This window comes from Bufo bufo, chromosome 6, assembly GCF_905171765.1.
Source record: "Bufo bufo chromosome 6, aBufBuf1.1, whole genome shotgun sequence".
In the NCBI taxonomy this organism is placed as follows: domain Eukaryota; kingdom Metazoa; phylum Chordata; class Amphibia; order Anura; family Bufonidae; genus Bufo; species Bufo bufo.
The window spans coordinates 352,927,501-353,215,858 of record NC_053394.1 but is presented as its reverse complement, the minus strand read 5'-3'; the positions used below and the strand labels follow the sequence as shown (position 1 = coordinate 353,215,858).

The 288,358-nt window shown below is 45.1% G+C and overlaps 2 protein-coding genes across 8 annotated transcripts; one reads left to right on the top strand and one right to left on the bottom strand.

Annotated features, from left to right (window-relative positions):
- Positions 1 to 57,156: 57,156 nt before the first annotated feature.
- On the top strand, positions 57,157 to 57,942 carry LOC121004826 (ras-related protein Rap-1b-like). Its single transcript, XM_040437194.1, has one exon. It carries the CDS (start codon positions 57,157 to 57,159, stop codon positions 57,784 to 57,786), a length of 630 nt encoding a protein of 209 aa, XP_040293128.1. The 3' UTR covers positions 57,787 to 57,942.
- Positions 57,943 to 77,853: 19,911 nt separating this feature from the next.
- On the bottom strand, positions 77,854 to 206,455 carry TNRC6C (trinucleotide repeat containing adaptor 6C). 7 transcript variants are annotated; one of them, XM_040437879.1, is made up of 22 exons: positions 206,023 to 206,455; positions 180,296 to 180,395; positions 179,377 to 179,398; positions 162,008 to 162,325; positions 134,750 to 137,275; positions 123,177 to 123,383; positions 121,031 to 121,191; positions 120,847 to 120,927; positions 118,902 to 118,959; positions 117,773 to 117,918; positions 104,477 to 104,650; positions 103,762 to 103,908; positions 97,418 to 97,537; positions 96,533 to 96,616; positions 94,249 to 94,480; positions 91,639 to 91,806; positions 89,306 to 89,497; positions 89,079 to 89,222; positions 88,794 to 89,006; positions 87,120 to 87,190; positions 85,795 to 85,934; positions 77,854 to 81,822 (listed from the first exon to the last, which is right to left on the bottom strand). In XM_040437879.1, the coding sequence occupies exons 2-22, from the start codon at positions 180,356 to 180,358 to the stop codon at positions 81,462 to 81,464; spliced, it is 5,628 nt and encodes a 1,875-aa protein (XP_040293813.1). In that variant the 5' UTR covers positions 180,359 to 180,395; positions 206,023 to 206,455; the 3' UTR covers positions 77,854 to 81,461. The 7 variants fall into 7 exon arrangements, with proteins under 7 accessions (XP_040293813.1, XP_040293810.1, XP_040293815.1 ...); XM_040437880.1 differs by having other exon boundaries at positions 81,462 to 81,822; positions 88,794 to 88,988; XM_040437882.1 differs by having other exon boundaries at positions 81,462 to 81,822; positions 88,794 to 88,988; positions 104,477 to 104,626.
- Between the last annotated feature and the right edge of the window lie 81,903 nt (positions 206,456 to 288,358).

Below are 288,358 nucleotides of genomic sequence, written 5' to 3'. Positions count from 1 at the left end.
TTTCGGTCTGCGCATGCGCAAACCTTTAAAAATGTAAAAAATAAATACTGGATCAGTTTTTCCGGATGACATCCGGATCCATGTACAAATAGTTTCCGTTTGCATACAGATTGACGGAACTGCCTGCCGGAATCCAGCAACGCAAGTGTGAAAGTAGCCTTAAAGAGGACCTTTCACCGATTCTTACCCTATGAACTAACTATACAGATATGTAGAGCGGCGCCCGGGGATCTCACTGCACTTACTATTATCCCCCGGCGCCGCTCCGTTCTCCCGCTATGCCCTCCGGTATCTCCGCTCACTAAGTTATAGTAGGCGGAGATACCAGTCCCTAAGTTATGGTAGGCGGAGTCTGCCCTAGCGCTGGCCAATCGCAGCACAGAGCTCACAGCCTGGGAGGTTATTTTCTCCCAGGCTGTGAGCTCTACAATGCGATTGGCCAACGCTAGGGCAGACTCCGCCTACCATAACTTAGGGAACGGAGATACCGGAGGGCATAGCAGGAGAACGGAGCGGCGCCCGGGGATAATAGTAAGTGCAGAGAGATCCCCGGGCGCCGCTCCACATGTCTGTATACTTAGTTCATAGGGTAAGAATCGGTGAAAGGTCCTCTTTAAGTGGCCGTTCCATAAAAAAATATATTCTACATTTTTCAAACCAGCACCTGGATCTGAATACTTTTGTAATTGCATGTAATTAAACCTTTCATATAGCCACAGAGTCATTCTATACAATGAATCTGTATAGTGACACCTGTTTATTATTTTCCTTATTTCCCTGTCCACCTTGCTGGTCGCACATGCTCAGTTCCAGCCTTTGACTACCACCAGCCATATCTACTGTTAGCATTGTGAAGATTAAAGGGAAAGAGCGGAAAGAACATGACCCCAGAGGTGTTAGCTGGATGAGAATCTACCTGAGAAAGTGGAGTAATGAATGGGGAGATCTCTGGATCCATGTGAGGTACAGGGCTGGTTCTAGCTTTGTTAGGCAGAGACTGTCATGTCCTATATGATGTCTGATGTTTATCTTTTACAATAGGGAACCTATATATAGCCCAAAATAAAGTCCAGGGCCCACCCCTAACTATATCATGAAAACCAACCAAAAGGAGTGGGTCAATTGAATACAAAACACTTAGAATACTGAGGTAATCAAAAAATGACATAATTTTATTTGAGAATCACAACAAGACATAATTGGCACAAATAACAAAAGACAAATAGTACAGGTCACAATACATAAAAATATTAAAAACCAAGAGGACCGATGGTGGACTGCTGGTATATATTTATAGTGCAAGTGCAATAATCCTGATTGGTCATTAGTAGAGAGGTATATTAAACCAAACCACTATGGCTCCAAACTACATACTACAATAGAACCCATATGCATATTTATACAACAGATACCAGAATTGGGGGTGAAAATACACACCACAAAGGCTCACTGAGGCAATAGGGTAACAAAAAATGGAATAGGCACATAGAAAATACTGACCAACCAACCTAGTATACCACACAGAAGCACCACCGGTCCGCTCCCCAACGCACGTTTTGCGTTTAGCTTTTTCAAGGGGTATCTTTTACAATAATCATGGCATAGCCCCTTTCATTTAAATGACTTCTATGGAGGGGGTCAGGGAATGCACCACGCTTCCTTAGCTCCTGATGTTTAGCATGATGGCTCTCAGGTGGACAATTATTTAGATAAATGCTCCGATTCAGTCAGTACTATACATATATGGCTGTGCATTCATGTATGTATGTTTTTTGTTTGTTTTTTATCCATAAATTGCACCCCCTCTTTCCAGTAACCCAGTTTTCATTATGTACAACTTTTTACATGCCAGCTCCATTGTCACCAGTATAGCCTTTAAACATGATAACTTGATACATAGCTGATGTCTCAGGAGCCAATTCAGGTTCAGGAACTGTTGACCCCCTCACCAGCCTAGACCACCATTTTTTAGGTCTCCTTTATGCAGATGGTCTGATAACATGCTATTGCCCATGTTTTGACTGTTGCAAAAATAGAGACAGTTTTTGGCTTTTTGCATTACTAGTAGTTCCTGGCTTTTGAACTCCATTGATTCTAGGTATAGTGCTGCTAGATATCATTCATCAGTATGTATGGGACTTTTTAGAAAATATATGGACAGAAGGTAGAAATAGTTGAAGCATCCCACCAGAGTGTCTATATGGCTGAACTGCAGCCCCACAGGCACTTTTGTATTGTATTGATCATGTGTATTAATATTGACCTTGACACTGACATTAGATATAATGTTCTCATTATTATACTTGAAGAAAGGATTATTACATGATGTCAGATGTGTAGATTAATTTGCTAGAAACCAGAAAAGCAGATTCAATTAAGATAAATTAAAGTAAGCACCATGCTGGAATTACAAAGTGTAAAGATACAGCTATTAACCCATGACAGCATTCCGCAATTTAAAGGGGTTTCTGGCCTTCAAAATTCTTCAAAAGTTAGGGCTCAAATTTGCATGGATCATTGGATAACACCCCCACCATGAGAATGTTTGGCATCTTTTTGTCCTTTATTTCCATGACCAGGTATGCTATAGATAAAAAAAACAAAAACGTCTATAAAAAAAAATTATGACATGAAACTCCTGTAGACAACACAATGCTGGAATATCAATAGTGAAAGTGTCTATACTCCAGGTCATAGTTTGTCAGCATGTAGTATGCAAACCCTGGGAGATGCTGCAGCAGGTTTTCCAGGACTTAGATATTGATGGTCTACCCTTAGGATATCATATCGGTTGTGGTCTGACTCTGCACCACCTCTAATCAGTTGTCAGTCAGTCAGTTACTGCAATGAGGGACTGGAAGAGACTTGAAACCGATAGAGAGTATGGAGGGCCATAACTCCTATCCTTTCCTAAATCCAAACTTCGTTGTCTGGGAACAATTGCAATGTGTACAGCTGGAACTGTGTTTTGCTATCATTAGATGTACTACAACTCCTATTTTGCACTTCAGTAAAGAAAGGTATATTCTGCTACATCTAGCCTGGTAACTGACTCCTGCACCATACACCAGCCATTGCACACCACACGCCCTAACATGCACCCATAAAAACACCCAACATCACAGGCACCCCTACTACCATCAGGAAGAGCCCCAACAAGGTGTGCCCTGGGGGAAGAAAGGGTATGATATTCTTTCACTGCACGGCCTTAGGGAGCAACGGTGTGAGGAAAGCCGATGTGATTGACTGAAGCAGCCAGAGCCACTATGACTCCCATCCTTGGCATTGGCTTCTCCTGGGGTTCCTGCACCTGATGCTGAGAGCTGGCCTTTGGATGCATGACACTGCCATGGTATGCAGCAAATTGGGGACCCACAAAATATAGATACCGTCCATGTTGCATCTGCATTTTTTGTTGACCCATTGACTTCCCTGAGTCCATGGTCTATATTTGATAGCCAAGTATAGGACATGTTCCATCTCTTTGCGGAACGGACTTATGGATGCAGAAAGCACACAGATCATCTATGTGCTTTTGGTATCTGTATGTCTATTCAGCAAAAAGATAGAATATGTTTACAAAATGCAAAGCAAGGAACCATTGAAGTCAATAAATCTGCAAAAAAATATGCACCGCCACACGGACTACATTTGCATTTTGCGGATCCACGATTTGTAGATCGCAAAATACACTGCCTGTCCCAAAAAAAAGTTGCCACCTAGATTTAACTAAGCAAATAGGTATGAGCCTCTTATTGGATAATTACTGCATGGGTGATTATCTTTCAGCTGGCAAAAAGTTATTTAACCCCAACTGGTGCAATGAGTTGCTTCTCATTTCTTAAACAACCATGTAGAAAGACACATCTTGTGGTCGTGGAAAAGATGTTAGTCTGTTTGAGAAGGGTCAAACCATTGGCATGCATCAAACAGAGAAAACATCTAAGGAGATTGCAGAAACTACTAAAATTGGGTTAAGAACTGTCCAACACATTATTAAAAACTGGAAGGATAGTGGGGACCCATCGTATTCGAGGAAGAAATGTGGTGGGAAAAAAATCCTGAATGATTGTGATCGGCGAAACGTTTGGTAAAATCAAATCGAAGAAAAACAACAGTAGAACTCAGGGCTATGTTTCATAGTGAAAGTAAGAGCATTTCCACACGCACAATGCTAAGGGAACTCAAGGGAGTGGGACTGAACAGCTGTGTAGCCGTAAGAAAACCACTAATCAGTGAGGCAAACCAGAAAAATTTGCTAGGGAGAATAAAGATTGGACTCTGGAGCAATGGAAGAAGGTCATGTGGTCTGATGAGTCAAGATTTACCCTGTTCCAGAGTGATGGGCACATCAGGGTAAGAAGAGAGGCAGATGAAGTGATGCACCCATCATGCCTAGTGCCTACTGTACAAGCCTGTGGGGGCAGTGCTATGATCTGGGGTTGCTACAGTTGGTCAGGTCTAGGTTCAACAACAGTATGTGCTCCAAGAATGAGGCCAGCTGACTACCTGAACATACTGAATGACCAGGTTATTCCATCAATGGATTTTTTTCTTCCCTGATGGCACGGGCATATTCCAACATGACAATGCCAGGATTCATCGGGCTCAAATTGTGAAAGAGTGGTTCAGGGAGCATGAGACATCATTTTCACACAGAGTCCAGACCTTAACCCCATTGAGAATCTTTGGGATGTGCTGGAGAAGGCTTTGTGCAGCAGTCAGACTCTACCATCATCAATGCAAGATCTTGGTGAAAAATTAATGCAACACTGGATGGAAATAAATCTTGTGACATTGCAGAAGCTTATGGGTGCCGTAATCAAAGCTAAAGGCGGTCCAACGAAATATTAGAGTGTGTGACTTTTATTTTATTTTTTTATTTTTTTGGGTGACAACTTTTTTTTTTTTGGACAGACAGTGTAGACACGGTTTTGTACATGAGGCCTTAGATACATTCAGACCCTACTCTCTGAGGCAGTCAGTATATACCCAGATCCTGGAATCAACAGATCAATTCCTACAGATTGTAAAATAAAGACAGACCTGGGGTATCTCTCCACTGCTCCAGACGGATTCAAATTTCACCTCCGTTCCAAAAAATTTTTTATATACCCCTTTTCTCTAATCTTATCACTTTGTACGAGCCACAAAATCTTTTCTTGTGAACACTACTGGTTGAATTTAATATTTCGTCATTTACTTTTCTCGCCAGATAGATAGATGACTAATACCTATACAACCCGATATCTCCCACTACCCCCCAAAATAGTATGACCCTGCAGGATTCCGAAGAGACATACAGTTATTTCAGTAGAGAGCTGTATACCGTACGGCATATAATATCAAGTACTGCTAGCCTGAAGGGACCAAGGGCAGAGCACTCCCAGAACATATGAAGAAGATGAGCGTCTCGTAAATCACATCGGGGACAGTTAGATCTATCCTTAATGTTCATCATATTGGGGTATGATGAACATATGCCAGAGTCTTATAAACTTTATGGAAAAGATTTATCAAAGGGTGCCATTTTACACTGGTCTTTGAAATCTGCTACCCATATCACTAGGTGCCATGCGCCAAAATAGAGTCTATGGCAGCTCGGAGCTGTCACAGTTTTCTGTTCTTCATTTGTGCCTGAAAACTCGGTCAAATAAAGATAAATGTGGAGGTCCCTCTGGCCACGCACCTCCCTGCCCTCGTCATGACCCCTTTTCAGAAAGTGCCAATGGCAGTGCAAAAATGCCACTTGCTGCAAAATTTGTCCCAAGTGACGTCTAGAAAGTCACAAACATGAGGTTTTTACACCAAAAAAGTCATGTGAGGAGATGATAAAAAGCTGAGAAAATCTATGAGCTTCACCAAAGTGATAAAGGAGGAGGAACTGATAAAACCTGATAAAATTGCTTGTCCGTTAGGGGACCAACATCTCGTATCGATTTTGTCAGGACCATTAATGGCAACTGCTGATGGTAAAAAGAGAGCATATACTACTTGATGTATTATTACATCTATGGGCAGCTTTAGTGACTTACCACCATTGTCAGCTCACAGGGCAGTGCGGCGTACTCTGGTGTATAATATGAACATGCGGTATGTAAGCCTTATATGTTTGCACATGATCCTTTCTGAGTGACACCGTGGCGGTAGAGAGAGGAGTCCCATATGGTCACCCTGCAGTCAGGAAAAGACCGGCGGACTTTGTACCTTTTGTCACTGTCATCTTTCACAGGATCGCAGGTTCATATTTACATCTGATAGAAGAAACATCTGCAGACTCCAACCCCATGTACCACACTGACTATTAACCGCCGCAGTGCCGGGGCACACCTGGAACATTGCTTGCACTTTTACCTTGTGTGGTAGAAGCTAAGAGTGACTAGAGCGTAATGGGAACATTTTGGCCTTAATTAAATTCCCAAAGGACTGAAGTTCACATGTAATTAATAGTGATGATCGAGCATGCTCGGCTGAACACCAGTTCGGCTCGAGCATCGCGGTGTTCGGCCGAATACCGCGTTTGTTCGAGCGCCATTCTCGAGTATCCTCCCCGCAAGTTTGTTGGCTGCTACGCACAGCCAATAAACGTGCAGGTAGGTACTGCCACTCACTGTAATGCCGTAGCCATGTTGGTTATTGGCATTACAGTGATTGGCTGGCCGATACGCGTCATCGGGTGCTATAAAGCACCTGATGACACGTGGTTCGGCTCAGTCTTAGTCAGGGAGAGCTGTGCTGTAGAAGGGACAGATAGTGTAGGGAATTGAATTTTATTTTTTGTTAGGCAGGGTTGGTGTTAGAGACCCAAAAGTCCTTTTAAGGACTATTGTTGTATCTGGCAGTATATATTATTATTATTATATATTATTAGCGCAATCTGCGCTAAATTGCGTGCAATTGTTTGGCTGCTGCAGACAGCGACATTATCTGCGCTATATCTCCTGTGTAACGCGCGCGCAGCCTAAAAATATCTCACATCCAGTGTACTTTTCCGTAGATGCTGCGGACAGCGACAATATCTGCGCTACATCTGTTTAACGTGTGCGCATACTAAAAATATATGACATCCAGTGTACATAGACAGTGTCCGCTGTGGACAGTTACATTACCTGGACTACATCTCCTGTATAACGTTTGCGCATCCTAAATATCAGTGACATTCTGTCTATTTTTTTTGCTGCTGGTGGCAGCGACATTAGCTGCGCTACATCTCCTGTATAATGTTTGCGCATCATAAATATCAGTGATATTCCCTGTAATTTTTTATTAGCCGCTGGTGACAGTGACATTACCTGCGCTACATCTCCTATATAACGTTTGCGCGTCATAAATATCAGTGACATTCAGTCTAATTTTTTATCTGCTGATGGCAGCGACATTACCTGCGCTACATCTCCTGTATAACGTTTGCGCATCCCGAATAGCTGTGACATTCCCTGTAATTTTTTATTAGCCGCTGGTGACAGCAGCGACATTACCTACGCTACATCTCCTGTATAACGTTTGCACATCCTAAATATCAGTGACATTCAGTTTAATTTATTTGCGCATAGACTTACAAAACCTGCGCTACTGCAAGCATATATACCATTGAATATGCAGAAGGTGAGCAGTAAGGGTCCAGGAAGTGCCCGTACTGCTGATGGTGCATGCAGAGGCCGTGGCCCTGGGCGCGGTGAAACTGTGCCTGCTGCCAGAGCACAAGAAGCACACTCATCCACGTTACCTAGCTTCATGTCTCAGTTTGCAGGGCGGCGCAGGACACCACTCTCGAAGTCACACTAGTGCAACCAGGTGGTCTTTTGGATTGCAGCAGATAATGCTTGCAGTCGGTTAAGCATTATCTCTTCCACAAAGTCTAGTCTCAGTAGCCAAGAGTCTGGTCAACAGAATTCTCACCCTGATCCTCCTTCCTCCCACCATGGAGAGACTTCGCAAACAAGTGATCCTACACTCGGATATTCCGAGGAGCTCTTTTCATCGCCATTCCTTGATTTGGGCCTCTCGCCAAGCCTGCTTGAAGAGGGACATGATATCGTGTGCACTGATTCCCAAACTCTTGAGCATCCACAATCACAAGAAGATGACGGTGGGGAACGGCAATTAGTGTTTCACGAGGTGGATGATGATGAGACATAGTTGCCAATAAGTCAACTGCAATTAGTGTCTCAAAAGGTTGATGATGAGGATGAGACACAGTTGGCAAAAAGTGAGGTTGTTAGGTCAACAAGTCAGGAGGATGACCAGAGTGAGGAAGTGGAGGTGGTGGACGATGAAATCACTGACCCAACCTGGGAAGGTGGCAAGCCGAGCAAGGATAGCAGTACAGAGTGGCAGGGATCCGCAACACCGCAACAGGCTGGAAGAGGCAGTGGGGTGGCAAAAGGGAGAAGGCGGGCCACACCAAACAGGCCGGCAACTGTTCCCCGGATCACCCCCTTGCGGCAATCTCCCTTGCCAAGGGCTAGGTGTTCCCTAGTCTGGCGCTTTTTTGAGGAGAGTGCGGACGATAAAAGAATTGTCATTTGCAACCTGTGCCATACCAAAATAAGCAGGGGCGTGAACACTAGCAACCTCACCGCCACCAGCATGATCCGCCACATGGCATCAAAGCACCCTAATAGGTTGGCTTAACGCCTGGGTCCACAGTCTCCTCTTCCCCTGTCTTACTTGCTGGCCAATCCCCTGTCCAAGACGCAAGCCCGGATGCCTCCTGCCCTGCACCTGGACCTTTGCAAGTGCCATCAGCTATCACATCCACTTCTGTGTCCCAGCACAACGTACAGATGTCCATACCCCAGGACTTTGACCGAAAGCGCAAATACCCAACCAGGTCTCTCATTACTCAGTCCCCAGCCTTACACCAGCATGTGTCCCGTAACATCACTCATGCCCTGACCAACACAGTTATTGGGAAGGTCCACTTAACGACTGATACATGGACAAGTGCGTGTGGCCAGGGACACTACATTTCCCTGGTGGCACACTGAGTGAACGTTGCGGAGGCTGGGAGCGAGTCGTACCCTGGGATGGCACAGGTACTACCGACGACAAGGATTGTGGGCCCTACTTCCATCAGGATTCCTGCCACCACCTACATTAGTGGCTGCAACCTCCCCTTCTCCTCCTCCACTTCCACCTCTGAATTATTATCTTGCAGCACCAGTCAGCCATCAGTCAGTAATTGAAAGCAGTCTAGCACTGCAGTGGGGAAGCGGCAACAGGCCAAGCTTAAACTAATATGTTTAGGTGACAAACAGCACACTGCCACAGAGGTATAAGCGACCAGACTGAGTTGTGGCTCTCGCCACTCAACCTACAACCATCATGGTTGTGTCTGATAATGGCCGTAACTTGGTGGCAGCTTTGGAGCTCGTCAAGCTCACACACATACCATGCCTAGCCCACGTGTTCAACTTAGTGGTTCAGCGATTTCTCAAAACCTACCCCAATTTGCCTTTGCTACTGGTGAAGGTACGCCGTGTGTGTGCCCATTTCTGAAAGTCATCCACAGCTGCCGCTGGTCTGGCAACGCTGCAGCAGCGCTTGCAATTGCCGGCTCACCGACTGTTGTGCGACGTGAGCACGCCCTGGAACTCCACGTGCCACATGTTGGCCAGGCTTTGTGAGCAGCAGAGGGCAGCAGTGGAATACCAGCTGCAACATCGTTGTCGCCTGTCCAGTCAGCTTCCGCTCTTCACAATCAACGATTGGGCATGGATGTCTGACCTCTGTGAGGTTTTACACAACTTTGAGGAATCAACACAGATGGTGAGCGTCGATGACGCTATTATCAGCGTAACCATCCCACTTCTGTGTCTACTGAAACGCTCGCTACTCACAATGAAGGCGGACGCATTGCATGCGGAAAAGGTGGAAATGGGGGAAGACAGTACACAGGGTGATAACCAGACCACCCTCCGTTCGTCTTCTCAGCGCTAATTGGATGATGAGGCGCAGGAGACGATTGCCTCTGCTACAGAGGGTAGTACCCACAGCAGGTTTATTCCATCTGTTCAGTGTGGATGGGCCGAAGAGGATGAGGAGATTGAGAGTCATCCTCCTGATGAGGACAGCGAAGTCTTGTCTGTTGGTACTCTGGCACACATGGCTGACTTTATGTTATGCTGCCTTTCCCGTGACCCTTGCGTTATACGCATTTTCGCCAATACCGATTACTGGTTGTTCACCCTTCTCGACCCCCGCTACAAAGAGAACTTCTCATCTCTCATTCCTGTGGTGGAGAGGACTAGCAAAATGGTGCAATACCAGAAGGTCTTTGTGGAAAAATTGCTCCAAAAATTTCCAGCTGACAACGCTGTGTAGAAGATAAGCTGGACCATAAAGGTCAAGCTGGCTTGTGGACAACAAAGGGCGCAGAGTCACAACCAGGCGTGATAATGATCTTGTTTAATTTATAGACAACGCGTTTCGGGGTGCATGAACGTTTAATTAAGTCTATATTGCTATAGACTTCATATATGAGAGGAAAGTCACCTGGTTTCCCATAGCAACCAGTCAAACATTCATATACAACGCCTTCCAGTAGACATTCTCTCGCGCAGCGCTAGCTATATTACTTTGCGCATGTCATGCCTGTTAGAGAGCACAGCAGCAAATGTTCAATTTCGCTACAGAAAAAATGAAGCGTTACACAATTCCCATAGAACTCAGTCTATCTATCTTTCTATCTATCTATCTCCTCCATTATCCCACCTCTACATAGTGCCAGCATTGAGGAAAGCTCCTTATGACAGAACAGAAATTTGCAGCCTTCTACATTTACTGAGCTGTGTTGTATTTCTTTTTCTCTGCTCATGTTGCATGCATTGGGGTTAGCCATCTGGAATAATATTGAGAATTAGCTGGAGTGTATGTTTTGCTCACGCTCCCTGATGCTGGAAAAGCCATTGCAGCTCTCTAATCTCCAGTAGTTGGGGACCCGTTGCTATGCCTGCAATTAATAAGTGTGCTCTCCCAGGTGCATCTCGGTACAACAGCTTGCACAGTGAAACATGGAGATCAGTAATCTCGTGATAGCTTCTAAGAGCCAAGGACTGATTAACCCTCCCAGTGTAGGGAGATCTATCATTGACAAAATTGACTTTTTGGATGGATTCCAAGCAAATGTCCACTGTGAGTGCTCTAAAGTATATTGACAAGAAATCCTTAATAAGGCTGAAGAATCTCTAAACCCACAGAATAGTCATTTGTGAAGAACAAAAGGTGCTCACCAGATATTCTACTTCATTTTCTCAAGTGTGTTTCATCATCTGTGCAATGAATTTTGAGGTCCACACCATTCAAGTCCCACAGGAGAATCATGAAGAAACCAAAGAACTCAACTCAACTCAAAAATTTCCCTCCATAGCTCAAGTTTCCACCAACTGCTAATTTTTTCCTCAATATTGCTCAGGTTATAAAATCCATTATAAACTGTATTCAGGCCAATCACAGGATTCCCATTCCTTGTTCTATCATAAACTATGAGGAATATGAAGAGTACATCATCCAAGGAATGTAATTTTATTTTTATGTTCACTCCATGCACTTTGGTTTCTTGAACTTGTGTTGAGTTACGTGGTGTCCTCTTATTGCACTTGTTGTGTAGTACAAACCATTTGCATAGTTTGATAGGTTTGCATATGGAAGGGTTGGTCTTCATAGCTAAATTCCAACTACAGAAGATGACCTGAGATCCTGAAAGGCTAAAATTACTGCTGCAAGCAAAGGTGTTTTTTTTGCAGTTAGTGGAGAAGAGCTCTATAGGATTAATTTATTATTATTATTATTATTATTATTATTATTATTATTATATATATTTTTTTTATCTGATGTCTGTTTTAGAATTTTCATTTTAAAATACCCTCTTCTATTGACTTCTACTCACCTGTCATCTGCTGGCTAGAGCAAAAAGCAGCTATAGTATATAGAGCATCTCTTGCTTTGGAGGACCTGGTCTGAGTGCGTTACTTAAAAAGCCTACAGATTCAGACACCTGCATGATATGTAAAGGGGTTGTTTCATGATCACTGCTAATCACTAGGGGTGAGCGAAATTGAGTTACGGATCCAAGATCCGAAGTACAGAGACCTGTCTCCATACAACATTAAAATGTATGTTTTGCAGAGGCAAAATTAGTTTGACAGGTCTCCGTACAGCATTAAAAACGAAGTTGGGGAATGAATAGACTTTGGATCTATGATCTGAAGCTCGATTCGCTCACCCCTATTAATCATCTATGCATAGGGACACAGAGGATAAGTGTCTGATCACTGGGGGCCCCACTGATAACAACAACAGGGGTCTCCTGTTCCCCCATTTGAATAGAGCTGTGGTCATGCACACAAGCTGCCGCTCCATTTAGAGTCTATGTTACTGACAGAGATGTACAGTGTTTGGCTATTTCCATCAGTCCAATACACTCTGAATGGAGCCGCAGTGTGCATGGAAATGTAACACCCAAGAGTGGCATTACCACTTTTGCACCTCGCTACTATCTCCTATGGTTAACCTAATGTCATTCTGTGTATTTTTTTTTACCAGGTCCTGTATAATGTGCATATCTTTCTATGTAACTGTTTATGTTTACATGTAATATGCCTGGTTCACCAGAAGGAGGCAGAAAATATGGCAGAGCTACAGTTAGGTAGAATGGAGCTTTCCATTCCATTCTAACACCCCCCTCTGGAGGAGTGGGCAAGTCCCACTTCCTGCAGGAAGGGTGGGGACCAGTGAGAGTTAGTTCAGCTTACCCTCTTCTAGTAGAAAGTCTAGCTTAACCCCTGCTAGGGGAGGGAAGCAGGTGCATGTCTCTACTGGACATGCCTTGCCCAAGCCAGCTAGAGCACCTTCAGCTCTGCTGGATGTGGAGGCCACAGCTTTAAAGAGGACCTTTCACCTGAAAATGAAAGTTAAACTAAAGATATTGCCTTACTTACATGCCCCCGGTATTGCTTATTCAGTCATTTATTTATCAATCAGTGCCCCCGTTTGTCCGCGCTGCCCCCGGTATATTTGCCACCTTGTATGCTAATGAGCCATTCGGCTCAACTGGGCGGGCCTTCAAAAGTTCTCCCGGGTGTGTCATTCTTCTCCCTGGCACAGAGCGCATCCAATCACCACGCTCCGCTCTTAGCCAGGGAGAAGAAGCTCCAGTTCTCGCGAGATTCGCAAGAACTGGAGCGATTTCATCCATCCTGAGCCGCGAGAATCTCGCAAGAACTGGAGCTTCTTCTCCCTGGCTAAGAGCGGAGCGCGCTGATTGGATGCGCTCTGTGCCAGGGAGAAGAATGACACGCCCGGGAGAACTTTTGAAGGCCCGCCCAGTTGAGCCGAATGGCTCATTAGCATGCAAGGCGGCAAATATTCCAGGGGGCAGCACGGACAAACGGGGGCACTGATTGAAAAATGAATGACTGAATAAGCAATACCGGGGGCATATAAGTAAGGCTATATCTTTAGTTTAACTTTCATTTTCAGGTGAAAGGTCCTCTTCAAGCCTCAGAAGCCAGAAGTAAAGTTTTCCCTGGACAAACCTAGAGACAGATCAGACTACAAAGTGAAGTACAGCATAAAAAAGAAAAGAGTTCTATAGCCAGCCTGCTAGCACAGCAGAGCCAGAGAGCGACAGATGTAGCAGAGAGGAGCTAATGCTAAATCCTGCTGGGGACCAAGACAAAGTCTGTAAATCGTTTGGAGAAACTTTTATTGAAAGTAAATCTGTTATTGAACTTCATCACAAGGTCTGGACTCAATTTATTTCATCATCCCCCGTCATCAACAACCCCCCTTTTCATTGCTTCGGAGCCAACGCCTGTGGTCCAGCGTATCCAGGTAGGAGCACCATGACACGTGCACCAACATTAAAGGACATTTAGGCCATCCTACACCTGGGTACCATCAACAGTATCACTAAAAGGGGCCCTGTGCTCTTGTTGCTTCATTGCAACTGGCATCACGAAACAAGTACTTTTAGCTCTTAAAGGCCCCTGGGGGGAGGCGCCCACTGCACAAACACCCCATTATCTTGACCACCAGCCATCAGAAAGTTATCAACAATCCTGTGGATGCACTGTAAGTGGCTATTATGATGTGTAGATCTGTAGCCAAATGTGCCTGGGGTAGACCGCCTGCTACGCAGGAGCCTACCTGTCTGGAAAGAAGTAGCAGTGCACGGGTTCATGGAGGCAGCGGTAGCAGTCAGTCAGCACTGAGTGGTGGGGGGAAAATTCATACTCTGCTGTGTAGGAATTTTTCATCAAGCCGTCGGAGGACGATTAGCATTACTCACTCTGTGACTGGGCCACTGTGTTGACGGCTCAGGTGATTCCTCATACGATTCCCACCCTCACCACTCTGTGACTGGGCCACTGTGTTGATGACTCATGTGACTCCTTATACGATTTCTGCCCTCACCACTCTGTGATTGGGCCACTGTGTTGACTCATCATGCTGTTGCAACCTCACCACTCGGTCATGGGGGCACTACTTGTTTTAGCGTGTAACAGAACAGATTCTGTAGAAATCTATGTGGAATCAGCTGACAATGGTAATTCTAAGAGTGACGCCTGTAATCTGCGTGTCATACTGATTCACAGTATGACTCACTTGAATGGATCGGATACCCATTCAAGTCAAGGTGCCCATGCATTGGGGACCGCTATTTGCAGTCTGCAGCACGGGCACAGAGCCCTTACATTCGTGGGCATGAGCCCTAACCCTGATCTGTCCCTATCAAATTGCTGCCTTCCCTGGGGCCTTCTCTTGTGCCTGAGCAATAAGATCTTAGCTGGTCTAGTCCTGCAAAGTTGCCCAACATCTGCCTATTTACTAGTTTGACTCTGTGCTGCCTGCCCTGATTCTTTTCTGATGTCCATATGCTGTGAGCCCTGGAGGAGCTGGTGCAGAGGATGGGACTAGTAGTGGCCCAAATGAAGTGTTGTGTCACAGTGTACTCCCTCAGGCCATTTCTCCCTGGAGATCGTTGTAGTGGAGATGCAGTATTGAGGAATGAGGCCATAATCAAATGTAAAAAGTTTTTTTCTTTTTTTTACTAAGTGCAATGTAGAACTTAAAATACATTCAATAGCAGGAGTTTCCAAGTGCAGTTCTGTGGCACCAGTAAGGATATGGAGGCAGGTTGGTTGGCTGCAGTTTAGCACTACGTAGTACTGGCCTAGTCTGTTGATTGGTGTCTTAGGCATAGTCCCTTACCTTGCAGCAGTGTCTGTAGATGCTAATTGTAGCAGTGCACTCTGCTGGCTAGCTTCTCAAGACTTCACTTGAGGCAGAATAATGATTGATCTCTCAGGAGACCAGCCCACTCCTACCAAGAGGGGAGGAACAGGGTGGTGTTAGCCCTGTTCCTGGTAAACCCTTGCCATCCATCTCTTACTGGTAGATACAGCCATATAATAAGTAAAATATACATAACAATATAAACCAAAACTGTACACAAAATTGTAGTATTCCCAGGTTTAGGGTACTAGACATATAGACCTTGTGCTGCCTGCCCTGCTTTTTTGCCTGTTTATCAAATTAAATGTACTCTGCTGCCCCACCATTGACTTGTACTTTGACCATGCTCTTCTCGGATCCCTTGGTTCCGTGAACAGGTATCTCTCAACCCATCTGGGTCAACTGTCACTGAACAGAGATTACTCCAAGGGGTAGCGACCTGGTGGTTTTCCTGCAATGCAGTCCAGATAACCATACAGGGGGTTATAGAGTGAAGACTAGGAGGGCCACTTAGATTACCTTAGGAGTAGCCCCAAATCAGATCTGTACAGTGACACATTGCGTGCATGCCGCCAAATTACAAATAAATGGGTCAAATGAGAAGTTTGATACTTCCATGTATAATGGTGCGGCAAGGTACAAAAGACAATAGATCAAGTCATGGTGGCCTCATGAGTAGAAATACATATATCATACTTCTTAGTTACTGGAATGGACAATTGGGTAGTCATCCTGTTCACAGGTGGTGAAGTGATTTCTAGTAATTTCTTTACATTTTAGTTTGGTGCATTTCCACAAGTGTAGATCTGCCTCCCTCCGGTGTTGAGAGTAGACATCCAATTTAATTCCTGGATATACTTTCTGTGTTTTTCCTCTGTATTTATTAATGGTACAATCACACATACCAATGCAAGCTTACATTCCAAGCATCCACTACATTAGAGATGGAAGTATGGTATGCGCCTAGGTCCCAGATTCAGCATAAATGGCTATACATAATATGAATATTTTATGGCATCTATTCAACATGTTTTCTAGAATGAAACGCAAAACATTTTACAGTGTAAAGCTCAAGGCTATTTATCGCTGTATGCAACATATGGAATTTATGTTTAGTAGGATCCAAATGACATTGCACAAAGCAATGACATTTCAAACCTATTCATGTATACCATAATGTAAAGATGCTCAGCTTGACTTTGTAAAGTAAGTTCATATTGATAAAATAATAATATATAATAATATATATGATGTAGATATCCTGTAGTCTGAGTTGCAGCCCATACAAAGCTGGTTGGAGAATTTACATTTTTCAATGTGGTTCCATGTGGTCTTCAAAATTTAGAGGCAACCATGAAATATAATGGAAAGCAAAACCTTACACCAGTGGTGGCTTTTAGTGTTGGGCGCGAATATTCGAATAGCGAATATTAATCGCGAATATCAGCACTTCGAGAATTTGCGAATATTTAGAATATAGTGATATTTATTTGTAATTTTGAATATTCTAGTTTTTTTTTTCCATCAGTAACCTCCTTTCTTGCTTGTGGGCTAATGAGAAGGCGGCAATGTCTTTGTCTGAGCTTAGAAACATCCCTAGCAACCAATAGGAAAGTTGCCTATCCCTTACTATATAAGAACCTCCCCAGCAGCCCTTGTATGCAGTATTTTGCAGATCTGAGAGAGATAGCAGTGTTATTGCTGTGCTCTCTGCTTTCCTGTGTCATTACATTAGATGGATAGTTAGATAGCTTTTATATATATACAGTACAGACCAAAAGTTTGGACACACCTTCTCATTCAAAGAATTTCTTTATTTTCATGAATATGAAAATTGTAGATTCACACTGAAGGCATCAAAACTATGAATTAACACATGTGGAATTATATACAGTACAGACCAAAAGTTTGGACACACCTTCTCATTCAAAGAGTTTTCATAATTTTCATGACTATGAAAATTGTAGATTCACACTGAAGGCATCAAAACTATGAATTAACACATGTGGAATTATATACATAACAAACAAGTGTGAAACAACTGAAAATATGTCATATTCTAGGTTCTTCAAAGTAGCCACCTTTTGCTTTGATTACAGCTTTGCACACTCTTGGCATTCTCTTGATGAGCTTCAAGAGGTAGTCCCCTGTAATGGTTTTCACTTCACAGGTGTGCCCTGTCAGGTTTAATAAGTGGGATTTCTTGCCTTATAAATGGGGTTGGGACCATCAGTTGCGTTGAGGAGAAGTCAGGTGGATACACAGCTGATAGTCCTACTGAATAGACTGTTAGCTGTTTTTTTTCCTGCCATAATACAAATTCTAAGTAAAGAAAAACGAGTGGCCATCGTTACTTTAAGAAATGAAGGTCAGTCAGTCAGCCGAAAAATTTGGAAAACTTTGAAAGCAAGGGCTATTTGACCATGAAGGAGAGTGATGGGGTGCTGCGCCAGATGACCTGGCCTCCACAGTCACCGGACCTGAACCCAATCAAGATGGTTTGGGGTGAGCTGGACTGCAGAGTGAAGGCAAAAGGGCCAACAAGTGCTAAGCATCTCTGGGAATTCCTTCAAGACTGTTGGAAGACCATTTCAGGGGACTACCTCTTGAAGCTCATCAAGAGAATGCAAAGAGTGTGCAAAGCAGTAATCAAAGCAAAAGGTGGCTACTTTGAAGAACCTAGAATATGACATATTTTCAGTTGTTTCACACTTGTTTGTTATGTATATAATTCCACATGTGTTAATTCATAGTTGTGATGCCTTCATAGTCATGAAAATAAAGAAAACTCTTTGAATGAGAAGGTGTGTCCAAACTTTTGGTCTGTACTGTATATATTACAGATAGTTAGTGGGAGATAGTCAGTGTAGGTTAGATAGTGATATAGTGTAGCTGATTTTGCTGTCCATACATACATGCTACATACATAGTGCTGTGATGTCACAAGTTCACAACAATACTTAGTGCACCAATCACTAATAAGTAGTCAGATCTGTTAAATTGTGAAGATGCACGTATTGCGCCAAAATCTTTGTATCATTAGTGCCGATTTCGCAATCGTGAATATTTCGGAGCACTCTATAGTGACCCACGCCTGTATTTCGCGCGCATTACGCGAATATTACATTGCCGATTTTTCGTGATCAAGAAAATAATCTCGAATACACAAATTCATGACGAATATTGTACCAAATATTTGCTTTACCCATCCACTTGTACCTTCTTATCAATGAATTTCTTCCGTTCCAGTATGTGTAGCTCAACAATGCTGAACTTACAAATAATGCATATCATGTCACACATATGCATGAGAATAAAGCACAAATTAACATGATTCAAAGAAGGCATCAAAGCCACCAAACTATAGAAATTCTAAGTTGAAGTACACCCCCCTCGCCTACAAAGAATAGTACACAAGTCAATTTCAATCCTATAGACCTAATTGACGGAGAATTAGAAGCACTGTGGATGGAAATTAAAAGTTAATTGAGAAAAAACTAAAGACAAAGGAATAAAACTGGAGGCTCGGGCATGAAGATGTGAGTTCTACTGGAAATATAAAAGAGAGATGAGAAGCCCAAACCAAGAAGAATCAAGATCTTGTTATTAAATCATGAATTTCAGACAGCTGCCAGGAAGAATGAGAATCAATAGCGGGACGAGTGAAGATGCTGACGGCGGATTCAAAAATAGATTAAAAAAACAATTGTTTCCCAGAAGTTACCGTACGTGAAGATATTTAGAAGACATTTTAGTTGACAGGGTTGACTGGCTAGTCATAACTCCCGAAATATTGAGTAATGGTGGAATGTACAGAACATCCCCTATAGAAAAGTCCTGGGTCTCCTTTGTAGGATTTTTTGTTTCATAATGCACCAAATGTTTTCTATTAGTGAAAGGTCCGGACTGCAGAAAGGCTAGTTCAGTACCCAGCCATGCTGTTGTGATGGATGCAGTACTTAGTTTAGCATTGTCTTGCAGAAATATGCAAGGCCTTTCCTGAAAGATGTCTGGTAGGAGCAAAGCTAGAACCTTTATATACTGTTTAGCATTGAATAGTGCCTTTCCAGATGCAGGTTGCCCACACTGTAGGCACTAATGTAATCCCATACCATCAGAGATGCAGGCTTTTGAACTGTGCACTTATAAGCTGGATGTTCCCTCTCATCTTGAGTCCGTAGCTCACTGCGTTCGTGGTTTCCAAAAAGAATTTCAAAGTTTGATTCATCTGACCACAGAACAGTTTTTAAATGAGCTTAGTTCCAGAGAAGACGGTGATGTTTCTGGATTGTTTTGGCATATGGCTTCTTCCTTGGATGATACAGCTTTAACTTGCATTTGTGGATTACATGCCAAACTGTGTTAACAGATGATTTCTGGAAATGTTCCTGAGCCCATGCAGTGATTTCCAATACAGACTCATGCCTGCTTTTAATGCAGTGCCGCCTGAGGGTCCGTAGATCACGAGCATCCAATATCGATTGTTGGCCTTGTCCCTTGTGCACATGGATTTCTTTGAATCTTTTGATATTATATAGGTATGTAGAGATAAAATTGGGAGAGTAGAGCGTCACATCTGCATTAAACACTTCCTTATTGTGTTAAAGAGCTTACGAGTCTGCTTACCAGATGTGGTGAAGAGTCACAACAGCTGTAGATCGCTTTGCTGGTTATTTGGTGTCCCGACCAGCGTGTGGTTGTCTTGGGCTACGGCCGCGGTCCTCTGCGTGTGCTGAAGGCAGGTGGCAGATGAAGAGAAATAACCTTTAAAAAACGTAATTGCGGACCTCTTTGGCTTTGCCTAGACCTTGATAGAATGAACTTCAGAATTGAAGTGTCTGGTATTAAGAGATCTTTTATTATACAGTCGTGGCCAAAAGTTTTGAGAATGACACAAATATTAGTTTTCACAAGGTTTGCTGCTAAACTGCTTTTAGATCTTTGTTTCAGTCTTTTCTGTGATGTAGTGAAATATAATTACATGCACTTCATACGTTTCAAAGGCTTTTATCGACAATTACATGACATTTATGCAAAGAGTCAGTATTTGCAGTGTTGGCCCTTCTTTTTCAGGACCTCTGCAATTCGACTGGGCATGCTCTCAATCAACTTCTGGGCCAATTCCTGACTGATAGCAACCCATTCTTTCATAATCACTTCTTGGAGTTTGTCAGAATTAGTGGGTTTTTGTTTGTCCACCCGCCTCTTGAGGATTGCCCACAAGTTCTCAATGGGATTAAGAACTGGGGAGTTTCCAGGCCATGAACCCAAAATGTCAACGTTTTGGTACCCGAGCCACTTAGTTATCACTTTTGCCTTATGGCACGGTGCTCCATCGTGCTGGAAAATGGATTGTTCTTCACCAAACTGTTGTTGGATTGTTGGAAGAAGTTGCTGTTGGAGGGTGTTTTGGGACCATTCTTTATTCATGGCTGTGTTTTTGGGCAAAATTGTGAGTGAGCCCACTCCCTTGGATGAGAAGCAACCCCACACATGAATGGTCTCAGGATGCTTTACTGTTGGCATGACACAGGACTGATGGTAGCGCTCACCTTTTCTTCTCCGGACAAGCCTTTTTCCAGATGCAACAAACAGTCGGAAAGAGGCTTCATCGGAGAATATAACTTTGCCCCAGTCCTCAGCAGTCCATTCACCATACTTTCTGCAGAAGATCAATCTGTCCCTGATGTTTTTTTTAGAGAGAAGTGGCTTCTTTGCTGCCCTTCTTGACACCAGGCCATCTTCCAAAAGTCTTCGCCTCACTGTGCGTGCAGATGCGCTCACACCTGCCTGATGCCATTCCTGAGCAAGCTCTGCACTGGTGGCACTCCGATCCTGCAGCTGAATCCTCTTTAGGAGACGATCCTGGCGCTTGCTGGACTTTCTTGGATGCCCTGAAGCCTTCTTAACAAGAATTGAACCTCTTTCCTTGAAGTTCTTGATGATCCTATAAATTGTTGATTGAGGTGCAATCTTAGTAGCCACAATATCCTTGCCTGTGAAGCCATTTTTATGCAACGCAATGACGGCTGCACGCGTTTCTTTGCAGGTCACCATGGTTAACAATGGAAGAACAATGATTTCAAGCATCACCCTTCTTTTAACATGTCAAGTCTGCCATTTTAACCCAATCAGCCTGACATAATGATCTCCAGCCTTGTGCTCGTCAACATTCTCACCTGAGTTAACAAGACGATTACTGAAATGATCTCAGCAGGTCCTTTAACCACCTCAGCCCCCATGGCTTAAACACCCTGAAAGACCAGGCCACTTTTTACACTTCTGACTTACACTACTTTCACCGTTTATTGCTCAAAAGTTGGCATTTGACCAAGATATTTATCTCACCCAGCATGGGTATATGTAAAATGACACCCCAAAACACATTGCCCAACTTCTCCTGAGTACGGCGATACCTGATGTGTGACACTTTTTTGCAGCCTAGATGCGCAAAGGGGCCCACATTCCTTTTATGAGGGCATTTTTAGACATTTGGGTCCCAGACTTCTTCTCACGCTTTAGGGCCCCTAAAATGCCAGGGCAGTATAAATACCCCACATGTGACCCCATTTTGGAAAGAAGACACCCCAAGGTATTCAATGAGGGGCATGGCGAGTTCATAGAAATATATTTTTTTTGGCACAAGTTAGCGGAAATTGATTTTATTTATTTTTTTCTCACAAAGTCTCCCTTTCCTCTAACTTGGGACAAAAATTTCAATCTTTCATGAACTCAATATGCCCCTCACGGAATACCTGGGGGTGTCTTCTTTCCGAAATGGGGTCACATGTGGGGTATTTATACTGCCCTGGCATTCTAGGGGCCCTAAAGCGTGAGAAGAAGTCTGGAATATAAATGTCTAAAAAAATTTACGCATTTGGATTCCGTGAGGGGTATGAGGAGTTCATGTGAGATTTAATTTTTTGACACAAGTTAGTGGAATATGAGACTTCGTAAGAAAAAAATAATAATTTCCGCTAACTTGGGCCAAAAAAAATGTCTGAATGGAGCCTTACAGAGGGGTGATCAATGACAGGGGGGTGATCAATGACAGGGGGGTGATCAATGACAGGGGGGTGATCAGGGAGTCTATATGGGGTGATCACCCCCCCTGGAAGGCTCCAGGGAGACGCCTGTATGTGTTTTGCGGATCCGATCCATCTATCAGTGGATCCGTAAAAATCATGCGTACATCTGAATGGAGCTTTACAGGGGGGTGATCAATGACAGGGGGGTAATCAATGACAGGGGGGTGATCAGGGAGTCTATATGGGGTGATCACCACAGTCATTGATCACGCCCCTGTAAGGCTCCATTCAGACGTCCGTATGCGTTTTGCGGATCCGATCCATCTATCAGTGGATCCGTAAAAATCATGCGGACATCTGAATGGAGCTTTACAGGGGGGTGATCAATGACAGGGGGGTGATCAATGACAGGGGGGTGATCAGGGAGTCTATATGGGGTGATCACCACAGTCATTGATCACGCCCCTGTAAGGCTCCATTCAGACGTCCGTATGCGTTTTGCGGATCCGATCCATCTATCAGTGGATCCGTAAAAATCATGCGGACATCTGAATGGAGCTTTACAGGGGGGTGATCAATGACAGGGGGGTAATCAATGACAGGGGGGTGATCAGGGAGTCTATATGGGGTGATCACCACAGTCATTGATCACGCCCCTGTAAGGCTCCATTCAGACGTCCGTATGCGTTTTGCGGATCCGATCCATCTATCAGTGGATCCGTAAAAATCATGCGGACATCTGAATGGAGCTTTACAGGGGGGTGATCAATGACAGGGGGGTGATCAATGACAGGGGGGTGATCAGGGAGTCTATATGGGGTGATCACCACAGTCATTGATCACGCCCCTGTAAGGCTCCATTCAGACGTCCGTATGCGTTTTGCGGATCCGATCCATCTATCAGTGGATCCGTAAAAATCATGCGGACATCTGAATGGAGCTTTACAGGGGGGTGATCAATGACAGGGGGGTGATCAGGGAGTCTATATGGGGTGATCACCACAGTCATTGATCACGCCCCTGTAAGGCTCCATTCAGACGTCCGTATGCGTTTTGCGGATCCGATCCATCTATCAGTGGATCCGTAAAAATCATGCAGACATCTGAATGGAGCTTTACAGGGGGGTGATCAATGACAGGGGGGTAATCAATGACAGGGGGGTGATCAGGGAGTCTATATGGGGTGATCACCACAGTCATTGATCACGCCCCTGTAAGGCTCCATTCAGACGTCCGTATGCGTTTTGCGGATCCGATGCATCTATCAGTGGATCCATAAAAATCATGCGGACATCTGAATGGAGCTTTACAGGGGTGTGATCAATGACAGGGGGGTAATCAATGACAGGGGGGTGATCAGGGAGTCTATATGGGGTGATCACCACAGTCATTGATCACGCCCCTGTAAGGCTCCATTCAGACGTCCGTATGCGTTTTGCGGATCCGATCCATCTATCAGTGGATCCGTAAAAATCATGCAGACATCTGAATGGAGCTTTACAGGGGGGTGATCAATGACAGGGGGGTAATCAATGACAGGGGGGTGATCAGGGAGTCTATATGGGGTGATCACCACAGTCATTGATCACGCCCCTGTAAGGCTCCATTCAGACGTCCGTATGCGTTTTGCGGATCCGATCCATCTATCAGTGGATCCGTAAAAATCATGCGGACATCTGAATGGAGCTTTACAGGGGCGTGATCAATGACAGGGGGGTAATCAATGACAGGGGGGTGATCAGGGAGTCTATATGGGGTGATCAGGGGTGATCAAGGGTGATCAAGGGTGAATAAGGGGTTAATAAGTGACAGGAAGGGGGGGTGTAGTGTAGTGGTGCTTGGTGCAACATATTACTGAGCTGCCTGTGTCCTCTGGTGGTCGATCCAAACAAAGGGGACCACCAGAGGACCAGGTATCAGGTATATTTGACGCTGTTATCAAAACAGCATCTAATATACCTGTTAGGGGTTAAAAAAATCACATCTCCAGCCTGCCAGCGAACGATCGCCGCTGGCAGGCTGGAGATCCACTCTCTTACCTTCCGTTCCTGTGAGCGCGCGCGCCTGTGTGCACGCGTTCACAGGAAATCTCGGCCATCGCGAGATGACGCGTATATGCGTCGCTGAGCGCAGGGCTGCCACCTTCGGAACGCGAATCTGCGTTAGGCGGTCCGGAGGTGGTTAATGACAGTAATAAAATGCAGTGGAAAGTTTTTTTGGGGATTAAGTTAATTTTCATGGCAAAGAATGACTATGCAATTCATCTGATCACTCTTCATAACATTCTGGAGTATATGCAAATTGCTATTATAAAAACTTAAGCAGCAACTTTTCCAATTTCCAATATTTATGTAATTCTCAAAACTTTTGGCCACGACTGTACAGTATAGTCAATGCGTTTCTGGTGCAGGATTACCCCCTTCGTCAGGACTATTTACAGTATGACAGGCTACACAAGGTTTAAAAACGGGCTGATGCGGGGGCAGGGCTTGTGGAATGGGCCGGGGCTAGGTGAATAGGTAAACATATATAGCATATACAGAACATTGGTTACATATATAGATTTAAAATACAACATAATGTAGATCATAATGTGCAGTCCATCTGCAGTCCAAAGAAACATACATTCTGACAGTTGGACTGCACATTGTGATCTACATTATGTTGTATTTTAAATCTATTTTAAACATTCTAAACCTGAGACAGTGGAGGACAAGAAGTTCTATTTTTGGGAGGAACCAAGCAGCCTGTGTACAGCACAACACCCAGCAAATATCCAAAGCAAACATGGAATACTACGCAAAGAGATTACAACAAAGGAAACATCTGGTAACCCAATACACAACCATAGACATTGAAAACAAAAGCAAAACACCAAAAGTAGATTTTATCAACTAGACGTTCTTTTTCTGAAAATATATCTAGAAGAAAATCTGGCCCCCAGATGCTTACGGCTAGCCATGACACCCACATTCCCTGATGATCCTGATTTTAACTATGAGTGGAATAATTATTTAGACCAATGCGAGCGGGTCTCATCATGATCATCATGAACAAACGAGAATTAATTACTGAGACCTACCGCAGATATAGAATTAAACATACAAGCCTTACTGCAATATTCCAAACATCCAGATTTCATCACTATAAACCATAATCTTACCAATAAGATCTACCAAATGGAATCGGATATGATAGCAACAAAATCATGTAAGCTACAAAGGGACAGAAGGGACAATATCAGACTCCTATCGAGATTGGAAAAAACAGAACCAATCGGATAACACCAGAACACTACAAGGCGAACACAATCACAATAACATTAATCCAGGACGAGAGTCAATTTCTAGACCACACAACCATCCGACACTAGACTATCCCAACAGACAAGCCACGGCAGCCCCACTATACCATAAGAGCTGCCACTTCACCAACCAAAAATATCACAAACCCCAAATTAAGCTTCATGGGTTTGTTTTGGTTTCTATCACAATTAAAACCCCCACCAGCAATAACTCTAAACCCATAAATGCACATTCCATAATATCCGACATAAAAATATAGATCACACACCTAGCATAACCAGACTGGACAATCACCACAAAATAGATAACGCCGGACAGGAAGATAAACAAGCCAAGCACCCCCACCATCAACAATGAATACTATATACCATGCGCTGAACCTACCGAAACAGATTGTTTCCTTGAACGGTTTAGGGCACTTAGATCAAAGTACCTAGTATCAAAGAATCGTAGAAGAGATGCCCCTCCTAGAGAAATCCCCCCACCAACACTACAGAGGACACACCAAATCTCATGGACTTCCAATCCGCTACTACAGAAGCCCTCCCAAAGTCACCAGAAGGGTAATTTACTACCGACCCCACCATACATCAGATTGCAGATCTCACCCTACATCTTACCCCTTCACCTACCAGCCCACAGCCCCTAGCAAACTACAAGCAGGATATACTGTCCATATATTCTTAAAATATTATTACCATCGACAACACCAGCTCAGCATCCTGCACACTGGTACCTTTTTTATGTCCGGCCGATACTCGCCAACATCCAACCCCAGCCATGAACAAAACCACCCTTTACCCAAAAATCACACAATATTACAAACCAACACCCGAAAAAAAAAAAAAATAGACCGCAAGGAAAAAGAGAGGGTGCACAAACAAAAAATTTGAAAAACACCACTAAAAACCGAAACTAACATACCAAATGCAGTTATAAACACCACATCAACTATCAAATCTTCAATTTATCGACTCACAAACTGACAGCCCATGAGATTAAGCTCTTACAAAAAGGCCTATCCTTCTGCCACCAGAATAGAATCAACCCTCTGGAACTCTATATAGACACTCAGAAATTCAGAAGGAACCTAACTATCAAAAGACATTTTGAGATAGAAAATAACAAAAATATCCCTCACTATTGGACCACGGAAAATGACCATACAAGCCCACCACATAAACATTTAGATGTGAGACCAAAATCCAACTTCTTCCCCCAAAAGAGCCAGGGACACATTATTCTGACCTTTTTTGAGTTAATTGCACAAGAAATCAAAAAAAAAATTTATGACACAAACACCCTAAATTATAAAGGGAACCTAACCAAAACAGAACTACTAGCCTTGAACAGTCTCAATGACATAATCATACGACCCGCAGACAAAGGTGGTGTAATAGTGATACAGTACACCGATGATTATGAACAAGAAGCAGAAAATATCCTAGGAGACCCCACCTACTATGAAAAAAAAACAACCCATTTCCAGAAATATTTTTTTTTTTTTACCTAATGATAAAATAAGCCTATGCACATCAGTACATAAACAAAAAAGAAAAAACTTCTCAACCCCGAAAACACCTTGCATCCCATATTTCTACCATCTGACCAAAAACCATAAAAGCACAACCCATCCCCCAGGACGCCCGATGGTATCAAACACAAAATGTGCAAACACCAATTTATCACAATATCTGGATTTATTCCTACAACCATATGTCAAACAGTTACCCAGTTATTTACATGATTCAAGCCAACTGATACGCGAACTACAAACAATAGAGTGGTTACCGGATTATGGTCTACTCACACTCGATGTTACTGCCCTTTACTCTAACATACATGACGAAAAAGGTGTTCAATGTGTAAAAAACACTCTTGCAAAAGACAAGACATTAAAACCACCTCAGATAGAATTTCTACCAGAAAGCCTCCGGTTCATATTAGAAAACAATTACTTCATATACAACAATAACACTTACCATCAGCACACCGGGACCGTGATGGGAACGCGGGTAGCACCGGCGTTTGCTAATATTTTTATGGGGGAATTTGAAGATACACATATATGGGGACATTAGATATATAAAAACAATGTCATATACTATAAAAGATATATAGATGATTTGTTCATCTGGGATGGTGATGAGAAATCAGCACTTGATTTCTGTAACAGACTGGAATATCACCTTCACACCTAAATTTAGTAGAAAATCAATAGAATTTCTAGAACTCATCGTAACCAATCAAGACAACAAAATTATCACAAAAACCTTCTTTAAGACCGTAGACACGAACAGCTATATCCAATATTCGAGTTTCCATCACAAGAAATGGCTCAGGATGGAATATTCCATATAGTCAATATAAACGCATAAGACGCAACTGCACCAATGATACAGATTTCACTGCACAATCAAAACTTCAAGAAAAAAGATTCAAAGAGAAACAATATTCCGAAAAAATCATATCTGACGCATACAAAAGAAGCCGCAAATTAACACAATCTGAATGCCTACAACCAAGTATGAAAGAATCTGCTCCCTTGGAAACCGTTTTGTCACGCAGTACAGTACGTCCAATTCTGTCCTACAAATCCTACAGAAACACTGGCATATCCTACTACAAGACCCATACCTCAAACAATGTCTACCAAACAGACCGAAAATCACATACAGAAGAGCCCCCACAATCCGAAACCTACTAGCACCAAGCAAACCAAAACACCATCTGAAAAGACACCCCCCCCCCCAAAAACAGACATTAAGCAAAACCCCAAAAATACTAAAAATCGGGCAGTTATAAATGCAACACCCAACGCTGCCTCTGTCGTAAGACCATCACACACAAAAAAACATCCTTTTCCTCAAACACCAACAAGACCTCCTTCAGCATCAAACATCACCTAACCTGTCAATCACCATATATAATCTATATGATTGAATGCCAGTGAGGACTGCAATATGTAGGACGCACCACCCAACCATTAAACTGCCGTCTAATTCAGCACCGTCACAATATACAGAAACTGTACACCAAACAAAGTCTATCTAGACTGCATGAGTACCCCTGAAAAAGAAAAACACCAGATACATATCACCTAATCCCTATAATAGATTCGACCTCCTCCAAAAAGGAGAAGTGTATTGGATCTATCAATTGAATACCCTCACTCCAAATGGCCTGAATGAAATACATGAAATGATAATATAAATGCAAAAATAAATACCCATTAATCACAACCCAAGTATACCTATGATTTAGGTACCTAGAATACACACCTGTATATATATATATATATATATTTTGCCTCCTGGGGGACAAGAACCAGCACCCCAGCGCAGATCTACTGCAGCACAGCAACAGTGGCCCGCTCTCTACCTAACACACCACTCGAGAATCAGGATCTGAGCAATATGAGCACACGATCGGAAACATATCCCCAGAACCATTCCCTACAGACAGCAGAATAACACCCACTCATGCGACGCCACCCTGCACCCCCAGAGGAAGAAACATGCATCCTGACAGATGGACTGCACATTGTGATCTACATTATGTTGTATTTTAAATCTATTTTAAATCTATATATGTAACCAATGTTCTGTATATGGTATATATGTTTACCTATTCATATAGCCCTGCCCCTTCCAGCAAGCCCCGCCCCCAGCTCGCCAAACACAGGCTTTTAAACCTGTCATACTGTAAATAGTCCTGACGACGGGGGTAATCCTGCCCCAGAAACGCGTTGACTATACTTTATAATAAAAGATCTCTTAATACCAGACACTTCAATTCTGAAGTTCATTCAATCAAGGTCTAGGCAGCGCCAAAGAGGTCCGCAACTACGTTTTTTAAAGGTTATTTTAATATATAGTGTAGATGGTGGAATATTTAAAATCTTTGCAATTTTGCATTAAGGAACAATTTTTTGAAATTGTTCCACTATTTGTAGATGTTTTTTTTGCAGATTGGTGATGAGCTTCTGCCCGCTTTTGCTTCGGATGAGACTGTGCCTCTTCGACATGCTCGTTTTATACCCAGTCATGTGACTTAGTAGCAAATTACTCATCTCACCACTTACTTTTCTAGCTGTTTGTCCCCCCATCCAAACTTTTATGAGATGCGTTGCTGCCATCAAGTCTAAAATGAGTATTTTTTTTTTATGAAATGGAAAAAAGTCTCATTTTCAACCTCTGCTATGTGTTGTATGATCTGTTGTGAATAAAATACGGCTCTATGAGATTTGCAAATTATTGCATTCAATTTTTATTTATATTTTACACAAAATCCCAACTTTTTTTCGAATTGAGGTTGTATAGGAGCCTGAAGCAGCCTTCTTGAAATACTTCAAAGAACACAGAGTTAGTGTCCTGCTGATCTGTTTCCATATTGGGTTGGAGAAGAGCTAAGGGTGGGGCTGAATTGATGGGGTTAACAACCTTTGTATCTTAATACAGACAGGCCAGAGGGGAGAAGGCTCCTTCTGCAGGCGGTTGTCTTACAACTTGACCAAAGACGGTGAGGAAGAGGAGGGAAGCGTGGCTGATTTCCTAGGACACATATAAAAGATGATGTTATGCATTTCACACTTTTTTTTTTTTTTTTTTTTGCTATTTGAGTTACATTTGGATCAAAGAGAAGGAGGAGATTAAAAGGGTTGGCCCATTACGATATGCCATCAATGTCAGATAGGTGTGGGTCCCCCCTCTGGGACCCGCTCCTATCTCCCATCACTATGGGAGATCCAAAAATAGGTGAGTGAGGGCTATTTTAGGTGAGTGAGGGCTATTTTCAGAAGTTCCATCATGGTGAACGGAGAGAGCACTGCACAAGCACAGCTACCTCTCTGTTCACTGCTATGGGACTGCTGGAAATAGTCGAGCTGGCACTCGGCGATTTTCAGAAGTCCCATATTGATGAACTTAGGGTGGCCGCACATGTGCAGCGGCTCTCTCTTCTCTTTGGGGATCCTGTTCTGGAGATAAGAGCTGATCCCAGATGTGGAACCTGCACCTATCTGACATTGATGGCATACTCTAGCAATATGCCATCAATGTCCCAGATGGGCCAACCTCTTTAAAGGAGGAAATACTGATTGTTTCTATTTTTTTAGAGTATTTTATGATTAGTGTTTCTTTAATAATTTATTCTACACTAAAGAAACTTACAAGTCACATTAAGCCACTAATCCTTGCTAAACTCCTGATTACAGTAAGACGAGTGACAACACTACAGTGCAGTGTAAAAATCAATAGCGTGGAATGACCTTTAAACTTAATTGAAAGGAATTAGAAATAAATTAAATTAAAAGGGATTTTCCAGGATTTTCATATTGATGGCCTATCCTCAGGATAGACCATCAATATGTGATCGATGGGTGTCCAACGCCAAGCACCCCCGCCGATTAGCTCTCCATGAGCCCTTAGCCCTCTTTCTGGGGCAGTGATGTTCATCGGTCACATGGCCAAGACGCAGCTCAGCCCCATTCAAGTAAAAGGGGCTGAGCTACGATACCAAACAAAACCAATATCAAATGGACAGAGCTGTGCTTGGTAAGCTGCAAGGTGGCTGCAGAGCTCACAGCTGATCGGTGGGGGTATCTGGAGTCGGACCCCGCCGATCTCATATTGATGACCTATCCTTAGTTTCTTCTAGTCTTTACTTTCCTCCCACCACCAGTTGTATTATAAGGGTACCCTTTATGTACATTATACTATATCAAAAGTAAAAATACTGGACACTCTCACTCTATTTGGAACCATATGATTTATTGGCATAAAAATAATGACATATAATATATTTGCATTACGACATACTAAAATACCAAACTTGGAGATATTTAAAACTAAAATGTCTAAAATCTAACTTACACTTCTCAGAGTTCTCGTCCCCTCTGAATTGCAGTGGTAATGCAGTCTTATATACTGAATCCCAGTGATTCTTTAAAGCGGCGTCCCGCTATACTCACTGCGCAGCGGCGTCCCACTGAGTTCTTTCTGTAGCCAGCTTTCCTCTGCTGAAGTTGCGGTTCAATGTACTGCTGTAGTAAAAGCTTGAGTAGATGTCTCTGCCGTCACCCTCGGTCACTCATTTTATGATGATTTAAAACCCCGAAAATTAAAGACCTGACACGCTGATTACTAAAAGCGTAGCACGAGGATACAGGAGATCTTGCAAGCGCAAACTAATACTGGCGTGGGAGAAGGTGAACAGAGGCTCGTAAGACACCGGCTCCTAGTGATAACAGAGCGGCATCTAGAGTGACCGAGGGTGATGGCAGAGACATCTACTCAAGCTTTTACTACAGCAGTACATTAAACCGCAACTTCAGCAGAGGAAAGCTGGCTACAGAAAGAACTCAGCGGGACGCCGCTGCGCAGTGAGTATAGCGGGACGCCGCTTTAAAGAATCACTGGGATTCTGTATATAAGACTGCATTACCACTGCAATTCAGAGGGGACGAGAACTCTGAGAAGTGTAAGATCCACAGAGAACACTATTAAGTTATAAAGTAGCATCCAAACATCTGGCATATTAGCTTATACGGAGCCCTATTATACCCCAGGAAATTTTATAGTTCTATGTGATATTAATTGTGTGTTAAGTTAGATTTTAGACATTTTAGTTTTAAATATCTCCAAGTTTGGTATTTTAGTATCTTGTAATGCAAATATATTATATGTCAGTATATTTATGCCAATAAATCATATGGTTCCAAATAGAGTGAGAGTGCCCAGTATTTTTACTTTTGATTTTTAAACCTTTCAGAGGAGGGGCGAATCCTCTGTACTGTGAGCACCTCCACCTGCATTTTTACCACTCCTGTGCGTCATATATTACTTTACATTATACTATATGTTATATAAAGCTATCAGAGCAGCGTGTGAATGGTGTCATCTATCAGTAAATGAGCAGAGAACGTAGAATGTAATCACGTCATGATTAAATGGTGAAATATTTTGTGGATCAGTGCATTGATAGACATCACTTTCCAGGTTATATATAGCAGGGCATTGCTGATTGGCAGTCAAGCATTGCTTATGGTATGCAATCTTCCTCTAGCCTCCAGCAGTGATGGGCGCCAGGACAGGGAGGCTGCAGTACAGATTTGAGCTCACATATGGGGTGTTATTTTTGCCCTGTGGCAATGGCATGTAAAGAGAGGGCCCTTATCTGTCAGGGCTTCTGCTATGGTTTAGAGCACTCTAATAATTACATGTCAGTAGCTGTCTCTTTCAGAATTATCATTGAAAAGGTCACTTGTCACATCTTATCAATTCCAACATGGAACTACAGCAATTCTCCCACTGGCCTGGCAGCAAAAAAGATTTATATTTTAGAATATGATGTATGCAAAGATAAGACCATACCAAGATGTCTACAAGTGGTGGACCCTCGCTGGTAGATCGGTTACGGGTGCATGACATGAACGTTCTAGTCAAGGACCACTCAATACTCCAAAGATGTAAAGAATAACCGATTTTTTCGATGCTGTGATGAGAGTCTGTCTGTGGAAATTTGACACAATATTGATTTCCTTAAGGTAAATTGATCCAGGATAAATATTTTAACAATTGTTGGACTATTTCATAAAGGGATTGTCCCATGAAAAATATTGTACAGTTTTCAAACCAGCACCCGGATCTGAATACTTTTGTAATTGCATGCAATAAAAAATTGTTATAGCCTATAGCCATTGAGTTGTTCTATCTGTATTGGGCCATCTGCTCTTTTTCTAGTTTCTCAGTCCTACTGACTGAGAAGGAAGCACATGCTCAATTCCATCCTTCAACTGCCACCAGCTGCAGCAGAAAGGATATGCCTCCTGAGAAAGGACATGCCCCCCGGGAGGGAGATATCTGGATCCATTTGAGGTACAGGGCTGGTTCTAGCTTTGTTAGAAAGAGGTTGTTGTGTATTGGATTATGTATGATTTTCATTTTTTATATTAATCATGGGATAACTCCTTTAAAATGGCTGTACTGTAAGCACAGTCAAGTATACCTGGTCAGGCAGAAGTCTTAGCATCAGGCAGGGCCCGCTGTGTTAACCAACAGATTTCACTTGGGGCTAATCCTAAAGGCATTATCCTGGAAGTCCTCTGGTTTTCATCCTTTAACCCTGTACAGGAATCTGGCCGCTACCTTCTGGAGTAGACTCTATATGATAGCTGATCGATGGGAGTTTGAGACATTGGTGCAGGGTACCAAGGGGTCAGGCAGAATCTTAGTTAGGGACAGGTCGAGGGTCAGGCAGAGTACATGCTATACAGAAAATGGACATAAGTCAAGTCAGACAGCGAAAGGCCAATACAAAGATCAGGCAGGGACAAAATCCAGTAAATTGGCAGAAAGTCAATACATGGGTAGACAACAGAATTCAGCACACCTTAGCAGGAAACTAGCAAGCTAGACAACCTATTGCTCAGGCACCCTTCTACAGAAGGTGTCTAAAGTTCCCCAGGGTTGCCAGACATTGGCTGGTGAAGATTGGGGTGTACACGCTGGCCCCTAAAGAGTCGGAAAGATCACATGATTGCAGAGGAGGGACAAAGCAGACCCAGAGGTGGACCCACCAGGAAAAAGACAGCTTGAGGCAGGTCTAGGCCACCGCAGCCAGCGTGGAGGGACAAAGCAGACCCAACGCAGGACCCACCAGGAAAAAGACAGCAGGATCCAGCCCACCAGGGAGGGTAAGCAGGTAAGTATTGTCATGTTGTGCGTTTGGGTCAGAGGAGCAGCCACCGAACATGGTCTTATAGAGAGAGCTAAGAGATAAATAAAGCAATATTTTAATTTTGCCACTGGCTATAATTTATGGTGAGGCCTAAGCACCACCATGTCCTGTTTGGGACACAGTAGAAAAAAAATTAAGAATCCCTAATGCAAAATACATAAATACATACATCCCCAGTTCTACTATCTACCATCTCTGCATAAAATCCTATGTAATTTCAGTTGTAATCCCTCGTCTACTGCATCCTTCCAGTCAGAAAACCCATAGTATAACACTAGAGCATGGCAGGCCATGCACTTCAAATAGCTGTCCTCTGAATGAGTGCTCCAGTTTCCTCATACACATCCATGCTCGGCCATGTTCTCAATAGGGTCAGGGTACTGAGACTCTTCTGACGGTGACTTATCCATGCATCATGCCAAAGCCTTATTTCCCCCAATATCTGTCAGTGGAGAGTTGGGACACCACCATGTTCCCACTGAAATCGGTGGGTTCACAGTGGCGTAGCTATAGGGGTCGCAGCGGTCGCAATTGCGACCGGGCCCCTGTCAGGGCGGCCCACGGGGCCCCCCAGGAGATAATGAGTAAAGCCCTGGCCCGGGTAGTTTACAATACTTGTGCGCTGCAGGCGGCGCCGGCCCTAACCCCCAGGCGTTACCATGGTGACGGGGACGCTTGCCTGGGGGTTAGAATATACCATCGGATCTGAGTTTTACGAGCTCAGTGAGATCGTAAAATCTCAAATACGATGGTATATTCTAACCCCCAGGCGTTCCCATGGTGACAGGGACTCTTGCCTGGGGGTTAGAATATACAGGGCCACGCCGCTCACAGCAGTATATTTATAAACTAATCAGTAACTACTTTAACTTTAATCATTGCTCATTGCTCATTGCTTTATTTGGATATCTTACTTTGTCTTAGCTCCGGTAATAGCAGGCAGTGCGGGGGGCGGCGCTCACTTACTGACATCACGCGCCTGCGCCGCCTAGTGGGAGGAGCAGGCGCGTGACGTCAGTGAGTGAGCGCCGCCCCCCGCACTGCCTGCTATTACCGGAGCTAAGACAAAGTAAGATATCCAAATAATCCAAGTAAAGAGCTCAGCAATGAGCAATGATTAAAGTTAAAGTAGTTACTGATTAGTTTATAAATATACTGCTGTGAGCGTCGGGGAGGGGGATCTGTGGATGGCAGTGCCATCCACAGATCCCCCTACAGTGCCATCCACAGATCCCCCCTCCCCTAAACAGTGCCATCCACAGATCTCCCCCCTAAACAGTGCCATCCACAGATCCCCCCTAAACGATGCCATCCACAGATCCCCCCTCCCCTAAACAGTGCCATCATGGCACTGTTTAGGGGAGGGGGGATCTGTGGATGGCACTGTTTAGGGGGGATCTGTGGATGGCACTGTTTAGGGGGGGATCTGTGGATGGCACTGTTTAGGGGGGGATCTGTGGATGGCACTGTTTAGGGGGGGGATCTGTGGATGGCACTGTTTAGGGGGGAGATCTGTGGATGGCACTGTTTTTTGTACATTTTTTTGCTATGGGGCCCATGCATTTCTAGCTACGCCCCTGGGTTCAGCCAACGTTCATCTAATACAGGGGTCAACAACCTCTGGCACTCCAGCTAATATGAAACTACATCTTCTGGCATGTACACTTGCTCTGCCTTTGTTGGAAATCATATAGAAGTGAATGGAGCAAGCTGGGAGTTGTAGAGGTTGCCAAGAACCCCTGGAATCCTAACCTAACCTGTGCCCCTCAACATACACCTGGTCTCTCCACTGCTTCTGATCCCCACAGAACCAAGAAGCAGCTTCTTCCTATGACCACTGAGGAAGTGATTAATCGTTCAAGTCGCTGTGACCACTGAGTCCTGTGATTGGCAGCAGTGGTCACGGGACCTAGCTGCTTCCTGGCTCTGCCAGGACTGGAAGCGGCTGGGACGGCAGACAGGTGAGTGGGGTTTTCTATGTCCAGGGGCCCAGACAACTCCTTTAGGGCCAGTGAATGACCTGCAGAAGTCACTTTATGTTGAAGTGACATCAGCGCTGCAGGCCTGTAAATAAAGACCAGCAAATGAGAGTGGGCGATTCAACAAGTAAGTTGTGCTTATTATGTTAATTTACACCATCCCCTGCCTCTTGCTCAAATTTTTGATAGTCTTGCACAACCACTTTAAGTAAGGCGTAAATTGGATTTTCAAATCATCAGCTTTTTTCTGGATGAAAGATAATGGGTCCTGCAAAAAAAAAAAAAATAGTCCTCCCTTAGACCTTCTTTATACAAATTTTGTATGGTGTTTTCTTCTTTTATGGCAGTTTTTGTTGCATTTTAGTGTCTTTCTTTAACAAATAGTGTGCTTTAATGCAATCATTTTTGTACTTTTTTTTATTGCAAGCTATGCGTTTTTAAACAGGAAACTACAGTATGTATCTAGCTCTGATGTAATTTCTTCTGTAAAACTCTATAATAAAAGGCCATTGTACAAAAAAATATATAAAAAATGCCATAAAAATACAGCACACATGTTTTTTCAAGCATGGTTGTCTATGGCACAAAAATATCAGAATAGCTAGAGCCTGCTGAGATTTAAACAAAAAAATGCCATAAACCCAAAAACCGCAACATATGTGAAGTACGCCACTAAATAAACCCTGTGGAAAGGTGTAACCTTCTCTACTCTCTGTACGCAGACACAACCTTGTCCTTTCTTTGTCTACATGTTTAATGGTTGATCACTTGCGAAAAACAATATTGAAGCAATCCAGAGGGTCAGGTGCCCCAAGAAAGGAGCATTGTCCTGCTGGCTTCTTGAATCAATAGCAACAGTCTTTGGAGACTTTATCATGGCCTGGATAGACAGAAGCCATTCCAAGGTTTAATTAGTCTTTTTCTGTTTACAGGGTTTATACCCTTTCAAAGACAGCACCATCACTTCAATTGAGTTGCAGCCATGATACCAGCCATGAACAGGTGTGACTCTGCCTTTGGAAGGAAGTGCAGTGCCCCAGAGGACTACTGCAAAGGGCTAATAACTTCTAAAAGGGTTAATTTAATGTTGCTGAGTTAAATGTTGTGATTAATTGTTAACCCTGGCAGAACAGGTCTACCCCCCCCCCCCCCCCCCCCTTCCCAGGTTACTTAGAAGAGTCTTAGACTTTACTGCTGTGGAAAGGGTTCATTGCCTCTGGAACCCACCACACTTTGAGACTGACTGGCCATCTGGATGTAAATTTGCACCCCTAAACCCAGGCATTGTAGAAACCGTTAACAAGAGCAAAATAGCATGCCTGTGGTTATTTGGAGAGATTGCAAAATGTGCTTAGAAGGAGAGTCAGGGAGCACTACTATTACCATCATTGTTACTGCCCATACACAGCTCTTGAGAGGAGACTATACTGTTATATTTTGGAACTGTGCCTTTTGCTGCTGTATGTACTACTACTACTACAGCTATATGTACTACTACTACTACTTTATCTATTGCACCCAACGGGCCTGATTTTTGCATCCATCCTCCGTCCCCTGCATCTGCGCTCCTGCAAACCACCTAATATCAAGGGAATGACAACTACTATCAGCCAGGGAGTGCCCCGCGGAAAGAAAGGGTGCGCCCTTCATTCACTGTGCATGGCCCGGACTATCACCATGAACTATGAGTATTACTACCCCTCTCAGAGCCACAACCACCACTCCCATCATTTCTGCCCTGCATCTTGCTGCAAAGCTAGCCATTCCATTCTGCACAACACATGCTGCACAATCTTTTTAATATGGTGGAGGCATCTTCAGAGCTCTAGATGCTAACCCATCATTTAATTACTACATTTTTTTGGCCATGACAGTCCAGGGGGATTCAGTCTTCTCCACGGCCACACCATAAATAATAGATGAACTTAAGATGAAGGTTTAAAAGAAAAAAAGAGGCTACCAGTGGTAATTATTTCCCTCTAGATGTTCTATATCAGCTACGAGGAAAGACCAAGGTCAGAGGGTTTATGTAGCAATCCTTTATCCACCAGTCTACGTTTTGGCAAGATGCCCTGATGATACATGGACAAGCGGTGTGTTCATGTCTCTCCTCAGTGGTGGCACTTCAGGGAAACTCAATACTTCTGAGTTCTCCAAAAATTAAAACTTATCACTAGGGGTCTCAGCAGCTTATTGTTAGGGGGTAAATATGGATTGTGAAGAGCAGCAACCTCTTATATAAACCTAAATGCGTTATGCCATGAAAAGCTATTCTATGGACTGGTGGTAGCTGTATAGTCACTGGCAGCTCAGAGGTGTATATCACATGTATAGTAGACAGCAGGCTCAGGGGTGTATATCACATGTATAGTAGACAGCAGGCTCAGGGGAGTATATCACATGTATAGTACACAGCAGGCTCAGGGGTGTATATCACATGTATAGTAGACAGCAGGCTCAGGGGTGTATATCACATGTATAGCAGACATCAGAATCAGGGGTGTATATCACATGTATAGCAGACAGCAGGCTCAGGGGTGTATATCACATGTATAGTACACAGCAGGCTCAGGGGTGTATATCACATGTATAGTAGACAGCAGGCTCAGGGGTGTATATCACATGTATAATAGACAGCAGGCTCAGGGGTGTATATCACATGTATAGTACACAGCAGGCTCAGGGGTGTATATCACATGTATAGCAGACATCAGGATCAGGGGTGTATATCACATGTATAGCAGACAGCAGGCTCAGGGGTGTATATCACATGTATAGCAGACAGCAGGCTCAGGGGTGTATATCACATGTATAGCAGACAGCAGGCTCAGGGGTGTATATCACATGTATAGTAGACAGCAGGCTCAGGGGTGTATATCACATGTATAGTAGACAGCAGGCTCAGGGGCGTATATCACATGTATAGTACACAGCAGGCTCAGGGGTGTATATCACATGCATAGTAAACAGCAGGCTCAGGGGCGTATATCACATGTATAGTAGACAGCAGGCTCAGGGGCGTATATCACATGTATAGTACACAGCAGGCTCAGGGGTGTATATCACATGTATAGCAGACATCAGGATCAGGGGTGTATATCACATGTATAGCAGACATCAGGATCAGGGGTGTATATCACATGTATAGTAGACAGCAGGCTCAGGGGTGTATATCACATGTATAATAGACAGCAGGCTCAGGGGTGTATATCACATGTATAGTACACAGCAGGCTCAGGGGTGTATATCACATGTATAGCAGACATCAGGATCAGGGGTGTATATCACATGTATAGCAGACAGCAGGCTCAGGGGTGTATATCACATGTATAGCAGACAGCAGGCTCAGGGGTGTATATCACATGTATAGCAGACAGCAGGTTCAGGGGTGTATATCACATGTATAGTAGACAGCAGGCTCAGGGGTGTATATCACATGTATAGTAGACAGCAGGCTCAGGGGCGTATATCACATGTATAGTAGACAGCAGGCTCAGGGGCGTATATCATATGTATAGTACACAGCAGGCTCAGGGGCGTATATCACATGTATAGTACACAGCAGGCTCAGGGGTGTATATCACATGCATAGTAAACAGCAGGCTCAGGGGCGTATATCACATGTATAGTAGACAGCAGGCTCAGGGGCGTATATCACATGTATAGTACACAGCAGGCTCAGGGGTGTATATCACATGTATAGCAGACATCAGGATCAGGGGTGTATATCACATGTATAGCAGACATCAGGATCAGGGGTGTATATCACATGTATAGTAGACAGCAGGCTCAGGGGTGTATATCACATGTATAATAGACAGCAGGCTCAGGGGTGTATATCACATGTATAGTACACAGCAGGCTCAGGGGTGTATATCACATGTATAGCAGACATCAGGATCAGGGGTGTATATCACATGTATAGCAGACAGCAGGCTCAGGGGTGTATATCACATGTATAGCAGACAGCAGGCTCAGGGGTGTATATCACATGTATAGCAGACTGTCATGGACTTACCTTCTTGCTGTTCTCCTTCGTTTGACATGTGCTGGCGGCCATCTTGGTTTCTGGGTTTCTTGTAGCCTTCCACCCTGCGGCTCCTCCTTCCCACTGGGAGGAGCTGGATGCCTAGCTCATATATATAGGAGGTCTGTGGCTTCAGTTCCTTGCTTGGTCCTCCTGTGTTCACATGCTTCTAAGACTGCTGCTGCTTCTGGTTCCTGATCCTGGCTTCGTCTGACTACCCTGCTGGTTCCTGATCCTGGCTTCGTCTGACTACCCTGCTGGTTCCTTATCCTGGCTTCGTCTGACTACCCTTCTGGTTCCTGATCTCTGGCCTCTCAAAGACTCTGCTTCGGTTTCACCATTCGTTTGGACTTTTGCTTTACAGCTTTATTTTCAATAAAGCCTTCTTATTTTCACTTATCTCTTGTTGTACGTCTGGTTCATGGTTCCGTGACATTAGGACCAAGCCATGAGTTCTGACGGTACAGGGCCATCCTCGCTACCCATGCTGGTTGCCAGACTTGATCAGCAGGATCACCTGTTGGGTCGGTTCGCTGTGGCGTTGCAAACCCTGCTTGAACGCACGGCTCATTTCGCTCCCGTTGCCGATGGGTCGGTTGTCGCTCCTACTGCCGCTCCGGTTGTTGCGCCAGAGTCTACCCCGACACCTGTTGTTGCGCCTGCGGTGTTTCGGGGTATGACCGGTTCTGCCCCTCTTCCACAGCGCTTTGGGGGAGAGCCAACTCAGTGCCGAGGTTTCCTTAACCAGGTGGGCATTTATTTTGAGTTGCTGCCACATGCCTTTCCTACTGAGAGATCAAAGGTGGGCTTCTTGATCTCGCTGCTCTCGGACAAGGCCTTGGCCTGGGCCAGCCCTTTATGGGAGAACAACAATCCGGTGGTTGCCGAGTTTTCCGGTTTTGTTGCTTCTCTTCGGAAGGTATTCGATGTGCCGGCTCGTGCTGCCTCTGCTGCGAAGCTCCTTATGTCCATCAGACAGGGTTCACGATCCGTAGCTGAATACGCCATTGAGTTTCGTACCCTGGCAGCAGAGGTGGGCTGGAATAATGAGGCTCTGGTCGCTGCTTTCTCTCATGGCCTCTCGGATGCCTTGAAGGATGAGGTTGCAGCTAAGGACCTACCAGTGGAGCTCGAGTCTCTTATTTCTTTCCTGATTTTGATTGACACCAGACTCAGGGAGAGACCTTCCTTTAAGGAGAGCCTGCGGAGGTCTTCTAACAGATTGGCGCCTACGTTTGCTGTCCCACCCGTGCCTCCCTCTCCTCCCACGCCTCCTGGGGATGACTTGTCTGGGGGTGAACCCATGCAGCTGGGGTTTGCTCGCCTGTCCGAGGGGGAGAGGGTACTCCGGAGACGCGAGGGTCGATGCATGTACTGTGGTCTCGGTGGGCATTTTCGGTTGGCATGTCCGAACCGTCCGGGAAACGCTCGTACCTGAGATCCTGTCGGGGGCAGATCTTGGGTGGAGTCTCCTCGTCCCCGGTTTCCCGTGTTGACAAACCACTGATCACTGTTGTCCTCTCCTGGGTCGGGGGCTCGGTGACGACCCAGGCGTTGGTGGACTCGGGTGCTGGTGGTTTGTTCATTGATAGTGTGTTCGCTGCCGCCAATTCCATTCCTCTGCAGGCTCGAGGTTCCCCACTGGCTCTTGAGGCGATAGACGGCAGACCCCTTCTGTCGTCACACGTGACTCATGAGACCCTTCCAGTGGGGATAGCCATTGGTGCCGTTCACAGAGAGTCGGTCTGTCTCCAGGTTATTTCGTCTCCACACTACTCGGTGGTCTTGGGGTACCCCTGGCTCCAGAAGCATAATCCGACTTTCGATTGGAGATCGGCCGAGATCCTCTCGTGGTCACCGCAGTGTGGGACTAGTTGCATCCATGGGTCTGTCAAGTTGCTGTGTACTTCCTCGGACTCTCTGTTGCCTCCTGAATACGAGGAGTACCGGGATGTATTCGATAAGGTGCGCGCGGTTGCCCTACCTCCGCACCGCCCATACGATTGTGCCATAGAGTTACAACCTGGTGCCGTTCCTCCTCGTGGCAAGGTCTATCCACTGTCGGTAGCGGAGAATGAGGCCATGGAGGAGTACGTGAGGGAGGCGCTTTCACGCGGACACATTCGCAAATCCTCGTCCCCGGCAGGGGCTGGATTTTTCTTTGTGAAAAAGAAGGGCGGTGAGTTGAGGCCTTGCATCGATTACAGGGGTCTCAATCGCATCACGATCAAGAACGCTTACCCGATACCCTTGATTTCCGAGCTGTTCGATCGCCTTAAAGGGGCCACGGTCTTTACCAAACTCGACCTGAGGGCAGCATATAACCTGGTAAGGATCAAGGCGGGCGATGAGTGGAAGACCGCGTTTAACACCAGGACCGATCATTATGAATCCTTGGTTATGCCCTTTGGGTTGTGCAATGCGCCCGCAGTCTTTCAGGAATTCATCAACAATGTTTTCCGTGACCTGTTGCAGCAGTGTGTGGTGGTCTATTTGGATGACATCTTGGTATATTCTGAATCCATGGAGGCTCACATTCTGGATGTCAGACGAGTGTTGCAACGGTTACGAGAGAACAAGCTGTTCGGTAAGCTTGAGAAATGTGAATTTCACCGATCCCAGGTAACCTTCTTAGGTTACATCATTTCCGCTGAGGGGTTCTCCATGGATCCTGAGAAGGTTTCGGCTGTCTTACAGTGGCCCCAGCCCAGTGGTCTTCGTTCCCTGCAGCGCTTTTTGGGCTTCGCCAATTATTATCGGAGGTTCATCAGGGACTTTTCCATGCTGGCCAAGCCTCTCACGGATCTGACCAGGAAGGGCAGTAATTCCCAGGTCTGGCCGCTCGAGGCCATCCGAGCTTTTGAGGCCCTAAAGTCCGCTTTTGTGTCGGCTCCGATTCTGTCGCATCCCAACCCTGGGTTGCCCTTTGTCCTCGAGGTGGACGCGTCTGAGACGGGAGTAGGCGCCCTTCTGTCTCAGCGTAGAACACCAGAGGGTCCTCTGCTTCCTTGTGGGTTTTACTCCCGGAAACTGTCTTCCGCGGAGTGCAACTATCAGATTGGTGACAGGGAGTTATTGGCCATCGTGCAGGCCCTTAAAGAATGGAGGCACTTGCTCGAGGGTTCGGTGGTTCCGGTTCTCATCCTGACGGACCATAAGAATCTGACCTACCTTTCTGAGGCTAAGAGATTGACACCACGTCAGGCCAGATGGGCTCTGTTCTTGTCACGTTTTAATTACGTGGTCTCCTACCTACCCGGTTCCAAGAACATCAGGGCGGATGCCCTATCACGGCAGTACTCCGAGCTGTCCAGGGAGGAGTCGATTCCGACTTCGGTCATACCTCCGAATCAGATCCTGGCCGCCATTCGCACCAGCCTGACCTCTCCCCTAGGTGAGCAGATTTTGGCGGCTCAATCGTGCTCCCTCTGGGAGACCCAACGGCAGATGTTTTGTGCCTGAGGAGTTGCGCACTCGGTTGTTGCGAACCTACCATAACTCCAAGACCGCGGGGCATCCTGGAAAGAATCAGCTGTCCTGGGCTGTTTCACGTCTGTTCTGGTGGCCTTCCCTACGTTCCGACATCGCCGCATATGTAGCGGCATGCTCCGTTTGTGCCCAGAGTAAGTCCCCTCGGCACCTTCCGTTGGGCCTTCTGCAACCCATAGCCACCGGGGAGCGCCCATGGTCACACCTGGGGATGGATTTCATTGTGGACCTCCCTGCATCCCGAGGCCATACGGTCATTCTCATGATTGTGGATCGGTTTTCCAAAATGTGCCACTGTGTTCCTCTCAAGAAGTTACCCTCTGCACAAGAGTTGGCCACGATTTTTGCCAGGGAGGTCTTCCGGTTGCACGGTTTGCCCAAGGAGATTGTGTCGGATCGGGGGAGTCAGTTTGTGTCCAGGTTCTGGCGCGCCTTTTGCTCCCAGTTGGGGATTCATCTCTCCTTCTCCTCGGCCTACCACCCTCAGTCCAATGAGGCCGCAGAACGATCCAATCAGGCCTTGGAGCAATTCCTTCGTTGCTATGTCTCTGATCACCAAGACAATTGGGTTGACCTTCTGCCTTGGGCTGAGTTTGCCAGGAACACGGCGGTGAACTCTTCCTCTGGGACGTCTCCCTTCATGGCCAATTATGGGTTCCAACCTGCCGTGTTACCGGAGGTATTCTCTTCCCAGGATATTCCGGCGGTGGAGGATCACCTTTCCGTCCTACGTGCTTCTTGGGTACAGATCCAGAAGTCCCTTGAGGCCTCTGCGCAGCGCCAGAGACTCCAGGCTGATCGCAAACGAGCGCCTGCTCCTTCCTACCAGGTCGGTGACCGTGTATGGTTGTCCACCCGCAACCTCAACCTTCGAGTGCCCACTCCCAAGCTGGCGCCTCGCTTTGTTGGTCCCTTCCGAGTGCTTCGCAGGGTAAACCCGGTAGCCTATGCCCTTGCGCTTCCTCCTGGCATGCGGATCTCTAACGTGTTTCATGTCTCCCTGTTGAAGCCACTGGTGTGTAATCATTTCACTTCCTCGGTTCCTCTGCCTCGTCCGGTCCGAGTGGGCAATCATGAGGAGTATGAGGTGAGCAATATCCTGGACTCACGCCTGGTCCGCGGTCGGGTGCAGTTTTTGGTCCATTGGCGTGGTTATGGTCCAGAGGAGCGTTCCTGGGTTCCCTCCGCAGATGTCCATGCTCCTGCCTTGCTCCGAGCCTTCCATGCACGCTTCCCTCAGAAACCGTTTTTTGCTCCGCGGAGGAGGGGCCCTTGAGGGGGAGGTACTGTCATGGTCTTACCTTCTTGCTGTTCTCCTTCGTTTGACATGTGCTGGCGGCCATCTTGGTTTCTGGGTTTCTTGTAGCCTTCCACCCTGCGGCTCCTCCTTCCCACTGGGAGGAGCTGGATGCCTAGCTCATATATATAGGAGGTCTGTGGCTTCAGTTCCTTGCTTGGTCCTCCTGTGTTCACATGCTTCTAAGACTGCTGCTGCTTCTGGTTCCTGATCCTGGTTTCGTCTGACTACCCTGCTGGTTCCTGATCCTGGCTTCGTCTGACTACCCTGCTGGTTCCTGATCCTGGCTTTGTCTGACTACCCTTCTGGTTCCTGATCTCTGGCCTCTCAAAGACTCTGCTTCGGTTTCACCATTCGTTTGGACTTTTGCTTTACAGCTTTATTTTCAATAAAGCCTTCTTATTTTCACTTATCTCTTGTTGTACGTCTGGTTCATGGTTCCGTGACACAGACAGCAGGCTCAGGGGTGTATATCACATGTATAGCAGACAGCAGGTTCAGGGGTGTATATCACATGTATAGTAGACAGCAGGCTCAGGGGTGTATATCACATGTATAGTAGACAGCAGGCTCAGGGGCGTATATCATATGTATAGTACACAGCAGGCTCAGGGGCGTATATCACATGTATAGTACACAGCAGGCTCAGGGGTGTATATCACATGCATAGTAAACAGCAGGCTCAGGGGCGTATATCACATGTATAGTAGACAGCAGGCTCAGGGGCGTATATCACATGTATAGTAGACAGCAGGCTCAGGGGTGTATATCACATGTATAGCAGACATCAGGATCAGGGGTGTATATCACATGTATAGTAGACAGCAGGCTCAGGGGTGTATATCACATGTATAGTACACAGCAGGCTCAGGGGCGTATATCACATGTATAGTACACAGCAGGCTCAGGGGCGTATATCACATGTATAGTAGACAGCAGGCTCAGGGGTGTATATCACATGTATAGTAGACTGCAGGCTCAGGGGCGTATATCACATGTATAGTACACAGCAGGCTCAGGGGCGTATATCACATGTATAGTACACAGCAGGCTCAGGGGTGTATATCACATGCATAGTACACAGCAGGCTCATGGGCGTATAATACTCATGTCTGACCAGCAGGCTCAGGGGCGTCCATTATCAGCATATTACATGACAGGGGTGCTGTCTCACGATGAAGGGTGCACGGAGAGTTTGGGCCTTCTGCAGAAGTTTTGAACACTTTCCTGTGCAGTCTGACAGGCTGCAGTTCGCAGTTGTGGGGATGGGAGCGCCAGCGTCCCTGCTGCCCCTCTCCCTGCACCCCCTGCATATAAAGGAGTCCACAGCTGACAGGAGCGAGCAGAGAACACACTCCTTACCCCAGGGTGCTGATGAAGCCGTTGACTACCAGCCACGCCGGGTGCGCGCCTCTGTGTGTGCTTGAGCCTGCGCAGCTACTGCTGCCTGCCAGGCCAGTGATGCACTGACCAATCAGCAGCAGGATCTTTGTGTTCCTAAAAGCTGATTGGCCAGATGCAGTGGAGGGAGCCCACAGCCCGGATCATGGAGGTCAGACAACAGGGAGGGGTCGTGTCAACCAAGTCAGGGTCGGGGCCCGGGGTTGGAGCTGGAGGGAGAACACAAGTGGGTGGGCCACCTCAATGCCCTTACTATGAATTATCTGTCTGTGTTTTGTGCAGAGAAGATGTAGATGTAAGGGGCGAGGCCTTCCATGCGCTCCGGGCCCCCCTGTGCCACGGGCCCCATAGCAACGGCGTGGCCTGCCTATATTGGCGGTACGCCACTGGTCACTGGGGCCTCCACCACTGGGACACCCACCTACTGCTAAAATGGGAATCGTGAGACCCCATTCTTCTTAACTGCATAACCGTAATGAGTTTGAATGGAGCCATGGTCACATGTGCGCTCTGCTGCTCCATGCAATGCCTATGGGACTGACGAAGTACAGCACTGCTTTCCGTCAGCCCCATAGACATTGAGCGGTACCCCTATTCCAATGATCTATAAAGAAACAAGATACAAGGGGATACTGAGGTGCAGAAACAGTGTTCCCTTTGCAGGGGAAAACAGAGTGGTGTTGTCTACATTCCCACAGTATGGCTGCTTGCAGGCCTGTCCTGTGTCAGGGACAAGATTTATAAAAATTGGCATTTCTGGCAGTTCTGAAAGCTTTCCTGTGTAGAATGGGGCAGAGCTTCCAGAGTCCTGTAGATATTCTGCTGACAGTTACACATCGCACGGCATTCCAATACTGTATTAAAATGATATTTTAATATTTTGTGTCACATTATTAAAAATTATAATACAGACACATTTATGGTATGTAGACGAGTCACAGGTAGATAACCTTTCGTATCAATTGATTTATTTTTACGTGCACTAGTACCTCACTATTGCATTTCACCCATGCCAATAGTGACTGAATTTATGAGTAAAAAATATGTATGACTATACAATCTCTATGTTTCTGGCTCCCCTCCCCCATGTGGCTTACATCAGGGCTTCCCACTGTTCTCAGGAGCAGTGGAGGATAATGAGGCAGCTGCAGGCTTGTGTCAGATAAACCGTTATCATTCTGCCATGCGAAGCCAGATAACAGGGAGAGCGGTGGCTATAGACGAACAGAATTATATGAAAATACGTTTTCTCTTCCCCATTATCAGGTGGATCAAAGTAGACCTACATAGCAATATAATCCTTATGCCGTAATGAAATACAGAGCCTTCTGTGATTCATCGACGCTTTGGTCTCATTTCAAAGGAAAAAAGTGAACCCTAGAAATGTCATTTTAGAAAGTAGGAAGCTGCCGGTAATGTAAAGAACGCCCTGTTCCTGGATGCTTGAGGCAATGCAACATACTCAGTCTAGTAAGTCAGTTAAGCGAATACATGTTAACCCCTTAAAGATGTGGCCTATTTTAACTTTTTGGATGTGTTTTTTATTTATTTTTTTCGTTTCTTCATCCCCTGCCTCCGAGAGCCATAACTTTTGTTTTTCCAGACAGGTTGCATTTTTTTTTAATGGCAACATTTTGGATTACATATAATGTACTGAAAAACTTGGGGGTTAGACATTTTTGGGGTTTTATTTTTGGCTTTCCTTTTTACAGTGTACAATAAACGTTTGAATAACTTTATTCTGTGGGTCAGTACATTATTGTTATTGGGCAATACAACATTTTATATAGTTTTTATGTTTTACCCCATACTTTCAAAAACATAAAAAAAAAATGACTTTTTGAAAAATATTTTTATGTCACAATATTCTGAGAGCCATGACTTTTTTACTTTTCCTTTGACGGAACTGTGAAAGGGCTTGTTTTTTGGCAGGCTGAGTTGATGTTTATATTAGTGCCACTTTGGGGTACAGTAAAGACTTTTTATTCCATTCTTAGGGAGGCAGGATGAACCATTTAAGTTTTTGTCTAGTTTTGTCGTCCTGTGTTCACTGTGTGTTCATTGTGGAAGCAGTAATACCAATGATGTGTATTTTAACACTAGATCTCCTATGATACAAATAAACTATATAGAGAAAAGTATTGGTGCACACATCTTAATCATTGAATTCAGGTGTTTCATTGCCACAGGTGTATAAAATCCAGCCTAGCAGCCATGCAGTCTGCCTTTATCAACATTTGTGAAAGAATGGCTTGGTCTAAAGAGCTCATTGAATTCCAGTGCAGTTCTGCAATAGGATGCCACCTCTGCAAGAAGTCATTTTGTGAATTTTTTTTCCCTGTTAGATATTCTACCATCAACTGTGGGTGCTATTATTGTAAAGTGCAACTCAGCCATGAAGTGGAGACCGTGGTAAAGTTACAGAGCAGGGTCACCGAGTGCTGAGGTGCATAGGGCATAAGGTAGCGACGCACTAAAGACTAGATAACTACAGACTCCAAACCTCCTCCGCCATAAACATCAGCACAAAAACTGGGTTTCCATGGCTGAGCAGCTGCATGCAAACCTTACATCTGCAAGCACAATTCCAGGTATCTGATGGAGTAAAGCACGCCAAAACTGGACTCTGGAGCGATGAATCATGCTTCTCTATCTGGCAGTCTGATGGATCATGGACAGGTGTAGGTTTGACGAATGCCAGGAGAACGATATCTGCCATTAGACTGCATTGTGCCAACTGTAAAGTCTGGTGGAGGATGGGTAATGCTTTGGAGGTGTTTTCAGGGGTTGGTCTAGGCCAGGGATCAGCAACCTTCGGCACTCCAGCTGTTGTGAAACTACAAATCCCAGCATGCTTCATTCATTTCTATGAGAGTTCTTAGAAGAGCAGAACAAGTGTGCATGCTGGGAGTTGTAGTTTCACAACAGCTGGAGTGCCGGAGGTTGCCTACCCCTGGTCTAGGCCCTTAGTTCCAGTGAAGGTAAATCTTAATTCTTCTGTATACTGAGACAATTTGAACACTTGTATGTTTCCACCTTTGTGGGAACAGTTTGGGGAAGGACCCAGTGCACAAAGTAAGCTCCATAAAGGCGTGGTTGGGTGAGTTTGGTGTGGAAGAACTTGAATGGTTCATACAGAGCCTGGACCTCAGATACCTTTGGAATGAACTAGGATAGGAGGAACTGGATCACAACTTCTGTTCAACATCAGTGTCTGACCTCAGAAATGTTCTTCTGGATGAATGGGCAAAAATGTCCACAGACACCAAAATCTTGTAGAAAGCTTTGCTTAAAGAGTGGATGATGTTTTAGCTGCACAGGGGACCAACTCTATATTAGTGCCTATGGATTAAGAATGGGATGTCATAAAAAACCTCTGTAGGTGTAATGTGTAGGTGTCTCTATATAGTGTATATGAAGGTATTTGTGCATTTTTTTCTTGTTTGATTTTACTCTAACATTTTATTATTATATGCTGTGTGACATTTGTATTAATCATTTGCTTCTTGCACATCACTATGTAAAAGCGTGCAAGGCCTTATGTCCAGCTAGGATTTAATAAAATTCATGAAAAATAAGTTGCAAATGAGAAGTCACATCTCTACTGCACACAGATCCCAGCCTGTAAAGTAGAGCCCATACAGTCATAAATCTGTCAATCAAGTCAATCCATTAGCTCTAACCTTTCCATTGGTTAGAATAATGCCGCATTGATATATATGAGCCTACGTTCCTTTTGGTGGCCATCTTGTATAGTCCTCAGAGCTCAGGCGGCCACATGGCACCCACACTGGTCCTCCAGTCAGAACATGTTACAGTAGTATTATCTTTTCCACGTCACATCCTCCAGCAGAGAGAGAAAGCTAAATATGGGGCTGTATTAAACTGGGCAAACAGAAGGGATGTCAGGGGGAGTAGACCTAGCAAATATGGTTTTTAATGGGTTCTTCAGAAGTAATAGGATTGTACAATGCTATATAAAAAAAATCTACTGTAATAGTCCAGAAACAGCGCCCCACTTGTTCATGGTCTGTGATTGGCATTGAAGCTCAGCTTAACTGAACCCTATTCAAGAGTGCTGCTGTTCCTGGAAAATAACAGTAGGTCCTTTTTGATCATTCTGGAAACCCCTAAAGGGAATGTATCACGAGGAAATTGTGTATTGTATCAATCAGGTTTTTATGTTAAACAACTTTTTTTTTTTTAGAATTTCTGTGGTTATTTTTAATTTTCCCCATCACTAGCCATATTTTTTGAATTCCTTTGCATTATTGTACTTCATAATATGCCAATGTTTCTGATCTGTACAGATCACTTTTAACCTGTTCCGGACATAGGGCGTACCGGTACGCCCTGATTTCCCGATCATTAAGGACACAGGGCGTACCGGTAGGTCCTATGTATTTCGGCGGGTGGTGATCGGAACCCGGTGCCTGCTCAAATCATTGAGCAGGCATCTTGGCTAAATGCAAGGTGGGGTCCTGTGAACCCCCCGTGTAGGCGATCGCAGCAAATCGCAGGTCAATTCAGACCTACGGTTTGATGCGTTTCCGGGTTATTCGGGTCTCTGGGGACCCGATAACCCGGAACAGGATGGTGATCGGTGGTGGTGTGATAATACACCACCAATCACCATCCTTAGATCCTGAGAGGTGATGGTGACATCACTTTTCAGGATCGCTCTCATTGGTCGGCTGGGCGGGCGGTTCATTCAAATTATCGCAGCGCTCCTCTCCTCCTCCTTTTCAGTCCGGAGCCCGAGGAGAGACGCTGCATTGTGTCTCAGAGCCAGCACCCCCCATCTGTTCAGAGCCCAGGATCCAGCACCCCATCTGTGCCCCAGCACCCCCAGGTATTTAGGGAAAGGCTAGGGACAAGTTAGATTAGGCAGGGATATTTAGGGAAAGTTAGTTGAAGAAATAAAAAAAAAAACAGTTTTGGTTGCATCACCCTAAGTTGGGTGTCTGGGGTCCACAGCACAGCTGTGTGACCCTAGACCCCCCCAGGGGTGCTGCAGCTTAAAAAACTGGTTCTCAGACTTGAGACACTAAAACCAAAAAAAAAAATTTGCAAAAATATTATTTAGTAAAACTAAAATAAATAAATTCTTTTGTCACCTTACATCACAAAAATTGTAATAGCAAGCGTCTCAAAAAGTAATATGCCCCCCAAAATAGCGCCAATAGCGTTTTTTTTTGTTTATAAAAAGATAATATAGTGTAAAACATTTTTTTTTTTTTAAAAAGTAGACATATTAAGTATCGCCTCGTCCGTAAGAATCTGCTCTATAAAAATACCCCCCCCCAACCCCTCAGATGAACACAGTAAAAAATAAATAAAAGAAACGTGCCAAAAAACGTAAAAAAGCTATTTTTTTGGGCCAAATTTTCACATTTAATCAGTTTTTTTCCAATAACAAAGTATGGGTTAACAGCCAAACAAAACTTAATATTTATTACCCTCATACTGCAGTTTACAGAAACACCCCATATGTGGTCGTAAACTGCTGTATGACCAATCGGCAGGGCGCAGAAGTAAAGGAACGCCGTATGGTTTCTGGAAGGCAGATTTTGATGGCCTTTTTTTTTTTTTGGCACCATGTCCCATTTGAAGCCCCCCTGATGCACCCATAGAGTAAAAACTCCATAAAAGCGACCCCATCTAAGAAACTACACCCCTCAAGGTATCCAAAACGGATTTTACAAATGTCGTTAACCCTTTAGGTGTTCCACAAGAGTTATTGGCAAATGGAGATGACATTTCAGAATTTCTATTTCTGGTAACCTTGCCTCACAAAAATGTAATATAGATAAACCAAAAATCATATGTACCCTAAAAATAGTCCCAACAAAACTGCCACCTTATCCTGTAGTTTCCAAAATGGGGTAACTTTTATGGAGTTTGTACTCTAGGAGTGCATCGGGGGGCTTCAAATGGGACATGGTGTAAATAAACCAGTCCAGCAAAATCTGCCTTCCAAAAACCGCACGGCGCACCTTTCCCTCTACGCACTACTGTGTGCCCGTACAGTAGTTTACGGCCACATATGGGGTGTTTCTGCAAACTACAGAAATCGGGGCAATAAATATAGCATTTTGTTTGGCTGTTAACCCTTGCTTTGTTACTGGAAAAAATGGATTAAAATTGAAAATTTGCCAAAAAATGGAAATTCTCAAATTTCATCCCCATTTGCCAATAACTCTTGTGCAACACCTAAAGGGTTAAAACATTTGTAAAATCAGTTTTGAATACCTTGAGGGGTGTAGTTTCTTAGATGGGGTCACTTTTATGGAGTTTCTACTCTAGGGGTGCATCAGGGGGGCTTCAAATGGGACATGGTGTAAATAAACCAGTCCAGCAAAATCTGTCTTGCAAAAACCATACGGCGCACCTTTCCCTCTACGCCCTGCCGTGTGCCCGTACAGTAGTTTACGGCCACATATGGGGTGTTTCTGCAAACTACAGAATCGGGGCAGTAAATATAGAATTTTGTTTGGCTGTTAACCCTTGCTTTGTTACTGGAAAAAATGGATTAAAATGGAAAATTTGCCAAAAAATCTAAATTCTGAAATTTTATCTTCATTTGCCATTAACTCTTGTGGAACACCTAAAGGGTTAACGATGTTTGTAAAATCAGTTTTGAATACCTTGAGGGGTGTAGTTTCTAGAATGGGGTCATTTTTGGGTGGTTTCTATTATATAAGCCTCACAAAGTGACTTCAGACCTGAACTGGTCCCTAAAAATTGGGTTTTTGAAAATTTCTGAAAAATTTCAAGATTTGCTTCTAAACTTCTAAGCCTTGTAACATCCCCAAAAAATAAAATATCATTCCCAAAATGATCCAAACATGAAGTAGACATATGGGGAATGTAAATTAATAACTATTTTTGGGGGTATTACTATGTATTATAGAAGTAGAGAAATTCAGGTCAATAGTCGCACATATTGTTATGGCGGCAAAACTAGTCATAACGAGACATTGGAAATCGGTGGACACTCCCCATATAAAAGAAGTCTGGCAGGCTGTGAATAACACTTGTTCATTCGAACAAACTATTGCAAGGGTCCAGGACAAACTTCATACATACCACTATAGATGGGATGAGTGGTTGAACAGTACCTACTATTGCTCTCAGTCTTGAGGGCTGTTTCTGCATTGTTTTGATGTGTTATTTGTCTTTATATTATTGTTAGACTTTTCTATGTTACTATTCAACTCACTTATCATTTTTGTTCACTTCGGTGATATAAGTTTATTATGCGACTGTAATCAAGTCTGAACTCCTATATTTGATATTTTCTCTGTATCATGGAAAAGTATTTTTTGTTTTATTTGTTTTAAAAAACTTTAATAAAAAGAATTTTACAAGAAGTAGAGAAATTGAAACTTGGAAATTTGCAATTTTTTACAAATGTTTGGTAAATTTGGTATTTTTTTATAAATAAAAATTAATTTTTTTGACTTCATTTTACCAGTGTTATGAAGTAAAATATGTGACGAAAAAAACAATCTCAGAATGGCCTGGGTAAGTCAAAGCGTTTTAAAGTTATCACCACATAAAGTGACACTGGTCAGATTTGCAAAAAATGGCCTGGTCCTTAAGGTGAAATAAGGCTGTGTCCTTAAGGAGTTGAGCAGTCACATCATTATGATCACAGGCAGGATTACAATGGAAGATAACACACACATATATTGCAAAAGTCATCATAGGTAATGGTCACGACTTGTCTACTACCTCTCCCTGCGCAATGACCTCTGCACAGAGCATGTCCAAAAACACGCTTCCATAGTCAATGGTCCATGCAGTGAATGATGTATGCATATTTCTGAAATATATATATCTCAAACATTCCCTCTAAAAAAAAAAAAAAAAAAAGGAAAATAGCTGAAATCTAGTGATTTATCTCAGTCCATCTGCAACATTGTTTAGGCCTACAAGACCCAGAGGGGGCAAGATGGTAAAACTCATTTAGAAATTATTGTAATATATGGGCTCGTTAGATTGACTAGATCTAGTCTGATCTGGCCATCGGCCCATACAGCCAGCAGGACACAGGTCATTATGGTGCTGGACTATACGAGCCAATACATGGAGTCAGCTTATGAATGGCCAGGTTTCTATGAAGGCCTGCACATGAATGGTTTGATTTATAAGCGGATTGCATGTTTATGAAGACCAGGTTGGTGAAGATGGCTGCCAGCTAAAACCTGTCAGCATGGCTGATGTGGATGGCCGGCTTTACTCTGTACATGAATTACATAAATGTTTGTGTACAATTATTTCAGATTTACAGTTGCAAAACATGTGTAAGCGCTTATCGTCCCAGTCCTACAAGAAGCCAGTAGTGTGAAAGCGCTGAAATTAAGGCAATTAAGCGTTTGGCTGCCGAATTCAAAGATATGTAGTGTAAAAGGCAAGACTCTTGAAGACAACCTATTTGAACGTGAAGCAGGCGCAGCAATTAGCTGAACGCCACAGGTCTGGCTTCTCTCATCCCTGGCAATCATCTGTGATTGCTGAGGATGTTGTGCCTGGACAGAAATGCAATATTACTTGGTGGCCGTTCAAATGTAATTCATGGATGAGAGAGAGATGCAGAGAGAGAGAGATACAGAGAGAGATGCTCTAGCTCATAGTGGGGCATCCAGAGTAGGGTAACACAACAGCCATGATGTCCATATGCTCTATAAAAAAAAAAAAAAAAAAGGGTCCAGTTTTTAGAATCCTTATTGCTCCCAGTAAATGGCTGTAATCTGGGGAAATGGGGGTTGGAGACCTGGAACCAAGTGTGCAATTCCTCTGCAGCACCCCCACAGGTCAATCTAAGCATTACAATGCATAGTCTGTGCAATACCAGGACATGCTGGGTCCTCCACACAAAGGCACCCTTTCTGTAGCTGCTTTCTGCAGTTATAGATATGCATTCTGACTGTGATGGTTGGATAAAGAAATTATAGGTTCAGAAAACGTGCATCAGCTATTCAGCGATTGCACACACTTGTCATTTCGATTGTACACCATATTTTATAGAAGTTATTCCAGGCAAAGCTTAGATGATAAATACATGGTTACTGGGGGACCCATTGCTCACTAGAACAGGAGTCATGAACCACCACCACATTGAGGAGTCTGAATGGAGCAATGGTCATACATGCATCATCTATGGGGCTGACAGAAACAGTCAAGAACTTAAACTCCTATTTACTGTGGGCATGCAATGAGGAGGATCATTCTAGCGATCAGCCAGGGTCCAGCGATCATACACATAAGGCCTCATGCACACGGCCGTGCATTTTTTGCCGTCTGCAAACCGCGGATCCGCAAAAAACGGAAGCCGCCCGTGTTGTCTTCCGCAATTTGCGGAACGGAATTGGCGCCGGCAATATAAATGCCTATTCTTGTCCGCAAAGCGCAGACAAGAATAGGACATGTTATATTTTTTTTAGCGGGGCCACAGAACGGAGCCACGGATGCGGACAGCACACGGAGTGCTGTCCACATCTTTTGTGGCCCCATTGAAGTGAATGGGACCCGAACAACGGTCGTGTGTATGAGGCCTAACACATACAGGAGCTTTCATGACATCTCTTTCTAAATCCATAGACATCAATATAGTGTTGGTGACCCCTTTGCTCTTCTGGGAAGACTTTCTACAAGCTCTTGGAATGTGCCTGTGGTTATTTTTACCCCTTTATCCAGAAGAGCATTTTTGAGGTCATACCCTGATGATGGAGGAGAGAGCTTGGCTCGCAGTGTCTGTTCTAGTTCACCCCAAAGGTGTTTGATGCGGTAGAAGTTGGGGCTCTGTGCAGGCCAGACAAGTTAACTAAACCAACTATGCCTTTCTTTGTGCACTGGGGCACAGTCATGCTCCAACAAAAAAAAGGGCCTTCCCCAAACTGACTCCACAAACTTGGAAGCATTGTCCAAAATGGGCCATTATCCGCACAAGTGAGACATGGGACACGGAAACCTGTTCCAGCTCAGTGGCTGCACCATATGCATGCTGCATTCAAATGTCATAGCGGAGTACTGCCCAGTGGCACAACGGTATGAATAAATACCATTGCATACCCAACAGTATGTGTATCTGAATATAATCTATGGACATAAGCAACTCTGAAGAACTATTTGTATTTTTTTAGTCTTTCATTCGAGTGCAAACTCTACTGGTTTCTCTAGAAGCAAGGAAAGCGGTCAGACGTAGAAATGCTAACATGACATTATATTTAGAGCAGGAAATTACATGAACAAAGCTGACATACAAATTCTTCTATAAGGAAACAACCCTGTAGTAATCTGACAGCAATGTGGACGTCAGATATTTCAGTACATCAAACCAAGTGGCCTCACGTCCTAAAATGCCTGGCATTTAAGTAACATCAAACAGAGGAACATGATGAACTCCGTGGTGGTAGTGAAAAGGTTAACACCAGCATCTCAAACACAAATGCTAGAAGCACAACACAGTGACAGGTCCCCCTCCCCTACTATCCGGGTGCAGGCAGCGGCCTCTGATTGGATAAAGGCACAGCTACCTCATAAAAATATGAATAAATAGTGAGAGGTGCGGGGAATCTGAGCACACTGATCTAAGGAGCAGGACATCAGGTTGCTGTTAACCACCTATTCACAGTGCAGAGCAGATATGTCACTATCTGTCAAGGAGAAGAATCATATCAGGCTGGTGTTCCTAGGAGCAGCAGGTGTGGGGAAGACCTCACTCATCCATCGCTTTCTGCAGGACACCTTTGAACCCAAACACAAGAGGACGGTGGAAGAGTTACACAGCACAGAGTATGAAACCACGGATGGGGAGCAAGTGAAGATTGAAATCTTGGACACCACCGGCAGCTATGAATTTCCAGCTATGAGAAAACTAAGTATGAGGAGTGGAGATGCTTTTGCTCTAGTTTACTCGGTGGACAACCCAGACTCTTTTGAGATTTTGAGAAGGTTACGAGAAGAGATCCTGGACATAAAGGAGGAGAAATGTCCACCTATGGTGGTAGTTGGCAACAAAAAGGACAACGTCGATGCCCAGAAGGTTTTTTGTGATGATGCTATGACTACAGTGGAGCTGGAGTGGAACTGTCGTATATTGGAGACCTCAGCAAAGGAGAACTTGAATGTGACTGAGGTATTCAGAGAATTGTTGAGAGAGGTCAACCTTCCCAGTCGACTAAGTCCTGCTTTGCGAAAGAGGAGAGAGACAATCCCTAATGAGCTAAACAGCAAACCTCCGATGAATAAGACCAATAGCTGCAGCATCTGTTGATACTTGACTCTTGTAAAGACTTTGAGGAGAAAAAAAACAACTAAGTGGAATGGGTGGGTAACAAACATATCTGGAAAAAGGCTGTCCATTCTAGAATTCATTGGCATAGAAATAGGAGGTGTTCGTAGACAGGGAAGGAGGCTCTGCCTACAAAACTGGTTTTCTCAAAGCGACGCCAGTGTGAACTTATTCTATGTCCTTAGACAGATCAAAGTAGACACTTAGATAACTCGTACCTCGTATGGGACTGCATTGTTTCATTGTTGTTGGTGTTACATGAGTAATGCTACATATCGCTGTAATCACAATGTTCTAGCTGAAGAACCATGTACTTTATAATAAAGGGATTGGAAATGACCTCAGCATTGTTTCCTAAGAATAATATTGCAGGGTGGTGCGAGCAAGATAGATAATGCAGAACACTGCAATATGATTTCACATGGCTTGCTTAATTTATGGTGGATGACCTGGGAGTTAGATATTCATTTTGTATGAAATTGTAATGCCTCTCAAACCAAAAATGACATATTGATCCAAGTTGCAGCATCAATAAAACCTGGAGGTTCTCGTTGTAGAACATAGATCAAGTGAAGAACTGTAATCTGCCTACATTACTCAATACAGAACACCGCCATTAATTCCAAGGCGCAGTACCTCTAATAGGGGATGAGCATACATAGTATGGATCCTATTTTCAGTATCATACCCAACCCTACTTAAAGGGGTTGTATCACAAAACATATTATACATTTTTCAAACAGCAGAATGATATATGAGATTAATTTGTGGGAAACATTTATTCATTTAAATTGCTGCGATTTCTATGCTCAGGAGCCATGTGTGCGGTGACGGTCAATGACAGTCTTATCAGTATGCCTGCTCAGTCACTAGCAGGACCGCTCACATGACGCCTAAGCACAGAGATTTAAATGAATAAATTGTCATACTGAATCATTTCCTATAGATCTATGCTTCAATTTGCTCAGCTCCTCCTGCTAGATAACATATAGCATTTTCATGGTGACAGGTTCCCTTTAAGGGGCATCTGTCTGCAGATTTGTACCTATGACACTGGCTGACCTGTTACATGTGCACTTGGCAGCTGAAGGCATCTGTGTCGGTCCCATGTTCATATGTGCCCGCATTTATGAAAAAAATGAAGTTTTAATATATGCAAATGAATCTCTAGGAGCAATTGGGGCGTTGCCGTTACACCTAGAGGCTCCGCTTTCTCTGCATTGAAGTGAGATCACGTTTTCACTGCCTGGGCTGTCAATCAAAGTGCAGAGGGTGTCGCAGTTGCAGAGAGAGCTGAGCCTCTAGGTGTAATGGTGACGCCCCCATTGCTCCTAGAGGCTCATTTGCATATAATAAAACATAATTTTTCTCAGTAATGCGGGCACATATGAACATGGGACCAACACAGATGTCTTCAGCTGCCAAGCGCACATGTAACAGGTCAGCTAGTGCCATAGGTACAAATCTGCTGACAGCTTCCCTTTAATTCCAAAGCGCTGTACATCTAATAGGGGTATACATACATAGCATGGATCTTATTTTCATCAAACAAAAGGACATGCCCTTGAGCTGCCAGCTTGACAAGAATCTAACAGAGCAATGAATGGGGAGATCTCTGGATCCATGTGAGGTACAGAGCAGGTTCTAGCTTTATTAGAGATTGTCATGTACTGTTTGATTTTCATTTTTTACATTAATCATGGGATAACCTCTTTAAGTCAAAAGAAGCAAATTTCAGGAACTTCATCTATGTCTCTGAAGAACTGACAAAGGTAATAAGGTAGTCATTGGAGAAGTCTTCTTCCTAACTAAACAATAGCTCTAAAATTGAAACTCAAAATCCTTATTCCGTCCATGAACATCTTAGGGTACTTTCACACTTGCGTTAAAGTTTTCCGGTATTAAGTTCCGTCCTAGGGGCTCAATACCGGAAAAAACTGATCAGTTTTAGGCTACTTTCACACTAGCGTTCGGAGCGGGTCTGTCTGATGTTTCATCAGACGGATCCGCTCCTATAATGCAGACGTTTGCATCCGTTCAGAACGGATCCGTCTGCATTATAACTTAGAAAAATTTCTAAGTGTGAAAGTAGCCTGAGAGGATCCGTTCAGACTTTGCATTGTAAGTCAATGGGGGCGGATCCGTTTGAAGATTGAGCCATATAGTGCCATCTTCAAACGGATCCGTCCCCATTGACTTACATTGTAAGTCTGGACAGATCCTCTTGCCTCCGCACGGCCAGGCGGACACCCGAACGCTGCAAGCAGCGTTCAGGTGTCCGCTCGCTGAGCGGAGGCTGAACGCTGGCAGACTGATGCATTCTGAGCGGATCCGCGTCCACTCAGAATGCATTAGAGCTGGACGGCTGCGTTCGGGGCCGCTTGTGAGCCCCTTCAAACGGAGCTCACGAGCGGACACCCGAACGCAGGTGTGAAAGTAGCCTAATCCTAATGCATTCTGAATGGAGAGCATTCCGTTCAGGATGCATCAGTTCAGTCCCTCTTACGTTTTTTGGATGGATAAAATACCGCAGCATGCTGCAGTTTTCTCTCCGGCCAAAAATACTGATCACTTGCCGGATCCGGCATTAAGTGTTCCGGCAAAACTGATCAGGCTTTCCGGTCTGCGCATGCGCTGACCTTTAAAAATGCTAAAAAAATTAATACCGGGTCCGAAGACAGATCCGGTATTCCAATGCATTTGTGAGACGGATCCACAAATGCGTCCGGATTGCCAGTTCCGGATACTGAACTGCCTGCTGGAATCCTCTGCCGCAAGTGTGAAAGTACCATTAGATCTCCATTGTTGAGTTTCATTCAAGTAGATTAAAGGGAACCGTTTAACATGATAATGCAGTGCAATCTGCATGCAGAATGCTGTAGAGCAGGAGGAGCTGAGCAGATTGTTATATGGGACTGATTTCTGGGAAAAGATTCAGTAAAACATGTTCTTTATTCATTTAAACCTCTGCACTTTCTATACTTAGGAGTCATGATTGACAGCCATTCTTGTATGCTTGCTCATGCAGAGTTAACTGTCAGTCACTAATAGGACTGCTCGCATGGCTCCTTGGAACAGAAAAAACAGACAACTACTTGCATTTCCCATGACATAACTATTCTTATGATTCTATGTTGGGCCATTCCTCTGTTATTTCTACTAGAAGTTATGATCAAATTGCCAACAGCTTGCAGTAAAAGAACAGATGGGTGTTACTAGTTAGGGGGTGGGGTGTCCCTGCACAGTCTGACACCTGCAGCACTGATTTGACAGTCAGACACACCCACTACTGGTAACACCCAACAGTACCCTTACTGCAGACTGCTAGCAATTTATTTACAAACTTCTAGCAGGAATAATACAGGAATGGCACAACATACAGTCGTAAGAATAGATGCTCCAGAAATGGTATTACATGGGGAATGCAAGTCAGGAAAGGTGACAGGTCCTATTTAAATTAATAAATTGTAAGTCATACTAAATCTACTCCTATAGAACCATGTACGAGTCAGATCCTTCTGCTAGATAACATACTACCAGGAGATTGCACTGCATTGTCATGGTGGCAGGTTCCCTTTAAGGCTTCAATTGATCCCTATGGAGGATGTATAGCAAAGCGGGACCCAACAAACCCAGGCACGTTTATTATTGGCGTCTTCCTACAGCATGGCAGCACACAATTTAAAGGATCCATCTGCATGAGCCGATGTCTGCTTATGTGGATGCAACTCGAGTATTGTGAAAGAATGAACTTTATTTCAGATAATAACCCGCCGTGAACTCTCGCCACCTCTAAGCAGTTAGATATGCCAGTCTTGATAAATCTCCTACTAAGCTTACACGGTCTAAAAATTAAACAGTATTAGTAAAACTGCCATAGTCTCTCTTTTTCTTCTCCATTTAGCCCAGACTGCTATGACGACTTCTCCTGACATATGATGACATCTTTGGTACCTCACTTCTGCAGGGCATCACCACCCTCTATAGTAATACAAATAAATTCTGATCTAAAAGCCCCAAAATAAATGCACTCTCCGGACACCCAAATAAATGCAGACCTCAGACCAGACCTATTAATAAATAGATCCTAGACTAAACCTCAAAATTATCCAGACCCAGACCAAAATCTACATGGGGCTTCCTCATCCACCCTGCAATCATGACACCCCACTGACTGCTAATGCATATGGATTTATACTGCTAGCAGTGGCTAAAAGGTAGTGAGATTTTTCTCTATTACTGTGTGAAGCAGGCGATGCAGAACTCCAACCATTGTCATTATATTCACACATGGCAGACCGTTGCAGAAATTTGAATGACGCTAGTAGAAGTGCTTGCTGTCGAAACAATCCCAACTGATTTTCACTGGCAAAAATGTATACAACAAATCTAATGTGTGTGACTATACCCATATTGGTGCAGTTTACCTGCGAACCCCCCCCCCCCCCACTTAGGCATCACTTTTGCGTTGCGTGAAAATCGCAGCATGTTCTCTATGCTGCGATTTTCACGCAACGATGGCCCCATAGAAGTGAATAGGGCTAAAAAACGCATCACATCCGCAAACAAGTGCGATTTTCACGGATGGTTGCTAAGAGATGTTGTTTGTAAACATTCAGTTTTTTTATCACGCGCGTGCAAAACGCAGAAAATCGCATTGCACCTGCACGATAAAAACTGAACGCGATCGCAAACACTGAATGGTTTTTTTTTTTAGCGAAATCGCAGTTCAGTTTTCACTGAACGCATCCGCAACGCATCCGGACACGCTCGTCTGCAAGGGGCCTTACTGGTTATTGAATAATAAAGTACAACTCAGACATTAGTATATGCCACCAATATTAGGAACGGGTCCCAGAGGCGGGACCCACTCTTATCTTTCTCCAGAATGGGCTTCCCAAAGTAAAGGAAAGCACAGCAACCCTCCTATGGGATTTCCAAAAATAATGCTTGGCTGTTTCCGGCAGTCCTATAGTGGTGAATGCCCATACGTGTGGTGCACGCTTTCCTTCACTTCTGTACGACTTCCTAGAATAGCGCTACTTTCGGAACTCCCATGTGAATAAACCGCGCGTAGGCACATACGATGTGCTCTCCTTCACTTCGGAGGTCTGTTCTGGAGATAGGAGCAGGTCAGAGAGGTGAGACCCGCACCTATCTGACATTGGCAGCATATTCTAGCAATATGCCACTAAAGTATGAGGTGTAACTTGTCCCCAAACTCAGTCATACCAAAATGTTGAAATTTTAGAATTTTTAATAATCATCTAGTGCAGTGGTGGCGAAACGGTGGCACTCAGAGCCCTCTCTGTGGGCATCCGCAGCCTGGAAAAAGTCTATGGTGTACCAATATGCCTTAGACTTTTCCTGCCATTCATCAGGGCAGGGCGCACTATGACGGCACAGGCAGCGCATTGAATGTAGGCAGGCTGTTATAGCTAAATGATAAAGTAAATGAAAGATATACTATATTGGTATTCAGGGTAAATTGCCGTGTTGGCACTTTACGATAAATACGTTTTTGGGTTGCAGGTTGGGCATTCGGTCTCAAAAAGGTTCACCATCACTGATCTAGTATTATCATTTAATTGGCATTAGAAATACTGAGTATATCTGCTGTCAACCGCCTGAATGTCCATAAAGTACAGTGTGTATACTGCCCTCTAGAGGTCCTGCATACTAATTACAAAGATGAATCAGGAAATCTTTTCTACAGTTGTTTAAATCCATATGGCATATGTAAACACTGGCAATGGCTTCTCTTTATTGTATAAAAGTGGTTTCACACGATGCTTTTAGAAAAAAGGTGCAAAGTTTTGCCGTGATTTGTGGTAAAAACTGCTGCGGCCAGATGCTTGCTAATAGCTGGCAGAGAGTGATGAAATGCGCTACAAACAGTGCATTTTTATTTAGTTTTGTAGCGGGCTGAGGAGTTTTCAGACATATTCCTATAGACTTTACTATAGGAAAAAAAAACCTTTAAGAAAAAATGTCTGTCCAAAATGTGTGGCCACAAAAAATTGCTGTAAAAACACATGAACTTAAAGGGAATCTGTCACCTATTTTGAGCATATAAAACTGTTAACATAGCAATGTGCAATAAAGTACCTTCATTCCAGCAAGGGTCTTCTTTCTTTTATTCAAGTTTTCATTTAGATCAAAAAGCGATTTTTCTGATATGCTAATTAAGCTTCAAGGTGCCCAGAGGGGCGTTAGTCCTCTCCTCTAGTGCCCAGTAATGCCCCCCTGCAGTGCCCAGCCCAGCCCAGCACGCCTCCTAAGAAATAAATTTACTCCCACAACCTTGCCGAACGGCGCCGCCCCCTCCGCTTCGTCATGTAATTTATTCACCCCACGATCCTTGCGTCCTCCTTTCTTACCCTCCGAAATCCCGCACAGCCGCAGTATCGCTGACTGCCTGCGCCTGTACGATACTCCGGCTCGTGAGGGCAACAGGCTCAATAGAGTCACTGGGCATGCGCCGAGCCCAGTGACGTAATCAGAGCGCTATTGCCTCAGGAGCCGGAGTATAGTACAGGCGCAGGCAGTCAGCGATACTGCGGCTGCGCGGGATTTCCCTGGCAAAAACTGGCATTGTCCCTTGAACGAAAGATAGGGGATAAGTGTCTGATCGGCAGGGGTCCGACTGCTGTGACCCCCATTTTGTGTTCCCCTGTTTAACTGAAGCGGTACACACACACACACATCTACCGCTCCATTTAACCCTATGGGACTGCCAGAGATTGCTAAATGCTTGTACTTTGCCATCTCCGGCATCCCCATATGTCTGACGCTCCATTCAATCGGGGGACTATTTGAATGATCAGCAGGGGCCCATTCGTAACACCCCTGCTGATCAGAAACTTATCTCCTATCTTGTGAATAAGGGATTAGGAATTTAAAAAGCTGCTCTAGCTTTACTGTACATAAAACATGGAGGCGATACTGTGTATTACTTGTACTTACCCTCAGCTGAATGGGAAAACTGCTGACATTTCTGCTGTATTAGTTGGTGCTACTGCCGGGTTGTACACAATCTGGTTAATTTCTGTGTAGTTTATGGTTGGGCGGGATCACACAACCACATTGACAACATCTGCTGTCCTTCAAACCCTGGCCCTAACTTAGAGGTGTGTCTTGGTTACACAATCTCCTAAAGGCTATGAACACCTTTGGAGAGAGATTTTTATTGCCTTGGCTGTATTACAGGATAACATCATATTTGCAGTTGGTCTTTATGATTTTGCTCCGTTTGTCTTGTGCAGCCTGCATGTATTCTCATACACTGCAGGCTGCTCAGTCCTATTCAGTGTACAATTCTTCCTACAAGCTCACTGACGGCTCGGCAGCCTCTGCCTTTGCTCTATTTAATGAAAATCTATTCTGATGTCTTTACAACTAAATAAAATAAACTTGAATCAAAAGGATATAAAACTTTGAGTGTTCAGGAGACGAGGCAGAGAGCTTGTCCGAAGGATTTCACACCGAATGGGACTGAGCAAACTGCAATGTAAGGCCTCTTTCACACAAGCGTGTCCGGATAAGGACCGGATGCGTCCCGATGCATTGCGGCAAACCCGCGCGAGTAGGTACCCAATTGCAGTCAATTTTGACTGCAATTGCGTTCCGTTGTTCAGTTTTTATCGCGCGGGTGCAATGCGTTTTGCACGCGCGTGTTAAAAAACTGAATGTGGTACCCAGACCCGAACTTCTTCACAGAAGTTCAGGTTTGGGTTTAAGGTTGTGTAGATTGTATTATTTTACCTTATAACATGGTTATAAGGGAAAATAATAGCATTCTGAATCCATGGTGATGGATCATGTGACTGACCATGTGATGACCGCAGTGACGTCATCAAAGGTCCTATTCCTCACACAACAAGACAGAAGAGATGCCGGCTGGGCGAACAAGTGGATTAAGGTGAGTTAAACTTAAAAAAAAAATTTTTTAACCCCTCCAGCCCTATTGTACTATGCATTCTGTATTCAGAATGCTATTATTTTCCCTTATAACCATGTTATAAGGGAAAATAATAAAGATCGGGTCCCCCCCATCCCGATCGTCTCCTAGCAACCGTGCGTGAAAATCTCACCTCATCCGCACTTGCTTGCGATTTTCACGCAGACCCATTCACTTCTATGGGGCCTGCGTTGCGTAAAAAACGCACAAAATAGAGCATGCTGCGATTTTCACGCAATGCACAAGTGATGCGTGAAAATCACCGCTCATGTGCACAGCCCCATAAAAATGAATGGGTCCGGATTCAGTGCGGGTGCAATGCGTTCAACCCGCGCGGAAAACTCGCCCGTGTGAAAGGGGCCTAAGAGAATACATAATACATACAAGCTGCAATTAAAAAGCCTCTACAAAAGGTGTCCATAGCCTTTAGGCTACCTGCACTTGCAGGTTTTCGTGCAGTAAAACTGCAGCTTAATACAGTACCAGCAAAGTGTATGAGATTAGACAAATCTCATGTACACTTTTATTTATTTTTCCCCGTGTGGAAATCCGCAGCATGTCATTTGTTTGTGCGGATCTTACCCTTTGCAATGCAGGGGTGAGACATGTGGAAAATCTGCATCAAATTTGCACCTAAAACTGCAAGTAACACATGTGGATTTTGGTGCGGAAAAGCATAGAAATTTGCACTAAATTTCTGTTTTGAAATCTGCACTCATGTGCAGTTATTATTAATCCCTTTCTGGCATCCGCCGGTGTAAAGAGGGTGCCCATCCCAGAGTGAGAGCCATAGTTGCCAGATGCCTGCTGTTTCATATAGAAGGCACCTGCGGCTAATGTTCACAATCGGCGGTAATGTCAACCGTGGGCATTTAACCACTCAGATGCCGTGGTCAAATCTGACCACAGTATCTTAGTGTGCGAAAAACCGGAAGAGTGCGCTTCTGGTTCAGGTGTACTTTTCCCCAGCAGAGATCTAATAATGAGCCAGAGCCTGTACTAGGCTTCCAGGCTCATTATTAGTATATCCCAGTTCAGGCCACTAGGTGGCAGCACTGAACTGTGATATAGCGATTTCTATTCAGAATAATGAAGCAATTTCCATTATTCTGTATAAGTTGCAATCTGATAATTGCAAGTTGCGGTCCACCTGGGGCCTAACAAAAAGTAAAAAAGTTTTGAAGAATAAAATCAAAATAAACAATTCAAAACAATAACATCATGGGCATCGCCGTGTGCGAAAACGCCTGTACTATTAAAATATAATGGGTAAGAAAAAAAAATTGCTGATTCGCATTTTTTTTTATCACTATCTCCCCAAAAAATTGAATAAAAAAAAAAGTGATCAAAAAGTCATACACACCCCAAAATGGGGTTGCCAAAAACTACAGATGGTCCCGCAAAAAATGAGCCCCCACACATCTCCGTAGACATAACTATAAAAAAAAAAGTTTCATCAGATCAGAACATGGCAATGAAAAGAAAAAGTTTTTTTTTCAGAATTAAAACGCAAGAAAAATTATACATATATGGTATTGCCGGATTCGTACTGAACTGGAGAATGAAGAGCACAAGTCAGTTTTACCCCATAGTGAACGCTGTTCCACCTCATTTGGAATTTTTATTCCCTTTTCCCACTACATTCTATGTAATATTACATAGGGAAAGCTCTGGGAAAGCAGAGCGAAAAACAAAAATGCAAAAACAGAAAATCGCTATGTCAGGAAAGGGTTAAAGAGGTTGTCCGAGTTATATTTACTGATGACCTAACCTCAGGTGATCGGTGGTAGGTCATCAATAAATATAACTCGGACAAACCCTTTAAAAGTGTTAGCATTGTGCCTTTGGATCATAGGGAGCGATGCAGACCTTCTTTAAAGACTCATTCAATCTTTTAATTATAACATCTGGGTTCTAGAAATAATAATATAATGAAATGTAGAAAATGTACACTGTGCTGCAGGAAATACAATGTACCGTTACCCAAATACTAGAATAGTTGATTGACTATGTCATAGCAGTTTGTCCTTAGGTTTGGAAAATAATAAAGCCCACTGGTATCTTTAAAAAGATTGTCCGGCAAGGAACATATATCACCTAGACATAGCTGAGCATAGGTGATAAGTGACAGGGACCCCACTGATCACTAGAATAGGGATCACCACCAGGAGTGAGGAGTGTAAATGGAGAGGTGCCTGAGCATGTGCCCTGTCACTCCATTCATGTCTATGAGGCAGATGAAAACAGCGGAGCACCATTCTCATCCTTCAAAGGAAATCAGTTACCACAATAATATACACTGCCCGTCCAAAAAAAAAAAGAAGTCACCACCAAAAATATTTCATTGGACCGCCTTTAGCTTTGATTACGGCATGCATTCGCTGTGGCATTGTTTCGATAAGCTTCTGCAATGTCACAAGATTTATTTCCATCCAGTGTTGCATTAATTTTTCACCAAGATCTTGCATTGATGATGGTAGAGTCTGACTGCTGCGCAAAGCCTTCTCCAGCACATCCCAAAGATTCTCAATGGGGTTAAGGTCTGGACTCTGTGGGGGCCAATCCATGTGTGAAAATGATGTCTTATGCTCCCTGAACCATTCTTTCACAATTTGAGCCCAATGAATCCTGGCATTGTCATCTTGGAATATGCCCGTGCCATCAGGGAAGAACAAATCCATTGATGGAATAACCTGGTCATTCAGTATGTTCAGCTAGTCGCTGACCTCATTCTTGGAGCACATACTGTTGCTGAACCTAGACCTGAACAACTGCAGCAACCCCAGATCATAGCACTGCCCCCACAGGCTGGTACTGTAGGCACTAGGCATGATGGGGGCATCACTTCATCTGCCTCTCTTCTTACCTTGATGTGCCCGTCACTCTGGAAAAGGGAAAATCTTGACTCATCAGACCACATGACCTTCTTCCATTGCTCCAGAGTCCAATCTTTATGCTCCCTAGCAAATTGAAGCCTTTGTTTCTGGTTTGCCTCACCGATTAGTGGTTTTCTTACGGCTACACAGCTGTTCAGTCCCAATCCCTTGAGTTCCCTTCGCATTGTGCGTGTGGAAATGCTCTTACCTTCACTATTAAACATAGCCCTGAGATCTACTGTCGTTTTTCTTCAATTTGATTTCACCAAACGTTTAAGTAATCGCCGACCACGATCATTCAGGATTTTTTTTCCTGCCACATTTCTTCCTCGAATACGATGGGTCCCCACTATCCTTCCAGTTTTTAATAATGCGTTGGACAGTTCTTAACCCAATTTTAGTAGTTTCTGCAATCTCCTTAGATGTTTTCTGGACAGGCAGTGTATATTATAACCGGCCACAACCACCCTGCATTTAAAGGAATTGTATGGGATTTCTATACAAGGGGGTACAGTGTGGTCCTGGTAGTGCAGTCATAGCATGGTTGCTAAAGATAGCTTTGCCAAAATAAAATAAAAATCTCACATCAACAGATTTTGCTGAAATGCCTAGCCCCACTAATTGAGGCGCCCATTTCAGCCATATATCACATAATTATGATGTGGCTGAACTGAAATTCACATACTGGGAGAAACATGGCTGTTCACTATGACAATTATAGCCAAATAGATTTAAAGGAGTATTTCCATCTTCACTTTTCATACTTACCTTCGTTGAGCGCGATGTTCACTTCCTGGATTCGGCTGGGCCGCGGTTGCGCAGAAGACTGAAAATTTTCTCACGGCCGGGCCATGTCCTGAACGCACACGCCGCCGCGCATGTGCCATGGTGACTTATTCCTGGCCTGTACTATATTATCCAGGAAAAAGTCATCATGGCACATGCGCGGTGGCGTGCGCGTTCAGGACATGGCCCGGCGAAAATCTTCAGTCTTCTGCGCAAGCGCGGTCCAGCGGGATTCGACAGGAGAGGTGGCCGTAACTAGGGATCGACCGATATAGATTTTTTTAGGGCCGATACCGATAATTTGTGAACTTTCAGGCCGAGAGCCGATCATTTATACCGATATTCATTTTTTGAAAAAAAAACTATTCCTACACAAATCTGCTGAAAATGAATATGTTTATTGTTAACGTGTATTTTTTTTGCAAATCTTTTTTTCATTTATACTTAATATTGTTTTTTTTTTTTACTAACTTTTAGCCCCCTTAGGGACCAGAACCCTTGTCCTATTCAACCTAATAGATCTCCATCAGGGTGAATAGGATGTCACACTGTCCCTGCTGCTCTGTGCTTTGTGCACACAGCAGCATGGAGCTTACCATGGCAGCCAGGGCTTCAATAGCGTCCTGGCTGCCATCGTAACCGATCGGAGCCCCAGGATTACACTGCTGGTGCTGCGATCGGAGGAGGGGTGGGGGGGGGGAGAGGGGACCCTGTGGCCACTGCCCAGGGGGGGGGGGGGGGGGGGGCGCACTGCGCCACCAATGAAGATAGCAGCGCGATCTGTGTTCCCCATACGTTATCGGAATATCGGAAAAATAGATGCCGATAACGTTCAAAATCCTCAATATGGCTTAAAGCTTAAGAAACCCCAAAGTCTCAATTTTGAGGTCCCCTTTGCTCAGGGGGTATGGATTAATTAGCTAACTAGAGTGTGACACTTTGAGCCTAAAATATTGAACCTTTTCACAAAATTCTAATGTTAAAGGGAATCTGTCACCTGCTTTTAGCATTTTAAGCTGTCACCATTGCCATGTTCACTAAAGTACCTTATTTCCTGCAGTCGTCTTCTTACTTTATTTCGTTTTGTCATTTTGATAAAAAAAGCCCTTTTTATGATATGCTAATGAAGCTCCAAGGTGCCCAGAGGGGGCGTTTTTTTCCTCTCTGGTGCCCAGCCCGCCTTAATTTAAAGCCCAAGAACGCCTCCTGATCCTGAAATAACCTCCCACAGCCCCGGCAAACGGTTCCGCCCCCTCCCCACGTCATCTTCTACCTTCTAGAAATGCCCCGTCCTTCTTCCGGTCGGCGGCCAGAAATCTTGTGCAGGCGCAGTACCGCCTGCGCGATCATCAACCACCTCAGGGCAACAGCGCTCAGATTACGTCACTGGGCTCGGCGCATGCCCAGTGAGACTTTTGAGGCTGTTGCCCTGAGGAGGTTGATGATAGCGCAGATGACCACCGACAGGAAGGAGGACGGGGCATTTCTAGAAGGTAGAAGATGACGTGGGGAGGGGGCGGAACCGTTTGCCTGGGCTATGGGAGGTTATTTCAGGATCAGGAGGCGTTCTTGGCACTGCAGGGGGGCGTCACTGGGCACCAGAGAGGGAAAAAACCGCCCCCTCTGGGCACCTTGGAGTTTCATTAGCATATCATGAAAGAGCTTTTTTATCAAAATGACAAAATGAAATAAAGTAAGAAGACTGCAGGAAATAAGGTACTTTAGTGAACATGGCAATGGTGACAGCTTAACCGCCTCCGGACCGTCTAACGCAGGATCGCGTTCCGGAGGCGGCAGCTGCAGGCAGAGTCACGCATGTACGCGTCATCTCGCGAGACTTCCTGTGAACGCGCGCGTGTTCACAGGATCGGAAGGTAAGCAAGTGGATCTCCAGCTTGCCAGCGGCGATCGTTCGCTGGCAGGCTGTAGATGCGATTTTTTTTTAACCCCTAACAGGTATATTAGACGCTGTTTTGATAACAGCATCTAATATACCTGCTACCTGGTCCTCTGGTGGTCCCTTTTGCTTGGATCGACCACCAGAGGACACCGGCAGCTCAGTAATAAGTAGCACCAAACACCACACCCGCCCCTGTCACTTATTAACCCCTGATCACCCCATATAGACTCCCTGATCACCCCCCTGTAAGGCTCCATTCAGACGTCCATATGTTTTTTACGGATCGGATCCGCAAAACACATACGGACGTCTGAATAGAGCATTACAGGGGGGTGATCAATGACAGGGGGGTGATCACCCCATATAGACTCCCTGATCACCCCCCTGTCATGCTCCATTCAGACATCCGTATGTTTTTTACGGATGCACGGATCGGATCCGCAAAACACATACGGACATCTGAATGGAGCCTTACAGGGGGGTGATCACCCCATATAGACTCCCTGATCACCCCCCTGTAAGGCTCCATTCAGACGTCCGTATGTTTTTTACAGATCCACGGATCGGATCCGCAAAACACATACGGACATCTGAAGGGAGCCTTACAGGGGGATGATCAATGACAGGGGGGTGATCACCCCATATAGACTCCCTGATCACCCCCCTGTCATTGATCACCCCCCTGTAAGGCTCCATTCAGACATTTTTTTTGGCACAAGTTAGCGGAAATTGATTTTTTTTGTTGTTTTTTCTCACAAAGTCTCCCTTTCCGCTAACTTGGGACAAAAATTTCTATATTTCATGGACTCAATATGCCCCTCACGGAATACCTTGGGGTGTCTTCTTTCCGAAATGGGGTCACATGCGGGGTATTTATACTGCCCTGGCATTTTAGGGGCCCTAAAGCGTGAGAAGAAGTCTGCAATATAAATGTCTAAAAAATTTAACGCATTTGGATTCCGTGAGGGGTATTGGGAGTTCATGTGAGATTTTATTTTTTGACACAAGTTAGTGGAATATGAGACTTTGTAAGAAAAAAAACAAAAAAAAAAAAACTGTCTCATATTCCACTAACTTGTGTCAGACTTCTTCTCACCCTTTAGGGCCCCTAACATGCCAGGGCAGTATAAATACCCCACATGTGACCCTATTTCGGAAAGAAGACACCCCAAGGTATTCCGTGAGGGGCATATTGAGTCCATGAAAGATTGAAATTTTTGTCCCAAGTTAGCGGAAAGAGAGACTTTGTGAGAAAAAACAAAAAATTTCGATGAACTCGCCATGCCCCTCATTGAAAATGGGGTCACATGTGGGGTATTTATACTGCCCTGGCATTTTAGGGGCCCTAAAGTGTGAGAAGAAGTATGGGATCCAAATGTCTAAAAATGCCCTCCTAAAAGGAATGTGGGCCCCTTTGCGCATCTAGGCTGCAAAAAAGTGTCGCACATGTGTTTTGGGGTGTCATTTTATAAATACCCATGCTGGGTATATACACATTGCCCAACTTCTCCCGAGTACGGCGATACCAGATGTGTGACACTTTTTTGCAGCCTAGGTGGGCAAAGGGGCCCACATTCCAAAGAGCACCTTTAGGATTTCACAGGTCATTTTTTACACATTTTGATTTCAAACTACTTACCACACATTAGGGCCCCTAGAATGCCAGGGCAGTATAACTACCCCACAAGTGACCCCATTTTGGAAAGAAGACACCCCAAGGTATTTCGTGATGGGCATAGTGAGTTCATGGAAATTTTTATTTTTTGTCACAAGTTAGTGGAATATGAGACTTTGTAAGGAAAAAATAAAAAAAAGAAAATCATCATTTTCCGCTAACTTGTGACAAAAAATAAAAAGTTCTATGAACTCACTATGCCCATCAGCGAATACCTTAGGGTGTCTACTTTCCGAAATGGGGTCATTTGTGGGGTGTTTTTACTGTCTGGGCATTGTAGAACCTCAGGAAACATGACAGGTGCTCAGAAAGTCAGAGCTGCTTCAAAAAGCGGAAATTCACATTTTTGTACCATAGTTTGTAAATGCTATAACTTTTACCCAACCCATTTTTTTTTTTTACCCAAACACTTTTTTTTTTATCAAAGACATGTAGAACAATAAATTTAGAGAAAAATGTATATATGGATGTCGTTTTTTTTGAAAAATTTTACAACTGAAAAATGTCATTTTTTTGCAAATATTTCGTTAAATTTCAGCAGCAATGAAATACCACCAAATGAAAGCTCTATTAGTGAGAAGAAAAGGAGGTAAAATTCATTTGGGTGGTAAGTTGCATGACCGAGCAATAAACGGTGAAAGTAGTGTAGTGCTGAAGTGTAAAAAGTGGCCTGGTCATTAAGGGTGTTTAAGCTATGGGGGCTGAGGTGGTTAAAATGCTAAAAGCATGTGACAGATTTCCTTTAAGTTGCATTACTGAAACAAATGAACTTTTGCACGATATTCAAATTTTTTAAGTTTCACCTGTATGTGGGGAGGGCTCTGATTCACAGTGCTGACATCGGTAACTACTGGTACCGCTAGAGAGCATCGCGTGACCTAATTTACAAAAAATTCAAGAAATAATCCCAGCAAACGTGTTGCTTTTTCCATCCGTGATATTCTTTTATTCCATGTATAAGAGATTATATATATATATATATATATATATATATATATATATATATATATACACACACACACACACACTCGCCTAAAGAATTATTAGGAACACCTGTTCTATTTCTCATTAATGCAATTATCTAGTCAACCAATCACATGGCAGTTGCTTCAATGCATTTAGGGGTGTGGTCCTGGTCAAGACAATCTCCTGAAATCCAAACTGAATGTCAGAATAGGAAAGAAAGGTGATTTAAGCAATTTTGAGCGTGGCATGGTTGTTGGTGCCAGACAGGCCGGTCTGAGTATTTCACAATCTGCTCAGTTACTGGGATTTTCACGCACAACCATTTCTAGGGTTTACAAAGAATGGTGTGAAAAGGGAAAAGCATCCAGTATGTGGCAGTCCTGTGGGCAAAAATGCCTTGTGGATGCTAGAGGTCAGAGGAGAATGGGCCGACTGATTCAAGCTGATAGAAGAGCAACGTTGACTGCAATAACCACTCGTTACAACCGAGGTATGCAGCAAAGCATTTGTGAAGCCACAACACGCACAACCTTGAGGCGGATGGGCTACAACAGCAGAAGACCCCACCGGATACCACTCATCTCCACTACAAATAGGAAAAAGAGGCTACAATTTGCACGAGCTCACCAAAATTGGACTGTTGAAGACTGGAAAAATGTTGCCTGGTCTGATGAGTCTCCATTTCTGTTAAGACATTCAAATGGTAGAGTCCGAATTTGGCGTAAACAGAATGAGAACATGTATCCATCCTCTGATGGCTACTTCCAGCAGGATAATGCACCATGTCACAAAGCTTGAATCATTTCAAATTGGTTTCTTGAACATGACAATGAGTTCACTGTACTAAAATGGCCCCCACTGTCACCAGATCTCAACCCAATAGAGCATCTTTGGGATGTGGTGGAACGGGAGCTTCGTGCCCTGGATGTGCATCCCTCAAATCTCCATCAACTGCAAGATGCTATCCTATCAATATGGGCCAACATTTCTAAAGAATGCTATCAGCACCTTGTTGAATCAATGCCACGTAGAATTAAGGCAGTTCTGAAGGCAAAAGGGGGTCCAACACCGTATTAGTATGGTGTTCCTAATAATTCTTTAGGGGAGTGTGTGTGTGTGTGTGTATATATATATATATATATATATATATATATATATATATATATATATATATATATATACACACACACACACACAGTGTGTGTGTATATATATATATACACATACACACACACACATATACACACACAAAGTATACTGTATATATAGCTTATACATGGAATAAAAGAATATCATGGATTGAAAAATCAACACGTTTCCTGGGATTATTTCTTGAATTGTTTGATGGGGATTGCCCCTTCCCGCGCAACGTTTTTGGAGGATCGTGAGCTGTCTGATTGGTGCTTTGACTCATTTACAAAAAATGCACATCTCTATAGATGATGCTCCTTCTGACGTCATTTTAGGTGTTTGCTGGACATCCCTGCTCCACTGGTGCCTGGTAGTTCTGAAAGGTAACAATATACAATTAGTAAAAGTAATCTTTCCCAAATTTAAATACATTTAGCTATACTTATGTAAAAACCCCTTACATTAAAACGTAAATGTGGAAAAGAGATATCTGGGGAACCCTTTAGGCACACGACTGGATTTTTTTTCTCTCTGCGGATTGGATGCAGACCCATTCATTTCAAATGGCACACGGTGTGCTGTCCACATCTGTATGTCTGTGCTGCATGCCTCAAAAAAAAAAAAAAAAAAAAAAAAGTACTATACTTGTCCGTTTTGCAGACAAGGATAGCACATTCCTCTAGAACCAAAAATAATAGCAGCATGCACACGGCCAGTATCCATGTTTTGCATAACCCAAAACAGTCATGTGCATAATGCTAGTCTGGAGCTTTGGATGCTTCATCCGAAGTTGCTTCGGTCAAAACTTCTGAATTTTACTGTATGGAGATCCATCTCCGTACTGTATTAGAATGTATGGTCTCCGATGAGCCGAAGTTAGTTATTTGCAAAGTCGCGTGTGACTTGAAGTTGAATAACTTCGGTAGTTGATTTTTAAAGTGGAAAACCACCTTAAAACCGAACTCTGCTTCGGTTCCAACTAGTACCTTGGAACCGAGGCCAAGTACAGTTTCAAGTGTTGAAGTGGTTTTCCACTTTAAAAATCAACTACCAAAGTTATTCAGCAACGCCATGCAAGACTTTGCGAATAACTTACTTCAGCTCATTGGAGTCCATACATTCTGATACTGTACAGAGACTAATATCCGTACAGTCCAATTCTGAAGTTTTGGACAAAGCGATTTCAGATGACTCTTCCAAAACCCGCTTCATGCAACACTACATAATGCTTTATGCATGTCCCCAAACACTCCTGACCCTGTTCAAACAATACTGACAGTGTCAGACTCTGTAGGAACACAACCAGCTGTCAATCTATTCATGCATTTCCAGGAGGAGGAACACAGGAACAACCCAATGCAAAGTGCTAAATAAAGATGCCCTTGAATTCTTTTATGGACAATACAAATGATTTACTTAAAAAAAAAAAAAAAAAAAAAAAAAAAAGACAGATTGTCCTCAGTCTTTGTCAGTGTGTGGTCTGCAGTATCTCCAGAGATGATCCAGAGCATTGGGGTGGCATGGCCGCTAGTAATGTCACCTCGCAGTGCTGGGTTTCCGGTTTCTAATGCGACCAAGGACAACATCTGCATGGAGTCTGTATACTCTCCCCACGTTTGTGTGGGTTTTTTCCCAAACTGCAAGAACATACTGACTGATGAATGAATGAAAATAAGAATGTAGGGGTTTAGCTCCACTGAATGGAGTGAAATCGTGAGCAGACTCCAGCCACCGCTTCCTGCAGCGTCTGTCCGGACAACACGGCAAAAAGGGACGTCCCTTCTTGGTGTGGTTGCAGCTTTAAGCTGCAGGCTGTCAACTTAAAGGGGTATTCCGGTAGGTACAAGTTATCCCCTATCCACAGGGGATAACAGATCAGTGGGGGTCCTACCGCTAGGACCCCCACTGATCACGAGAACGGGGACCCCATATCTCCTGCAGGCCCCTTGCTGCTCCCCAGTCACACATGTGTGCAGCCACTCTATTCATCCCTATGGGAGTTCTGGAGATAGGAGTACAGAGCTCACCTATCTATGGAACTCCCATAGAAATTAATGGAGCCGCCGCTCTGGTCATTTTAGGGGAGCAGCAAGGGGCCTTCAGAGGGTAAGGGGCCCCTGTTCTCATGGTCAGTGGCTGTCCCAGTGGTAGGAGCACCAGTGATTTGATAGTTATCCCCTATCCCCATAAATTGTACCTACTGGAATACTCATTTAATAGAACTATAACAAGCAACTACAACGGAACAAAAAACCCCAAAACAAACAAAACTGCAGTTTATTAAATTTTTAAGAAGCTTCAACATATTTTTGATAGCATCTTTTGGTGCAATTCATAAACAAACACATTCTAGGAGAGAGGAAAAAAAATAAAAATAAAATAAAACATTAATAAGCCACAAACATCCTCTTGTCCTTAAATTTCAGTTACAGACACCAACATAAAAAAAAAAAAAAAAAAAAAATACACAAAACGCTTTCTTCTTTTTTTCATCTTAAATTCAGTAACATGAGACTTGTGTGTCCTTCAATACTATATATTCCTTTATATATATTTATAGATTTATTTTTTTTTCACATGGAAGAAAATGTTCAAATGCCTTGTGTTTCTGGTACACAGAACTGTCCCCTGGTCAGTAAGCTGGGTGTTAACGGACGCGCAGGGGGCGTCTGATGTGGAGCGTGTCGGTGGTGCTCTTCTGGCGAGAGAACCGCTGTGTAGTGGCATTTTTGCTTTCAATTTTATTTATTTTTTAAATCGCTCCTCACAACAGATGACAAAAAGTGCTCTTGAACCTCTTTTCTGTCAGCAAGGGGCACATTACAATACATTACTAGTGCACTGCGTTGTTGGTTGAACTGGCAGAAAAGTGGTTAGCAGTTTACCCCCCCCCCCCCCCCCCCCAAAAAAAAATTTTTTTTTTATTTTTTGTACAGAATTCCTGCAGACAAATACAGAGGAAAGAGGAACGGCAGATGGATGCGTCACACGTAGGAACAGTTAACATTTTCTTGTACACAATCAATAGCGTCATGCACTTTCCCGCTGTGTGCCCACATCAGACAACCTGCCTTGCTAGTACAGTAGAACTTGTGTATTACCAAATAACCCTTATGCAGCTAGAGAGATAAAGGGCAGTAAAACTTTTTTTTTTTTGTTTTTTTTTTTTTACTTAAAATCTTTGGGACAATATTGCATCCAACAGAAATTAGTGAAACAAATCTTCTTTACAGAAAGAAGTCGTGTCAGACACTCCGCTCACTTTGTAAACCTTTAACCTTCTCGCCTTATACGTTAAAACAATATATCATAAAAAGCACAAGTAAGCGCTGGAGAGATCAGCAACGTAATGCACATAGAGTATAAAAAAAAACAAAAAAAAAAAAAAACAACTAAGCTCGAAAAACCAATGGAGTGCCACAATTTTAAGGATTGTCCCAGTGCCTGTAACAGACAAATTCTAATTGTGTAAGAAGATGAGAGAGGAGAAGAGACCCCCCCCCTCCCGTGTCACAGTCTGTTCCTCCGCCCGTCTAGGGGCAGTGTATGGCAGACAGAGGTAGCATTATGAAGTAACACATACAATATTAACTGATGAAGAAACCCTCACACATAAAACGGGGCTACAATACACAGGTTGTACTGTCTGAAGTCATTGTCCCCCATCTGCTTTGCCAGAAGGGGGAGAAAGGGACGTTCAATATTTGCACAGGACAAATTAGTTTTAGATTAAAAATCTAGTAAGCTAAAGAAAACAAAAAAACAAAACAAAATGGTAGTTCTGTCTCAAACTTGGCTTGTGCATATATCAGGATCCTATAAACTGCTCCAGTACCGCAAGGAAACAATTCATGGGCCGTTAGAGATGGCACCAGCCATGGCAGAGATCCAAACCATACAATTCCACTTAAAGCCAATCGCTCAAAGTCCATCTTGCCCATTTAGTGACACCAAAATGGACCATCCCCGAGAAAAATTGAAACGGGAAAGGTTTGGCCTCCTTTATGTTACAGGCTGTGTTTGTAATAAAAGGTATTTTCATCAGCTCCTCGGAAAAGTATCTTATTCTTATTTTTATTTTTTTGTGTTTCTTCTAACTTAGAGACAAGAAAATCAGTTTTTGATTCAACATAAAGCAATATATTTTTTTTCAAACATATAAAGCACTCTTGAAACATTTCGAGTCCATTATTTGGTAATTAGGTAACTGCTACAAACAGGGATTGTTTGCCTTCCTCTTGTACGTGTTCCGTTCTTTCCCCCTTCCATTTTCAGTGCTTGAAGCCGGGTAATCTAGTTTTCATTTCATCTTTTTTTACATTTTCTTTTCATTTATTTGTTTGTTTTTTTAATACCTTTTTTTCTCCTTTTTCTTAAAAATACAATGAAATGTTTTTTTTTTTTTTTGTCTTTTTTTTGTGGTGTTCTACTCCTCTGGAAATGTCACATTTTCCTGAGAAAGATATCCACGATGTGCAAGATAGTGATTTAAAAAAAAAAAAGAAGTTTTTGTTTTGTTTTTTGACTTTTGTTCACGTCAGGAAAACAAAATTGACAAAAAATTTAAAATATAAAAAAAGGGGGGAAAAATAAAATGCTGCACAGCGATGGCTAAAGTTATTTTGTTTTTCTTTAATAAAACACTGGTACTTTCCCCGAGATGTAAAGGAATAGCTATTTGAAAATAGAGTTTTTAAATTCAATGGAAGTAATTTTTTTTCCTGTTTTTTTATTTTACTTTTTTTTTTTTTTGCTTTTTTTTTTTTAAGTCTTACTTTTTTTTTTTTGAGAGAGAGAAAAAAAAAAAAAAAAAAAACAGGAAACACAGTAACATAAAACAAAAAGAGTTTTGTAAACAGGTTAGAGCCAGGAGAGGCTTCTGCATTTAGACGCAGTTCAAAACCTGCATTCTGCAGTGTTCCTTTTGGGGATCTGCTCGTGGCGGCTGCTCCAGTTTACAAGTCCAAGAGCCAAAGCAAATGTCCCCCTCCCCCAAGTAGATACAAGTGTCCATAAATATGCATTACCCCCCTCAAAGAAGAATCATTGGAAAGGTAGACAACTGTTTGTGAGTTTTTCTTCAGAGATAAGCACGCTGCAATTTTTTTTTCTTCTTCGAAAAATAAGTCCTTGAGTAAACATAGATACGTGTTAACTCTGTCCCTCTTTCCACGCTCTTCGAATATATCTATATGTGTATATGTATGCACAAACAGATATATCATTATACATATATGTTTTCCGCAAAGGTCTGGATGCGGCCTTGAAAATTTCAGTGCAAAGGTGAAGATAAAAGTATATAAGTACAAGATAAATCTATTTCAAAACTGACCTAAAGCATAAAGCAATAATAAACTCAATATAACACACAAATAAAATTAAAAAAAAATTAAAAAAAAATTCCCCCCTGAACTGCTTATAGATTTGTTGTGCACAGAACTGTGGGTGGTAATAGCAAACAGTTATATAGGGGGAGAAAAAATAAAATAAAAGGGATGGATTTCCGAAAGGAACCTGTCCACACATTTATACTGTATGTCACTTTTTGGAAATCATGCGACGTGCCCCTTTGAAAGTGCATAGACACTTACACAAACTATCGCTGAGGCCCAAAACCCTGACAGAAGCAAACATGGAGAAGATCTGCTAAATTCAAGTATATCTAATGACTGATATGAAGCTTTAGAAGAAGTTTTTGAGGGGGCTGAACGAAAAATAAAACAGGAGCAAAGGCTCTGGACAAGGGGTATGTGCATAGGCAGATCCAAAAAGGGGGGGGGGGGGGTGTCAAACTAGAGCCTTCATTCCTTTGTTTCCGTACCAATATTGACTTCATACAGAATGACAAGAATATGCAGATCTTGCTTCTGCCCCTCTGACTGACGGGCCCCATCTGATGTGCATAAAAAGGACCAAGGCTTGTTTCAAAATAGGCTTTTATGATCCCACCCTACTACTCAGCCCCTGCCCTAAAAACAACCCTCTCCAGCCCTGTCATATGAAAAGTGCCCTTACTTTTGAGTCCCAGCAAAAGCAGCGTTGATCATTTTCTTTTTTTTAATCTTCTTTGAACACTTTAAAAACTTAAGAAAATTGCTTGACCACTTGTACTAAGAGACAGACCCTTCCCCTTCCTCCTGAACCCTCCCCTTCCCCTCCTATGCCCCCATACTGTTTCTCTGAACAGTTCACAAGGGTGCGGTGGGGAGGATGAGAAGATACTGCATGGAGAGAAGACGTGGGTCTGAAGAAGATGAAGTCTTCACAAAGCCTGGACTGGAAAGGACTGGATATTATTGGTTTTGAAGTTTTCAGTTCGTGCTGATGATTTAGAAATTCATAGCATCTAAGTGCAACGTTTCTTCACATGGATTCCCCGCTCAGCAAGTCTCCTGGGAGCAGAGTGTTGAGAGGTGTCGGGCTGCGAATGATCCTTGCGTCGTCTGAACCTGGAGGGCCCCACAAACTGCTGGAGTACTGGGGGACACTGCCCCAAAGAAGATCATTGTTTCCCTTGCTGCTTAAACAAGGAGGGTTCCAGTGGGCGGTGTCATTGCGCACCATGTTGTGAGAGCCCCCGCCTCCGCCTAGTCGAGGCTGACTATTCCCAGTGTTAGATTGCCAGCTGGAAGTGGGGGGCAAACACTGCCCTTGTGCCAAGAAACGATTCACCTCTTCTTCACCAGCAAACTCTGCCAGAATAGTAGTGTTACTCAAGACGCACCTGCACAGAAGAAAATCAGGTTCAGTCATGTCTGTTGATTTCATAAGGTTTGCTCTACTGAAAATGATCAACAATGGTAAATTCTCACTAGATCAAAATATTCATTAACCCTGCAGTTCAATGATACATATGTTCACATAGTGGTCTTTAAAGGCATTGTCTGGCATTAAAAACAAGCATAAATTACCTTTCTTCACAATTCCTGTTTGTTTTATTACTGCATCCCCAGCTGTAACCAGTGGTTGTGCTGTTTGCAGCGCGTTCATGATGTCATACAGTGAATGGCTATCTTCACCCACCCGTCCATTCAGCATTGCACACTCCAGTCCTTCCAGGTTCTCTGGAATAGTCCTGCGCAGACTAGGTGTAATCCAGCTCTTCTTTCTCCTCCCCATATTGCATCATCACTCGTACTGCGCAGGCGCTGGAGGAAGTGTCCTGCACATGCCCAATCTACTACTGCTCCGTTTGTTTATTTGCAGTCTTCAGTCATATATTTGACTGCGCAGACTCCCTATGAAGCATTCGGCGCCTGCACAGTCCAAGTGATGATGCAAGATGGGACAGTAGACAGCGGACCTGGACTCTTCCAGAGAGTCTGCGCAGTAAAATGAAGGGCCGGAGCGTGCAATGCTGAATGGAAGGGGGTTAAAGGGGTATTCCCATGGCGCCTTTTCATACTTACCTGCTGCCAGCGCGCCGTTCACTTCCTGGATTCTGGCTGGGGGCGGGCTTCATCTTGATTGACGTCTTCTCCCGGCCGGGCGCTGGACTGAATGCGCACGCCGCTGCGCATGCGCCATGGTGACTTATCTCTGGCCAGTATAGTACAGAGCTGGCGTGCACGTTCGCGGCTCTGTACTATTCTGGCCAGGAAGAAGTCACATGCGCGTTCAGGACAGCGAGCGGCTCGACCGTGAGAAAAGGAGTCTTCTGCGCAAGTGCGGCCACAGGATTCTGGAGAAGAGCGGTGGCCGTAACCAGGGGAGACCGAATGACAACAATAAGGTAAGTGGGGATGAATTTTTTCCTAAAGGGTGGGAATTGGTTAATCAAATATATTTACAAAAATGATCACTGTCAAATGATTAACAGATTTAACAGTGATCATTATGATGGGAAAACCTCTTTAAGGTAGCCATCCACCGCGAACAGCGCCTTCACTGTTTACGTGACAAAACAAGAAAAAAAGAAAAACAAGCAGCAAAATAGGAATTGGGAAGAAAGGTAATTTCTGCAATGAAAACATTAAATAACAAAGGAAGGAAAATTATATAAAAGTTGCCAACCCCTTTTTTGCATATTTTTTAGTGGATGCTATGTATTATGCATGTTAAGCATAGTCAGCCCACCAAGTGTGCAGATTTTATAATGGGTGCTTAGCAGCTCGAGGCAGCCAGGATACATGTAGTACAACACAGATCGCCAGGATACATGTAGTACAACACAGATCGCCAGCACTGGGATGTTTTTTTTTTACTGTCTGTATGTACTGTATGAAACAGGTAAGAATTGAATTATTTGGCATTTTTATTCTGCAACTTGCATGTATGATAATTTATTGCAAGCTGCAATACTCTATTCAGTCTAAACCTCGACATTTATTAGAAGAGAAGAGGGGTTGGAGACCCGGCTCAAATCACATCAGATTTAAAGAGAACCTGTCACCACAGGCACCATGTTATAAAGCAGGAGGAGCTGAGCAGATTTATATATACTGTATTTTTGTAGGAAAAGATTCAGTTAAACTTGATACTACTATTAATACTACTGTATATAATGTACGCTATTTTCAACTTAAAGGGGTTGTACCACTAATATAAATGTATCCCACCCAACAGATAATCGCTGCTACAATCACTTTCCCCAAATGCCTTATTCCAGTTATTAGCCTACCATTGCTCCCTGTGGCAGATCAGTTTTGATCTTCAGTTGCTGTTGGTTACGTCCTGCATTGGAGCCTTACAATGTAGGACGTAAGTAGTCTCAGTGGTAAGAACAAGGGGTGTGGTTAGTCACATGATCTCCTGATGTCAGAACACATCTCACTGCTCTAAAGCATGATTGGACAGCAGACACCTGACAAACCAGGAAGTAGGACTGAAGCATGGGGGCTAAGAGAAAACTGAAAATGAGGTAAATAAAAAATAAAAAAAATCCAAGGAGGATCGAGAGCTAAAGTAATTACTGATGAGAATACACTTTAGAGCAAAAAGTAGTTTAGGGCACAAACCCTTTAAGACCACCCCCCTTATCAGCCCTCAATACACGGGAAGGTGTTATAAGGGATTCAATTTGATAACATTGTCTGAATAAGTGTGTATACATACATAGTTGTCAGTCAATGATAACACCTCCCCTGTGCACAGAGAGCTCTTCATGAGGGTGGTCTTAAAGAACCTTTCACCGGTTCTGAGATTACAATATTAATACCTGCCAATGTAGGGCATGTCTAGATGTTACAACCCTTTTTTTTTTTTTAGATCCGCTGCTCCATTGCGCCCCCTGTTCTGTTTTGGCGTCCTGTATGCTAACCAATAGCATCAGTACAGGGAGGAGGAGACTGCCGCGTTTTTAAGTGGGCGTCTCCTTCTCCCTGGCTGTGAACGGTCCAATCACAGTGGACCACATTGAGGGGAAAAAATGCTCCCCTTCTCCCTGGCTGTGATATGGTCCACTGTCATTGGACAGCTCGCAGCCAAGGAGGAGGAAACGTAGCAGTCTCATCCTCCCTTTACCCATGCTATTGAGTAGCATACAGTGCACCAAAAGAGACAGGGGGCACAGGGCCGCAATGGAGGAGCAGATCTGAAAAAAGAAATAAAAAATAGCAATATGACATCTCTTAAACATGCCCTACAGTGCCAGGATTAATATTGTAATCTCAGAGATATAAAATGTATAATTTACAAGCTTTACTGAATTTTTTCAAACAAAAATATATACCAATCTGCTCAGCTTCTCCTGCTCTGTAATGTGGGGCTGCTTTGCAGATTGCACTGCATTTTGTGCTGACAGGTGATAAGCTTTAAAGGGAACCTGTCACCTCCAAAAACCATCCCAAGCTGCCAGCAGTCCCTGACAGTAGCCAGCAGCGTGTTTCTGACGATAATTTCCTTCCTGAAGGCCGATGCGGCTAAAGCTCAGAAAACATTCTTTTATCCCCTGCCGGCGGGCTTCTCTAGTCATGCTTGAAGTCATGGGGGCAGCGGCCTTCTTGCTTCAAGTCACGGTAACCACGACCCCTTCCCTGTGACTAACATGCGCTTATGCAGAGAGTTCAGCAAAGCCAGCCGAACTATCGTCTGTCAGTCACAGCGAAGGGGGCATGGTTACCGTGACTTGAAGCAAGGAGGTCGCTGCCCTCATGACTTCAAGCATGACTAGAGAAGCGGGCAGGGGATAAAAGAACGTTTTCTGAGCTTTAGCCGCATCGGCCTTCAGGAAGAAAATTATAGTCAGAAACACGCTGCTGGCTACTGTCAGGTACTGCTGGCGGCTTGGGATGGATTTTGGAGGTGACAGGTTCCCTTTAAGCTTATATGCACAATTTATGGGAGGAGAGAGAAGGACTCCTTCTAGAAGTCACGAATGAACTGCAAGCTGTACGCAATGAAGGTCCAGATGGGAGTGGCCAGATAGGGTGTGTTCCTGCACAATCTGCAACTAACAGCACTGATTGGATAGTGTCAGACTTTGCAGGGACACACCTTCAACTGGTAACATTCATCTGGACCATTGCAAACTGCTAGCAATTCATTCATAACTTCAAGCAAGAATAATAAAAGAATGGCACAAGTCATAAGTATAGATGCTCCAGAATTTTTATTACTTGGGGAATGCATGTAGTTACCAAAACAGACATGTCAGGAGAGGGGATGGGTCCTCTTTAATATAAAAGCTGAGAAAAAGATGATACCTAAAAAGAAGAAATAAGCAAGTAAACTCAGAAGTATACCAATGCACACTTACATATGTAGGGACTTCTGGGCTTTTGCGGCTTCCTCCTTTGAGCTGTACCTGACCACGGCGTTGCCTTGAGTAAGGTTCAGATGGAATGTAATCAGAGGGCCATGCTGCAGACACAGCGTCCTCAGTGTAGAACCATCAATCTGTTTAATAAGAGTGATGTCAGCTTTTGGTTTAAATAACTAACCCTAACAGCCCTCGCATACTACACAGAGAGAGAACTACTGCAACTTTCCACACCACAAGTACAATTAAATCCTTAGGAATTCTAAACCCAAAGCCTAAGAACCAATACCCATGTGGTTGCAGGTTTAACCCATATTATAGCTCTGTGTGCACGCCGTAGCTCAGATTTTATTCCATCAGGACTCTTTTGGTTCTTCGACATGATCCATACATGACGATATGGTCTAAGTGCCTCCATGAAGGATCTGTGTCAGCGTCAGACTAAAATTCTCTTGGGCCCCACCAGAGGAAATTATTCTGGATGCCCACCCTCTGCTAGACCTTAGCAGCTCTGATTTATAATGAGCCTTCTTTTATAAAGGACCTATTACTGTGTCAGAGCTTGGGCCCATTGGAGGATACTCTGGTACTCTAGTCCAAGACTGATCTATGTAGTACAGATCCATAATACAGCAACTGTAGCCTGGTATGGGCCCAAACTGTATCGGTAGAGGTTTTTTCCTCACTGATTACATATACCGTATATCCATGAGGAGAAAAGTAAAAACTGTGGCATGCCGTATCACATTGCATCTAGTGAGTACATAGGGCCACCATATGGTGACACAATCACGCTCTCATCACCTGTCTGACAGTAAACCATAGCTCCAATGCTAGTGTGATATTTAAAGGGGTATTCCTATTACAGACAATGGGGGCATTTCGCTAGGATATGCCCCCATTATCTGATCGGTACGGGTCCCAGAGGCGGCCGAGAACGGAGCGGGGAGAGTGGTGGCTGGAGGACCCCAAGCGCTCTCTCCATACAAGTGAATGGGAGCGCACCGCGCTTGTGCGGCCACCGCTCCCATTCATTTCTATGGGGCAGACGGAAACAGCTGAGCCAGTGCTCAGCTATTTTCGGTGGCCCCATAGAAATGAAAGCAGGGCGGCTGCGCATGCACAGTGCGCCCTCTGCCACCTTCCCTGCCTCGTCCTAGCAATATGCCCCAATTGTCTGTGATGGGAATACCCCTTTAAGCACTTCTAATTCTCTTCCCTTTTATGCACATACGCATACAGACCCGCTATATATCTACATACTTACAGCAAACCATGTATGTACTCAGCATAACACACTTTATTCTGTAGCATCTCAGTACCTGGGGTGTAAGATTGCGTAGAACCAGCCAGCTACTAGATCTTCCTGAACTGTCTGTGCTCCAAGTAGAACCTGAAACAGTGGACAAGTCTTTGATATAGGTTTGAGCAATCTTATTTCCCTAATTTTCCAACTACGATCAGCAGTACTACAACATATTAAAGCTATTGAGAAATCTTTATGATCAGTAGTAGGGGCACAATTGTATGGCTTCAAATGCCTGCCTGATACAGCAGATTTAATGGAGTCTCCTTTGTGTAGTCGCCATCCTGAAAGACCACTTTACTGGACCATGTCTTTAAAACCTGCGCATGACCTATATACTACATGGGTTTAAGGCTGCTGCCTGGGTGATTGGGCGGCTGAATGCCAGGTACCCCACTGTGAGAGACACGTGGGTACACTAGAGAGTGGTTTTTACTACTTCTGCCTTCTCTGTTCTCACATTGAGCACTGTGCATGGAACAGAGGAGGCAGTGCTGCCGATGCCTCAATTTATCTTGGCGATTTGACTGGTTATGTGATCGCTGGTATTCTGGTTCTTAGAGGCTGCTTCTGGGTCCAACAAGACCTAGCACAGCCCTGGCAGTAAAACTGTATGCAGTGCAGCCCCAGTTACAGTGGAAAAGTATAGTGTAAAAGAAAAAATAATAATGATATTAAAAAATATGAAAGGAAAATTAAATTATTCCTTAAAAAGGCAAAAAAAAAAACACTAAAAAACAAAACATCACTAGCACAAAAAATAAAAAAAGTTAGTCTGTAAATGAATGCATACAAAAACAGCTAAAATGTGTCTGGTTCGGATCCAGTTAGGCTCCATTCACACGTCTCGCACTTCCGGGTCCGTAATTCCGTTCCCGAAAAAAAATAGAACATGCCCTATATTTCTCCGCAATTGCGGACAAGAACAGGCATATTCTATTAGTGCCGGCGATGTGTGGTCCGCAAAATGCGGAACGCACATTGCCGCTGTCAGTGTGTTGCGGACGTGTGAATGGAGCCTTAAGCATATGTATTTTACCAGTGTAAAGCTGAAGTATTAGGTAAGGGACATTCCATTTAAAGGGAATGTCAGCAGAAAATGACCTATTCTTTAAATCACGTTTTTATGTTACATGCTCCCCCCCCCCCTTTTTTTAAGGAGGGGACCTCAATGACTTCTATGGGAGAGTTTTCTAGGCAAACTGTGTGACCTTTTAAGAGGTCAAGAGGGAACAGATAAGCTGTGATAATATTACTTATGTTCAATGGTGTATCTTACTTATCTATATAGAGGTATTACTTGTCATTGTAATCCTGCCTGTGGTGATAATAGCTACTGAAAAGTGAGGCCGAGTTCACACTTCAGTTATTTCCAGTTATTGTGATCCAAAACCAGTAGTGAAGCCTACTCCGAGATCAGGTATAATGGAAAGATATTCACCTACTTTTGGATCACAATAACTGATGGAAACAACTGAAGTGTGAGCCTAACTTGTACAGAACAGGAAATCATGACCAATTAGACTTCGTGACCAGTATGAAAATTGCAGGATTATATAAATTTTTAAAATCTAGATTATGACATGGAAAATGTAAAACAAATATGTTTAACAAAAAACACCCCACGATTTAAACAACACCCCATTTTCTGATTACACGTTCCCTTTAACACATAACATAAGCATAAGACCTGTTGAGTACGAGCTGGTCCAGCCCAGTTGGTTTGAACCCCAGGCAGAGGAAGGCTTGGCATTGGTCAGCCCAGGTGGAGGTCGAGTTGGGGCTGTAGTGTTTCTAGGTACTTTCCACAGCTCATGAGACAAGGACGCTTGAGTGTGAGAGATGGGGCTTGACGACCAGGTGGACTTTATATCAGACAGTTTTGCTATCGAAGAAGAAAAGGCTTTCACTTTAAACCTTAAACCCAGCGCAATGTGACACACATGTAAAGGCTTGATCACATAAAGTGTGATACCTCCACTCTTCAGCAGATAGCGGTTTACATCCTGGATGGTGGTGTTAATGGTGGGTCCAGTAGGGACACTTCCAGGGGTCACATCAGGATCATTCTCGGGGTCGATACTTTGCAATCCTTTCCAAGGCACTCCTGGATGGAATTCTGTAACACACCGAGGTTTCTTTGACACAATATTTCAATGTAAGGCAAATGTCTATACTGGTATTCTGGCATTGGACACCTACCAGGAGGCCAGTTAATACTGGATCCATTGGAGATTTTCTCATTTTCAGATTTGGCACGTGGCCAGCTATCAGGAACAGCAACAGGGGGACTTGTTGGGGATTCATTGCTTGGGAGAAGATCGTACCGGCTATAGGAGTCCTCTATAGATGGCTTTACAGGAGGGCCAATGGTTAGGTTCCCAGGCAGGTTACCTGAGATTACAATAGAAAAACCAGATTTACCTACATATATACAAATATATTATACTTAACCTGCAAAGGGGTTGTCTTGGTAAGATAAATGACCTAAAATGGGTTTTCCGGGACTGGCCAATCCTCAGGATAGGTAATCATTATTAGATCGGTAGCGGTCTGACACCAGGCACCCCCACCGATCAGATGTTTCGGGCAGCTACCAGTGCTGGACAATATAAAATAGACAGGGCCAGAAGCAGAAGGCTCCACCCCACTGCTGTGGCCGTGCTGGGGTACTGCAGCTCAGCTTCAATTCAAATTAATGGGGGCTTAGATGCAATATGTGACTCTCAAAACAACACAGTGAAGCCTTGTGCTTCCAGATGCATCCACTGTATAGTTTCTAGTGATGAAGGCTGTCTGAAAAAGCTGATCCGTGGGGGTGCCACCTGTCGGCCCCTACAATCCGATTTTAATAATCTATCCGGTGGACAGGTCATCAATATCCAAGTACTAGAAAACCCCTTTAACTACTTGGCTTAAAGGGGTTCTACAGTTATTTTAAACTGATGATCTATCCTCTGGATAGATAATCAACATCTGATCGGCGGGGGTCCGACACCCGGGACCCCCGCCGATCCGTTGTTTGAGAAGGCAGCGGCGCTCCAGGAGCGCTGTGGCCTTCTCACTGTTTACCGCAGGCCCAGTGGAGGTCACGACTAGTATCAACTGGCCTGGGAGCGGCTAAGCTCTGTTCACTTGAATGGAGCTTAGCCCCGCCCAGGCCATTTAAAATAACGGCAGAACCCCTTTAAGAGCACTGACAAGATACACATACTGTAAATGAGGTCTGGCTATTCCAAGGAATTAAACACTTTCTTGCAAGGAGATGGATACGACTAATCTCTAATTATATAACACAAGAAAAAAAAAAAAAAAAAAAAAAAAAAAAAAAAAATTATATATATATATATATATATATATATATATATATATATATATATATATATATTATTAATAATATTATTATTAATAATAAACTATATGTGATATTATATATAGTGTTGAGCAAATCGAGTTTAGCTCATAGATCCGAAGTTGATTAGGTCAAACACAATTTTAATACTGTCTACATGGAGTCCAACTTTGTTTCACACGAAGTCATATGAGACTTTGGTGAATGAATTCAGTATTCATTTCTGCATCTTTAAAAACATTAAAAAAAAAAAACACAAGGGACTATACAATTCTAAAAAAGTTTGTAAAAAGAAAATAAAAAATAATCTAATGATCTGATTATAATTGAAAACTACAATAAAAGTAAAAAAATAAATAAAAATATAAACATTTAAAATTTATGAATCCAAAGTCGGGTTGGGTACTGGCTGGTACCGAGGTACCAAACCAGACTTCGGAGTCATAACTTTAAATGTTTTTAAAGATGCAGAAATGAATACAGACTTCATTCACCAAAGAAACGTGAAACAAATTTTGCCTCCACAGACACCATATATTTTAATGCTATACAGAGAAAGGTCTCCGGACAGCATTAAAACTGAAGTGTTTGAACGAATCGACTTCGGACCTAAGATTCGAAGCTCGATTCGCTCAAGCCTAATTATATACAGTGGTCCTTCAAGATCCTAAGGATACAATATTGTCAACTTACAATGGTCTTTTCTGGGCAACTGTAAGTCGAAACTAGACTCCACATGTAATGACGCAGACTCCGATCCAACCAATTAATATGATCATTCCTCTGCTAAAACATCTGCATTAGCTGTCTAGTAGCGCCTCCTTACAGTACGGTGCGGTACTACATGACCTGCACTGCTCTCTGTCTGTGCCAGGATGAACAGCTCTTTAGGACACCAGCTCCAAGTTATTCCTCTGGGACCCTGAAGAAGCTCCTGTCCTCACCACAGCAGCTATCCCTGTCTGTTATATATAATGACTTCCTTTATCTTAGTTAGCTACATATTTTCCGCTTATCTTGGGATTGCACTTAGTGGCTTTGGAACCAATGACTGATTTTCCATAGAGTTATGGACTCAAGTTAAAAGTGATTACAACATACAATAACCGTTCCGGAACCAATTGTAATCTGAGGACCCAATATATAGCTGTACTGTGACTGGATCTTATGGATTTAGTCTTACTCGGTTTGCCAGGACTAGGGTCGAGAGGTGAAGAGTTTGCCAGGCTGTCTATAGAGTTGGGGTGAGTCCACTGAGGCAGACGAGACTGAGACTGGGATGTGTCCTTCACTGACAGACTGCCAGTCATGTCCATAGTGCTTACATTCATGGTGGGATTTAATCCAGGAACTGAAAAGAAGGAATAGGTTTGCATATTAGGGGGTATACTTTTACTATAAGGCAGAAATTCACTTTAAAGGGGTTGGCCACCTTTTGAGAAACGCCTCTCCTGGCCAGACCTGCAAAAGGAAGGCATCTTTACCTGCTCCCCGCCGCTGGTCCCGGCTTCTTCGGATTTGACTCCTTTCCATCACATGACCAATTGGCATGACGCAAGGGGGTCAGGTCACCGCTGCAGTGGTGTCAAATCGGATGTTTACAGCGGGGGACCTGAGTGAGGCAGCTGAGGCCGGGGAGTGAAAGGGCCAGGACCCAGCAGCGGTGAGCAGGCAAGTATGCTTCACTTCTGCAGGTCTGGCTGTTAGGGAGCTTTGCCAAAAAGGTGGCCAGCCCCTTTAAATGTATTGACTACTTTATCATAGGGCCAAATGTTTGCTTTGATTAATTTCTTAATACTGCCTTATGGTGGTTGAAGCCCCATGGTTTCTAAGTAGCAGAGCTTCGCATTCCCAGACAGACAGCAGTCATTTTACAGACGTCATCTCCATCTGGAATTGACATTTTATAAAGTGGACAGCCCCTTTAAATATCTGTTCATTCGTGGGCTTTTAAGCCTTCCATCAGAAAAAAATGGAGCTCCACCAAACTTAAGATCTTGTGAGAAATTAAAGTAGACTGGTCGGCTCTACGGACATGTGTTTTTGTCTACAATTGTATTTCCCGTAAAATAACAATTCTAGGGCATCTTTTCTTATTACTGTACTGTTGGCAGGTGGCAGTTTAATACCATTCAATCTGTGCTGACACAGACAAGGAGAATGGTAACATCCAGTTGTCGATTCATTCATAATTTTCTAGGAGGAAGAACAGAGGAACAGCACAATGCAAAGATCCTCCAGAATTGTTATTTCCAAGGGTATATATAGCGATGCCCATAATTATTCATACCCCTGGCAAATTTTGACTTAAAGTTACTTTTATTCAACCAGCAAGTAATTTTTTGACGGGAAATGACATAGGTGTCTCCCAAAAGATAATAAGACGAAGTACAAGAGGCATTATTGTGGGAAAAAAACATTTCTCAGCTTTTACTTACATTTGAGCAAAAAGTGTTTAGTCCAAAATAATTTATACCCTTCTCAATAATCAATAGAAAAGCCTTTATTGGCTATTACAGCAATAAAACGCTTCCTATAATTGCAGACCAGCTTTTACATGTCTCCACAGGTATTTTTGCCCATTCATCTTGAGCAATGAGCTCCAAATCTTTCAGGTTGGAGGGTCTTCTTGCCATCACCCTGATCTTTAGCTCCCTCCACAGATTTTCAATTGGATTCAAGTCTGGACTCTGGCTGGGCCACTCCAAAACGTTAATGTTGTTGTCTGCTAACCATTTCTTCACCACTTTTGCTGTGTGTTTTGGGTCATTGTCTGAAATGTCCACTGGTGCCCAAGGCCAAGTTTCTCTGCAGACTGCCTGATGTTGTCGTTGAGAATCCTCATGTATTGCTCTTTTTCATGGTGCCGTTTACTGTGATTAGGTTCCCTGGTTCATTGGCTGAAAAACACCCCCAAAGCATTAGGTTCCCACCACCATGTTTGACAGTGGGGATGGTGTTCTTTGGGTTGAAGGCTTCTCCTTTTTTACGCCAAATGAAGGAAACATCATTGTGACCAAACAATTCAATTTTTGTTTCATCTGACCATAACACAGAAGACCAGAAGTCTTCTTCTTTGTCCAGATGAGCTTTTGCAAAGGCCAAGCGAGCTTTTGTGTGCCTTATCTGGAGAAGTGGCGTCCTCCTTGGTCTGCATTGTGCAGTGTCATTGGATTGTCTGCCTTGAGACATTGCCACCAGCAGAGCCCAGATTCACCAGGATGGCCTTGGTGGTGATCCTTGGATTCTTTTTCACCTCTCTAACTATCCTCCTGGCCAGCACAGGTGTCACTTTTGGCTTCCGACCACGTCCTCTGAAATTTTCCCACAGTGCGGAACATCTTGTATTTTTTGCTCAAATGTAAATAAAAGTTGAGAAATGTTTTTTTCCCACAATAATGCCTCTTGTACTTCGTCTTATTATCTTTTGGGAGACACCTGTCATTTCCCGTCAAAAAATTACTTGCTGGTTGAATAAAAGTAACTAAGTCAAAATTTGCCAGGGGTTTGAATAATTATGGGCAGCACTGTAAGTATTTAATAAAACAGAAATGTTCAGTATGCTGACAGCACAGAATTTTTTTTATCATTTAAACAGATTGAGGTTTTTTTGGCGGCATTAAAAGTAAAGTCACCAAACTGTCCTAATAACTAACTATCAAAGGAGGGTTGAAAACTACCGGTAGCTTACGATGAACCAAGAACAAAAGATCTGCTTTACCGTTCCTGGACACACCATGCGGGGAATTACACATACCCAGCTCTCTATATAAAACAGCGTATTCATACATACCAACTGGGTATGGAGAGTAGGTATTAGAAGAAGGCTGCTGTTCTTTGGTGTGCAGGTCAGTCAGGCTTGACCCAGCAGAGTGGGGGGAGAAGCCGTCCAGTGCTGACTTGCCTGCAGGAGGATGTAATGGCGGATGAGGATGGGGAGGCTGCTGCTTCATAAGCAGGGCCTGGGCTAGCTGGCGCTGATGTTGCTGTATCTGCTGCTGCATGTTATTGATTGTACGTGCAACCTGCAACAAAGGAGCAAGAGAATGAGATGGACAAGGTATTGAATCAAGCAAGGAAAGGAATCCGTATACAAGCTATACAAATCTATATCCTGAGATAAGTAAAGTCTGCAATGCGATGGGTTCATAAAGAGTAAGCTGCCAGACGTGTTGTTTTTATTGAGAAATCCTCAATTTTTCTGGAGTGCGCCTAACAAGCAGTGGCTGTTGATCCGGTGGATTTGAGGCATCTGTGTATTACATGAACTTCATTTCCTCCTCTCAAACTAAAAGGGTGGCGTCATCTGAAGCAATGGTGGTATATCGCTAGGATATGCCACCAATGTCTGATCGCTGCATGTCCCACCTCTGGGACCCACAAAGTGAAGTAGAGCAGACTGCACATGGGTGGCCGCCCTCCATTCTTTCTATGGGAGTGCCAAGATTTTCGGAAGTCCTATGGAAATGAATTAGAAGGGCACTGAGCAAGTGTGGCCACCACGCTATTCTCTTCTATGGGGCTGAAGGAAATACCCGTACCTGCGCTCGGCTACTTTCGGCAGTCCCATAGAAATTAATGGAGGGCAGCCGTGCATGCGCTGTGCGGACTCTTGCTTTGCGCACACCATCTTAGAAATAGCTGAGGGTCCCAGAAGTGGGACCTGCAGCTATCAGACATTGGGGGAATATCCTAATTGACATGCCACCAATGTTGGAGATGACAACCCTTTTAATGAAGTTGTCTATGGTAGGACAATCATTAAATGGCTATTCTCATTGCAAAAAGTGATGTCCAATTACTCGGATATGTTAGCACTCTGGTTCAGTCCTAGTGTTACGATAGTGCTGTGTCCTCTTCACTGTTTTACCCAGCACAGCAGCGCCCCTGGCCATCAGATGTTCAGGGAACTACAGCACAGCACTATTCACTTGATAGGAAAAGGGATATTCTGGGATAGGACCTTCATTTTATAGTCGACCTCCTGTCCCACAAGCTGCAACACACACACACAATGACATCCAACAAGAAAAATGGCCCCTTTTGGTGCCTTCACCAGCTGACTGCTGACACCACACTCACACTGACTGTCTGGTGGTGTAAAGTCTCACTTACACCGCCCTGTCAACAGAATGTCAGTAATGATCATGTGATTATTTTGTGCGCTGTGTAATCCACAATCGGTGGATCAATGCATGCGCACCGGAAGAAATTGCCTTTATTTTACCACGATGGAGGGGCACTGGGTCACTGCATGGGGTACGATGGCTGCGACAGGCCCTGGACAAACAGTAAGATAATAAAACTAAGTAATTGGGGGCGGGCAGTGAAACCCAGCAAAGAGCCGAGCAGTGGGTGCTGGGAATTGTAGTATCAGCATGAAGCTGACACTACTGACATCCCATCAAGTCAAGCTCTGGGACGTAAACAAAATGGATGGGGCACAACAAAAAATTGGCGTCAATAAGCTGCATACAGGAGAGAAAAACTATATTTTTTCTGAAACTGGAAAATCCCTTTAAGCAAAGTTGGAAAGGAGTGTTAACGAAGTGTAAGGACTGGTTGTGATAATGTGTGTCAGTGGCCAGAGAGATCATAACTGATGGTAGGATCTGCTCACAATCTGATTTATATGGGGTGGGGTGGGGGGGATAAGTCGAGCTCAATCCTGCGTTCCCAAGAGATAAAAGGGGGAGAGGAGGAGGTGTCTGGCAGCCTCCTCTCTTATCCCCTATAACAGGCATGCAACCTTGAGGCCGATCCAGATGTACATTTATACTAAGGAGTCAGGAGACGTGTCAGCAAAATCCTCCTTCCGCCAGCGGCTGACTTTCAACAGACAAAAAAGGCAGGCATTTCCACAGTGAAAAAGATATATTTATCTCCTATTTCTAACAAGTCTGTTTTACACTTGGCAAGTTTATGAAAACGAGGTAGCAAGAACATTTTACTGGAAATAAATAATTGCTACCCGAGGCAATGACTGAGCCAAGCCAGACATCTGCAGCTACAGGCAGTCACCACTAACGCTCACGTTTACAGACAGAGCTGGGCACAGATAAGGAGGTTTGACCTACTTGCTGCTCCTGTTGTCTCATGGGTCCGGAAACATTACGCTGAGCCTGTAACATCTGCTGCTGGAGTTGTAAACGCTGATACGCCTGCAGGTGCACGAGAAATGGGTCAGAGTGAAGAAAACACAGAAAATACTGGACGTGTAAACTGCGACGGTCATTAATCTTCAGAAATCATCCAATAGCCAAAAATAAGTGGCACAACCTGCATCCTATTTGACTACAACCTCTATCAGTGAGGGAGGGTTCACGTCACTTTTGGCAAAATGTACAAAAACCGTATACGTTCACTATGGAATGCCATTGTACTGGACTTTTACAGGATAGAAACACGTGGTATACTTTAAACCAGGGGTGCACAATGTTTTCTGGTTGGGGGCCACATTGCCCAACTGAACCAATGACAAGGGCCGTAAATAACATTTAAAGGGGTATTAACAACTAAAATCCTGTATTTATGGCATATTGAACATACAGTATATACCATTAATGTCTAGTTCCAGTTCTCCCATCTAATGGGAGAAATACATGAAAAATACATGTGAGCAGCCACAAAACATAGACATACATGTCTGTTACCAGATAGTTGGGGGCCGCACAGATTGGTATCAAGGGCCACATGTGGCCCCCAGGCCAAAGGTTGTGCACACCTGCATTAAATGGATGGCAAAAACGTGATGTGAACCCACCCTTAGAAGTAACCCCGTAACTATATGGAAGGAGCCTTGCGCCTGCAACAGACTACGCTTCAATGCGGCCTGGGGAAAGCAAATTCTGGAGGGTCACACACGAGGGCACGGCAAATGTGGACACGGATATCAGACATGCAAAGTGTGCTAGGAAATATTTTGTAGGCAACATACGACGGTTCTAATGATAAGTACTCACCAGCTGCAGCTGGTAGAGCTGGTTCAACATGGTCATATGCTGAGGATTAATTGGCGAGGTTAATAGTGCAGGGTTGAGACCAATGTTTTTTGCTGCAAACTGCAAAAGCTGTGCTTGAACCTGCGGGATAAGAAGACACAGGAAAGCCAACATTATTTACTTGCACTTTAGTAATGTAAATGAATATTACTTGCTACTTACATATGCTCAGAAGAATGTAATTTCTCAGCACCAAGGAAAATTAATAAGTGTTAAGCTTGTTGCTTCCAGTAATACCCACAGGTTTCTTAGCAGCATTCACGGAACATAAAACTATACATTATCAGTAAGGACCGACTATAAAACAGCAGCAATAGTTTTAGTGCTCGAGTTAAGCGTGCAACAGAGAACAAGATTATTCTGAAAAGTCCCCCTTGCACCCTCCTGGGACAGTCTATGGGGGTAATTTATCAAGACCGGCAGACCTGCGTGCTGGTGGGAGGATGCGCTTAAATTTAGGACACGCACACGCCTCACCATAAATTAGGTACATCCTCTTTTAGTCTTTGTGCCTGTAATAAAATCTATGACAGCTCATAACTGGCGTAGATCTCAATAAAAATGTGGGCCATGTCCTCTTTCCGGAGGTGACAATGTCGATGTAGAAACAGCATTTAAAGGGAACCTGTCACCTGGATTTTGTGTATAGAGCTGAGGACATGGGTTGCTAGATGACCGCTAGCACATCCGCAATATCCAGTCCCCATAGCTCTGTGTGCTTTTTTTGTGTAAAAGGAGATTTTGTATAACTTACCAGTAAAATCTTTCTCGCTCTTCATTGGGGGACACAGGAACCGTGGGTATAGCCATGTCCTCTAGGAGGCGTTGACACTAGTAAAAGCTTTTAGCTCCTCCCCTGGCAGCTATACCCCCTCCAGCCTGGAGAGAGAGCTTCAGTTTGTGTACAAGCAGTAGGAGAAACAAGCTAACCCAGAAAAACACATGGAACACCAACCATGCCAAAAGACCCAATGGGGTTCTAACCAGCAACAGCCACAGCCACAACGGTGGCCGGACAACAATACTGGGTGGGTGCTGTGTCCCCCAATGAAGAGCGAGAAAGAGATTTTAGTGGTAAGTTATACAAAATTTCCTTTTCTCGCCCATATTCATTGAGGGACACAGGAACCGTGGGACGTCCACAAGGAGGAAAAAACACAGACCCATGGAAGCAAGCGTCCCTGCAGGCATCAGAACTGCCGCCTGCAAGACCAAGGCAGCACTCGCCGATGCATAAGTATGCACCTGGAAAATTTTGTGAATGTGCGAAAGGAGGACAGCAGCCGCCTTTCACAACCGCGCGGCTGAACCTTGAATCCTCCAAGCCCAAGAGCGCCCACCGCTCCGGTGTAGTGAGCCGTGACACCGAAGGGCGGAACCCTGCCCCGGGTGCAGTATGCTTCAGCAATTGCAGACGTGCAATTGCCACCCTGGAGGCCGCCAATGCCTTTCGAGGACCCTCTGGGATGACAAAAAAAGGGGGGGTCCGTATGTCAGAAGGAACTGGAGGCCGGCAAATAAATCCTTTGAGCCCTGACCACGTCCAAAGGGTGTAACTCCCTTTTCCTAGGGTGCGAAGGTAAGGGACAGAGACAGAAGGACAATGTCATCATTGAAATGGAAATCACAGACCACCGCCAGGAGAAGGAATGAACGGGCCGGAGAACCGCTTACCCCTGCGAAGAACCAGAAAGGTTCTCTGAAAGAGAGTGCCCCAACCCGGACACCCGTCTGATGCATGTGATAGCCACAAGAAAAAACTACCTTCCAGGAAGGAGTCGGAGAGACATCTCCCGCAAGGGTTCAAGGGGAGAATTCCAGAGTGCTGAAAGGACAAAGCTCAGATCCCAAAGGCGGTAAGGAGGACGGTACGGAGGAATCGATGTGCCATTCCCTGAAGGAAGGTCATTATTGGCCCGAGTGAGTCAGAGGACGCTGGAAAAGGATAGAAGCGCCGAACTTGACCTATAAAAAGGACTAAACCAAAAACCCGGGACCGCAGGATCCACCTCTGCTAAAGGGAAGCGCTCCACAGAAACGGTAATTGGTCCACCGATATCCCCAGAGCCGAAGGCTTGTGGGGAGACTGAGAAGCTGGCCGATAAACTACCGAGAAAAAAATGCCTGAATGAGGTATGTCCAAACGCAAGCCAAGGAATCAATACATTGGATAGGTAGAGGTAAAGACGATATGAGAATCACCGGCGGTGGAGTTCCGTCAGCGACCGTGTATTGACGGTGTAGCAACGCTGCTCGACGGAAATTTCGACCAGACCAAGACGAGAGAAAAAACTCCTGCCTCGAGGAGGAAGAACAGAAGGGGTGTTCCGTTCCAGGAACGAAACTCCATCAACGGTGGTGAGTAGTGACACCACCCCCACTCCGCCTAGCGTGGCGAGTCTCGTACTACCATCGGACTGACGTGGCAGTCATTAGTCAAGTCTTAAGAGAGGTAGTTGTAGATACGGGTAGTACACCCAGGACCAACGGGTAGGATTCACCTGTAGAAGGAGGAATATGGAAAACATCACAGCCCAACAGTCGGTCCGGAACAAGACTGGAAAGAAAAAACAAACACAGAACCAATACCCTGCATCATCGTAGATAAGGGGAAGTAGTAACGTAGGAGCTACCAAGGTTTGCGGAGTGGCCGTGAACCCTGAGCCAGAGAAGGAAAAAACGGAAGGAAAAAAGGGGAAGGGCGAAGCCCATTCCCCATCTGAGACTGGCACTACACAGAAGTAGCCACCGGATGATAGTGGCGGCGCCATACTCCGCCTAAGGAGGAGGCCATGCAGGGTACGCCACCGAATTCGGCATAGAAGAATCCGTCACCTGACGAAGGAGCCGTGCAGGAGGAGCCAGAGTATGTAATGGCTACTCCAGGACCCCCGTACCGTAGGAGCCACAGTGTACCCACCAGCACAAACCGCGGGGGAGGCTTGAGGAATCCGGTAGAAGCCATGGTACCATACTGCCCCAGGGAAGGAGAGTTAACCTTAAACGCTCCACCTGGGAATGGTGTTGAACAGGAACAAACGCAAAGTCAGCGTCAGGGTACAACCCCTACCTGAGGGAATACCCCACCGCAGCGACTGCGAACGCTAGTACCAGTGTAAAATCCGCACCAGTGGAGGGGGACACGCTGAAAAGCTAAACCTGAGTGCCAGCACAACCACTTCCCACATCAGGAATGGCGGATAGAGAATATATAGAGTCAGTGTAACACTCGACTTGCTGGAACGTAATCACAATATTACATGCCATGGTGTACGCACTACATATTGTTGAAGACACGTAGTGGAACATTGTTGAAGACACGTAGTGGAACAGAGGAGGACCATGGAGATGGGGGACTCCCGGACACATGAGAAACGCTGGGCAACCCCCTGAGGAGAGGGGTTGTCATATTCATGCCCCAAACCAGCACCGAAGGAAAGGAACACAACGTGGAAACAGCCACGAAACAACCAAAATACCAATAGAAGAAGAGTACAGGTCACCAACGTGTATCGATACTCACTACGCTCCACTTGTAGAAGACGCTAAGGCACCTATAGCCGTGGCGTAGTTGAAGTGCAACATCCAAGATGTGTACTCATTCCCCACGGTAGTGGACCACTCGTTGAACGGGCAATGTTACAATTATCCCACCAATGAAAGGGGGAAATGCTTACGGCAAGCACTGCACTCGGTGGTAGCGCAAGTACTCCCCCAGGAAGGGTGGCAATGTAGTAATGCATCTAGCAGGAGCTGAATCCAAGTAGAGAGAAGACTCCTCTTACGGAAAAGGCAAGGCATATGGAGAGTCCTGTATCAATACCCCACCTACATAAGGGGGTGAGAACACAGTAAACACTGAACCAGGGATAATGCCATAGCGCCACCTATTGAAGAGGCTAATGCATATAGTAAGTACTGTCCCCAGCGGGAATGCAATTCCGCCACTGTAAAAAGGGGGAACGCCTACTGCCGGTACTGAAAAGCTGTAGTGCGGTTAGACCCCAATGGAGGGAGGTGATATCCAAGGGAGTACTGCATCCAGTAGTAGTGCTATACTCCGCCTAAGGAAGGGGGTAATGCATACGACAAGTACAGCTGTCTACCTCGGACGCCATCTCGGAAGATCGCACCGGAATCACGGCAGAGACCGAACCCCTGATCCCCCCAGTGGAGGAATCTCCTGCTCTGGCCCGATGTGTGCAGTCTTACCTCTCAGAACCTTGCCCATGGCAGTCGCAGGCTCGCCAGTAGGAGTTATCAACCAAACTACCCGGGGGTGGAATGGGAACTCTAGAGGTTCACTCACCGGAGTGCGCAGGCGGTGCTTTATCAATCAAATGACCACGGAGGCAGACTGGGAAGTCTGGAGATCCACCATTGGAGTGCGCAGGCGTCGCTTATCGACCAAACGACCCGGAGGGTGATTGGGAAGGTCCAGAGGTCCACCATTGGATTGCGCAGGTGCAGAATATCAACCAAACTACCCTGCAGGGTGATTGGGAAGGTCCATCAGTGGATTTCGCAGGTAGTATTTTATCAACCAAACGACCCCGGAGGGCGATTGGGAAGTCCAGAGGTCCACCATTGGAATGCGCAGGGGGTGCCTATCAACCAAACGGCCCGGAGGGTGATTGGGAAGGTCCGGAGGTCCACCATTGGATTACGCAGGTGGAGAAGTGGAGAATACCAATCAAGCGACCCCAGAGGGTGGATTGGGAACAGAGATCCTCCTCCGTCCGTGCTAGGACACTGGTCCAGTCTGACACAGACAGTGCGGTCCTGCTGCGTTAAGGCCTGAGGGGGCAGTACCCAATTTTTTTTTTATAAAACTGGGATGCCCAGCCTCATGTGACAAGGGGAAGGAAGGGGTTAAATTAACGGCATTAACCCCATTGCCTAGCATATAGACAATAATCCTGGGGGCGGGGCTCTGCGGGCCACTGGGGGAGGGTGGAAGTAATGCGGGAAGAATTTGCGCTAACAAATTAACCTCTTCTCTGGTCACACAAGTAAGATATGACTTATGTCAATTTGCATAAAAGGCAAGTAGTACAAAAAAGCATAATACTTGTTGAATTTGTCTGCAAATGAAATAAAAAAAAAGTGTAATTTATATGTTTAGGGCAACACCGTGAACATTTAGAAACGCTCAGTGAGGGCAGCATAGTAGAGGTGACAGGTTCCCTTTAAAAAGTTTTTGACTGGAGCAGGGGGCATAGTAAATGATGCCCTATGTCTGAATGCCTATAAGGTGGTTTGGTTCAGCATCAGAGCCACAGTTTTTGCAGCTCGGGTGTGGACCCATTCACTTCAATGGGGCCGCAAAATATGCGGACAGCACTCAGTGTGCTGTCCGCATCCGTTGCTCCATTCCGTGGCCCCGCCCAAAAAATATAACATGTCCTATTTGTGTCTGTTTTGCGGCCAAGAACAGGCATTTCTACAATGGGCCGTCTGTTCCGTTCCGCAAAATGCGGAAGGCACATGGGCGGCTTCTGTTTTTTGCGGATCTGCGGTTTGCGGACCTCAAAAAACGGAACGGTAGTGTGCATGAGGCCTAAGATTAATTGCTAATTTCTGTTCAAATGGACATTAGCATATTAATTTTTGGAAGAAAGATACCCTTTTGGGAGAAAATCCTTTTTGTGCTGGACATTCAGGTTGTCCTTTGGTGACTCAAGAAGGATGTAGGCTTATTTAACTTCAGTAAGAATATGCCAATGACCTAAGAGAGACCTCAAGCTGCTGGACTTAGGAATTTACTTGGAGGTATTGGCGACGCTGAAGTTTTTCTCTCTGGTGTCCTGCCTCTTAAAGGGGGCTTCCAGTTATAATTATATTTTATGCAATGGCCCCAGCCTGCTTCATGAAAAAGAAGATTCATACTTACACACTTCATGTCGCTGTGGTCCTCCTGCATGTCCATTTTCCAGTCCCGCACAGTGTTTACATCCGGCTGGCTATGGACATGATCACATGTACCTCTCCAGCCAATGACTGGCTTCAGCGGTGAAGGCTTGTGGAGGTGCATGTGATCATGTCTATGTACCACCAGAAGAAAACATTGTGGGGTCCAGACGATAGAGACAGCGCCGAGGACAGGAGCATGGTGGAGCAAGCAAGTATGAATCATCTTTTTCAGGAGGCAGGCTGGTGGCATGACTTAAAATATAATCATAACCAGAAAAGCCCTTTAAGCTGTCTGCAGATTGCCTGTTCTGCCGACAACTATTCTTCCTGAACTCCCAAACATATGCATGCTTGGCCAAGCATGCCTCTATTTTTAATAGGCATAAACTAACCTGAGGGGATAAAAACTGAGGCACTTGAGCACGAAGACTAGGCTGGGATGAGTTGAGAGGTTGCACTGGTGGCTGCTGTGGCTGTTGCATGGACCTGGCTTGTGCTGCTCCACTATTGCCAAACATGCCCAGATTGCCACTCGGTATCTACATAGAGAGTTTAAAAAGGTTAGTAAGATATCACCATTGTATGCACAGATAATTATATTATACACATCTATTCCACCTGAGGATTTAGACGTACCAATAATCGTCCAGATTATCGGGAATAACCGTTCCTGCGAACGCTCGCTCCCGACAATCTGCCCGTCTAAATGTGATGCCGATCACGCGATGAACGAGCAAAACGCTCATTCATCGAGTGATCCTGTCGTTCATGCAGGGACACCAATTATGTTTTCTAGGCAGCAGATCGTACTGTCTAAACAGAGATCTGTTGCCCAGAAACAATGATTCTGTATAGGGACGAAGGATCGCAATAGTGGTCCCCCATCCTCATACAGCGAAGGAGATTGCTGAATGTAAATGCAGTGGTCTCCTTCACTGAACGAGCAAACGACTGTCAGGAAGGAACGCTCCCTTCCCGACAATTGGCTGCTCCACTGGCCCTTCTAAAGGGCCAACCTAACTCTAATTTCTTGCTACATGAAGGGAAAAAAAGAAAACGAAAAAAAAAAGAAGAATGCAATGAAGAAGGCCCACAGATAAATGTTACCTGTCTAGAGGAATTCAAGTTCTGCATGTTTAGGCCTGGTGTCATGCCACCAATGGCCTGGTTAGGGAGTGCGCTATTTGGATGGGGGAGCTTCAGGCTTGGTGAAGGCAAAAATGGTGAAGTAGAGGGCTCTTCCATTAGGCCGCCATCCTGATTGGAGAGAGAGATGGTGAGCTGGAGTTGGTCCATCAGCACCAGAGAGAGGAGGCAAAATTAAATTAGTGGAATAAACAGCAAGACAGTGACTAACAAAGAACGGAGAGCAGTTATCAGACTAGGTTTCATGACACCAACAGTAGTTATAACTAGTGACAAATTGTACTTCTAGATCGGGGAAAGTCCTTCTAGCTTTTAAATGGTAGATTTTCTAGACACAGAAAGGGAAAAGATAGGATGCTAATAACACAATGAAACAAAATACAGTGGATATAAAAAGTCTACACACCCCTGTTAAAATGTAACGTTTTTGTGATGTAAAAAGAATTAGACAGATAAATCATTTCAGAACTTTTTCCACCTTTAACCACTTCCCGCAACTGTAACGCCGAAAGGCGTCATTGCGGCGGCTCCCCCAGGCTACGCTAACGCCAATAGGCGTCATCTCGCGTGAGCCGAGATTTCCTGTGAACGCGCGCACACAGGCGCGCGCGCTCACAGGAACGGAAGGTAAGAGAGTTGATCTCCAGCCTGCCAGCGGCGATCGTTCGCTGGCAGGCTGGAGATGTGTTTTTTTTAACCCCTAACAGGTATATTAGACGCTGTTTTGATAACAGCGTCTAATATACCTGCTACCTGGTCCTCTGGTGGTCCCCTTTGTTTGGATCGACCACCAGAGGACACAGGTAGCTCAGTAAAGTAGCACCAAGCACCACTACAGTACACTACACCCCCCCCCCGTCACTTATTAACCCCTTATTAGCCCCTGATCATCCCTGATCACCCCATATAGACTCCCTGATCACCCCCCTGTCATTGATCACCCCCCTGTCATTGATCACCCCCCTGTAAAGCTCCATTCAGACGTCCGCATGATTTTTACGGATCCAATGATAGATGGATCGGATCCGCAAAACGCATCCGGACGTCTGAATGAAGCCTTACAGGGGCATGATCAATGATTGTGGTGATCACCCCATATAGACTCCCTGATCACCCCCCTGTCATTGATTACACCCCTGTCATTGATCACACCCCTGTAAAGCTCCATTCAGATGTCCGCATGATTTTTACGGATGCACTGATAGATGGATCGGATCCGCAAAACGCATACGGACGTCTGAATGAAGCCTTACAGGGGCATGATCAATGACTGTGGTGATCACCCCCTGTCATTGATTACCCCCCTGTAAAGCTCCATTCAGATGTCCGCATGATTTTTACGGATGCACTGATAGATGGATCGGATCCGCAAAACGCATCCGGACGTCTGAATGAAGCCTTACAGGGGCATGATCAATGACTGTGGTGATCACCCCCCTGTCATTGATTACCCCCCTGTAAAGCTCCATTCAGATGTCCGCATGATTTTTACGGATGCACTGATAGATGGATCGGATCCGCAAAACGCATACGGACGTCTGAATGAAGCCTTACACGGGCGTGATCAATGACTGTGGTTATCACCCCATATAGACTCCCTGATCACCCCCCTGTCATTGATTACCCTCCTGTCATTGATTACCCCCCTGTAAAGCTCCATTCAGACGTCCGCATGATTTTTACGGATCCACTGATAGATGGATCGGATCCGCAAAACGCATCCGGACGTCTGAATGAAGCCTTACAGGGGCATGATCAATGACTGTGGTGATCACCCCATATAGACTCCCTGATCACCCCCTGTCATTGATTACCCCCCTGTAAAGCTCCATTCAGATGTCCGCATGATTTTTACGGATGCACTGATAGATGGATCGGATCCGCAAAACGCATCCGGACGTCTGAATGAAGCCTTACAGGGGCATGATCAATGACTGTGGTGATCACCCCCCTGTCATTGATTACCCCCCTGTAAAGCTCCATTCAGATGTCCGCATGATTTTTACGGATGCACTGATAGATGGATCGGATCCGCAAAACGCATACGGACGTCTGAATGAAGCCTTACACGGGCGTGATCAATGACTGTGGTTATCACCCCATATAGACTCCCTGATCACCCCCCTGTCATTGATTACCCTCCTGTCATTGATTACCCCCCTGTAAAGCTCCATTCAGACGTCCGCATGATTTTTACGGATCCACTGATAGATGGATCGGATCCGCAAAACGCATCCGGACGTCTGAATGAAGCCTTACAGGGGCATGATCAATGACTGTGGTGATCACCCCATATAGACTCCCTGATCACCCCCCTGTCATTGATTACCCCCCTGTAAAGCTCCATTCAGATGTCCGCATGATTTTTACGGATGCACTGATAGATGGATCGGATCCGCAAAACGCATACGGACGTCTGAATGAAGCCTTACAGGGGCGTGATCAATGACTGTGGTTATCACCCCATATAGACTCCCTGATCACCCCCCTGTCATTGATCACCCCCCCTGTCATTGATCACCCCCCCTGTCATTGATCACCCCTCTGTAAGGCTCCATTCAGACATTTTTTTGGCCCAAGTTAGCGGAATTATTATTATTTTTTCTTACAAAGTCTCATATTCCACTAACTTGTGTCAAAAAATAAAATCTCACATGAACTCACCATACCCCTCACGGAAACCAAATGCGTAAAAATTTTTAGACATTTATATTCCAGACTTCTTCTCACGCTTTAGGGCCCCTAGAATGCCAGGGCAGTATAAATACCCCACATGTGACCCCATTTCGGAAAGAAGACACCCCCAGGTATTCCGTGAGGGGCATATTGAGTCCATGAAAGATTGAAATTTTTGTCCCAAGTTAGCGGAACGGGAGACTTTGTGAGAAAAAAATTAAAAATATCAATTTCCGCTAACTTGTGCCAAAAAAAAAAAATTTCTATGAACTCGCCATGCCCCTCATTGAATACCTTGGGGTGTCTTCTTTCCAAAATGGGGTCACATGTGGGGTATTTATACTGCCCTGGCATTCTAGGGGCCCCAAAGCGTGAGAAGAAGTCTGGTATCCAAATGTCTAAAAATGCCCTCCTAAAAGGAATTTGGGCACCTTTGCGCATCTAGGCTGCAATAAAGTGTCACACATCTGGTATCGCCGTACTCAGGAGAAGTTGGGGAATGTGTTTTGGGGTGTCGTTTTACATATACCCATGCTGGGTGAGAGAAATATCTTGGTCAAATGCCAACTTTGTATAAAAAAATGGGAAAAGTTGTCTTTTGCCAAGATATTTCTCTCACCCAGCAAGGGTATATGTAAAATGACACCCCAAAACACATTCCCCAACTTCTCCTGAATACGGCGATACCACATGTGTGACACTTTTTTGCAGCCTAGGTGGGCAAAGGGGCCCATATTCCAAAGAGCACCTTTAGGATTTCACAGGTCATTTACCTACTTACCACACATTAGGGCCCCTGGAAAATGCCAGGGCAGTATAACTACCCCACAAGTGACCCCATTTTGGAAAGAAGACACCCCAAGGTATTCCGTGAGGGGCATGGCAAGTTCCTAGAATCTTTTATTTTTTGTCACAAGTTAGTGGAAAATGCAGATTTTTTTTTTTTTTTTTTTTTTTTTTTTCATACAAAGTCTCATATTCCACTAACTTGTGACAAAAAATAAAAACTTCCATGAACTCACTATGCCCATCAGCGAATACCTTGGGGTCTCTTCTTTCCAAAATGGGGTCACTTGTGGGGTAGTTATACTGCCCTGGCATTCTAGGGGCCCAAATGTGTGGTAAGGAGTTTGAAATCAAATTCTGTAAAAAATGACGAGTGAAATCCGAAAGGTGCTCTTTGGAATATGGGCCCCTTTGCCCACCTAGGCTGCAAAAAAGTGTCACACATCTGGTATCCCCGTACTCAGGAGAAGGTGGGGAATGTGTTTTGGGGTGTCATTTTACATATACCCATGCTGGGTGAGAGAAATATCTTGGCAAAAGACAACTTTTCCCATTTTTTTATACAAAGTTGGCATTTGACCAAGATATTTATCTCACCCAGCATGGGTATATGTAAAAAGACACCCCAAAACACATTCCTCAACTTCTCCTGAATACAGAGATACCAGATGTGTGACACTTTTTTGCAGCCTAGGTGGGCAAAGGGGCCCATATTCCAAAGAGCACCTTTCGGATTTCACAGGTCATTTTTTACAGAATTTGATTTCAAACTCCTTACCACACATTTGGGCCCCTAGAATGCCAGGGCAGTATAACTACCCCACAAGTGACCCCATTTTGGAAAGAAGAGACCCCAAGGTATTTCGTGATGGGCATAGTGAGTTCATAGAAGTTTTTATTTTTTGTCACAAGTTAGTGGAATATGAGACTTTGTAGGAAAAAAATAAAAATAAAAAAAAATCATCATTTTCCGCTAACTTGTGACAAAAAATAAAAAGTTCTATGAACTCACTATGCCCATCAGCGAATACCTTAGGGTGTGTACTTTCCGAAATGGGGTCATTTGTGGGGTGTTTGTACTGTCTGGGCATTGTAGAACCTCAGGAAACATGACAGGTGCTCAGAAAGTCAGAGCTGCTTCAAAAAGCGGAAATTCACATTTTTGTACCATAGTTTGTAAACGCTATAACTTTTACCCAAACCATTTTTTTTTTACCCAAACATTTTTTTTTTATCAAAGACATGTAGAACTATAAATTTAGAGCAAAATTTCTATATGGATCTCGTTTTTTTTGCAAAATTTTACAACTGAAAGTGAAAAATGTCATTTTTTTGCAAAAAAATCGTTAAATTTCGATTAATAACAAAAAAAGTAAAAATGTCAGCAGCAATGAAATACCACCAAATGAAAGCTCTATTAGTGAGAAGAAAAGGAGGTAAAATTCATTTGGGTGGTAAGTTGCATGACCGAGCAATAAACGGTGAAAGTAGTGTAGTGCCGATTTGTAAAAAAGGGCCTGGTCTTTAGGGGGGTATAAACCTGTGGTCCTTAAGTGGTTAATGTGACCTATAAACTGTACAACTCAATTGAAAAACAAACAAATCTTTTAGGTGGAGGGAAGAAAAAAAAAAAAACTAAAATGATGTGGTTGCATAAGTGTGCACACCCTCTTATAACTGGGGATGTAGCTGTGTTCAGAATTAAGCAATCACATTCAAATTCATGGTAAATAGGAGTCAGCATACACCTGCCATCATTTAAAGTGCCTCTGATTAACCCCAAATAAAGTTCAGCTGCTCTAGTTGGGCTTTCCTTTTTGCATCCGACAGCAAAAGCCATGGTCCACCGAGAGCTTCCAAAGCATCAGAGGGATCTCATTGTTAAAAGGTATCAGTCAGGAGAAGGGTACAAAAGAATTTCCAAGGCATTAGATATACCATGGAACACAGTGAAGACAGTCATCATCAAGTGGAGAAAATATGGCACAACAGTGACGTTACCAAGAACTGGACGTCCCTCCAAAATTTATGAAAATACGAGAATAAAACTGGTCTGGGAGGCTACCAAGAGGCCTACAGCAACAATAAAGGAGCTGCAGGAATATGTGGCAAGTACTGGCTGTGTGGTACATGTGACAACAATCTCCCATAATCTTCATATGTCTGGGCTATGGGGTAGAGTGGCAAGACGAAAGCCTTTTCTTATGAAGAAAGACATCCAAGCCAGGCTACATTTTGCAAAAACACATCTGAAGTCTCCCAAAAGCATGTGGGAAAAGGTGTTATGGTCTGATGAAGCCAAGGTTGAACTTTTTGGTAGGGGTGCACCGAAATTCCGGCGGCCGAAAATATCGGCCGAAAATGGGCCTAATCCATTTCGGCTGATATTGGTACATATCGGCAGAAAATATGGGGTTTGGATTCGTTGCTATGCGGGCGGGCGGTTTACTTTAAGTCACTGCATCTTTATTTTACCTTACAATCGTGACGCTCCAGTAACAACTCTGCAGGCAGAGCGGAGGGCGGCGTAACGTCACTTACTCACGTGACGCGCCTGCTCCGCCTCCTTTATTCATAAAGTGGGCGGAGCAGGTGCGTCACGTGAGTAAGTGACGTTACGCCGCCCTCCGCTCTGCCTGCAGAGTTGTTACTGGAGCGTCACGATTGTAAGGTAAAATAAAGATGCAGTGAGTGATTAGTCTGCTGTGAGCAGCAGGGCCGGGGCTGTTATGGGTAGGGGGATCGGTCTATGGCACTGCTATGGGGAGGGGGGATCTGTGCACTGTTATGGGGAAAGGGATCTGTGCACTGTTATGCCCATAACAGTGCACATATCCCCCCCCTCCATAACAGCGCCACCCACAGATCCTCCTCTCCATAACAGCGCCACCCACAGATCCCCCTCTCCATAACAGCGCCACCCACAGATCCCCCTCTCCATAACAGAGCCACCCACAGATCCCCCTCTCCATAACAGAGCCACCCACAGATCCCCCTCTCCATAACAGAGCCACCCACAGATCCCCCTCTCCATAACAGAGCCACCCACAGATCCCCCTCTCCATAACAGAGCCACCCACAGATCCCCCTCTCCATAACAGAGCCACCCACAGATCCCCCTCTCCATACAGATCCCCCTCTCCCAGCAAAAATTTGTTCTTGACCTGAGGCTACGTCTGTTTACAGTTTGAGGTTGGTTTTACAACTGTTTCTTGCACTGTTGTTTTGTACAATCACTTGTGTATGAGGAAGCACCATGTTATATAATATGATTTATTAAATTCATGAAAAAGAATTATTAATAAAATCATTAAAAAAAAAGTATTTTAAAAGTATTTGGGCAAAAAGGCCGTTTCGGTTTCGGTTTCCGGTCAAGGGCATCCTGAATTTTCGGTTTCGGACCAGAATTTTCATTTCAGTGCACCCCTACTTTTTGGCCATAATTCCAAAAGATATGTTTGGCCCAAAAACAACACTGCACATCACCAAAAGAACACCATACCCACAGTGAAGCATGGTGGTGGCAGCATCATGCCAAGGGGCTGTTTTTCTTCAGCTGGAACTGGGGCCTTAGTTAAGCTAGAGGGAATTATGAACAGTTCCAAATACCAGTCAATATTGGCACAAAACCTTCAGGCTTCTGCTAGAAAGCTGAACATGAAGAGGAACTTCATCTTTCAGCATGACAACGACCCAAAGCATACATCCAAATCAAGAAAGGAATGGCTTCACCAGAAGAAGATTCAAGTTTTGGAATGGCCCAGCCAGAACCCAGACCTGAATCAGATTAAAAATCTGTGGGGTGATCTGAAGAGGGCTGTGCCCAGGAGATGCCCTCGCAATCTGACAGATTTGGAGTGTTTTTGCAAAGAAGAGTGGGCAAATCTTGCCAAGTCAAAATGTGCCATGCTGATCGACTCAGACCCAAAAAGACTGAGTGCTGTAATAAAATCAAAAGGTGTTTCAACAAAGTATCAGTTTAAGGGTGTGCACACTTATGCAACCATATTATTTTATTTTTATATTTTTTCTTCCCTCTACCTCAAAGATTTCGGTTTGTTTTTAAATTGAGCTGTACAGTTTATAGGTCACATTAGGCCCCTTTCACACGGGCGAGATTTCCGCGTGGGTGCAATGCGTGAGGTGAACGCATTGCACCCGCACTGAATCCGGACCCATTCCTTTCTATGGGGCTGTGCACATGAGCAGTGATTTTCACGCATCACTTGTGCGTTGCGTGAAAAATCGCAGCATGCTCCTCTTTGTGCGTTTTCCACGCAACGCAGGCCCCATAGAAGTGAATGGGGCTGTGTCAAAATCGCAAGCATCCGTAAGAAAGTGTGGATGCGGTGCGATTTTCACGCACGGTTGCTAGGAGACGATTGGGATGGGGACCCGATCTTTATTATTTTCTCTTATAACATGGTCATAAAAAGGTAAAATAATAGCAATTTTAATACAGAATGCATAGTACAATAGGGCTGGAGGGGTTAAAAAATAAATAAAAAATAATTTAACTCAACTTAATCCACTTGATCGCGCAGCCGGCATTTCTTCTGTCTTCTTCTTTGCTGTGTACAGGAAAAAGAACCTGTGGTGACGTCACTGCGGTCATCAAATGGTCCATCACCATGGTAAAAGATCATGTGATGGACCATGTGATGAGCGCAGTGACGTCATCAAAGGTCCTTTTCCTGTGCACAGCAACGACTAAGACAGAAGAGAAGCCGGGCTGCGCGAGCAAGTGGATTAAGGTGAATTAAATTATTTTTTATTATATAGTTATATTATTTATATATATTATTATTTTTTTTAACCCCTCCAGCCCTATTGTACTATGCATTCTGTATTAAGAATGCATTATTTTCCCTTATAACATGGTTATAAGGGAAAATAATAGCAATCTACACAACACCTAACCCAAACCCGAATTTCTGTGAAGTCCGGGTTCGGGTCTGGGTACCAAACATGCCGATTTTTCTCACGCGCGTGCAAAACGCATTACAATGTTTTGCACTCACGCTTAAAAATCGCGCATTTTCCCGCAACGCACCCGCATCTTATCCAGGCCAAATACATGACGCCCGTGTGAAAAAGGCCTTAAAAAGGTGGAAAAAGTTCTGAAATGATTTATCTTTGTCTCATTTTTTTTGCATCACAGAAACCTGACATTTTAACAGGGGTGTGTAGACTTTTTATATCCACTGTATATATAATATATATTTTTTTATACACCCCTCAACATTAAAATTGCAAAACCAAGAAGGAAAAGCCGTGGAATTACAGAAATTCACATGATTGATACATGTTAATGATGCAAATGATACAAAAATGGAATGGTATGATATCAATGAGGCGATTAACGGTTGTCTGAGTAACGCTCTGCCACGCTGAATGCACTTGGTCACGCAAATCATCAAAATCCGCTGCTGACAGCTCCCTTTGCACTTGGTGATAATGTCCAGATGTGCTCAATAGGAGACAAGTCTGGAGATGCTACAGGCCATGGCAGCACTTTTAGGCCACGCAGGTTGCTCACAGTAGCAAAAGCAACATGCAGCCTGGTGTCAATGTAATGCTGAGGTGTTGGGTTACCTGAAATGTAGACTAGAGAGTCCCAACTAATGTACATTATGCCACCCCACACCAGGGGTCGAGTTGAGGGGGAACGGCGTTCCTGCACTTTTTTCATGGCAGGAACGCCGTTCCGTTTCAGGGCAAAAGGACCAGGAGGAAGCGGTGAAGGCTTTGTACTCACCGCCGCCTTCCTGGTACTCAGCTGTCGGCTGTGACAGCCTACAGCAGTAGAAGAGGAGCGTCTGCGTCCAGGAGCAGGAGAGGTAAGTGTAAGTGTTTTTTTTTTTTTTCTCATATTTTATTTATACTATAGGCGCTGATGAGAGGCACTGACGAGGGGGGGGGGGCTGATGAGAGGCACTGATGGAGGGGGGGGGGGGCTGATTAGAGGCACTGACGGGGGGGGGGCTGATGAGAGGCACTGATGGGGGGGGGCTGATGAGAGGCACTGATGGGGGGGGGGGGGGGGGCTGATGAGAGGCACTGACGGGGGGTGAGTTCCCACACTTTTTTTTCCCAGGACTTGACCCCTGCACACCATAATCCCGGGAGAAGGACCGGTGTGATGTTCCCTTGTGAAGGCCTCTTCATGGCGTTGACCACGTGGTCTCCAATCCCCAACTGTCACTGCATCAAAGACAAGCGCCTGACTCATCGCTGAAGAGGAAAGACTTCCAATCCTGCCTCAATTGCAGTCTTACTGTGCACCATGGAAGTCTTTGAGAGCGTCAGCACGAGAGGTCAATGGACACCTGTAGCTGGATGTCTTGCTCATAGCCCAATTTCATGCAAGCTCCTTCTGATAGTTTGTATAGACACTGTTTGCCACCCTTACATTTTTGTATTCACCTGGATTGGCTTATATCCACATTGGGCTTGTGCACCCTTCATCTATTTTTTCATTTAGGACGGTGCTGCCATTTATATATACACTGCTCAAAAAAATAAAGGGAACACAAAAATAACACATCCTAGATCTGAGTTAATTAAATATTCTTCTGAAATACTTTGTTCTTTACATAGTGGAATGTGCTGACAACAAAATCACACAAAAATAAAAAAATGGAAATCAAATTTTTCAACCCATGGAGGTCTGGATTTGGAGTCACCCTCAAAACTAAAGTGGAAAAACACACTACAGGCTGATCCAACTTTGATGTAATGTCCTTAAAACAAGTCAAAATGAGGCTTAGTAGTGTGTGTGGCCTCCACGTGCCTGTATCACCTCCCTACAACGCCTGTGCATGCTCCTGATGAGGTGGCAGACGGTCTCCTGAGGGATCTCCTCCCAGACCTGGACTAAAGCATCTGCCAACTCCTGGACAGTCTGTGGTGCAACGTGACGTTTGTGGATAGAGCGAGACATGATGTCCCAGATGTGCTCAATTGGATTCAGGTCTGGGGAACGGGCGGGCCAGTCCATAGCATCAATGCCTTCGTCTTGCAGGAACTGCTGACACACTCCAGCCACATGAGGTCTAGCATTGTCTTGCATTAGGAGGAACCCAGGGCCAACCGCACCAGCATATGGTCTCACAAGAGGTCTGAGGATCTCATCTCGGTACCTAATGGCAGTCAGGCTACCTCTGGCGAGCACATGGAGGGCTGTGCGGCCCTCCAAATAAATGCCACCCCACACTATTACTGACCCAATGCCAAACCGGTCATGCTGGAGGATGTTGCAGGCAGCAGAACGTTCTCCACGGCGTCTCAAGACTCTGTCACGTCTGTCACATGTGCTCAGTGTGAAACTGCTTTCATCTGTGAAGAGCACAGGGCGCCAGTGGCGAATTTGCCAATCTTGGTGTTCTCTGGCAAAGGCCAAACGTCCTGCACGGTGTTGGGCTGTTAAGCACAACCCCCACCTGTGGACGTCGGGCTCTCATATCACCCTCATGGAGTCTGTTTCTGACCGTTTGAGCAGACACATGCACATTTGTGGCCTGCTGGAGGTCATTTTGCAGGGCTCTGGCAGTGCTCCTCCTGTTCCTCCTTGCACAAAGGCTGAGGTAGCGGTCCTGCTGCTGGGTTGTTGCCCTCCTACGGCCTCCTCCACGTCTCCTGATGTACTGGCCTGTCTCCTGGTAGCGCCTCCAGGCTCTGGACACTACGCTGACAGACACAGCAAACCTTCTTGCCACAGCTCGCATTGATGTGCCATCCTGGATAAGCTGCACTACCTGAGCCACTTGTGTGCGTTGTAGACTCCGTCTCATGCTTCCACTAGAGTGAAAGCACCGCCAGCATTCAAAAGTGACCAAAACATCAGCCAGGAAGCATAGGAACTGAGAAGTGGTCTGTGATCACCACCTGCAGAACCACTCCTTTATTGGGGGTGTCTTGCTAATTGCCAATAATTTCCACCTGTTGTCTATCCCATTTGCACAACAGCATGTGAAATTGATTGTCACTCAGTGTTGCTTCCTAAGTGGACAGTTTGATTTCACAGAAGTGTGATTGACTTGGAATTACATTGTGTTGTTTAAGTGTTCCCTTTATTTTTTTGAGCAGTGTATATATATATATATATATATATATATATATATATATATATACACACACACACACACACACATATAATAAAACTGGGACCCACATCGATGACGAGAATGGAGGGCCTGTGCCCTCTAAATGAAGGGAACGACAGGACTAGCAGGCACACTAACACTCCACATATCTGTATGGCTATCTCCAGCGGTCCTATAGAGAATGAAGGCAGTGGGCATGCTTAATCTGCTGCTTCCTTTATTTTAGACGTATAGTGTCCCCCGGTCTTGTGATCTGTGGGTGTCCTAGCGGTCACACCAATACTGATCTAATAGAACATATCGTGTCCAATATGGAAATCCCCTTACGTACTTATTAGCAATCTAAACACATAATAGCCAAGGGCCCTTTTATGGATGGCCTTTATAGTAATGTTTAACATATCCTTAAAGGGTTTCTATCACTTCGTTTCACCTATTTAGCTTTCAGACACTAGCGATCCGCTAGTGTCTGCTTTATCTAACCATCCTAATATAAGAGCTTATTGTCCTGCCGTTTAGCTAAAAAAATAACTTATATAGATATGCAAATGAGCCTCTAGGTGCTATGGGGGCGTGATTAGCACCTAGAGGCTCCGTCTACCTTAACAAACTGCCGCCGCCCAGCGCGTCCCTCCAGCCCGCCCATCTCCTCCGGAATGCGATGCTCCTCGTATTCGGCGCATGCGCAGTGAATGTCTGATCGCTTCCCTGCTCAGACATCTCCACTGCGCCTGCGCCGATGACGTCATAGTGCTCCGAGGAACAGGCGCAGTGGAGATGTCTGAGCAGGGAAGCGATCAGACATTCACTGCGCATGCGCAGAACAGAGACGCGCACGGAGAGGATCGCTTCAGCTGGAGATGGGCGGGCTGGAGGGACGCGCTGGGCGGCGGCAGTTTGTTAAGGTAGACGGAGCCTCTAGGTGCTAATCACGCCCCCATAGCACCTAGAGGCTCATTTGCATATCTATATAAGTTATTTTTTTAGCTAAACGGCAGGACAATAAGCTCTTATATTAGGATGGTTAGATAAAGCAGACACTAGCGGATCGCTAGTGTCTGAAAGCTAAATAGGTGAAACAAAGTGATAGAAACCCTTTAACAAGATAATTTTTATTTCAGACTACATATGAACGACAACCGCCATATTATTTCATTACAATCTTCAGGCTCATCCCTCCTTTCTGAATATGAGAAGAAAGCGTTAACTGCAGCCCGGGAAGTCAGCAGCGCTCTGCCAGGGATTTCTCATGACCCAATAGCTTTGCTGACATTTAGGAGAAGACAAGCACATGGCCAGAAGTCTGTGTTTTGCTACAGCTCAGCTGTTCACTGTGCAGAACATTAATCCTCTGCTTCACCCCCACAACCTAGATTCTGCAGGACGGCAGACATCAAGTTATATCAGAGCGTGAAGCCAACTCAAGTATCCTTGACACCACCAAATGCACAAACAGCACCAGCCAATAATATCCCCTGTCGCCACTCGTACAGAACGCAGCACGAGAAAACGCCATGTAGTGCAGCATTTACAGCAGACGCGCTATATACTATATATTTCAGTTTGATGCATTAAAGAAAACATTTCTACATCCACTAGAAAAAAAAATCAACACCAATCTAAAAAAACATAGAATACAAAAATGTTATAAAACCTCTTCCCCCCCCCCCCCCCCCCCCCCCCCAACTACCTTATCTAGGAAAGTGGGGCGGTCCATGGAAGACTCTTTGGAGATCGGTGGTGGGCGGCAGCTCAGGGGCTTGGCGACCATAGCATTATAGTCAGCCATTCCCAATCCACGCTTGTCCATTTCCACCTTCTTTTCCAGGAGAGCACCTGCAAAGTAATGGATACAGAGTGCAGCAGTCACAACAGGCGTAAGACACCTCAACATGTTCCAATGTTAGGTTTAAACATAATGGACCCGATTTATCATTGGGATACACACAAACTGCAGGTCTGCAACTTTGTCAACGCCACTTGTGCAAATTTCTTTGCGCAAGTGGCGTTCATCAACCTCAACACTTTCCCAAAAAGGGGGCATGGTAAGGTCGGGGAGGAGCTGGGCAAGAGTCCACGTTACATTTATCATTGAAATCCAGCCCCCTGGCTGACACAGATTGCAGACTGCTGGATGCTGCGACTGGGTATCATAGCCCGGAGGTACGCTGTCAAGCTATGAGAAATCTCACCTAGTGACAATCTATTTCTCTCTACATTAGACGTTTGCTCATACCGGCCATATACATGAAATACCACCAATTCTGAGGTGTATGAGGGCCTCCTCACTGTCTCCCAACGGCAGATCTTTTTGTTCTAGGGGAGATAAGCCATTGCCAGAGGCGTCTAGTAGTGGCTTTCTCCTCTCTCTAGCTTTGGGTTGACAGCTGTCTAATCAGTATGGCCAACTATCTCTCTCTTCTCCCTCCTGTCTTCCCCATACGTATTTGGCTGAGCCGAACGTGTAGGTGTATGCTTTGGGGAGTGCACAGAAAGCCGCTGCCAGGCAGTTCTGGCCGCGGATTATCTCCCCAGAGAACAAAAGGAATGGGCGAAAATACTAATTTTGCCCAATCCTTCTCTCCCCCGACATCTTCTGTCAGAGGAGAGTCAAAAGCTCCTCGCACATATTAGTGTGCCAGCCGATTCGACCGTTCGACAGGTTCAGCCGACAAAAGTGTAATGTGTATGCCCCCTTTAGTCTTGAGCTAATGTACACCGCTGTATCACAGATCTGTATAGTCATTCTTAGCTGGGAGAGATCAAACCTCCTGACTGCTTATATGACCTCACCCTGCTGTTCATTCATGAATACTCACTCATGGCCTGGTCCAGGTTCATGTTGTTACTCTTCAAGGCCTCTTCCGCAGGCTCTTTCTGTGGAGAAGACACTAAGTGTCAGTAGTGAAGAAGCACAAAAACATGAAACTATTTCATCAAGGAAAAATAAAAATAAAAAAAAAAGTCTTATGTTAGGTTATTCAGTAGGCAGCCATCAATAAAAGACACTTGAAGTGACACGTTTTCTCTTATTTTAAAGAACATAAAAAAGTGTATTATCATTTTAAACTAAATATAAAAATGTTTTAGATTTTTATTAAAACATGGGAGTCAAAGGGGTTGTCCTATGAAAAAATATTCTCCATTTTTCACATCTGCAGCTGGATCTCAAAACTTTTGCATGTAACTAAAAATTTGGTATAGCCAAGGACTTGTTCAATAAAATGCATCTGTATAGTGGTACCTGCTCTTTGTTCTTTTCCTCATTTCTCTATCCACCTCAGTAATATCGATGAGGTGGTCGCACATGCTCATTTCCACCCCAAACTGCCACCAGATATATCTACTGTTAGAAAATGTGACAGTTACAGGCAGAGAGCCGCAGCAGAAAGGACACACTCCCGGGCCATCATGGGATAACCCCTTTAAAAAAATTTAGCCACCACTTTATGATCTGTGGAGGTCCGATACTGGGAATGAAGAGGGCCACAAAATGGCTTTAATCTGTGTCCCCATAAAATTTCTCACGGCAGCACTCCAAGCCACTCGTCCGTACAGGGCTAAAGTAGTATTGTGGGCACTTCATTGTTAACGTCAGTGTAGGCCCAAGTGATTGGATCTCTACTGATCATTAAAGGGGTTGTTGTCCCAATAGAACATTTAAGGCTGGGTTCACATGGGCGTTGCGGGAACATGCGTGATTTTTCCCCACGAGTGCAAAGCGTTTTAATGCATTTTGCACGCGCGTAAGAAAAATCGGCATGTTTGGTACCCAGACCCGAACGTCTTCACAGAAGTTCGGGTTTGGGTTAGGTGTTGTGTAGATTTTATTATTTTACCTTATAACATGGTTATAAGGGAAAATAATAGCAATCTTAATACAGAATGCTTAGTAAAATAGTGATGGATGGGTTAAAAAAAAAAAAAAAAAAAAGTTTAACTCACCTTAATCCACTTGTTCGCGCAGCCCGGCTTCTCTTTCTCCTTTGAGGAAATGGACCTTTGATGACGTCACTGCGCTCATCACATGATCCATCACCATGGTGATGGATCATGTGACGGACCATGTGATGAGCGCAGTGACGTCAAAGGTACTTTTCCTCAAAGGAGAAAGAGAAGCTGGGCTGCGCGAACAACTGGATGAGGGGAGTTAAATTTTTATTTTATTTTTTTAACCCCTCCAGCCCTATTGTACTATGCATTCTGTATTCAGAATGCTATTATTTTCCCTTATAACCATGTTATAAGGGAAAATAATAATGATTGGGTCCCCATCCCGATCGTCTCCTAGCAACCATGCGTGAAAATCGCACCGCATCCGCACTTGCTTGCAGATGCTTGTGATTTTCACGCAGCCCAATTCACTTCTATGGGGCCTGCATTGCGTGAAAAATGCATAATATAGAACATGCTGCGATTTTCACACAACGCACAAGTGATGCGTGAAAATCACCGCTCATGTGCACAGCCCCATAGAAATGAATGGGTCCGGATTCAGTGCGGGTGCAATGCGTTCACCTCACGCATTGCACCCGCGCGGAAATCTCGCCCATGTGAAAGAGGCCTAAGGCATATCAATTGGACATACTATAAAATGTCCAAAAAGTGTAGGTCCCAACTCTGGGACCCGCTCTTCTCTCAAGTACAGGGCCCCAAAAGCTGGCTCCGAAATCCCATAGCGGTGAACAGAGATTAGGCTGCACGTGCAACTGTCCAATGTTTGCAACCTCCACCTGTACATTTAAAAATGTTGGCAAAACTCACCAGAAAGCCCATGTCAGTAAGCTGTTTAGTCAATCTGGTCATAATCCAGGCCTCATCAGACTTATTTGGGGTCTTCATGCCCTGTTTTATTAGAAGTGGCAAAAAAGTTTAAAAAAATAAAAATAAAATCTACCACAGATTCTGGTATTAATCTACCAACATCTATTACTTCCCGGACACTCACCTTGGAAAGTCCTTTCTTGGGGCCGTTGCCCCAGGAATTGCAGGAGGAGTTACTGTCTTGGGAAGCAGCATTATTCCACATATCATTTTCCTCATCCTCCCACTGGCTGAGGCCCACTTCCTCTCCTCCACTTCCCCAGCTTTCTTGCATAGATTTTGGAGCTAAAATTGGAAAACCATTAACGACTGTCTTTAAAGGGGTAGTCCAGGAATTTGCTATTGACTGCCTATCCTCAGGATGAGCCATCAAAATGTGATTGATAGGGGTCTGACACCCAGTCGATCATCTGTTCATAAGTAGCTCCAGCACCAAAACCACATAGGTCTGTTTATTGTGTAATGGACGAAGCTGGTTACTGAAGAGAATCAGATAAAGATGGACCATCCTGAGGATAGGCCGTCAATAGTAAAATCCTGGACAATCCCTTTAAAAAACAATGGATAATATATACAGATGCAAATATTCACAACAAATGTACAAAAACCAGAGATAAATCTAGCAGATTCCACCATGCTGTAATAAAAAGACCTGACCTGTCCCAGTCAGTTTTTTTTCAGATGCCACAAAAAAGATAAAATCCTTATTTTTTTTTTTTAACGCTGCGCTATGTATGCTAATGACCTGCGAAAAGTGAAGTAAACCTTCATGCTGTGAATAGTCACACTGTCCGGTTTCCAACTCAGCCCCTCCAGTCTGGACTGACGTCCCTCTTCTAGCCACTACCAGGCGCCTCTAAGTCTTCCGCATGCGCAGTACAGTCAGGTGTAGTGATGAAGTCGGGCACGGTATAAGATATAAGGTAACTGCGCATGTGTAAACGCTTGAAGGAGCCTTATGCTGACTACAGAGGCAATCAAGACTGGAAAGGCAAGGGTGGAAACCGGACAGCACGAATGTGCACATGGCTTTTCACAGGTTATCAGCATCAGTGCACAGCATTTAAGTATTTTATGGCTTTTGCTGGACTGGGGCAAGTTCAAAAAGACAGTCAGGTTATGTGTTACAGCGTGGTGGTGATTTAGGGTGGTAACATCACCTGACAAGTTCCCTTTAAAGCAGGTAATGCCCACTATTAGTTTAAATAGGACCTTGTCTGTTTTAGTGATTACTTGCATTCCCCGGGTAATTTACAATTCTGCAGCATCTATTCTTATGCCTCTATGTTGTGCCATTTCCTTATTATTCCTTCTAGCAGTTTGCAATAAAGGTCAACCTGGGTGTTACCAGTTGGGGAGTGTGCCTGCACATTCTAACACTGGAAGCAGTGATTGGATAGTGTCAGACTGTGAAGGGACACCCCCCAACTGTTAACTCCCAGCTGGACCTTTACTGCATTCGGTTAGCAATTCATTCATAATTTAAAGAATTATTAATAAAGGAACGGCACAACATAGATCCATAAAAGTAGATGCTACAGAATTGTTATTACGCAGAGAATGCAAGTAGTTACTGAAACACGTCTGGGCTCGTTACAGGTCCTCGTAATAAAGTAAATTTGCCCTCAATTAAATCTTGAGGATTATTCATAGACACCTCATATGCAGTGTGAATATAGACGGCAAGGTGACCTTGGGAAAAATATAAAAATACAAAACTAACATAGGATAGTACCTTGATTAAGGGTAATTTTACACGTAGAGATGATCAGGCAATTATCAGGAACGAGGCAGACATTCCCGATAATTGCCTGATCATCAGTGGAAATGAGAGCTGCATTTACACGCAGCAATCACCTCCGCTGTATGGGGACAAGTGATTGATTACAGTGATTGCTTGTCCCCAGAGAAATTAATTATTCCTGCTCAGCAGCTCCTTGTTTAGACAGTACAATCTGCTGCACAGGAATGATGATTTTCAGTGCTGGCAGAACGACACGAAGAACCAGCGTCTGCCAACACCTTTCACACAGGCAGATTATTGGGAAACGAGCATTTATACAAACACTCAACCCCAATAAGCTGCAGGATCATCTGTCCCTGTCAGGACCTTTACTCTAGAACTAGAAAGATACTACTGTCACATGTCAGAACACCATGCAGACATACCAAGGGTATAGGCACCTAGCACTGCACACTGCTTGTGCCAAGTGGTTAGACAAGGTCACTGAAATAGCCCTCAAATCCAAATTAAAATCGGACTTGCGCACCTGGTTTGCACAGCACAGGGGCAGCAGTCTGAGCACTTGTCCTTCCATAGGATCCAGGAGATTCTGTAGAGCCATCCACCCAACCAGAACCACTGTTAGAAGGCTTGCCCCATGCTGAAGTCCCATTGTCAACTGCAGCAGACGGAGAAGGAGGTTCCCCCCAAGAGGCTTCAGTCTTTGAATGGACGGGAGGTATGTCTCCCCAGCCTGCAAATCAAACAAAATATTTAAATATACATATATATATATATATATATATATATATATATATATATATATATATATATATATTTTTTTTTTTTAAACCATTTATCTTCATTTACTTCTGTATTTAGGGACACAGGCGAAGTCTGAGCTACCTGAGCATCCAGAAAATAATATTTTAGGTCACATTGGTAGGTGCATCCAGAAGAACCAGCAAAGTCTCTTAGACATAGAATTTTTGTAGGATTCCCCCCCCCCTCCCCAAAAAAAAAACAACAAATGGAGGAAAGCTATATAGGGTCAGGTGCAGCTACGTTTTTCATCCATAAATTCCAGATCATCATGCTTCAGTTTGGATTCACAAATTCTCAGGAAGCCTGCAGTCATGTCAAAATTACACCAGAAAAAAAATAAAAATGTGCACACAAAATAAAAATCCTCGTGGTTACAATACATCTGGTCAGACCTCTTAGGGCTCATGCACATGACCGTAGGTGGCATGCTTCCATTTTCTTTTTCCTTCAATAGAAGTGTCTTATACTTGTCTGCAAAATGGACAAGAATAGGACATGTTCTATCTTTTTTGCGAAGCCGCGGAACGGACATACAGATGCGGACAGCACAAAGTGAAATGAATGGGTCTAGATCGGATGCAGACCAGATATACGGGTCCAAGACAGGGGGATCAGGAAGAGACAGGGGGGGGGGGGGGGGGGGGGGAGATCAGGAAGAGACAGGGGGGAAATCAGGAAGAGACAGGGGGGGAATCAGGAAGAGACAGGGGGGGAATCAGGAAGAGACAGGGGGGGAATCAGGAAGAGACAGGGGGGGAATCAGGAAGAGACAGGGGGGGGGGGGATCAGGAAGAGACAGGGGGGGGGGGATCAGGAAGAGACAGGGGGGGGGGGGGATCAGGAAGAGACAGGGGGGGGGGGAGCAGGAAGAGACAGGGGGGGGGATCAGGAAGAGACAGGGGGGGGGGATCAGGAAGAGACAGGGGGGGGGGGGTCAGGAAGAGACAGGGGGGGGGGGATCAGGAAGAGACAGGGGGGGGGGATCAGGAAGAGACAGGGGGGGGGGATCAGGAAGAGACAGGGGGGGGGGATCAGGAAGAGACAGGGGGGGGGGATCAGGAAGAGACAGGGGGGGGGATCAGGAAGAGACAGGGGGGGGGATCAGGAAGAGACAGGGGGGGGATCAGGAAGAGACAGGGGGGGGATCAGGAAGAGACAGGGGGGGGATCAGGAAGAGACAGGGGGGGGAGCAGGAAGAGACAGGGGGATCAGGAAGAGACAGGGGGGATCAGGAAGAGACAGGGGGATCAGGAAGAGACAGGGGGATCAGGAAGAGACAGGGGGATCAGGAAGAGACAGGGGGATCAGGAAGAGACAGGGGGATCAGGAAGAGACAGGGGGATCAGGAAGAGACAGGGGGATCAGGAAGAGACAGGGGGATCAGGAAGAGACAGGGGGATCAGGAAGAGACAGGGGGATCAGGAAGAGACAGGGGGATCAGGAAGAGACAGGGGGATCAGGAAGAGACAGGGGGATCAGGAAGAGACAGGGGGATCAGGAAGAGACAGGGGGATCAGGAAGAGACAGGGGGATCAGGAAGAGACAGGGGGATCAGGAAGAGACAGGGGGATCAGTTAGGTTAGCATTTCTTCTTTTATCATATTATAAGCATGTTTTACTTCTTACATGGCTGGCCAACCCCTTTAACACGTATATTACCAATGTACGTTGGGAGTCCGCTGTGCTTTAAGGATTATCCTTAGGCTCGGTCTATATTAATCCTGTGTAAACTAAGGCAGTCTAGAGATGCGCCAGATGCCGTGGCTAAAGCCAACTTTACCACTGTTTAGGGCTGCAGCTAACGATTATTTGAATAATCGATTAGTTGCCGATTAATTTCTACGATTAATCGAGAAAAACGACAAAATTACAAAAAGCGGTTTATATGATTTTACTTGAAAAATTATGTTCAAAGGCCATATTAAAACAAATTGTGGATGGCGCTGTTATGGAGAGGGGGATCTGTGGGTGGCGCTGTTATGGAGAGGGGGATCTGTGGGTGGTGCTGTTATTGAAAGGGGATATGTGCACTGTTATGGGCATAACAGTGCACAGATCCCTTTCCCCATAACAGTGCACAGATCCCTTTCCCCATAACAGTGCACAGATCCCTTTCCCCATAACAGTGCACAGATCCCTTTCCCCATAACAGTGCACAGATCCCTTTCCCCATAACAGTGCACAGATCCCTTTCCCCATAACAGTGCACAGATCCCTTTCCCCATAACAGTGCACAGATCCCTTTCCCCATAACAGTGCACAGATCCCTTTCCCCATAACAGTGCACAGATCCCCCTCCCCATAACAGTGCACAGATCCCCCCTCCCCATAACAGTGCACAGATCCCCCCTCCCCATAACAGTGCACAGATCCCCCCTCCCCATAACAGTGCACAGATCCCCCCTCCCCATAGCAGTGCCATAGACCGATCCCCCTACCCATAACAGCCCCAGCCCTGCTGCTCACAGCAGACTAATCACTTACTGCATCTTTATTTTACCTTACAATCGTGACGCTCCAGTAACAACTCTGCAGGCAGAGCGGAGGGCAGCGTAACATTACTTACGTGACGCACCTGCTCCGCCCACTTTATGAATAAAGGAGGCGGAGCAGGCGCGTCACGTGAGTAAGTGACGTTACGCCGCCCTCCGCTCTGCCTGCAGAGTTGTTACTGGAGCGTCACGATTGTAAGGTAAAATAAAGATGCAGTGACTTAAAGTAAACCGCCCGCCCGCATAGCAACGAATCGGCGATTATTCGATAACTGGATTCGTCGACAACGAATCCAGTTATCGATTATTATCGATTAATCGTTGCAGCCCTACCACTGTTGACATAATTTTGTGGCAGAATTTGGCGCACGTTGTCACATCTCAAGCCACGCCCCTTTCCAACCCCCTTTTTCTAGCAAAGCCATCGCCCTCTTCTCCAAGCAATGCACAGTGGAATATACATTTTGACTTATTTGGTTAAAAAAAGTTTCTAAACCAGATGTGACATTTAGCACCAGATATTGGTCCACAATAAAAAGTATCCATAGAACGTATCCATAGAGTCCCACTTACCTGGTGGAGGCGCAAGTATCCTATCCTCCTACCTACCTCTCTCTTTTAACTGTAGTCTGCTGCGCTTTCCTATAAAGAGGCATCCTAGAAAATCTTATACTGCGTGGTATATGTGGGAGCCTAGAGGAGACATATGCCACTGTGTGCCCAAGCCTTTAGTTGGACCTATACATCAGGAGATACTTCCACCATATAAATCTAATGGAAGTGTCTTAGGAGATGTGTACAGAGTGATTATTTGGGAGGAAAGGAAAGCAAGGATCAGTCTCAAACAATGGATCTTTGTTCTTCTGCATGTGTATGGGCAGCTCAACCTACAGAACCACATGCCACTCGGGTCCTCAAGGCGGTCACTAATCTTCAGATGGCACACAACCTGTGCTCTGGGCGTGACCTTCTCTCCAACCTTCTAATCACCTCCATGCACTCACATTTCCTTCTTAATGCCATCTGCTGCTCACGAGCCCCAAAGGAACTAACCTTTGCTGACAAACTTACATCCATGCTGGCCCAAGGCCTCCTCAGCCACTGATCCAGTATGATGTGAACAAATAAAGACCATCTTCTAACGGCGGGCAGTTGCTGCAGCCCGGGTGGGAGATATACATTTTATTACCTACATGTCTTACTAGGTGTTACATGGGGTCCCCCCGCCAACATGGCCACAGGTTCTTCTCTACCTGATACATGTTGTGTTTGTGTAGTCTGAGATCGACCTTCCCTTTGCTCTCTGATTGGCTGGTGCCAGTCATGTGAGCAACACCGGCCATTCCACAGACAAAGGGAGCGTCTCTGACTACCTGATACATGTTGCATTTGTGTGGTCAGAGACACTCCTCTTGTCCTTGGAATGGCCAGCGTTGCTCACATGAATAGCACCGACCAATCAGAGAGCAACAGCAGTGTCAGCAGTAGTCAGAAGCGCTGCGGCAATGTTAGGGGAAAGGAGTTGGGCCGGCGAATCGGTGACACCATGAATGAAAAGCAGGACACCATGTACTTTACTAAGCATTCCCTAGATAATGTTAAATATTTTTGTCAGACGGGAGAGTCGCTTTAAAGGGGCTGTCCCATGACAAACACTTATCACCTATTCAAAGGATAGAGGATAAATGTCTGATAGGTGGGGGTCTGACCGCTGGGGCCACTGTCATTCACCTTCCTGTTTGAATGGAGAAGCGATCACGTAAGCACTTTGCTGCCCTATATAGAAATAGCAGAAGACAAGCAATCGAAGAACCAGAACATTAAATGGAGCAGCAGCGTGCATGCATGACCACCACCATGCCTACGGGTGGACACGGGGCCCTCCTTGTGATCGTCAGGAGCCGCAGCATTCGATGCCCCAAAGATGAGACTATTCCCTATCCTGTGAAGGAGGGGGAGTATTTGTCATGGGACAACCCATTTAAGGGATTAAAAAGACTGTTAAACCTCAGTGTTATTGATGGACTATACTAGTCTTGCAGTCAAAAACACTGGAAAGCAGATGTACCGGAAAAAATTGTAATGTGAAGAGAACCTTAGTGTAAGAAAACTAGTAGGAATGGGGAGGAAGGGAAGTGCAGGGAAGCGTTTGCACATTGTACTTGTATACAGGCGGGTGCTCCAAAAATTCTGCCCCAGATCTCAAGGCTAACTGGCCATGGGGGCAGAGGCTCATTCTTAGGCCTCTTGCACATGACCGTATGGCTTTTTCAGTATTTTGCAGTCCGCAAAAAACAAATCCACTAAAAATACGGATGACGTCCTTGTGTATTCCGTTTTTTGCGGAGCGGAACAGCTGGCCCCTGATAGAACAGTACTGTCCTTGTCCGTTATGCGGACAATAATAGGACACGTTGTATCTTTGAACAGAACAGAAATATGGAAACGGAAGGAGTACCTTCCGTTTTTTTTTGCGGATCCATTAAAAATGATTGGTTCCGTATACAGAACGCAAAAAAACAGAACGTAAACTGAAAAAAAAAAAAAAAAAAAAAAGTGTGCAAGACGCTTTACCAGAACATGTGGTTTAACAGAAATGACAGCTACCTATTCATATTAAAGAAGTTTTCTGTGATTGCCGTATTAATGACCATCCTCATCATCATGAGTTCGGTGGGGGTCCGACTGCTGGGACCCTCACCGATCAGCTGTTTGAGCTCCGCGGCCTCCTTGCTGCTTACCAAGCACAGCGCCGTCCATCTGATACTGGCTGTGCTCGATAACGCAGCTCAACCCATTCATATGAATGGGACGGACTTGCGCCTTGGCCACGTAAAATCACAAGGCAGAGGAAGAGGTCTAAGTGCTCACTGAGGGCTGTGGCCTCTTCATACAGAGTCAGACACCGCCAATCTAATATTGATGACCTAGCTGGGGATAGGTCATCAATATGATAATCCAACATTCGGAAACAGCAGTTTCCTTACGAGCCCCGCCGTGGCTGGAGTGCCTGAGTATTATCCCCACTGTCTGTACAGGAACGGATAGAGGAGTGAACGCTGCGGGCTTTGGTCGGCTCTACTGGGACAACATTCGGGTTGTATGCATTGGTGGACAATCAGAACAGGGCATGGTCCAGGGGTTGAGCAGCACCTAGGTTAAGGGACCAGATCAGAATGGATGCGGAGACAGACTTTAAAATACAATTCCCATTTTAGACAGCTTGGGAAGGACACTTAAGCCGGCTCAGAACAATGAGGTAGCGTCTTAATAAGCAGATCTACCTTTCTCTAATCCTGCCAGTGCTTTGTGAAGAGAACAGACGGCCGGGGCCTGTCACTATGGAGGTGACATTGATACGCTGGCCACCTACACATCACCTGAGGCGATTCGAGTAAAAACAGACAAGCTGCTACGGCTCCTCTTGTAGGACAATTACAAGGGTTTGTCAGGTCTGGTAACCCCCCCAACCATCTTTCTCATCACAGTTTGGTCACTTTCACACTGGAAAATGTTGGTATTTGTAAACCAAAAACCAAGAGGGAAAAGGTAAAATAGAAAGGTTGGCACCTCTTCCATCTTTTGGACCCGCTCGTCGTTTTGTTGGGTGGTACCCCGGTTTGTTTGCGCTCTGTGCCACCCAGCGCTAAAAAAAAAAAAAAAAAAGTCTTCAGATCAAACTAATTTGAGGATAAATTACATTTGCCCAGAATAAACAGTGAAAGGGGCCCTACAGAGCCATATCCTCTGCACAGAAGTCGATGGGGATCTAAAAATACTGCTCTGCACTTTCATCACAGATGTCCCTGGAGTTGTATTACACATGTGTATTTTAGGCCCCACTGAGAATACAGATCTAGAAGTCTCTGCGCCTCATTGGAAGCTATAATTACAGATGTGCAGTGGTTAGCGGCTGATCTATGTAGCCTTTACTGCAAACTCTTCAATCCATACACATGCACGCCTGAAGCAGCTGGACATGCAGGAAGATAAGCTGCTGCCATAAACCCCTTATCGTCTAGGGCAGGGATCAGCAACCTCCGGCACTCCAGCTGTTCTGAAACTACAACTCCCAGAATCCTCCTTACACTTCTACGGGAGTTACAAGAACAGAAGAGTAAGTGTCCATGCTGGGAGTTGTAGTTTCACAGCAGCCGGAGTGCTGATCCCTGTTCTAGGGCAGGGGAATAAAGAATTGGGAGAGTAATGCCTCATTAATGCCCATACACATTAGATTATCGGGTAAATCTCATATTGGTAATAACAGTAAGCGCCAGCCAAGAAATCCCATAGTTTACAATGAGAGCTAAGCAGTATGTGTGGCACAGCAAGGTACGCCATTTCTGTAATTCCCGAGGGGGTTTAGGCTACCTGCACACATTGCTGATTATGTGCGGTTTTTCCATGTGTACAAACCTCAGTGTAAGGCCTCATGCACACGACCGTTGTGTGCATCCGTGGCCGTTGTGCCGTTTTCCGCGGACCCATTGACTTTCAATGGGTCCGTGGAAAAATCGTAAAATGCACCGTTTTGCAGCCGCATCCGTGTTTCCTGTCAGTCAAAAAAATAGGACCCGTCCTATTTTTTTGACGGACAACGGTTCACGGACCCATTCAAGTCAAAGGGTCCGTGAAAGAACACACAAGATTGGCATCCGCGTCCGTGATCCGTGGCCGTAGGTTACTTTCATACAGACGGATCCGAAGATCCGTCTGCATAAAAGCTTTTTCAGATATGAGTTTTCACTTCATAAAAACTCATATCCGACAGAATATTCTAACACAGAGGCGTTCCCATAGTGATGGGGACGCTTCTAGTTAGAATATACTACGAACTGTGTACATGACTGCCCCCTGCTGCCTGGCAGCACCCGATCTCTTACAGGGGGTTGTGATCCGCACAATTAACCCCTCAGGTGCTGCACCTGAGGGGTTAATTGTGCATATCATAGCCCCCTATAAGAGATCAGGGGCTGCCAGGCAGCAGACCCCCCTCCCTCCCCAGTTTTAATTTCATTGGTGGCCAGTGCGGCCCCCCCCCCCCGGCCCCTCCTCCCTCTATTGTATTATTTTCATTGGTGGCACAGTGAATCAAGGAAGACCCACGGACGAAAAAACGGTCACGGATCACGTACCAAAGGAAACCCCGTTTTGCGGACCGTGAAAAAATACTGTTGTGTGCATGAGGACTTAGGCTACATGCACTTGACCATTGTGTTTTGCGGGCCGCAAATCGCAGATCCGCAAAACACGGATGGCGTCAGTGCGTGTTCCGCAATTTGCGGAACGGCACGGACAGCCTTTTATAGAACGCGGACAAGAATAGGACTACGTGTCCGCATCTTTTGTTTCGTTCCAAGTCCTCGCAAAACAAATAAAACATGTCCTAAACTTGTCAGTGAAAATCAGGACGTGGTCCCATTGAAGTCTATGGGTTCGCAAAAATGCGGAATGCCATCCATTTTTGTGTGGACATGCTGGACTGTCCACAAAAAAAAGAAAAGATCCGCATTTTTGCGGACATAAAAAAAAAAAAAAAAAAAAAAAACATACGTCCGTCTTACCGAGGCCAATACTGAATGACAGACAAATCTCATGTACACTTTCCCTTTTATTCCATGCGGGAATTGAGCGGCCATGAGGATTTAAAAATCCATAGCATGTCAATTTGGTTTGTGGTTCTTGGTGCAGATTACACCCTTTTCAATGGAAGGGTGAGGTCTGCGGCAAAACCGGGTCAGATCCGTAACAAAAACAGTTTTTGGCGCGGAAACGCAAGAAAAAAAATAAATTAAAAATGACAGAAATTTGTGCGCGTCTCCTGCATGTTTACCCGCACCCGTGTGCAGGCAGCCTTGCAGATTTCGATGTCTATGGCTGTGTCCAGACTCTTGGGGGAAAGTAGAATTGGGGACACAGTGAATTTTACATGACCTATCCTTCTGTTTTTTGGGGGGACAATGAAAAGAGTCTACTAAAGTTTCTGGCAGCAGCCTTTTTCCCCCTCTATCAATTAGAACACATGCAAGCTCGGCCACGCCAAGTGTGCATGTGTATGGAGAGTCTGGGGGAATAAAGTGTATGGGCAGCATTATGGGCTCTTAACCACATGTGTTTGTCCCATATATTGGGGAAAAAAAGGATGCAAAAAAGTGTAGCACCCCACGCTTTCCCATCCTGCAGAACCTGGCAAAAAAAAATATATATATATACTTTTTGCAATAGAGACCTGTGTGCCATCCGTGGAATAAAGACAACGGGAGCCCAAGACAAATGCTGAGGTTTATACAATCAGCGATGCCCCTCACGATCCCCCCACCGCTGCCCCAAATGACATATCACATTGAGACAACTCCATCTTTCTACCACACTGAATATTTTTGAAGCCACAAGGCGCTGTAACATTTTCCACAATGTGAGTAGAATTCTAGAAGTTTGAGAAACTGGAAATATGTAAGAACGCCGCGTCTGTGGAGAGAGAGACTTTCCTACAGACTTCCTGAGAAGTAATCCAAACAAAGCAGACTGCAGGCTGCCTCTCCTCCGCCTGAAATGGCAGCTAAGTAGCTTTCCCTTTCCCTCCGGACAGATTTCCTCTACAGCCCTTTACTCTTCGGAGCCATTATGTAGCTCACATCTCTTACAATTGAAATATTTAAGGGAAATATTTTAATTAAAAAGGGGTATTCCCACTCCCACAATGGTGCATTCTGAGTGTGTGGTATTTAATCTTACACCCAACGGAGAGACTGTACATACTGCGGACATGCAGGTGCTGAACGGGATGCAGGACCACTAGATTTTACCAAGATCTGCTATATGGATCCATCGGACCTGTCACCTCTCAAGATCTGCTATATGGATATCCATCTTAAGGACCTGTCACCTCTCCTGATTTTACCAAGATCTGCTATATGGATCCATCTTAAGGAGGACCTGTCACCTCTCCTGGAGAATTCTGGAGCAGAATTCTGTGCTGTACCGCTCCTACGTTATTCCTCTTAGAAACGGATGATTGACAACTGGGTGATGCCGGTTGGGGGGGGGGGGGCGGGGTGTCCCCAGCCACTCTGACACTGTCCACCTAAGAGTAGACTCTGCAAGGTCACACCCTTTCGACAAGGAGAATGATAACACCCAGTTATCAATTTGTTTATACTTTTCTAGGAGGAATACCATAGTAATGGTACAATAGGTATGAGAAAAGATGCTCTATAAAAGGTTTCATGGTGAATACATGCATTTATTAAAATAAAGACACTAGGTCTTCGGAAATGTGTGGTCTGACCAGAAAATGGCATATCATGTAGTGAAAGTCAATACAAGGCACTTACTAATGTATTGTGATTGTCCATATTGCTTCCTTTCATTTTTCATTCACCACATTACACACGGCTTGTTTCCAGGGGTTTTGACCACCCTGCAATCCAGCAGCAGTGGTCGTGCTTGCACACTATGGGAAAAACCGCAGGCCTAAGTGAGCTCCCACGGTCCCAGATGCAGCGCTTTTTCCTATAGTGTGCAAGCACCGCCACTACCGCTGATGGATTGCAAGGTGGTCATAACCCCTGGAATACGAGCAGTGTATAATGTGATAGAAAAATAAATCTAGCCAGCAAAGGAGGCAATATGCATAATAACAATACATTAGTAAGTGTCTTGTATTACCTTTGTCTACATGATAAGTGCCATCTGCTGAAGTGACAACTCCTTTAGGAGTATATTTTCTGGAACGTCCACCACATAGCCTAGTAGGGCTTGCTCATTTGTATAAAACTGTACCTTCCATTATTTGCAGAGGAAAAGCCCTTTTATTCTATATGTGAAGGATATGTTAAAGAGGTGGGCCACTATACATTAATAGCTACACATGCGCTGGGAAACGTGCATGCAGCTAGGAATCGGCATTAAGGGGGTTCTCTGGGCTTTTTCTATTGATGACCTATCCTCAGAATAGGTCATCAATTTAAGATCTGCAGGGATCTGACACACTGGCCAATCAGCTGTAAGAGGAGATGGCACATGCAGTCTTCCTTCTCTCTTCCTGCTCACTGCTGCTTCGCCATAGACAGCAGCAGTGGACAGGAAGAGAGAAGGGAGAAGCAACGTGCGCACACAGTCTCCTCAACCAGCTGATCGGTGGGGGTGCCAGGGGTCGGACCCCTACCGATCTGATATTGATGACTTATCCTGAGGTCACCAATAGAAAAAGCCCAGACAACCTCTTTATACCGTCAGCACCGATGTCCGATAATTTAATATGCACAGGTCCGCTAACCTGCTTGCCGATGCAGCGCTCAGAAAATGGCCACTGATAGGGGGTATTGTCCATTATCGGCCTCCATTCATTTACACTGGAGTTGGACTGCACATGTGCAGCTAGTAATATATAGTGGTCTACCCCTTTAAGTGCCCCTCGGTGCACACTAACTCCGTTGCTTTGCAAGCCCCTTACACTGGTTGACAGGACCAAGATGTAGAAATCGCAATCTCACCTGTCCCTGTAATCTTGTGCCTGTACCACTCATTTCAACCTTGGCGCATGTGCAGTACAGTTATTTTTTGCCCGGCAGGGACAATGTTCTGTACTGCGCATGCGCTTAAGTTGAAACAAAAAGGCGCACTAGCGAGATTACAGGGCCATATGTGATTCCACAGTCTGGTCCTGTCAGCCTATAGAGGGAAGGGCTTGCTAAGCTAAGGAGCGGAGCTAGGATGCATCAAGGGGCTCAGGTCCGCCTTCAGCTCATTTGCATAAAGTGCAAAAATGGACAAAAACACAAAAAATAGAAAAGACACTAACCTGGACCTAGTAAAGGGGATCGGCTTTGCTGGGCACTTGACTGATGAGGTGGCTGTGGTTCAACCAAACTAGTACTTGGAGGAGAGATTGGGGTGGGGTTGGAGTTGGGGGACTGGACAGTCTGAACCACGGTGTTATTTCTATCCCACATATTTACAGTTTTACTGTTGTAATTGCTCGGGTCTCCCCAAGCTGAGGTACCATCATCGATTTCCATTTTACGGCGTATGGACGGTGGTGAAGGCTCCTCCCAGCCACTGGAATCGACATTTGCATCCTTTTGCTTAGCTGTAGATGGTGATGGCACTGGTCTGCCAACCCATCCAGATCCAGTCTGTTTTACAGATGCAGCTCCTGCCCAACCACTCACATTGTTGTCTTGGGGTTTGTTACCCCAGGTTTGCTGAGGAGTTTTCATGGGTTCCCCCCAGCCTGTACCCGGATTTGCCTTAGTGCTTGTGCCATTTCCCCACCCACTGGTCCCAGACCGTGAATTTTCACTCCACCTCGTTCCAGCCTTTCCATCAGCATCCCATACAGCTGCATTTTTCTTTCCATCAGTCATGTGTGTTGGAACGGGAGGCACATCATTCCAGTCTCCCCCACCAGTTGGCCAGCTGGGATTTGATTTCTGCCCATCTCCCCAGCCTTGGGGTTTGGACTTCTGAGGCTCACTCCAAGTAGGAGACTTGTCCTCTTGATTAGTGGACCCGCTCCAAGCGTGACCACTTTTGGCAGCAGCATTGACGACAGTAGAGCTTGCAGGATCTCCCCAACCCCCTGGACCATTTGGCGCTTTATTTTCTACCCAACTTGCATTTACAGGAGCAGATATAGGTTGGGGGCCGACCCATCCTGATACTGAAGAGGTATTTGTACTGTTCATGATGGACCCTTCACTCTTCCCCCCTGAGTTTGAGGGCTGTGCATTTGTACAGGCCCAAGCTTCAGTCCCAATAGTCTTCTTGTCTGGCCGCTGAAATTCATCATATTCCCATGCAATATTTTGCTTAACCGGGACCTGTCCCCAGCCTGTGTTGGAGAGGACCCTTGGATCAAGGTCTTGTCTTGGCAACTGCATCTGCCCCTGATCTGGCAAACCCTTGTCTCCTCTCTGAGATTCTCCCACCTTTCCTTCATTTGGATTTCCAGTACTGTCATTTGACGATGTCCCCGATGAGACAGATTTGGCCCTTGAGTTCATTTGATCACTTCCCTGCTGAGGAGGATTCTGAATGGTAATACTATCCCACCCTGTAGATCCTTTTCCATTGATGTCATTACTGGAATGCTGGTTTGGAGTCTTAACCCATTCACCATTCATGTTGCTGCTTGTGCCACGATTTTGTTGACCCCAAGGTCCAGAATGCATATTTCCATTGCTTCTCCCTCGGCCCCATGCCAGTACTCCTGGGCTGGTAGGTGGTCCTGAATCCCATGCACTAACCCCTGTGCCATCTTTCTGAGCTACACACCCAGATCCGTTCTGTTTAGCGTTTACTGCTGTACTAGCAGTATCTCCAGTTTCCTGATTGAACCCAGAACTGCAGTTTCCAGAAGCAGGGACACCTGGTGATAAACCCCAGACTGAACCGCCTGTGCTGTCGCCACCAACCCCACTGACTTGAGAAACTGAACCATTAGCACCAGGAAGGCTTTGCAGGTGTGGTGGGATGATGCTCCCCATTCCGACGGCCATTCCCCAGTTGGGCAGTCCATTCGTCTGCATTGCATTAATGGGGTTTGGTGAAGAATTCATGGGGTTAGTGTTATTTGGTCCATCAGTGTTAAGGTTCTGAGGTTGTATGCTGAAAGACACATTCTGAGAAGTGGACGTTTGTGGTTCTGTGCTCTCTTGTGACTGCAAATTTCTCCAAGCGTTTCCATTCTGGTTGCTGATATTCTGACCTATGGCACTGACTGGACTGCAAATAGTTGAGGGGTTACCTCCGCTTAAAGTCCCTTCATGTCCAAGCACAGGCCAGGCAGCTGGATTGGCATTAGGGTTAAGGTTAAGATTAATGCCGGTATTTGAGTTGGAAGAACCCCAGCAGTTCTGACTTCTACCCTCTCCAATCATGCTGTCCACCTTTCCTTCCCCACCACCGGAGGAGCAGTGTGTAATGCTAGCGTTGGAGCCAGACGCTGAACCCCAAACCCTTGCCAAGTTTCCATTCCCATTTGCTCCACCAGCTCCAATGGCACTCTGGTTAGAAGTGCTTTGGATGAGTGCTCCATTGGCGCCATTATTGCCATTTGATTTCTTTGTATGTCCAGTGAAGTTGCCTTGGGCACTCGTTGTAGCCATGCTACTTTTCTCTGAGCCACAGTTGGAGGCAGAGTCAGTGTCTGTAGTACATTCTGAGGCAGATTCAGTCTCAGTTCCTGTAATGGAAGGCCACGCTTCCTTGTCAGTCCTGTCTATTATCACTTTATCCCAGCTATAACTGGTTTCACCTCTGAGTGTAGGCTGCGGTCCCCAATGGGAATTTTCATAATGGTCTCCGAGACCACTGTGACCGAGATCTGAAAGGGAGAAAAAGGAAAATAAATGTCAGAAAAAGGTACAAAATAGGGGGGGGGGGGGCTGAATATTAGTGAAGATTTCACAAAGCTATGGGTAATGGAATAAGACTAGTAACGCCAAATACGGATAATTCCTACCCTTACAGTTCTAATGAACCTTATACGACTCCTGGTAGTTCCCCTTTAAAGGGTCACCCAGCTTTCAAAATCTTTTGATAGAGAAATGTCAGAGGTTATGATTGGTGGCGGTCTGAGTACTGAGACCCCCACCGATCACTAGAACGAGGAGAGAGAAGTGCTCACACACCTCTCTCTCTCTCTCTCTCTTTGCTGCAGGAGATGGGGGGGGTCTATGGGGCAGTCTCCATTCAGTCCCCTGCATAGAGATGACAGAGCGCTCTGTGTGAGTGCTTCTCTCTCCTCGTTCTAGTCATCGGTGGTGGTCTCAGCACTCAGACCCCCACCGATCAAAACATCTCATATCTCACAAAGATATATCAAAAGTTTTTTGAAAGCAAGTGACACCAAGTTTTCTGCACATACATAGTGACATGCTATGCAGGGATGTGAATGTGGCACATGCCAAGGGCAAGAGGACCTGTGTGTGTGTGTGTGTGTGTGTGTGTGACCCAGGACCCCCGCCAATCAGCTGTTTAAGAAGGCACTGGAACTCCTGTGAGCACCACGGCCTTCTCACAGCTCACCAAGCATAGCGCTGTCCATTAGATAGTTGCTGTGCTTGGAATTGCAGCTTAGCCCCATTCACTTCAATGGGACTGAGCTGCACCTAGGCCATGTGACCGATGAACATGACATCACGCAGCCTAGGGAAAGCTGAGATAAGGCCCCGGCGCTACTGTAAGGGTCCGTACCTTCTCAAACAGTTGATTGGTGGGGATCACCGGTGTCGGACATCCATGATCAGATACCGATGACCTAGCCAGAGGATAGGTCATCAGTATAAAAGTCCCCGAACACCCTTTTAAGTTGAACAACTGTATTAAGAGGTTTATTTGAACAAAATTCCAGCGCTGTAGACATAAGAGGTTCTAGAAGGCCAGGCCTGCATTTTCTGGAGCCCCTCACATCTCACAACCTCTACAATACAACTTGGCAGAAAGCCACGCTATTGTTGTCTCTTCCGTTCTCAGCTTCGCCACGCAGGTAGACGCCGCAGCACTCCGCAGGGCACTCACACAAAGGCATTTCAATGATATTTTTGATTGCTGAAAGTAATTTGAAATAAAGACATTTTTGCATTAAAGGGGTATTCCATTTATATTAAGTTATCCCCTATTCACAGGATGGGGATAACTATTAGACTGAGCCCTGTATCCCGTGGAGGGCCCTGAAATGAAGGGGGTGGAAAGTCGGGCATGTACTCTGCCCTCTGCAGAGCTCCCATACAAATGAATAAAGAGGCTGTGTGTATGCCCGACAGGTTTACTTTGGGGAGCTCTACAGGTTACTGGACCCCCGATATCGTGATCGGTGAGGAAAAAAAGACAATGCAGCAGCACTCTGCAAACCAGATAAAGTACAATAAATGCCATAGTCACAAAAAATATTATAGTGCTAATGCTACGCTTATTTATAAAGTGAGATACTTGGCAAATGCATTTTGTACACCATCTGAGCCCGTCTGCCGTACTTCAAGGCGATCTCTGTAAGACGGGAACCGAACATTAAATACTACCTGTTATGCGCCATAATGGCTGCCATAAAGTTTAGGAAGTGTTGGATCCACATGCATGCTGGGTCCCATTTTTAGTGCCAAAATGGCCTCCATTACTTCCAAGGGATGCAGGTACCAACATGCATGCCGAGCCCACTCCATACCTTTCCTGGTGCCAGACGGCTTCCAATGAATGTAGCGAGAGCAGGCTACAGCTTTATACTGAAAGTAATTAAAATCAGCCTATGGGGCAGACAGGCTAATCAGGAGTGCACGACTCGCCGGAGTGCCACATCTCCAGCGCTGTAAATCTAGGGGTCACAGCGATCCAATAGTGACCCCCTATCCTTTGGATAGAATAAAACCGGAATAACTCTTTAAATCACACTGTTTACAATTCTCAAATGGGCAGGTGAATCATTCTACACCATTCATGTAGATAGCCCAGTGATCTCTGCCGAGAAACAGAAATCCAGTCTAGCGGCATGGCAGTCACCTAGGGAGTCATTGACGAAGGGGGGTGCAATTCATTGAGCTAAGGCTACTTTCACATTAGCGTTTTCAATTCCGCTATTGAGATCAGTCATAGGATCTCAATAATGGAAGAAAACGCTTCATTTTTGTCCCCATTCATTGTCAATGAGGATACAACTGAACGAAACTGAATGCACCAAAATGCATTCCGTTCTGTTTGGTGGCGCTCCCATCAGCGTTAAAAAGGGGCGTCTGAGCGTCTATTCCTAAATCATATGAATGGACTAGAAGGACATCTGCTCGAGATGCAAGTTAAAGGGGTTATCCCATAATTCTTATAAAAAATGAAAATCACACAATATATAGTAGGACCCTCTGTACCTCACATGGATCCAGAGATCATTCATTGCTCTGCTCGACTTATTGTAAGCGGATAGTGGAGGGTGCGTGCCCTTTCTGCTGCCACTCTCTTTTTCAAAGTGCAAGGGGGGGTGTCCTTTATGCTAAAGTTCTCTCCTTTTCAAAGTTCCGGGTTGTGTTCGTTCTAAGGGGACATGTCCTTTCTCCTGCAGCGCTCTCCCTTTCACAGTTCAGGGGTTGTGTTGTTTCTCAGGGGTCATGTCCTTTTGGCTACAGCTCCCTCCCTTTCACAGTTCATGTGGTGTGTCCTTTCTTGGGGGGGGGGGGGGGGGGGGGTTGTTCTGCTGAAGCTCTTACCTTTTCAAAGATATGGGGTGGGTGTCCTTTCTAAGGGGGCATATCCTTTCTGCTGCAGTTCTCATCCTACCACAGCTGAAAGGGGGGGCATGTCCTTTCTGCTGCATCTTTTTCCCTATAACGTGAAACTCAAACATGTGTGTCAGAGAAATTAGGAAAAAGAACAAACAGCAGGTGGTGCTATACAAATAACTTGACTATACTAAATGTTTAATTGCGTACAATTCCAAAAGTATTTAGATCCATGTGGATCTAAATGGTTTGAAAAATGTAGAGTTTTATTTTTTTTGAGGGAGAACCCCTTTAAATAGGAAGATAGATTACACGCTCAGCATTGCAAAGACCTGTCTCTGAAAAACCAAAAAACATAAATGGACGAGCAGCGGATTTAAAGACCAGAATAATGAGTCTAATTCCGCAGAGATTTTTTCCCGATGCGTGTGGTTGAGAAATGGCGAAATCTCCTCCACTTTGCTTTTACTGCAGCATGCAGCGGATTCGCCGTCCCATGTAAACATACCCTTAAAGATAGTGACCGCGCACTCTCCTGGGATCAGTCTTCAATGATCAGACATATTTATATAAAATAAATGGATGTGTCCGAGTTAAAAACGGACTGTCCTGCGAGGGTCCAGATACTGAGCAGGTAATCGTACCCTCCTCAGAGTGCTTGCCTGTTTTGTTTTTTTCTGAGCACCAAAGTATACAGGGACCTGCACTAGACTGTATTCTACTGGAAACAGGGACCACCGAGGGCAATAAACACAGCCCTACAGTGCTAAAATGCAATAAAAAATAAATAAAAAAAATCCCTCATGTCTGTAAGTCAATTAACCATCAAAATGAATTGTCTAATCATTTAAAAGGTTAATAAAATGCATCCTGCTAAATATTACAAGGAGCGATAAATCATGCACATAACCAGACGGTAAAATAAATGTCTGACGCTAATTGCTTTCTCGACTGTAATGACATCGACCCCCCTGTACACAGGGACGCTCGCTGTGAACTTAGCGGCAGACGCAACTTACTAATGGTGGGAGCTTTCAAAAGAAAAGAAAAAAAAAAAGAAGAAGATGCAGGCGGCTATACGAGAAAGTGGATGTTAACTCCTGGCGCCCCAGCAGACGCACGCGTTTCGGAGCTGAAGGAAATAAACATTGGCTTTCCCCTGTCACAAAGCCTGGAGGCTGAGTAAACAAATATGACGCTGGCGTTTGTGGTTATAGGGGAAAGGACGGTGAAAGCCATAACCAATTAAATAAGCACCGGCTTATTAAGGAAGGCAGCACATAATCTCTCTGGTTTATTTTCAGGATCCCCCCCCCTCCTGCGTACGAGTGGAAAGCAGCTCAAGCTTGTGAAGACGCCATTTTCTCCAACCTGAACCGCAGCCAAAAAAAAAAAAAAAAGCTCTGAATGCTGCTGCCTCACAGAGACGTTATGTAATATACAGATTTCAAGCAATTTGCTAGCAATATTTCCGTGGCCTCGGGGGCAGAGGAAGGGAGGGGTGGCTGGGGAGGGCTGACAGCGAGTGAAATACCTGAGGAAAGGTGACGCCCAACCATCCTAGGAGACGTTACATTGTGTGCAGAGCCGCCTCTCGCTGCCACCAGGCTCTCGGCTCCAATATGTCGCTGGTGCACGGTGTAAGCCTCATCCTGTAGCTCTACCGAGAAGACCTCCGTGCAAGCCTGGGACCGGACAACCTGCAAGCTCATTTGGGCCTTCGCTGCACTGGATTTGGAAATGCCCTTACAGGGAGGTTCCCTCTCGCTCCCCCTTGCTCTCTCGCACACACAACACAGTCACTCCCCCCCCCCCTCCCCCAGATTGGGTGAAGGTATCAACAGCCTCAGACTCTTTAGGCTTTGATTATGTAATTGCATCTGACACTAAACCGATTCCTTCTGAATTCTCTCATGTGTCACAAAACGTTCTCACTTCAGGACCTCGTTACAATTAACTCTGCGTTTCACGCCCCCGCCACTTTGAAAGTCAGCCAAAACGGGAGAGGTATGTTGGTGGACTGGCGTCCTGCTAACATGCTGCTCGCTGAGCTTCCCTCTACGGTGCCCCCCGCCCTCGGAGGCTTCCCTGCAAGCAGCCCCAGAGTCAAAACGCAGCTATTCTAGCTTTAACATTCGGAACGAGAGCCACACGTAGACGCATGCTGGCGGCGTGCCAGCCACTTTAATTACTTCCCAGCCTCCATCTCCCAAGTCTGGAGCAGCACAACACGAGGGCATTAATCAAAGCCGGGGTTGTTTATACATGTGCAACATAGAGGCGCCTGAACAATGCATGGCCGCCTGCGCGCCCCAACGACAGGGCTGCAAAAGTACAATGGCATCTGACAGCAATATGTCGCCGGCAGCCATCAAAACCCAGTACTAAAGCAATCCCTCTCGGCGTTCATTAGTGTCAATCATAACGACATCTTCACGGCAATGAAAGCACGGGTCAACTAGGGTGCATGCAAATCACGTGCAGCTATAAGGACTCATGCACACGACTGCGGTCTGCAAAATAACGTCTGTATGCAATCCGCATTTTTCTCACTCCCATTTCTAGAAATGACTGTTCTTGCTCGTAATACGGACAAGACTAAGACACGTTCTATAATTTGCAGAACGGACACCCGGATGTAGCATATGGATAACATCCCCCCTTTTTTGTGGACCCATCGAAATGAATGGTTCTCTGTGCTTTCTGCAAAAAATGCAGATCGGACACAAAATACAGCCGAGGCCTGACCAGAATTACTGAGAGAAGGCCGCCAATTACCGTACTGAGAATACCGCCATCTACTTTAAAAAGGTATATTCCAACAAAAAATATCCTGCCGTTTTCAAACCAGCGCCTACATCTGAGTACTTTAGTTACTGCATGTAATATAAATAATTAGTATAGCCACAGAGTTATTTAATAAAATGTAAATGTATAGCGCCACCTGCTGTTCCTTATTTTTCTCATTTCTCTGTCCACCTCACTGAGGTGGATGCACATGCTCAATGCCATCCTTTAACTGCCTCCTGAACTGAAGAGAGCTGCAGCAGAAAGGACACGCTCGCTGAGCTGCAGCAGAAAGGACACGCTCGCTGAGCTGCCAGCTTGATATAAAAGCTCCATGTGCAGTACAGGGCTGGTTCTGGCTTTGTTAGAGATTGTCAAGTACTATATGATGTCGGATTTTCTTTTTCACATTAATCAGGAGATATCCCCTATAACTGTACAGTAACTCACTATCACTACACAAGACTGTGTTCACACCTGTGTTGGAGGCGCCAACATTTATAACAGAAGCCACAACATGCAGTGTCGGACGATTCGTATGGTGGATACCACCTTCACCTGACAGACCCTATTAACTTATAATGGGGTGCGAAGGGATCAGATGCAGAAACCACAACTCAGATGTGAACAGAGCCTAAACAGGTTATCTGTGATCGCAGATTCAAAACTATGTACGATACGACACTTTATAAAATTTGCAACGTCTCTGTTCAGCTTCTCTCTGAACCCCAGGGGTAAGCAATAAAGAGAGGGTATTAACTCACTTTTCTACCCTACAACACCAAGAAATACAATTTTAACCCCAGTCTCTACTCTAGACCACCAGTGAATCAATAAATCGCCTCATTCAGTACCCTAGACCACCAGGGAATTAATACATTTACCTTATTCATTACTAGTCTAGACCACCAGGGAATCAATAATTCAACTCACTCATTACTCTACACTACGAGGGAATCAATAAATTTACCTTACCATTCGTTTCTCTGGATCAAATATAATCAACTATAAACCCTCTTGTGTACCCTAGACCACCAGGGAAAAAATAATAACCCCATTTTTATACCCAGACCACCACCAAGGAAGGAGAATTAACCAAGATAACCAGGGGACATTAAATATTAAAGGAGGTCTGTCATCAGGCTTATGCTGCCCTATCTGAAGGCATCATAAAGTAGTGAAGAGACCCTAAAGCCAGCGCTGGGTCAATCACTCTTCGTGCCGTATTATCTGCTGCAATGGGAGCTCTCTTTATACAAAAGGTGGCCGCGCTGCCAGGTATACGTCTCCATTCACAAGCTCAAGAGAAGCAGCAATCTTCTTTGACACAACCAGCACACCCGAGTCCCGCCGGATAGTAGCCTTTTCTCAAAGCAACCTTCCTATGGAATCAAAGTTTTGGGTACATAGTGGAGGGCCACAAAGGTGTGTGCTGGTTGTGTCAAAGAAGATTGCCGCTTCTCTTGAGCTTGTGAATGGAGACATATACCTGGCAGCGCGACCACCTTTTGTATAAAGACTGATTCGTTGTGATTTTACCTGCAACACACGGAGGTCAGCAAAGCCGATTTAACATCAAGAAACGCAGTGGTGAACTCTTTATTTTGGTTTATTTTCTTTTATTTAAATATTTTTTGCAATGGGAGCTGTGGCTAGAGTGCTTGCAATCCAGTTCTCAAACGGTGGAGTTCTCAATATTCATGAACTGTTGAGAAAGGCCGGGTTCACATCTGCATTGAGAAATCCGGCACTGTAAGCCGGTCACCGTATTCAGCCGGACAAAAAAAAAATCCTACATGCAACATTTTTTGTCTGGCTGAAAAGTCCACATATATGCTGGAAAGCGGCCAGCTTACAGTCGGATCTCATTACAGTAAATGGGGATCTGGTGGTGGTATCCATCCGGCTATGCCGGACACTGAACTCAAGCAGTCTATTCTTTAATCGGGACAGACTGCCGGAGTTCACAGCGCAGATGTGAACCCAGCCTAAACCCATTCAAGTGAGCAGGAGCTGAGAAGTAGTAAGCTAGCATGGCCAGAGAGAAAACAGCTGTCTTCTTCCAGCCCTCTTCTTTTTTTTAATGTTTTGGTGGCTGTGAACAGCTCATCTGTGGGGTGCCTTTTGTCAGACCCTCCCCGATCTAGTATTGATGACAGGCCCTAAGGATAGGTCATCAATATCTGTAGCCAAAAATAGCCCCTTTAACCTCCTTCACTACCCTAGACCACCAAGGAATCAAACATTAACCGCTACACTGTCCTAGACCACCAAGGAATCAAACATCAACCGCTACACGGTCCTAGACCACCAAGGAATCAAACATCAACCGCTACACTGTCCTAGACCACCAAGGAATCAAACATCAACCGCTACACTGTCCTAGACCACCAAGGAATCAAACATCAACCGCTACACTGTCCTAGACCACCAGGGAAGTCTTACTTAGAAATTGTTTTCTTATATTCGGTTGTATAAACTTGGGTGTGTCTTACAGTCTTGATACCCCCCAGTGTGATATTGTGATACCTAAAAGAAGTTTCACTGTAAAACGGACCGATTTACCATCTAGAAGACCGGTAAAGCGTGGAAGCTCTAACCAGATATAGATTTATCCAAGAAACCACTGGAAAGAATTTTTTAAATCAGATTTTGTTTTTCTACTTTAAAGGGGAAATGCTGCACAATTTTGAAAATGTTAATGACATACCATATGTATCCACTACAATACATAAAATATATAATGGAAAACACTGCAAAAAGTAAATCTAGATGTAAAAGGAAATCCAACAACCCACCCCCCAGCCTGATAAAATATACAGTAATCATTTCTTCTTCAGCGATCTCTCAGTTCTTTATGCGACACCTAAATCTAAAGCTTCACTTTCGATGATAAGCTCACAGGTAAAATCTCTTTGCTTTATTTATGGCGATGTGGCTCGACAATGTTAAGCCTCTCCATTCGCATTCAAATCTGTAGTCAAATTTATGGCCACTGCCACCAAGAATCCAACAACACAGGGTCTAACGTCACAGCCGACATACGCAGAATTATGGAAAGGCCTTGCGAGGCTGCATGCATTATGCTTTCTGATGGTAACACTACAATGCACTACAGCGGAGCATTTTCTATATAGACACCGACTACACGAAGATCATACAGCCCAATAATCCAGCACCATTAGAAACGCAGCTTGGGAGGTGAACGGAGAGCAGAACATCATTTCAATATAAATAAACCATTGCAAAAAGGTTCTCAACGTTATGTGCAGCTTTTAAAGGAGATTTTTTACCTGCAGACCTATCCTCTAGCTCAGGGATCAGCAACCTCCGGCACTCCAGCTGTTCTGGAACTACAACTCCCAGAATCCTCCTTTCACTTCTATGGGAGTTACAAGAATAGCCAAGTAGGTGTGCATGCTGTGAGTTGTAGTGCCGAAGGTTGCTGATCCCTGCTCTAGCTCATCAGTATCTGATCGTGAGGGTCCGACATCTGGGACTCCGGCCGATCAGCTGTTTGAGAAGGAAGCAGCTCTCGCAGTAGCGCCACGACCTTCTCTCAGCCTTCCCTTGGCCAGTGATGTCACGTCCAGTGGTCACATGGCCTGTATGTCAGACCCCCACCGATCAGATATTGATTACCAGAGGCTAGGTAATGATATTATTACAAGTCAACTTCAGAAAAATACTTAAAGGGGTTATCCCACTTCCCCTTTTCATACTTACCAGCTTCAGGACAGCGAGCAGCCCAGCCGGGAGAAAAGAAGAAGTCTTCTGAGCAAGCGCGACCATCGGGATTCTGGAGAAGAGCGGTGGCCGTAACCAGGGGAGACCGAGTCACAACAATAAGGTAAGTGGGGATGAATTTTCTCCAAAACGGTGGGAATTTGTTAATAAAGTATATTTACAAAAATGATCACTGTCAAATCATTAACTGATTTAACAGTGATCATTATGATGGGATAACCCCTTTAATAGGTACAAACCTAGTAATCCCGCCTATTAGCTGTGCTAAAAGATCTGATAGATGGGACCTCCCTGTGAAGCAAAGAACGAGAGGTCCCCAAGTACCCTCGCTGAATGGAGCAGTAGTGAAAATGTTGGTCCACCGCTGCCATAGACGGAATTTGCAGTAATTCTAACAAAGTAATATGCAGGCATACATAATGTTAAGAGGCTGCAATTTATTCAGATAAACCAGTAAAGTAAAAAAGATAAATCTTTATTCTGACATCTATAGATCTTTTATTTTTCCATCTACAGAGGTGAGGGAGGGTTTATTTTTGTGCGAGTTGTAGTTCGTATTGATACCATTTTGGGGTACAGAGGTCTTTTTGATCACTTTTTATAAAATTTCTATTGGGGGTCAAGGTAAAAAATTTTTTAATGAATTATCCTTACATCATTCAGCTTTAGGCGAATTTCCGCTTCGTTCACACTTCATTTGTTGGTTAAAAGGTGAAATGCGTTATGGATTCCGTTACCACGGACCACAACACAATTCTATGACAAAATGCCTCTAAAGGCCTCCCCTGCGTAACGGAAACGGGACGGATGCAGCCCATAGACTTCGATTATGACAGAATGAATAACAGAATGCCTCTAAAGGTATCATAATGCAATTCACATTTAACCAACAAACGAATTGTGAACTAATCTTAAAATATGAATTTCGCTCATCTCTAATAGTAACCGATCAGGACCTTGTGATTTTACGATTACTGGATTAGGGAGCGGGAGCCCCTAAACTCTCAGATGCTGGGGTTGCCATTTACCGCAGCATCTGATGGGTCATTTCTGATTCCGGGCCATCGCTTTTTTTAAACACTGTTTTTATAAATACACATTACAGGAACAATCAAGTGACTGTGTGGTGCGTGAGCGCGCATGTGTGTGGGGACCAAGCAACTACCTGGTCTAGACTGGTAAAAGGAATTAAAAAGAAAACAATGAAAGTCAAATAAAAAAAATTCAAAGATATTTAAAAAAAAAATAATAATAATCCCCAATTAACTTTTTTTTTTATGTAATAAAACACAAAACAATAAAAAGTACACATAATTGTCATCCTTGCATCCCTGACCAAAGAGCAAAAAATCTCTGGTGCAATGGTGAATGAGGAAATTTTTCCCCCCTCATAATGCTCTCAGAAACAGGTTAATAAGGCTACTTTCACACTCGCGTTTGGTGTGGATCCATCATGGATCTGCATAGACTGCATGCATCCGTTCAGAACACATCCGTTTGTATTATCTTTAACATAGCCAAGACGAATCCATCTTGAACACCATTAACCCCTTAAGGACTCGGCCCTATTTCACCTTACGGACATTTTTTGAAAATCTGACCAGTGTCACTTTAAGTGCTGATAACTTTAAAACGCTTTGACTTATCCAGGCCATTCGGAGATTGTTTTTTCGTCACATATTGTACTTCATGACACTGGTAAAAAAATGAAGTAAAAATAATTCATTTTTATCTATAAAATACCAAATTTACCAAAAAATTTTAAAAAATTGCAAATTTCCAAGTTTCAATTTCTCTACTGCTATAATACATAGTAATACCTCCAAAAATAGTTATTACTTTACATTCCCCATATGTCTACTTCATGTTTGGATCATTTTGGGAATGATATTTTATTTTTTGGGGATGTTACAAGGCTTAGAAGTTTAGAAGCAAATCTTGAAATTTTTCAGAAATTTTCAAAAACCCAATTTTTAGGGACCAGTTCAGGTCTGAAGTCACTTTGCGAGGCTTACATAATAGAAACCACCCAAAAATGACCCCATTCTATAAACTACCCCCCTCAAGGTATTCAAAACTGATTTTACAAACTTTGTTAACCCTTTAGGTGTTCCACAAAAATTTATGGAAAATAGAGATAAAATTTCAAAATTTCACTTATTTGGCAGATTTTCCATTTTAATAATTTTTTTCCAGTTACAAAGCAAGGGTTAACAGCCAAACCAAACTCAATATTTATGGCCCTGATTCTGTAGTTTACAGAAACACCCCATATGTGGACGTAAACTACTGTACGGGCACATAAGGAAAGGAATGCCATACGGTTTTTGGAAGGCAGATTTTGCTGGACTGTTTTTTTTGACACCATGTCCCATTTGAAGCCCCCCTGATGCAGCTCTAGAGTAGAAACTCTAAAAAAAAAGTGGCCCCATTTTAAAAACTACAGGACAGGTTGGCAGTTTTGTTGGTACTAGTTTAGGGTACATATGATTTTTGGTTGCTCTATATTACACTTTTTGTGAGGCAAGGCAACAAGAAATAGCTGTTTTGGCACAGTTTTTATTTTTTGTTATTTACAACATTCATCTGACAGGTTAGATCATGTGGTATTTTTATAGATCAGGTTGTCACGGATGCGGCGATACCAAATATGTATATTTATTTATGTAAATTTTACACAATGATTTCTTTTTTGAAGCAAAAAAAAAAATCATGTTTTAGTGTTTCCATATTCTGAGAGCCATCATTTTTTCAGTTTTTGGGCGATTACCTTGGGTAGGGTCTCATTTTTTGCGGGATGAGATGACTGTTTGATTGGCACTATTTTGGGGTGCATATGACGACTTTTTGATCGCTTGCTATTATACTTTTTGTGATTTAAGGTGACAAAAAAAATGGTTTATTTAGCACAGTTTTTATTTTTTATGGTGTTCATCTGAGGGGTTAGGTCATGTGATATTTTTATAGAGCCGGTCGATACGGACGCGGCAATACCAAATATGTATACTTTTTTATTTATTTATTTAAGTTTTACACAATAACAGCTGTTTTTGGAATCTGCTTCTGTATTGGAATGCATTGGCTGTATGAGTAATACTGTGTGTATTACTCATACAGCTTCCGGCCTGTGAGATCCAGGGGGCTGGATCTCACAGGCTTGTCACCGGAAGGCAGCGCGATGCCTTCCTTAGACATCGGGTCCCCCCCACAGCCACATGGGGACCCGATGGCACCGCCCGCCGCTGCCGGTAAAAGCCGCAGGTCTGAATTGAACTGCGGTTTGCTGCGATCGCCAATTTGGGGGGGGGGGGGGGGGGGGGGGGGTTGTCACATGAAAAAAAAAATGGTTTATTTTGCTGGTAGCAAGGTAAGGCTACTTTCACACTTGCGTTCAGAGCGGGTCCGTCTGATGTCTGCTCAGACGGATCCGCTCCTATAATGCAGACGTTTGCATCCGTTCAGAACGGATCCGTCTGCATTATAACTTGTGTGAAAGTAGCCTGAGCGGATCAGTCCAGACTTTACATTGAAAGTCAATGGGGGACGGATCCGTTTGAAGATTGAGCCATATTGTGTCATCTTCAAACGGATCCGTCCCCATTGACTTCCATTATAAGTCTGGATGGATCCGCTCGCCTCCGCACGGCCAGGCGGACACCCGAACGCTGCAAACTGAGCGGAGCGGAGGCTGAACGCTGGCAGACTGATGCATTCTGAGCGGATCCGCCTCCACTGAGAATGCATTAGGGCCGGACGGCTGCGTTCGGGGCCGCTTGTGAGAGCCTTCAAACGGAGCGCACGAGCGGACACCCGAACGCAGGTGTGAAAGTAGCCTAATTTGCATATTTTAAAAGCATGTTTTAAACAAAATCTACAGGACCAAAATGATTAATTTGATTATGTAGGCATAAATCGCAGTGTGGGGATTATAAGTAAGAAAAAAAAAAAAAAAAAAAAAAAAAAAAAAAAAAAAAAAGAAAAGAAGAAGGGTTTAGTGGGGTGACAGAAGCCCTTTAACCACCTCCGGACCGCTGTACGCACAGACGCGTCCTGGAGGTGGTTGATTCATTCCGAGTGGACGCATATACGCGTCATCTCGCGAGACGCGAGATTTCCTGTGAACGCGCGCACACAGGCGCGCGCGCTCACAGGAACGGAAGGTAAGAGAGTTGATCTCCAGCCTGCCAGCGGCGATCGTTCGCTGGCAGGCTGGAGATGTGTTTTTTTTAACCCCTAACAGGTATATTAGACGCTGTTTTGATAACAGCGTCTAATATACCTGCTACCTGGTCCTCTGGTGGTCCCCTTTGTTTGGATCGACCACCAGAGGACACAGGTAGCTCAGTAAAGTAGCACCAAGCACCACTAAACTACACTACACCCCCCCCCCCCCCCCCGTCACTTATTAACCCCTTATTAGCCCCTGATCACCCCATATAGACTCCCTGATCACCCCATATAGACTCCCTGATCACCCCCCTGTCATTGATTACCCCCCTGTCATTGATCAACCCCCTGTAAAGCTCCATTCAGATGTCCGCATTATTTTTACGGATCCACTGATAGATGGATCGGATCCGCAAAACGCATCCGGACGTCTGAATGAAGCCTTACAGGGGCATGATCAATGACTGTGGTTATCACCCCATATAGACTCCCTGATCACCCCCCTGTCATTGATCACCCCCCTGTCATTGATCAACCCCCCTGTCATTGATCAACCCCCCTGTCATTGATCAACCCCCCTGTCATTGATCACCCCCCTGTAAGGCTCCATTCAGACATTTTTTTGGCCCAAGTTAGCGGAATTATTATTTTTTTTTCTTACAAAGTCTCATATTCCACTAACTTGTGACAAAAAATTAAATCTCACATGAACTCACCATACCCCTCACGGAATCCAAATGCGTAAAATTTTTTAGACATTTATATTCCAGACTTCTTCTCACGCTTTAGGGCCCCTAGAATGCCAGGGCAGTATAAATACCCCACATGTGACCCCATTTCGGAAAGAAGACACCCCCAGGTATTCCGTGAGGGGCATATTGAGTCCATGAAAGATTGAAATTTTTGTCCCAAGTTAGCGGAACGGGAGACTTTGTGAGAAAAAAATAAAAAATATCAATTTCCGCTAACTTGTGCCAAAAAAAAAAAATTTCTATGAACTCGCCATGCCCCTCATTGAATACCTTGGGGTGTCTTCTTTCCAAAATGGGGTCACATGTGGGGTATTTATACTGCCCTGGCATTCTAGGGGCCCCAAAGCGTGAGAAGAAGTCTGGTATCCAAATGTCTAAAAATGCCCTCCTAAAAGGAATTTGGGCCCCTTTGCGCATCTAGGCTGCAAAAAAGTATCACACATCTGGTATCGCCGTACTCAGGAGAAGTTGGGGAATGTGTTTTGGGGTGTCATTTTACATATACCCATGCTGGGTGAGATAAATATCTTGGTCAAATGCCAACTTTGTATTAAAAAAAATGGGAAAAGTTGTCTTTTGCCAAGATATTTCTCTCACCCAGCATGGGTATATGTAAAATGACACCCCAAAACACATTCCCCAACTTCTCCCGAGTACGGAGATACCAGATGTGTGACACTTTTTTGCAGCCTAGGTGGGCAAAGGGGCCCATATTCCAAAGAGCACCTTTCGGATTTCACTGGTCATTTACCTACTTACCACACATTAGGGCCCCTGGAAAATGCCAGGGCAGTATAACTACCCCACAAGTGACCCCATTTTGGAAAGAAGACACCCCAAGGTATTCCGTGAGGGGCATGGCGAGTTCCTAGAATTTTTTATTTTTTGTCACAAGTTAGTGGAAAATGATGATTTTTTTTTTTTTTTTTTTCATACAAAGTCTCATATTCCACTAACTTGTGACAAAAAATAAAAACTTCCATGAACTCGCCATGCCCATCAGCGAATACCTTGGGGTCTATTCTTTCCAAAATGGGGTCACTTGTGGGGTAGGTATAATGCCCTGGTATTTTAGGGGCCCAAATGTGTGGTAAGGAGTTTGAAATCAAATTCTGTAAAAAATGACGAGTGAAATCCGAAAGGTGCTCTTTGGAATATGGGCCCCTTTGCCCACCTAGGCTGCAAAAAAGTGTCACACATCTGGTATCTCCGTACTCAGGAGAAGGTGGGGAATGTGTTTTGGGGTGTCATTTTACATATACCCATGCTGGGTGAGATAAATATCTTGGTCAAATGCCAACTTTGTATAAAAAAATGGGAAAAGTTGTCTTTTGCCAAGATATTTCTCTCACCCAGCATGGGTATATGTAAAAAGACACCCCAAAACACATTCCCCAACTTCTCCTGAGTACGGAGATACCACATGTGTGGCACTTTTTTGCAGCCTAGGTGGGCAAAGGGGCCCATATTCCAAAGAGCACCTTTTGGATTTCACTGGTCATTTACCTACTTACCACACATTAGGGCCCCTGGAAAATGCCAGGGCAGTATAACTACCCCACAAGTGACCCCATTTTGGAAAGAAGACACCCCAAGGTATTCCGTGAGGGGCATGGCGAGTTCCTAGAATTTTTTATTTTTTGTCACAAGTTAGTGGAAAATGATGATTTATTTTTTTTTTTTTTTTTTTTCATACAAAGTCTCATATTCCACTAACTTGTGACAAAAAATAAAAACTTCCATGAACTCACTATGCCCATCAGCGAATACCTTGGGGTCTCTTCTTTCCAAAATGGGGTCACTTGTGGGGTAGTTATACTGCCCTGGCATTCTAGGGGCCCAAATGTGTGGTAAGGAGTTTGAAATCAAATTCTGTAAAAAATGACCAGTGAAATCCGAAAGGTGCTCTTTGGAATATGGGCCCCTTTGCCCACCTAGGCTGCAAAAAAGTGTCACACATCTGGTATCTCCGTATTCAGGAGAAGTTGGGGAATGTGTTTTGGGGTGTCTTTTTACATATACCCATGCTGGGTGAGAGAAATATCTTGGCAAAAGACAACTTTTCCCATTTTTTTATACAAAGTTGGCATTTGACCAAGATATTTATCTCACCCAGCATGGGTATATGTAAAATGACACCCCAAAACACATTCCCCAACTTCTACTGAATACGGAGATACCAGATGTGTGACACTTTTTTGCAGCCTAGGTGGGCAAAGGGGCCCACATTCCAAAGAGCACCTTTCGGATTTCACTCGTCATTTTTTACAGAATTTGATTTCAAACTACTTCCCACACATTAGGGCCCCTAAAATGCCAGGGCAGTATAACTACCCCACAAGTGACCCCATTTTGGAAAGAAGAGACCCCAAGGTATTTCGTGATGGGCATAGTGAGTTCATGGAAGTTTTTATTTTTTGTCACAAGTTAGTGGAATATGAGACTTTGTAAGAAAAAAAAAAAAATCATCATTTTCCGCTAACTTGTGACAAAAAATAAAAAGTTCTATGAACTCACTATGCCCATCAGCGAATACCTTAGGGTGTGTACTTTCCGAAATGGGGTCATTTGTGGGGTGTTTGTACTGTCTGGGCATTGTAGAACCTCAGGAAACATGACAGGTGCTCAGAAAGTCAGAGCTGCTTCAAAAAGCGGAAATTCACATTTTTGTACCATAGTTTGTAAACGCTATAACTTTTACCCAAACCATTTTTTTTTTACCCAAACATTTTTTTTTTATCAAAGACATGTAGAACAATAAATTTAGAGCAAAATTTATATATGGATGTCGTTTTTTTTGCAAAATTTTACAACTGAAAGTGAAAAATGTCATTTTTTTGCAAAAAAATCGTTAAATTTCGATTAATAACAAAAAAAGTAAAAATGTCAGCAGCAATGAAATACCACCAAATGAAAGCTCTACTAGTGAGAAGAAAAGGAGGTAAAATTCATTTGGGTGGTAAGTTGCATGACCGAGCAATAAATGGTGAAAGTAGTGTAGGTCAGAAGTGTAAAAAGTGGCCTGGTCTTTCAGGGTGTTTAAGCACTGGGGGCTGAGGTGGTTAAGTCCTCCATATAAATTCTTCCACGTCAGGCTGGATTTCCAATCTCCACTGACAGTAGCCATTAGGGTCACCCAGCTTGTTACTTACCTCCTTCCTGCTGATTAAGCGCCACTATATTTCATGAACGGGGAAGCTCAGGAAGTACAGTGCTATAGTTCCTCCCCACAGGTGGGGGCGCTGTAGCTGACTGAATACTGAGAATACATATAAAATATTTGTCATCCATCGTTACTGTTGCATTTAGTCACTGCATCTTTTAATGGCTTTTATACAATTTGCGCCTTAACCACGCGCCAGATTAATCCCTGTGTGGAAATGGTCAATGAAGTGGAAATGAAAACCTGCGACCCTGCCGGTCTCCGCCGCCTCCTCCTCGCTGACACATCCTCTCGTCCTATTAATATCAGGGAGATGTTGGGAGTGACAGTGTCGGCCTGCAGACTGCTCAGTTGCTGCAGGCCAGCCTCTGCCTTCCTTTCTGCTCGGCTGCTGGAGCGAGACCTTCTAATAAAAACCCTCGCCGCCGCTCTCTTTGTTTGCCTTGGCCTTTTTATTTGCAGCCCCGTCAGAATTTCCATCTTGTTTTCGCCTCTTCAGAAAGTCAGCTATTTCCTCAAATAATAGCCTTGCGAACGGGATAAAAGTGTCAGGTTCGGTGCCAAATGAGATCTAGCGGTGCATTTTCTGAACCCCATTCATGGCTGGACGCCATTGTTGGGCTTTGGTACTTACTTTAGTGAAGATGAAATCAAGGGCTAAACACGGAGCGGCTTATTAAGAAGGGGGTCTAGAACGGACGTTGCAATGCCCCCAATAGAAACTAGCCGCTGCCCTCTTTGCCAGCCTTCCTCTGTGACACACATACAACATGCGGCTACTTTTAAACACCACATCTTTAGTATTACACACCTCGGCACAATCTCCACCCATTTTATTACATTTTTCACCCATGCTAGTTTAGGATGCCTAGCAACGGCATTACTTCCTGTTACGGTGACCACCTTTCCAGTGCATGCAGTAACAGAACATTAAAGGGGTATTCTAATTCAAGAAAGTTATCCCCGTACCCTATTCAGCCCCACTGAAACAGACGGCTGGTTAGAAATGTGTGCCGCCACTTCATTCATTTCTATGGAAGCTCCGGAGATAGCAGAGGGCTGTAATGAGCAATAGGACCCCCACCAATCTAATAGCTATCCCCTATTCTGTGGGTAGGGGATACCTTTCTCTAACCGAAGTATCCCTTTAATACCACCTCGCCACACCAGGATGGAGCAAGACTGCTTTGTATCCAAGTCCAAGCTTTCAGAAGCCCCCGACCCAATTTGCTCCTGATGTTCAGCATGACAGCTGACCACGTCACTACCCCCTTCCAGTCCTTGCTATTGTGATTTATAATATATAGTCCCCGTTTCCTTACCCCTCCCACTTTCTCAATGCTGGGCTACATTTCCAAATTTATGTGCGAGAGATGCCATTTCCTCGCCAAGTCACTAAAAGGAAACACTACCAGGACTGTGGCCAACATTATCAACCACTTCAATTGAAAGTATAAAGAAACTTAAAAGGCAGAGGGGCACATTTCAGACGCCGGTCTTAATAAACCCCTAAACTGGCGGTGGATGCGCCAGAGTTATGAAGAAGCGCCGGCCTCTACATACCTTCGGCTGATCCACCACCACTTCCAAATATAAGACAGCTTCTGAGCAGTCTTGGGCTACTTTCACACTAGCGGTTTTGCTGGATCCGGCAGGGCTCAGCAAAAACGCTTCCGTTACCAATAATACAACTATCTGCATCCGTTCAGAATGGATCCGGTTGTATTATCTGTAACATAGCCAAGACTGATCCGTCTTGAACACCATTGAAAGTCAATGGAGGACGGATTCGTTTTTTATTGTGCCAGATTGTGTTCTAGAAAACTGATCCGTGTCCGTTGACTTGCATTGCGGGTCATGACGGAACAGTCTTGCTCCGCATCCCATGACTGAAAGAAAACTGCAGCTTGCTCTCCGGTGTGGGAACGCAACCAAACGGAACGCTTTTTGGAGAATTCCGTTCTGTTCAGTTTTGTCCCCATTGACAATGAATAGGGACAAAACAGAAGTGTTTTTCTCCGGTACTGAGACCCTATGACGGATCTCAGTAACGGAAAATAGAAATGCTAGTGTGAAAGTAGCCTTTTTTGGACTTTTTCTACACCTGAAGCAGGTGTAGAAAATGGCAAATAAGACGTGCCTGCAGGCCCATCCTCTTCCCTACACACACCATGCCCACTGGGAGAAGTCACAGATTATGACGCAACTAGCAGTTGTAATATAGGCGCATTTCAGGTTCATAATCCACTAATTGTGCCCCTCTCTCCATGGTGCCCTAGGTAGTTGCCTACCCCACATCCCATCCATGCTCCACAAAAACAAGTTAGTATTAGGTCCCCCCAGTTGTTATAGTGATATTTTTAAAGCATCAGGGAATTCTACCCAACAAAAGTTTCCCTTTTATCCTGACCCTATGCCTGTCCCCCGACAACCAGGGCCATAGGCTGCCCAAAGGCAAGAGTAATCATTATTGCGTTTTTCACAGTGTGAACTGGTTGCTCTGTGGTGGCCTTGCCTAAAATGGAATATTAAACCTTAAAGGGGTTGTCCATAAAAAATATTCTACAATTTTCAAACCAGCACCTGGTTCTGAATACGTTTGTAATTGCATTTAAGGAAAAATTCAGTATAGCCACCGAATTTATCCGTATAGCGCCACCTGCTGTTTGTTATTGTTTCTTATTTATATGTCCAGAACACTGAGATGGCCGCACATGCTCAGTTTCATCCTTTTACTTCAAATAACACTCTGGCGTCCTCCCTCCGTCCTGGAGGGAGCTTGAGAACATACAGCATACTGTTTTTACAACACAGTATGCAGCAAGCTCCCCCTAGTGGTGGCTCCAGGTAGCATATTTTTAAATATATGTCCGTAAAGGAAATCTGTGGCAGAAGCTGGAGCTCTAGCTGCTCTAATGATATCAATAAAACTCTGCACAGAATTTTTAGAGACAGAAAAATCAACGTGATGAAAGTGGACATTAACTTTAAAGTGGGGTCATTTGGTTGAACTGCAGTCAAAGCAGTCAAGGAAGGTATCCTCAACAGTCTAGTGAAAGATACTCCTTTTAAAGGGTATTCCCATCTGAGACATTTATGATATATCCAAGGGACATACCATAAATATCCGACAGATGCAGCTCCCACCTCTGAGATGTGCCCCTATCTTCGGACCACAGTCATCCCTGAGGAGGGTAGCTGCCACATCCAAGCAGAGAATGAATACAGACACGCTTACAACCCTCTCCATTCACTTTTATGGGAGTTAACCACCCAAGCGTGCCGAGCTGCTTCCATGACTCCCTCAAAAGTGAATGGAGAGCGCTGTGCACATGCGCAGCCACCTCTAGTTTTGTTCTGCCCCAGGACATGGCGCTATGATGGGGGAAGGAGGTCTCTCTCACCTTTGGGCATTAATGGTGGTGCCATTAATGCCTCAGATTGGAATACCTCTTTCATGAACAGAAAACCCACAATGAAAAGTGCTACTGGTAACTTGTGTAAGTTTTTACATTAGAGTTATTTTAATGTATTTTGTTCTCGTTTTTTTTAAAACCTTGTTAAATAATTATATGTGTGGTCAGTAGAATAAGTTAGAATATCGCTCTATAAAACAGGATAACTTGACAAAATGTCAGGCCGTACCCTGGCAAAGCCCCCAGTCCCCAGCTACAGACTTCTATTTCACCAACATCAGCAGTTAGAGACTTCACAAGCTGCGGAGCCCCCCCTCCCACCCCCCTCAATATTAACCCCTGCACTGCAGAGTAAGCTGGGGACGGGGCTCTTTAAAGCTCTAGGACGTAAAAACGCCTAATGGCGATACATACAGCTGATGGGATCAGCCAAGCCAGCAGGAGGTAGTCTGGGAATATACTTATGTGGAATTAAATTGGAAACTATGGGGGGAGATTTCTCATCTTCCTGCGCCTCATTTTTGGCGTAAAAAAGGAGGTTTGTGACTTTTTAAATTTTGTCACAAGTGCAGTTACTGTGCTGCCCTCTCCGCTGTCTAAAAAAGGGGGCGTGGTAAGGGCAGGGAATGGATGGGTCAGCCACATTGATCATTTGTGGCTGTTTTCAGGTGCAAATGAGGACAGTATGGCAGCTCTATAGATTTCTGGCGAACAGACGGCCAGTGGAGGTGTCCGAGTTATGAAAAGGCCTGTGCCACCGGCAGCGCAGGAGATTTTAAAGATGGGCATAAAACGCCTGTCTGATAAATCTCCCCCATTAGGTTTAATGTGAACATAGTACATATAGGATAGTATGAGCGCGACCCCTCCAACAACTTACTTCACTTCTAGGCTCCACAGCCAGAAGACCAGTACATAGGTCTCACTGGTCTCACTGGTCACTTGCTGGTTCCTGACAGCTTTGATCCGTGCAGACAGCTGCTGCTCATATGCTGCGCACTACCTTATGACATTACAGCTAAAGTGTCACTACCTCAACACCAGGGCCAGCTGGACGGTAGCTTCCTTCAGAAAAGACTGCTGGTAGTAGGGATTGGCGGTATTATGTGCGTCTAGCTATCGTTTATATACAGTGGTCCCTCAAGTTACAATATTAAATTGGTTCCACGACGACCATCGTATGTTGAAACCATTGTAAGTTGAGTAATCGGTTCCAAAGCTCCAAAATGTCCTCCAAGATGAGAGAAAAACGAAGAATTAAGAAAATAAGAAGATAACTGGTACAGATAAAGCAAGTCCTTACATATAACAGTCAGGAATAGCTGCTAACTAGCATCTAATCCAGCTATCTGGGGCATTGTATGTGGAGTCTGGTTTCATCTTACGACGGGTGAGAAAAGACTACTGTATGGTGAAAATACTGTATCCTCAGGCCATTGTATCTTGAGGCATCACTGTATAATACTACAATGGTCTACAAGTCTACAAAATGCAGGCTATGGAGGGAACATACCGATCCATTTTCACCAGTTTTCTGACATAAAAAGCCCACATTTTTGTGCAAGCTATACTCGAGCAAAGACTTTTTTCTGACTTCCTCCCACTCTTGAGCAGAAAGGGGGAGGAAATAGTCGGCCAATTATAAATGATAATTTATGGGAGAAACCGGCATTAAGCCTACATGCACACGAATGTATGAGTTTTGCAGTCCGCAAAAAACACGGATGACTTCCATATGGCATCTTTTTTTTTGTGGATCCATTGCATCAATGCTTATCCTTGTCCGCAAAACGTACAAGAATAGGACATGTTCTATTTTTTTTGCAGGGCTACAGAATGGAGCAACGGATGCGGACAGCACATGGAGTGCTGTCCGCATCTTTTGCGGACCATTGAAGTAAATGGGTCCGCACCCGAGCCGCAAAAAAACGCGGCTCGGATGCGGAACCAAACCACGTTCGTGTGCATGTAGGCCAATTATAACACAAATGTATGCGCATAGCGCCAGTCAAAGTGAATCTCATCCACTGTTTTTCCACTACTATGGCTGCTCAGGGAGGTAATAACGCTCTTTATATAGTGCCAACACTTAGTGTCAAATACAGCCAATTATCAATCAATTCTATCAAAAAATCTAATGATAAAATAAACAGAACACACACCGTGCACTGCGATATTCTGTGAGGGGTTATCCAGAAATCGATAACGATGTTCTCAGGGTAGGTCATCATCACGACAGCGGAGGTCTCAATCCCAGCATCGCCGCCAATCGCCTCTGGTGAGTGCGGTGGGCTCCTGGCAGCTTACCAAGCACAGCGCCGTACATAGTATAGTGGTTGTGTTTGGTAATGCAGCTCAGCCTCACCGACTTGAATGGGGCTGAGCTGCAACTAGGTCATGTGGCCGATGTACTGTGACATCACATGGCCTCTTCTAACAGCCGATGCACGGAGGTCTGACTCCCAGGACCACAGGATGGGTCATCAATATAAAATTCCCAGATAAGCCAGGGATCAGCAACCTTTGGCACTCCAGCTGTTGTGAAACTACGACTCCCAGCATGCACACTTAGTCATTATTGTAACTCTTCTAGAAGTGAAAGGCGGATTCTGGGAGTTGTGGCTTCACAATAGCTGGAGTGCTGGAGGTTGCTGATCCTGGCTTTAGGAGCTGACAAATTTTAAAGCTGTACAAGACCTAACTGATGACGGACAATCTGCAACTGACATCTCCTGAGATGTAAATCCAGTACTACCAGTGATGAGGCACTGCGACAGTCATACATTACTGTGTCTGCACCATAATGAAATGCACATTAAAAATGGATTTCCTTTTTTGGTGCTTTCTTTCATTAAAACACATTGTGCAACTTGGTTCCTTTTTTATGCTTCCAATTACTGGTGCATCTTATAGGCCCGATGCATCCTACAGTCTAGAAAATATGGCATTCAGGTCTATAAATTCAAAAGGGGCTGAAGAATATGGAATTATACAAACATTGGGGGAAATTTATCAAACTAGTGTAAAGAACTGGCTTAGTTGCCCATAGCAACCAATCAAATTCCACCTTTCATTTTCCAAAGGAGCTGTGAAAAATGAAAGCTGGAATCTGATTGGTTGCTATGGGCAACTAAGCCAGTTCTACTTTACACCAGTTTGATAAATCTCAATTTTTTATTTTTTTTTACTTATCATGCTATGAGTATTGCTATATCATCACATAAGGCAACTGCTATTTATGCAATTCTCGGATATATTTAAAGGGTGTCCATCAGCATATTTGTATGTTTGACACTGGCTGACCTGTTACATGTGAACTTGGCAGCTGAAGGAATCTGTGTTGGTCCCATGTTTATATGTGCCCACATTACTGAGAAAAATTAAGTTTTGATTTATGCAAATGAGCCTCTAGGAGCAATGGGGGCGTTGCCGTTACACCTAGAGGCTCTGCTCCCTCTGCAGTTTGATTGACAGGGCCAGGTGTGATGACATTTTCATTGCCTGGTGTTGTCAAAGTGCAGAGGGCACAGCAGAGAGGGCAGAGCCTGTAGGTGTAATGGCAAAGCCCCCGTTGCTCCCAGAGGATCATTTCCATGTATTTTTCTCAGTAATGCAAGCACATATGAACATGGGACCAACACAGATGCCTTCAGCTGCAAAGTGCAACAGGTCAGCCAGTTACAAATCTGCAGACAGATTCCCTTTAAAGTGGGTTAAAATGTATCTTTATTGACATAAGGAAGATGAAAGAAGCTCCAGAGGTTTTTGCTGTTGCACAGATTTAGTGGCAGGTACCCAAAGAGGAAAACATGGCATTCTTACCAGAGTGAGTCTTTGCAGGGTGGTGAGCTCCACCAGCCCCCTGCTGTGGAGGTGGGCTTGCCCCAGTTTGTCCAGTATCCTGTCCTGTATTAGCACTGGTCAGTGTCCCAGTTGGCAGTGGCTGTCCTCTTTTTAATAATTGCTTCTGTTCTTGCTGGCGAAAGCGAGGAGGCACCTCTCGTGGCAGGTAACGGGAGGCTGCGGTTTGCTGGCCGTTAGCAGGTGCTCGCTTGCCATTGCTGTTTTGGACAGTGCTGGTGGAAGTACTGGGAGCAGCAGACTGGGGCTGGTTGGAATTGATCTTGATTGGTTCTGGCACTAAAGACAAAAAAAGGGTGTTAGTATTGCTCCGCACATCATGACATTGACAGGAACATGAGGCTCTGGTCAGACCTATTTCTACAATACATTTATTTGTATATTTGCTGAGACCTCAAACCAGAAAAAAAAAATAATTTAAATTTAATAAAACAGGTACAAGCGTCCAATTTTGCCATTGACTTGCATTAGCAAAGGTTTTACCGATCCCCCATTTTCCGCACCAGTGAAGCGGCACTGCGGCCCACTTCCACCAATGAGCCCTTGTGGCTCAGTGTATGGGTCTGTCATAGGCACAGTCCTCTACCACCTCATCAGATCAATGCTTCCAATCAGGGAGTCCTAAGGACGCTTAGAACAGGAGGGGTGGTGGGATCGGTACGATGAGTATGACTTATTTAGACAGTCAAAATGAGGACAAGGACCAATGTGACTGATGAACATCCGTATACAGCGCTGAGGGAATATGTTGGCACCATATAAATTCTAGTATTTTACAACGTTCTGAACTTTTTATAGAAAAATGTTTCCCTCTCCTTTAACCACCTCAGCCCCCAGTGCTTAAACACCCTGAAAGACCAGGCCACTTTTTACACTTCTGACCTACACTACTTTCACCATTTATTGCTCGGTCATGCAACTTACCACCCAAATGAATTTTACCTCCTTTTCTTCTCACTAATAGAGCTTTCATTTGGTGGTATTTCATTGCTGCTGACATTTTTACTTTTTTTGTTATTAATCGAAATTTAACGATTTTTTTTGCAAAAAAATGACATTTTTCACTTTCAGTTGTAAAATTTTGCAAAAAAAATGACATCCATATATAAATTTTGCTCTAAATTTATTGTTCTACATGTCTTTGATAAAAAAAAAATGTTTGGGTAAAAAAAAAATGGTTTGGGTAAAAGTTATAGCGTTTACAAACTATGGTACAAAAATGTGAATTTCCGCTTTTTGAAGCAGCTCTGACTTTCTGAGCACCTGTCATGTTTCCTGAGGTTCTACAATGGCCAGACAGTACAAACACCCCACAAATGACCCCATTTCGGAAAGTAGACACCCTAAGGTATTCGCTGATGGGCATAGTGAGTTCATAGAACTTTTTATTTTTTGTCACAAGTTAGCGGAAAATGATGATTTTTTTTTTTTTTTTTTTTTTTTCTTACAAAGTCTCATATTCCACTAACTTGTGACAAAAAATAAAAACTTCCATGAACTCACTATGCCCATCACGAAATACCTTGGGGTCTCTTCTTTCCAAAATGGGGTCACTTGTGGGGTAGTTATACTGCCCTGGCATTCTAGGGGCCCAAATGTGTGGTAAGGAGTTTGAAATCAAATTCTGTAAAAACTGACCAGTGAAATCCGAAAGGTGCTCTTTGGAATGTGGGCCCCTTTGCCCACCCAGGCTGCAAAAAAGTGTCACACATCTGGTATCTCCGTATTCAGTAGAAGTTGGGGAATGTGTTTTGGGGTGTCATTTTACATATACCCATGCTGGGTGAGATAAATATCTTGGTCAAATGCCAACTTTGTATAAAAAAAATGGGAAAAGTTGTCTTTTGCCAAGATATTTCTCTCACCCAGCATGGGTATATGTAAAAAGACACCCCAAAACACATTCCCCAACTTCTCCTGAATACGGAGATACCAGATGTGTGACACTTTTTTGCAGCCTAGGTGGGCAAAGGGGCCCATATTCCAAAGAGCACCTTTCGGATTTCACTCGTCATTTTTTACAGAATTTGATTTCAAACTCCTTACCACACATTTGGGCCCCTAGAATGCCAGGGCAGTATAACTACCCCACAAGTGACCCCATTTTGGAAAGAAGAGACCCCAAGGTATTCGCTGATGGGCATAGTGAGTTCATGGAAGTTTTTATTTTTTGTCACAAGTTAGTGGAATATGAGACTTTGTATGAAAAAAAAAAAAAATATAAAAAAAAATCATAATTTTCCACTAACTTGTGACAAAAAATAAAAAATTCTAGGAACTCGCCATGCCCCTCACGGAATACCTTGGGGTGTCTTCTTTCCAAAATGGGGTCACTTGTGGGGTAGTTATACTGCCCTGGCATTTTCCAGGGGCCCTAATGTGTGGTAAGTAGGTAAATGACCAGTGAAATCCAAAAGGTGCTCTTTGGAATATGGGCCCCTTTGCCCACCTAGGCTGCAAAAAAGTGCCACACATGTGGTATCTCCGTACTCAGGAGAAGTTGGGGAATGTGTTTTGGGGTGTCTTTTTACATATACCCATGCTGGGTGAGAGAAATATCTTGGCAAAAGACAACTTTTCCCATTTTTTTATACAAAGTTGGCATTTGACCAAGATATTTATCTCACCCAGCATGGGTATATGTAAAATGACACCCCAAAACACATTCCCCACCTTCTCCTGAGTACGGAGATACCAGATGTGTGACACTTTTTTGCAGCCTAGGTGGGCAAAGGGGCCCAAATTCCTTTTAGGAGGGCATTTTTAGACATTTGGATACCAGACTTCTTCTCACGCTTTGGGGCCCCTAGAATGCCAGGGCAGTATAAATACCCCACATGTGACCCCATTTTGGAAAGAAGACACCCCAAGGTATTCAATGAGGGGCATGGCGAGTTCATAGAAATTTTTTTTTTTTGGCACAAGTTAGCGGAAATTGATATTTTTTATTTTTTTCTCACAAAGTCTCCCGTTCCGCTAACTTGGGACAAAAATTTCAATCTTTCATGGACTCAATATGCCCCTCACGGAATACCTGGGGGTGTCTTCTTTCCGAAATGGGGTCACATGTGGGGTATTTATACTGCCCTGGCATTCTAGGGGCCCTAAAGCGTGAGAAGAAGTCTGGAATATAAATGTCTAAAAAAATTTTCGCATTTGGATTCCGTGAGGGGTATGGTGAGTTCATGTGAGATTTAATTTTTTGTCACAAGTTAGTGGAATATGAGACTTTGTAAGAAAAAAAAATAATAATTCCGCTAACTTGGGCCAAAAAAATGTCTGAATGGAGCCTTACAGGGGGGTGATCAATGACAGGGGGGTGATCAATGACAGGGGGGTTGATCAATGACAGGGGGGTTGATCAATGACAGGGGGGTTGATCAATGACAGGGGGGTTGATCAATGACAGGGGGGTGATCAATGACAGGGGTGGTGATCAATGACAGGGGGGTGATCAGGGAGTCTATATGGGGTGATCCCCACAGTCATTGATCATGCCCGTGTAAGGCTTCATTCAGACGTCCGGATGCGTTTTGCGGATCCGATCCATCTATCAGTGGATCCGTAAAAATCATGCGGACGTCTGAATGGAGCTTTACAGGGGGGTGATCAATGACAGGGGGGTAATCAATGACAGGGGGGTGATCAGGGAGTCTATATGGGGTGATCACCACAGTCATTGATCATGCCCCTGTAAGGCTTCATTCAGACGTCCGGATGCGTTTTGCGGATCCGATCCATCTATCAGTGGATCCGTAAAAATCATGCGGACGTCTGAATGGAGCTTTACAGGGGGGTAATCAATGACAGGGGGGTGATCAGGGAGTCTATATGGGGTGATCACCACAGTCATTGATCATGCCCCTGTAGTGCTTCATTCAGACGTCCGGATGCGTTTTGCGGATCCGATCCATCTATCAGTGGATCCGTAAAAATCATGCGGACGTCTGAATGGAGCTTTACAGGGGGGTAATCAATGACAGGGGGGTAATCAATGACAGGGGGGTGATCTGGGAGTCTATATGGGGTGATAACCACAGTCATTGATCATGCCCCTGTAAGGCTTCATTCAGACGTCCGGATGCGTTTTGCGGATCCGATCCATCTATCAGTGGATCCGTAAAAATCATGCGGACATCTGAATGGAGCTTTACAGGGGGGTGATCAGGGAGTCTATATGGGGTGATCACCACAGTCATTGATCATGCCCCTGTAAGGCTTCATTCAGACGTCCGGATGCGTTTTGCGGATCCGATCCATCTATCAGTGGATCCGTAAAAATCATGCGGACGTCTGAATGGAGCTTTACAGGGGGGTAATCAATGACAGGGGGGTAATCAATGACGGGGGTGATCAGGGAGTCTATATGGGGTGATAACCACAGTCATTGATCATGCCCCTGTAAGGCTTCATTCAGACGTCCGGATGCGTTTTGCGGATCCGATCCATCTATCAGTGGATCCGTAAAAATCATGCGGACATCTGAATGGAGCTTTACAGGGGGGTGATCAGGGAGTCTATATGGGGTGATCACCACAGTCATTGATCATGCCCCTGTAAGGCTTCATTCAGACGTCCGGATGCGTTTTGCGGATCCGATCCATCTATCAGTGGATCCGTAAAAATCATGCGGACGTCTGAATGGAGCTTTACAGGGGGGTAATCAATGACAGGGGGGTGATCAATGACAGGGGGGTGATCAGGGAGTCTATATGGGGTGATCCCCACAGTCATTGATCATGCCCGTGTAAGGCTTCATTCAGACGTCCGGATGCGTTTTGCGGATCCGATCCATCTATCAGTGGATCCGTAAAAATCATGCGGACATCTGAATGGAGCTTTACAGGGGGTTGATCAATGACAGGGGGGTAATCAATGACAGGGGGGTGATCAGGGAGTCTATATGGGGTGATCAGGGGTGATTAGGGGTGATCAGGGGCTAATAAGGGGTTAATAAGTGACGGGGGGGGGGGGGGGTGTAGTGTAGTGTAGTGGTGCTTGGTGGGACTTTACTGAGCTACCTGTGTCCTCTGGTGGTCGATCCAAACAAAGGGGACCACCAGAGGACCAGGTAGCAGGTATATTAGACGCTGTTATCAAAACAGCGTCTAATATACCTGTTAGGGGTTAAAAAAAACACATCTCCAGCCTGCCAGCGAACGATCGCCGCTGGCAGGCTGGAGATCAACTCTCTTACCTTCCGTTCCTGTGAGCGCGCGCGCCTGTGTGCGCGCGTTCACAGGAAATCTCGCGTCTCGCGAGAGGACGCGCCGGCGCGTCCAGGAGGAATGAATCAACCACCTTCAGGACGCGTCTGTGCGTACAGCGGTCCGGAGGTGGTTAAAGAGGACCCATCACCTCTCTTGACAATGTCTATTTTAGTAAATAATTGTATTCCACATTAAAGGGGTTGTCCTACGAAAAATATTCTGCAGTTTTCAAACCAGCACCTGGATCTGAATACTTTTGTAACTGCTTCAGTATAGCCACCGAATTATTCACTTTAATCTATCGCCACCTGCTGTTTGTTCTATTTCCTATTTCTTTGTCCGTCTCACTGCGGTGGACGCACATGCTCAGTTTCATCCTTCAACTGCCTTCTGAGCTGTGATAGGGAGAGCATGGACACGCCTCCTTATCTGCAGAAGAAAAAGGACACGCCCCCTAAGCAGCCAGCTTGATACAAATTTAGCAGAGCAATGAGTGGGGAGATCTCTGGATCCATGTGAGGTACAGGGCTGGTTCTAGCTTTGTTAAAAAGAGATTGTCATTTACTATGACGTCCGATTTTCATTTTTTACATTTATCATGGGATAACCCCTCTAAATGGACAGCACAGTGGGTCAGTGGTTCGCACTGGTGCCTTGCAGAGCTGGGGTCCTGGGTTCAAAGACTAAGGACAACATCTGCATGGAGTTTGTATGTTTTCCCCGTGTTTGTGTGGGTTTCCTCCGGGTTCTTAGTTTTCCTCCCACACTGCAAAGACATATTGATAGGGAACTTAGATTGTGAGCCTCATTGGGGACAGTTAAAGCGCTGCGGAATATAGTAGCGTTATGTAAGTGTGGAAAATAAATAAAAAGTAAAAGGACTGTTCTCGAGCATCTACTCTTGACTCTAAGTAGCATTATTCCTCTATTATTTCAAATCAGAAGTTTACGAATCAATCACCAGATGTAAAACTGTCTAATGATGCTGCCAGTGACAGACGGTGCAAGGACACAGCACCTACTGGTAATAGCTAGGTGCCGATTCATTCATAAAATTCTACTAGAAATAACAGAGGAACGGATATTACAGAGGAACGGAGTTATATGAAAAGATGTTCCAGAATTGTTATTACATGGGGAATGTAATGTAATGTAGACACTAAAACAGACAAGTCAGGAGGGGTTGCAGGATTCCTGAAACCGCCAACGCTCTATTATACCAAGAGTCGCTCCATCGGCACTAGAACATGAATTCCCACACACACACAGAGCCGGTATCGATGGCTTTATTAATTAAAAAGCACACTTTTTTTGGCATGAGGTATTCCCATTTTCCAGTTACTGCCCTTTTACGTAGGTTTGGGTTGATGGTCACACATTTTTAAAGAAAGTCAACAATAAAACTCATTACAAGCCAACCTGTAAATAGCTGCCGCCATGCAATGAGCCACCTCCGGTCTCTGTATTACAGGCACGCACTCAGTCATTCACCCTCTAAAAGCTGAAAATGCTTTGCATTCCTGGGTCCCAAGGCCTTATGTGATTGATGAAGGATGCAATACGCGAGGACCTGTAGTATGAAGTGCACTGTATGGAGAACGAGCACGATAGGATTAGGTCCAGCTTCTGGGCAGATTCATCTGTTATCCTATCCTATCGTGGCTGGCCCTCCACTTTCCCCATTTAGAAAGAATAGAATTAAATATGAATGGCGTTTCCTCAGGACGGGTCGTCAATATCTGATCGGTGGGGGCCCGACTACCGACACCCCCACTGATCAGCTGTTGGAAGGGTCCACAGTGCTATAACCTTCATAGCAGATCTAATTACTATATATAAATATATCAGGGGTCAGTACAGAGATCTCTCCCATCATCTATTTATCCCCAAGACTGTGACTGTGACGAGGGGACATCCTCGGCGTCTGGAGGAGAGAAGGTTTGTACACAAACATAGAAGAGGATTCTTTACGGTAAGAGCAGTGAGACTATGGAACTCTCTGCCTGAGGAGGTGGTGATGGTGAGTACAATAAAAAAAGAGTTCAAGAGGGGCCTGGATGGATTTCTGGAGTGTAATAATATTACAGGCTATGGCTACTAGAGAGGGGTCGTTGATCCAGGGAGTTAGTCTGATTGCCTGATGGGTCGGGAAGGAATTTTTTTTTCCCTTCCTCTGGATCAACTTGCAGGATAACAGGCCGAAATGGATGGACAAATGTCTTTTTTCGGCCTTATGTACTATGTTACTATGTCTAGTAAATCAAGCACAGCGCTGTAATTGTATAGTGGCTGTGCTTTGTAGCCCCATTCACTACTGAGCTGTACATAGGTCATGGGACCGACAGACATGACATCATAGGCCAAGGAAGAGGCCGCGGCCCCCTCCAACAGCTGACCTGCAGGGGTGCTCGAGTTGGACCCCCACCGCTCAGATAATGATGACCTGTCCTGAGGATGGGCGACCCCTGCACTGCTGAAGAGTGTATAAAACATTAAAATTACAGCTTAAGTGTCGGGAGTCTATCACACCTGTACCCCAGGTAAAAGTGGGGAATAGCTGGATTCCCCTTAATCTCCTCCTCTCCTTTGACTCAATTTTGTCAAATATTGCAAAAAAATAAAAAAAACATTTTTTCAAGAAAAATCAAAAAAATAAATCGTTGATCTGCCATTTAGCGTCCTCACAATCCTGAGACGAGCGGCACATAGAGTCTCCACCACTGCTCTGTCTGTAATAGGACTCACAGGAGGTTAAACCCACTCCCGCCTATTAGATAACTTCCACTCAAAACGCTGCAAGAATTCTGTAGTAGCAAAGAGTGATCAAGATTATATATGGCTTACGTTTATCATTAAAGGCTATGGAAATCTTGCACTATTTTATTGTAATGCAAAATCAAGCAGCTTTCTAAATAATTCCCCCTCTACGCAGAGTGTGTGCAAGTCCTCCATCTAGTTGTCGGTGCTGCTGAATCTGACATGAATTCGGTCAGAGCTTTACTCCTGGCTATGTCAGTTATCTCTGCTCTCCCTTCTCTCTCATGTCAGAGACAGCAGCAGGAGGAGAGGAGAGAAAGCATCCAAGCACGCAGACCACACATGCACAGTGTATGACAGAGGGAAGTTGTAACCTGAACATGGGGGGGGTCTGAAAATGAATGAAGGCCGCTGCCTGAAACTTAGAACTGTTTTTTGCTCAAGGTAACCATCTACATATGTACAGATTATTTTTACCCATTAATTTCTAGTTTGTTACATAAAGAGAAGGTTCAATATTCGCCAAGATGAAATTACTGGGATGTATGTGCCCTGGGGCCCCAGGAACACTAGAACGAAGGGGTCTGCGACACTGCTCTGAGCACAGCTCCCCTTTGATGTGCAGGCAACACAGTATTTGCGGACTATAGTACATATTAGTAATCAAAAGTCTTAGGACCCATTCACACAGACTTTTTTTTTGGCTGTGCTTTTGGAGCGTTTCTGCCTCAAAATCAGCTGCCAAAAACACCTCCCATTCATTTCAGTGGGAAGCAGCATTTGCTTTTTTCCCTACAAAAATAAATAAATAAAATAAAATGAAATAAAATGAAGCAGCACGCCCCATCTTGGCGCAGAAACAGTCCTGAATCTCCCATTGAAATGAAATGGAATCATTAAAGGGCTTATCCCACTTCGCCTTTTCATACTTACCTGCTGCCAGCGCGCCGTTCACTTCCTGGATTCTGGCTGGGGGCGGGCTTCATCTTGCTTAAAGTCTTCTCCCGGCCGGGCCGCACGCTGGACTGAACGCGCACGCCGCCGCGCATCCGCCATGGTGACTTATTCCTGTCCAGTATAGTACACAGCCGGAGCGCGTTCGCGGCTCTATACTATTCTGGCCAGGAAGAAGTCACCATCGCGCACGCCGCCGTTCAGGATAGCGAGCGGCCCGGAGAAAAGAAGGAGTCTTCTGCGCAAGCGCGGCCACCGGGATTCCGGAGAAGATCGGTGGCCGTGTAACCAGGGGAGACCGAATGATAACAATGAGGTAAGTGGGGAAGAATTTTATCTTAAATGGTGGGAATTTGTTAATCAAATATATTTACAAAAATGATCACTGTCAAATTATTAACAGATTTAAAGGGAATCTGTCACCTACTTTTAGCATTTTAAGCTGTCACCATCGCTATGTTCACTAAAGTACCTTATTTCCAGCAGTCTTCTTTGTACTTTATTTCGTTTTGTCCTTTTGATATAAAAGCGCTTTTTATGATATGCTAATGAGGGTCCAAGGTGCCCAGAGGGGCGTTTTTTTTTCCTCTCCGGTGCCCAGTGACGCCCCCCTGCAGTGCCCCCTGATCATCAAATAACCTCCCACAGCCCCGGCAAACTGTTCCGCCCCCTCCCCACGTCATAGTCTACCTTCTAGAAATGCCCCGTCCTTCTTCCTGTCTGCGGCCAGAAAACTCGCGCAGGCGCAGTGTTGAGTGAACTTGTGGTTTCAAGTTCGGGGTACAAGGTTCAGGTTATCTAAAAATTCCGTTACGGATTCCGCTACCACGGACCACAAATTATGGTTATGTTATGGCAGCGGAATCCATAACGGAATTCTTAGATAACCTTAACCTTGCACGCCGAACTTGAAACCACAAGTTCGCTCAACAATAAAAACCATAAGCTGAAAATTCAGTTTTGTATTCAAGTAAAGCGTTGAAAAATTACATTAAAAATGTGCAAAAAAAAAAGTAATACGCTGTGAATTTTGTAGGTGGACGAGGGTATGTTCGTGTAAACATACCCATGGGGTTTCGGTTATGTAAGAAATATTAAGACACTTAAGAATCACGGGCGTAGTGTTTAGTCACTGTCTCCCACACTGGAGAGGGGATGGCCCGCATGAGACATGGCCAGATACCCACCACTAGTTTCTAGAAATTATTTTCAGCCTGTCCTAAACCAATGCAATTTTGGAGCTGATGTAATGCAGATAGCCACCGAGAGGCAGTGGTGCTCCATGAATCCCTGTATCTGGGGATATTCAGTCACCATCGCCGTGACTTGTACTAACGCTACCGGATAAGATGTGCAGAGCGTCTGTGATAACAGACCTTCATAGAAAATGCATGTTCTGGCCATGTAGGATGACCACAGCCCAAAAATTTCACTGCTCAGGGGGTTGTGACAAGACCATCACAATGATTTTGCGATGGTCAAAACACGGAAACGCTGAGGTTGCTCAAGAGACGCAGTAATGGCACGGACTCTGATTACATATGAACGGCTGAGCCATCCGCTAAGGGCTCAATGTATAGACAATATTCCATTCTTTACAGTACTGGAGTCTGCTATTGGTTCCATGCTATACCCTCTACATCTACTGACACAGGGGCACTAACCGGAGGGTCTAAGGTAGAATCATATATATACGCTTCACATCCATCAGGAGGGAGATTATATTGGTAGGAGTGAGGCGTCTAAGGTCCTGCTGGAATCTTAAAATTCTGCTGTGGAAAATCTGATGCGCTTTGCTGTGTGTGGCCGTACCTTGATGTCGTTTTTGAAGCCAAAACCTGATGTAAATAAAAAAATAAAAATAGAATCTCTCAGTCCTCCTCACTTTAGGATTTTTGGCCTCAACTCTGCATGTGTATGGGAGTCCTTAAAGGGGTTGTCCGGGTTCAGAGCTGAACCCGGACATACCCTTATTTTCACCCAGGCAGCCGTCCTGATGTTGGCATCGGAGCATCTCATGCTCAGATGCGCTCCCTTGCCTGCGCTAGATCGCGCAGGACATGGGTTCTTTTGTTTACAACACCACACTGCTGGGCATAAACTTCCGCCCGGCAGTGTGTTCGGTGATGTCACCAGCTCTGATGGGCATGCTTTAGCGCTGCCCTAGCCATTTTAATGGCTAGGGCAGCGCTAAAGCCCGCCCATCAGTGCCGGTGACATCACTGGGCTTCCTGGCAGCCCCATGAAGAGCCCGGTACGTCACCGGAACTCTTGAAAATGCCTTTGCCCTGCGCGACTTAGAGCAGGGCAAAGGAGAGCATCGGAGCATGAACTGCTCCAATGCTCAAGTCAGGGGGGCTGCCAGGGTGAAAATGGAGGTATGTCCGGGTTCGGCTCTGAACGCTCACAACCCCTTTAAAGGGCATCTGTCAGCAGTTTTGTACCTATGAAACTGGCTGACCCGTTACATGTGCACTTGGCAGCTGAAGACATCTGTGTTGGTCCCGTGTTCATATGTGCCCGCATTGCTGAGAAAATAATGTTTTATTATATGCAAATGAGACTCTAGGAGCGACGGGGGAGTTGCTGTTACAGCTAGAGACTCAGCTCTCTCTACAACTGCCACGCTCTCTGCACTTTGATTGGCAGGGACAGACATGATGATGTTTATACAGCCTGGTGCTGCCAATCAAGGTGCAGAGGGTGCAGCAGAGAGAGCTGAGCCTCTAGGTGTAACGGCAACGCCCCCATTGCTCCTAGAGGCTTATTTGCATATATTAAAACATAATTTTTCTCAGTAATGCGGGCGCATATGTACATGGAACCAACACAGATGTCATCAACTGCCAAGTGCACACGTAACTGGTCAGCCAGTGTCATAAGTACAAAACTGCTGACAGATGCCCTTTAAAGAGACTATACACAAGAGATTTCTTAATCCCCTTAAAACGCTGCCAAAAAAAAAATTATTGCATATACACATTACACACACATACAATTTAAGTGTTATACAAGGGGAATAGGCTACATGTATGTGTAGGCGTCCATGTAATACAATCCACAGCCCGCCAGAATATAGACATTCCTAGCAGACTTACTTAAACATCAAGATGTTAGAGATAAACTACAAATCCCACATCATATCATAAGAAGAATAGATTTTTGGTAACAAATAGGCGCAGATCATGGGCAGGCATCAGATCAGGTGCCCTATGAATCTCATTGAAAGGTTCACGACAGGCAGTGCGGCCTGGCATACAGACGTCTGACAAACAAGCCCCATCTGTCAGTGTTTGTGGAGTGACGGGCGTCCCCTCCGTGCGCTCAGCTATGCTCCAGCATTTGCTGCCTTGCATGACGGCTCTCGTTCGTCAGCCCGTCACTATGGAAACCTCTAAGCCGCTACTCACAAGCGTCTCGGCGAAAGCAAAGCTAAATTAACTTACTGCGCGTTGCCAATGAGGAACGGCGGGGAGAGGGGTCATCTTCTGCAGGAATATCTGGTGCGGCCACCGCGCCAAATTGAATTCTACTAATGAAATGCCGCTCCCAGTCCATCACACTTCGTTAGGACCACGGTTAAAGGAAATTAATTAAAAAGGAGGGCACACATGATGCTGAGTAACAGTTATTACTTCTCCTACAGGCTTCGCTGTCCCTCTGTAACTACATTCTGACTCCATCTACCTAACAGCGCCTATTATTACCACCAATATATAGGAAATTACGGCCATGGATATCAGTACTGGGCTTGTGGCTTAGAGCAACCAATCAGCTCTCTGCAATCTCTGTCATTGACAGGACCAGGCATGACGACATTTACACTGCCTGGCCCTATCAAAGTGCAGAGGGTGGGGCAGTTGCAGAGAGAGCTGAGCCTCTAGGTGTAATAGCTACGCCCCCGTTGCTCCTAGAGACTCATTAGCATATAATAAAACATCCTTTTTCTCACTAATGCGGGTACATATGAACTCGGGACCAACACAGATGCCTTCAGCTGCCAAGTGCACATGTAACAGATCAGCCAGTGTCATAGGTATAAATCTGCTGACAGATGGCCTTTAAAAGAATAGTTTACCTTTTTAGAAGGGCTCGCTAATAAGCTGATTACAAAAGTATCCCTACGACTTTAACACCCCTACAGCATGGGCATAGTGGAAATTAAGTATTATACGGTAAAATTAATACATTTTTATTATTTTTTTTAGACCGACCCTTTAAAATGATAGGACTATGATAGGGATTCTGAAGCTGGCCAAACACATTAGGAAATTGTCTGGGTCAGCATGCTGGATTTCCAAATGCCTGATTCTTTTGAACCCAAAGGAGATAAGCCAGTGCCAGAGGTCAGCTGTCATGGCCTCGGTGTTGTGCATGTGACACGTTGCCGTGCATGTCGGTTCCCAGGGGCAACGCATTTATGTCTGCTTGTATGTGCCTTTCTCCCCTTCTCCTGATTCCTCCCCTGTTTGGTGCTGGAGGGGTTAACTACCTTGCTGGGTGTGGTTACTAGGTGCTTCTTATACCTGTGGCTTAAGGTCAGGAGTCAGTTGTACTCCAGCCTTGGTGTGCGCTGGAGTTATGCTCTTTTTCTGGATGTTCCTTCTTCCAGTGTGAGGGCCACCTAGTGGGACATCGATGTCTCCAGTGATGTCTTCCCATTCTATCCTCCATGTTCTCCTAGCTTACCTGTGTGGTTGTTTGGTGTGGGTTTATGTTCAAGGTGTGGTTTCTCATCTTGTTGTTGTTACATGTCTGGCATGTATGCAAGTCGTACCTCCGGAAGGGGGCTCCATGGTTTCCCGGAGGGGTGAACCAAAAGTCTAGTCAGTGAGCTGTTGCTGGAGTGCTGGTTCCTGTGTGTCAGTGAGTCCGGTATGGTGTTCGGATGTCAGTACGTTTGCATGGGTTCCAGTTCACCTTGGTGTGGTCTTCTGTTGTGCCATCACGTAGCTGCGGCACGTAAGTCACCATGCCTTCTTGGGTTCTTGGTTCAGTGGTTATCCCCACCACTGGATACTTACCTGCCGTTCCACTTGGCTTTTCTTTGCAACTAGGCCAGTTGAGACTCGTGTTCATCTGTGTCTTGGAAGAACAGGTCGTTTCTCCCCTGCTCCTATGTGAGGGATTATCAGGGCGACTAAAGGTCCTAGGTATTCTGGGTATGAGCCATCCTACTATCCAGGTCCGCTCATACGGTGAGGGGTTACGGCGAGGATTAGGGACGCTTTAGGAGGTGACCTGCTCCCTTATCCCAGCATCCTGGCCACGTTGCTTCCCCGCATTTCCATTATCATACGGTGGGGAGTTTCCCCCACTCCCCACCGTGACATCAGCTGGCGTTGTTCCTTGCCATAAGGGAGCATGTCTGTGTATTGAAAGGGGTTTGAGGATACATATACATTGTATAAAAATGGTCTCCCCAGCTATTTAAGATACCTTGCCTATAATTTAGACTTTTCAGAATCCACAGCTACATGGCTGCTTACAGGAGACACTTCTGGCTACAGCAGCCGGCTGTGGGTTCTTACTATACTTCCCTTGTTTCACTGTGTCGCCCTTCCCGCCAGCGCAAAAACCAAACTTTATTTGCCTGCACGTGCACAGGAGATCACTGAGCCCCTCCATTTGGTCTAGCCTCCCCTTTGGAGCGACGTCCCTCTGTCCTTCTGCACCATTTCTGGAGAAGGGTCATTGATCAATCTGATTGCCTGATTGGAGTCGGGAAGGAATTTCCCCCCCCCCCCAAATAAGGAAAATGGTCTTCTACTTCAGGTTTTTTGTCTTCCTCTGGATCAACTTGCAGGAGAACAGGCTGAACTGGGGAACATCACAGGAAGCTCTGAAAATCAACTGCGCAGAGTCACGTGAACGGACTTTGGGTAAATAGGATATACTGAAATGATGGTGTTTAGGGGGTGCTTGTGTGGATGGATGTAGTGAACCTCTAACAAAAGTGAAAAGGCATATAAAACTACCTAAGAAAATGAGCTCATATGTTATTCCGGGTCAAGCTTTTCAGAGAAAAAACCCAAGGTTGGCAGACGGAGAGCTGACCTTCTGCGGCAAGGATCTGTCACCATGGAAATAATCAGAGAAGGGCGCCATGTTTCCATTACAGCTATCGGATGGCACAGAAGAGAACAGAAGCCATCACATTACTGCAATTTACTAAATGGAACAAAAAAGTCTAGTATTAACATGTAAAATCCAGCATACAACACTACAGATTAGCGTATGAGTTTTGGATTCATTTTACTTTTGTGCACCCCCCATTAACATACTGAAGACTCTCTTAAAGGGGCTGGCTGGATTCATTTTTCCATCACATTATACACTGCTCGTTTCCAGGGGTTATGAACACCCTTGAATCCAGCAGCAGTGGTCGTGCTTGCAGAAAAAAAAAAGCACCAGCCTATGTGCGCTCCCACGGTCCCGGCCATCAGAGGCCAGCGGTTTTTTTCTGTAGCGTGCAAGCATGACCGCCACTACTAGATTGCAGGGTGGTTGTAACCCCTGGATATGAGCAGTGTATAATGTGATGAAAAAATGAATACAGCCAGCAAAGGAGGCAATATGGGTAATAACAATATCCACAACCCCTTTAACACTAGAGATCAGGACTCCCACTGTCTCTCCTAGGACTCCTGGCAGGATTTACTCTGCGCCAAATCATATAAACCTACACATCCCAGGGCCGAGCTTCTCTCCCTCGGTCATATCCTGATCTCAGATGGAGCAGCAGAAATCACCTGACAAGGAACAAACATCACATTTCGGAGCAGTCTGCCTAAAATCAATGTAATGTCTCGAACACATCAGTAGTGTAAAAGTGACCCTTCATTGCAACGACTGGAGGAGTAAAACAAAAGATCTGAGAGGTAAAATAGCATTCCAAGTCCAAGTACAGGGAGCCACATGCACTGGGTGGGGGACTTCTTACATTGGTGCGTCATTCCCAGGGATTATGACCACCCTACAATCCAGCAGTGGTGGCCGTGCTTGCACACTATAGCAAAAAGCGCAGTCTTCTCTGGTGGCCAAGATCAGGGGAGCGCACATAGGCATGCATGTGAAGCAGATTCCATCTTCATCGTCAAGATAAAATGAAAAGCAGACCTATGCAAGAGGGCCTGAGACCAAGCATGCATTTCTGAGTCTTATTAACAGCTTTATAGTACACGGAAAACACATCTTTCATTGCATTCTCCTGTGAAATATCTACACCGCTGAAATAAACACTGAAGGGGTCATTTATTAAACAGAAATACGCCTAAAGTAGGCATATTTCTGAGGCAGATTGCAGCGCAAAAGGTCTTTTGCGCTGCAATTTACGACTTCTCCCTGCTCACGCCAGGTCTAAAAACAGTGGCATAGGTGGGTAAGGGGGCAGGCCGTCAGTTCTGTCTCATTTACCATTTTCTACGCCTGTTTTAGGCGTGGAAAAGGGTCTAAGTGTAAGACAGCTAGGAAGTGGTGGAGGATCCGTCGACGTTATGGAGAGGCCTGCGGCTGTTCATAACTGCGGCGGATCCACAACCATTGCAGTGCTTTATTAAGATCGGAGTCTAAAAAAAAAAACGGTCTTAATAAATGACCCCCTCAGATTAAAAAAACAACAAAAACGGATAGAATCATTTTGATTGTAATATGCATATTAAGCAAATAAATTTGTTTCCAACATAAGCAAAAGTGCAGGGATGAGGAGGTGACTACAGACATTAAAGAGGTTGTGTCAAGGTTTTAAGTTATCCCCTATCCACTGGATAGGGAGAACTAGCTGTTTTCTGGGGGTCTGTCCACTGGGACCCCCACCAATCACGAGAAAGGGGGTCTCGTTCCACTGATCTGATGGAGCAGCAGGTAGTGCATGCGCCCTGCTGCTCCATTCATTCTCTATGGGATCGCTGAGTGCTGCATAGAGAATGAATGGAGTGGCAGTGCGCATTCATGACCTGCTGCTCCCTCAGATCAGGGGAACGAGACCCCCTTTCTCGTGATCGGTGGAGGTCCCAGTGGTTTGACCCCCAGCAATCAGCAAGTTATCCCCGTCCAGTGGATAGGGGATAACATAAGAACTAAGCACAATCTCTTTAATGTTTCAGCCGATGGTTCCTGTAGATGGAGACAGATGCTCTGCATGTAAGCCCCTGGTAAACACAGGGCTGAAGTTCACTGTGAGTGAACCGGGTAGGAAGATGGATGGCTTGATACAGCAGAAAATGGCAGCCACACAAGCATGAAGGCTGCAGGCTCCCTCACCATCCGCGTACTGGCACGGAATTTCAATGAGGGCAGGGACCCCACTCTCAGCAGTGTCAGACAGGCAGGCTGCAAGATTGAAACGCAGCAGCTAGGGAGCTCACAAGACATGGATGTGAATGCTGCAACAGACAGAGGAGCACTAACCTTTGGTTTTTTGTTCAGCAGCCTGAAACAGAAAGAAAGAAAAAGTGTTTAATTAAAGGGCAAAAACCACAATGGGAAAAAGCGAGAGAGAAAATGACAAGGCAGAATGAGAGAACATGGGAGAAAAGACGAAAAAGACGAGACAGAAGAAAAAAAAAAAAAAAAAAAAACAACACAGACATAAAGAGAGCATAGGACAGCACGAGAGGGTAAAACGATACAGGAGACGAGAGAGAGAACACATTAGAGAGAACTATACAGGAGGCAGAAGAAAAAGAAAAGCATAAAAGAGCAAGAGAGAGAAGAGAGAGACACTAAGGGGGAAGAGAAGGCACAACTAAAAGAAAGAGCAAGGACGAGAGAGACTTAGGGGAAAACAGAAAAGGAGAGGGAGACTGGAAAGAAAGAGCACAACTGATTGGAAAGAGACAGCAAGAGAGCAACTAAGGGAAAAGAAAGTGAGAGACAGATTGGAAAGAGCACAACTGAGGGGAAACACTGAAAACAAAAGAAAGGAGAGTTCCCTATGAGAAAGAGAGTAATTGAGGGAAAAGAAAGCACAAGAGAGTGACTAGAAAGAAAGAGCACAAGTGAGGGGGAAAAGCACAAGAGAGACAAGACAAGAGGGGAAAAATAAATAAAAAGATCACAAGAGAAACTGTGGGAAAAGAGTGAGCACAACTAAAAAGACAGCACAAGAGAAGAGAGACTGAAGCGAAGGTGAGTGCACGAGACAGACTCCTTGGGACAAGTTGGAGAGGGCAGACAATGGGCACTTCGCTGCTAATTGCCTCCCTCCCACCACTATGAACAGTCCGTTTCCCATAGGTTCCTGGCAGGTTCTACCATCGGAAAGTGGTGTTTTAAATTAGAGGGAAATCGTGCCAAATACAATGGTCGAAAAGAAGTGAACCCTGACCTTTTTCTGGGCACCTTCCTTCTTCTTCTTTTCTTCCTGCTTTTTCTTTTTCTTTTCTTCCATCAAATGTTCCTCTTTTTGAGTCTCCGGCTCTATGTCCCTGGGGGAAAAAAAGAAGAAATAATTGTAGATCCACAGTGAAGAGCCGCGTCCATACAACATACAGGTTAGACGCAAAGACAACATAAATTTTTTTTATAAAAAAGTGATAAGTATAGGACATGTTCTATCTTTTTTGTGGGGTTGCAGAACGGCCCCATTAAAATGAATGGGTCCACGTCTAATCCGCACAATTGTGGAATGGATGCGGACAGAAAAATAGGGTCTGTGCTGGGCCAGTGCTGCAGACGGTAAACTGCGGTTCAAGTGAATGGGTCCACATCTGTGATGCAGTGCTCAAATGGCCAATGCCCTTATATTGCAAAACCGCTGGTTGCAGGCCGCAATACAGACACTGCTGGGCAACAGCCATATGCATGAGCCCTTAGCCTGTGCCACAGCCTAATAGACTGCCCGGTATAGTGATAGGCTATAATATGTATGCCACTGCATTATAAGAGCAATGCTCACTAATGTTTAAAAAAAAAAAAAAAAAAAAAGAAGGAAGGAAAACCACTTTTTTCCCGATAAGTGGTTTTATTTTGTAAAAGTGGTTAAAAAATAAATAAATAAATAACACATTCGCATACATGATATCACACTGTGTTTGCCGCATAAGCAGCTATCTAAAACGTTCCATGAACAAGAAAAAAAAATAAAGTTTTTTCCTATTCACCTCCGCTCCAAAACGAACAAAAAAAATAAAATAAAAGTTAATCTGTAAGGCTACTTTCACACTGGCGTCTTGAATTCCGTTTGCGAGATCCGTTTCAGGGATCACACAAGAGGCCCAAAACGGATCAGTTCAGCCCCAATGCATTCTGAATGGATAAGGATCCGTTCAGAATGCATCAGTTTGGTTCCGTTCAGTCTCCATTCCGCTCTGGATGCGGACACCAAAACGCTGCTTGCAGCGTTTTGGTGTCCGCCTGGCGATGCAGAGCCAAACGGATCCGTCCTGACTTACAATGTAAGTCAATGGGGACGGATCCGTTTTCACTGACACAATATGGTGCAGTTGTAAACGGATCCGTCCCTCATTGACTTTAAATGTAAGTCAGGACGGATCCATTTTGACTTAGACTTTTTTTTTAAAAAGAATAAAGCAAAAGGATCTGTTCTGAACGGATACAAGCGTTTGCATTATAGGTGCGGATCCGTCTGTGCAGATACCAGACTGATCCGCACCGAACGCAGGTGTAAAAGTAGCCCTAGCCTCATGAACCCCAAAAAATGGTACCAATGAAAACTACATCTAACCCCACAAAAAACGAGCCATATACGACTACATGAGCACAAAAATAAATGAGTTCTGGCTCTTGGAAAGTGGCAAAATACGTTACAGCCTCTTTCACACGAGCGTAACGGATTGGATCCGGATGCGTTCAGTGAAACTCGCATCATTTTGCAAACAAGTTCAGTTTTTTCCGCGCGGGTGCAATGAGTTTTGATGCGTTTTTCACACGCGTGATAAAAAAAACGGAAGGTTTACAAACAACATCTCCTAGCAACCATTAGTGAAAAACGCATTGTATCCGCACTTGCGATGCGTTTTTCACTGAATCCTCATTCACTTCTATGGGGCCAGGACTGCGTGAAAAACGCTGAATATACAGTCAGGTCCATAAAGATTGGGACATCGACACAATTCTAACATTTTTGGCTCTATACACCACCACAATGGATTTGAAATAAAACAAACAAGATGTGCTTTAACTGCAGACTGTCAGCTTTAATTTGAGGGGATCTACATCCAAATCAGGTGAACGGTGTAGGAATTACAACAGTTTGCATATGTGCCTCCTACTTGTAAAGGGACCAAAAGTAATGGGACAATAATAATCATAAATCAAACTTTCACTTTTTAATTCTTGGTTGCAAATCCTTTGCAGTCAATTACAGCCTAAAGTCTGGAACGCATAGAAATCACCAGACACTGGGTTTCATCCCTGGTGATGCTCTGCCAGGCCTCTACTGCAACTGTCTTCAGTTCCTGCTTGTTCTTGGGGCATTTTCCCTTCAGTTTTGTCTTCAGCAAGTGAAATGCATGCTCAATCGGATTCAGGTCTGGTGATTGATTTGGCCATTGCAGAACATTCCACTTCTTTCCCTTAAAAAAACTTTTTGGTTGCTTTTGCAGTATGCTTTGGGTCATTGTCCATCTGCACTGTGAAGTGCCGTCCAATGAGTTCTAAAGCATTTGGCCTAATATGAGCAGATAATATTGCTCGAAACACTTCAGAATTCATCCTGCTGCTTTTGTCAGCAGTCACATCATCAATAAATACAAGAGAACCAGTTCCATTGGCAGCCATACATGCCCACGCCATGACACTACCACCACCATGCATCACTGATGAGGTGGTATGCTTAGGATCATGAGCAGTTCCTTGCCTTCTCCATACTCTTCTCTTCCCATCACTCTGGTACAAGTTGATCTTGGTCTCATCTGTCCCTAGGATGTTGTACCAGAACTGTGAAGGCTTTTTTAGATGTCATTTGACAAACTCTAATCTGGCCTTCCTGTTTTTGAGGCTCACCAATGGTTTACATCTTGTGGTGAACCCTCTGTATTCACTCTGGTGAAGTCTTCTCCTGATTGCTGACTTTGACACACATACACCTACCTCCTGGAGAGTGTTCTTGATCTGGCCAACTGTTGTGAAGGGTGTTTTCTTCAGTCATCCACCACAGTTGTTCTCCGTGGTCTTCCGGGTCTTTTGGTGTTGCTGAGCTCACCGATGCGTTCCGTCTTTTTAAGGATGTTCCAAACAGTTGTTTTGGCCACACCTAATGTTTTTGCTATCTCTCTGATGGGTTTGTTGTGTTTTTTTAGCCTAATGATGGCTTGCTTCACTGATAGTGACAGCTCTTTGGATCTCATCTTGAGAGTTGACAGCAACAGATTCCAAATGCAAATAGCAGACTGGAAATGAACTCTGGACCTTTTATCACCTCATTGTAATTGGGATAATGAGGGAATAACACACACCTGGCCATGGAACAGCTGAGAAGCCAATTGTCCGATTACTTTTGGCCCCTTAACAAGTGGGAGGCACATATGCAAACTGTTGTAATTCCTACATCGTTCACCTGATTTGGATTTAAATACCCTCAAATTAAAGCTGAAAGTCTGCAGTTAGAGTACATCTTGTTCGTTTCATTTCAAATCCATTGTGGTGGTGTATAGAGCAAAAAATTTTAGAATTGTGTTGATGTCCCAATATTTATGGACCTGACTGTAGAACATGCTGCGTTTTTCACCCAACGCAGAACTGATGGGTGAAAAAAAAACGCTCATGTACACAGACCAATTGAAATGAATGAGTCAGGATTCAGTGCGGGTGCTATGCATTCACCTCACGCATTGCACCGGCCCGGAAAACTCGCTTGTGTGAAAGAGGCCTAAATGTGCAGCTATTGTGCAAAAGTAGTATAAAAAAAAAAAAAAAAAAAAAAAAAACACCACACACACACAAATACACACACATATGAAACTATACATATTTGGCATCACTTTATAAGTGTGTCAATAAAAATACAATTCTCCCTGCAAAAAGGAAGCCTTCTTACGGTAACATCAACAGCCAAGGAAAAAAAAATAAAAGAAAAAGCTGCCGAGAGTCTTATTTCGTACTCCTCTGTGGTTGCAAATACTCCTCAAAAATGCTAAGATGGGTGCTTTTATTCTTCCGGAAAAACTGTACTGCGGCCTCTGGTTCTGGGTTCAGTTCCAACCAAGGACAACATCTGCATGGAGTTTATACCTTCTGCCTGTGTTTGTGTGGTTTTCCTCGGAGAACTAATGTGTATGTGTTTTGGGACAGAGAATTCAGATTATCAGATGAACTGTACAGCGAAGAGGAATAGGTTAGTGCTTATGTGATACTGAATGTCGGTAATTTTGCATCGATTTACAAATGAACACATAGAACAAAGTTGCGCAACGGTATCAAAATGACTAAAATAGTAGAAAAAATAAATAAAAAGATCATCCCCACGTCATGAGCAGAATCATGCGGTCCACCGCTACATAATGCTTTTGTTGTCTGATAAAAGGTTGAGTTGCACCTTCTGCAGCCCTCAGGAGCAATCACCAGACTGCGGTGCGGTATAAGGGGAATGCTATCTGGGCAGGGAGCCAAACAAATGCCAGAAGGCAGCTCAAATAGCTTTCTCCAGCTCTCAAGGGTCCTCCATGCTTATAAACCAACGCAGAAAAGGCCCGGCTCTAATCCCAGCCCTCGCTACAATCCTTAATGGTAAATACTAACAGGTTTACGGACGTATACTGCTTAATACACAGTGAGATTAGCAGGCCAGGATACAGCCTAACCGGGACTAGAAGCCAACACAGTGCAGGGCCGGGTCCAGACAACCACACTGAAGACGTATTCTAGATCCTTAGGACAGGCCATCAATATTAGGCTACTTTCACACCTGCGTTCGGGGCTCCGCTTGTGAGCTCCGTTTGAAGGGGCTCACAAGCGGCCCCGAACGCATCCGTACTGCCCCAATGCCCCATTCTGAGTGGATGCGGATCCGCTCAGAATGCATCAGTCTGGCAGCGTTCAGCCTCCGCTCCGCTCAGCAAGCGGACACCCGAACGCAGCTTGCAGCGTTCGGGTGTCCGCCTGGCCGTGCGGAGGCAAACGGATCCGTCCAGACTTACAATGTAAGTCAATGGGGACGGATCCGTTTGAAGTTGACACAATATGGCTCAATTTTCAAACAGATCCGTCCCCCATTGACTTTCAATGTAAAGTCTGGACGGATCCGTCTGAACTACTTTCACACTTAGAATTTTTTCTAAACTATAATGCAGATGGATCCGTTCTGAACGGATCCATACGTCTGCATTATAGGAGCGGATCCATCTGTGCAGACACCAGACGGACCCGCTCTGAACGCAAGTGTGAAAGTAGCCTTAGATTGCGAGCGGATTGACTCCCAACGCCCCCCAATCAGCTGACTGAGGTCTGTCTCCGCTGTGCCTGTTGACGTAGTGGCTGTCCCAGGTATTGCAGCTCAGTCCCCTTCTCTTCATTGAGGCATAGCAGCAGTACCAGGCAGAGTCGCTAACATATGTACAGTGCAGTGCATGGTACAGGATGCCCAATGGAAGGCCCTAGTGTCATTAATCTATTCTACAGATTGGAGGGGTGTCAGTAGTCAGCGCTCCCCCCCCCCAATCAGTCTGATACGGCTGACCTGTTCTAAGGATAGGCCGTCAATATCAAAGTCCTAGAAAAGAGTTGCTGCACTTTCACACAATTTCATTTCACTTAGAGAATGGTGTAAATAGCAAACTTCTAAATCACCTCATTTAAAAAAATATATATATGTACTGTCCAGGCAAGATCAGTCTCTGGTAAGAGACTCAGAAGACGGCTGAGAGGAAGTGGGGGCATGTCAGAGCTAGCTGAGCCTGATAGAAATAACTGCTTCTACGCTGCTTCTGAACGTCACAGGAGACTCCTGGCTCTTGCCTTTCTGTAAGTGTGACTTATCCCTCCTTATCTGTTCTGTGAGCTCCAGAACTGAAAACAAACATAGCAGGAAGTAAGAGAAAGGACGTCACAGTATACAGTGCTGGGAAAGGTCAATAGAAAGGTTACGCCCCCTGCTTGTGAGAGAAATGCATCTAGCTGTGCAGCAGAAGTAGGCTGAAACTAACATTCGGGAAGCTCAAATACAACTGTTCCTTTACACTTATGATTGCATTTGGGGAGGACTCCCCTGCAAAACGGAAACGGGATGGATCCGTTTAGCAACCCATAAACTTCTATTATGACGGAATGAATGCCTCTAAAGGCATTCAGTCATAGAATTGCGTTATGGTCCATGGGAACAGAATCCATAACGCAATTCACCATTTACCACCAAACTAGGTGTGAACAAATTTCAAAATATGAAATTCGCTCATCTCTACACATGACCTGTCATGACCTTTGTATGGAGGGGGATTATGCTTTGTATTCAAAAAGAGAAACAGATCTTTACAGATGCCCTGTGTCCCATCAGAGAGCTGAGGTGCAGCTGCCTAGGATCGAGTGTCCATTGGACTTCCCGTTTGAGGGTTTATTACAGTAAGTTCTCCTCTAAGCAGCCACTGAGTAAAGACTTCAAGACGGCCCACTTTAGAAGAACAACTTATAGTGTAGAATACCTAATCCATTTTCTGACAACCAATGGTCTGGAAACCCTCCCGTAGCAACAGAGTCAGCCGCTAAAAGCAAAAAAGGAAACAGAAGCCAGAGACGTGATGGACTCTTGTAGGAGACACACTACAAGGACCTCCGTGTAAGCACGCCCCATGCTGTGATCTACAACAGGGATGCTCAACCTGCGGCCCTCCAGCAGTTGCAAAACTACAACTCCCAACATGCCTGAACAGCCTACAGCTATTGGAGCATGCTGGGAGTTGTAGTTTTGCAACACCTGGAGGGCCGCAGGTTGGGCATCCCTGATCTACAATATAATGCCCAATGGATTCTATAGAAGGTAGAACAGGGTCTTCTCTGGGTTTTATTGCCTCATTTAATGATCGAGCCATTCAACAATTCGCCTGGGCCGCTGTTAACACGCCAACTGAGGGCAAGACTTGCCAATGGTACTTGAAAAACATGTGCCATATTGTAGTCTGAGGAGCTTCTTTGTAGACTGGACACTTCACAATCTGTGTGTGCACAATCCTCCAAAGCCTTCCATAACAAAGAAAAGGTGGCAGCTTCCAAGGAGCGTAGAAAAATGTAAAAACGGCCCCCAAAATCTGGCAATGTGCACCACTACCTAGCCATGGTCCATTAGAATGGATTAAATAGTCCATTAAAGTTGTTCTCCAATTAACAAAATTCATCCTCTTATCCACAGGACATGGGGTTAATGTATGATAACCAAGGGCAAGGACCTAAACGATCACATGAACATGGGTGCCCTATCAGCAGTCCCAAGCAAGTGAATGAAAAAGAATCGGTGGTTACACAAGCGCACATTCGCTCCAATCACACAGCGGAGTCGAGGGCCTTTTCTCATGATTAGTGAGGGACCCCCATTTATCACCTATCCTGCGGAAAGGGAATCCCCCTTTAAGTGCAGACACGTCTGCTAGGAACAGGGCTTTTCAGTTATTTTTTTGCAACATTTTGCACTTTTACCCCCATTTGCTCCAGTTTTGGAAAGCGGACATGGTCAGCCTGTTAAGCCGATCTCATCAAGATTAAACCGTTGTGGCCATCTTACTCCAGTAAAGGGGTGGTGTAGAAAGTGGAGGAACCTCTCAAGACAGAAGAGTTGGACAAAGAAGCACCAAATGTATTAGACAGAAACCTAGCTTTCTTGCCCACAGCCACCAATCAGGTTCCACTTTTCATTTTTTTACAGCTCCTTTGGAAAATAAAAGGCGGAATCTGATCAGTTGCTAAGGACAATAAGTCAGTTTTGATAGATAAATCTTCCCCAATGTGTGACATTTGACAAATTTGGTGCAAATTACAGCAAAGCAATGTCCTGTAAGGGCTCCTTCGCATGCCGTACATGTACGCAGCGCTGTGGGATCGGTAAGCTAAAGCCCTGACTCCTCAATTTCCCCCGACTCCCTCATACATGGCGCATGTTCAAGCAATAACTTAAAGGGGTTGTCTGGGATCAAAACATTTTTTTTTAAATAAGTTTACTCACTCTTAATAGCCGATTCAAGGTCCCCACATGTTTTTTTTGTATTTTCTCCTCTTCTACAGGGCTCCGACAGTACCCCACTCATTGTTGACATCGATGTTTAGGTTAGCGCTAACTTCCTGCCACACATCGTCACCTCCTCTGTGCATACGCCCCCCTGAATCATACTAAGGGTACTTTCACACTAGCGTTTTTCTTTTCCTGCACTGAGTTCCGACATAGGAGCTGAATACCGGAGAAGAACTGATCAGGCATATCCCTATGCATTCTGAATGGAGAGAAATCCGTTCAGGATGCATCAGGATGTCTTCAGTTCAGTCACTGAACGGCGTTTTGGACGGAGCATGCTGCGGTATTATCTCCGTCCAAAATTCTGGATCAGTTGCCGAAATGCTGGATTCAGCATTAATTTACATTGAAATGTATTAGTGCCGGATCCGGCATTAAAAAATACCGCAATGCAAGATCCATCCGTCCAGTCTGTGCATGTGCAGACCTTTAAAATAATGAAAAAAAAAAATTCAAATGGATCAGTTTTTCCGTAAGACAAATGGACAGACGGATCCGTTCTTGCAATGCATTTGTGAGACGGATCTGCATCCGGATAAGTCTACAAATGCTGTCCGTTTGCATGCAGATTGCCGATCAGGCAGGCAGTTCCAGCAACGGAACTGCCTGCCGGATCACTCCGCCGCAAGTGTGAAAGTACCTTAAGAAGTACTTGCCTTAAAGGGGTTTTCTCAGCACCTTGATGCACTGGCTGACAGGCAGTTTGCGGTCTCCAGCAGTTATTAGCTTATTTCAACCTAGGCCTCTTGCACACGAACGTTTATTTTTTCCCGTTTCCGTTCTAAGTTTTTTGTGTTCCACTTGCGGAACATTTACTTCAACGGGTCCGCAAAACCAACGGAAGGTGCTCTGTATGCCTTCCATTTCCGTATTTCCGTTCAAAGATAGAACATGTCCTATTATTGCCTGCAAATCACGTTCCGTGGCTCCATTCAAGTCAATGGTTCCACACACACAAAAATAAAAAAAAGCTGAATGCATCCGTATGTCTTCTGTATCCGTTCTTGAGGAACCATCTATTGAAGATTTTATGCCCAGCCCAATTTTTTTATGTACTTACTGTTTAAACATTATTGTATGTTTCCGTTCCCTAAAAAACGGATCACAAACGGAAACCAAACGGAAGCAGACACACTGCTGAAACAAAAAAGGAAAAAACTGATCCGTTTAAAACAGACTGCAAAATACAGAAAAAGCCATACGGCGGTGTGCAAGTGGCCGAGCAGGAGATTGTGATCTCTAACACAGTTACAGGTAAAGCCGTGCTTCTCAGTCCTCACAACACTTGGACCTTTTGCTTACTGCAGGTAATCTTGCTAAACCTTCTAAGTTCCCTCAGAGCTCAGTCCCATCACTCCGCGGGGGCGAGGTCACTCCGGCTCTCAGCTAATCAGGTCTGCAGGTTACCATAGAAACCTGTGTGCAGTGAGCAACCTGCTGAACTGCCTAGATTCTTATAGTTCATGACTAAAGTAAAATCTACTGACCAATGGATTTAGAAAATGTCTTTATTTAACTGTCCCTTTATGTTGAAAGCTAATCTTTGTAACTAGTGAGAACTCTCAAGCAGATCTGAGATGAGTGCAGCCATTCCTTCTCAGCTTCACTACGGAGCATCTACATAAAGGGCAGCACACATTCATCTCAACTAAAAGCCTAGATCCTTAGATCAGGAATAGAACAGACATTTATAGGACATCATTTTCCCAAATTCTTATGAAAATATATTCAGCACATACTGCTTTGAACTAACTCTACCAATTTATTATATATTTTTGGAGTCTGAGTCGGGCCATTTTATAACTACTCCATAGCCCTGCATGTACATCATTATGTGTTTTATGGAGCAGGCCTCTGCACTGAGCCCCCTCTATACGAGGCGGGTGCCAGCTGTATCATACAGTGGCACCCAGTCTCAACAACGAGAAACGGCGATCGCATCTCCCTGTCATTTAACCCATCAGGTGCCGCAATCAACGGTGATCGAGTCACCTGTGGAGTTAGGCAGAGGGATGCAGCTCCCCCTGACTTCCGATTGGAGCCACCGCAGTGAAATCGCGGGGCTCCGATCAGTTGCCATGGCAGCCTGGACGCTGCTGAAGCCTTCCATGGCAATCTCCATGCTGAGCTATGCACGAGGCATAGCTCAGCAGGAAGACTGTAAAAATCCTATTCACCCTAATAGATCTCTATTAGGGTGAATAGGAGAAGGGACCAAAAGATCCCAGGTTCTAGTTCCCTAATGGGGCCTAAAATAGTTATAAAAAAATAAATAAACACATTAGGCATCACCGCGTCCAAAAATGTCTAAACTACGGTATTAAAATAAAAAAAAATATAAAAATATATATATATTAAAATCCTGTGCAGAGAACACTAACAAAAGTTTGTTTTTTTTTAAAGCGCAAGTCACAATTTTTTTTTGTCATCTTGTTCCCCCCCCAAAATTTGAATAAGTGATCAAAAAGTCATATGTACCACAAAAATGGTACCATTGAAAACTACAGTTCGTTACGCAAAAAAAAAAAACAAGCCCTCATACAGCTCTGTAGACCAGAATATAAAAAAGTTATGGCTGTCAGAATATGGCGATGCAAAGAAAATGTAGATTTTTTTCTAAGGTTTTTTTTTTTTTTTTTTAAGTAACTAAACAAAATAAAAACTATACAAGTTTGGCATCACCACAATTGTACTGAGCCACAGAATAAGAACGTCAGGTCATTTTTAGCATATAGTGAATGCCATGATGTCAAAACTCCAAAAACCTTGGCGGAATTCTGTTTGTGTTTTTTTCAATTTTACCCCACAAAGAATTATTTTTTCATTTTCCAATAAAAGACATGGTACATTAAATCGTGGCATTAAAAAAAAATCCATCTTGTCCTATGTGAAGGGAAAAATAAAAGTTATGGCTATTGGAACGTGGGGAGGAAAAATCCAAAATACCATGCTGCGGTATTTTCTCCGGCCAAATACCGTAAAAGGGACGAACGGAAGACATCCTGATGCATACTGAACGGATAGCTTTCCATTCAGAATGCATTTGGGTAAGGGTCCATTCACACGTCCGTAGAATGGGTCCGCATCCGTTCCGCAAATTCTCTATGGGGCAGGAAAAAAAAAAATAGAACATGTCCTATTCTTGTCCTCAATTGCGGACAAGAATAGGCAGTTATATGGGGTCGCCAGCTGGGTGTATTGCGGATCCGCAATAGACTACGGACATGTGAATGGACCCTAAAACTGATGCTTTTTTTTTCCCGATTTTGAGCTCCTGTGATGGAACTCCATAACGGAAAACGTTAACGCTAGTGTGAAAGTACCCTTCCCAGTATCAGTGCCCCCTGGGATCAGTCTGCAAAATTATGGGCAGACTATGCCCACACACAGCTACATGACTGCCACTGAGCTCCCACACGCCACCACCAGTGCCACACATTTCAGGGAGAACTGCACAAGACAGCACATGAGCAGGAAAAAGCTGAAAACTGACCGTACAGGTCCAGTGAACAGCAGGGATGGCACTGGGCACTGCACATGCATGACCACTGATTGCAAGGGTCGCAGGCAGACATAACCACCAGCAACAGAGTCATAAATAATATCTGATCATGCGGCGCAGGTATGACAGTGTCCTTTGAACAGTGCATTTTCCATAATTGATCGAACAGACATTAACATTTTATGATGCCCTGATGAGTTAACCAGATTTATGTTCGAGGGAAAAGCCTCTTAAGCTGGCCGCACACTGGAGATGTCAGTTTTCTAGCAGTTGTCATTCGGGATGACAAGACCATATGTTAAAAAGACAATGTGATGACCGGGGCTTCTACACTGCGTGCAGAATTATTAGGCAAATGAGTATTTTGACCACATCATCCTCTTTATGCATGTTGTCTTACTCCAAGCTGTATAGGCTCGAAAGCCTACTACCAATTAAGCATATTAGGTGATGTGCATCTCTGTAATGAGAAGGGGTGTGGTCTAATGACATCAACACCCTATATTAGGTGTGCATAATTATTAGGCAACTTCCTTTCCTTTGGCAAAATGGGTCAAAAGAAGGACTTGACAGGCTCAGAAAAGTCAAAAATAGTGAGATATCTTGCAGAGGGATGCAGCACTCTTAAAATTGCAAAGCTTCTGAAGCGTGATCATCGAACAATCAAGCGTTTCATTCAAAATAGTCAAGAGGGTCGCAAGAAGCGTGTGGAAAAACCAAGGCGCAAAACAACTGCCCATGAACTGAGAAAAGTCAAGCGTGCAGCTGCCAAGATGCCACTTGCCACCAGTTTGGCCATATTTCAGAGCTGCAACATCACTGGAGTGCCCAAAAGCACAAGGTGTGCAATACTCAGAGACATGGCCAAGGTAAGAAAGGCTGAAAGACGACCACCACTGAACAAGACACACAAGCTGAAACGTCAAGACTGGGCCAAGAAATATCTCAAGACTGATTTTTCTAAGGTTTTATGGACTGATGAAATGAGAGTGAGTCTTGATGGGCCAGATGGATGGGCCCGTGGCTGGATTGGTAAAGGGCAGAGAGCTCCAGTCCGACTCAGACGCCAGCAAGGTGGAGGTGGAGTACTGGTTTGGGCTGGTATCATCAAAGATGAGCTTGTGGGGCCTTTTCGGGTTGAGGATGGAGTCAAGCTCAACTCCCAGTCCTACTGCCAGTTTCTGGAAGACACCTTCTTCAAGCAGTGGTACAGGAAGAAGTCTGCATCCTTCAAGAAAAACATGATTTTCATGCAGGACAATGCTCCATCACACGCGTCCAAGTACTCCACAGCGTGGCTGGCAAGAAAGGGTATAAAAGAAGAAAATCTAATGACATGGCCTCCTTGTTCACCTGATCTGAACCCCATTGAGAACCTGTGGTCCATCATCAAATGTGAGATTTACAAGGAGGGAAAACAGTACACCTCTCTGAACAGTGTCTGGGAGGCTGTGGTTGCTGCTGCACGCAATGTTGATGGTGAACAGATCAAAACACTGACAGAATCCATGGATGGCAGGCTTTTGAGTGTCCTTGCAAAGAAAGGTGGCTATATTGGTCACTGATTTGTTTTTGTTTTGTTTTTGAATGTCAGAAATGTATATTTGTGAATGTTGAGATGTTATATTGGTTTCACTAGTAAAAATAAATAATTGAAATGGGTATATATTTGTTTTTTGTTAAGTTGCCTAATAATTATGCACAGTAATAGTCACCTGTACACACAGATATCCCCCTAAAATAGCTAAAACTAAAAACAAACTAAAAACTACTTCCAAAAATATTCAGCTTTGATATTAATGAGTTTTTTGGGTTCATTGAGAACATGGTTGTTGTTCAATAATAAAAGTAATCCTCAAAAATACAACTTGCCTAATAATTCTGCACTCCCTGTATTGAGAAGGGGGGGGGCAAATCTGCTGTGTGATACAAACATCTTCCAAGTATTTCCAGCCCAAGCAAGTTCACAAGTCAGATCACACATAAAGGGTAAGAGATGGCAGTAAGTGGCCAAAATCAGTCACTATGGATGACAAGTCGCTGGGGCAAGGGCAGCTTCAGCTCATTTATTCATGTAGGAGGACAGAAGCCTCCCTTCTTGTGTCTGGTAACAGAATGAGCAGCATGTCCCCCCCCCCCCCCCCCTCCTACACAATCCCTGACAAATGGAGGTTTTCCTTGATAGAACGTACATATAAAAGTATAACTGGAAAGGTAAAAAGAAAAATTAAGGAAAAACGTCTAAAGCGTGTGTGGGGTGTTGTACATGAGACATGTCTGTCTGAAATGCTAAATGTACAGGAGGACCAAGACCGTGGACTTCTCCGATCCTAATGGAGGGGCACAGATCTTGTGGGTCAAATTCAATGGCGTTCATACTAATTATATGCCGTTCTTGCACTGAAGGATATCCAGGAACATAAAACGTGTTCTCCAAAGTCCAGTCCTACAGACCGGTCCAGAAGAGGTCATAGAACGAAGGCATCAGCGGAGAGAGGTAACAGGGGAGTACCCCACTCTGGTAGAAGAGCAATGAACCCCTAGAAACTATTTATCGCTGTGTTCCTAAACTTTCAGAAAACTCAAATGTTATAGTGACGCGTCATAAATTTGGGATTCAGGAGCGGAGACACAAATGGAGGTAGCGCTGCCGGTGATTTCAAGCCAGCATGAATTTTCATATACATGTGGGTTTCTGCAGCCAAACCACACCAAAAAATTTTAACAGCGTTTTTTGGTGAGGAGTTGGCGCGGTTTTGCAGCAGATTTCACCCTCCGTTAGAAAAGAGAATCTTCATCTAAAACCGCAAACATAACGGACTTGCACATTTCTAAATCCGCATGGAAAACATCCGCAGAAAGACCAGGCGTATTCCGCTACGTGACTAGGTCCCCTAAAGGGGGACGTCATACCACAACAAGCGCAGAGGAACTGAGAGACAGGGCGTTATGTGCCACCATGAATTCTATGAAAGGAAGATGTGAGACAAAACTGCCCCATGACAAATATCTATCTGCCTTATATACAGGGTAGTGTCCGAATCACTGATCACAACAGGGGGTCCGGTGTTTCCACGTCTGAATGGGGTGGCAGTCACCTCTATGGGAGTACAGGCAGAGTCCTGTGGAGAGGTCGGTCATGGAACAATCCCACTAATCTGGACACAGACACTACGTTCCTATGGACCCTAAAATCAATGGTGCCTGAAAGATCCTCAGCTGAAAGCAGGCGTTTGTGGCCTCGGCTCCACCGCAGATTCTGTCAATTGCCAGATAATTTAACGCAGCATGCCACACCATTATGTCTGGTAAGATGACGGACGTAATTACAGAACCCAAGAGACCCCATTATAGTCAATGGGGGTCAGTCCCTGGGCCGGTGGTGTCAGTCATGTGACGGGTCAGTCTTTGGTTTGGATTCTGAATGGAAAGCCCAAAAGACATCTGAATGAAGCCTTACTTCTAGAGACAACTACAGACCACAAAATAATGACTGCAGAGTTTTCGGAGGACGGAATATACAGTATATTATAACAAATAATATTTTGCATGGATACCATAAAGGGGTTATCCCATGACTAATGTAAAAAAAATGATAATCAGTCATCTTATAGAACATGACAGTGTCTTTCTAACAAAGCTAGAACCAGCCCTGTACCTCACGTGGATCCAGAGATCTCCCCATTCATTGCTCTGCTAGATTTATATCAAGCTGGCAGTCTAAGGCGCGTGTCTTCTCTGCTGCAGCTCAGGCGGGTGCGCTCCTTCTGCTGCAGCTCAGGCGGGTGCGCTCCTTCTGCTGCAGCTCAGGCGGGTGCGCTCCTTCTGCTGCAGCTCAGGCGGGTGCGCTCCTTCTGCTGCAGCTCAGGCGGGTGCGCTCCTTCTGCTGCAGCTCAGGCGGGTGCGCTCCTTCTGCTGCAGCTCAGGCGGGTGCGCTCCTTCTATTCTTAGCTTCAAAATGCAGACCACAAATTCATTAAAGTCAATCAGTCCGCAAAAAAAAAAAAAAAAAAAAAAAAAAAAAATGAATGCAACACGGACATTACACGGTAGAACAGATACGGTGGTGTGCATGAGGCCTAACTGGATAAGGCTGGTAGCAGTTAGAGGATAGAACTGAGCATGTGTGACCACATCAGCATGGTGGCCGAAAAAATAAGAAACAGCACGTGGCACTATACAGGTGTTGGTTTGAAAAATGTATTTTTCTTGGGATAACCCGTTTAATTTGGTGGTCCTAAGATTTAAACCTAGGCCCTCTCCAAAATTCTTGGGACCACCCCTTTTAAGGGTAGGTTCCCTCTTTGCGGCAATTTTGTATTGCATTTATTTTGGGCAAATATTTTTCTAGTTGCTTTCTATAAAAAATTCTAAACAGTTTTCATTCAGGGGCCTGTATGTATTCCAATACGTAGCAAGCTGCAGAATGCATTCACGGAGAAATTTGTCAGTCGAATTTCTAATGACGCAATCTCCTGAACACTCATCAAAGCTCAATTATCATCAAAAAACTCCAACCTGCACTGTACATTAAAGGACGGAGAGAAGGCCTCACAGGCCTTCTCAAACAGCTGATCAGCAAGGGGTACTGGGTGTCGGACCCCCACCTATCAGATACTCTGGATAGGTCATCATTATTAAAGTCTTGGAAAACCCTTTTAAACGAACATTTAAAAAAAATCATTTCATACACATTGGATGGTTAGCCATTCCTGCCGAATTCTTCGGGTTTGGCAGACCCAAGTCTAGTGTGTATGGGCAACTCTCCCCACAAACATTAGAACGAGAATGGCGGCTTCGGCTGACAATACACTAAAGTACACGAGGAATAATTTTTCTACACCTAGATGCACCAACTTGCACCATACTTTGGAGCAATTTACACCAAAATCTAGGTTAAAGCACATTAGCAATAAGAAAGTAGAGGCGCCCATACACGGTTGTACCCTGTCACATGTTACATGCATGTTCACTGCATTTCATAGCATTGTGTCTGTATTAAAAATAACCTCTCTGACATTGGACTCTATTTAAAGGGATTGTCTCACCAAAAATTTACAACAAAAAAAATTCTACAGTTTTCAAACCAGCACCAGGATGTGAATACTTTTGTAATTGTATGCAATTCAAAAATTTTTATAGCCAGTGAGTAGGGTTGAGCGAACCCGAACTGTAAAGTTCGGGTTCGTAACGAACTTTAAGATTTTTTTTTTACCCTGGACCCGAACATTTCAGTAAAAGTTAGAGTTCGGTGATTTAATGGCGCTTTTTAAAAGGCTGCAGAGCAGTTAATCAACAAGCGATTAACTTGTGTGCCCTTAGAAGCCATCACTGTGATTGGCCAGTGCAGCATGTGACCCAGCCTCTATATAAGCTTGGGTCACGTAGCGCTGCACGTCACTCTGCTGTTACAAGTGTAGGGAGAGGATGCTGCTGCTGCTGTGAGGGAGAGAATAGGAAAGAATCTGATATCAGAACTTGTTATTAACTCTGATCTACAGCGATTTTTTTGTGTGGGTGCAATGCAACATTTTTTGTACCCTGCCCTGAGCCCAGTGACACAGAAAAATACGTTTTATCCATCTGTTAGGTGGGCGGCAGCGGCCATTTTGTGCAACAGCACTGCATATGTGCCACGGACAATAATTTAATCCTGTTCTTTTAGTTCAGTGGACAACATAAACCCATTTTTTAAGTGCACCTGCACATGTGCCAGGGGAAGGGAAAATAATATAGGTAATCCGTCTGCGAGTTCAGGGACCCAGGGGGTGACATTCACATTTTTTTCTGTAAAGTACAATCCAAGTAAAATCCATCTGTCAGATTCTGGGGGGGGGGGGGGGGGGGGGGAAGGGTACATATGCGCACTGCAGTGCATTTGTGATAGTGAAAGAAAATCATTTAAATCCATCTGTTTAATTGTGGGTGAAAAAAAAATTACTGTATTTTTCGCTTTATAAGACGCACAAAAGTGGGGGGGAAATGGCTGTGCGTCTTATAAAGCGGATACTTCGCTGGCCGCTATGCTGCACAGCGCGGCCAGCAAAGGATCAGTGTGGAGGGAGGAGGAGGGGACACTCATGGCGGGGCCCGATGCAGTGACTCTACTCTAATACACCGGGCCCCACAACTGTTAAATACATTCAATCTGATCTATATCTAAATGTATACGCTCTGTTCGGTACTTACTGTAGTACCGTAAGTATAGCATTAAGACGGCGCAGACCGGCATCTCCCTCTGTCATGCGCCGCCTGCCCCAGCTCCCTCTGTCATGCGCCGCCTGCCTGTTCATTCATAAAGTGAGATAAGCGGGCAGGCGGCGCATGACAGAGGGAGCTGGGGCAGGCGGCGCATGACAGAGGGAGCTGGGGCAGGCGGCGCATGACAGAGGGAGCTGGGGCAGGCGGCGCATGACAGAGGGAGCTGGGGCAGGCGGCGCATGACAGAGGGAGCTGGGGCAGGCGGCGCATGACAGAGGGAGCTGGGGCAGGCGGCGCATGACAGAGGGAGCTGGGGCAGGCGGCGCATGACAGAGGGAGATGCCGGTCTGCGCCGTCTTAATGAAGTTAATGCTATACTTGCGGTACTACAGTAAGTACCGAACAGAGCGTATACATTTAGATATAAATCGGATTGAATGTCACTGCACCGGGCCCCGCCATGAGTGTCTCCGCCTCCTCCCTCCACACTGATGCATCTGATGGGGGATCTGTAGATGACACTTATGGGGATCTGTGGATGACATAAGTGTCATCCACAGATCCCCCCCCATAACAGTGCGTCATCCACAGATTCCCCCCCAATAACAGTGCGTCATCCACAGATCCCCCCCAATAACAGTGAGTCATCCGCAGATCCCCCCCCAATAACAGTGAGTCATCCACAGATCCCCCCCCAATAACAGTGCGTCATCCACAGACCCCCCCCCCCCAATAACAGTGCGTCATCCACAGATCCCCCCCCCCAATAACAGTGCGTCATCCACAGATCCCCCCCCAATAACAGTGCGTCATCCACAGATCCCCCCCCCCCCCATAACAGTGCGTCATCCACAGATCCCCCCCCCCCCATAACAGTGCGTCATCCACAGATCCCCCCCCCCCCCCAATAACAGTGCGTCATCCACAGATCCCCCCCCCAATAACAGTGCGTCATCCACAGATCCCCCCCCCCCAATAACAGTGCGTCATCCACAGATCCCCCCCCCCCCCAATAACAGTGCGTCATCCACAGATCCCCCATAACAGTGCATCATCCACAGACCACCATTAGTTTAAAACCTACCAAAAGCGCACCTTTTGGTTCAAAATATTTTTTTCTTATTTTCCTCCTCAAAAACCTAGGTGCGTCTTATAAAGCAAAAAATACGGTATACATTTTTCTTCATAAAGTACCTTTGCGGCCTGAACTGCATTTCTGACAGTCCAATACTGCAGTTACATTGTTGGTTGACAAATAAAAAAATTTTGTGACGTGAAGTAATTGTATAAAATTTGCCTGTCACACTGTTGTGTGACCTCATGACATTTTTCCTCTTTATGACACCGGCACTGCCTTACTGTCGGTGAACTTAATTGTTGACTAATGGCGGTTACATTGTCGCCTGACAAAACCATCTGTTAGTTTGGTGGGTGAACGCAAAGAATGAGGAGAGCGTCAAATAAGGGACGTGGCCCAGGTTGTGGTGCTGCTGGTGGAGCTTCTGTTGCAGGGAGAGGACGTGGTCGATCTGTGCCAGCTACACACACAAGTGAAACCCCTTCCTCAGGTGCGAGTAGGCGACAGAACCTGCAGTGGTATTTGGTAGGGCTGAATGCGGCTCTACGAATGGTGAGGCCTGAACAAGTACAGGCGATAGTAGATTGGGTTGCTGACAGTGGATCCAGTTCCTTCACATTGTCTCCCACCCTGTCTCCTGCTGAAAGACCACAGTTGGCACCTGCAGCCGATGTCCATCAGTCTTTCACCTCACCCCCTTGCAAATCAGCCAAGCAGTCTGAGCCCCAAGTCATGCAGCAGTCTCTTCTGCTTTTTGATGACTCTGTTAGCAGGGTTTCCCAGGGCCATCCACATAGCCTTGCCCCAGAAGTGGAAGAGATTGAGTGCACAGATGCCCAACCACTTATGTTTCAGGATGAGTACATGGGAGGACCATCGCAGCACGTCTCAGATGATGACGAAACACAGGTGCCAACTGCTGGGGCTTTCTGCAGCGTGCAGACCGACAAGGGCAGGGGTGAAGACTGGGTGGAAGATGATGTGGAGGACGATGAGGTCCTCGACCCCACATGGAATCAAGGTCATGCGAGTGACGTGTGCAGTTCGGAGGAAGAGGCGGTGGTCACACATAGGCACTTGAGAAAGACCACACAGGTCGAAACGTCGCATTGCTTGGGTGAATAAACCTTTGGATACTGAAGACAAGAGAGAGTGCTGCGGTTATCTTCACCAGTTTATTTGCACAGAGGCACTACCACAGCAGAAGAGGGAGCAGGGTGCAAAAGAGTCTGTTACATTCTTGGGTGACATTTTACCATTTTTGCCGTGAATAAACTCCTGCTCTGCATAGGTGACAGGGACTGAATTTTTTTTTAAAATCGTCTGTTCCATTGGTGGGTGACATTGACCCATTTTTGCTCTGCATAGGTGACAGGGACTTAAATTTATAAAATTTGTCTTTAATTGACGCGCGCTCCCTCCTTTCATTCGATCCTTCAATAATTTGTCCCACGTTTCCGCTCAATCACATTTCATTTCATCCATTGATCTCCCTTGGATGTGGTCTCTCTCACGCTCCCTCTCCGGTGTGGAACCCTGATTCCCGTTATCCGTGATCACCATGGTAGGCGCATAAAAGAATATTGAAAGTTGATAAGGCAGATATCCAATTTGATTGTGGACGTCACGGGGACGTGCGACACGGTGGAGCAGTATGTGTGCACACACCTATACGTACTGAATGACAGGTCTGCCCCCTTCAGCTTCTGGGTCTCCAAATTGGGCACATGGCCTGAGCTCGCCTTGGAGGTGCTGGCCTGCCCTGCAGCCAGTGTATTATCTGAACGTGTGTTTAGCACGGCAGGGGGCGTCATCACCGACAAGCGCAGCCGCCTGTCAACAGCCAATGTGGACAAGCTCACATTCATTAAAATGAACCAGGCATGGATCCCTCAGGACTTGTCCGTACCTTGTGCACAATAGACATGTATACCGGCACTAACCAGCCATTGTTATACTGCACTGCACTCTCTCTTTGTTTTATTTTTTATATTTCCCAATATTTTGTGGTCTACCCAAATTTGAACAAAAAAAATTAAAATAAAATATAAAACAAAAACCAAAAACCAGTGTTGGCTACCTCCTCCTCCACTTTCAACTACATCGCCTCCTCAACCTCCTACTCCATATGAACCTCATCCTCCTAAATCAAGATTTTTTTATTTTATTTTTACATATTTTATGTTATTTGAAGTGATTTCCCTATCCACTTTTGTTTGAAGAGCACTTGCCATGCTCCTAACCACATTTTGCTGCCTTTTGCAGCCCTCTAGCGCTTTCCATGACTTTTTTAGAGCCATTTTAGTGCTCCAAAGTTCGGGTCCCCATTTATTTCAATGGAGTTCGGGTCCCGAACTCAAACTTTGAGAAGTTCGGCTGAACCCATCGAACCCGAACATCCATGTGTCCGCTCAACTCTACCAGTGAGTTATTCAATAAAATCTATCTGTATAGCACCACCTGCTGTTTGTTTTGTTTCTCATTTCTTTGTCCTGCTCACTGAGATGGCCGCACATGCTCGATTTTATCCTTCAACTGTCTCCTGATCTGTGATAGGGAGAACATGGACACGCCCTGAGCTGTGATAGGGAGAACATGGACACGCCCCCTATCTGCAGCTGAAAAGACACTCCCCTTGAGCGGTCAGCTTGATATAAATCTAGCAGAGCAATGAATGGGGAGATCTCTGGATCCATGTGAGGTACAGGGCTGGTTCTAGCTTTGTTAGAAAGAGGTTGCCAGGGACTATATGATGTCTTATTATCATCTTTTACATTATCCGTGGGAGAACCCCTTTAACTACCTTTCCTCAACCACACAGCTAATGACTAGGACTGTCCCCCCCCCCAGACCTACAGCTGCATCCCGTAGCGGATCTCGGCAGCAGTAAGCCTTCTTCCATAGTAAACAATACAGGTCTCCTGAGATCCGTCTGAACGCTGCGGACATGCGCTGTTTTCCTGTGCATCCACAAAAGCCTGAAAGCAGCACAACGTCCTTACAGCCATTTACTGGAAGTCGCCTCCATAGACGTGGAAACAAAAACGTTGATAAAAGGCAGAGATCACTACTACTATTGTACAACGCCCAAACCAAGCAGGGGGTGAGGGCAGCGCCCGTATGTAATGTAGCCCAGAGGTAGGGCGAGATGGGAATTTACTGCTGTTACCCTGGACCCATCATCACATGCTAGCTCATGAAATACGGGTTTTAGGCGTTTTGGCCTCCAGACTGCTAATTACATGTTCTTCATCTGGTGGATGCGTCGTGTGTACTGGCCTCAGCCTCATCTGCCCCTGCTGGAGGTGACTTATGACGGCCCATGGGACAATAACCAATAGGGCAACCCTTCAAGCCAGGAGGGGTGCCCCATGACTCCCTAGGCCTCATTCACATCTCCATGAAAAAGATCCGGCACAAATGCCAGCTGTCTGCCGCAAAATAAAAATAAAATAAAAATAAAGCGTTGAATGCGGATCACCCCCGGACCTCATTAAAGTCAATGGTGATGAAGTGGAGAATACCAGAACAGCCTGCAGATCTCCACATGAAGGTGTGAACACACCCCAACAGATTTGTTTCAAGGGGAATCTCTAATGAGGACTTCGGCCTTCAAAGTGCCATTAACCTGTTCTTCACCTGATGCATGTGTAGCGTGTACTGGTCTCAGCTTTACCTGTGATGACATACCTGGCCTGTAGGACACAGACCAAGCCAGGAGGGGGCGCCAGCAGAGCGACTATTCAGATGACAGGGTTCAAAGTTCTTTTTCTGCTTTATGCCTCATCTGCCTGAATATAGAAAATCAATGGGAATCGGGCACCATCCTGGTGAACACATGGGGGGGGGGTGGGGGGCACTGTAAATCTGTTTCTCTTATTTCTTACAATACAAATAGGGCAAAAAAAATAAAAAATATGTCGTTAGAAACCACCATACAACTCTGAGGGGGAAAAACTGACAACGCTATGCAAAAAAACCTAACAGATTATTTTTTTTTTTCGTGGGCAGAGGGACAAACAATGAGGATTCATAGCAATGACTATGTAATTAGTCAGGATGAGCGGACGGCCACTGACTGAGGACAGCGCGTCTTTCCACAAATAGTATCCCTGAAAACATTTAAAAAAATAGATTTTTTTCTGTGTTAAAGTGACATGCCAAATTTTTTATTTATATTTCTTGCCCGTTAGTACAGGGCATCCCGTAAATAGAGGTATGGCGAGTTCACTCACTGGGTGCATCCTCTATGTCTATGCAATACCGCTCTCTGGATAGGTCCCTCGTTTGGTGATGTCCCCTTCCCGATGCAGGGCTATGACAGCCTCATACACCAGTACAAACTGAGCAGACGCCGTGCCACCAGGAGGGGAGTTTAAATCAGCAAATGGCGGTATTACATAGAGGATGCACCCAGTGAGTAAAATCGCCATACCTCCCATTTACGGGATGCCCTGTCATAAGACAGGCAAAGGAATAAAACACTGTGTTAGAGGGTCGCTTTAAATATATAAAGTACCCCAAAATACAGAAATCCTGCACCCAATAATCCCTAAACCTAGAACCCCCAAAGCATGCGGAGCCGTCGGCACCCTAAATATGCCATTTCCTGTGTGCCCACCTGGGAGCAGGAAGTGGGGAACCGCAGGGACCGGAGCAATGTTGGAACAGCAGGGGACCGATGAGGTGCATCCCCTGGAAAGAAGGGAGAGCGTTCTGATTCTCCTCTACTATTTGACCCCTCTCTCCGGTAGCGCCATTACTTTTGGCACACGGTTTGGGTACAAGTATGATTACCTCACAATAAGCCGACCTCTTGGGCTTCTGTTTTACAGAATGGAAAAGCCAGCCCTATGATAGAGACGCCTATTCCTGTCCACAATCGCTGTTTTTTGCGGGGCAGCGGCGCGGAGGTACGGATGCGCTCTCATTGAAATTAATGGGAGGTGGACACAAGTGTACGGTCGTCATGTACCAGATTATGACCGATTTTCATTTTTTTATTAATCATGGAAACCCCCTTTAAAGGTAAGCGTTCAAAAGAAAGGGCCGTGAGCCTAAAGTGCAGACAACGCGCCTCCGTCCCCAATTCACACTCAGAAATGGCGACTATTCTACCGCTATACCACACGTACAAGGCACATTTCCGTTCTGGGAAATCTAGATTAAAAAACCCTAGCTTATCAAGAAACCGTTATATTTACAACACCACGGAGATGGGGGCCATTCACACATTTGCGCGCCGAAATTTTGCTTCCTGTCCTTTTTTCAATGGTAGGCAGCGCTGAAGACTGCAGAGCGGCCGCGGCTTTAAACCGCTGCTCTGTGATCTTCGGCGCTGCCTGCCACTGAAAAGAATGGGAGGCAGAAATGACGCAGCTGCCGGCATTATTTTGGCACCAAAGTTCCGCAAGAAAAACGTTGTGGGAACGCCCCTAAAGGCAACAACAGAACCGATGTGGAACAACTAGAGAAATTATCAAAAATGTTCAGCAAAGTTTTTATTGACTTGTCTTTAACATTTTTGCTACAATGTGTCATGAAGATCTAGAAAGGGTACCACGGCTGCGGTGACGTGAGAGTGCGCTGCCTATTAACCCAATCATGCCAGGATTAAGATACAAAACCCCGGCAGACGCCACAGAGAGACAGCAGAGCGAGGCTTCTTAAAGGGGAAATACAGGTCCAGGATGTATGAAGATAATACAAGATACTGTTCACCAGAATACCCCTTTAAGTTAGGACTGAACTAGGATGGAAACCCCAAAAAGCCACTGCGCAGCGTGGCCCCTGGAGGCGCTAAACTGGCTCCTAAGCTCGACAATATTTCATCCAATGCCGTCTCCTGCAATACACAAGCTGGGAGCGTCACCTCTCGTTACCCTGACCCATAGCCATCTTCTACTAGAAGAGCCGCCCAAAAATAAGTGGATCACAGGTTGCCCCCCCCGCCCAGGAGATCAACTGCCGCAGTAAAAGTAGAGACTAAAGGGGTTGATGGACTATCCTTAGGACGGACCACCAATATCAGACTGGTGGAGGTGGGCTCCTGGTACTGATCAGCTGTTTACCAGGCACAGCACCACACATTTTGTAGTGGCGGCGCCTGGTACTGCAGCTCTCTACCACTCAGTCCCATTCAGGTGAATGATACCAAGCTGCAATACTGGGGGGTGCCGGGAGTCAGACCCCCTTCAATCTGATATCGAAGGTCTGCGGTCTTTTTGTAAGCATAGGTCATCAAAATCCCAGAAAACACTACTGGATTTTTTTATTTTTATTTTTTGTTAGCCTCTTCCTAGACCAGCGACGTCACGTTCATTGGTCACATGACCTACGTGCAGCCAAGTCGTATAGAAGTGACTGGGGCTGAGCTGCGATACCAAGCATGACCACTGCAAAATGTGTGGCGCTGTGCTTGGTAAACTGTGACGAGGCCGCGGTGCTCACCGATGCACAGCGGCCCATGGAAACACCTGATCGGTGGCAGTGCCTTTGAGGAACAGACCATAAAAACAAATAAACAGAAAAAAAAAAAAAAAAGTAAAAAGTAAAAAAAAAAATACGACCACTCCCCCCCAATCATTGTCACAATGCCCACCCTGACCCATCACTCTAAACAAGTCACAATGTATCAAAACTAACGGTAGAAAACACCCAAAAAAAAAAAGGCTATAAAATAAAAAAATTAAAAAAAAAAAAAAAGGCATATTTTTTATTACTTTTTAAAAACTATAAGCCTAAAAATTCTATAAATTTTTTTTTTTTAAATTAGGTGCATAAAAATGATAATCAAGAAACCGGACAGTCACGGAAAAAAACCGTGGCAAAGATCATGTCGACACATTTTTAAAACGTTATAGCCGTTAAGCGGGTACAAAAAAGGTCTGGTCCAGACGACCAGAAAATAGCCCAAACGTGAGGTGGCGGTTACTGATCGCTATGGTGACAGGTCAGTCACTGATCAGCTACAAAAAAAAAATAAAATAATGGAAGGTTGTTGTGGAAAACCTAAAAAAACACCTGAAGCAGTTGATCACTATGGTGACAGGTGACTGTGATGGGCTGTAGGGCCCCTGTCATACCACATCCCCCGGGTACCTGGTCTCTTCTCCCCCCGTCTCTGGATGGCAGTGTCGGCCGTGGAGGGGTCTCGACCACCGACTCCCTCCGCTCACTCGGTCGCTCAGTCAGTGTCAGGCGGACGAGGAGGAGGGGGCTCCGGGGAGACCAAGCGGAATCCAGGGAGGCAGGAAGAGCGGGGAGCGGCGCCAGGACAAGAAGCGCTTGTGTCTTCGGAGAGGATGACAGGGAGTCCGGGAGCTGCGCGCCTCTCCCCCGGGACACGGCCAGGCTCCCTCCGCAGGGCGCCGTCACCTCCTTCAGGTGTGTGCGGGGCCTGGCGGCGCTGAGGGGGGAGGGCTTCCTCTCAGCTGCTCGCACTTTTCCTCGGCTTTCCCCTCAGAGCTCTAGCGCTGTTCCGCTGAAGGGAGGCAGAAAATGGTCAGCTGCGGCCATTTTGTTGCTAACTGACAAGAAGCCAAGAGAGGGGCGCGGCTAAGCAAATGAGTGGCTGAGCTGCCAAGCCATTCAATGCGTTTATTGGCTGATAAGTTCTAAGGGGCGGAGTCTCACGCCGACTCGGAGCGATAGAGTGAAAAGACTTGGGGGCGTGTCAGTATGATTGACGGTACACTCAAACTATGGGCGGTGACGAAAAAAGTGGGTCGTGAAGTGCCCCGCCCCTTCCCGGGCGGGCTTACGGGGGAGGTTGTTTATGTTTTTTTTTCCAGTTGACAGCTTTAACCCCTTCTACCCCGGGCCAGTTTTCGCCCTTCTGCCCAGGCCATTTTTTGCAAATCTGACATGTGTCACTTTATGTGGTAATAACTTTGGAACGCTTTTACTTATCCAAGGCATTCAGAGACTGTTTTCTCGTGACACATTGTACTTCATGATAGTCATAAATGTGAGTCAATATATTTCACCTTTTTTTATAAAAAAAATCTCAAATTTACCTCAAAAATTGGAAAAGTTAGCAATATTCAAAATTTCAATTTCTCTGCTTTTAAAACAGAAAGTGATGCCTCATAAAATATGTATTACTTAACATTCCCCATATGTCTACAGTACTTCATGTTTGGATCAGTTTGGAAATGTCATTTTATTTTTTTAGGACGTTAGAAGTTTAGGAGCAATTCTTAAAATGTTTAGGAAAATTTCCAAAACCCACATTTTAAAGGGACACTGACAGGCCTTCTGAGCATAATTAGCTCTTCATATGCCCCCCTAGGTCTTATAATAAGTTCCCAATTCATATAAGTATTATCCCTGTGCACATTATAAAACGTTAAAAATAATCTTTATAATCACCTCTCCTTTCTGCCCAAGGGGCGTTCTTTGTGGCGCATTTGTGCCCAGCCGCGTCCCAACTGCCGGATCGTTAGACACGCCCATCTCATTAGTATTCACTTCGCTGGGCGGTATTTTCCAGTCCCCGACATTCGGAGATACTGCGCATGCGCCCGGCACCCTCGCTCGCTGGGATCACATTGCGCCAAGTGAATACTAATGAGATGGGCGTGTCTAAGGACCCGGCAGTTGGGACGCGGCTGGGCACGAATGCGCCACAAAGAACGCCCCTTGGGCAGAAAGGAGAGGTGATTATAAAGATTATTTTTAACGTTTTATAATGCGCACAGGGATAATACTTATATGAATTGGGAACTTATTATAAGACCTAGGGGGGCATATGAAGAGCTAATTATGCTCAGAAGGCCTGTCAATGTCCCTTTAAGGACCAGTTGAGGTCTGAAGTCACTTTGTGGGGCTTACATAGTGGAAAACCCCCATAAATGACCCCATTGTAGAAACTACACCCCTCAAGTTACACAAAACTGATTTTACAAACTTAACCCTTTAGGTGTTCCACAAGAATTAAAGGGAGTCTTTCACCGAATATGACCATTACAGACCACTCAGATCAGGTTCTCCATTACTTTCCCCAGATTACTATGGTACCTTTCATATTGCAGTCCATCGCCGATTTGCTCCAAAAAACACTTTTATACCATATGGTAATTAGGTTCTGAAGGTGCCCAGGGGCGGTGTTCATGTGGCCGGTGCCCAGGCCCCTCTGCGCTTTGCTTACCAAACCCCTCCTCTTTCACCCCTCTGGCCCGCCATTGTTTACTCTGATTACCTCCTCCTCTCTGTCTGAAATCCCGCGTCCTCGACGCTCCACACATTCCCGGTGCGTGCGCACTGCATTGCCCATTATGGGCAGAGGAACAGGGACTTTCAATGCGCATGCGCCAGCCTGCGCAACCCGATCCAGCTGGCGGAGGCACGGGATTTCACATCGAGCGTTAACAGCCAAATAAAACTCATTATTTATTAACCTGATTCGGCGGTTTACAGAAACACCCCACATGTCGTCGTAAACTGCTGTATGGACACACGGCAGGGCGCAGAAGAAAAGGAACGCCATATGGTTTTTGGAAGGCAGATTTTGCTGGACTGGTTTTTAGATGCCATGTCCAATTTGAAGCCCCCCTGATGCACCCCTACAGTAGAAACTCCCAGAAAGTGACCCCATTTTGGAAAACTACGGGATAAGGTGACAGTTTTATTGGTACTGGGTACATATGATTTTTAATTGCTCTATATTACGTTTTTTGTGAGGCAAAGTAACAAAAAAATGGCTATTTTGGCACCGTTTTTATTTTTAATTTTTTACAACATTCATCTGACTGGATAGATCATGTGCTATTTTTATAGAGCAGGTTGTTACAGACGCAATTATATCAAATATGTCTACTTTCTTTGTTTGTTTCAGTTTTACGTAATAAAGCGTTTTAAAAAAATTATGTTTTTGTGTCTCCATTTTCTGAACGCCATATTTTTTTTTTTCTGCTGATCGTCTTGTGCAGGGACTCGTTTTTTGCAGGAAGAGTTGACATTTTTATTGGTACAATTTTTGGGTACATGTGGACAACACGGTGGCTCAGTGGTTAGCACTGGTGCCTTGCAGCGCTGGGGTCCTAGGTTCGAATCAGACCAAGGACAACATCTGCCTGGAGTTTGTATGTTCTCCCTGTGTTTGCGTGGGTTTCCTCCTGGTACTCCGGTTTCCTCCCACACTCCAAAGACATACTGATAGGAAACTTAGATTGTGAGCCCCATTGGGGACAGTTGGTTGCTAATGTCTGTAAAGCGCTGCGGAATATAGTAGCGCTATATAAGTGCATAAAATATAATTTTTGGAGTATTCATTATTACACTTTATGGGGCAAAGTGACCAAAGAATTGGTTGTTTTGGCATAGTTTTTATTTATTTATTTTTACAGCGTTCACCTGAGGGGTTAGGTCATGTGACATTTTTATAGAGCAGATCGATACGATCGTGACAATACCTAATATGTATACTTTTTCTTGTTTATTTAAGTTTTACACAATAATAGCATTTTTTAAACCAAAAAAATTATGTTTAAGTGTCTCCATAGTCTGAGAGCCATAGCTTTTAAATTTTTTGGCCGATTGTCTTAGGCCTCATGCACACGAACGTTTTTTTTCACGGTCTGCAAAAACAGGGTCCGTAGGTCCGTGATCCGTGACCGTTTTTTCGTCCGTGGGTCGTCCTTGATTTTTGGCGGATCCACGGACATGAAAAAAAAGTCATTTTGGTGTCCGCCTGGCCGTGCGGAGCCAAACGGATCCGTCCTGAATTACAATGCAAGTCAATGGGGACGGATCCGTTTGACGTTGACACAATATGGTGCCATTTCAAACGGATCCGTCCCCATTGACTTTCAATGTAAAGTCCGGAGTCCCTTTTATACCATCAGATCGGAGTTTTCTCCAATCCGATGGTATATTTTAACTTGAAGCGTCCCCATCACCATGGGAACGCCTCTATGTTAGAATATACTGTCGGATATGAGTTAGATCGTGAAACCTCATTTCCGACAGTATATTCTAACACAGAGGCGTTCCCATGGTGATGGGGACGCTTCTAGTTAGAATATACTACAAACTGTGTACATGACTGCCCCCTGCTGCCTAGCAGCATCCGATCTCTTACAGGGGGCCGTGATCAGCACAATTAACCCCTCAGGTGCCGCACCTGAAGGGGTTAATTGTACTATCATATCCCCCTGTAAGAGATCAGGGCTGCCAGGCAGCAGGGGGCAGACCCCCCCCCTCCCCAGTTTGAATATCATTGGTGGCCAGTGCGGCCCCCCCCCCCCCCTTCCTCCATTGTAATAAATCGTTGGTGGCACAGTGTGCGCCCCCCCCTTCCTCCCTCTATTGTAATAATTCGTTGGTGGCACAGTGTGGCCCCCCCCCCGCCCCCCCCTCCTCCCTCTATTGTAATAATTCGTTGGTGGCACAGTGTGCGCCTCCCCCCCCCTTCCTCCCTCTATTGTAATAATTCGTTGGTGGCACAGTGTGCGCCCCCCCCCCTTCCTCCCTCTATTGTAATAAATCGTTTTTGGCAATCATTGGCCCCCCTCCCTCTATAGCATTAACAACATTGGTGGCCAGTGTGCGGCCTCCCATCTTGCGCCCCCCCCGATCATTGGTGGCAGCGCGTTACTAGCAATAGTACAAGATTTATACTTACCTGGGAGCTGTGATGTTCGTGTCCGGCCGGGAGCTCCTCCTACTGGTAAGTGACGGTTCATTTAGCAATGCGCCGCACAGACCTGTCACTGTCACTTACCAGTAGGTGGAGCTCCCGGCCGGACACGAACATCGCAGCAGCAGGTAAGTATTAATCTTCTACTATTGTACTATTGCTAAGTAACCATGGCAACGAGGACTGTAGTAGCGTCCTGGTTGCCATGGTTACCGATCGGAGCCCCAGCGATTAAACTGGGACTCCGATCGGAACTCCGCTGCCACCAATGATGATGGGGGGGAGGGGGGGGGGAGATGGGAGGCTGCACACTGGCCACCAACGTTGTTAATGCTATAGAGGGGGGGGGGGCAATGGGGGGCGCACACTGTGCCACCAACGATTTATTACAATAGAGGGAGGAAGGGGGGGGGGGCGCACACTGTGCCACCAACGAATTATTACAATAGAGGGAGGGGGGGGGGGGCCGCACTGGCCACCAATGATATTCAAACTGGGGAGGGGGGGGAGGGTCTGCCCCCTGCTGCCTGGCAGCCCTGATCTCTTACAGGGGGATATGATAGTACAATTAACCCTTTCAGGTGCCGCACCTGAAGGGGTTAATTGTGCTGATCACGGCCCCCTGTAAGAGATCGGGTGGGGGGCAGTCTTGTACACAGTTTGTAGTGTATTCTAACTAGAAGCGTCCCCATCACCCTGGGAACGCTTCTGTGTTAGAATATACTGTCGGTTCTGAGTTTTCACGAAGTGAAAACTCAGCTTTGAAAAAGCCTTATGCAGACGGATCTTCGGATCCGTCTGTATAAAAACTAACCTACGGCCACGGATCACGGACACGGATGCCAATCTTGTGTGCATCCGTGTTCTTTCACGGACCCATTGACTTGAATGGGTCCGTGAACCGTTGGCCGTGAAAAAAATAGGACAGGTCATATTTTTTTCACGGCCAGGAAACACGGATCACGGATGCGGCTGCAAAACGGTGCATTTTCCGATTTTTCCACGGACCCATTGAAAGTCAATGGGTCCGCGAAAAAAAACGGAAAACGGCACAACGGCCACGGGTGCACACAACGGTCGTGTGCATGAGGCCTTAGGTAGAGTCAAATTTTTTGCGGGATGAGGTGACGGTTTGATTGATACTATTTTGGGAAGCATACACTGCGTGCAGAATTATTAGGCAAATGAGTATTTTGACCACATCATCCTCTTTATGCATGTTGTCTTACTCCAAGCTGTATAGGCTCGAAAGCCTACTACCAATTAAGCATATTAGGTGATGTGCATCTCTGTAATGAGAAGGGGTGTGGTCTAATGACATCAACACCCTATATTAGGTGTGCATAATTATTAGGCAACTTCCTTTCCTTTGGCAAAATGGGTCAAAAGAAGGACTTGACAGGCTCAGAAAAGTCAAAAATAGTGAGATATCTTGCAGAGGGATGCAGCACTCTTAAAATTGCAAAGCTTCTGAAGCGTGATCATCGAACAATCAAGCGTTTCATTCAAAATAGTCAACAGGGTCGCAAGAAGCGTGTGGAAAAACCAAGGCGCAAAATAACTGCCCATGAACTGAGAAAAGTCAAGCGTGCAGCTGCCAAGATGCCACTTGCCACCAGTTTGGCCATATTTCAGAGCTGCAAAATCACTGGAGTGCCCAAAAGCACAAGGTATGCAATACTCAGAGACATGGCCAAGGTAAGAAAGGCTGAAAGACGACCACCACTGAACAAGACACACAAGCTGAAACGTCAAGACTGGGCCAAGAAATATCTCAAGACTGATTTTTCTAAGGTTTTATGGACTGATGAAATGAGAGTGAGTCTTGATGGGCCAGATGGATGGGCCCGTGGCTGGATTGGTAAAGGGCAGAGAGCTCCAGTCCGACTCAGACGCCAGCAAGGTGGAGGTGGAGTACTGGTTTGGGCTGGTATCATCAAAGATGAGCTTGTGGGGCCTTTTCGGGTTGAGGATGGAGTCAAGCTCAACTCCCAGTCCTACTGCCAGTTTCTGGAAGACACCTTCTTCAAGCAGTGGTACAGGAAGAAGTCTGCATCCTTCAAGAAAAACATGATTTTCATGCAGGACAATGCTCCATCACACGCGCCCAAGTACTCCACAGCGTGGCTGGCAAGAAAGGGTATAAAAGAAGAAAATCTAATGACATGGCCTCCTTGTTCACCTGATCTGAACCCCATTGAGAACCTGTGGTCCATCATCAAATGTGAGATTTACAAGGAGGGAAAACAGTACACCTCTCTGAACAGTGTCTGGGAGGCTGTGGTTGCTGCTGCACGCAATGTTGATGGTGAACAGATCAAAACACTGACAGAATCCATGGATGGCAGGCTTTTGAGTGTCCTTGCAAAGAAAGGTGGCTATATTGGTCACTGATTTGTTTTTGTTTTGTTTTTGAATGTCAGAAATGTATATTTGTGAATGTTGAGATGTTATATTGGTTTCACTGGTAAAAATAAATAATTGAAATGGGTACATATTTGTTTTTTGTTAAGTTGCCTAATAATTATGCACAGTAATAGTCACCTGCACACACAGATATCCCCCTAAAATAGCTAAAACTAAAAACAAACTAAAAACTACTTCCAAAAATATTCAGCTTTGATTAATGAGTTTTTTGGGTTCATTGAGAACATGGTTGTTGTTCAATAATAAAATTAATCCTCAAAAATACAACTTGCCTAATAATTCTGCACTCCCTGTATGCCTGTTTGATCGCTTGGTGTTGCACTTTATGTGATGTTAGGTGACAAAAAATGGCATTTTTGGCACTGTTTTCATTAGATTTTTTTACGGTTTTCAGCTGACTGGTTAGGTCATGTGATATATTTATAGAGCAGGTTGTTACGGACACGTCAATACCTAATATGTCTACTTTTTATTTATTTATTTCACTTTAACACAATAATAGCAGTTTTGAAGCAAAAAAATCATATTTTAGTTTCTCCATTGTCTGAGAGTCATATTTTTTTATATTTTTTGACCGATTATCTTAGGTAGGGTCTCATTTTTTGCGGGATGATGTGACGGTTTGATTGGTACTATTTTGGGCGGCATATGCCTTTTTGATCGCTTGGTGTTACAATTTTTGTGTTGTAAGGTGACAAAAAATGGCTTTTTAGCAGTGTTTTTATTTTTTACGGTGTTCAGCTGAGGGGTTAGGTCATGCGATATTTTTATAGAGCAGGTTGTTACGGACGCGGCAATACCTAATATGTCTATGTTTTTTTTTTGTTTTGTTTTTTTAAACTTTATTTCTGTCCCTCTCTGGGACTTCGACTTTTGGGGGTCTGATCCCCCCTGCAATGCATTACAATACATCTGTATTGTAATGCATTGCCTGTTCGTGTACTACACTGAGTAATACACTAATAGGTTGCCTAGGAGACCGAGCCTGGGGCTGGATCTCCTTGGCCCCCGTAGAAGGCAGGTCCCGATGCCGTGCAAGGCATTGGGCAACCTTTGCACGGCATCGGGCAGCCTTTGCACGGCATCGGGCTGCCTTGTCACCCATCGGGTCCCCGCTACAGCAGCGCGATGACCCAATGAGCTCCCTCACCGACTGCATGCACCTTCTATGCCGCGGTCAGCGCTGACCACAGCATAGAAGGGGTTAATCCACCGATATCGGCTTTTACAACGATGCCGGTGGATACAGCAGGGGCCCGGCTATCAGGGACTGCCGGACCCCTGCAGTGATCGGGCGTGCACTGCTCCGGTGGCCGCCTGATTACCATGACGAAATAGTACGTCAAAATACAGCAAGTCACTTGCCGCCATGACGTACTATTACGTCATATGTCATGAAGGGGTTAACATATGGTGCAGTGCGCATGCGCAGAACAATCCTGTGGGGAAAAGTGCATGCCTGGATGATCCTGAGAGACCAGTGTGATTAACCGCTTCCAAAGCCTGCGGCGTTAACTATTGTCTCAAATCTCTCTGCTGATAACAACCAATCACAACCGAGCTTTCCTGCCCTAACTTTCACCTGGAAAATCTGAAAACTGATTGCTATGGGCAACAGGGCCACTTGTGAAACTATGAGAGCTGGATTTACAGACCTCTTTTAACCAGTTCATGCCAGGCCCCTTGCTGACCAGAAGCATCTTATGACTTTTTAACCAGTTCATGCCCAGGCCCCTTGCTGACCAGAAGCATCTTCTGACTTTTTTAGTAATTGTGTCTTTGGAAGCCGTACCTCCCACCAATTTTTGCACTGTTTTTGTCGGTGATATGTGGGTCGTTATTTTTCTGTCCTTTTTATTATATTTACATTTTTTTGTTTTTATTTTTTATACCCATGAAAAAAAAGTTTTTAAGGGAAAATACCATATCTTTCGCTTTATAAGACGCACTTTTTTGTCTCCAACAGTGGAGCAAAAATGTTAGAGCGTCTTATAAAGCAAATACTAATGAGAGCTTCTATTATGGAAGCGGTCATCGATACGCAGAAGACCCGCGGAGCGGTGACTATAGCACTGGATCTACTCACCGCTCTCTGGTCTTCCTCCGGGCGCTGTCCTGACTGCATACAGCGTCCGGACGTAGTGCGCTCATGATGACCTGAGGCTGCAGGTCACAGAACAGTGGGGAAGTGCAGAAGATCAGAAAGCGTTGCTGCTGGAGAAACCACCGGACCCGCAGAGAAGGAGAGGTAAGTTCATTTACTTATTTTATCTCCTAGGGAGGTCTGATCTAAACTTTGACATAATCTGATCTGAGGTCTGATATGGGGTTCTGATCTGAGGTCTGATATGAAGGTTTGATATGGGGGTCTGATCTGAGGTCTGATATTGGGGGGTCTGTTATGGAGGGTTTGATATGGGATTCTGATCTGAGGTCTGATATTGGGGGGGTCTGATCTGAGGTCTGATATGGGAGTCTGATCTCAGCTTTGAAAGAATCAGATCTGAGGTTTGATATAGTTGTCTGATCTAAAGTCTGATGAGGATTGGGGGTCTAATTTGGGGGTCTGTTCAGCGGGAGAAGGAGAGGTAAGTTTATTTTTCTATTTTATCTCCGATGGGGGTTTGATCTGAGCTTTGATGGAATCTGATTTGAGGTCTGATATGGGACTCTGATCTGTGGTTTGATATGACGGTCTGATCTGAAGTCTGATGAAGATTGGGGGTCTAATTTGGGGGTTTGTTCCGAGCTCTATTTTTTTTCTTATTTTGCTCTTATAAAGCGAACATACAGTAGTCTGTTTTTCCTGATGCAGAGGATGGGAGTGGTAGTGGCCTTGATGAAGTGTTGTATCACAGAGAACTCCCTTAGGCTGTTGTTCCCTGGGGATCGGTGCAGTGGAAATGTAATATTGAAGATAGTAACATTCTGAGTGATGGGTGTCTTGAATATAGTCCCTCACCTTGCAGAAGTGTCTTTTATGCTGGTAGTAGCAGCTCACTTTGCTGTCAGACATCTCAAGATTTATTATTTCTGGAGAATCTGTAACATGAGCAGGAGCTCTGCAGTGTGCTTCATCTCCACTCTGTCTCTGGACAGTAACTACCCCTCCTGGCAGGAAGCAAGACCAGCCCACTCCTACCAAGAGGCTGTTCCTTGCCAACCTTAGGCCAACCATATACCTACTGATATTAATGGCCAAAAGCATTCAACAAAATACATAACATTATAATACAAAACTATTCACACTTGTATTATCCCAGGTCTGGGGTACCACAACTGTATCAGAGTGATTTATGATACAGTCAGTTCCTATCTGATCAGAGAGCTATTGTACTGTACTCATATCTATGGGAAACCCAGCTATCACTGACAGCAGACTCCCTGCCCCTGCAGTTGCACAATTAGCATGCTATCTGTTCAGGAATGTCCTTGCAAAGATAGGCACGGACCGCCCAGAAGTTTGTAGTCTATGGTCTAATCACAGAGCAGCTTTCATTTTTCAAGAGCAGAATCTGAAATGAAAGCAGCACTGTGACTGGTTCCTATGTGACTATTGTGATATCACCACAAAATAACACAGACTAGGAATGAAGACAAACACAGCTATGATATCATCACAATAGAACACAATATACAAATGCACAGTCTACATTCATTGTGACGTCATTAAAATAAAACTGCCTAGAAATAAAGACAAACACTATGGTGACATCATCATAATGGAACACAGCCTAGAAATAAATAAAAAAACTATTATTATCACAGTAGAACGCAGCCTAAAAATACAAACACTATTGTGATGTTATCAAATTTATTAATTATGGTTTAACTAAAGATATGCTAAAACTAGGAGAACCAGGCTGAGGTTGTGCAATATATGTCACTGAGGTACACACCAAAAGATATATGCCCTTTTGCCACGTGTTAGACTCTTCCCTTCATGCATGTTGTTCATTAGACCATTTTTGCAACAGAAAAATAGACAAAGTCACATCCGTATTCTAAGTATGTGAGCCAACATGGCAAGCGTGATGTAAAAGTAGAATGTGAATATAAAGGGCACCGAAAACCTGGTCCATCACAAGCCAGATTCAAGGCGTGACATTGATAAATCTGCCCCACAGTTCTTTGTGATGTCATCAAAATATATACAGGTTGGGAATAAAGACAAATATCATTATTACATCATCACAGTGGAAAACAGCTTGTAAAGCTTATCATTTGATACCAAATTATAGAACATCTTATGAAGAAAAGACACAGTCAAGGAATAAAGACATACACTGATGTGACATCACCACATTAGAACGTAGCTAGAAAGCAAGACAAACGCTATTATGACATCATCAAAACAAAGCACAGACTAAGAATAATCACAAAACTTCTACAATAGAAGACATGCTAGTAATAAAGATTAAAACTATTGTGGCATCTCCATAGTAAAACACAGCCTATAAATAAACAGTATTGTGACATCATCGCAATAGACTACAGATCAGGAATTTAAAAAAAAGCTATACACGGCTATGAGAGGAAGACTACAGAACACAAGTTATAAATGAAGATAGTGTATTGTGACACAATCAAAATAAAAACATAGCTTAGAAATAAGAATACAGGGAATTGTGACCCCCATTACAATAGAACACAGCCTATGAATACAAACAAACATTATTTCAATATCTTCACAAAAACATGGTTTATTAATGAGCTGATACATGAAGATAAACACCTCATAACAGTAGAACACAGCTTGTAAAGTGATAGACAGTGTCTTGCGACACCATAAAATTATAACACAGTCTATGAAGACAGACAATGGCTATTGTGACATCGTCAAAGTGGAACATAGACTAGGCGTAATTACAAACACCTCGCCATCACAGAACAAGCCTGAACAATAAAGACAAGCATCATTATCATGGCAATAAAACATTGGCTAAAAATAAAGCCAAGCACTATTGTGACATTATCACCCTAGGCAGGGTGCTGAATCTCCTTAAAGGGGTTCCAGGAATTAAAGGGGTATTCCCATCTCAGACAATGGGGGCATATCGCTAGGACAACAAGAACTGAGCGGGGAGAATTGTGGCTGGAGGACCCCGGATTTCCTGGGGTCCGTCCACCACCAAGTGCTGCTCTTATAGAAGTGAACGGGAGCGCATTGCGCATGCGCTGCACCTGCTCCCATTCATTTCTATGGGGCTTGCTTGGCTATTTCTGTCTGCCCCATAGAAATGAATAGGAGCAGGGGCCGCGCGTGCGCTGTGCGCTCCCATTCACTTCTATGGGAGAAGCGCCTGGTGATGAGTGAACGAACCCCAGGAAATCCCCGCTCAGTTCTTGTTGTAGGTGCGGGTCCCAGAGGTGGGACCTGCCCCTATCAGACAATGGGGGCATATCCTAGCGATATGCCCCCATTGTCTGAGATGGGAATACCCCTTTAATTCCTGAAACCCCTTTAACCCCTTAGTGACCACTAATACACCTTTTTACTGAAGTAAACAAAGGGGGTTTTAGCTAAACAACTGGCTTTAATCAATCATTACATGTACCCCAAATGGTGCATTAAAAACTATAACTTGTCCTGCAAAAAAAAGAACTCATACAAGTACATTGATGAAAAAACAAAAAAGTTATAGCTCTTGGAATGCGTTTAAAAAAAAAAAGAAAGTGTGTGGTCACTAAGGGGTTAAGGAGATTCAGCACCCTGCCTAGGGTGATAATGTCACAATAGTGTTTGGGTTTATTTTTAGCCGATGTTTTATTGCAATGATAATGATGCTTGTCTTTATTGTTCAGGCTTGTTCTGTGATGGCCAGCGCTCGGCTATTTTCGGCGGCCCCATAGATATAAATGGAAGGTGGCTCCGCATGCGCAGTGCGCCCTCCGTTCCTTTCCCCGCTCCGTTCTCATTGTAGCTGCGGGTCCCAGCGGATGGGGGCATATCGTTGTCTGAGATGGGACAACCCCTCAGGGGCGGATATACCGCCTGTGCAGCTGGTTCAGCTGCACAGGGGTCCAGCAAGGGAGGGGGCCCATCCGACTGCCAGAAGAGGCATTTATTTTTTTATCTTATCATATTTTTCATTCCCTACCTCTGCCAACAGGGTAACCTGGGCACCTTGGTGTGGAGGTCGGGAGGGGGCAGAGGTTTTTTTTTTTTGGGGGGGGGGGGGGCCTGATTAGCACTTACTGCGAATCTGCTGCCCATTTGTGTCTACACTCCATAGCTGAAGGACCTTCGATGACATCATAGTCATGTGATCTTTTCAGCAGTGGAAGTGGAGGTAGGACCTGTGATGAGGTCACCGTCATGTGACCAGTGCAGAAAGAGGCAGCGCTCAGCAGTGGAGACCTGTGATGCCATGGAATGAATGTAAGTTTCAGTGAAATGCTGGGAGATGTTGTTCTTCCCATTATACCTCCTCCCTGCTTAGTGGGAGGGAAATATGTTATTTAACTGGGACTGTATGTTAGAGGGGCTGAAGGGAGGGGAGGGGTGTCAGTTACATGGGACTGTATGTTATAGAATATTGGAGGGAGATGACTGGTGTTATTTACATGGGACTAGATATTTTAGAAGACTGGAGGGTAAGGAGTGATGTTATTTATATGGGACTATGTGTTGGAGGGGGGTGAAGGAGGGGATTTAGGTTATTTACATGGGACTGTATGTTATAGAGAACTGTAAGGAAGAGAAGTTATTTACATGGGACTGGAGGGAGAGGACTGGTGTTATTAACATGGGACTGCATGGTGTAGAAGACTGAAGGGAGAGGAATGAAGTTATTTACATGGGACTGCATGGTATAGAAGACTGTAAGGAAGATAGGTTATTTACATGGGACTGTATCATATAGAAGACTGGTGGGAGACGACTGGTGTTATTTACATGGGACTGCATGGTATAGAAGACTGTTGGGAGAGGACGGGCATTATAATTTATGAGGGCACTACAGAGATGATTATAACTCCGGGGAGGGGGGGGGGGGTACTATAATTACAGGGGGCACTGCGGGGAACATTATAAATACTGTGGGCAGTGGTGGAGGGCATTACTACTACTGAGGGCTCTATAGAAGTGCCTTATAGATTATAAGAGGTTCCCTATAGGGAGGCCTTATTAGTACTGAGGGCACTGGAGGGAGCCTTATTACCACTGGGGATACTATTTTCGGGTGGCTTCTGCCTGGCAGTGAGCCCGGTGATGTCACTGGCACTAATGGACATGCTTTAGCGCTGCATTAGCCTGTAAAATGGCTAGGGCAGCGCTAAAGCCACCCATCAGTGCCGGTCTGTGTTGGGCCCATGTTCATATATGCCTGCATTATTGAGAAAAAAAATGAATATTTGAATATATATGCAAATGATCCTTCAGGAGCAACGGGGGCGTTACCATTACACCTAGAGGCTCTGCTGTCTCTACTTTGACAGGGCCTGGCAGTGAAATGTCATCCCACCGGGCCATGTTAAAGTGCAGAGGGCGCAGCAGTAGCAGAAAGAGCGGAGCCTCTAGGTGTGATAGTAACGCCCCGTTTGTATACAGTATAATAAAACATCACTTCTCAGCAATGCGGGCACATAAGAACATGGTACCAACACAGATGCCTGCAGATGCCGAGCGCACATGTAACAGGTCAGTCCTTTAATTGTCCAAGTGTATGACGGAGTTCTGAGGGATAGCTGAAGGCCTAGGGAGCATTTTACCATCAGCTATGGACTTCATTGGGGGGAGAAAACTGGCACTAAAGTGCCTAGGGCATCATCAAATCTAAATATGGACCTGGCTCCACAGCAGTAGCGGGATGTAGTGTCACACTTCACACTGCTGGTCTGTGTATGAGGAGGAGCGGTGCGGCCGGGAATCTGCTGTGCTCCTCCTCCTATGTGTGACACTACATCCTGCTACTGCTGTGGAGCGCCAGCGGCTGAACTGTGATCATGAGGAAATAGGCGAGTATATTTTTTTAACTTCCTGTGAAGGGGGCTCATATCTGACCATTACCTCTGTGATGGGGCAAATATCTGGATATAACTGCTATGTACTGGCACAAAGGGGGAATAATTACTATGTGGGTGCATTAAGGGGACTGGGTATGTATAGTTATGCTTTGGGCAGAGTTAGAGGTGTGACCTAGTATGAAAAGAATATATATATACATATTGTAAATATATTCACAAGATGTTTTTTATTTGCACGTATATGTTTATATTTGTATGTGTGGTTTGAGGGGGGGGGGGGGGGCAGATACATCCTTTCCACAGGGGCCCTTTGCTGCCTGTGACCACCCCTGCAACCCCTTTAATAAAATAACTGAAAATACTTAAATATTACTTTAATATAAATATATATATACATTTCATTAGTTATAATGACTCGTTTTGTCTAGGGAGCTGCCATCAGGGAAAATAAAATGGCCGCCGTCCTATTAGCACACACAAAACCTGTCCTAATCACACAGTAGGACAAGTTACATCAGAACACTGAGCTATAGAGCTGCCTCATCCTCCTCTCTGCTCTGCTTATCAGGAATACAACTGATAAGATCTTTAGTTGAATCTCTGTAGAAATGGAGTTCATACTGATGAAGAAGAAGTCATCAGTATTAAACATTTGGAAAATCCCTTTAATCAATTTGGTGCCAATCACTCCAACTATTTCCTTTTCGTAGATTGGCATACAATATGTCAGTCTTTGTAGATGTGGGTCTTTGTGTCTATAGGTTCGTAATACAGCACCGCCGGGACTCCAAAACTTTTCGTTCTTCCTTTTATTTCATTGGCGTCCAATTCAGAAGCCCAATTCTTTTTCTCTCTCTTCTACTCCTTGGTTCACATCTGAACACTGTAGACCCCTCAGCATACTCCTTGTCTAGAAGATCTGCTCTTTCACCACATTCTTCATAGTGTGTCTGACCTCTCCATCACAGTGTGCTGTCTGGTTTGTATTTTTATGCATTCTATTCTGCCAGCTGTCTCTCCACTTCCTACTAAAGGCTACACGTAGCTGGTGGCATGGTTCCCACTGGCTCCAAGAAGAGCAAATTCCTCCAACATTTTTTTATTCCACAGGAAGGACGGTGCCTCTTTTTTGGGGGGGGGGGAGTATTTTAGGAACAGTGTGTGTAGCTGTACTGGTTCCATCCTTCTAATTTACATACTAGAAAAACAGAAACCTCCGAAATTGGTTGAATGTTCACAAATGCAAAAAAAACCTCTAAACTGTAATGTCTTATATTCAAATAGTAGCTGCAAATCGGAGAACAATTATAAAGGAAGTAAATAAGAGGGTGAGAGTCAGGGCTCATGCACATGACCGTATTTTCCTTCCGTGTCCGTTTTATTTGCAGCCCTTAGGGCTCATGCACATGACTGTATTTATTTTGCGTATGATAAAATACGGAGGATGTCCATGTGCATTCCGTATTTTGCGGAACGGAACAGCTGGCCCCTAATAGAACAGTCCTATCCTTGTCCGTTATGAGGACAATAATAGGACATGTTTTTATTTTTGCAGAACGGACATATAGAAACGGAATGCACACAGAGTAACTTCCATTTTTTTGGGCGGACCCATTGAAACAAATGGTTCCGCATACGGTCTGCAAAAAAACGGAACGGACACGGAAAGAAAATATATTCGTATGCATAAGTCCTTATGCAAAACCACTCACTTCAATGGGTCTGCAAAAAAAACTGAATTGACTCCGCGTGCATCCCATATCCTTTTGTCCGCTCTGCAAAAAAATAGAACATGTTCTATTCTTGTCCATTTTGCGGACAAGGAAAGGCATTTTTACAAAGGATCTGCAAAAAAAAAAACGGATGCAACACGGACGTCACATCGATGTCATTAGTTTTTTTTGCGGATCCGTGTTTTGCGGACTGCAAAATACATACGGTCGTGTGCTTGAGCCCTAAGTAATGAAAACATGTATGTAGGATTTCCAGGGAACCTGCCATGTTGTACACATATTCGGATCTGCAGGCGGCATGTTATTGAGCAGGAGGAGCTGAGCAGATGGATATATACGGTAGTTTTGTGGGAAAAGTTTTTGTACAACTTGTAATTTATACATGTCAAAACAGTTCATGTTGGGCTTAGGAGTCCAGTGTATGGTCTCATGGGCCCTAGTGCAAGAGTTCAGCTTGGGCCCCCCTTCCCTCAGTGCTTTGTGACCAGGGGCCCCCCTCCCACATGCCAAATTCTTGACCTAACCCCTTCCCTCCAGAGGTGTAACTTGAGCAGCATGCACTTTCTATAATACCAATGTCTTCTTATGTGGCACAAGGGTCTTTGGGCCCTCTCAGCCTCCTGGGCCCAGTAGCAACTGCTACCTCTGCACCCCCTAAAGCTACACTCCTGGTCTTACCAGTGATTGACATCCTTCTTGTATTAGTGTAAATGCAGAGATAGCTGTCTATGAGAATGGCCGCCCACTGGACTCCTTGTAGTGCAGTCAGGGATCTGTCAGGCCTCTTATTGGATGGCCAATCCTTGATCGCACTTTCTGTCTAGGGTTTTGCAAGAGTACAGAGCCAGAAGAGGGTAGGGGTGAGATTTCTGTAGTGTACGGGGACTGTAATGCCCGTCACTACAAAAGGGTCACTTGTTGTGCTGTCGTGTCCCCTTATTTATGGGGAAGTTGGTATAAGTCATCTTTATAAAATGTAATGCTATGTATTTCCCTGTTACTGTGAAACTTGCATGTACAGGCCTGCTAGGGGTGTCATTTCAGCTCTTAGTAACTAGAGGGAGCTAGGGAGCCCTAGTTTATATAAGGCCCAGTCAGGGAAAGGAAAGTCAGTCTAAAGTGGGAGTCTAGAGTTGTAGTTGGAGTCTGGAGTTGGAGACTAGACCATGTCAGAGTCCAGTCCAGGCCTGAAGCCTGCGGACCAGGAGAGGGTATTGCAGTCCCTGTAACCGGGTTCCAGATCCAAGGAGAAGGTTCCCCTCCTGAATTTATATATGCAGAAGCAGGAAGACCACTGTTAAACAGCCTGGGAGTTCAGAAGTTTCTAGAGTCTGAGGAAGCTGAGAGAGAGACAGAGGCAAAGCTCAGAAAAGCAAGAGGTACTCAAGACAACAGAGGAGGTACTTGATAAAGATAAAACCAAGGATATACGCCAGAGCTAGGGTATTGGGCCTTGGAGAAGATTTTCTATGTTCCAGGATCAGTCAGGAATAGAGTGCAAACTGCCTGTACTGCAAGTCCTGTGCTTAACACTCTGAAGTCACCTTGCTATACATATATTGCCTGCATCAACTGTATTGAAAATCAACTGTCTGCAAAGGAACTGCGTTTCCGTCAATGTCCCTATATGATGACTACTAAAGTTTGAGTTCTGCTTTAACATCACGTGGTTCCTCAGTTATTCCTGCTATCAGCAAACGGCGTGCCACCGTTTAATTGGCACTGGCGTCACGAACATTTCCTATCATCCCCTGCCCTTGCAGAGAGTCAGCCGTCTCAGGTTAGTGTCATGATTGCACTACAACACCCAGGAACACTATTAACCCTAACTTGAGTACGCTGCACCTCTCTTTTGGCGTCACGAACAGGATACGCACGCTTTATAGTGCAAGAAGCGTGAACTTTGTGCCTTATACAGTTGCCCTGTGACCAAAGTGACAAATTGCCTGTTTTATTAAAGTGGACTTTGTGGACTGAAAATCATACCAAAAGTGTACCAAAAACCTCCAAAAAGCGCTGTGCAGTGTTGCGCTATCAAGAGGAAGAAAATCGCCACATCGGAGTGTGGTTTTGTGGACTTTTCATCATCCTGCTTGCTGTCAGGGAATAGACAGCGTTTCTACCCAAAGATGGCCGCTGAGGCTACTGAAAAAGCTGCTGCGTCATCTTCATCCTGAAAAGGCGGGAAAAATTGGCGCCTTTCTGAGGAAATAGCGGGAAGGAGTTCAAGGTCAGGCGCCACTGCTTATCTGGACATTTGCATGTCGGCCAGCATGGACTCCGCCTTCCATATACTGGAATACCTGGGGGGCGGCCTCCCAGGGCAATGGGAGGAGCTGGCTGATTTAATTGACGCGACCCTATCGCTCTCCAGAGAGGGATCGAGCATGTTGGAGAGTGAACAGAGCTTTGCTGCAACGTCCGCGCCTGAAATACCAGAGATGACTGATATTGGTGTAGAGCCAGAGGAGGCTCCACCGGCCTACTCTCCGGGACCGGAGAAACCCGCCTGCCCGCCACGGGAGAAAGAACCAGACCCCTGCTATGGCTCCTGGAGAGACTTCTTTCAGCCCTCTTTCAAGTGGTCTTCACTAATGGCAGAGATCCGGGAGGCCGCTATAAAGCGGAATACAAAGACTAAAATCTATTATGAGGAATTGACCAAGACTATCCATGAACGACACAACGACACCCAACCCCGCCTGGAAAGGAGAAAGGGGTTGGTGGTGTCCTTTGACAAAGCCCGTGGCTACGGGTTCATCCAAGATTATCTAACTGGCAGAGACTTATATGTTAACAGAAGATCTGTCAAGAGAGACTACCTCCCTTCCTATCAGCACAGCCTCCGCGAGGGAGAGGAAGTGGAGTTCACCCCTGCCGAGAGCCTGAGAGGCCCTTATGCAACTGCCGTGACCCGTCCCAAGCGAGAACCTGAGGACTGGGAGGCAGAAGAAGACTACTCTGGCTGCGAGCGGGAACCTGAACGCTCTCCAGAGCCGGCCCATCACGCCTTCCAAGAGCGGAGCTCCTTCATTGGGCCTAACGTCTTCTGGCAGCCAACCGTGTTGGAAAAATGGGTGAGCCCTTATCCTTCCCCCGAGCTGCCCCGTCGGGAGAAGACCATACAAGATATGGAAAACTTAAAAGGACTTCGCAATACCTTTGAGAACATCCGGAGGGGTCGGAGACCCGATTCACCACCAGAACCTGCAGAGGCCGAGTCCGAGCCATCGTTGACTGTACCTGCGCCGGCGGCGCCAGCAGATGACAGAGACTCTGACACGGAGAGCATCGGTGAACAGATTGTCCGGCTGGAGGAGAAGTTGCTGGAGCTGCGCAAGATCGCGACCGCCAGGATCCGGACGCCACCAAAGAAGGACGAGGTAAGGGTGCCTGTCACCACCCGTAAACCACCGTCTGCTAATGTTGCTCCGTCAAGGCCCCAAGGAAGACCCGTTATTCCTGTGAGTTGCTGCACCGAGCCCACCGGACCGCTTGCGGCGGCGGTACCAAATGCCTTACATCCCACAATTATCATGCCGGGACCAGTACGGTCCACCCAAGGGTTTACCCCTAGGTCCATGGGGCCAATACCTATTAGGGGCCCCTTTACCTTGCAGCTGCCCCCTGACACCGTTATGTGGGCACATCCTCCTGTAGAGGACTACTACAGGCCGTATTTGCCAGCAGAGCCAAGTGATTATGACATGCCACTGTGAATCAGCCTGCTAGGCCTTTGATTTATTTCACCAAAGAATGATGTTATTAACCCTTCCAGGACAGGAGTCCTATGTTTCCTGGTCGTTTGTTGCTGCTGCCAGTTTATCCACGGCTCAGTGGTAGGTGTTAACCACTGAAATTACAAGGTCAACAAAGCCAAATTTGTTTCCAGGATCTCCTGCCTGCTTTTGCTATTTTCCACCACGTTGTGCCTGTTCCGTTGTTGCACCTTTTACCCTTACCCCCCCCTTTTCAGGTTGATCAGGGGTATTACAGCACTTGTTTTATATTCTACAATTTTATTGTGCAACTTGATACTAAGGAACCGTGCCCGGAGACAGACTCAAAAGAACCTGAGCCTCTGAGATTTTTGCTCTTTTAAAAGGAAATGTGCCCAGAGATGGACTCCACCGCACGAGAGCCTCTGTGATTTAATAGGAAAATAACCTGGGTACGGACTCATGTTTGTTCTTTGAGCCTCCAAGAACTTTTATACTGTTTTATCTATTTTGCTGTTCTATTATGGACTTATTCATTGTCATGGACTATCCTGGTTATAATGTTACGCTGTGCCAGGTCAGCGCCCCAGTTCCATTCACTATCCTGAGAAGAAGAGAACGACGCCCCTTGTCACCACCCTTCACCTTTGCCAATTGGACCTGATATGAATGTAAATGCAGATGAATTACATATATGTATGCCTGCATGTCTCTTTTTCTGTTTCAGGTAGAGATTCCAGTTGGGCGAGCCCTGATGGAGTACGAGGTCGTACTCAGCTTAAAGCAGTGGGGTATGTAGTGTACGGGGACTGTAATGCCCGTCACTACAAAAGGGTCACTTGTTGTGCTGTCGTGTCCCCTTATTTATGGGGAAGTTGGTATAAGTCATCTTTATAAAATGTAATGCTATGTATTTCCCTGTTACTGTGAAACTTGCATGTACAGGCCTGCTAGGGGTGTCATTTCAGCTCTTAGTCACTAGAGGGAGCTAGGGAGCCCTAGTTTATATAAGGCCCAGTCAGGGAAAGGAAAGTCAGTCTAAAGTGGGAGTCTAGAGTTGTAGTTGGAGTCTGGAGTTGGAGACTAGACCATGTCAGAGTCCAGTCCAGGCCTGAAGCCTGCGGACCAGGAGAGGGTATTGCAGTCCCTGTAACCGGGTTCCAGATCCAAGGAGAAGGTTCCCCTCCTGAATTTATATATGCAGAAGCAGGAAGACCACTGTTAAACAGCCTGGGAGTTCAGAAGTTTCTAGAGTCTGAGGAAGCTGAGAGAGAGACAGAGGCAAAGCTCAGAAAAGCAAGAGGTACTCAAGACAACAGAGGAGGTACTTGATAAAGATAAAACCAAGGATATACGCCAGAGCTAGGGTATTGGGCCTTGGAGAAGATTTTCTATGTTCCAGGATCAGTCAGGAATAGAGTGCAAACTGCCTGTACTGCAAGTCCTGTGCTTAACACTCTGAAGTCACCTTGCTATACATATATTGCCTGCATCAACTGTATTGAAAATCAACTGTCTGCAAAGGAACTGCGTTTCCGTCAATGTCCCTATATGATGACTACTAAAGTTTGAGTTCTGCTTTAACATCACGTGGTTCCTCAGTTATTCCTGCTATCAGCAAACGGCGTGCCACCGTTTAATTGGCACTGGCGTCACGAACATTTCCTATCATCCCCTGCCCTTGCAGAGAGTCAGCCGTCTCAGGTTAGTGTCATGATTGCACTACAACACCCAGGAACACTATTAACCCTAACTTGAGTACGCTGCACCTCTCATATCAATTTCTCATTTACATATGTTCTGTTAGGGCATATGAAGGGCATGGAGTGGGGTCCATTGATCCTGCAGGGGAATGAGTCTGTTTGCTGGGGGTCTCTTGGGTAATTAAATACTCCTTCAATCCAGCCATCTGACCCTTCTAAAGATCTATTTTTCCATGTAATTATATTTGTGAAGCAACCTGGGTGAAACTTGCTGTGCGGTGACTGCCACTGTCCATGACTTCCTGCTGTGACAACATATGTGTTGCGCTGGCGCCCCATGTCCCCCTCTGCCTTGCTCCTTCCTGCAGGCATGGGCGCCATGCTACTTAATGTCTTGGTGAGCAGCCCTGCTCCTCTTCCTTCCGCTGGTTCCAGTTGCCAGCATCCTCTCCAAGCCGCTTTAAAGACCTCCAGGTCTGCTCAATAGGGTACGCCTGCTCACTCTCGGCTTCTTAAAGGGCAAGTGCGTATGTCCAAATCCTTCCCCAGCCAATGGCTGAACCTCCCTAGGTATTTAAGGCGCCCTCCACAGTGGGAGGCTGCCTGAACTTTCGATTTTTTAGTCTCTAGTAACAAGCAAACAAGTGTATTTTCTGACTACATGTGTACCTTACTTTAACACGACTACCGACTCTGGCTTGTAGTCGCCTGTCCTGACCTTAGCCTATTTCTCGGATTGCGCTACTTCGGCCTGCCCTGACCTCTGACTTGTCTCATAGATACGCTTCTACTCTGCCTGCTCTGACCTTGGCCCAACTTTGGACTACGCATATTGCCTGATCCTTCGGTCCTTCTTTCACCCAGTGGGTCACCCCTTCCAACTACACCGGGACTATCTCAAAAGGTAGCAATTTGTTGGCCAGAAATTTGTTGGCTCCTCTGCAGCAAAGTCCTGACCCATGTTTACAGGTTAAAGGGTAAATAACGGAGGCCTGCAAGGATAACGTCTAAGCCAAACTGGTTGGTTGGTTGGTACTGTAGGTCCACACCCACTGCCTGTAACAATATAGACTCTTTCAGCCAAAGCATATCCTACTTTTCAAAAGCGTCATTTTGACTGCCCTACAGATTGTTCCTCCTAGTTCTAAATCTATGTACATCAAACCCCTTGATCACAAACACTTTCACTGCTGGGTAATGTATGTAAAGTACAGACATCGATAAAAACATGATTCCCTGGTGTTTTTACTCTTTAACCATGAACATTATTTTTTTTTTCATGTTTTCTTGTTTGCAAACCGCAATAGATTTCTTAGGAAATTGTACTTTAATTGCAAGTAAAAGCCTGAATGAGTAACATGATCCAATCGCACAGCTGGAATCCAAAATGTAAAAATGCTTTGAGGTGTAATATACTCCCGGTGACCCTAGTTGGAGGAGGACCCAAGCGTGCAGGTGTACAGATGGTCTCTGTGGGGGAGAGCAAACTTTGGAAAGTGAACTGCCTTGTAATGTTCTAGATACAGTGTCAGATCTAGAGATCTAGTTTAGTGCTCTCATTAAGAGAAACAAAATAAGAGAATTGCAGGTTTGATACCTTTTAATGGCTAACAAAAATAGAAGTTAGGCCTCTTTCACACTTGCGTTGTTGGGATCCGGCATGCACTTCCGTTGCCGGAGGTGCCTGCCGGATCCGTAACAACGCAAGTGTACTGAAAGCATTTGAAGACGGAACCGTCTTCCAAATGCTTTCAGTGTTACTATGGCACCCAGGACGCTATTAAAGTCCTGGTTGCCTTAGTAGTAGTGGGGAGCGGGGGAGCGGTATACTTACAGTCCGTGCGGCTCCCCGGGCGCTCCAGAATGACGTCAGAGCGCCCCATGCGCATGGATGACGTGATCCATGTGATCACGTGATCCATGCGCTTGGGGCGCCCTGACGTCACTCTGGAGCGCCCGGGGAGCCGCACGGACGGTAAGTATGCTGCTCCCCTGCTCCCCGCTACACTTACCATGGCTGTCAGGACTTTAGCGTCCCGGCAGCCATGGTAACTATTCAGAAAAAGCTAAACGTCGGGTCCGGCAATGCGCCGAAACGACGTTTAGCTTAAGGCCGGATCCGGATCAATGCCTTTCAATGGGCATTAATTCCGGATCCGGCCTTGCGGCAAGTGTTCAGGATTTTTGGCCGGAGCAAAAAGCGCAGCATGCTGCGGTATTTTCTCCGGCCAAAAAACGTTCCGTACCGGAACTGAAGACATCCTGATGCATCCTGAACGGATTACTCTCCATTCAGAATGCATTAGGATAATCCTGATCAGTATTCTTCCGGCATAGAGTCCCGACGACGGAACTCTATGCCGGAAGACAATAACGCAAGTGTGAAAGAGCCCTAATGATGTTACATAGCGAGCTTTCGAGACATAACTAGTCCCTTAATCAGAGTACGCCTGATGAAGGGACTGGCGATGTCTCGAAAGCTCGCTATGTAACTTCATTACTTCTATTTTTGTTAGCTATTAAAAGGTATCAAACCTGCAATACTCTTATTTTGTTTCTCTTAATGAGAGCACTAAACTAGTTTTCTATTGGCTAACACAGTACCAGACTATTTCCTTTTTCTTTAGATCTAGAGATCCACATGGATTTGTGTCCTTCGAGTGATTAATAAGTCAAATGGACAGGGATGATACTGTATTTCTGTACAGTATTTACTCCCTGTTTGTGATGTGTTATTTCTTACACTTGGTTATTTCATATCTTCAGAATCTCATCTGTTAAACCACTTTAGACAAAGGCAACCCTGCATTTGTATAATGTAACACTCCAAAAAAAGCTAAAAATGAGAGCATGCTCAACCCACAAAGTCCGTGCTGCATGCAGTAGGTGCACAGCGAGCCACAGGGAAGGTGGAGAGGATAGGAGTAGGTGAATTCATGGTGGCAGTCCTTGCTGTGTAGCTCCCTGGGGTGCGCAGTGATGAGAAGGCTGCACCTTTCTTCCCTTCGGGGCACTCCCTGGATTTCTCCTACCTGATGGTAGTTCAGGGGGCCTTTGCTGGTGATAAGTTTTGAGGTGCAAGGTAGTGTCAGTCAATGATGAGGCCAGGTTTAGGTCACTGTACTTTCCTGAAGCAGTTCAATGGATGGTTCACACATGTATATATGTATATATTGTGGCAATGTGAACATTGAGGTGTTGTTTGCACCAGGAGCGTGTCACCAAGGGGCCCGGCCTTGGTGGGGTAAAAGCCCTATTCCAGGTGTCCACTAAAGTAGTTGGGGGACACCATATAGATAGTGTAGCTGGTTCAGCTATTTCAGGGCGGTCTTTTACTGGGAACAGGCAATGTTTTGAGTGGGTGCCTGTTCCCCATGCTCCAGTCCGGGACTTAGGGCATGCTCACGTCCAGGGATTCCATTTAATCTGGTTTCTGGAATTGGGTGTGTCTCACTCTGGAGTGTTTTGTGAAGCAGAGTCCTGGTGAGGCTCTGTGTGAGTGGTCTCAGCTGGGTGGGCTGAGGGGCCATGAGGCTAGGCGATAGCCTGAACTTTGGGGGACGCGGTGATGCCTGTGAAACAAGGATCACGAGGCCAGAGTCGGGAAGACTACTGGGCCACAATCCCCCAAAAGGTATTGAAGTGTCACAGCCTGGAGGTTGCTGGACTGTTTGGCTGAGGAAAGCCGCATTTGTGTTCCATGTGTGAACAGGGCTCTCTAGGTGAGTCAGGGATACGCTTATGTGTTTAGTTAGAGCCTAGCCGGGCAAGGGTTTGTTATTTTGTGTGGATGTCACACGTGATAAGTTAAAGCTGCGACTTCGTAACCTGTGCTTTGCTAAAATGTCTGAAATAAAGCAAGAGTTTGGACATTATAACCGTGTCTGCGAAGATATCTGTGAGTGTGACCCCCTGAAAAGAGATGATCCCTTACAATATATATTCATATATATATATATATATATATATATATATATATATACATATGTACATATATCATCAGTGGAATGCAGTCTCTGAACCCGAACAGAGGGCTCTTCTGCTCTTTTGATATAATGGGGAGCCTGAAGCGTATTTGCTCCCAGCACATGCAGAGAAGCCTATAGCCAGCATGCAGGCATTTACCTTCTCTGACAGATGCTTTGCAGTCCTCCTTGTATGGCTGCTAAACTTTCCTCAAGAGCTGGCACATATACTGTCACTTTGTTGCTTTTTATTCACAGGGTGAGAGGTTTTCCCTGTTAGCTCTCCTCTATGATGCTAACATATCCACAGCTTACACCAGACTGAACTCACTTCCTCCTAGAGAGGAAGGGATGGTGCCAGCCCAGCCACAAAAGCCAGGAAAACTCCCATTCTCTACATATACACCCTTTAAGACATATAATGCACAAAACACAGTGACATTAACACTCAGTGGGGACACTGCTGGTGCCTTTAGATTTGGCAGCTTTTTCATCAAGGTGACGTTGTCATTAGCTATTTGGGAATCTGCACAGGAAATAATCTGAACGTGTGTTGGCAGAGAGATATTTCCTGTACAGGTTCCCAAGTGACTCATGACAAACACTGCTCAGGACCTAAACAGGCAGCTGCGATGAAATGCTTCCTGAGTGAAGACCCCCGTGAATTTCCTGAGCGTCAAGACCAGGTAAGACTAAGGGCTGTTTTAGACCTGCAGATGAGCATTATGATTGTCGGGAAGGAAGCGTTCCTTCCTGACAATCTCCTGCTCGTCAGTGAAGGAGACTGCTGCTATCACATGCAGCGATCTCCTCTACAGTATGGGGAGATCGCTCATGCCATCCCTCGTCCTCATTATCATCGGCAGCAGAGCATGATCTGCTGCCAGCAAACAATGATTTTTTAACCTGCATAAAAAATGTAATTGCCCAATGAACAAGCTTGTTCATCAGGTAATCGGCGGCACTTTTACACAGGCAGATCATCACCAACAAGCGTTCCTGCGAATGCTTGTTAGCAATGATCTGGCTGATCCTCGGCCAGTGTGGGTCCTTTTTCTCTAGGAAAAAGCTACATTTTCACGTTTTCACTGGATAGTCACTTTAAGGGGTCTTTTGGGAATACAATATTGATGACCTATCTTTAGGATAGTTTTATATAGTATTCAGAGCAGCACACAAATACCGTACAGACCTTCACTGAAATGCATCAGCCATCCACGACCATAGATCCAAACCAGGTCTATCGATTAGCATACAAACAAGTTTGACGGCAGCATCTCCAGAAATGTGCTTTTATTCATAGTAGGTCCATAAAAAAATGTGCAACATAGCCAAAAAGTATTGCAATGTTTCGACTACATAGTAGTCTTTGTCAAGCATAACATGAAGTGAATCATAAACGACTTATAAAACATATAAAATACCTCCCCCAAATTATCATACACCTATCAAAGATCTAACTCCTATTCCGAAAAATCCACCAATTAAACTCCACCTATCAAGTATATTCAACAAGTATGTGTTATATCAACCAATAAAACCGGCGTATCATTACCTGTGGGCGATACCGACATATGGATCCCCATGTAACTGGGAGACGGCGACGCGCTTCCTTCTTGCAGCGCCGACGGCAACCCGTCTGTGTGCAGGAGCGAGGACGCGGCCAGCATCCTCGTCTCCATGGGGACCATGGGGTGGGGAGGACACGGCCACGCACACGCCTCCCCAGCGCAGCCAGCGTTTCCCTGGAATACGAGCAGCAGGGGAGCTGAGCGCCGATAATGATGAATCGGTGCTCGGCTGTGTTGGGCTGTGTAATGTGAGTCACGTGATGCTGGCCACGTCATGTGACTCACCAGTCAGGGCTATTTAAACTGGCAGCCTGCTGGCCACAGGTTGCCTGTGCTTGGTCTAGTTACCCTCACCAGCCTTCTTTATATATTCAGACCTTGCTTGTTTTGACCTCGGCTTTGTTTGTGACCTCGACCTCGCTACCTCCATTTGTATTTGACGTGACCTCTTGTCTTCCGACCTCAGCTTTGTTTGCGACCTTGCTATTGTGTTTTTCCCTGTGTACTGCATGACCTCCTGGTTTTTGACTTTTGCTTCCCTGACTCTGTTCGCGTTTTTCCTTTGCTTTTAGGCCCCTGCACGTATTTAAGCTAGGGACCGCTGCCAAGTTGTACACCGTCAGATAGGATGGGTCGTGCAAGTAGGTAGGGACAGAGGTGCAGGTGGAGTCCAGGGCTGCACTCTTCCCTTCCCTCCGTGACAGAATCACAGGCTATACTATACCATGGAACCTTTTCGAGTCATCACGGATCAGGTACATAGTCTTGCCCAAATTGTTCAGGAATTGGGAGAAAGGCTACAGCAGCAGGAGTTGCTTCAGACCCCGCGTATAGTGGCCTCCTCCAACCAGAACCCTGAACCTCATGTTAAATTGCCCGATCGTTTTTCAGAGGATCTCAAATTGTTTCTAACATTTAAGGAAAGTTTTAAGCTTTATTTTCGTTTACACCCTCATTCTTCAGGTCCCGATCAGCAAAGAGTGGGAATCATTATCTCTTTGCTGCAGGGGGACCCACAAGAATGGTCTTTCTCTCTCCCCACGAACTCCCCTTGCCTAATTTCTGTTGAAGTGTTTTTCCAGGCTTTGGGTGTATTATTATATGACGAACCTGACAAATCGACTGTAGCTGAGTCCCAATTAAAATCTCTAAGTCAGGGGGACAGACCTGTGGAAGAATACTGCACCCAATTTCGGAAGTGGTGCGTTTCCTCTGGCTGGAATGATCCAGCACTGAAGTGTCATGGACACTCAAGGACATGTTGGTCAGTTATCCCCCTCCTGACAATTTGGAGGTAGTTTTGGCCATGCCTTGGCTCCAGAATCATAAGCCAGTCATCAACTGGGCCACGGGTAAATTAGAGAAATGGGGACCTAAGTGTGATTCATGCTGTCTACCCGTTATTCAGGCTGGAATCACTACTGGGTTGGAAGCCCTTCCCCCATACATCAGTGACTTCGTCAATGTTTTTTCGATGTCTGATGCTGAATTCCTTCACCCTCATAGACCTTATGATTGTGCCTTCGACTCAGTTCCAGGATCCAAGTACCCTAGGGGTTGTATTTATAATCTGTACAGTCCTGAACGAAAGGCTATCAGGGATTATTTGAAGGAAAGTTTACTAAAAGGTTATATTAGACCCTCGGTCTCTCCTATGGGGGCAGGATTTTTCTTTGTTGAGAAAAAAGATGAGACCGTGTATTGACTACAGAGAGTTAAACAAAATTACTGTTAAAAATCTGTATTCTTTGACGTTGATTCCGGACCTGTTCAATCAGGTTCTTGGAGCTCAGTGGTTCACTAAATTCGATCTCAGGGGAGCCTACAATCTCGTTCAAATTAAAGAGGGGGATGAGTGGAAAACGGCCTTTAATACCCCTGAGGACCATTATGAATATTTAGCGATGCCATTCGGGTTAAGTAATGCCCCTGCAGTTTTCCAAAATTTTGTTAATGATCTTTTCAGACAGTTTATTCGGGAAATTCATGATTGTGTATTTTGATGACATTTTGATTTATTCACCTGACTGGGATTCTCACATAAGCCTCATTAGGCAGGTTCTGAAGATTCTTAGTGAGAATCAATTATTCGCTAAACAGGAAAAGTGTATTTTTGGGGTGCAAGAAATGTTATTCTTGGGATACATTCTCACACCCCAAACCTTTAAGATGGATCCAAGAAAGGTGCAGGCTATTCTAGAATGGGTGAGACCCTCCTCCCGTAAAGCGTTACAAAGTTTTTTGGTTTTCTCTGATTATTATCGAAAATTTATAAAAAATAATTCTGTTATTGCTAAGCCTCTCACCGACCTAACTAGGAAGGGGGCAGATTTACTGAACTGGTCACCGGAAGCCATTAAAGCTTTCAAAGCACTCAAGAGGTGTTTTGTTAACGCCCCTATATTGGTCCAACCAGACCTAGAGAGTCCTTTTATAGTCGAGGTCGATGCCTCCGAGGATGGGGTAGGAGCAGTACTCTCCCAGGGGCCAGCAACTCTCACTAATCTTAGGCCCCTGTGCGTTCTTCTCTCGTAAATTCTCTCCTACTGAGAGAAATTATGATATTGGGAACCAAGAGTTACTTGCTATTAAATGGGCCTTTGAGGAATGGCACAGTTTTTTGGAGGGGGCTCACTATCAGGTCACTGTAGTTACTCATCATAAGATTTTGATGTTTTTGGAGTCTGCTAAGCGCTTGAATCCCAGACAGGCTAGGTGGGCGTTGTTCTTTACACGTTTTAATTTCTGTATTACTTTCAGGCCAGGAAGTAAAAATATCAAAGCAGACGCCTTTTCCCGCAGTTTTTGTGCTTTTCAATCTCCCGATACTCCACCAGAACCAATATTGTGGGCAGGTATCATTGTGGCTTCGGTCTCCTCCGATTTGACGACTGAAATAACTGCGGGGCAACACTTGGCCCGGTACAATCTCCTACAGATAAGTTATTTGTCCCGGGTCATTTACGTCTCTGACTGTTGGGTGAGTGCCATAATTCTGTGTTTAGTGGACATCCGGGTATTAATGCCACCAAGGAACTCGTCTCCAGATTTTATTGGTGGCCTACTTTGTCTAGAGATGTCCACTCATATGTGTCTTAATGTGAGGTTTGTGCCAGGTCCAAGACTCCTAGGTCTCGTCCGGTGGGGGAGTAACAACCACTGCCCATCCCTAGTAGACCTTGGTCCCATATCTCCATGGACTTTATCACCGACCTACTGGTGTCTGAGGGTAAGTCGGTGATATGGGTAGTTGTGGACAGATTTAGTAAAATGGTGCACTTCATCCCTCTGTCAAAACTGCCCAATGCCAAGACTTTAGCTTCTCTGTTTGTTGATCATGTTATACGGTTACATGGAATTCCTGAGAATGTGGTTTAGGATAGAGGTGTTCAATTTGTTTCTAGGTTTTGAAGGGCCTTTTGTCATAAATGTAACATCTCTTTGTCTTTTTCTTCAGCCTTTCATCCGGAAACCAACGGTCAAACTGAACGTTTGAACCAGTCTCTGGAGCAATATCTGAGGTGCTATGTCTCCGACAACCAACAGCTGTGGGTGAAACATCTGCCCCTGGCTGAATTTGCCATTAACAACCAGGTGAATTCATCTACTGGCATGTCTCAGTTTTACTGTAATCTTGTTTCTTGTCCACGATTTAGTTTGTTTTCGCCGTCCTCTTCGCAAACTCCAGAGGCTGATGTAATGGCTAGTCGAACCTGAGAAAAGCCCAGGAAATTCAAAAAAGTAACGCAGATTCCATCTAACTCACCCGGAAAAACCCGCTCCGGTACTGTAACGGGGAGCCGGCGACATGCTTCGTTCCTGCAGCGCCGCTGGCATCCCGTCTGTGTGCAGGAGCGAGGACGCGGCCGGCGTCCTCGTCTCCATGGGGACCAAGGGGCGGGGACGGCCCAGCCGCGCACACCTCCTCAGCGCGGCCGGCGTTCGCCTAGAGGGGAGCCGAGCGCCGATAATGATGAATCGGTGCTCGGCCTTGTTGGGCTGTGTAATGTGAGTCACGTGATGCTGGCCACGTAATGTGACATTCCAGTCAGAGCTATTGAAACTGGCAGCCTGCTGGTCACAGGTTGCCTGTGATTGGTCTAGTTACCCTCACCGGCCTTCTTTATATATTCAGACCTTGCTTGTTTTGACCTCGGCTTTGTTTGTGACCTCGACCTCGCTACCTCCATTTGTATTTGACGTGACCTCTTGACTTCCGACCTCGGCTTTGTTTGCGACCTTGCTATTGTGTTTTTCCCTGTGTACTGCGTGACCTCCTGGTTTTTGACTTTTGCTTCCCTGACTCTGTTCACAGTTTTCCTTTGCTTTTAGGCCCCTGCACGTATTTAAGCTAGGGACCGCTGCCAAGTTGTACGCCATCAGATAGGACGGGTCGTGCAAGTAGGTAGGGACAGAGGTGCGGGTGGAGTCCAGGGCTGCACTCTTTTCTTCCCTCCGTGACACCCCATCACCATGCACATGTAACAAGCATCTCTCTGGCTTCACCGTGCATGTCCTCCTCACATTCAAGCGCAATCCTCACATGATCTAGTCCTGGTCACGTGACTTTGCGTGTCATATCTACATGTGACCTCACACGTCACGTCCACATGATCGAGCTGACACCTCCCACTTCCTGAGCGTCTCCTATTACTATGGAGACCCTAATAGCCGTACAGCGAGTGATCAAGCCATCAATAATGACCCGATCCATTGCGCAAATCAATATCTCGATCATGTAAGGACAATCCAGGGACTATGCAACGGATATCAGAATATATATATATCTGCATTAACTTATGCGCCTATCTTACTCTATATATTACTCTATATTGTGTATGGTGGATTTCCAATATGTCGTATCCTCCACCTGGTGAAAGATAAAAATAATACAGATTAAAAACACTTCTAAATAGCTAATTGGCTACAAACTGATAAAGACATACATAAATATAACATCAATCAATACCACCTACATTAAACTCAATGTTTAACCCATATGGTTGTAATGATCTCAGGTTTAAAATCCATCTCAACTCCTTCTCCCGCAGAATTTTCTCTCTGTCTAGTCCTCTCCTGAGTCTGCTCACCGAGTCAATGACTCGAAATCTCAATTAACGAATCGAACGACCTTTCTCCCAAAAATGTTTTGCTACTGGTTTATCAAGCATCTTTTTCCTGATTGTGCTCTTATGTTTGTTAATCCGCTCCCTGATCTCCATTGTTGTCTCCCCAACATAAATCAAACTGCACGGACACTGTATCATGTAGATTACATCTTTGGATCTACACGCATAGTGTCCCCTAATCTTGAAAACATGTCCTGTGTAGGTGTGTGCAAAAATATCTCCTTTGATATTATTGCTGCAATTACAACATCCCAAACAGGGAAAATTGACCATCTTTTGTGGGTAATACTGCTGTTTCTTCTCATTCCTTTCACCCCCTATGTCAGTTTTCACAAGTCTGTCCCATAGATTGGTGTTCCACTTATAGGCCACCAGAGGGGGCACCGTCTTTTATAGCAGGTAGTCCCTTTTCTAAGATGTGCCATTCCTTTCTAAGGATCCTTGCTATCCCACCGCTATGTTTCCCATATGTAGATACAAAGGGAATCCTACCCGTCTCTGTTTTCTTAGGGCTGCTCTTAAGTGTGCTCTCCCTTTCTAAATTTTTTATTATAGGACCTCTGTAATAATCTGCAGGGATATCCTCTATTACTGAATTTTTCACACATATCCTGTATTTGTCCCTCAAATCTCCGATCATCTGATACCACTCTCCTAACTCTGAGAAGTTGACTCCATGGGAGTGATTCAATCATACGTCTGGAATGGTTACTATCATACCGTAGGAGATAGTTCTTATCTGTTGGTTTTTGTATAAATCAGTTTTTATACCACCAGCCTTAACGTACACCCTCACATCCAGGAATTGTATTTACGTGTTGGATACTGTCTTTGTAAATTGTAGGCCCGGGACTCCTGCATTGAGATGTACATGGAAATCTTCCAATTCTATTTCTGTACCGCTCCAAATCAGGAAAATGTCATCGATGTAATGCCACCAGCACAGGATTCTCTCCATAAAAACTGATTGGTACACAAGCCTGTCCTCCACCTCTGCCATATAGATGTTGGCATAAGTCGGGGCCACATTTGACCCCATCGCGGTTCTGCGCTTTTGTTGGTAAAAGGTATCCCCAAAGAGGAAATCATTCCTCCTGAGGACCACCTCCAAGAGCTGGAGGACAAACCGTGCAACTTTTGGAGAGAATCCTGCGCTGGACAGCGTCACATCGACTGCCCTCAATACACTCTCATGCTCAATGGATGTATACAAAAAAACTACATCAAAAGAGACCAAGAAAAAATTAGTCACGTGACCAGGACTTGATCACGTAAGGATTGTGCTTGAATGTAAGGAGGACACAACGGAAGTTAGACATGCGCGGTGAAGCCAGAGAGACGCTTGTTACATGTGCATGGTGATGGGGATCCATATGTATCGCCCACAAGTAATGATATGCCGGTTTTAATGGTTGATATAATACACACTTGTTAAATATATATGATAGGTGGAGTTTAATTGGTGGGAATAGGAGAAAGATCTTTGATAGGTGTATGATAATTTGGGGGAGGTATTTTATATGCTTTATAAGTCGTTTATGATTCACTTCATGTTATGCTTGACAAAGACTACTATGTAGTCGAAATGTTGCAATACTTTTTGGCTATGTTGCACATTTTTTCATGGACCCACTATGAATAAAAGCACATTTCTGGAGATACTGCTGTCAAACTTGTTTGTATGCTGATCGATTGACCTAGTTTGGATCTATGGTCGTGGATGGCTGGTGCATTCCAGTGAAGGTCTGTACGGTAATTGTGTGCTGCTCTGAATACTATATTATACTATTGGATCTGAGGAGCGTGCATCGGGAACCCCATAGTGATTCAATATGGAGGAAGTCCCAGGACCGGGTAACACCAAAGAGACTGTGGGCATGAATATGTGTTTGTACACTGAGGAAGATATAAGGAGACTAATTAATGAGGATCAAAGTGATGTTTCATTTTTAAGCACACCCTCGATTGATTTGTTGAAAAGGAAACTTGAACAGGAGTCTAAGAGACTGATTACTACTGAGCTACATTTAAACACATTGAGGGAGTATTATAAGACACAGAGAATTCCACGTGGGTTAAGATCTCATTTGCACCCGAATATCCTAAATAATGAGGAATTCTGCAAGAAGTTTGAACTTGTGAGTAACAAATATTCGTTTGAGATTATGTTGTTGACCATTGAATATTTACATAAGGAGGTGGAGGTGAAAAAGAAAAATGTGAAATCATTAGAGACTCAGATCCAAGACCTCCTAGGTATGGATGACTTTGCAATACATAAGGAAAAAAAACCACACAATATGTACAGCGACTTAAAGCTGAGATTGAGAAAATTAAAAAAGATAAGTGGCACTGGGATCTGGAGGATTACCAGACCGGGAAAATATATAATTGGCAAAGTAAACACATCCAGGGTAAACCCAGAAGAAGGAAAAACAGGAGATTTGAACGTAACCAATTTGGGTTCACTACTTGTGATTCAGAGTCTACGGATGAATCATCTAAATCCAGTTTTTTAGATATACCTCAACAAAGAAAAGGAGGAAGGAAACATCACAGGGCCCAGAAGAGAGATTCCTCCACAGACATATACAGGTCTTCCGAGAGAGACACAGGGGAGGACAACGAGACGCAATCAGAGGAAATTAAACATCTTGTAGTCAATATTTTATCGGTTGAACTGTCTGATGTGCAGATAGATTTATTGAGTAGAGGTTTGACATTTTGTCCGTATGCACCGAGTGACTAGTTCAATATAGAGCTTGATTTGCAACGTTTTTTTAGAAGGTTTGAAAAGTTTATTTTCTAATAATGTAATGGCACCCACGGTAATAAATAAGAATGAGGATAGGTTGTGTCTTAAAAACGTTGATCTGAGGAACAAAAGTGCTTTCTCCCCTCCGCAGAATAATCACATTGTCGAATCTGACATTGAGATAGTATCTAAACAGATCAAGACCATTAGGGATCAGGATGGTGAGAATTGTGTATATAATTTGTCTAAACAAGAAAGGGAGGCCCTGAAGGGGGGTGCGGTGGTAGTGATGAACACAGGAAATTACATCAGTGAGTTACACAGACAATTAGCTGATACAGAAGTCTATGAGGAGTTAAAGGGTGATCCTAAGTTTGACATTATGAGATCTATAGGGGAGATGGTGGATGAGGCGGTCAATGAAGAAATTATTGATCAAGATTTGGGGGAATTTTTGAGGGTTTAACACCCAATCACTCCCCTTTTATATACCTTACCGAAGATTCATAAGAGACTGGATGACCCCCCCAGTAGGCCAATTGTCTCGGAGAGAGGTTCAGTTTTTGGTACAATAGCAGTGTTTCTTGACCGCCTTCTCCACAAATTCCCCATGCAAGCCCCCTCTTACATTAGGGATACCAGCCATTTCTTGTTGAGACTTAGAGATGTTGAATTGCCAGATAATTTATTTCTTGGTCTCTTTTGATGTAGTTTCATTGTATACGTCCATTGAGCATGAGAGTGTATTGAGGGCAGTCGATGTGACGCTGTCCAGCGCAGGATACTCTCTAAAAGGTGCACAGTTTGTCCTCCAGCTCTTGGAGGTGGTCCTCAGGAGGAATGATTTTCTCTTTGGGGATACCCTTTACTAACAAAAGCACGGAACCGCGATGGGGTCAAATGTGGCCCCAACTTATGCCAACATCTATATGGCAGAGGTGGAGGGCAGGCTTGAGTACCAATCAGTTTTTATGGAGAGCATCCTGTGCTGGTGGCGTTACATCGATGACATTTTCCTGATTTGGAGCGGTACAGAAATAAAATTGGAAGATTTCCATGTACATCTCAATGCAGGAGTCCCGGGCCTACAATTTACAAAGACAGTACCCGACACGGAAATACAATTCCTGGATGTGAGGGTGTACGTTGAGGCTGGTGGTATAAAAATTAATTTATACCAAAAGCCAACGGATAAGAACAATCTCCTACGGTATGATAGTAACCATTCCAGACGTATGATTGAATCACTCCCATGGAGTCAACTTCTCAGAGTTAGGAGAGTGGTATCAGATTATCAGAGATTTGAGGGACAAATACAGGTTGTGTGTGAAAAATTCTGTAATAGAGGATATCCCTGCAGATTATTACAGAGGTCCTATAATAAAATCAAAAATGTAGAAAGGGAGAGCACACTTAAGAGCAGCCCTAAGAAAAGGGAGATGGGTAGGATTCCCTTTGTATCTACATATGGGAAACATAACGGTGAGATAGCAAGGATCCTTAGAAAGGAATGGCACATCTTAGAAAAGGGACTACCTGTTATAAAAGAGTTTGCGGTGCCCCCTCTGGTGGCCTATAAGAGGAACACCAATCTACGGGACAGACTTGTGAAAATGGACATAGGGGGGTGAAAGGAATGAGAAGAAACAGCAGTATTTGGCCCCACAAAAGATGGTCAATTTTCCCTGTTTGGGATGTTGTAATTGCAGTAATATTATCAAAGGAGATATTTTCGCAAACCCCTAAACAGGACAAGTTTTCAAGATTAGGGGACACTATACGTGTAGATCCAAAGATGTAATCTACATGATACAGTGTCCGTGCAGTTTGATTTATGTTGGGGAGACAATAATGGAGATCAGGGAGCGGATTAACAAACATAAGAGCACAATCAGGAAAAAGATGCTTGATAAACCAGTAGCAAAACATTTTTTGATTTGCGCAATGGATCGGGTCATTGTTGATGGTTTGATCACTTGCTGTACGGCGCTTAAGGGTCTCCATGGTAATAGGAGATGCTCAGGAAGTGGGAGGTATCAGCTCGATCATGTGGACATGACGCGTGAGGTCACGTGTAGACATAACGCGCGAAGTCGCGAGACCAGGACTAGACCACGTGAGGGTTGCGCTTGAATGTGAGGAGGACACAACAGAAGTTAGACATGCGCGGTGAAGCCAGAAAGGCGCTTTTTACATGTGCATGGTGATGGGGATCCATATGTCGGTATCGCCCACAGGCAATGATATGCCGGTTTTAATGGTTGATATAACACACACTTGTTGAATATACTTGATAGGTGGAGTTTAATTTTGGGTGTTACGGAATAGGAGTAAGATCTTTGATAGGTGTTTGATAATTTGGGGGAGGTATTTTATATGCTATATAAGTCGTTTATGATTCACTTCATGTTATGCTTGACAAAGATTACTATGTAGTCGAAACGTTGCAATACTTTTTGGCTATGTTGCACATTTTTTTCATGGACCCACTATGAATAAAAGTGCATTTCTGGAGATGCTGCCGTCAAACTTGTTTGTATGCCTATCTTTAGGATAGGTCATCAACAGGGGCGGATTAAGTGCATGATAGGCCCGTGTCTGTCTACCCAACTCGGGCCCCTCCCTCCATTTTAGTTACATTTTTTCTGTATGAAGAGGCTGCAGTGCTTCATGAGCGCCACAGCCTCTTCCTAGGCCATATGACATCACATTTATCGTTGACATGGTCTAGGTGCAGCTCTGTCCCATCCGACTGATTGGGTCTGAGCTGCAATACCAAGCGCAGTGCTATCAAATGGACAGAGCTGTGCTTGGTAATGAGCAAAGAGGCTGCGGCTCTCACTGGAACATCGCTATCTCCTCAAACAGCTGATTGGCTGGGATGCCAGGAGTCGGACCCCCATCATCTCATAACTCTCTGAGTACAGATGTCATAGATGTTACCTGCAGTCCTATGTAACACCCCACATAACACAGTGCATTATTGTGTTATGTGGGGCGCTACATAGGACTGCAGGGAACATCTACTACTTTATCTGTACACAGAAAGTTATTACTGTTATCTGGGCTGTTACAGTAAATAGGACTGCAAGTGACAAATTCAAATTTTAGTTGACAAATGTAAAATACATATGATTATGATAAAAGAGACTTGGAGGAGAAGATGAGATGCAGGTTACAGTAGTTCGCCAGCTCTATATATAGGAGAATACAGCACCACATACCGCTTACATCCAGGGACATCTCCTGTCATGTAGACCTTCTCTTTCCTCTTCTCCTCCGTTTGACCCAGACCACTATGATAGATTCTTTCAGCCGCATCTCGTCTCTACAGAGTTTGTTACACAGACACATTCGATTTCTCATGATTGGGGTCATTTATCAAACTGGTATAAAGTACAACTGGCTTAGGTGCCCATAGCAACCAATCAGATTCCACCTTTCATTTTCCAAAGGAGCTGTCAAAAATAAAAGGTGTAATCCGTTGCTATGGGCAACTAAGCCAGTTCTACTTCACACCAGTTTGATAAATTATCCCAAAGGTTCATATAGTGTCTACAGCAGTTATATTGTCCCCTAGAGTGTCCCCAGTAATAATAACACCCTCTAGGTAATGATTCATGTATAGTGTCCCCAAAAATAATGTCCCCTAATACCACACTGCACCCAAATAGTAATTTCCCCCACACTGCCCCATATAGTAATTTCCCTCACACTGCCCCATATAGTAATTTCCCTCACACTGCCCCATATAATAAATTCCCCCACACTGCCCCCATATAGTAATTCCCCCCACACTGCCCCTATATAGTAATTTCCCCCACACTGCCCCTATATAGTCATTTCCCCCACACTGCCCCCATATAGTAATTTCTACCACACTGCCCCCATATAGTAATTTCCACCACACTGCCCTCTTATAATAGTTTTCCCCACACTGCCCCCATATAGTAATTTCCCCCACACTGCCCCCATATAGTAATTTCCACCACACTGCCCTCTTATAATAGTTTTCCCCACACTGCCCCCATATAGTAATTTCCCCCACACCGCCCCCATATAGTAATTTCCACCACACTGCCCCCATATAGTAATTTCCACCACACTGCCCCATATAGTAATTCCCACCACACTGCCCCCATATATTAATTTCCACCACACTGCCCCCATATAGTAATTTCCACCACACTGCCCTCATATAGTAATTTCCACCACACTGCCCTCTTATAGTAATTTTCCCCACACTGCCCCATATAGTAATTTCCCCCACACTGCCCTCCCATGAAATAATTTGCCCCCACACTGCCCTCCTATGAAATAATTTGCCCTCGTACTGCCCCATGAAGTAATTTCCCCCCACACTGCCCCCATGAAGTAATTTTCCCCCACACTGCCCCCATGAAGTAATTTGCCCCCACACTGCCCCATGAAGAAATTTTCCTCCACACTGCCCCCATGAAATAATTTGCCCCCACGCTGCCCTCCCATGAAATAATTTGTCCCCACACTGCCCCATGAAGCAATTTGCCCTCACACTGCCCCCCTATGAAGTAATTTTCCCCATGTAATAATCTGCCCCCAATGAAGTGATTTGCCCCCACTTAATAATCTTCCCCCACATTTCCCGCCCTGAAGAGATTTGCCCCCACACTGCCCCTCAAAGTTGGCACACACAGAAAAAACAAGGCACGCAATCTTCATTGTCCTGCGTCCCGAAGCAGGCACGCAGTGATGTCATTACGCACGCCTGTGTCAGGATTATACTACCACATAGGCCCCAGGCCTACTAGGCCTAAAGCCTATGGCGGTAAACGGCGGCGGGGCAGGGAACTATGCACTCCTGTGCTCCGCCGCAGTATGTGGGTGTTCGGGTCAGCGTTGGGCCCCAGCGATGCCGGACCCAGGGCTGCTGACCCGAACACCTCTATATTAATCTGCCACTGGTCATCAATGTCAAATTGTGGTGGTCCAAATCCCAGCACCCCCACAGGTCAACTGTTTGAAGAGGCTGTGGCTCTCCAGTGAGCACTGTGGCTTCTTCTTAGGCCAGTGATGTCAAGCTTATTCATCACACGGCCTAGGTGCACGTCAAACCCAATTGAAGATCCAAACCCAGCCACTATACAATGTATAGTGCTGTGCATGGTATGCTGTGAGGAAGCTGCCATGCTCACAGAAGCGCCACAGTCTCTAAGTAACTGATCGGTGAGGCTCTCTGGAGTCAGACCCACCGCTGACCAGATATTGATGACTTATCTTGCAGAGAGTTCATCAATATGTTACTCCTGGAAAACCCCTTTAAGAAGCGAACATCAATATTATACACATGAAAAAGTGTATTAAAAGGGACCCTTAACATTAAAGGGACAGTAAACATTCAGTCTATCTTATGTCCTGTGCAGTTGAATATTATCTATTCCTGCCTCGGAGAAGCTAGTTTTCACTAGGAAAAGGCTGACTGTGCTGCTTCTTAATAAGTCTAGCAAGCAAAATGGGGGAGCTGGAGGCTATGGTACTAGAAGAACACATAGATGAAGTTGGTGTGGCTGAGACATGGTTGGACCCTTTACATGACTGGGCTGTAAATATTGAGGGTTTTACACTATTTAGGAAAGACCGAGTCAATAGAAAAGGTGGTGGCGTGTGCCTGTATGTGAGGAGTGATCTGAAGACAAGTGTGAAAGAGGCAAGTGTGGGTGAGGATGGTGAGGATGTGGAAACCTTATGGGTGCAAAGGGATATAAACACTGAAAAAATAATACTTGGTGTAATCTATAGACCCCCTAACATCACAGAGGAGATAGAAACGCAACTGTATAACCAAATAGAGCGGGCTGCACAGGCTGGTACAGTGGTCATAATGGGAGATTTTAACTTCCCAGACATTGACTGGGGTCATGGTTCTGTCTGAACCGCAAAGGGGAGAAGATTCCTCAACTTGCTGCAGGACCACTTTATGGGCCAGTTTGTAGAAGCTCCCACTAGGGGCGATGCTCTGTTGGGTCTGGTAATTTCTAATGATGCAGAGCTTGTTGGAAATATTACTCTTCGAGAAACACTAGGTAATAGTGACCACAATATAATTATATTCCCCCTAAACTATAAGAAGCAAACTCTGTCAGGCAGAGCAAAGACACTGAATTTTAAAACGGCTAATCTCCCTGGGTTGAGGGCAGCATTTCAGGGCATAGACTGGGAGCAGCTACTGTCACATAATAATACTGAGGATAAATGGAAGAGCTTTAAATCCACATTGAGTAATTGCACTAAAAAATGTATTCCTCTAGGTAACAAATATAAACGGCTAAAATTAAACCCCCAGCTATGGTAAAAATGGCAATAAATGACAAAAAAGGGCATTTAAAAAATACAAATCTGAGGGGTGAGCTGTAGCCTTTGAAGTTTACAAAAGGCTTAATAAAATCTGTAAAAAGGAGATAAAATTTGCAAAAGTACAAAATAAACATGAAGTGGCAAAGGAGAGCAAAACAAATCCCCAAAAATTCTTTAAATATATAAATGCTAAAAAACCAGGTCCGATCAAGTAGGGTCCCTACAGTCGTGGCCAAAAGTTTTGAGAATTACATAAATATTGGAAATTGGAAAAGTTGCTGCTTACGTTTTTATAATAGCAATTTGCATATACTCCAGAATGTTATGAAGAGTGATCAGATGAATTGCATAGTCCTTCTTTGCCATGAAAATGAACTTAATCCCCAAAAAAACTTTCCACTGCATTTCATTGCTGTCATTAAAGGACCTGCTGAGATCATTTCAGTAATCGTCTTGTTAACTCAGGTGAGAATGATGACGATTGTCGATCACAAGGCTGGAGATCATTATGTCAGGCTGATTGGATTAAAATGGCAGACTTGACATGTTAAAAGGAGGGTGATGCTTGAAATCATTGTTCTTCCATTGTTAACCATGGTGACCTGCAAAGAAACGCGTGCAGCCATCATTGCGTGGCATAAAAATGGCTTCACAGGCAAGGATATTGTGGCTACTAAGATTGCACCTCAATCAACAATTTATAGGATCATCAAGAACTTCAAGGAAAGAGGTTCAATTCTTGTTAAGAAGGCTTCAGGGCGTCCAAGAAAGTCCAGCAAGCAACAGGATCATCTCCTAAAGAGGATTCAGCTGCGGGATCGGAGTGCCACCAGTGCAGAGCTTGCTCAGGAATGGCAGCAGGCAGGTGTGAGCGCATCTGCACGCACAGTGAGGCGAAGACTTTTGGAAGATGGCCTGGTGTCAAGAAGGGCAGCAAAGAAGCCACTTCTCTCCAAATAAAACATCAGGGACAGATTGATCTTCTGCAGAAAGTATGGTGAATAGACTGCTGAGGACTGGGGAAAAGTCATATTCTCCGATGAAGCCTCTTTCCGATTGTTTGGGGCATCTGGAAAAAGGCTTGTCCGGAGAAGAAAAGGTGAGTGCTACAATCAGTCCTGTGTCATGCCAACAGTAAAGCATCCTGAGACCATTCATGTGTGGGGTTGCTTCTCATCCAAGGTAGTGGGCTCACTCACAATTTTGGCCAAAAACACAGCCATGAATGAAGAATGGTACCAAAACACCCTCCAACAGCAACTTCTTCCAACAATCCAACAACAGTTTGGTGAAGAACAATGCATTTTCCAGCACGATGGAGCACCGTGCCATAAGGCAAAAGTGATAACTAAGTGGCTCGAGGACCAAAACGTTGACATTTTGGGTCCATGGCCTGGAAACTCCCCAGATCGTAATCCCATTGAGAACTTGTGGTCAATCCTCAAGAGGCGGGTGGACAAACAAAAACCCACTAATTCTGACAAACTCCAAGAAGTGATTATGAAAGAATGGGTTGTTATCAGTCAGGAATTGGCCCAGAAGTTGATTGAGAGCATGCCCAGTCGAATTGCAGAGGTCCTGAAAAAGAAGGGCCAACACTGCAAATACTGACTCTTTGCATAAATGTCATGTAATTGTCGATCAAAGCCTTTGAAACGTATGAAGTGCGTGTAATTATATTTCACTACATCACAGAAACAACTGAAACAAAGATCTAAAAGCAGTTTAGCAGCAAACTTTGTGAAAACTAATATTTTTGTCATTCTCAAAACTTTTGGCCACGACTGTACATAATGGAAAAGGGGAGGGGGGAGTGACTGAAGATAAGGAAAAGGCAGAGTTCCAAAAAAATTTTTTTAGCTCAGTATATACAAAAGAAGAGAAAGGAGCTGATATCTGTGGTGCTGGGGCTGTTAGTACATCCAGTAATATACTCAATTGGCTAACTGTAGATATGGTCAAAACTAAGTTAAATAAGGTAAATGTGAACAAGGTTCCAAAGTCCAGATGGATTACACCCAAGAGTTCTTAAAGAGCTCAGTTAAATTATTGATGTGCCCATGTTTATAATTTTTAAAGATTCTCTAGGTACTGGTACAGTGCCAAGTGATTGGTGCAAGGCAAATGTGGTGCCCATATAAAAAAAAGGATCTAGGTCCTCCACAGATAATTATAGGCCAGTTAGTCTTGAGAACAGACGTCTAAGGGGGGACATGATTAACCTATACAAATATATAAATGGGCCATACATAAAATACGGTGAAAACCTGTTCCATGTCAAATGCCCTCAAAAGACGAGGGGGCACTGCCTCCGACTAGAGAAGAAAAAGTTCAGTCTCCAGAAGCGTCAAAGCTTCTTTACTGTAAGAACTGTGAAGCTGTGGAATAGACTTCCTCAGGACGTGGTCACAGCAGGAACAGTAGACAGTTGTCACGGCCTTTGCTGTGTGCGCCGTGACACTTGTGCCATGCTTGCGGTTGCCGGTGGCAAATTGATGCTGTTATGGCATGTGGTGGCAGTGTCTTGGCTTTGGCTGTGTGCGCGTGACATGGTTGCCACGCATGCTGTTGCCGGTGGCAACGTGGTGGCTGGTGTGTGCACTTCCCCTTTAAGTTGTAGCCTTCCCCTGTCTGGTGCAGTAAGGGTTAACTACCTTGCTGGGTGTGGTCACTAGGTGCTTCTTATGCCTGTGGCTTAAGGTCAGGAGTCAGTTGTACTCCAGCCTTGGTATGTGCTGGAGTTATGCTCCTTGTCTGATTGTTCCATCTTCCAGTGTGAGGGCCACCTAGTCTTCGGCGATGTCTTCCCATTCTATCCTCCTGTTCCCCTACCTTACCTGTGTGGATGTTTGGTGTGGGTTTATGTTCAGGGTTTGGTGTCTCGTCTTGTTGTTTTTACATGTCTGGTAGTTGGCGTTTTATGCCCAGCATGTATGCAACTCGTACCCTGTTAGTTGTGCCTCCGAAAGGGGGTGAACCAGAAGCCAAGTCTGGGTGCTGTTGCTGGAATGCTGTGTCAGTACATACTGCATCCGCTTGGTGTTTGGATTGCAGTACGTTTGTATGGGTTCCAGTTTACCTTGGTGTGATGTTTATCTGTCATTCCACTTGGCTTCCTTTCCCTGCTGCTAGGCCATTTGAGACTCCTGTTCATCCGTGTCTGGAAAGAACAGGTAGTCTCTCCCCTGCTCCTATGTGAGGGATTATCAGGGTGACTCAGGGCCAAAGGTATCCTGGGTATGAGCCGTCCTACCATCCAGGTCCGCTCATACGGTGAGGAGTTAGGGTGAGGATTAGGGACGCTGTAGGAGGTGACCTGCTCCCTGATCCTGGAATCCTGGCCTAGCTGCTTCCCTATTATACCTTACATTGTACGGTGGGAGGTTTCCCCCACTCCCCACCGTGACAACAGTTTTAAAAAGGGTGTAGATGAATTCTTAAAAGTAAATGACATTAATGCTTATGAAAATGTGTAGAAAAACTGAGTCTCACTTCCTTCTCTGATTCACGTCCCCACCTATCCCTTGGTACTTGATGAACTTATGTCTTTTTCAACTGTATTAACTATGTAACTATGTAAGATTGGGAATAGAAAGTCCTGTGCTTCTTTGTACAATCATAACTGTAAAGGAATAGGTCTTTTGGGGTTTTACTAATGTCTTTTTCAGCCTAATTATTGCACTCTTTAGCTGCACAGCTAGATGCATTTCTTTCACCAGCAGGCACATCACTTTTCTGTGGAATCTGCCAGCACTGTACTGCTGTGTACTGCTCCCTTCCCACTATGTTTGTTTTCAGCTCTAGAGCTTACAGAACAGATAAGGAGGGATACATCACACTTACAGAAGGGCAGGGGGCTCCTGTGATGTTCAGAAGCAGTGCAGAAGCAGTTCTTTTATGAAGCTCAGGCTCAGCTAGCTCTGACACGCTCCCACTTCCTCTCTGCCGTTTTCTAATTCTCTGTCACTAGGGACGTATCTTGCCTGACAACAGGCAGTGGACTGCAATTTAGGTGGAAGTGAGACCCCTAGTGGCCATGACTTTACAGCTTTTCAGGTGGATGCAGGCAGATTTTGATTTTGAAATTTGCTATTTACACCATTCTCTATTTTTTTTTAAATGAAATTGTGTGCAAGTACAGTGACCCTTTAAGTTCTGAGAATCCCCCAAAACATTTATATACATATTGTAAAGCTTCACTTGTATCATGGGACCCCATGCCGTGAAAAATCACCTTCCATTTTTCGCTTCTTAACACTTTAGGCATCAGCTCATCTTGTTTAGAGTGGCTGCTATGTATAAGCACAAGCCCACCACAAACTCACCAGGTAGCCAGTGCAGGAGGAGCTGATTTCCATCTTAGCAAGCAATGGTTATAGAATAGATAGAAGCAACTGAACCTCCTATGAGAGAACCATCTGACTGCAGCTTACAATCAGAGCCTCTGATACAGGAAAGCCTCAGATCTTTCATAACTGCGGCCGCTCAGAGGTATATTTTCTGCCTCCATGCAGTCAGCCACCATGATCTGTAGCTGGTGTGTGATCAGTGACCTGAGCCACATCTACGAGGGAGGAGCGAGAGCGTGCAGACTCTGCATTACACGGAGAAAGCCGCTTTCCATCTAACACCCCACTGCACGCACAACAGCGGTGGCTTTAATATTTCATAAACCATGATGTGTTGTAACCGTTAGGGAAACTGTGTTACATTATTTAGAGGGGTTGCCCGAGAGTTAAACAAATGAAAGTAATTGCAGGAAATGTTATAAAAAAAATTAAAAAAAATGTACACCCGTTAATCTGACGTAAATGCATGCCATGGATTGATTTGTAAAAATATTGATGACTTATCCTCAAGATAGGTCATGAATAGGGATGAGCGAATCGAGCGCATTCGCATAAAACTTGGTTCGTACAGTATTAGAATGTAATGGCTTCAAAGAGCTGAAGTTATTACTTCGCAATACTTCGTAATAACTTCATAAATTGATTTCTACTCGGGTTCGGTTCCAAGGTACCACAGAGGTGCCAGGAGCTTGACCTTGCCAATCTGATATTGAGGACATATCCTGAGGATGTCATCAATATCTCAGCATTGCACAACCCCTTTAAGGTGCACCTTATCCGGTAATTAATATTAATGACCTATCCCCTGAATGAACCCTCGCTGATCAGCTGTTAGAAGAGTGCGGCGTTCTGTGAGCACCGCGTCCTCTTCCTAAGCCAGGTGACATCACCATACATTGGTCATATGGTCTAGTAGTTGAAGCTCAGCCCCATTGAGGTGAATGGGGCTGAACTGTAATACCAAGCACAGCCTCTATACAATGTACGGCACTGTGCTTGGAAAGCACGGCGTTGCTGGTGAGCGCGGCGGCTCCCTGAAACAGCTAATTGGCAGGGGTGCCAGGACTCTGACCCCCGTTGATGTGATAATGATGAGGGTCATCCTGGCTCTAGAAATTGATAACGTACCCTTAAGATAGGTCATCAATATCAGATTGGTGGGATCTCTTCTTAGCGGCCACCAGCACCAGAAATAACACAGTGGACAGAGCTAGAAGCAGACATCTGTATTCTCTGTGTATTGAGCTGCAGTTACCTTGCACGGCCACTACACCATGAATGGCGCTTTCTGCTTCTGCCTTCGTCCATTATGTTATTTCCGATGCTGGCGGCTGCTGAGAACCGCTGTTCTGTGAGGATGCTAAGTGTCGGACCCTCGCTGATCTGAAATTGTTAACCTATCCTAAGACTGGGTCATCAATATCTAGAGCCTGTACAATCCCTTTAAGGGGTTATATCCTCTGGCTTTCCAGGGTGGATGCTCCAGTGGTCTCTTTGCTGCTAATGGCCTCAGCAATGATGCAGGCACATACAACAGGGCTGTAGGTAATTTCATATTCATCATTCAGCAATCTACAAGGTTATGTTTATGACAGCCTGTAGACTGCTGGTGGACACCAGATTACGCTCTCTCATGTAACAGCCTAAGGCCCCTTGCAAACGAGCGTGTCCGGATTTGGTCCGGATGCGTCCCGGTGCATTGTGGCAAACCCGCGCAAGTAGTAACGCAGTTGCAGTCAGTTTTGACTGCGATTGCGCTCCGTTGTTCAGTTTTTATCGCGCTAAAAACTGACTGTGGTACCCAGACCCGAACTTCTTCACAGAAGTTCAGGTTTGGGTTCAAGGTTGTGTAGATTGTATTATTTTCCCTTATAACATAGTTATAAGGGAAAATAATAGCATTCTGAATACAGAATGAATAGTACAATAGGGCTGGAGGGGTTAAAAAAAAATATAAAAAAATTTAACTCGCCTTAATCCACTTGTTCGCGCAGCCGGCATCTCTTCTGTCTTGTTCTGTGAGGAATAGGACCTTTGATGACGTCACTGCGGTCATCACATGGTCAGTCACATGATCCATCACATGATAGCAACCATGTGTGAAAATCGCACCGCATCCGCACTTGCTTGTGGATGCTTGCGATTTTCACGCAGCCCCATTCACTTCTATGGGGCCTGCGTTGCGTGGAAAACGCACAAAGAGGAGCATGCTGCGATTTTCACGCAACGCACAAGTGATGCGTGAAAATCACCGCTCATGTGCACAGCCCCATAGAAATGAATGGGTCCGGATTCAGTGCGGGTGCAATGCGTTCAACTCACACATTCCACCCGCGCGGAAAACTCGCCCGTGTGAAAGGGGCCTAAGGGTCCATTCATATGTCCGTAAGTGTTCTGCGGATCCGCAAATTGCGGATCCGCAAAACACGGACACTGGCAATGTGCATTCCGCAATTTGCTGACCGCAGATCACTGGCACTATAATAGTAAATGCCTAATCTTGTCTGCAATTGCGGACAAGAATAGGACATGTTCTGTTTTTTTGCGGAAACGGAAGCACGGATGCGGAAGTGCGGATCCGGATCCGCAAATGCGGATGCGGACAGCACAATCCGGACCCATTGAAATGAATGGGTCTGCACCCATTCCGCAAAATTGTGGAACGGATGCGGACCCATTTTGTGGACGTGTGAATGGACCCTAAAGCTGCCCATCAGGGCCATATCTATAGGGGAAGAAGCTTTGGGGCCTAACCTCAGAAAGGGCCCACCCACGATTAGGACTAAAAGAGTTTATTGTCAGGGCCCACTCAACAGTATTATACACTGGCTTTATGTACAGTAAAAGTATATACAGTGACATGACATACAGTATACATGTAGGAAATGGATGGAGCAGCTGCTGGGCCTTGTCTGAGAGAGCAATCTTGACTAGTGAAAGGAGTGGGGCTTGCACAAGGAGTAAAGGAGTGCGAAGAAGTTGCTGGGGGGGGGGGGGAGAAGTTGCTGGGGGGGGGGGGCCCATTCAAAAATTTGCTGTGGGGCCCAGTCATTTCTAGTTACACCACTGCTGCCCATATATCTTATATTGCTATTCGTGGTCTTCTTGTTTGGCTATCTCCTCCAATCTCTCCATAAACATGCCCACATTGATTTAGCAATGTCAATGGGGAACTCAAATAAGGCTTCTGTGTCACTACCAGAGCTTTGGGACGTTCTCACAGCTCTGTTTCTCCACCCCTGTGATGATGTCACTACTAGAGCTGGGAGGAGTTCTCACTGCTCTGTTTACTTTTGGTTTCCTTTCTCCCAGCTGTTCCTCATGCGTTTGATTTCCCTCTCTTTATATCACCCCTCCTCCTATTGTAGGGCGTGGATTATAGTTCTCATTTCAGTTGTAGCTCTTGCTTTAGTATCTTCACTTGTAGCTATCAGTTCACTGGACCTGTGTTCTGCTGCAGCAAGCACTCCGGATATTGCCAGCTGTCCTTGGATCCGTCTTCTCTGCGGCTGCAACACCTTCAGCTAAGTGTACAGACATTGTTGTGTACCTGATTATTTTATGACTGGATCTGAGGTGGCCACGGTTCCCTCCATATACTGAGTAGGGCACCGGTGGCCGTGCCCCTTCCACTATTGTAGGGGTTACAGTGGTCATCAGTCTTAGGCACGTGGGCATGCCTCGTTCCACCATTTGGATCCGGGCATGTGCTTTAGCAGCATAGGGAGAGCTTTGAGGGTCGGACAGGGGTCACCCTTTATCCTCCCTAGTTTGGGTCCGGTCAGTAGCTCTTTTACTGTGTATACTATTGTTGCTCACATACAGCCCTGACATTCTGTCAGACCCCTCAGGCCATGGCTTGTCTTCTGGATGAACAATGCATCAGGTGAGCAAATTACAGAGATATTCTCCAGAGTGCTCTGGACCTCAGACTGGGCTGAAGGTTCACCTTTCAACAAGACAATTACCCTAAGCACACAGCCAAGACAGGAGAGGATTAGGGACAACTCTGTCAATGTCCTTGAGTGGCCCAGCCAGAGCCCTTACTTGAACCCAATCCAACATCTCTGGAGAGACCTGAAAATGGCAGTCCACTGACGGTCCCCATCCAACCTGACAGATCTTGAGAAGATCTGCAGAGAAGAATGGCCGAAAATCCCCAAATCCAGATGTGCAAACCTTGTGACATCATCCCCATGAAGACTGGAGGCTGCAATCACTGCCAAAGGGGCCTCAGCTAAGTCCTGAGTAAAGGGTCTGAATACTTAGGTCAGTGAAAAATTATAGTTTTTCCTTTTCAAAAGCAAAAATTTCAAACATTCTGTTATCACTTTCTCATTATGGGGCATTGAGTGCAGAATAATGGGGAAAAACTTGAACTGGACAAGTTGTATTGAATCTATTGCAATTTTATATCAGTCTGCTCAGCTCCTCCTGCTTTGTAATATCCTCCATGCGGATCACATTGCTTAGTCAGTGGGACATGGTCCCTTTAAGCCAGTGTTCATCATCATCACCATCATCATCATTTATGTAAATAAACCTTTGTGGATAGGACATTGGTTTTGAGTCTGCTAAAGCTAGGAAATAGCCTAGAGCAGTCATGTAAATTCTTTTACATTGTGACTAGGGCCTCTTTCACACAGTCAGGCCTCCTGCACACGACCGTATGGCTTTTTCAGTGTTTTGCGGTCCGTTTTTCACGGATCCGTTGTTCCGTTTTTTGTTTCCGCTGTGTTTCCGTTTTTGTTCCGATTTTCCATTCCGTTTTTCCATATGGCATTGTCACGAGGGTGTCAAGAGCCACGCCTGACTCCGTTATACCCGGGGTCAGGAAGTCGCAGCGGGTGGCTGCGCGCTCTATGTAGAAACATAGTGCTGTTTCTTTATGGTAGCTTTCTGGGTTTGCCTTGCAACCCTTTTGGCTCACTCAGGGATCCGTAGCTCCTTCTCCTCAGCTGTTTCTTGTCCAGCACTCCCAACCTCCTTATATTCCTCTCTCTCACTTCTCTAGTTGCCAGATATAGAGCTTCCTGCCTGGACTTCTATTCTGACCCACTGGAGCTGTGTAGCTGTGATCCCTGGTTGTTGTTCCAGAACGTTACCCTCCGGATCCCTGTGGGCCTTGGTGGTCTGCTGTTGTCGCCCACCTGGGATTATATGTTTTGTCTGTATTGTCTGTCCTCTCCTTGGTGTTTTCCTCTTAGTGTCAGTGGTGCGGACTAGCGATCCCACCGCCCCGTTCACTACACAGGGCTCATCTTAGGGAAAGCCAGGGTTTAGGCACGTGATCGGCGTACGGGTGAGGAACCCGTCTAGGGACGTCAGGGCAGTCAGGTGCCAGCCGCAAGGTGAGTCAGGGGTCACCACCTTTCCCTCTCCCTTGGACAGGGCCTTCCCATTTCCCTCCCTTTGTGTGACGCCGGTCATTACAGGCATATACAGTATACAGTAATTACATAGAAAAAATTGGGCTGGGCATAACATTTTCAATAGATGGTTCTGCAAAATGAAACGGAAGACATACGGATGCATTTCCGTATGTGTTCCGTTTTTTGCGGACCCATTGACTTGAATGGAGCCACGGAACGTGATTTGCGGGCAATAATAGGACATGTTCTATCTTTAAACGGAACGGAAAAACGGAAATACGGAATGCATACGGAGTACATTCCGTTTTTGTTGCGGAACCATTGAATTGAATGGTTCCGTATACGGAACGCAAAATCGGCCAGTAAACGGGGAAAAAAAAATGGTCGTGTGCAGTAGGCCTCAGTGTTTGGTTAGTGTTGTGAGCCAAAACCAGTGGAGCCTATACAGAGATAAGGTATAATGGGAAGATTTGTACCTGTGTTTTTGACCCGCCCCTGATTTTGGCTAACAATCTCTGATGGAAATCACTGACCGCACACTGACTGTGTGAAAGCAGCCTAAGGCCCCTTGCAGACGAGCGTGAGCGGATTAGGTCCGGATGCGTTGCAGATGCATTCAGTGAAAAATGAGCGATTTCGCAAGCAAGTTCAGTTTTGTATGCGATCGCGTTCAGTTGTTCAGTTTTTATCGTGTGGGTGCAATACGATTTAATGTGTTTTGCACTGCGTGATAAGAAACTGAAGGTATACAAACGACATCTCTTAGCAGCCATCCATGAAAAACGCATTGCATCCGCACTTGCTCGCGGATGCGATGCGATTTTCACGCAGCTCCATTCACTTCTATAGGGGCCAGCGTTGCGTGACAAACGCAGAATATAGAACATGCTGAGATTTTCACGCAACGCACAAGTGATGCGTGAAAAACCAACGCTCATATACACATACCCATTGAAATGAATGGGTCCGGATTCAGTGCGGGCGCAATGCGTTCGCATCACGCATTGCACCCGCGCCTAAGGCTACTTTCACACTAGTGTTTTAGTTTTTCGGTATTGAGATCCATCATAGGGGTTCAATACCGGAAAAACACGCTTCAGTTTTGTCCCTATTCATTGTCAATGGGGACAAAACTGAACTAAACTGAATATAACGGAGTGCTCCAAAATGCATTCTGTTTTGTTTAGTTGCGTTCCCATACCGGAGAGCAAACCGCAACATGTTGTAGTTTGCTTTCCGTCCTGGGATGCAGAGCAAGATGGAGCCGGCATGACCCCTAATGCAAGTCAATGGGGACGGATCCGTCTGACACAATAGAAAACGGATCCATCCCCCAATGACTTTCAATGGAGTTCATGACGGATCCATCTTGGCAATGTTAAAGATAATACAACCGGATCCGTTCGTAACGGATGCAGATGGTTGTATTATCAGTAACGGAAGCGTTTTTGCTGAACCCTGCCGGATCCAGTAAAAACACAGATGTGAAAGTAGCCTAAGGGTACTTTCACACTTGCGTTAAAGTTTTCCGGTATTGAGTTCAGTCACAGGAGCTCAATACCGGAAAAAAACTGATCAGTTTTATCCTAATGCATTCTGAATAGAAAGCAATCCGTTCAGGATGCATTAGTTCAGTCCCTCTTACGTTTTTTGGATGAAGAAAATACTGCAGCATGCTGCAGTTTTATCTTCGGCCAAAAATACTGAACACTTGCCGGATCCGGCATTAATTTACATTGAAGTGTATTAGTGCCGGATCCAGCATTAAGTGTTCTGGCAAAACGGAACCGGCTTTTCAGTCTGCGCATGCGCAGACCTTTAAAAATGCAAAAAAAAATTAATACCGGATCCTTTTTTCTGGATGAAACCGGAGAGACGGATTTCACACATCCGGCAATCCGGACGCAAACTGATGGCATTTGTCAGACGGATCCGAATCCGGATCCGTCTGACAAATGCCATCAGTTTGCGTCCGGATTGCCGGATGTGTGAAAGTACCCTAACACTAATCAGCAGCAACATGTTAAAGGGGTTGTCCAAGTTATATTTATTAATGACCTATCCTCAGGATAGGTCCTCAATATCAGATCGGCTGGGGTCCGACACCCTGTTTGAAGAGAAGGTTTGCCTGTTCGCCATTGTTACCTGCTCGCCATTGCATCTGCAGCAGTGGGCAGCAGTGATGGCCAGTTCGCAGTGTTCGCCCACGAACACATGTGGGCTGCCATCTTAACTCACAAGTCCGGCGAGGCACAGGTAAGCCCTTACCTGTGCCTGTGCCGCGAGCCGGTCTGAAACAAATGTGGTCACCGGGAGCAGGCAGTTCGGAAAACAGCCGCTGGGGGCCTTCATCGGGCTGTTCTCGGAACTGCCTGCTCCCGGTGACCACATTTGTTTCAGACCGGCTCGCGGCACAGGCACAGGTAAGGGCTTACCTGTGCCTCGCCGGACTTGTGAGTTAAAATGGCAGCCCGCATGTGTTCGCGGGCGAACAATGCGAACTGGCCATCACTGGTGGGCAGGTGTAACTACACCCAAGCCATCCCATTCATTTCAATAGTACGAATCGCTCCTAGAAGCTGACCGGCGGGGGTGCAGGATGTCGGACCCCAGCCGATCTGATATTGAGGACCTATCCTGAGGATAGGTCATCAATAAATATAACTGTCATGCCCCGTCCTGACGGTGTGCGGAGGTCGGCCAGAATAGCAGCACGAGTTTAGTGTTTTGTTTAATCCGCCTCCCATCAGGTGCACTGGGTGGGGTTATGAGTTTAAATAGCACTCCACCCCAGTGCTCTGAGCAGATTATATTAATCACTTTGGTCTTGGAAGCTAGAAAGGAAGGTTGTCTGTTCCAGCGCAGAGAGATAAGTGTGGTTTCTTGTTTGATGTCATCCAGTGGCGTAACTACCCCGGCAGCGTGTTAAATATCAATTCTTTACAGCAGCAGCGGCTGACCAGGCACCCTTGCTAATGTGATCTAATCTTACTGTCTCTTAATGTGTCTGGGATTCAAACCCACAACCTCCAATGTATCAGTGGCAAAGCATTTACCCTCACAGCCATAAAGGCTGCATTGCAACTGATTGAAAAAATATGAGACTTCTACTGTTTATAGCTGGCTAAGTGTACATCTATACACATGACAGCTGCCCCAACACACCCAGCACTGCTATATCACTATATGACAGCTGTCCCAGCACACTCAGCTCTGCTATATCTCTATATATGAGCAGCTGTCATGTGTATAGATGTACACTTAGCCAGCTATAACAGTAGAAGTATCATATTTTTTCAGTCAGCAGCAAGGCAGTTCTTATGGTCTTGTGGTTAAGTGCTTTGCCTCTGATACAAAAGGGCGTGGGTTTGAATCCCAGCAGAAACTTTTCTGAAATACAAGCACTGACTCCATATATGGACATACAGGGCAGGACACAGGAAAGGGCTGACATGGAGGTAAGTAGAAGTGTTTATAAAAAAATTTTTAATACCCGACTGTTACTGCCATGGGGGGAGCGGGAGGCACTTGATACTGGCATATGGGGAGAGGGGGGTTGGCACCTGATACTGGCACCTGGGGGGGGGTTGGCACCTGATACTGGCACATGGGGGGGGAGAGAGGCACCTGATACTGGCACATGGGGGGGAGAGGGGTTGGCACCTGATACTGGCACCTGGGGGGGGGGTTGGCACCTGATACTGGCACCTGGGGAGGGGGATTGGCACCTGATACTGGCACATGGGGGGGAGGGAGAGAGGCACTTGATACTGGCACCTGGGGGGAGGGGGGGTTGGCACCTGATACTGGCACATGGGGGGGGGGGGAGGCACCTGATACTGGCACATGGGGAGAGGGGGGTTGGCACCTGATACTGGCACCTGGGGGGGTTGGCACCTGATACTGGCACATGGGGGGGGGGGGAGAGAGGCACCTGATACTGGCACATGGGGGGAGAGGGGTTGGCACCTGATACTGGCACCTGGGGGGGGTTGGCACCTGATACTGGCACCTGGGGGAGGGGGGGTTGGCACCTGATACTGGCACATAGGGGGGAGGGAGAGAGGCACTTGATAGTGGCACCTGGGGGGAGGGGGGGTTGGCACCTGATACTGGCACATGGGGGGGGGGAGAGAGGCACCTGATACTGGCACATTGGGGGGGGAGGGAGAGAGGCACTTGATACTGGCACTTTTTTGTGGGGGGGAGGGGAGATGGCACTATGATACTGGGACATGGGGGGGAGGAGAGAGGCACTTGATACTGGCATGTGGGGGGGGGGTTGGCACTATGATACTGGCACATGGGGGGAGAGAGGCACTTGATACTGGCACATGAGGGGGTTTGGCACTATGATACTGGCACATGGGGGATGGGAAGGAGAGAGGCACTTGATACTGGCACTTTTTTGGGGGGGGGGGAGATGGCACTATGATACTGGCACATGGGGGGAAGAGAGGCACTTGATACTGGCACATGGGGGGTTTGGCACTATGACACTGGCACATGGGGGATGGGAAGGAGAGAGTCACTTGATACTGGCACATTGGGGGGGGGGGAGATGGCACTATGATACTGGGACATGGGGGGGGGGAGAGAGGCACTTGATACTGGCATGTGGGGGGGGGGGTTGGCACTTGATACTGGCACATGGGTGGGTTTGGCACTATGATACTGGCACATGGGGGGGAGAGGCACTTGATACTGCCACTTTTTTGAGGGGGGAGATGGCACTATGATACTGGGACATGGGGGGAGAGAGAGGCACTTGATACTGGCACATGGGGGGGGGGTTGGCACTATGATACTGGCACATGGGGGGTGGGAAGGAGAGAGGCACTTGATACTGGCACATTGGGGGGGGAGATGGCACTATGATACTGGGACATGTGGGGGGGAGCAGAGAGGCACTTGATACTGGCACATTATTGGGGGACACTAGGCCGGCAGCCTATCAGAGGCCGGACACTGAGGGGCATCTACTGGGGCACTATATATGGGGCATTTTATACTGGTACATTATGGGGGGCACTAGCAGGAAGGGGGGAGAGGAGCACTATGGGGGAATTTACTGGGGGCACTATATAGGGGTATTTTATACTGGGACATTATGGGGGCACTATGGGGACATTAGCTCAACTGGGGGCATTACAAGGGGGTATTTTTGCACTGTCACATTATAAGGAGAATTATTACTACTGGGGGGGGCATTATAGTGGGCTTTATTACTCCCCCATGGTATGACTTCCTAGTAGCAGCACCATCCTCTCCCTGCTCTGCTATCCCTCTGCCCCTTCTCCAAATCCTTATTATGAAATCTTTCTCATTAGGATAAAACACATCAGCTCCGCCGAGCCCCCGGCCAAGTGTTGAAGTGGTGTCCGAGATCCCCAAGGGTCAAGTAGCTGTAAGTTTTCATATAAAATATGTTTATGTTATACACATATAGCATCCACTGTGCCACACAATATACAGTATACCGCTACACTGTGCCAAAGGAGTGAGGTTTACACAGGAGGAGGGAGGTGCGAAGCGTGCTGGAGGGGCGTCACTTCTAGTTACGCCCCTGGTGTCATCTCTCCCATCCAGGTTCTGTGCGAGCAGGCTGCTCCTATTTCCCCTCTTCACCATCTCAGGGAATTTAGGGTGTTTCAGTCCAGGCACGAGGACACATCATACCTACCACTAAGGTCTGCATGTGGGCTGAGCAGTGCAGGGAGAGAGGTCAGGGATTAGTTAGGAGGTGACCCTTCCCCTGCCTCTCGCCTAGAGCCTGGTTGGTGGTTTAACTGTTAGTCTGAGTGCATGTCCGCCGTGACAATAACTTGGACAACCCCTTTAAGGTTGTCCAAAAGAGAAACAATATAAAATATTGTAATTTCCTACCTTTTAATGGTTAACTAAAATAAATGATGTTATAAGACAAGCTTTTGAGACTCTGAGGTCCCTTCTTCAGGTCTCTAATATACACAGGAAAGAACAGAGGTGGAGTAATAAATTGCAAAACACCAAACATAATATAGCATTTATTTTAGTTAGCCATTAAAAGGTATCAAATTACAATATTTTATATTGTTTCTCTTTTGGAGAGCATCGGGACATCTCACTACTGGCTAACACGGTACCAAACCTTTTTATTTTGACCATATTAAGGTTGACATTAGAGATGAGCGAATTTCTTAGAAATTCAATTCGGCTGAATCGCCAAATTTTCACCCCAAAATTTGCTTCGTGATGAATTACTGCGATAGCGCCGCCCCCTGTCCTTGTACCCCTCAGATGCTGCGTTCATACATGATTGCGGCATCTGAGTGTCATTTCACACAGTTTTTAACGATAAAAAAACAATGACCTCAAACTTACCGCCTCAATTTTCTCGCGACGGGCAGCCAGCCTCCATCTTTCTTGAAGATCTCGGCCGAAATCCCGCGCAGCATGGGATTTCGGCCGAGATCTTCAAGCAGGATGGAGGCTGGCTGCCTGTCGCGAGCAAATAGAGGCGGTAAGTTAGAATTTTTTTGTTTTTTAGACAATTTCACGTTAAATCAATTCGTTGACACGAAGCAGGAGGAAATTTGGCTTCTAGGCGAATCGAATTTATCCTGAAATTCGGATCGAATTCCACTTCGCGGGATTCGATTTGCTCATCTCTAGTTGACATATTCTTCCGAATCTCATGTAACATTTTACTGAATAACTGCACCACCAGTAAGGTGTAATATCTGTCCAAAGGGCGTCTGACCTTCTCTTCATCACCAAGACAGCTATGGTAAGTGCTAGCTGTATGTACAGATGACCATGTATGCTGTGACTCCATAAGCTCTATGGAAGATACATAAAAATCCAGGCTGTGCAATACATGTATGTGTGGGTGTAGGCAGTTATGGCGTGGTGCTTGATCTTCAATTGTTAAAGTGTATCGTATGTGTAAAGCTTTGACCATCTGAGAGTTTCATTGACATTCTTGAATTTAAACAATACTTTTGCACTAATACAAAGTTGCATGAAGGTTCTTCTGAGTGTAAGCTTTGTAACTGTGTATAGCTATAATTCTTATGGTGTCTACTTTTTAATAAAGATATTGGGGCACATTTATTAAGACCGGCATTTTAGGCGCCGGCCTCTCCATAACTTCGGCAGATCCACCGCCGCTTCTAAATGTAAGATTGCTTCCTTGACCATTTTAAACGCCTAAAACAGGAGTAGTAATGGTAAATGAGATGGACCTGCCGGCTTGTCCCCTTCCCCCCCTACTCCCACTTTTTTGAGACCTGGCGTGAGCAGGGAAAAGTTGAAGATTCTCTGCGACAGAATCTGCGACAGAAATAAGCCTAAGGTTACTTTCACACTCGCGTTTTGGCTTTCCGTTTGTGAGATCTGTTCAGGGCTCTCACAAGCTGTCCAAAACGGATCAGTTTTGCCCTAATGCATTCTGAATGGAAAAGGATCTGCTCAGAATGCATCAGTTTGACTCCGTTCAGTCTCCATTCCGCTCTGGAGGCGGACACCAAAACGTTACCTGCAGCGTTTTGCTGTTCTCCTGACAAAGCGGAGCCAAACGGATCTGTCCTTGCACACAATGTAAGTCAATGGGGACGGATGAGTTTTCTCTGACACAATCTGGCACAATAGAAAATGGATCCGTCCCCCATTGACTTTCAATGGTGTTCAAGACGGATCCGTCATGGCAATAGAAGACATAATACAACCGGATCCGTTCATGACAGTTGCATGCGGGTGTATTATTGTAACGGAAACGTTTTTGCAGATCCATGATGGATCCGCAAAAAACACTAGTGTGAAAGTGGCCTAATATAGGTGTATTTCTGTTTAATAAATGACCCCCATTGTTTTGCTTATAAAATCACAATTTGAATTGTATAATCTGTGACTTGAGTAACCTTGCATGCAAAAAAAATTACCTGTTACCTACCTGCAATTTTAGCGGTTATATAAAAATACAAAAAAGAAAAACTGATATTGCTGGCTTGCAGTGTCCTGTGGGTGGTTCCTTCATTTATCCATGACCCATTGCACTGAATTCTCCCCAAACCCTCCACTCTGCTCTTGAGTGATGGTTCCAGCGGTCTCCTGGTTGAGTGGTAGAGTCTTCGCTAACGAGCAGAGGGAAGGGCTGGGAGCATTCAGTACAGACACCCCAGGACACTGAACATGAAGGAAGTGCCAATTGACACTTGCAATTGCAGAGCGAGGGGTTTGCATTTACTTAGTCATACAAGTAGCATGACCATCAACCTAGGTGAGGGGCAAAGCAGTTCAAACATACCTATTTAGTGCTGTCAGCCGTTTGGAGGGGTTAAAACTGGTGAGAGAATGTAAGAACTGGAGCTTGGTAAAACCTTCTCACTAGCTCAATGGTGCTCTGCTACGCAGTGTGCCTTTACAGAAACTAATTGTACCTATTACAAAATACTGTAAGATTGGTACTACGCCCTATCCAGGCTATGTTTCATATACCCCATTTCCTCGGATAGGTGTTGGAGAGGTTGTGATAATAGGGGCACTCTGACACATGTCTTTTGGTATTTTCCTCCTCTTTCCACATACTGGAAAGCAGTCTTTTGTCTGCTCAATCAATTTGATATCCAACCTTTCCTGAACTTGCATTGCTGTTAATTGGCATAGACCTATGGTCTCCATGGGTTTGCTGTGTGGTAGAACACAATTTATTGGCAGCCAAGGTGCTGAGTGCCCAAGGATGAAAATCTAATTTAATTTTGGATGTCCACTTGGCAGCTAAGTAGAACAAACCTTTCTCATGGAGCAATCTCTAGCATCTCACCAAACAATCTGCATGAGGGTATGACCACACACTCAGGTTTCCTGATGCAGTTTTGGAAGCCAAAACCAGGAGTGAATTTGAAAAAGAGGTTGTATCTGTCCTTTATCCTTTCCTGTTATGATCCACCACTGTTTTTGTGCTTTCAAAACTACATCAGGGAACCTAACTCTGCGGCTGTACCCTTAGATTCCACAAACAATGGGCTTGTTGGCTACAGTGTTCTAACTAAACTTCTTGCTGGGTTCATCAGAGCACAGAATGATTCACTTGGGCTATAACGAATGTTCCAGTTCCCGTACTCCATAGGGTATGGTCCCACGGTCAAGTTTCTTGATGCAGTTTTAGAAGCCAAAACCAGGGGTGAATTAGGAAAAACAGTCGTATCTGTCTTTTATACTTTCTCGCCCTTTATGATCTACTACTGATTGTGGCTTCCAAAGCCGCATCAGGAAACCTTACCAAGTGGCTGTACCCTTAGGCAGCGGCTTCTTTGTCTAGGACAGGCGTAATTTTCTCTTTTTTTTTTTTTAGAGGTGTGAGACATGACGTCCCTTTTACCATCATTAATATAAGTTGGTGATGTGACTTGTCCACGTGGCAATTAACCTTAAACCAAGCAAGTTACTTTTCAGATGAAATAAACCAACATTTGCTTAGATATTCTTTAATCCTTGTCTTCTGTTTTTACCACTCTGTTATATTCCTGGTATATGTTTTATTCTCTATTTCTATACTGCAGAAACTGTTGCTTTCTTAAAACATTAACAGAAAAAAACTACTGAAAAACTATTGGCAGACTCCTCTTAAACCTCATTGTAACGGATCCGCTTCCGTTAATAGACGCTTCCTAGCTTGCGCCGAGGACCACAAGCACCGCACTGGACACCACGACCACCGCAGACTCCACAACCGCCGTAGCTTAACTGGAGCCGCGCCGTCTTCCTTCCACCCTGAATGAACCTCCAGCATTCAGGACCGTGTGGGAAAGATCTCTCCTCCAGGGAATATGCAGAGCATAGCAATCCCCAGCGTGATGCAGCAATTCCCTCCAATAACGAGACAAGGCTGCGTTTTGAAGGGTTAGTAAAACATGAACTGAACTGAACATGAACTCTTTATTGAGGGCTACCCGCCCGTATTTATGCAGGTCCCCACAATGCATCATGGTCTCCTCCTCTCTGACCTGGAGACACCCGAAGTGCAATTCAATTATCTCCTAGGACAAAGGGAGACCACCAATACACATGTGGGAACAATAGGAGAGGAATCCCCACCCGAATACACAAAATCCTCCCTTCTGTCTGGGATATAATTATGGATTAACATAACTATCACAGACAGTAAAAATACAGTTTTTAAACATACACTGTAACTTTAAAACCATACATTCCATCTCCATAAAAATTACATATTTAAACTCTGCATACATCAAACATAAACACTTCCAAAAATCACACAAATCCCTCCAGCGGATCAAAAGTTTAGTGGAAGTCCTTTATGACCGACCGCAAGCACAACTTCCTGCCCAAACAGTTCCATAGATTTGGGCTGTGCGGTCGGTCAATTCCATGCAGAAAAATGACTAAGTCCCATCTTACCCCCTCTTCCTGTTGTCCTGGTGAGGGTAGTGGGGGATCTGGACAGGCTGTCCAGCATCCCGGTAGGTCAGGCGCAGAGACCACGGTCCCCTCTGCGCCGTCTGGGCGATTGGTGTCTCCCCTTGTTATGGTAAGCTGCCGCTGGGGAGAGAGGACCACACCTTCAGTTCCCTGGGGTTCACACTGCCGCTGGGGGGGAAGGACGACATCTTCGGCCCCCTGGGGTACACACTGCCGCTGGGGAGGAAGGAGGGCATCTTCAGCTCCCTGTAACACACACTGCCGCTGGGGAGGAAGTACGACACCTTCAGCTCCCTGGGGTTCACACTGCCGCTGGGGGGGAAGGACGACACCTTCGGCCCCCTGTGGTACACACTGCCGCTGGGGGGGAAGGACGACACCTTCGGCCCCCTGGGGTACACACTGCCGCTGGGGGGGAAGGACGACACCTTCGGCCCCCTGGGGTTCACACTGCCGCTGGGGGGGGAAGGACGACACCTTCGGCCCCCTGGGGTACACACTGCCGCTGGGGGGGAAGGACGACACCTTCGGCCCCCTGGGGTTCACACTGCCGCTGGGGGGGAAGGACGACACCTTCGGCCCCTTGGGGTACACACTGCCGCTGGGGGGGAAGGACGACACCTTCGGCCCCCTGGGGTACACACTGCCGCTGGGGGGGAAGGACGACACCTTCGGCCCCTGGGGTACACACTGCCGCTGGGGGGGAAGGATGACACCTTCGGCCCCCTGGGGTTCACACTGCCGCTGGGGGGGAAGGACGACACCTTCGGCCCCCTGGGGTACACACTGCCGCTGGGGGGGAAGGACGTCACCTTCGGCCCCCTGGGGTACACACTGCCGCTGGGGGGGAAGGACGACACCTTCGGCCCCCTGGGGTACACACTGCCGCTGGGGGGGAAGGACGACACCTTCGGCCCCCTGGGGTACACACTGCCGCTGGGGGGGAAGGACGACACCTTCGGCCCCCTGTAACTCACGTTTTTGCTGGGGCGCAGGGACGGAATACTTCGCTATCTCTGCCCGATATTCTGCTTCCTGCTGCAGATACTCCGCCAGTTCTCTCCTCACTTCCGGTACAATTTCCTCTGTTAGGTGGGGCCCGTAGATAGCCAACCGCCTCTTCAGCATAGCGTCAAACCGTACGTGACTATACCAATACTCCAGTTTTGCTTGGTGTTCCCAGGATGCTGCTCCTCGCACTAGGGAAGCCATCCCACCGCTTGCCACCAATGTAACGGATCCGCTTCCGTTAATGGACGCTTCCTAGCTTGCGCCGAGGACCACAAGCACCGCACTGGACACCACGACCACCGCAGACTCCACAACCGCCGTAGCTTAACTGGAGCCGCGCCGTCTTCCTTCCACCCTGAATGAACCTCCAGCATTCAGGACCGTGTGGGAAAGATCTCTCCTCCAGGGAATATGCAGAGCATAGCAATCCCCAGCGTGATGCAGCAATTCCCTCCAATAACGAGACAAGGCTGCGTTTTGAAGGGTTAGTAAAACATGAACTGAACTGAACATGAACTCTTTATTGAGGGCTACCCGCCCGTATTTATGCAGGTCCCCACAATGCATCATGGTCTCCTCCTCTCTGCCCTGCAGACACCCGAAGTGCAATTCAATTATCTCCTAGGATAAAGGGAGACCACCAATACACATGTGGGAACAATAGGAGAGGAATCCCCACCCGAATACACAAAATCCTCCCTTCTGTCTGGGATATAATTATGGATTAACATAACTATCACAGACAGTAAAAATACAGTTTTTAAACATACACTGTAACTTTAAAACCATACATTCCATCTCCATAAAAATTACATATTTAAACTCTGCATACATCAAACATAAACACTTCCAAAAATCACACAAATCCCTCCAGCGGATCAAAAGTTTAGTGGAAGTCCTTTATGACCGACCGCAAGCACAACTTCCTGCCCAAAACAGTTCCATAGATTTGGGCTGTGCGGTCGGTCAATTCCATGCAGAAAAATGACTAAGTCCCATCTTCGAACGGGACTTAGTCTCTGGAGCTGAAAGTTCAGTATGGCAGAAGGTAAGGGTCAGCGGCGTTCGTGTATCCGCGCATCCGATTCCAGCTCCACAGAATCCCCAGCATACACCGCTGACCGCGTTCGGTCCCACCAACAGTCCAGACATGCGGCACAGTTCTGTCACTGTTCCTGAAGGGCAACATGTCCCGGGGCCATAGTCGTAGGGAAGGAGGCTAGCCATAAGTCCTCTACAATGCCCAGTGGCAAATGGCAGCTTGTCACACTCATTTTATTCATGTTCTTCTTCTTCAAAATTTGCATTCAAAAATGTATCTCAACATTTGTAATTTTTAGGTCTACAATATTGTGCTGATTCATTTACTCCTAGTATATCTTTACAGCTATTGTAGCTTCCTTTTTCTGATAAATAGCTCCACATCTCCTGCATAGACGTAGATTGAAAAGGTACATGCTGGGCCCTTCCGACCACCACTAGAGGGAGCTTACTGCATACTGTATTATCCAGAAGGACAATAGTGCCACCTACCCTGTAAGTCAATGTCTGCAGATGAATGTCTTTGTGTTATGGAAAAGATTCAGGGTTTCTTTTTTTGCTTATATCCCAAGTCATTGTTAACAGGCTTTGGAATAATGACTTGGGATAAAAGCCCCCCCCCCCCCCCCCCCCCCCCCCAAAAAAAAAAAATATCTAAATCTTTCCATAAGACATTCATCTGTAGAAAGCTGTTCAGAGGATTTTGTAACTTGTTAGTACAGAGTAGGAAATGTAAATAAGCTCTTATACAGTAGGACAATAGCAGGCCCTCTAGTGGCAGCTATTGGATGGCTACCCTATAAATCAATGTCTAGCCTTTTAAACACGCCCTAGAGCAATGACTTAAGATTGCTCCAGAATATTTTCAATAAGAAAAAGACACCCACCTGCAGACAGCTGTTCCAGGGTTTTGCCCCTCATCAGTGCAGAGGAGAGTACTGGTTTAGCCGGGTGAGACGGCCATGACTTGAGTCAATAAAAATTACTAACTTGGCAGTCTCCATAAAAAAAATGTTAATTCCCATGGACCCATATCAAAGACCTCCCTGTCAACCAAACCCTGCTCTGCACTGCTGAGGGGCAAAAACCCTGAAACAGCTGTCTGCAGATAGGTGTCTTTTTCTTATGAAAAAGATTCAGTATTTTTTGGCTTATATCCCAAGTAACTGGACCTATTTAAAAGGCCAGATGCTGATTTATAAGGTAGTCATGCAATAGCTGCCACTAGAGGGGCTGCTTTTGTCCTTTCTATAAGAGCTTATTTACAATTCCTTTTTCATTTGGAGTATTGTCTGACCTATGAGACTTCCTATGCCAATTTAGCAGTCTCCAAAAGGAGAAACTTAATTTCCTCAGACCATTGTTTGATGTGTAAGCATTATGCAGTAAGCTCCTACACTCCCAAAAGTGACTATAACCAGCCAGCATGTTATCGTTTAAAGAGAATATGTCAGCATGACCAACCCTACTAAACCAGGCTAGTTGCCTGGTAAGGTTAATCATGCTGATTAAAATGATGCCATTGTTATGTCTGTAGGTAGAACCGTTGCCGATATATCAGCATTTTTAGTAATAGGCAAATGATCTGCTTTGAGCACCAAGGGGCTGGCTGGAGCTAATGGAGCACTGCTTTTGTAACACCCCTCTGCTCTGGGCACTCCCACTTCCCCTTGCTTGATTGTCTACCCTGTCCCTCTGGAGGGAGTGCCCAGATCAGAGTGTGGTTACAAAAGCAGTGCTCCATGGGCTCCAGCCAGCCGCTTGGTGCTCGAACCAGCTAATTTGCATATTACTATAAATGCAGATATCTTGTCAATGGTTCTACCTACAGACATAACAATTGTATCACTTTAATCAGTATGATCAACCCTACCAGATGTTGGCCCAGCGCTCCTTGCCTGCACTGCTGGTCCTACATGCAGGCACAGGCACCCGGCTCCATCATTCCCTTCTGGTGCCTGGACTTCAGGTAGCTTAACTGTTGTATCTGTGCTCCATGCCAGAGTTTACTTCCTGTTTTAGTCTTGTACTGTTGCCAGGGCATGCACAGGCGTGTCTCTTCTCACTTGTGAGGAGGCACGTACACGCCCTCTATCTCCGCAGCCTATGGCTGAGTTGCATGAAGTATTTATGAGTGCTTCCTGCCTCAGGAAGGCGCTTGAGCACCGATCTCTCTGACATAGGGTTGCCACCTTTTCTTCAAGCCAAACCCTTCCAGGCCCTACCCATGTCCCGCCTCCAGCCACACCCATGTCCCACCTCCAGTCACGCCCATGTCCCGCCTCCACCCCTGGTCGCTGTCGCACCACGATCGTTACACCCCTGATCCCGTCACTACAGAAATACAGCGCCCCATACCTCTTACATCCAGTGACGTCTCCTTTGATGTAGATGTTCTCTTTCCTCATCTTCTCCTTTCGGACCTTCAGACCAGACCACCATTTTGTCGCCATTTTTCGTCTCTGCAGTTTGACAACAACAACAAAAAACAAATCTTAGTTTACTACTTTTCCATCATCCTCCCATCTTCTGGACAAATCATCCTACTACCCCCAATACTGTGCCGCTGTGCTCCCCAATACTATACTCCAGAAACAGATAAACCCCCTGATAATACTAGTACCACACAGAGCCCCCCATATAAAATACCCCTTCTTTGTGGCCTCAGTAGAAGCCCCCAAATAATGTGCCAGTAAGAAGTGCCCCCCATAGATGCCCCCCATGTGTCAGTAAGAAGTGCCTCTTTTCTCCATCCCCAATATGTGCCAGTATAAGGTGCCTCTTCCCCCCCCCTTCCCTTATATGTGCCAGTATCAAGTGCCTCATTTCTCTCCCCCCCAATATGTGCCAGTATAAAGTGCCTCTCCCCCCCCCTTCCCTTATATGTGCCAGTATCAAGTGCCTCATTTCTCCCCCCCCCCCAATATGTGCCAGTATAAGGTGCCTCTTCCCCCCTTCCCCCCATATGTGGCAGTTTCAAGTGCCTCATTCTCCCCCCCCCCCATTATGTGCCAGTATGAGGTGCCTCTTTCCTCCCCTTCCCCCATATGTGGCAGTTTCAAGTGCCTCATTCCCCTGCCCAATATGTGCCAGTATAAGGTGCCTCTTTCCACCCCTTCCCCTATATGTGCCAATTTCAAGTGCCTCTTTTCTCCTCTACCCCCCAAATATGTGCCAGTATAAGGTGCCTCTTTCCACCCCTTCCCCCATATGTGCCATGGGAAAAACAAAAAAAAACCTTTTACTTACCTCCAACGATGCGATGCAGGCCTCTTCCCGGCCTGTGTACCGTGCTGTACAGCTCAGGTGGTGTGATGACGTCATCGCGCCGCCTGCACCGGCCTTTGATAGGCTGCAGGCCTTGTGCCTGCAGCCTATCAGAGGAACAGGGGAGGGAGACGCCTCTCCCTCCCCTGCCGCAGCACAGCCGCCTGTATCGCTGTCCTGAGGACGGCGATACAGATGACTATGGAGATGAGCGCTTCCACAATGGAAGCGCTCATCTCCCTGTGCCCAGCCGCCGCCACCATCATTCACAGCTGATCTTCTGCCCGGGTCTGAGAAAGGCTTGTGCCCGGGCCCAGGATTGCAAACCCGGACTGTCCGGGTCATTCCTGTACGGGTGGCAACCCTACTCTGACACCCTGGTCAGCTACCACTGACTTGGGGACTGCTCTGGAGTGGCATGTGGTGACAACCCTAATGGCCCAAGCCTATCTTCACCATCAGAGGCTCTACTGAAGACCAGGTAGTCACTTAGGCTACTTTCACACTCACGTTTGGTGCGGATCCGTCATGGATCTGCACAGACGGATCTGTTCAGATAATACAACCGTCTGCATCCGTTCAGAACGGATTCGTTTGTATTATCTTTAACATTGCCAGGACTGATCTGTCTTGAACACCATTGAAAGTCAATGGAGGACGGATCCGTTTTCTATTGTGCCAGATTGTGTCATAGAAAAAGGATCCGTTTAGCTCAGTTTCCTCTGACGGACACCAAAACATCAGGAAACCTAACCACTGGTGTTTTGGTTTCCGTTTGCGAGATCCGTTCAGGGCTCTAAGAAGCAGTCCAAAACAAATCAGTTTTGCCCTAATACATTCTGAATGGATAATGATCCGTTCAGAATGCATCAGTTTGCCTCCGTTCCGCCTCCGTTTGCATCGTTTTGGTGTCTGCCTGACGATGCAGAGGAAAACGGATCTGTCCTGACACACAATGTAAGTCAATGGGAATGGATCCGTTTTCACTGACACAATGCAAAACGGATCCGCCCCCATTGATTTTCAATAGTTTTCAAGATAGATCTGTTTTGGCTATGTTAAAGATAATACAAACGTATCCGTTCTGAACGGATGCATACGGTTGTATTACCGGTGCGGATCCGTCTGTGCTGAACCATGACAGATCCTCACCAAACGCAAGTGTGAAAGTAGCCTTACAGATGTGTCCCATTTTGATGACATTATATAAGCCACAAGTCAAAGTCAATTGCATAACCTGTGTAATTAAACTTTGAGGACATCGAGCCCTTTCACGTGGCCTCCCTGCAGCTTGTGAAATGATCCTACCCATTGAAATCATGCTACATTATACTCCTCTTTATTTACTGGGACAGTCAGTCCCCTAGGAGCTTCACAGTGTCCAAAACATATGTCTTTGTAAACCGTTGTTGTAGCGTTAGTCTTTTATATGGTTGATTCTTCTCTTCCTTTATACAGGGAGTGCAGAATTATTAGGCAAGTTGTATTTTTGAGGATTAATTTTATTATTGAACAACAACCATGTTCTCAATGAACCCAAAAAACTCATTAATATCAAAGCTGAATATTTTTGGAAGTAGTTTTTAGTTTGTTTTTAGTTTTAGCTATTTTAGGGGGATATCTGTGTGTGCAGGTGACTATTACTGTGCATAATTATTAGGCAACTTAACAAAAAACAAATATATACCCATTTCAATTATTTATTTTTACCAGTGAAACCAATATAACATCTCAACATTCACAAATATACATTTCTGACATTCAAAAACAAAACAAAAACAAATCAGTGACCAATATAGCCACCTTTCTTTGCAAGGACACTCAAAAGCCTGCCATCCATGGATTCTGTCAGTGTTTTGATCTGTTCACCATCAACATTGCGTGCAGCAGCAACCACAGCCTCCCAGACACTGTTCAGAGAGGTGTACTGTTTTCCCTCCTTGTAAATCTCACATTTGAGGATGGACCACAGGTTCTCAATGGGGTTCAGATCAGGTGAACAAGGAGGCCATGTCATTAGATTTTCTTCTTTTATACCCTTTCTTGCCAGCCACGCTGTGGAGTACTTGGACGCGTGTGATGGAGCATTGTCCTGCATGAAAATCATGTTTTTCTTGAAGGATGCAGACTTCTTCCTGTACCACTGCTTGAAGAAGGTGTCTTCCAGAAACTGGCAGTAGGTCTGGGAGTTGAGCTTGACTCCATCCTCAACCCGAAAAGGCCCCACAAGCTCATCTTTGATGATACCAGCCCAAACCAGTACTCCACCTCCACCTTGCTGGCGTCTGAGTCGGACTGGAGCTCTCTGCCCTTTACCAATCCAGCCACGGGCCCATCCATCTGGCCCATCAAGACTCACTCTCATTTCATCAGTCCATAAAACCTTAGAAAAATCAGTCTTGAGATATTTCTTGGCCCAGTCTTGACGTTTCAGCTTGTGTGTCTTGTTCAGTGGTGGTCGTCTTTCAGCCTTTCTTACCTTGGCCATGTCTCTGAGTATTGCACACCTTGTGCTTTTGGGCACTCCAGTGATGTTGCAGCTCTGAAATATGGCCAAACTGGTGGCAAGTGGCATCTTGGCAGCTGCACGCTTGACTTTTCTCAGTTCATGGGCAGTTATTTTGCGCCTTGGTTTTTCCACACGCTTCTTGCGACCCTGTTGACTATTTTGAATGAAACGCTTGATTGTTCGATGATCACGCTTCAGAAGCTTTGCAATTTTAAGAGTGCTGCATCCCTCTGCAAGATATCTCACTATTTTTGACTTTTCTGAGCCTGTCAAGTCCTTCTTTTGACCCATTTTGCCAAAGGAAAGGAAGTTGCCTAATAATTATGCACACCTAATATAGGGTGTTGATGTCATTAGACCACACCCCTTCTCATTACAGAGATGCACATCACCTAATATGCTTAATTGGTAGTAGGCTTTCGAGCCTATACAGCTTGGAGTAAGACAACATGCATAAAGAGGATGATGTGGTCAAAATATTCATTTGCCTAATAATTCTGCACGCAGTGTATTCATAGGTGGCCTACTTTTCCTCTGCTTTTCTCTAGTTGAATTTTCCATCACACTTCCAAGAGACATTGGATGTCCAATTCCTCATATTTAGGCCTCTTTCACACGGGCGTTGCGGGAAAAGGTCCGAGTGCGTTGCGGGAACATGCGCAATTTTTACGCGCGAGTGCAAAACATTGTAATGCGTTTTGCACTCGCGTGAGAAAAATCGCGCATGTTTGGTACCCAAACCCGAACTTCTTCACAGAAGTTCGGGCTTGGGATCGGTGTTCTGTAGATTGTATTATTTTCCCTTATAACATGGTTATGAGGGAAAATAAAAGCATTCTGAATACAGAATGCATAGTAAAATAGGTCTGGAGAGGTTAAAAAAAATAAAAAAATAATTAAACTCACCTTAGTCCACTTTATCACGCAGCCCGGCTTCTCTTCTGTCTCCTTCTTTGCTGATTGCAGGAAAAGGACCTGTGGTGACGTCACTCCGGTCATCACATGGTCCATCACATGATCCATCACCATGGTAAAAAATCATGTGATGGATCATGTGATGACCGGAGTGATGTCACCACAGGTCCTTTTCCTGCACACAGCTAAGATGAAGACAGAAGAGATGCCGGGCTGCGCGAGCAAGTGGATTAAGGTGAGTTAAATTATTTATTTATTTTTTTAACCCCTCCAGCGCTATTTTACTATGCATTCTGTATTCAGAATGCTATTATTTTACCTTATAACCATGTTATAAGGGAAAATAATAATGATCGGGTGCTTGCGGATGCTTGCGATTTTCACGCAGCCCCATTCACTTCTATGGGGCCTGCGTTGCGTGAAAAACGCACAAAATAGAGCTTGCTGCGATTTTCACGCAACGCACAAGTGATGCGTGAAAATCACTGCTCATGTGCACAGCCCCATAGAAATGAATGGGTCCTGATTCAGTGCGGGTGCAATGCGTTCAACTCACACATTGCACCCGCGCGGAAAACTCGCCAGTGTGAAAGGGGCCTTACAGCCATCAGATTTGAGATATTGCTATTTTCCCTCCAGTTGAGAAGGTACAACTTTACAAGTCATAATCCACCACTGATATTAAGAATTTAAAGGGGTTGTCCCAACATTAATAAGTTGTTTTATTATAATTCAGCATGAAAACAATTTACTTTTGTAATTTACTTCCTGATTTACTTTTTGTTCTAAACATTCTCCAGTTGCAAGATATTCTCTATTCTATATTATAACGGAGCCCCCTGGTGTTCAGTCTGTATAGTAATGTGCTCGTCGTCTGACTGAGATGTAAGAGCATGGTCGCACACGCTCAATAACGTTATTCAACTCCCATTAATCAGTAATTCTTTTCAATGCTGTGGCAGTTACAGGGGGAGAGATGCAGCAGAAAGGACATGCCCCCCTGGGCTGTGCTAGGCAGCAAGCTGTAGCAGAAAGGACATGCCCCCCTGGGCTGTGCTAGGCAGCAAGCTGTAGCAGAAAGGACATGCCCCCCTGGGCTGTGCTAGGCAGCAAGCTGTAACAGAAAGGACATGCCCCCCTGAGCTGTGATAGGGAGAGAGCTACAACAGAAAGGCCATGCCCCCTGGGAGATCTCTGGATCCATGTGAGGTACAGGGCTGGTTCTAGCTTGGTTAGAAAGTGATTGTCATGTCCTATATGATGTCTGATTATCAATATTTATATTAGTCATGGGATAAATCCTTTAAATTCAGTTACAGTCCTGACTCAATTTGTTTTTATGAGGTGCTACAACTGAGTGCTGCAAAATGAACTTGAAGGGATTCTGTAGACATAAATTTTATGTGACCTTTTTTGCCACAAAAAAAATCATAAAACTATATGCTTTTTTTGTTGTTGTCACATGCGTTTTTAGGGTATTATTTCCGTGGTGTTTTCTTTTTTTTCTTGCAGAGAAGGGTATAAAAAAAACACCAGAAAAATGCCATCGCTTCAACATGCTGCCTTTTTTTTTTTTTTTTTTTACATTTTAAACACCGTTTACACAAAAAAATACACCGCAATTGAAAAAACCTATATTTTATAATTCCCATAGATTTTCAACTAACATGCAAAGTTGGAGTTTTTCAGGAATGCATGTAATACAGCAAAACTTCAAACAGCCAAAAAAATGCTTGTGCCACTAAGGGCTCGTTCACATGACCGTTGGTGTCCCATGCCCATGCTGTGAACCGCTAATTGCTGTCCGCAATGCATGAGCACAGTCTCTGGGGCAGGCGCATGGGGATCGCAGACCCATTCACTTGAATGGGTCCGCGATCCCTCCGTTCCGCAAAAAGATAAAGCATGTTCTATCTTTTTGCGGTGCGGAGGCACGTAACGGAACCCCAGAAAGCACTCCGTAGTGTTCCGTTCTGTGCTTCCATTCTGCATCTCCGGATTTGCGGACCAATTGAAATGAATAAGTCTGCATCCGTGATGCGGAATGACAACGGAACGGTGCCCGTGTATTGCGGATCCGCAAATGCAGTCCGCAATACGGGAACGGGACACCAACAGTCGTGTGGACAAGCCCTAATTCTGAGACTTTTATTTCAGTAGGGTAGGTTGCACGCCATACCTTTTTTTTTTTTCAGTGCTGCATTTGCATAAATTAATTGCAAAATGAAAGGTGTTGTCCCAAGAATAATATTATACAGTTTTCAAACCAGGAACTTTCATAATTGCATGTAAGTAAAAATGTAGCATAGCCACTAAGTTATTCACTGACCTTTATCTGTATAGCGCCACCTGCTGTTTGCTCTTTTTCTATCTGAGAGGTTAAATGTCTGTGATCTGCATTATCTCCGCTCTCTCCACTTTGATTGACAGGACAATGTGTAATGATTTTTTCACTGCTTGGTCCAGTCAATCAAAGGGCAGAGGGCGTGGCAGTTGCAGAGAGAGCTGAGCCTCTAGTAGTAATGACAATGCCCCCGCTGCTCCTAGAGGCTGATTTGCATATATTAAAACTTTATTTTTCTCAGCAATGCGGGCACATATGAACACAGGACCAACACAGATTCAGCTGCCAAGTGCACATGTAACATGTCAGCCAGTGTCATACATTGACCCATAACCATTCAGCACAATTTCAATCTTTCTATTATGGCATCTGCCAAGCACAAAAAATGGTCGAAGATTATATTGGCCAAGAACGAAATAAGCCAGCTATTAGACATTGGTGCAAAGTAGGGCTTTTAGGCAAAGTGAAGGACATCTTGGCCCACTTACAAATGCCAGCACTATTGTAAAGACAAAGCTCTATATTCCATCAAGATTTTCTACTGGTCAACCATAGCATTGAGAACTAGAATTTTTGAGAGCTAGATGTGCTAGTAAAAAATGACAGTAAATCAGTAAGTCAGGGAATAGACTTATTTGACAATCATGACAAATAATTTTAGAACTCCTCGTTGTTCTCGAGAAGACCTCTTTTCAACTTCTTGTCTTGCCAACTGTAGAATTGAGAGGCATGGGTGTAGGAACCCCCAAAAATCTGGGGGGGACAGCATTTTTGCTCGCCGGGTATATTCTTATTCAGTAAACTGCGAGTTGTTTATATCGTTAAATTTTAAGTGTGTGTGTGTAAAAAATCTCACAACAAAAAAATATGCAAAAGGAACAGTTCTTTGTTTATCAGGTCACAGAAATTAACCAAACGTTTGGCATATATTTCAGTTATTCCGGGTACTTTCTCCGCCGAAACAATAATCTCCCCTTATATATAATTTACTTACAGTTCTGAAGACTCAGGGGTGCTGGCTGGCTTGGCCTCAGGGGTGCTGGCTGGCTTGGCCGGGCAGAAGGAGTGTGGGAGACTGTGAGGCCTTTTTCCCCAAGTTGCTCCGGATCAGTGGTCTGGGCTCCAGGCTGGAAGTGGGCACAATAAGAAAAAAATATTTTTCATTACACCTCAGGTCAGACCACCAATCAGACCCCCAATGTTATCAGACCTCAGCTAACAGCCCCAATAAGATCTCCAATGTTAATAAAGCCTCAGATCACACCTCAGCTCAGACCCCAATATGAATGACCCCCAATCAGACCTCAGATAAGAGCCCCATGCCTCATAGCAGCCCCCAGTGCCTCTCCAGAAGCCCCCAGTGCCTCTCATCAGCCCCCCAGTGCCTCTCATCAGCCAGTAATAACAGCCCCCAATCATGTGCCAGTAATAACAGCCCCCCCAATCATGTGCCAGTAATAACAGCCCCCCCAATCATGTGCCAGTAATAACAGCCCCCCCAATCATGTGCCAGTAATAACAGCCCCCCCAATCATGTACCAGTAATAACAGCCCCCCCAATCATGTACCAGTAATAACAGCCCCCCCAATCATGTACCAGTAATAACAGCCCCCCCCAATCATGTGCCAGTAATAACACCCCCCAATCATGTGCCAGCAATAACAGCCCCCCCATTATTTGCCAGTAATAACAGGGCCCCCCCATTATGTGCCAGTAATAACAGGGCCCCCCCAATCATGTGCCAGTAATAACAGCCCCCCAATCATGTGCCAGTAATAACAGCCCCCCCCAATCATGTGCCAGTAATAACAGCCCCCCCCAATCATGTGCCAGTAATAACAGCCCCCCCAATCATGTGCCAGTAATAACAGGGCCCCCCCATTATGTGCCAGTAATAACAGGGCCCCCCCATTATGTGCCAGTAATAACAGGGCCCGGCCCCCCCAATCATATTCCAGTAACTAAGTATTGTATATATTTAAAAAAAAATTAACACTTATACTTACCTCTTTGGAGCGATGCGATGCAGGCCTCTTCCGGCCTGTGTCCCGCGCTGTACGGCTCAGGCGGCGCGATGACGTCATCGCGCCGCCTACGCCGGCCTCTGATAGGCTGCCGGCACTAGGCCGGCAGCCTATCAGAGGAACAGGAAAGGGACACACCTCTCCCCTGCTCCGCACAGCCTTCTGTTTGTATCGCTGTCCTGAGGACGGCGATACAAACAGATCACTATGGAGATGAGCACTTCCACAATGGAAGTGCTCATCTCAGTGCCCCGCCGCACACATTGCCCCGCTGCGCTGCCGCTAGGGGGGATTTCACCATACCTGTCCCCCCCGCTTTATTTCCTGGGGGAATCCGTCCCCCCCTTCCCCCCCCGGTTCCTACGCCCATGTTGAGAGGTAGTAATTTTTAGAGCTAGATGTGGAAGTAAAAAAATTACAGTAAATCAGTGTTAGGGAAGAGATTTTTTGACTATCAATTCATGACAAATAATTTTAGAGCTACTCGCTAGTCTGGAGAAGACCTTTTTAGAACTTATTGTCTGGCCAACTGTAGAATTGAGAGCTAGTAATGTTTAGAGCTAGATGTGGTAGTAAAAAATTACAGTAAATCAGTGTCAGTCAGGAGATTTTTTGACTATCAATTCATGACAAATAATTTTGGAACTCCTCATTGGAATGGAGAAGACCTTTTTAGAACTCCTCGGGAGGAAAAATTTTTGTCCTTGAATTTTGAGTTGGATCTAAAAACAGTACTACACTCAAACCCTGATAATCTGGCTTTACTCTACTCTTCAGCCTACACTGTGTTTCAAGCCTTTATCAGGTACCTTCTTATGCTACCATGTCAACAAGTAATTCTTGGGGAATTTTTACACAGAAAGGGTAACTCGAAGACACAATGTTCTCACAGCATCTAATGTGCCTGCCCTTGGTGCATTGTATGTTGTGCTCTTTGCAATTGTCTCCTCTTTCCTGCAAAGTGTTGCGTTCTACAAGAGTTAGGCTACTTTCACACTAGCGTTTTAGTTTTCCGGTAATGAGATCCGTCATAGGGGCTCAATACTGGAAAATAACGCTTCAGTTTTGTTCCCATTCATTGTCAATGGGGACAAAACTGAACAGAACGGAACGCTCCAAAATGCATTCCGTTCCGTTTAGTTGCGTTCCCATACCAGAGAGCAAACCGCAACATGTTGTAGCTTGCTTTCTGTCCTGGGATGCGGAGCAACACGGAATCCGGCATGACCCCAATAGAAAACTGATCCGTCCCCCATTGACTTTCAATGGAGTTCATGACGGATCCGTCTTGGCTATGTTAAAGATAATAGAACCGGATCCGTTCATAACGGATGCAGATGATTGTATTATCAGTAACGGAAGCGTTTTTGCTGAACCCTGCCGGATCCAGTAAAAATGCTAGTGTGAAAGTAGCCTTACAGTACCCTCTTTGCCAACTCCATGTGACATGAAAGATATGAAACATTTCCATCCAGTGATGGCTTCTCGCGCCTTCCTCGGCACAATGAATATACTGGCTGCCAATCTCTCTCTGTCTGCTTTCTGCATTTTTTATCAGCAGTGTTCCAGCTGCTTGTCACCCACTCAGCAATCTGCTCTAAGAAGTACCATTAAAAAGCTATTTAGAGAAAGCTCTGCACTCTATTAATACAAACCACAGACTCATTACATTCCATTACCAGACAGGACTACCTTTCCACTAGGAAAACCGGGAATACATTTCTCAAAAGCCCATCAACAGGTGATAAAAGGTGACGCAGCATCAGTCATTGGTATTTTCTAAACTGTCCTACACATGGTACAATTCTTGCTGGCTAATATCCCCTAGCGTTTTGTCTTTGGTCCATATTGTGGAGGGGAGGTAGTTTTTATCAGGGGCAGATTGGCCATAGACCCTACCGGAATTTCCAGGGTGCCACCCAAGCCCTTCTTTTGGCCGCCAGGCACATAAAGATCTGACGTTCTCAGCATTAATTAAATGTAGGAGCATCAGTCACTTATGCACCTGGTCAATGGCCACAGGTGCCCTCCTGAATTCAACTGTATTGCCGTCCTCAGGATGATGATACAGTTTCATATTGTGGCGAGGACGGTAGTATTTTGTGCTGCACTGTTTTATTTGGTTCTGCTGGGGCGGTATTTTGCTCTGCACCACAGTATTGCTGGCCCCGCCTATTTCTGTTGTCCCTCCCTACATGTGCTGCCCCGTTTTCTCCGTGATCAGCTGTTTGAGAAGGCATCAGTGATTCAGTAGCGTCGCAGCCTTCTCTCCGTTTACCGCAGGCCCAGTGACATCACGACTAGTACCCCTGGCCTGGGCTTGGCTAATCCCAGTTCACTTGAATGGCGCTTAGCCCTGCCCAGGCCAGTGATACTAGTCGTGATGTCACTGGGCCTGCGGTAAACAGAGAAAAGGCTGCGGCTAGGGCTGCAGCTATTGATTATTTTTGTAATCAAGTATTCTACCGATTAATCCAATGATTAATCGAGTACTCTATTAAGAAAAAACAAATTAAAAAACATTTTCCTTTATAAAACCTCACCAGCCCCCCCAATGCCATCATTAGACGCCCCTGCCTACAGGCTGGCCCTCCCAGTGCCATCAGCTGCCCCCCCCCCCCCCCAGAGCCATCAGCTTACTCCCCAGAGCCATCAGCTTCCCTCCCCCCAGTGCCATCAGGTTCCCACCCAGTGCCAACAGGTTCACCCCAGTGCCATCAGCTTCCCCTCCTAGCCATAAGACGCCAGCGCCAGTGAAATAAAATATTTACCTCTCCTCCTGTAGGGGCGCTGCTGACACTCCAGAGATCTTCTATTTTCTTCTTCACGTGCTGCACTGGGACCTGACGTCACACGGCGTCAGGTCATAGTGCGAACTTACGTGCACTACATCCTGACTATGTGTGTACGTCAGGATCCAGTGCAGCGCGGTGTGGGGTGGCGGGGGACCACAGAGTAATAGCAAACACTTCATTCACGTTCCGTGTTCACATGACACAAACAAATAATCGATGCTAAAAATTTGCAACGAGAATTTTTTTGTATCGACTTAGAGCCCGTTTCAGCCCTAGCTGTGGCGCTACTGGAGTGCCACTGCTTTCTCAAACAGCTGATCGGTGGGGGTCCTGGGTGTCGGACCCCGCCGATCAGATGCTGATGACCTATCCAGAGCATAGATCATCAGTAAGAAAAACTACACTACCACTTTAAACTAACTTGTCCGAAAAATGGCTAACCTGTGCCTGGCCCTGGAACCCACAACGGGTTGTAGCTCATTGCACCTCTAACCGTCGGCTAATGATTTTTGTTGCATTGGCAGTAGATTTGTCAGTGCTTTGTACTGTTGTAATGTTGTACTGTCATGTAATGTATAGAAAAACTCGAAACCTAATTACACCAGCATTGCAAAAGAGAATTTAGCATAGTCATATCATTAACTCCAGCAGGAAGCTCTAGGACGAATAGAGAAAGGAAAACCCGCATAATCTTTTCTACAAATAATTCTCTTTTATCAAATGTGGGTCATAAGGCCGCGCTTACCCAACTGATAGCTGCATGCCCCCCGTAGATCAACATATTAATCTCTAAATTGTGCCAGGTAATGAATATGGATTGGCTTCATGCGAATATGGAGATACCCATAGCCAGCATTTTCCAGGTTTTCTCTTGTATTTTTTCCCATGGTGTCCACTAGGATAATATAAAGTACAGAATATATTTTAGGATTTCAGATTAAGAAAATGACACGGTGCGCATACACAGTGAAGAACAGATTTTTTTTCTGTGCTGATGTTCATTGACTTGTACTAAAGGTTTAATAGAAAAAACTAATGGAACATAGTAGTATAAAGGTAGCATGTTTTTCATGCAGTGCGTACGGTTGTTCAGCATTTTCCCCTTTTTTTTTTTCATTAAAGAGGTTGTCCCATAAAAAATATTCGACAGTTTTCAAACCAGCACCTGCATAGAATTAAAAATTTAACATAGCCACTGACTTAGTCAATAAAACGTATCAGTTTGGCGCCACCTACTGTTTGTTTTTTCTTATTTCTTTGTCCTGCTCACTGAGATGGCCGCACATGCTCAATTTCATCCTTCAACTGCCTCCTGAGCTGTGATAGGGAGAGCATGGACACGCCCTGAGCTGTGATAGGGAGAGCTGAGACACGCCCCCTTATCTGCAGCAGAAAAGACACTCCCCTTGAGCTGTCAGCTTAATATAAATCTAGCAGAGCAATGAATGAGGAGATCTCTGGATCCATGTGATGTACAGGGCTGGTTCTAGCTTTGTTATAAAGAGGTTGTCATGGACTATATGATGTCTGATTTTCATTTTTTACATTAGTCCTGGGATAGCCTCTTTAGTGTGGAGGTCCATGTGGAGTGGGATCCTTGTACAGACTCAGACCACCTGTGGAGAAGTACTGGGTGACCTGATGTGGGTCCCTTCTCTGCCTCTTTGATATTATTACCATGACGGGATGTAAATGGCAAACTAAAGCTCAACAAGGTCAAAACATTTGGTCAGATATATCAATCACACTGCAACAGATTTGTGCCGGAATCTTTTTTTTTCCATTTATGACATGCTAGACAAGTGTTATTAGACAACTTTTGATTTTTGTTCTGCGCCTTGTTATGTCACAGTCTTTAACAGTTGGCGACACATGTTTTGGACAAAAACTATACCATCTCCAAGGTCGTATAAAAAGTGGTGTAATGTTCTGATAGCATTAGGGTACTTTCACACTAGCGTTTTTCTTTTCCGGCATAGAGTTCCGTCCTAGGGGCTCTATACCGGAAAATAACTGATCAGTTTTATCCCCATGCATTCTGAATGGAGAGCAATTCGTTCAGGATGCATCAAAATCAGGATGTCTTAAGTTCAGTCTTTTTGACTGTTCAGGACGGAGGTAATACCGCAGCATGCTACGGTTTTATCTCCAGCCAAAAAAACTGAACACTTGCCAAAAAAAATAGAAACTGATCTGTTTGTCCGTATGACAAACGGACAGACGGATCCGTTCTTGCAATGTAAACTCAACTGTTTCTCTCTGGCTCTGCTGTACTGACAGGCTGACTGTATAACTGCTTCTTCTGTCTGCTGCACCTACTCTCTGTAGTCTGACTCTTAAGTTATGCCAGGGAACTATGCTCCTGGCTCCTGAGGCTTTAAACATTGGCCTCCATGGCCAGCAGAGCCTAAGGTGCTCTGGCTGCTGAGGTTTGGTTTGGCTTTGGCACGTCCAGCAGAGACGTGCCCTGCACACCTGTCCCCTAGCAGGGGATAAGCTAGACTAACTAGAAACTGGGACCCACCCTTCCTGCAGGAAGTAGGACTCGTCAACTTCTCTCCAGGGGGGTTAGAATGGAATGCTGTGTTTGCTGCCACCTTCTGGCGAACCAGGTACATTACATGGGAACATAAAAGTTACAAACATTAGAAAAGCACAGTGTATAGGACCTGAACAAAATATATAGGAGGACGCTTTGTTAGCCCATTAGAGATAGTAGCAGGGTGCAGAAGTGGTAATGCCACTCTGGGGCGTTACACACGTACTTGCCACTCATGCCACCTACTCCTCAAAAACATTCCCAGAATCCACCCTTTTCATACTTTGAAAAGCGAAAAAACTCCCATTCCTCTGATTTACTGTATGCTTGCCTTGATTACTGAACAGACTACTATTCTGTCTTCCTGTCTATAAACTCTCCCCTCTCGAATCCAGACAGGAACCAGGCTTATCTTTCACCCCATACATGACACTGATCCATCCACCCTGTGCTAATTATTGCACTGATTGCTTATCCACTATAGTATACAATTTAAACTCTCATCCATAAAGCTCTCCACAGTACTGCACCCTTATCTGAACCTTCCACCGTCATCTCAGTCTACCATTTTACCCACCCTCTCAGTTCTGTTATTGATCTAAGATTACCATCATTCATATTCTCTTTCCCATCTCCAAGACTTTTCTTGAGCTGCAACAGTTCTCTGGAATGCGCTACCCAGGACAATCAGATTAAAGGTGTTCTCCGCGATTCACATATTGATGACCTATCCTCAGGATGGTCATCAGTATGAGATCGGCAAGGGTCCAACTCGACCCCCACTGATCAGCTGTATAAAGAGGCTGTGGCACTCTGTGAGCACTTAGGCCTCTTCCTAGACCATGTGGCCGCTCGTGGCTTTATCTGTAATACCTTATTTATAAAAGATGGCACAAAACAAGTGATTTAACCTTTAGTCTCCTCCTCTTGCCTTATAGAGTGTAAGCTCTTAGGAGCAGGGCCCTCACGGTTCTTATTGAAATTGATTACATTTTTACTTAATATAAGTATTTATGTCTAAATTTCTTTGTACATTCACCCTCTGAATTGTGACATGCGGAGGATTATGTTGGTCAGGGACGTAGATAAAGGCTCATGGGTCCTGGTGCAAGAGTTCAGCTTGGGCCCCCTTCCCTCAGTGCTTTGTGGCCAGGGGACAGGGAAGCACATAGCCTTTGTGTTGCCTAAGGCAAAAATTGAAATGGAACCCCCCCATGCCAAATTCTTGACCTAACCCCTTTCCTCCAGAGGTGTAACTTGACCAGCATGCACTTTCTATCATACTGGTGTCTTCTTATGCGGCAAAAGGGTATTTGGGCACCCTCAGGCTCCTGGGCCCAGGAGCGACTGCTACCTCTGCACCCCTTATAGCTATGCCCCTGATGTTGGTGCCATATTATTATCATTATTAATGTCTACTGAAAGTTGTGGTATCTTCTGTACCAAATGACTTTTGTTAGAATCAGTCACATAAAGATTAAAGTTTTTTTTTACATTCTGTTAATTGGCTCCATAAAAATCTACAACTGAATAGTGCTTAACCCCTTAAGGACTCAGCCCTATTTCACCTTAAGAACTTGACCATTTTTTGCAAATCTGACCAGTGTGACTTTAAGTGCTGATAACTTTAAAACGCTTTGACTTATCCAGGCCATTCTGAGATAGTTTTTTTCGTCATATATTGTACTTCATGACACTGGTAAAATAAAGCCCAAAAAATTCATTTTTATTTATAAAAAAAATACCAAATTTACTAAAAATTTGTAAAAAAATTGCAAATTTCCAAGTTTCAATTTCTCTACTTCTATAATACATAGTAATACCTACAAAAATAGTTATTACTTTACATTCCCCATATGTCTACTTCATGTTTGGATCAATTTGGGAATGATATTTTATTTTTG

What these genes read in the sequence shown, in the direction of transcription:
- LOC121004826 (XM_040437194.1), top strand. Translation starts at nt 57,157, where the DNA reads ATGTCACTATCTGTCAAGGAGAAGAATCATATCAGGCTGGTGTTCCTA.
- TNRC6C (XM_040437876.1), bottom strand. Translation starts at nt 180,358, where the DNA reads ATGGAAGAAAAGAAAAAGAAAAAGCAGGAAGAAAAGAAGAAGAAGGAA. An exon ending in GCCCCACTTTCCTAGATAAG is followed by an intron (nt 104,651 to 117,772) that starts GTAGTTGGGGGG and finishes GACCAACTCCAG; the next exon opens with CTCACCATCTCTCTCTCCAA. An exon ending in ACTTGAATTCCTCTAGACAG is followed by an intron (nt 103,909 to 104,476) that starts GTAACATTTATC and finishes CTCTCTATGTAG; the next exon opens with ATACCGAGTGGCAATCTGGG.